Raw genomic sequence first — 288,358 nt, 5'->3', positions numbered from 1 at the left:
CGCACAATCCGATGACTTCCATTTTGGCCCTGTATGCGGACGATACGGCAATACTAACCAGATCTCTCAGACCTCATTTCATTACCAGAAAGCTTCAAGAAAACCTTCTAAAGCTGGAGGGCTGGTTCTCCAAGTGGAGACTAGAAGTCAACCCCCTGAAAAGCTCAGCCGTGCTTTTCTCAAAAAGGCCAATGTCTCCTGTAGGAGATGTGTTACTATTCAATACTAAAATTCCCTGGCAGACAGAAACAAATTACCTTGGTGTAATTCTCGATAAAAAGCTATCTTTCAACCAACACATCAAGTCTACGTGCGCAAAGGCATCTAAAGCCATAGCTCAGATCTATCCGCTAATTAGTAGAAATAGCAAGCTCAGCAACAGAATCAAATTGCAACTGTACCAGATGACGATTCGTCCTATAATCACCTATGCCTCTCCGGCCTGGAGCCACACCTCTAATGCTAACATCATCAAAATACAGCGAGTGCAGAACAAGTGCTTGAGAATGATTCTGAACGACCCGTGGTATGTTAGAAACAATCACAGAGACACAAATATTCCCTATATTTTCTCTTTCCTGCAATCCTTAGCATCCAAGTTTTTCCTCAAGACGTCCACACATCCCAACGATTTGGTTCAACAAGCTGCCGCATACGATCCAACGGACATATTCAAACATAGAAGACAAAAGCTATATTAGCCTCCTTTAGTGATGCATAATCTCCATGCCCATTCAGGGCGAGCAAACTGCTCATAAATTTTACCCTCACTATAACTACAACAGATAGCGGGGAATATGAAAAGCATTTTGCTTCACCCCTAAAGACATAAATGTCAATTGTCGATTGGGGGAAGAAGGATCGACCGTGAGATGCGGTGATTAATACCTTTGGAGGGTAATGGATGGCAGTGCTGTAGCCAATGAAGTTCTAACCGAGGCTTGGCTATTGCTATTACCCTCCTACCATGATCAGAGCGTTAATAGCTCAATAACACCTTATCCGTACACTGTCCTCTACAGATAACGGGGAAGATGAAAAGCATTCTTGCTTCGCCCCTTTAAGCCAGTCCTTATAAGAAATAAGGTTTGCATTGTGTAGTTTTTCAACTTTTCTTAGTCAGTTGAGTTTTCTGTTTTACTTTTGTGTTGGGAATAAAATGACAATGATGTGATAAAGAAATACTGTAAATGTGATAAGAAAAATATTCAACTTGAAATAAATAATTCAAAAGCTCATTTTTTAGTAGAATGCTTTATCCGAGATCTATAAAATAATAACAATAATATATGCAAAGAAATGAGTTACTGTATCTTTCAACTTAAGTGTAACGAATGATTTTGCAAATTATAATTATGCAGTGCGAACTAAAACTATGTTTTAAAGCAGCACTTACTTTTTTAAACATCATTTATCCCGATAACAAAGCTGCGTTTTTTTATCTCTTATAAAACAAGTTCTTTAGGTTTCCTTGCAGAATTCTAAGTGCAATGTGCTTTTTGTTTGGTTTGAAATATTCAGTTAAAGATATTAACGTAATTGGAAATTTTGTGATATTTCTGATTTTAGTTGATTTCGTTATTTTCGACATTCTCTATTTAAATATTTGTTTCAATGACATCTATTGGTGAGAAAAGACGACATGATTTCCTGGATTATACTCCACTACAATACGTATTTATAAATACTATAATTGTAAATTGTACTTTCACATATTTGACTTTCAATTTCTCATTTTTATGAGGGTTTTTTTTATTTGTTTTATAAATTTAGAATGCTAAAGCAATTAAAGTGATATAAATCAATTTGCTGAGTTTAAATTGCGGTTTGTAATGGTCAGTTTGTGTTTTGTGAGGAAAAAAAAACACTTTTGCTAGAAACGTACTTTTGCTGAGACAAACGAGCTCATTCGGTTGCAAACCTACAAAAAACGAGTTTTATTCACTTGTCAGGAAAATTTGTTGCTGGCTAATCTACGGAGACAGTTTTCCACTCCAGTGCCCATTGTGTGAAGTTTTGAAAGAACCTCAATTGGAGAAGCACCAGTGGCGAATGAGCCTACACATCGCTCTGGAATTAGAGGCATAGATTAACTTAAACAGACTTTTATCTTCTGAAACATTGTGGACTTCCTCGGCTAGCATTTTTGGAAAACCTCGATGTGTTTAAAGCCGTGTTTCTTTGTCATCCATGCTACTTCTAAATTATTATACACACAATTTCACTAATGGCTTGAATGGTTGTCTTGACTCAACTGCAATTTGTTCTCAAAGAAATAAACGACTAGATAAACTCCGGACGCTTCGAGCTTTATTTTCAATTATACACTAAGCAGAAAAACGTTAGTGACAGCGAGTGTTACTGCCTATTAATTTGTCTGTATGCCCTTTGTAGCGCGATAACCGAAATAAACATGATAAAAAGTCCTTGCTATGTTTACATGTTACATATTATAACATGTAAACATATCACATATTTCTTCTGTGGTGTAGTTATTCCCCCACTCGAAGTCACTTCGAAAGACCTGTGTTGAAATTCCATTAAGGATGATAAGAATTTTATACGCAGGATCTTTCTGAACAAAGCATCCGGGCATGTGATTGGAATATGAGCAGAGAATGGTTTCGCTAGCTAAAAAAGGAGACCAACTGTTCGAAGAAGACGGGCTACTGAAAGACAACACAGTACAGGACCCATCCACTCCGCGGTTTCCTTGAAAATGTGTGGTTTCGTAAATCTTGCAGCTACCATAAGACTATGACTAAGAATAAATAAATAAATATCTTGTAATACTCGTATCTCTGTAATTGCAATACTTCATTGTCGCATACGTATTTGTAATAAAACAAAGCCAAACTATTTCGTTCACTTCTCAGCCAAAAAATGGCTGGAATTCCTGTTTTCCAATTTGTGATTTCTGTTTTATACATTTTTTTCAGATTTAGATTTCTTTTTATTTTTGAAGATTTTTTCGACAATAAATCTTATTTCTTAGATTTAATTTATATTTTATTTAAAAATCATTTAAAATGTTTAGATTTTGTACATATCTTAATCGTTTATTTTAAAACTCTATAATATACGATGAAATGTCTAATTACATATTCATATTTTATGGAGAATGCATCTTAATTAAAGTGTACTGAAGTGTAAATAAAATCTTAAGGCTTGTGTGTGTGTGTGTGTGTGTGTGTGTGTGTGTGTGTGTGTGTGTGTGTGTGTGTGTGTGTGTGTGTGTGTGTGTGTGTGTGTGTGTGTGTGTGTGTGTGTGTGTGTGTGTGAGAGAGAGAGAGAGAGAGCGCGCGCGCGTTCAGGCACACAGCAGCACCCTACACACGAAAGACTGCCCAGACATCCGTGGTACATCAATCAGTGCCATGTGTGAGCAAGTGGTCAAGAAGAAAGAAGGACATGTTGATGAGCAGTTGTTTGTGTGAACAGAAGCTTAAAGCAAAGTGGAGGAATAACAGTATCCAGTTCGAAATTCAATTAATAGAGCGAGTCTATGAGTCGATAATCAATTAACTGGATTTCTTTTCGGGATGGTAATGAGACATTTTTGTAGAGAGATCTTCGATGAGTCGTATATATCTGAGAATAATATTATAAGGAGGAAACAGAGTTGTGATTTATACAGTTTTACAGGTTTCACAAGAGAGAAATAATACGTCTGCAATAGAAAAGGACCTTTTAGTGGTAGCAAAACTATTGGTATAATGTACTCATGCCTGGAAAGTTTGCAATGAATCAATCCAAGAAGAGAGAGAGAGAGAGATAGATCATGAATATTGGGATATTATTGAAAGTGAAGGCAGATAAAGTACAATCTTTCTGGCTTTAAAAATACTCACGACTCTGTTTTCGTAGCATTGATAGCAACAAGCTATTAGAGATTACGAAAAGTTTAATTTGGGATATTTGAGCACTGCAGGATTTGCGAAATGGCAAAAAGGGAATTAATACTTTTAATGGAACATTCGCACGAGACATACTAAAGTACGTTTCACGGCTTGTAACACAAATTATGTGGAATTTATTCAAAAACTCCAATAGATTTCGTCCAACATTATGAGGACATCGTCAGGGAGAGAGACAGTTAACTACATTCAAAAGATGAATTAAAATAATTAGTCATAAATCATTCATCATCAGCCAATATCCAAGTTTTGGGAAGTGATCGCTGTTAATTCATAAGTTCGTATATGTTCATACGTTTTCTACTTAATAATTATTGTAAATATTTTTTAATCTATGCAACGTTTCACAATCGTTCTTTTGAACTCTAATAGTGTAATGTCATGTGCTTCAGCTGCGACCGAGACACGAGCTAATCACTGGGAAGTGATTAGCTCGTGTCTTGCTAATATACGTATGAATTTTGACTCATTATTGTGATTCAGCTTTTCAATGTAGTTAATGTTTCTCTCTCTCTCTCTCTCTCTCTCCTCTCTCTCTCTCCTCTTCTCTCTCTCTCTCTCTCTCTCTCTCTCTCCTTCTCTCTCTCTCCCTGAGGAAGTCCACGTAACTTGGATGAAATATATATTGGAGTTTTTAAATAAAATTCTATGTGATATTTGTTAGGGTAAGCCGTGAAACTTACCTTTAAGTAGCTTACTGACTGGCCGAGTGGTTAGTCAAAAGGCTGCGGGTTCGAATCCCGATGTAGGCATGGATGTTTGTGGATGTCTGTGAAAATACTAGTGGTCATGGTGGTGGTGGTCGGCGATAGATGGTTGGTGTAGATGGTTGGTGTAGATGCGGTTCGTTGTATATGGAGTTGGTGATGGAGAGTTGTAAAGTAGGTGCCCCTCCCTCGATGAGTCCATGGACTCCCTGGAGGTGTCATGAAATAATAATAATAATGAACAAAACTATATATGATATTTGAGTTTAATAAGAGAAGCTCATTTACCAACAGAAGAAAGAGTATGTGACAAAAATACAGCCCCGTGGATACTCTGACATTGGTATAGAAATCTGAATAAAGGCAATGATTGGCAATCCAGTTTCAAAGGAATACAGTGGACTAAAATGATAATTTGGAAAGAAGATTCTTGTTCTCCAGCCAATCGCATGTTCTGGAAATGAGTGAGACGATCCCTTGAGTTTCTTCAAATCTTTTTATAGACTGATGATTGACAAGGAGATATGTTGTGAATTAAAAGTGACGGCATCATCCATCTGATAGTTGCTCATTAACTGGTTGACTTCCAGGTAGTGGAGAATTCCAATGTTAATGCTTTTCTTCCTTATTTTTAAAGAGACGAGGTATGTGCAATGCGGCGATAGCTTGATAACTGGCATTTATCTCCTATCATTAGAATGGTTTGAACAGAGGCTTATTTCCATGCCGTGGAATAGATGGATAAGAAAAATTATAAAGATTGTAAGGGATTTTGGAACACACGTTTTACCACGGCTGGGGTAAGATATCATAAAAACTTAAAATATGTGTTGGTGTCTATCCAGGATATTCACATTCTTCTGATGTTTTTCTGACAAAATAACAGAGGAAGCATGCCAGTATTTGGGTGGCGTTACAATAGTATCATGTAGATGTACGAGACAGGGTAACATGGAAGAAGAGAAATTGCTCCAGGTGGCCTTCGCAAGGAACTACAAAGTTTTACTCTCATTTAATCAGAAGATGAGTTTTCTTTTGTACATATTTGCCTATTCAAGGTCTTTTTTTTTGGATTTGATTATTATCTTTTCTACAAATGCCTGCGTTCTTCAGTGCGGACTAATCGTGAAATTGGAGTTTCTGATTTCCAGCAATTGGTACACTATGGGTTCTCCACAAAAGTGGAATCAGGCTTAGTGAAATTCCTCATTCCACACTTTGGTTGGAGTAGGTGTTTGACTAAAAAATACTGAAGACACTGACCAGCCGAAAGAAAGGAAATTACGGTGTAGTGCCAATGTACATGTGACTGGCAGTGGTTAGGTGAAGGAAGCTCTCTAGAGGAGAAACATTGGATAAGGTCTGAGTAACGAAGAGGAGAGCTGACTTCTGCGATATATTTTTCCAAGAGAACTGTCTAAAAAGACAGAGATGTTGTAGAGTGGAAAGGATTACTAGGGTATATTTTTCGGAATAGTAAGAGGACTCTTTCCAAGTTAGGAAAAAAAAATCCTACTATCAGTATGAAAATTTAATTAATTACCATAAAATAGCATTTTAGTCTTTAAATATTGATTGATTTTAAAATATTACTATTTTAATCAAACGAAAGTATAATAATAATATATGTTTCGTACACTTAAATGTAAACTTAGAAAAGTCTGTTTCGCTATTTTTTTTTATTATATTAAAGTCAGTGTGGTAGTATGCGGTAGTTTAAAAGACCACATCAAAAAACTGAAGTTCAGTTATCAGAGAATCTTAGGTCTTGCAAAATAAGTACTAAAGATGTAACCAAGACTCGTAAGGGTGTCAGAATATGACTACTGCATTTAATGAGAATTCGAGTTTCGTGGTGAAACTTCGATGCACATATTAAAAATACAATGTCACAAACTACTTGCCCAAATAATTTCTTTCGCTTGCTTTCGGATGTGATGCCACAAATTTAAATTAAAGCTACTCTGGTGTTAAGAAAATTAATAACTACTAAAACTCAGAGAAACTTTACTCATTTCCTGATCGTTTACATAAACTATTGTTTAATTTTCTCCTGCGATCTCATCTTCGTACATATTTATTCAATTCGAAACCTCTCTCACCCTTTAAGAAAACTTGTGTACACGCACATTAACATTCGGAGGAGGAAGCAGAATTTCATTCAACAAATAGTAAATTATACTTAGGAAAGGATTTCCATCTGTAAGAAATAATTACGTTATAGGCAATGATAATTTTGTAGTGTATACTATATTTACTTCTATCACTTAATGTAATAAATTAAATATACGTTAATTTCAGAATACTAATAGATGTATTGGCGAATGGAATATCATTATTCTGTAATGTCATCAAAGCAAGTGCGTATAAAAGACATCAGTTGTCAATGCCCAAAGGCAAATATGTCGAACTACGAATAATCATTTTTGGAAGTTTTTTTTTTTTTTTCCTATTTAAATTTAAATTCAGTGTTAGTTACTGACTATGAATAGCATTCATTCAGTAGAAAAGTGTAAAACATAAATGCTTTACAAGAAAGCATTTATGTTTAAATATTTTCGTTCGATTCTTTGAGTATTTCTGAACTCTAATATAGACAGTAATCACTGAAGAAATATTTTAATAAATTTTACAACATATAATACGAACGGGTTGTAAAGTCAAGTTTCTGTGAAATTTAAGTTGTGCGCATGCCTAATTATAAATAATGAATGAGCACCAACAATTTTTTTTCTAAGAAAACCACAGCACTAGATATAAATGTTTCAATTAAATTACATAATAATAGTATGTGTGTATTTTAATTAGATAAATATTTAATATTTATTTTAATTTTTAGAAAGAAAGGCAAGTTTTATCAAACTGAAAGTTTTACACCTTTTTATTATTAAATGACTGTAAACTATATTATTTAGGATCAGAATGAAAACGTTTTACGGCCGTGAGATGCGGTGATTAATACCCTTGGAGGGCAGTGGATGGCAATGCTGTAGCCAATGAAGTTCTAACTGAGGCTCGGCTATTGCTGTCATCCTCCTGCCATGATCACAGCTTTATATAGCTCAATAACACCTTATCCTTACACTGTCCTCTACAGATAACGGGGAATATGAAAAGCATTCTTGCCCCTTTTTTTAAGGTTAAGGTGAAAATTTTTACTCTCCGTGTGGTTGCTGGGATAAGAATAGCGCCAATGCAAATCCATGCGTGTCGTAAGAGGCGACTAAATGGACGCAGAGTTTCGAGAGTTTTGCTGTCTCAGGTTTCTTCCGGAATTTCGCTCCCGATGAGGAGAGGGGGGGGGGATTTAGATTTCGGGCGGTTTGCCTGAAGTGCATATTTTGAGTCTCCGTGGAGGGTGTCCTCCGGCACGGCCCGGTGAGGAGCTTTGAGGATGCTTTTCCCTGGAATATGAGCGGTTCTGTTTGGTGGTGGGGAGTGCCCCATCACCGAGTGAAGTCAACGCTGAGTTGGACGGTCTTTCGGTCTAGAGATCGTCCTAATTTTTAGTATGCTTTACTTAAAAAAATGCACCAATGTAGCTCATGCATGTCGTACGAGGCGACTAAAATGGGTACCCAGGTAGGGTACCATGGATGGCTATGCTGTAGCCAATGAAGGCTGAAGCTCGGCTATTGCTGTTACCCTCCTGCCATGACAGAGCTCATGGCTAAATAACACCCTATCCTTACATTGTCCTCTACAGATAACGGGGAATATGAAAAGCATTTTTGCTTCCTTCATCTAGCCAAAAAAATATCTTTGGTTTTATATATCAAAATTCTTTCGTAAGATAAGGTTTGATCGCAACAAACAAAGGCATAGGTCTTTGTCAGTTATTGGAATTCATTATTATGTTTATTATTCTCGAGAAGTATATAAAAATTCGCTTCTACTTGACATTTTTTCTACTTTCTGACCAGTTAATTATACTTTGCATGCAATTTATATTCGTCTTTATCGATGTCATTTATGTGTTTGCCTAAGTTGGACATCAAAATGGTCGGAACTAGTAAACATTTTGATAGCTAAACAGATCGACAAGGACAAAAAAAAGTAAAACAAATTTAGAAGCTAATAAATGCAAGTACTGCGAATTTTTATAAAAATTATTTTAGGAAGAAACTGCGACATTAAACCTGATTAGAAAGGGAATTATATTAATTTTCATTTAAACAGAAGATCTTGCACACTGCAAAAAATAAATAAATAAATAAAAAATAACAAAATAAAAAAAATCTGACTCACCACATATTATATAAAGTTTTGAAGAGGTTTGGATAATAAAGAGGTCAAGCCGAGGACACGGCTCAACTGCACGTTAACAATTAACATATGAATGCGAATATAATATGAACCTATTGATGAATAAACATTCAAAATAGTGGAATGTGTTTCGCCCATCCAAATCACATAACAAACTAGATTTCGTAATACTCTTTAGGGTTTGTCCAAAACTGCAAATTCGAAAAATATGAAGAAATTTCATATTTTTCGGGTGGTTTAATGCGCCCCCGATTAGTACGTCATTTTTTTTTCGATACCCAAATTCGATTAGTGCGCCTCTAAAATTCGATTACTTCGCCTATATACATCTTAAAAATAAATGTTACAGATTTTAAAAATTTTCTATCTTTATATTTTTATGGCTAACTATTTTAAAAATTCGCTCGTCAGAATGAAATAATTTAGTTACCGATTTAAAACATTTTACAAAGTTATTTTTAATGACCTACTACACCACTTCCATGTACACTATGTTACAAAATTTATCTCCAATATTTATGTTGTCTGCTATAGTACGCCCACAGATTCGAAACCCTTCGACATTTCTGCGGATGTCACAAAAAGGAGAATCCATTCCGATAATAGGGTAATCAATCCGTCTTCTGGGATGAGTTGTTTATCATTACACGTCGGAAAATTAACTTCTCTTTTATGATCATTGTAGTTTTTAAAGTGGTAAATATTTTGCTTGAATAACAGTTGGGAAATTTTATCTATAAAGTACGTAATTTCGCGTGTTGGCGACCAATTCGTACGTCCTTCACTCCCCTTCAATGATAACGTCCAAGAGTTAATTAAATCTCATTCTGAAGAATTGAGCGATTCCGACCCGCTAAATTTAGATGCACAGCGGGAAGATCCCGAAGAATATGAAGAAAATTTAACCACTTTTGGTCAGCCAAAAGAGATTTCACAGAAACAATTTGAAAATATTTTTCGTACAATCGAAGTTTTTAAGCAGCAATGCTTAGAGGCTGACCCTGATGAAGAGAGAAGCAGTAAAATTTGCAGAAGAGGCAATAGGGCCATACCGTCGGTTGTATGAAAAAAAAAAAAAAATGCCCGCCAAACTACGTTAGCTCAATTCTTTGTTAAGAAGTAGAATAATAAATTTATATTCTGAATATGTTTTATTGTCTTTCAGCTTCATAGTTTTCCTTTAACTAGGCCCTGAGATATACCTTAACTATTTTATAAGAAAATTAAGGTTCAAAAAAGAAATTTGAGGAACGAATTATACTTTTTCCCATAGGTAATTATATTCGATTGGTGCGTTTTCGATTAATGCGCCTGTTTTAAATGGCGCATTAGGCGCACTAATCGAGGGATTGCTGTACTTGATCATATTGCATGCATAAATTATCCGCAAAGTTCTTAAAAAGCCTTCCATAACTGATTTTAATTCTCCATTAAGAACTGTTCACTCAATTAGAACGAAGTACTATTCGTGCCCTTAGAATAAAGTGGGACTTACGATTTCACACAATTCCGGTTCTAATTTGCGTTGAACTACACTTACGACGTCTTTAGCTTCAGTTCCTGAGCTGAGCACGTTATTAGAGAGATGGGACAATTCTATTTAATGTCCATTCTACTAGATATAGTGATTAGCTGCCTTACATTTAGTCATCGATTTCTAACACTAAGGAAATCAACTAATGTGGACCTACCTTCGAATTTTATGAGCTCGATCTTTAGTGCAAATTGCAACATGAGTCTAATGAAGATTGGATAGATGAAAGAAAAACACTTTAAAATAGGTTTTCATTGAAGAAATTGGATGATTGGGATGGAACCATCGAACTTCATCACATGGTATTTGTAACCACCTTTGATAAGAGGAGACAACGAATGTCTGAAATGAAGAAGTTGATTGGAAAGAAAAAAGTGTGGATTTGAACTGGTCTGAGATGAGTAGAACATTTATAAGGGATATTCAAGTACAGAGTTAGCAAGTTAAGAAGTCGTACGGAGGGAATCTCATACGAAAGAGAGGAGTTTTCCTTTGCAAAAAAATGAGTCAAACCATCCGCAAGACGCACCACTCAACAGCATTTCTCAGGTTTTATCAAACATTCGTTTCTTTTTTACTGTCTTATTGTCTTTTCTTTTCCCATTAAGCAAGATTTTCGACTTGTTCTCGAAATACTCGATTACAATCAAAATATCAAAACATTTAATGAAACGCGAATCTTAGCAGAAAATGGAAGAAATCAGAAAAATACACAATTCAGTAGTTATTTTTTTAAAATGCGAACAGACTTCTAAATGATTTTGATCTTAATTCAGTTAAAAGAATCGCTGTTCTCCATAAACAGCAAAGTTGAATACATTTATTTTTGTTTGAATTTGGATTAAAAATTCTTCTATTGTACCTTTTAACGATTATTCTGAAGAGCACATTGCTTTGCTTCTCTTTATTCTATCTGTTACTCGTATTCGGTTAACCTTTTTATGGCTTCGAATGTCTATTCTGTGTGCACGTGCTCATATTTCTGAAAAGGTTCGATTTATTCTGCTTATACCAGTTAAACAAATGGTTGATATTACGGCCGTGAAAAACTTCTTAGCAGATTGTTTTTTCCCCTTAATCACGAACCCTATAAAATGGGATCAAAACAGGAGTGTATAAATTTGTGCTCAAAAGGGAACGTAAGTAGTTTCGTTTCTTCTTTCTTTTTTTAATTTAATTTTCGTTCATTTTTCATTAGAAACGACTCTAAAGCAACAGAAAGTAATGGAACCAAAAACGTTAATTTACTCTAAACTTGTGCACTGGTGGTATTAAATCCAAATAATAGAATAGAAGACAATTGTGTTGCCCTTCTCGATCTAATCATTCACCGCATATTTTTCTCTTTTCCACCTCCCGTTTTAACAAGAAATAAAGAAGAGTATGTTTTCTAAATAATTTTTCTTTGTGTTCGTTCTGTACCGAAAATTACTTTCAAAAAAAAGTAGGGACTATCAAAAGAATCTGTTGTGTGGTGTATTCATTGTTCGCCAGACCCACGGAAGTTTATATTACAATGGGTTATCCAAACATGGAAGAACAACCTCGTCAATTGCAAAGATACTTTTCCAGAAATGTATTTTACAAAGACAAAGAATAAAAAGCTTTTATTTCTCAGAAATGAAAAGCTTATTCATCGGATCAGTTGAAGAAATTTCAAAAACAGACACCGGTCTATAAATATGCTTTATTATACATATTATTCTGATTCGAACCAGTTTCGCTAAATGTTTCAGATCAGATCATCATATTGACACAACATTTTGAAAATTTAAGCTGAAATTTTTTTTTCTGAGTTTGAATTTTCTGAATTTTCTGAATTATCGAGCCTCTATAGCTCAGTCAGTATAGAAAAAGTCCTTTAATCGGAAAGACCTGGGTTCGATTCCTGTCAGTGACGTGACGAACCTTTATCTGGTCTCATAGGGAGGAGGTTTTTTTCCAGCCTGAAATTCGGGATTTTCGTCCCCCCAGAACAGGCAAACCGTGAACACACAAGTATCTACAGACATAGAACACTCATGAAATAGGATTGACCGACCTATTCAGTGGGTCGAATCGTAATACGCCACGAAGCCGTAACAGGCCTAATACGTAAAGGAAGCAGAAGAAGAGTATATATATATATTATCTTTAAACATGCCGAACTTCAGCTTTCTATAATGTGGCGAAGTAGAGGAAGAATGCATAGTGCGTATACAGATTAAGATTCATATGAAAACATATTTTTCTCGCTGTTGTCTGTTCTTATGCATGAGAAGATCGCTTTCATTTTGAATGTCCTTACATTTGTCTTCTACTGTATTATTCTTCTAGAATGTCAATTATTCCTAGTTAGATTCTAACATCTTGAATTCTGTAGAATCGTCTGACTTCCTATTATGACTACATTAATTGTGTTTTCGTTTTTAGTTGTTTTTTTCTTTTCTTTTGTGTTTGCGATCTTTTTCTCGGAAGAAGCCTATTATTGTCAACAATTTTCTTGAGTCGTATTCGAATTATGACATTCTAAATCCAATATAATATCGTTCACATAATATATATATATATATATATATGTGTGTGTGTGTGTGTGTGTGTGTGTGTGTGTGTGTGTGTGTGTGACTTTAATATAACTTGATGTTAATTTGAGTCTCTGAGTCCGAAGTGAGAATATCTTGCCTAAATTATGAACTTAATTTATTTCTGTATACATTAAAAAGTATTTGTAACAGTTCACTTTGATGTGGTATCTGAAGCAATCCCTCAAGAATACCAATAAGGAGTGACTCCCACGGAAAAAGAAATACAATTACTTCTCATAACATTTTTATTAACATAGATGAATACTTTCTCTGTTAATTTTGATAGTTTTTTTCCTCCTGATGCCACTTACAGTTGTTGAGAACAAATAAGGATTTCCTTAAATACTTAAAAAAAATTTAATTTTTTTAAACAATAAAAATAGTTTTTAATTTTAAAAATCTATTTTTAAATAAAGGTTATTAATTTGGTTTGGTTTTAAATTTTTTGCTGTAACTTCATCTTTTAGTACAATAACAGTGCATTTTTTCCTTTTTTATTTTTACTAAATTACAAAATAAGATACAAAGAGTCGGCGACACATTTTCCTGGGTGCAGTTTCCGCAGTGAAATTTATTTATTGGATTCGTGTAGTTAGAAAGGCGACTTAAAGTTCAAAAAGATATAAGAGAGGATGATGAGCATAAAATTATTTATGCTCATCTGTTGACTGATGTAAAATTATCTTAGTCAGTTAGTGAGTATAACGAGGATTTCTGATAGTAAATTTTATTAAAAATACATCAGGTCATTAATAAATAAAATTTAAAAAAATACCCAATAATTAAAGATAATAAAAGACGCAACAAAAGATGACGTATGCTGATAAGTAGATCCGTTGCTATCACTTCACTCACCTAAGAATATTGCAAGAGATTAAAATGAATTGGTTATTAATTTGCCTGCTATTGTGAAATAAGTTTTGGTGGGTTGGGAGAGAGTGATTTTATTTTTAGTCGATGTAAATAAAAATAAAAATTGTCTTAATAGTAATAGTAATAAGAGGGGGAAAAAAGAAAAATGTGTATGTGCATGCTCGCCCGGATAATAAATGAAAAAATAAAATAATAAAAATACGGAGCATGGCGCTGTTCGTACATATTCTTGTGAGCATTCTAGTCAACAACGATGACGTCATCGGTTTCGATTAACACACACACACACACACACACACACACACACACACACATATACACACGATGCTACTGTAATCATTAATTATCACGTCCAAAGTCCTGTAGCCTTTGACCTCACTCCCTCTAGTCATTTTCCACGCTGTAGACAACTCCGTCTGCACTGTATTCTCCACAGCAGCAACATGAGTGAATGGAGAATCTGTTGACACTAATTGTAGTTCCGTCTCTTCACAGTCTCCAAGGCAATTAACCGAGAACTACACAGCTAATCGTTAAGCACCTTTCATAAAGTTCCTTTCCAGAATCCAACAGCCTCCCTGAAGATAATAATATATGGCTGGAAGTAGAAGGGTAATTTTTTTTTTCACTTTTATATTATTCTTAAAATCAGAGATGCGTGATGAGTCAGATCCTGCCTGATTATGATTCAGTGGAAGGGTTATCAAATTCCTTAAATGTCATATTATTTTATAATTATAAATATAATAAAATAATAAGTACTGGATATTGATAAGAGAAGTTTCAGTTTTTTTTCCATCCTACCAGCACAAGCTTGGTAAGAATAAATAAAAAACATTTTTAGTACTACTACTGTGAGTTTAGCTTCCTACAAATGATACCTCATGCAAGTTTAGAACTATTTGAGCAGGTAATTCCTACCGTAGTGTAAACCAACGTACACTTCCTAAGAGAAGGCGTGCTCTGCATTGTAGGATACTTCAGCAACTTTGAGTGAAGTCAACTTTTCTCATCAAACAAGTAGCGAGTTGAATTTATTTCACGCACAGACTTTTATTGTTTACGTAAACAATAGCAAAATATGAAGAAAAAACAAAAATATTTTTTGAAGTATAAAAAAAAAAGAAACAATATTTCTAGTATCAGTTTTGTACCCCAAATGTAAGTTTTATGCTGCTTTGAGATATTAATTCCCAGGTAGGGTTTCAATGTTGTCAGAAGAAACCTGCTCGTTTTTGAAGACAAAAAGCAGGCGATCAAACTTTTGACAATTTTTTTGCACAATCTCACTTATGAAAAATTACGAAATCTGTTTCATTTTAATACACGTAACAAAAAAAAAATATTGATGTCAGTACCATTATGGGTCTGACTTCTTACTAGAATGAAATATACATAATCTGAAAATCCTGCTCTGGGGACCAGACGTAGAACCACCTTTCTTAAGCCACTCCGGCCTCCAATAAGCAGGGCGGCGATCTCACACCGGGGGTGACATTCATCTACTACTTAGCATACTGATTCATTAATAAATAAAACAATTACCGGATTTATATCTGGAATAATAACAACAACAACAAAAAAAACTCAGTCAGAAAAGTATTTTGCATTTGCATCACTGTCTTGGGGCTTTTTTTGCATCTTCTTCTTAACGATCTACTAATTGACTGATCCTGTTGATCAGCCAATTAGTAGATTGAAAGTTTTCTTGCAATTGAGGTTTTCTTTTCTGCATGTCTGGAGGGTGAAGGGTGAGTGCATGAACGACGCTTTCCATTGTTCCTAATGAATAAAAAAGGTCCCCTCAAACGTTCAGAATTTGCTGTCCTTAATCTGGAGCCAAGTTCTTTAGCTCAATTAGTATAGACAAGTCCTTTGTAAAGTCCCTAGTTCGATTCCCGTCTACTGTTTGAGAGACCTTTATCAGATCTTTTTGAATTAAATAGTGACCTTAGATAGTCTCATAAGGAGGTCTTTTCCTCCTGGAAATCTGGGTTTTTCATCCCTCAAAACAGGGATGAAAAACCCGTTTTTCATCCCTGTTTTGGGATGAAAACACATTTGTACGAATATAACTTCCCCTTTGGGGATGCAGCAGAGGAGTGGGTGACGTGCGAGCTGCATTAATCCCTCATCAATGGTTAGAAGAAGTGAATAATTTGAAGCCATTGAATGTCGAGGAAGAGTCGTTAGAATGTCACGATCTAAATATTATTATTATTATTATTATATGACACCTCCAGGGATTCCAAAGACTCATCGAGGGAGGGCACCTACTCTACAACTCTCTGTCTCAACCAACTACAACCAACCGCAACTACTATCGTCATCTACACCATCGCCATCTACCGGTCACCACTACCACTAGTATTTTCACAGACATCCATGCCCAAGGCGGGATTCGAACCGGCAGACGTTTGGCTGGAGAGCGGATATGCTAACGACTCGGCCAAGCAGGCTAGCAAATATTCTTTACAGACTTTTGACTGTCGCACTCAAAAGACTCTAAACACCCCCTTTAGAGGGCATACTCAATATTCAAGAGCAAAAGAAATAATCTTCCACAGCTTATTTCGCAAATGACAACCTGAAATGTGACCATAAAGTTTTGTTCGAGTCAGGACAAATGAGTACAGATCGTTAAAACGTGTAGTTTCCGTGATTAAGTACTGGGCACAAATAAAACCAAGTTTACATCGTCCGTATGGATTTAGAATGTCTCTTTAGCCATTAGAAGTTTATAAATTAGTCCTGTAGATACCAGAATTTGGATATCGTTCCTTAGCCAATTAGGAGAGCGTGTAAGAGCCATATGCGATCCCATTATACCGACCCCTTCTGTAACAAAGTATAGTTTTCTGTTTTGTTTGATGCACTCCCCCACCTTTTCCCCTTAATGGCAGTCGCACAAATGATGTGCCGGGTAGTTTATAGCAGTTTCAGATCATCGTGTGAGATCAATATTTGCTATCTTTAGAACTGTAATGATGTCGTCGTATGGGAACTCGATGTTACATCGACTACAATGTTAGTTTGCTAGTGTGTGTGTGTGCGTGTGCGCGCGCGTGCGTGCGTGCATTAGGGATCCATATTAATCCGTGTTTCCTTACTGAAACTTTGAGGTTTGGGTTTGTCGATGATTGCGATTTAGCTGTGGGAAGTAGCACATTATTCATGATTTTGTTTCTTTTTTTTTTTTGTTTTACACAAACTACGAAATTACACTTTACCATCGTTCAACCTAAATTTACTTTACTCTCTTTAAATATGAAGTCTCCTATGTTAAATTGAAACGAGTAAACTGAATGCTTATAATATCGTGACTTTTTTGCATTTAGTTTTCATACAGTCACACATTATCACTAATTTAGTCTTTCTTCTTTTTTGAAATTAATTATTAGTTGCTTTTACCATCTCGACACATTCATAGAAGCGAGAGTAACACGCACCTTCATGGCTCAACGAGAGTATTCATCACGACCAACATTTAGAGAGAGAGAGAGAGAGAGAGAGAGTTGATATTACGATAATATTACAAAAATGGTATTGTTTAGTAGTGTAATATTCTGAAAATATAGGTTTCATCATGGAACCAACCGCTACATCGATAAAATATTATTATTACGGACTACTCCATGGAGTCATTTAGGGCAGGCCCTAAACATCATGTGAAGAACTGTCCAACATTTGTTGCTCAGTATCTGTCATACTTTGCTTTGAACTCATTCAGTCACTCTGCCAACTTATTCCCCTCATTCGCTACTCTTCAAGTAAAAACCTAATTCACCTTTGTTAACTACACTCTTACTCAGTTTCCAAGGATGGCCCCTTAGTTCTCCAACCACCAGATCCATTCTGAAAATTTTCCTCTCGATTAATCTTGTAAAAACTCTTCAGTAATTTGTATGTCACAATCATATCATCCCTTTTCCGCCTCTCAACTAATTTCTTAGCCACAAATCTTCAACCTGTTCTCATAAGGTTCATTCCATAGACCCCATACCATATTGATAACTCGCCTTTGGATCCTCTCCACCTACTCTTCAAGAAACCCAGTTGCTCAGATTTGCAAGCAGGAGTCAAGATGGGGCCTTGATAAGACTTATTGTTATTGTTAAAACTTGATAAGGTTATGGTTCCTTTTTATCAAGCCTTGATAAGAATCGATAAAGAAGACCAATAAACTGCTTGTCTCTGCTCGTCAAAGTATTCTTTAGTAACCAAGTAATCTGATTAGCTGCTTTAGCTTCTTTTCTTACTTGCGCTCTAAACTTGAACTCCCTATCCACTAACACTTCCAAATCTCTGGTTTCATCAATTTTCTAGAGTACAGGTCCATCAGTGTGATATACAGCTGGTAATCTTTACACCCCAAACTCCAAAATTTTACACTTGCCACATTAAACTGACATTCATTCCCCTTTGCCAAGACCGCCAGTAAAATATGAAAATGTGCAAAATATGGTGACACAGCCAATAGAAAAGTTGAACGGGTGAAGAGAGCTTTCGTATCTGTTTTCTTAAAGCCCACCAAGAGTATCACATGATACCCCCTCGATCACACCACCACTCGTATGATTGCAGGACGACTTGAAACTTGGTCTTATGTAATGGCGGTGGTGATGCGTAGCGTGATCCGATTTCTGCATCAGGATACGGTACCGACAAAAAATTATCTGCAGTTGGTAAAAGTGTACGCAGCAAATCTGTTTACATGTCATGCAAACAAGTTTGAGATTGGTATAATGTCCTTTCACCTAAAAAGGTTCAATGTCTTTGGAATCAGTGACCAGATAACAAGCAATATGCAATCGATGACGCTATTTCTTTGTTAAAGACACTTGACATCGATCGATTTTTTCTACGTCAGGACAGTTACCTTCGTACTAGTACACGATAAAGCAAAACGCTCTTTTGGCCTATGTGGCAAACTGATAACGATGACAATGTCGATATATGTCACACGTTTCTTTTTATGTGAATCTTACCCAAAAAAAGCTGTAAATGGCACAGTTACCCTGGACTATCGGGTAGCTATCCAATAATCCTACTCTCTAGAGACTAAACTTTTCCAACCACTTGAGGTCTCCTGCTTATTGGAGACCTGAAGTTTCACACCAAACGATAAAATTTCTCACTTAAAAGGCCTTCACAAACATCTATACTTACAGTGGGATCCAATGCGAACCAACACCCTATTGGTTTGAATCTCACTGTGATTGAAACAGTGGTATAGTATCTGTACATTATCCCTCTGTTCGAAGAAAGAGACTCGACCAACCAGGCAACCAATTGCAGCGCTTGTTACCGCGATAAGCAGAACCGGTTGTTTGTATGAAAACATTGCATAACTCCCGTTCGTTGTCTCAGCCGAAATATTTTTATTATTGGAAAGAAATATATTCGAATGATGACGTATTTAAATATCAGAACTAAATGTGTAGTAGTAGATATATGCAATTGGCTTACCAATTTTTTAAAGTGGCTCATTTTTTCTGCATCCGGGATCTCACTCATTATCAGCGAAGAATCTAGGATATGAGAGACTTCGTTAATCAAGAGTGTACTAAACTTAGATCATTTCCCAGTAATGCGTCAGTCTGTATTTTTACAGTTTATTACACTTTACTCTTTTGTTAATTCTGTATTTCTTACATCATCTCTCTGCTCTCTGTCATTCTTTTCAAATCTGCTACCTCTATCCGTCCTTCATTTGCACTTATCGCTAACAACCATTATAATGCAATTCGCACACATTTACATGCCATTTATAGCTGTTTAGTGAGACAGTTTTAACTTCTAATTGAAATCCATTTGTCTATTTGATACTTTATTTTCTGGTCTCTCTCTCTCTCTCTCTCTCTCTCTCTCTCTCTCTCTCTCTCTCTCTCTCTCTCTCTCTTTCTTTTTACTAGATATGATTTCGTTAACCTTCTTCAAAGAGCATGTATTCTTACTATTATCATTTTTTTTCCTGTTCGTTATAGCTGACGACACTTTCTTGACACTTACTTCAACTAACTGTTAAATTTATCTGGCTGGCAAGAAGCCAACAGTCAAAAAGTTTTGTAAGATCAGCCCACCCAGAGACAATAGTTTTTCTTTATGGTTCAAAGGACATGAGAAATAAGTGGCTGAAAGTGTGTGCAACCAAGAGAAAAATAAAATTTTGAAAAGTAGAAGTTTTTCGATTAATTAAAAAATTTTCCCAGAAGGAAACAAACCTGGTAGGTAGTTTTGTTTTTAATGTATTTCTATTCAATTAACTGAACATTTCCAGAGAGTTTATTTAAATATTTTCAAATTAAAATAGATAAATTATGTTATAAAATAAAGTAAATAAAATATTTTATAAAATAAAATACAAAAAAAAAGTATAAAGTATACTTTTTTTAAAGTATAAAGTTTACTTTAAAGTAAAGTAAACAAAATATTTTACGAATTAAAATAATCAGCAAACAGTTATTTTAATGTGCTCCTTTGAAATACATGTTTGTTTTTTAAGTTATTTATTCTAACCCACTAATCAGACAAGCTTCTAGTTATAGTGAACATGACTATCACAAACATAAAAGACCCAAGGCAATCCTGCTCTCAGCAGAACAGAGCTAACTCCATAGTTCACAAAGTGCGAGCATAAGGCTCACAACCCCACCCCCCATCAAGTTTCTCGACACAGACAAAGGGGAAAACAAAAAGCATTTTATGCTTCACCCAGCAAGCCAGTAACGTGGTTGTTGTTGTTAGTTATTTATTCTGGTGTCGGCCAGAGGTTTTCGGTGATGACAACCTAAAGTCTTTTTTTAGGACTTCCAGGGTAACAAATGGCAATACTGTAGCCAATGAAGTTTTAACTGAAGCTCGGCTATTGCCATTACCCAGCCATGACTAGAGCTTTTAGCTCAATAACACCCCATCCACACAGATTTTCTTCATTCAGATGACGGGATAAAGAGTCAAGGACTCAGTCCATCGCCCAGTTCTTTTAAGTTATTTATTCTCTTTATGAATATATCTACGCATCTAAACCAACTAATACAACAAGCCGGAAACTATGACGGTAATGACCACTGGAAACATAAAAGACCGAAAGCCATTCTAACACTCAACGACAACATATAACCACTTCTACCCACTCCGGGCGAGCTAAAATAGCTCACAAATCTCTCCCATCACTGCTCCCGAAACAGACAACAAGGAATATAAAAAGCGTCAAGCTTCACCCAAGTTATGCGTCCAAGTTATTTATTCAGGGATGATCGACCGTGAGATGCGTTAATTAATACCCTTGGAGAGTAATGGATGGCAGTGCTGTAGCCAATGAAGTTCTAACTGAGGCTCGGCTATTGTTGTTACCCTCTTGCCATGATCAGAGCTTTAATAGCTCAATAACACCTTATCCCTACACTGTTCTCTACAGATAACGGGGAAGTTGAAAAGAATTCTTGCTTTGCCCCTTTAAGCCAGTCCTTGTAAGGATAAGGATAATAAGTTATTTATTCATATGGAGTTTCCTCCCTTTTCTCCCCCGTCCCCAATAGGGACGGGGGAGAAAAGGGAGGAAACGGGAGGAAAAGGGAGGTTAAGTATTTATGGCTGTAGGTCCGTGTGTGTTCATGGGGCCGGTTTGCCTGCTTGCGGGATGAAAAACCCCAGATAAACTGGGGAAAATACCCTGCTGTCCACGCCCAAGACCGGCTAACTGGGCTATGGCTGAGGAAGATCCTTAAGCTCCTCACGTCGGCGACGGGAATCGAACCCAGGACACTCCTTCCCCAGGCATATAGTTGCGAAACGCAAAGCCACTAGGCTAACCGCGCGGACTGTTCTTTTAGTAATCGTTATTTAGTTCCTAACATAAATGGATATTTATGGAATAATTTTTCTCTTTAATAATCTTAATTAGTATTAATCTTAAATAATTAATCTTTAATTAATATTTCGCTGGGTTAAAATAATTTAAAATGAAACAAAATTTCAAAACATTTCTAGTGGAGTTTCGTAATCACTGGAAGGATTTTGATCCCAAATGTTTTTGTTTTATGGTCTTTATAGATGGTACTGCGATCTTTCTAAAGTTGTAATTACAATGATTACTCCAAGTAGAAAGATTTGAGAATCCTATCAGGTTTCCTCTCAGGTTCTCAATATTATGATTCATCTTTTCTTTTAATATTTAGGACACACGATCTGGCAACTTTTCTACTAGCCTAACTTGAACACAACAAAGGTAAGGCTTCCTTCCCAGAAATATGGATGGGATTTTACTCCTACAGAAAAAAAAAATGATCTAGAGAATACAGGCAAATAAACGGTCAGAGATAACATAATTAGCATCCATAAAGGTCATAGTTGCATTATCCGTAATTCTAATAAATCCCAAGTGTAACGTAGAGTCTTAATATTTCAATGTTTCTGAATAGCACCGAGTTTCCATAACTCAATTGGTATCGATGATGCTTTCAGTTGGAAAGACCTAAGTTCAGATCCGTTTAGGATAGGATCCTTTATGAATCCTCTTCAACTGAAGGCGAGTTAGCTTAGCTGGTTTCATGCTGAGATGGCAGGATTTTCCTCCAAAAAAGCAGCGAAAATGGATTGAGTACAACATAGATTTATAGAATAACACACTTGCCTTAATTATTTGGGGGTAATCGAACGAATCGAAACAGTGTCAATTTCTTGGTTATTCGAAACCTACAGTATATTAGTACCGTGCGTACTAAGGAGTTTTTAATTTTTAAAATTTTTAATTTTTTGTATAATTCGGACACTATTCTACAGAACAAACATAAAACTTTTCCACGCCAGGTGAAAACGTTCTTTAATAAGTGGGACCTCAGTGTCGCACTGAGCGATGAAATTCATCTTCTACCTAAAGACAATTAGAAACCTCCATGTGTACGAAGGGATTCGAACTTGTAGCCTTAAAACAAGCAGAACTCTTGTCAAACCTTTGTTGGCTGGAGAGCGTATACACGAGCACTGTGCCAACGAGGACGACAAAATGTAACAAATGTTAAGCTCTGATTTACTTCACTCTACACCATTTATTTAAGAATACCTGAATCATAGTTTTAAATACTGATCAAATAATTGCATCGACTCTGTTAGCGTTTAGGAATATATAGTAAGATATTTAAAATATAGTAAGATATTTAAAATTCCTTCAGATCTTTGAAACTTCGATAAAATGTCAATAAACATACATCAGGGGATGTTAGTGAATATGTGATGCACCTTGTTTATAATTCATTATTTGTGTAAATAAGCAAAGTTTTTAAAAGGAAAGAGAGGTTAGTGTGTGTACCTTGAGTAGACTAACGGTTATATAATCAGAAAATTCTACTTCGGAGACTAGTACTTGTACTTCTCCAAACGCTGGTTCAGGCCTAACACGCAAGGGAGCGGTTACACACCGGGCCATGATAATCATCATCATCACCTAAAGGATATTCACAAAACATCATACTCATAGAGCATGATGTTTCGTTAACGATATTGAGATATTGGGAAGCACGGACGCAGAGCCTACAAGCTTCAAAACGGAGACGCTGTAGACTCGACTAATCGGGCCAACACCATGTAGAGAGGATCTTCAATTAGGTTTATTCGCGCAGCGTGTTGTACTCTGGATCCCTTAGTAGCAAACCTTATGTAAGACAGATCAGGATTATGTTTAAACACGAATCGAATTTCTTTTATTGATTACTGAGGAAAAGTTGAAGATCATATGTGGGGTTCATTGTAAATTTAAAAATGGATTAATCGGAAAAAATTATGTTTATTTTTTCGACAATAACGTTTTCAAAAGAAGCCAAATTTGTATGATTTCTCTGTTAACTAGGTGGACATCGTTTATAAAGTCATTTAAAATAAATTGCAGTTAAAACAGCTTATTATTATATTGAGGAAGCTCGTTTTTATTTCGCACGACTCCAGTTTCTCGATTTCCCCCCACTCCTCACTCCAAAGGGAGAAAAGCGCCATTTATCTTACTTAAATTTGCCCCAAATAAATTAAACTTAAATTAAATATTTGCGCCACTTAGGAAATATCGTACGTCAAAATAATAATAATAACTTCTGAACACAAAAGTAAAATAATTACTTTGTATTCAGATTACTGAATTGAAATGAAATCATCGAATTCTGCGATAAAACATTTGGCAGTGCGAATGTGGGCTGCAGTCTGCCATTGGAGACTTCCCCTCTCCTACTCTACGCGGATTTCTATCCTTGCTTATGTGGAGTTATAAAGAGGCACAGTCCTCGCTGCTATCAGCTTAGAGTGCAAGCTGTTGATTGACAAGACCTACACTCAAATTTATTTTTATAAGGGCTGTTGCTTGAGCAGTTTCCTATTTTCGGAATTCTCATTTCCCTTTGAAATAAATCAAACCAAAAGAAATGTGCATTTAAGTTACTCCGATAGCCAAAACGTAACTTGTAAACTTGTAAATAAAATGTACTGTGTGTGTGTGTGTGTGTGTGTGTGTGTGTGTGTGTGTGTGTGTGTGTGTGTGTGTGTGTGTGTGTGTGTGTGTGTGTGTGTGTGTGTGTGTGTGTGTGTTCATTAGATTGCATCGATCTTCAAAGAAACATCAAAATTAAAACTTCGCCAACATTTTCAAGTACTTCAAAGACAGAGTTTTCTTGGAGATACTTGGAAATATTCAATATCGAAGGCTTACACCGTCTAACAATCGAAATTCGATATTGGCACTTACTTTTTCTATAAAGAATACTGTTTGATAAAAGAGAAGAACCGAACAGAAAGTAACTTTTGCCCATCTCACCTCGCTGATGTTAATATTTATAGAATTTTCCAAACGAATCAGTGATAGACCGAATACGTGTTTGAGACATTCTAAAAATAATATTCACAGTAGAGAGGATTTATTTATATTAAAAGACAAACTCCGTGGGATGGCCATAATTCACCTTTCAAACTCGCCATTTTGTTTTTCAGAAATGTAAATAACCTCACTACATAACAAGATCTTTGTTCTTATTGGCTGGTACTCACCTAGCGGAGATTGAGTTCGCTCATATGTATCGCACCGGAAGTCCGCTTTTTCTGTATACATTACTGCTCATGATTGAAGTGCAGAACTCTGAAAAATTAAAAAGAAAATCTGATGTTTTTATTTTTATTTTTTTTGGAAAACTAATTTTAAAGATAAACTATCCTCGTGAGCGAGCGCAAGAGATGCGTGATTCTGTGTGATGTGAATAGTTTAGTTTGGTTTGTAATATTTTTAATATAGTTTAAAAAAGAAATATTTTTAAATATTATAGCTATAAATAACTATAACTATATATATAAAGATCAGCCAGATTTTTTTAAGTTTCACGATATTATGCATTTAATAAATAAATTAATTAATTAATATTCGTTTAAAATGTAAAATATAATCAGTGTTCGAGATATTATAAAATACAGTAGTCTCCCCGTTATCTGGTGGTTCGCTATCCGCGGTAATCTGCTGTCAACCCGGCCCGAAGATATTAACTTACGATACTTTCATAGTGTCTACAAATATTCGACTTTGAAATAACATTGGATCTAATATCCACTTTGCCTATAGAATTTCACATCGCCGAAATGAAGCCGTATGGCTCTTTCTCTTAGTAATGGACAGTTATCCCAGATATAATCCAACACCATGGCAACTCGTTGAAAGGTGGAGAAAGCTACACGCCTCTTGCAGCCTTTCGGAAATCAGGAATACTATAGGTATATATATAGGGTTCAGTACTATCCGCGGGGTGTATTGGAACGTATCCCCCACGGATAAGAGGAGGAGACTACTGTATAATATAAAATAAAACATGAATATAATTAAAATATTAAAATATATAAATATTTTGGTTGTATAATGGGAGACCGAATTTGTCCTTCAGGAAACTGGGGCTTTACATCACGCAAACTGGCCTCGTGAATACCCATATCAAAAAACAAAATACCCTTACAGGGATTCAGCAGAGTAATATGGCAAGCCGGCTGCATTAAATTACCTAAAACTCTTAATCAGGAAACTGAACCCGTCAGGGACGGACAAAAGTTTTCTTTTTCTTTTTTTTTTTTTACCTTGGGTGTATTATACGTTAAATTCTATAATACACCCAAGTTTTAATTCTATACTATACCCATATAATACACCCAGCCTCTATATACCAGTAGCTTAGCCAATGAAGGTTTAACTGAGGCCCGGCTATTGCCGTTACCCAGCCATGACTAGAGCTTTTAGCTCAATAACACCCCATCCACACAGATTTTCTTCATTCAGATGACGGGATAAAGAGTCAAGGACTCAGTCCATCGCCCAGTTCTTTTAAGAACGTTAATACCAGTAGCTTGAAAATTTGATTACGGAGTTTTGTTTTTGCTGTTATTGTGATCGGACGTATTCCTTTAGACTCTGCCTAGTTGATTTTTATATAAGGTTTTGCGGGAAGCTCGCATTGCACTGGAACTAACAGTTCGTGACCTACTATCTCTCCCCCCTGTATGAAATATGCAGAGGTCTAATGGCCGGCAGGCCCCACCCGCAATGAGGACCAGTGGTGGTTGAATGGTTTTTTAGGGAGGTAGGTCACTGCACTGTGTCCAAGTAAGCTCCCGAAACTCCTTTTTTTTCCCTCATTTTTAGGATAGTCACCTATAACAAACTAACTTTTTGCTGGTAAACGCTTACTCTAAGCTGTCTACGGGATTTGCTAGTAGACTCTCAGTCTACAGGATTACTAGAGAAACTGCTATTTTCTCTCAGGCCAAACTATGGACTCTCCATACGATGAGCTTGATTTCAAGCAACTATTGGCAATCTTTAAGCATGTAGGAGGCCTACTACAAAGGAAATGGCCAGGAAAGGTGGCAATCCACCAAATAGAAGAGGCTGAAACAGAGGACTGTCAATCCCCTGACCCTCTCCCCAGCAATTCTCCAGATAACACCAGAGAGATTATGTCACCGGTTAACGACCAGCCCCTCAGATACCTCAGATAACCTGGACTCAGATAACTCTACAGACTATCAGGTTGTCAGCAGAAAGAAGCGTAAGAAAGGTTCACCAGCAGCAGATCCTGAAATAATACATCAACCCTTGGAAAAAACAACTCCAATGGAACTTAACAGCACAACCTGATGAAAGAATAGAGACTGACTCCAGGGCACAATCTAAAGAGAGGATTCCACCTGTAATTTTAAGAACAAAAGAAAAATGGTCTTCAATTACAGCGATGATGAAGAACGCAAACATCAAATTTACATCAGCCAAGAGTACAGATGAAGGAATCCGGATTCAACCAGAAGAAATTTCGGACTACCGCCAGCTCACCAGAATTATGGATGAACTAAAAGTCCCATACATTTCACAAACACATTTCAGCTTAAAAGCGAAAAAAATTTAGAGATGGTAATTAGAGGGCTGGCTGAGACCATACCAGCTGAAGAAATAGCTACTGACCTCAGATCACAAGGCCTAGAGCAGATTAAGATATCGCGCATGTACCGAGCAGACAAGCGCCCTATGCCTCTGGTCTTGGTCGAGATCAGTAAAGATCATAGAGAAATTGATGACCTTAAAATAGTTTGCAGCTTGGTCATCAAGATTGAGCCTCTCAGAAGAAAGGCTTCAGCTGGTCAGTGCCATTGCTGCCAAAAGTATGGGCATGCACAAAAACTATGCAAAGCGGATTACAAGTCTGTCAAGTGCGGTAACAACCATTCCTCACACACTTGCGTCAAACCACGAACCACACCTGCTACGTGTGCGAACTGTGGCGGCCCACACCCAGCAAATTACAAGGGATGCTCACTCCACCCATTCAACCTGAAGAAGGCTAGAGAGGCACACTACCCCTGGCCAATCAGAAGCGAATTCCACCAGAAATCAAAACGCGGGTCGTTACTCCTGAAAAATCATATGCATCTGCAGTCTCTACTAATAGCAAACCGGCATCTTGCAACCAAACCACCGCAGCAATCCTAGCTGCTACTCTTGGAGAGATGTTAACAGCCTTTAGCAAAACAAATCTCAATCAGACTGACACCAACAAATTCAGGCTGACACCAACAAATTCCTCAAAAACACACAAGTCATCTTCTCTATGATTAATGGATAACACGGTCACCTTAACTAACTCATTACAGAATGCTAACGGGCTAAACAGCAACCTCCTAGAACTAAAAGAATTTGCTAAAAGATATAAGATAGGCATCCTTTTAGTCAACGAGACGCATCTTTGGCCTTGCGACAACCCCAAAATAAGGTACTACACACTGCTAAGATTAGATAGACTCAACGCCAGAGGGGGCGGAACTGCTATATTTGTTAAAAAAAGCATAAGTTACAATGAAATCAAGAAATCAGCAACCACAAACCTGGAAGAAACTGGAATTGAAATACATACAAAAAACACAGGCAGTCTAAAACTATATTCAGTCTACAACCCTCCAGGCAAATCACTTCTAGCCTCAGACCTCTCCCAGCTCCTTGACACAAACGAAGCAACAATAATAGTGGGAGATTTAAACGCAAAACACCCTGCGTGGAACAGTAGAAACACCAGTAATGATGGGAAGAGCCTCCACAAATTCATTATGACAAGAAACATCACCATAGCAGGTCCTGTTGAACCAACACACTACAGACCACTGGGCAAACCTGACATGCTGGATATCGCCATTTTCAGGAACACCCTACACCAATTCCAGTTACAGGTTATTAATGATCTTAGCTCCGACCACAATCCAGTTCTGCTTAGCCTAGGCGGAGAAGCAGAAACCATCCCCGGACAATCCTACATAAATCTCAAGAAGCTCAACGCAACTCTCAGCAACATCACAGACCCTGTCCCAACTATCTCCTCAACCAAAGAAATAGACATAGCGATCAATAAACTGGAAAGCACAATCCAAACTGCCCTTGCAACAGCCTCCACCGTTACAGTTCCAGCTCAAACTAACCTGCTCCCAGAAGAGATTCTAAAGCTTATCTGCAACAAAAACATGATTAGACGTCGGTACCATGCAACACTATCACCTCAGGATAAACAAGAACTTAACAAGGCAACAAACCTAGTCCGATATGCAATCAAAGACTATAAGAATCAGCAATGGGAGAGGAAACTAAGCTCCTTAAAAACTGAAGATAACTCACTATGGAAAATGATTAAAGCCCTTCGCAGCGATCACCCCAACATAAAACCTAAACATGGAGAAAGAGGTATAGTCTACTGAGATGATGAAAAAGTAGAAGCTTTTGCAGACAACACCCTGGAGCTGCAATTTCAACCAAACTACACTCATGCGGACTTGCGCTTCATTGAAAAAATCCACAGGCAAGTACGCTGTGCAATTCATCATCCCACCAGCCATGACAACACAAGCTATACTACACCAAATGAAATATATCAAATCATCAAGAACCTCAATAACAGAAAAGCACCAGGTCCTGATCAGATTTCAAACAAAATTATAAAAGCACTCCCTCACAAAACAATAATGCATCTAGTGGCTATCATCAATGCGATGCTAAGACTCAACTACTTCCCCACTCGCTGGAAGAAGGCAGATGTAATCCTTATCCACAAACCAGGGAAAGCGACTCAGTTCCCCCAGAATTACAGACTTATCAGCCTCTTGTCAGGCCTAGGGAAAATAGCTGAAAAAGTAATTCTAAAACGCCTACAAAGCGAAACGGACAATCTAGGTCTAATCCCAAAAGAACAATTTGGTTTTCGAACTGGACACTGCACATAATACATAATACACTGAATACATAACTATCGGATTTAACTTGAGACAGCATACAGGTGCAATCTTCCTGGATGTGGCGAAGACCTTCGATAAAGTGTGGCACAAAGGCCTCATCCACAAACTAATTACTGCAAAATACTCACTAAACCTCATCCAAATCATAGACTCTTACCTAAAAAACGAAAATTTCAAGTGAAACTTTGTGGGCTCAGATCAACTACAAGAAGTATCACAACAGGTGTCCCACAAGGCTCCCTATTATCGCCGTTGCTATTTAACATTTTTATCTCAGACGTCCCAAGCACGACATCAACCACCATGGCATTTTATGCAGATGAAATGGCGATACTGACCAGATTGCTCAGACCATACCTGGCCACACAAAGACTACAAAATGCAGCAAAGAATCTTGAAAAATGGTTTCAGTTATGGAGAATTGATGTTAATGCAGATAAAAGCACGGCCATACTATTTACAAGGAAGAAAGCAGACCATCATGGAGCAATCACGATGTTCTATACTGATATCCCATGGCAAAAAGAAGTAAAATACCTGGGAATCAAACTAGATAATCATCTCAGCTTCAACTCCCACATCTCTCATGCTTGCAACAAAGCAAACTCAGCAATAGCTCAGTTCTACCCTCTACTCAACCGTAGAAGCAAAGTCAGTCCAGAATAAAATTAAGAAATCATCAGACCCATATTGACCTATGGTTCGCCAGCGTGGAGCCACACTTCTCCTAGCAACATCAAACGATTACAATTAATCCAAACCAAATGCCTCCGAATGATCTTTGATCCCGCGTGGTTTGTAAGGAACACTATTCTCCATCAAGATGGAAACCTGCAAGACATACCTACATTTCTCCTCCAGATAGCAATCAAGTACTTTGCTCAGGCATCACTCCATCCCAACCTACTCATTCGTGAGTCATCAGATTACGATGAAAAAGACAGATGGAAACATAAACGCCCAAAGGCAGCCCTGATCACAGATTGAAATCTTTCAACACAGCCCTAAATAGGGCGAGCCAAGTGCTCAAAAATTTCCTCTAAACCGGGAATTATTCATAGCGATGAAGGGATCAGAGTCCACGGGACTGATATCCATCAAGCCACAGAAGTTATCATTATCATACAAGTAGCCCCTAGCAAACATGCAACAAAATTTCAGCCTATCAATCCCTACTGAAACCTCCACTAAAAGATTTCTTCGTGAAACGCAGGTCATCCTCACAGCTCTCATAAATGAATAGTAACAAACTCATTCCAGCATCTCTTCAGATAGTCCCTTGGAACGCAAATGGCCTCAAAAACAAAATTCTGGAACTCCGAGATTTCACATATAGGTATCAACCAGATGTTATTTTAATCAGTGAAACTCATTTAAGACCCTCAGACAATCCTACAATAAGGGACTATCACCTATACAGAAATGACAGACTACTCTACAGCGGCGGCGGCACTACCGTCTTCATTAAAAACTACATTAAGCACCACTCTGTGAGCAATCCTTCAACCACTAACCTTGAAATCACAGGAGTGGAAGTAGTCACCAGCTCCACTGGCAAACTAAAAATCTACTCAGCTTACAACCCTCCCCAAAAATCTCAAATTCACTCTGATCTAAATGCCATCTTATGCATCAGAGAGCCCACCATTACTGCCGGGGATCTGAATTCCAAGCATCCTGCATGGAATTGTACAATCACAAACAAGAATGGTTGCATCCTTTCCAATTACTTAGCATCAAGCAACGCTGTTGTGGTAGGCCCCACCGAACCAACTCATCTCAGTACGTTTGGCACTGCTGATATCCTGGATATAGCTATCCTGCAGGATATCAAACTTCAATACAGCATTATATCTATGGATGAACTATCATCCGATCACAACCCAATTCTACTACAGCTGGGAAAACAGCAATACCTGTCTCCTCCTTTTCACTCCTACATTGCATGGGAAAGACTGTCAGCAGCACTCAAGGATTATATTGGACCTGTTCCTCACATATGCACAAAAGAAGAAGTAGAAACTGCAGTTACAAATCTCACACAACAAATTAATTCTGTTATAAAAATAGCTTCCTCCTACACATCTGCCCGCAAGCCAGATCGTTTGCCTGAAGACATCATGAACTTGATCAGGACAAAAACAGAGCTAGGAAAAGATTCCGTAACACGTGTGCACCACAAGATAAAATAAATCTAAACAGATTAAATGGGGCAGTATGAGATGCACTCAAAGCTCATAGAGACCAAGTATGGGATGAAAAGTTATCCTCCATTTCACCAACTGATCACTCCATCTGGGGACTACTGAAAAATATCAAAAACAAAAACAGATCCCTTCCCCCAATATTCTCTGAACAAGGCTTTGCTCACACAGATGTAGACAAAGCAGAAGTTATAGCATACAACTTAGAGGAGCAATGCAGGCCTTCGTATGGAAACCTTGACTTTGACCACATATATAAGATTCACAGCAAGGTCAGACACTCACTCAAACTTCCTATCACCAGCACTGACCATATTGCACCAACATCACCTGCTGAGATATATGACATTATTAAAAAAATTAAAGAACAAAAAAGCTCCTGGGCCAGACGGCATTACTAATCGGGTGATTAAACTTCTGCCCCGAAAAGCATTAGTGCACCTGACCAGTATAATAAATGCAATTTTAAGATTTCACTATTTTCCTACCACCTGGAAACTGGCTGACGTAATTCCTATACATAAGCCAGGCAAAGACTCGCACATACCAAAATTATCGTCCAATCAGTGTCATCTCAAATCTGGGTAAGGTTGCAGAGAAGGTCATCCTCTCATGACTCCAAACTTCAGTAAATGACCTAAACATCCTCCCTAAAGAACAGTTTGGTTTTAGGCAACACCATAGTACTACCCAGCAAATCCAGAGAATTGTGAAATACATCACCACCAGCTACAACTGGCACCAGTGCACAGGCGCTGTTTTCCTAGACTTATCCAAAGCATTTGACAAAATCTGGCATTTTGGACTCCTGCACAAACTTATCTCAGCCGGTACCTCACTAAACATGGTTCATTTAATCCATTCATATCTTCAGAATAGATCAATGCAAGTAAAAGCAACGGTTCTATATCCTCCCAGCGCTATATCTTTGCTGGAGTGCCACAGGTATCTCTACTGGCTCCATTACTGTTCTCTATATACATGTCAGACATCTCGCACAATCCGATGACTTCCATTTTGGCCCTGTATGCGGACGATACGGCAATACTAACCAGATCTCTCAAACCCCATTTCATTACCAAGAAGCTTCAAGAAAACATTCTAAAGCTGGAGGGTTAGTTCTCTAAGTGGAGATTGGAAGTCAACCCCCAGAAAAGCTCAGCCGTTCTTTTTTTCAAAAAGGCCAATGTCTCCTGTAGAAAGATGTATTACTATTCAATACTAAAATTACCTGGTAGACAGAAACAAATTACCTGGGTGTAATTCTCGACAAAAAACTATCTTTCAATCAGCACACCAAGTCTGCGTGCACAAAGGCATCTAAAGCCATAGCTCAGATCTATCCGCTAATTAATAGAAATAGCAAGCTCAGCAACAGAATCAAATTGCAACTATACCAGATGACGATTCGTCCTATAATCACCCATGCCTCTCCGGCCTGGAGCCACACCTCTAATGCTAACATTATCAAAATACAGCGAGTGCAGAACAAGTGCTTGGGAATGATTCTGAACGACCCGTGGTATGTTAGAAACAATCACAGAGACACAAATATTCCCTATATTTTCTCTTTTCTACAATCCTTAGCATCCAAGTTTTTCTTCAAGACGTCCACACATTCCAACGCTTTGGTTCAGCAAGCTGCAGCATACGATCCAACGGACATATTCAAATATAGAAGACCAAGAGCTATATTAGCCTTCTATAACGATGCATAATCTCCATGTCCATTCAGGGCGAGCAAACTGCTCGTAAATTTTACCCTCACTGTAACCACAACAGATAGCGGGGAATATGAAAAGCATCTTGCTTCACCCCTAAAGACAAAAATGTCAATTGTCAATATAAGTAGCTGAGACGTAAAACGTCTGAGCTACTTGTATATATATATACTTGAGCTAATGACTTCAAATCACTGGCCTTAGTATGTATCCCATAATGCAAAGGCTTTTCGGACGTGTATAATGCTATGTATAATTGGAAGGGCGTGCTTTACATTATGGGATACATACTAAGGCCAGTGATTTGAAGTCATTAGTCTCTATATACAAATAGCTCAGACGTGAATATATTTCACGAGCAAAACATTGTTTTGCTTCCTTGGGAAAAGGATTAAAACCAAGTATAAAATTTCTTGGTAATTTTAACGGACTACAAATCGATGGAATGTTGAGTTCTCTGATTATCTGCCGTATAATGACCTCCAGAAGAAAGCCATTTAGTTGCTAACTGGAGGAACTTTTCAGCAGATTCCCGAGTGAGTCAATCTATGAAGAAAGATTTCATTACACTCCGAAATTCTGATTTTTAACCACAGGAATTCTGTGGTGTGATTTTTATGGTTAACTGACACAGTTGACCACAGAAGTCACACCACAAAATGAAATGCCTGACGACAATACGGATTAGAGTTTAGGATTACAAGATGGAAGCAGTCGTCTCCTGTAACCTCGCACCGTGCCTTTAAAATCATTATTAGCCAATCGTCAACAGTAGCTGAGCGAATGGCTAATAATGATTTTATTAGCCATAGTGGCGATCGGCTGTTTTCCGATTTCCAAACATTAGGTAGGGTTAAACAGCCTGTTCCCTTTAGGGGAAAAAGATGTGAAAATATTTATTTATTTTTACAAAATAATAAAATAAAATAACGATTCGCAAGGAGAAAATCGCAAGATAACGTTAACTTAAACAATAAATGTTGAAAATATGTTAACTTCTTTGGAGATGGGGGAGCGAATCCTCCCTCTCATTGTGAGCTTCTAACCGTGTGTGACGTATTAGTTGGTTGTGAAGAACTTTTCGGCAATAGTTTTAAGGAAGAATCGTATGTTTGATATCTTTGCGTCGCGAAGCGACTGGTGGTTGACGAACCGGGAAAGGGTGAGCGCCATCCTCAGGCATTTGTTTTTTATTGTTTGTAGCTGCTTGATATTTCTTTCTTCTGTGTGTCCCCAGGCTGGTGAAGTTAAGGTTAAGAGAGATTTTATCACTGTTTTGTAGAACAGGATTTTGTTTATGTTTAGGTAAGTATTCCTGTTTGGGGGGGAGCTTATTGCGTGGGGTTGGTTCGGTTGAAGTCTATTAGCGTTTCACGAATCATAGTTGCCACGCTTGTGGTGTTATTAGGCTTACTTGAACATTGGACGTTGGGTTGCGTTGATCTTGAAGCTTCCCCCCCCCCCCCCGCGCCCGCAGTTGGCACATTTCGCTGGTTGTATTCTTGGTGTTTTGCAGGAGGTGGTTGCGTGTTTGCTTCCGCATTTAACGCAACGATAACCTGCTTTGCTACACTGAGCGTAACCAAATAGTGAACATTGATGACACTGTGTAGCTATGTTTCGATGATTCTATTTTTATAATGATCACAGAATGTTTTGAGGTGGTATATATGTCGCTGGTCTTTGCTGATTTCAACTAAGATCAAGGGTATGTTTTTTTTTGTTTGTTTGCCTGGTGCACACCGCGTACTTTAATTGGGTTGAGGCCTCTGTTTTGAAAGTGGTAGTGATTTCTTCTGTGGAGATTGACTCTGTGACTCCTCAGAGTGAGACTTTTAGATTTTTTCGCTCTTAAGAGCGAATGTATGATATGGTAGGTTGTTGTTATTATCGAGGAGTTTGGTAGTTCCGGTAGTCGGTAGCTGTTTCTGGTAAAATTAGTATTCCTTCCTCTGATTTGTGACTTTGTTATGGAAATTTTACGAATCTTGGTAGATGTAGTAACTGCAGCCATTCGGTATTCTTTTGCAAGAAGGATGACTAGAAGTATTCTTTTTTTAGAACTTGTACTGCTGTCATGGATTGGAGATTTCTCTTGGAGATTGCTGCTGTCATGGGTTGGAGATTACTGGCTAGGGTGAGGCTCTGGTGGTGTCCTCTGGATTGGAAACGGCAGGTGTATCTAAAAATAGCTACCGGTTTTCGGTTGTTGCAATTGGCTGGCAGTTATCTGAGGTGTTTTATTTTGAATGGTGGGGGGAATTTTAGTAAAGCTGGATCCGTGCGGGTCAGTTAATGTCTAGGAATTGTTCGAGTGCCATAAATTCATTCAGAACTTGTCGAAGTACGTCTCGTCTATCGGTGTTCTTTCCCTCATTTATACTTGTATGGCAATATTGAAACTATTCTCTCTACTAATATTCTGTAATGAAACACAATCAAAACTGACCTTTCTGTTCAGTTATCCGTACATTCTCAACTTTCAACTTCAATGACTTCGAAGTTCACTACTACATGTATAAACTGTTTATACATAATACATAACGGTATGTATAAACATACCCGTTCTCACGAACCTTTCAGAATAATGAACAAATATCAATATCAAAATTTCAAGCGATATATTATTCATCAATACTAACTAAATTGAATAAAATTAAGTGTATGAATGTTAAACTTAAAAATTAAAAAATTTTTAAATTATATAAAAAATTAACATTTATTTGATATTTAAAATTTTTAGTTTACCATTTTTCTTAATAGAAAAATAAATTAACTAGCACTAAATATGATAGCTAATATTTTAAAGCAAACTGTGCTACTTGATTAATATTTGTTTAGTGCAAGATTGAATAAGAACGTAAGGTTATTTTTAAATTATGGTTCGGTACACACAAAATTACAAAAAAAAAAAAAAAAAAAAAAAAAAACCTGACACTGTTCCATTAAATATACGTAATGGAAATCCTTCCATTTATTAATATGCTAAACACGCTTTGAAAACGTCTTTATTAATGTTCTTGCTTTACAACTTAATATTGATATGCAAAATTCTCCTTTTAAAGTTTTTATAGTGTAAAAACTTATTTAAAGTCAAAATTTCAAATAATATAATGTTAGCGAATTACTTAAAAGCGTAACAAAGAGTGATATTAGAACAAAGAATAAAATATCACATTCACACCTATTACGTTGAATGATTACAGATATAAATATAATCCATTTAATTAGCAGGTAGAAAAGTAATAAAAGACTGGGAGTTGGCTTTTGGATTTTGATGTGAACGGAAGCATTATTTTAGACTGAGCCTGATTAGTTTGTTTACAAGGTTTTTCACGAAACGCGCATTGCACTGGCGCAGACACAGTTTATTTCCTACTGTCTCCCGCTATGCATGAAACATTCAAGAGGTCTAATGGCCGGCAGGCCCCACCCACAATGAGGACCAGTGGTGGATTTTTGGTTTTATTTAGGGAGGTAGGATTTCAATCTGTGGCCAAGTGATTTCGTGACACTCCTTTTCCCTATCATAGGACAGCTAGTTGTATTTTATTGCTGGCAGACGCCAAAGAGTGTCTACGGGATTTGCTAGTGGACCCTCAAAAGTTCAAAGGATTATCTGTAACCTGTTCGGGACACCTGAGCAATCGCTACTCTCTCTCCATCTGTGTCTTAACACATTTCTAAATTATTGTCATGGCAAAACTTCTGCATGAGGCCAAATTCGAGGAAGTATACAAGGAATTCCTCAGACTAGGAAAGCTGCTGAGTGATAACCCCCCCCCCCACACACACACACAGCAGTCACAGAGGACAATATGGATGACATAAGTGAAGATCCCATAACTCTGACGCAATCAGATTTTGCAAACTCCCCAAGTATGGAAGATTCTACATCCCAAGACAGCAGTTATCAGACCTTGGAAACTAATACAGAATTCCAAATGGTCAAAAAGAAAAGGAAAATCTCCACCAATGTTGAAGAACCCAAAACAACAGGGATAGAAGCACTTAATGGTCCTAAAGAAAAGATACCACCAGTCATTTTAAGGGATAAGGAAAAATGGATCCCTGTCTCGTTAGTCCTCAGAGAACAAAACATCTCGTTCTCATGGGCCAAAAACTCAGATGAGGGAGTTAAAATACAACCCACTAATGTCATGGATTACAGACAGATGACCAGATTTATGGACAATGCTAATGTCCCATACCACACCTTCACTTTACCCAGTGAAAAGAACCTGAAGGTGGTTCTACGTGGGATAGCTGAAGGTATCACTCCTGAAGATGTCAGCACTGATCTCTCCAGACAAGGCCTGTCCCCAATAAAAGTGAGCAGGATGCTCAGATCAGATAAAAGACCAATGCCTTTGGTGCTCATGGAAATAAGCAACACACAAAAGCAGATCTATGAACTGAGAGTAGTATGCTGACTCAAGATTTCAACTGAGCCTCTTAGGAAAAGAGCATCTGCAGGACAGTGTCATAGATGCCAAAGGTTTGGGCATGCTCAAAAATTATGTAATTCAGCCTTCAGGTGCTTGAAGTGCGGCGAGGGACACCAGACCATCACATGCACCAAGCCACGCTCAACTCCAGCCTGCTGGAGTTGAGAGTGGCTTGGTGCATGACCAAAACATATGCTGAGTCTGCAAGAACTAAGCCTCCTACATCTATCGAGCTAGAAAGCTTCAACATAACAGCAGTTTTAACAGCCTCACTTGCCACCATGCTGCAGGAATTCAGCAAGACATTCCCCTCACCATCATCCAGAAAGAGATTCCTGCAAGGCACTCAAACCATTATAACAGCCATCTGTCATAAATAAAAAAATCCAAACCAAAAGCTCTTAAGATAATCGCATGGAATGCAAATGGATTGATGAACAAGGTCTTGGAACTTCAAGAACTCGTCTCAGTGCTGATATCATCTTGATTGGTGAAACATACCTAAGACCAGCTAATAACCCAAATATCCGTGGATACACTATTTACAGAAACGACAGAATTTGCACAGGGTGTGGAGGCACAGCCATCTATATTAAGAGTTATTTGAATCATAATACAATACACAAGCCCCAAACAGTAAACCTGCAGGTGACCGCCGGTGTGGAGGTATATACCTGCAATGCTGGGAGTCTCAAAATCTATGCTGCTTATAATCCTCCGAGCATTCCTCTGCCGACAACAGATCTGAACTCCATAATTGGTCCAAATGACTCCATAATAATAGCAGGAGACCTCAACTCAAAACACACAGTTTGGTACAGCTCTTCAACTAACACCAAAGGCCACACACTATTCAACTTTGCAATGCTCAACTCTGTTGTTGTGGCCGATCCTACTCAGCCCAGCCACTTCAGCCCTTCGGGTAGCTCAAATGTACTTGACATTGTCATCTTTAAAAATATAAGATACCAATTTAAATTGGAATCAGTTAACCAATTATCTTCTGAGCACAGTCCCATGGTACTTAATGTAGGTTCATCAGATCAATTCTCTCTCCTCTGCACACATTCATACCATGGGAGAAGTTAGCCAAGGTTCTTCCCGATCATATTGGTCGGGTGCCCAACATCAGTAAAAAGGAAGAGACTGACACAGCAGTAAATAACCTAACTCTACAAATTCAGAAAGCAATAGAATCAGTCAGACAATCCACTGTCCTCCACCCAACCAACTGTATCCCTGAAGAAATCAAGGAGCTAATCAGAGCAAAAAATAGAGTCAGAAAGAGATACGACAGACAAAACAGCATTGAAGAATGTAAACAGGCTGGTCCAGGAAGCTCTTCAAAAACACAGAAACCATTAATGGGAAACCAAATTGGCTAACATCAATACTGAAGATCATTCTGTATGGAAACTTTTAAGAGCAATCTGCACCAAAAAGCAACTCATACCCCCTATACAAACCAAGAAAGGGACAGTTCACAAAGATGAAGAGAAATCGGAAGCACTGGTAGATAACCTTGAATCTCAGTGCAATCCATCTTATACAAATCTAAATATCAACCTTATGTACAAGATTCATCGTCATGTTAGGGCAACCTTAAGACAGAACACTGTTAACTCCTAACATATCACTCCAACAAATTCCGCAGAAATGGTAAATATCATCTCCCATCTAAACAATAAAAAAGCTCCAGGACCGGATGGCATAACTAACAGAATAGTAAAACTACTCCCAAGAAAGGCCATAGTCCATCTCGTCAACATTACAAATGCTATCTTTAGATTCCAGCATTTCTCTACTACATGGAAAACAGCCACCATAATGCCATTGAAGAAGCCAGGAAAAAATCCTCACCTTCCCGAAAGCTACAGACCCATAAGCCTGTAGTCCAGCCTCGGAAAGGTGACAGAGAAAGTGATCCTCTCAAGATTCCAAGCAGAAACAGATGTTAGGAATTTTGCCTAATGAACAGTTCGGCTTCCGTAAGGCCCATAGTACAGTTCAATGGTATCCGGAGAGTTCATCGAAAAGGCAATTCATCGAAAGACAATTCATCGAAAAGGCAATTCATCGAATGAACAATTCATCGAACAACAATTCCTCGCAAATGCAATTCATCGAAAAAACAATTCACCGAGAATTTTAAATTTTCGAAAATGTTATGAGAAAATTGATCCATTTAGAACAAAAACCGAACCGTGCAGAGTGAGATAGCAGTGCTATTTTAATAGGGAAAAATTACAGAACAATATGGTTTCTTATTGTCTTTCTTGTCCGATAACTGTTTCATGTCTGTTCATGGGACTGATTTACCTGTTTCCGGAAAAAAAGCCCAGCCGTATCTATATTATGCCCGCTAATTTGCCTTTAGTAGAACAGGACTGAAAATTATGCGTAAATGGGATCCAACTACCCAGGTCTTTCTAACTAAACGGCTTCGTTTTTACCGACTGAACTATGCGAGCTTCATTATTATTATTATTATTGCTAGTAGTAATATGCGACTTCAATACAGCAATTATTATGGGATGAATTTTACTCAGATTCGCTGTTTGAAACTTTTACAAGAAAATGTCGAACGGCTGTTCAAGTTTTCAGTTCAGCTATATTCGGGGCGACAAAGAAATAATGTGTCCAAATTATGTATTACAATAACTCTCTGACTTAAATGACTTAGTAGAAGTTGTTGGTACAAGGAGCTGTCTGCATGGTTCGATTTTTGTTCTAAATGGATTACTTCTACCATAACATTATCGAAAATTTAAAATTTTCGGTGAATTGTTTTTCGATGAATTGCATTTTCGACGAATTGTCTTTCGATGAATTGTTCATTCGATGAATTGCCTTTTCGATGAATTGTCATTCGATGAATTCGCTTTTCGATGAATTTTCCTGTAACCAGTTCAACAAGTGCACCGGCTGCTAGAAATCATTACTAAAGGTTATAACTGGAAACTCAATACAGCGACCATCTTCTTCGACGCAAAGAAGGCGTTTGACAAAGTATGGCATCAAGGCCTTCTCTACAAACTGATAATATTTAACTTGCCAATCAAGTTAATAAAAATAATACACTCTTACCTGAAAGACAGATATATGCAGGTCAGGGTCGGCGAAGCGGCTTCGACCAGACGCAGGATCTCGGCAGGCGTGCTTCAGGGATCTCTTCTGGCCCCTCTCCTGTTCTCAATCTACGTAGTGGACATCCCTCTGAACCCAAGAATAACACTCAGTTTTGGGCTCAGAGATCTTGCACTGATGGCAAGATCTCTGAGCCCAAAACTGGCAACTAGAAGACTTCAAACCAGCATACACATTTTAGAAAAGTGGATGGCAGACTGGAGGATCCATGTTAACCCCCAGAAAAGCTCAGCCATACTGTTTACTAGAAAGAGAATCCATACCATGGAGGACAAAGTCTATCTTAAATCCAGCTGAACACACCTAATTTCACTATCCTCAATATTGCGAGCTAAAGCTCACAAACACTCCATTCAAAGTTCTTTCATTAGAGAAAAAGGGGAATATGAAAAAAAATTTTGCTTCACCCATCTAGCCAGAAATGTTATTCGTTAAGTAATAAAAATTCCCGTGTGGTGGCAAATAGTTGGTTAGAAGAGTAGTCCTTTTTTAGGACATCCAGGGTAACGAATGGCAATGCTGTAGCCAATGAAATTTTAACTGAGGCTCGACTACTGCCGTTACCCAGAGCCTTAGCTCTGGATAACGGCAGTAGTCGAGCTCAATGAAACTTTAGCTCAATGAAACTCCATCCACATAGATTTTCTTCATTCAGATGACGGGATAAAGAGTCAAGGACTCAATCCATCTGCCAGTTCTCTTGAACTTAAGTAATAAAATGACCACTAGGGGATGCTACTGAGTCCTTTCAAGGTAACGGATGGCAATGCTGTAGCCAATGAAATTTTAACTGAGGCTCGACTACTGCCGTTACCCAGAGCCTTAGCTCTGGATAACGGCAGTAGTCGAGCTCAATGAAACTTTAGCTCAATGAAACTCCATCCACATAGATTTTCTTCATTCAGATGACGGGATAAAGAGTCAAGGACTCAATCCATCTGTCAGTTCTTTTGAACTTAAGTAATAAAATGACCACTAGGGGATGCTACTGAGTCCTTTCAAGGTAACGGATGGCAATGCTGTAGCCAATGAAGTTTTAACTGAGGCTCGGCTATTGCCGTTATCCAGCCATGACTAGAGTAATAAAATGCTAGGGTAACTCGATGCACAGTTGAAGCATGTAGTATGTTGTCATAATAGATGGTAATGGTATTATAATTAACTACTAAGATGAAGTATTTCAGCTTTTTTCCTCCTTTAAAATAAAGAATGTCGTGTTTTAGTAGATTTTGTACCTTTCGGTTCCTTCTGGTGCGTTTTATGTGTTTTGTTTCCTTTCTTTTTTTTAAATTCCTTGTTGAGCACTGAGTAGTGCTCGATCTGTTCCTGTTTAAAAAGAATTTCCAATATTTTAAAATTAATTGTACAACCCAATTCTGAATGCTGTTAAAGTAACTAAATAAATTCCTCTCATGCCTTTTATTCAACAAAGGGAGTAAGCGAAACTGTTGCAGCTCGAACTAGCTTTTTAAATGTAGGCAGCCGTACTTCGCAGTCACCTATAATTTGAGGTCGTAGCTAGTGATGAATTTGAAGATTTCACGGCTAAAGTATCCTAAATCTTAACTAGCATTATTATAATATATGAAAGAGTGTGAGCGCTATTATCGTTTTACGGGATTAAAAACAAAGTTGAGAGAGAGAGAGAGAGAGAGAGAGAGAGAGGGGGGGGGACCTGCCTTTATCAAGGACTGACTCTCCGGAACCGACTTAAAAAAATAGTGGACAAATATAATCGAATCTATAATAATCTTTCTTCTGGCAATCGAGTGGTAACCACATCTCTTCTTTATAAAATATGACACTTTGAAGGAATTGAAGAAAAACTCGAAGTGCTACAAGAAATACAACCCAGACATGACAATGATTATCTAGAAACGAAACCTCTTCCTCGTCTATGAGCACATTATTAAATATTTCATTTTTCATTAATATTTACAATTAATGGAATAGCTATATTTTAGTTCATGGGCTCAATTTTATTTTATTTTAGAACTCATCCGTTTCTGAGATGCCCTTTGACTGGAAAGATATGGTTTCGAATCTGGTCTGGGATGCGAAGAGTCTTATAACAACTTTTCCATTGAAGGTGAATTAGCTTGACTTTTCCTCCAGCAACTCGGGCTTATAATTTCAAGGTTCCTATCCTGATGGCAAGATAGGAATCTACGATAAAATATACCCATCTAACGGACATAGCAGACTAGGATGATTAATGTTACTACGATCATCAGTAGGATTTCTATAAATCTAAATGTTTTGCCCATTACAGATCTAATATAAGGAGAAAATATCAGATACAACTTTGTGTCAATTTATTATGCATGCTATACTCTATTTTAGTGAAATTAATAAGAACTGATATTTCCTCATTCTCGTTGATATATTTGCGCTTTTTTTTTTTTACTTCGAATACCAGAATCATAAAGACTGCTTCTGTTGACTTCAGCTAAGTAATTCATTCCCTTTCAACAATGCAAAAGTCTAAAGGTCTATTATTATTATTTTTCACATAAAAAAGAAAGTTTAAAGAAACCTTTCAACTATTAAATATAGGATCAATCACGTTAAGCAAACCGAAACTATAAGATAAACAAGAAACCACTGAAGGAATATTTTTTATTAAAAAAAAAAAAAAAACAATTTTGAAAGTGCCTCAATAGAATCCAATTACGTATAGTATTAAGACATGGGAAAATGCACGCTAAGAGAAAGATCAAAGAAAACGCGTACACACCGATAAAACTTATTAAAGACAACTAAAGCACGTGTTTTTAAGTACATGCTGAACGAGTTTGTCAAAAATAAACATAATCGTTCTTGTTATATATTTCAAATGGAATTGCATGCAATTTTAACAACATGAAATCGCATTAAGAGTATGAAGGTCGTTAAGGGCAGTTATGCATTGTATGACCTCTTGAATGTCACCATTTGCCGTGTATTTCATTACGGATCGCTAAGTCTCAACTTGCAACATTTGAACACGTCAGTTCTACTGTAAGCTTAAGAAATATCGCAGTCAGACTCTTTAGTCGATCAACAACGAAAGGGCTCTCTCGAAAACTCAGGATTTCTCCTTCCCCCCTCTCCCCCAAAATGAGACAAACAACAAGCAAGCTATTTTTCTTTTTGTGCAGTCAACAACATAATCAAGCAAAACTCGGGACATTCAATTCTGCTTTTTACATACCCTGTTTTCTACTTTTCAGTGTAAAATACATTGAGAAGGATGAATTATTTCGTATAATGTTGGATGGAGAGGAACTATAATATTGCACTGTAGACAAATAAATCACTAACTAGATCAATAACAACACTTAAGTGTATTGTCTAAAGAACAACAAGTATCTGCGGCATTCTTGGGTAAATAAGAGGAAATACCTTCAAAGGGTTTTTCAAATTCTTCTCTGTGTGTGTGTGTGTCTCCGCAAATAATTATTTTCTCCCACTCTTACCTTTGATAATAGACATTTATTAAGCTATAAAGAATTTTTTTTGCTTTGCGATTCCTTTCTCTGATGTCTTTTTAACAAACGTCTCTTGTGTTTAACCCTTCTTAGAATCTATCCCTTATTCCGCGTCTATTTTCTTTATCTACTTCTAGAACCCTCATTAATTTTCATCTGTTTTCAATAATAAAGATGAATATTATTCGTCATTCGGAAATCGACTATTGGAATACCAAACTTAGTTGACCTCTAAACGTTCTTGTAAATCGTAATAGTAATTTTCAGACATATTCCGAATTTTGTAGCAGGTTCAAACGTATAAAGCACACTTGACAAAGGTTACTCTGAATCTGCAACAAAGAGGTTGTAGTGAAAATGAGAGGTAAGAAAAAATTCTCATAATATGGTGAGATGATCAGTCTTACTAATTTGTATTAATTCATGTAGCCATAATTGAAGCCAAAGCATTCTTTTAAAAAAGGTATCTCTAAATAGACAAGATAATAAACCTTTTAAATACTTAATAAGCTGTGCTTAGTTCTAAGCTTAAGTGATTTTGCGTATTTCAGTCAAAGCAAACTTTGCTAAAGCGACACACGAAACCACTAATGGTAATAAAGGTGTTGAGTTTAGGTCACTCCAAAGTAATTACTGTTAATGGGCCAGTGGAACCCGTTATGTTTGTGAATTGTGTGCGTTAGATTGGGAACTTACTATCTCAAAACGAGATCAGATAACTTACCTTGAGTTGAAAATGTCTTGCAAATGTTTGTAGCTTGTTAAAGGATATTGAAACCCAAGTCTTTACAAACAAAAGTCATTGTCGCTGCTCGTTAATGAAGGTATCATCTAAGTGCTTGTGTACGAATCCATCATTGATTTATAACATTGATTCCATAGGAAAACTGGTTTCATGTTTTAGAGATTAACCTGAAACACGTGATATTTCTGACAATGGAGAACTTATACGCTATCATTGATTGTTTACTAAAATATCTCGCAATTTCTTTTAAATCGCATTAGAAACAAGAAAGTTATATCGTCCTTCTTCACTAATTCCACGTCAAGCTGAAAGAAAGGCTGAAATATTTGCTGATAGAAAAAGAAGGATCTAAAACGAGTTATCCATCAAACTGTCAGAAAACGAAATCATCTTTATTGTCATTCCATCAGCTGGGATTAAGCAGCTCTCCTTCCAGGTATAGACCTTCCTTCATCCCTTCCTTCTCATTTTCATGCCTTTTGCATCCCGGTTATGATAACAAATTGAATGACTTCCACGATTTCTACGTTTCCTTCAATGGTCAGTAATCAGATGATGGAAAGCAGGATTAGAAATCACAGGAGTCCTCCAATTATCACTATTGTGGTGTCAAAAAGCGCAAAATCGAGAATGACTGAATGAAATACTTTTCAAAGAAACGAAAATTAGGCTGAGTTTATAGTCTAATTACCAATGGAAAATCTCGAATCTGCAGTACACTTGGAAAGAGAAAAAGGTCCAGCGAGTTGGGATGAAAAGGAAGGATTGTCTGCTGTTTTACTGGGTAGTTTCGATCACCTGATTCTAACGCCAGTTCATTTGAAATAACCAGATTTCAATCCCATCTATCACACGAAAGGTGATGTAGGCAAATGGATATGCTGTGATCTTTCAGAACTAATATTAGTGGTCACATGTTAGTTGATAATTCTGCAAGTGTTGAATAAGCTAACGGTTGATGAGCTTCTCGATTACTTTAGGCAGCACGGAGGTGAAAGAAGTAAAAGGACAGTTTATTAGTAGACATCACATTTTTAGGAGGGGGGAAGGGCTTGCTTCCATGATGTAGAATGGATGCCCTTTGGTTATAATATAGGGTAGAGATGATAAGAAACAGATGTTAGTTCAGGAATACATCTCTTATGAACAATTGGAGGGACATCATGAAGACCAGAAGTGGTTTTGGTATTCAGGTTGTTCAAAATTCTTCTGATGTCTTTTAGAAGAATGCAATGATTTTTGGCCATCTATGCAGGAGTTGGAAGGGGAAATGATACAATATTGCCTGAAGATAAAACTAACAAGCCTGTGTGTGTCTATTTTGATATGGCCTGAAAAAATGTGAATTTTTCCACTTAAGATCCTACGTCTGATTATTCTAGCGTGAAACAGCTGATGATGTATAAATCTTAAATTCGCAAACATCGAATACTGTTCTCATATTTAGAGTTCCGCACTGAAAATCTTCCTAAAATGCATCATGCTATCCAGAAAATGGCAATCGCTTAATAGACTATACCTCTTAATAGACTACACCACACACCCACGTCTGTGAAAACAGGCTCACTGCAATTAGTTTCTCACAAAAGCTCTGTTCTTGTCTTATCTGTTCTGTGGATATTTTCATAGGCAATATTTTGCTGAAATAGCCATCGGCATTCTTCGCCTTGATCTAAGCGTGTAAAATGAGCAACTGTTGGTCCACCTTCAAACGCAGATCAATTTCAAACCTATTGATATATTATTATTATTATTATTATTATTATTATTATTACATGACACCTCCAGAGAGTCCAAAGACTCCTAGAGGGAGGGCACCTTCTCTACAACGCTCTGTCTCAATCAACTACACCAACGCCTACAGCCCACCACAACAACTAGCATTTCCACAGACAATCACAAACATCCATGCCTATGGTGGGATTCGAACCCGGACCCTTTTGGCTGGAGAGCGGATACGCTAACCACTCGCCCAACCAGGCTGGCATATAATTTCTCACTTTCATCTTTCAGTCTATCTGATTCTCTTTACGCTTAGAAGAGCTTTCTTCAGTACCCTTTCTCCTAAGGAGTGCGTCAACAGGATGGACATATTAACAGATTTTTTCCTTTTCCTTGCCCAAACGCAACACTCTTGTGTTATTGGTTTTTGCAACATATTCTGATATACATGATAAAGTATTCTGAAAACTGTCAAATGTCCATCGATTGCAATAACATGAATATGAAATCCACCAATGACGCGAATGGTATTTTCAAACGTTTGCATTTGCAGCTGGTGTTTGCATTTGCAAATGACACTTGATATTTGTCACGTGAATTTCATTCAAGTAGATAATTCTAAACAATCCTTTTTATTTATATTATACGCGAACTTCGCGCATTTCGGAACGTTCTATTTTCCCACCGAAGTTCTGGTTTCTTATAAAAATTACTTCTCTAGTTTTTTTTATCCTAAATTCAAAATTTAATATATGGTTACTTCTCTTCTAAACTTTTTATGCAACAGCGATGTGCATTTAAATATCATTTTTCACTTTCAACATTACCATGTAATTTTAAACGTATACCAAGCATTTCAAAATCTGTTCTCAGAAATACTTCTGCTACTTTTGGTTCCTCGAATATTAAATCGTCATGTTACAATTCGAGTGGTATTACCGAGAGCAAATCCTTATCGCAACACAAAACTGTTAGCGTATCAACTCACTATCTGTTAGACTTATCATTCCCTTTTTTTGCATATCTTTCAAATATTCAACTTAAAATATCGATTACAGACAGCAGTTGGACCTGATATGTGCGTGAATTCTTGTTTTCACAAGAGCAATATCACAAAAGCTTTTATCAGATTGAAAACCACCCTGAGGTTTGTTAATGAAATGCATCAGACCGTTTTGAATAGAATCGATACTTTCTACCTGAAGGGCGACAAACACGATTCTGATGGAAGTTACACAATTTCATTGTTCTGCTGACAACAATCCAAAGTTTCCATATACGCCCATCATCATAGAACTTCTCAGAAAGTCTCCAACACGCAGCGACACTGCCTTTTAAATATATCACAATGCAGCTGGCAGAAGTTTCCTGTTTGTTGGATTATCTTTTATCAGCTCACTGTTTGCAACGTTCTAAGACCGCAACAAGAAACGTTGGTCAGGCATTGGCTTTTCAATACCACCAATTTAATTGGGTACAATGAAAAGATGTTGTTTGTCCCTGGAAATTCTTTCTAAAAAAAACTGAATGAAGAGAATCCATTTTCAGAATTATATTATTTTTTCCATATAAAAGGAAGGAAACGAAATCTTTTTTATGAATGCCTTAAAATTTTCATTTCGTTATGATAAAAAGATCTGAAATAACATGATTGAAAAATATGTAAATTCAAATCTCTTCATGAAAGCAGATTCGGAAAGAAATGAATGGTGGAAGGCTTTTTCTTTTCTTTCCTCTTTTTCATGAAAGGTCGAGTGTTTCTACCACGGAAGATAAAAAGATCATTACCAGCAAAGACATCAATTTAGGCATAACACTGTAATAGATGGAATTGAATTACAGAATGAATTTGGGTTCCTACACAGTAATGAATTAAGCAGTAATATGTAAAAGGAATTAATATGAAAAATTGGACTGAATAACATGGGATCGTGTAATATACTTCTTTTTCGTAGGATGAGGATGAAATATCGATAAATTGAAAGATAAATTTATGCTTAATGGAATTTAATTTATAAGTTTATTTAAACTGAAATACTTCTTATACCCTTTACTTAGTATAGCGTCACGTGCTGTTTCGTCGTTGTTTCAGTCTCGTAATTCAGCTTAATCGTAATCCCAATCCTAGCAAATGCTGTGTCCACCTGGGATCATTTTTGTAAAAGATCATAAATGAAGGTAACGTATCGAGAATATAGGCTATTAAACAGTATTAAAATTACTAACATTTATTGATTATACTTTTACAAAAAAGAAACTAATTTCAAATAAATTTTTCTCTAACTTCGTCAGTAAAATTTTATCAAAATTTTTATTCTTCGACTGATCGGGCAAACTCAGCTTGAAGATAGCATCGATTATAATTTTTTGTTTTGTTTTATGTGTGACATCTCAACTTAAACAAGACAAGATCAGAGTGTTTGGATATATCTCTTTATGATCGGCAAGATGATTAATTTTTTCATGTTTTCTTTATCAGTGAAATTATATTAACAGCCCGCCATTTGCCAAGTCGTATGGCGTCTGTCATCCAGATCTACTCGAAGGAATTCAATGAAATTTAGAACGCAGTACTCACTAAAATGCATATACCGAATTCATTTTTGGACTTCATTAGACAAATATTATAAGAAATATTATTTTAAAGAGCAACTCTTCAGCATAACCTTATGTTTCTCAATGATAAAGCTCGTGAAGGTTTTTTATGTGACTCCCATCCACGAAAACGTTTATAAATATTTAGGTGAGAGATGAATTTCTCCAGCACGTGTGGAAGAAATTCATCTCCCACCTAATGGCAATCGCAAACATCCATTCCCACAGCGGGATTCGGAATTTGAGCCTGTTGGTTGGAGAGCAAATACGTAGAAAACCGAAGTTTCTATTAAATAAAAGTTTTTATTTCCTTTTGTGGTCTATTATTTTTGGGTCCGATGGAATTACTTTCAAAATCATACTCATAAAGACTGTTCATTTTATTAGACCGCAGATTAACTTTCCAAACGACATTCAATCGTATATTTTATATGAGATGCATTTTGATAAGCATAGTCTATGCTGAATAATTGGTTCCTTCAGTCGTTTTAGCTAGCCATATAACCTCGTCCATAGTGGTTTTAAAAGCACTGAGAACTTCGTATTATATAATCAATGCATAAAAGGCTGTTTAAGAAAAGTATCTTAAGAAATGGGACTGCACGAAGACTAAAAGAATTTATGCATTGATTATATAATACGAAGTTCTCAGTGCTTTTAAAACCACTATGGACGAGGTTATATGGCTAGCTAAAACGACTGAAGGCACCAATTATTCAGCATAGACTAAGCTTATCAAAATGCATCTCATATAAAATACAAGATTCTGAGTTCAGTTTCACTAACCCCTTTTTCCAGTTTGCCTATAGGAAATCGTATATGCAATGCTGAAACTGTGATGATTTATGAGGCAGTAATAAATATTGTCAAATTTGTCACATACCGTGCACACGATGGCCCAGTTGATATATTTCTAACTGAGTTGAATAATTCCCTCAAGACCTTAAAACACGATATTATACTAGTGGGTGATATCAATTTATGATTTATATAAGAATAATAGCAAACCTGAAGAATATAAAAATATATTATCTTCGCATGGGTTTCTTGCATACATAAGTGGCAATACGAGAGAAGCGAACAACTCAGCATATTATATTGATCGCATATTCATAAGAAACAGAATGGCCTATGAGGTATCCTCTGCAATCTACTTTAGCAAAATAACAGATCATTTTATACTGTTGAATCTCTCTTTACTTAGTGTTCATATGAGCTGAAGGTAGTTATGAAAAACTCGAAATTAGTATCAATTATAACGCATTTGAGAATTGTATAAAAATTATCAACTGCCACACGGATGATCTATTAGATGTAAATCAGTTATATGAGGAATTTATCAAAATGATTAAATATGCAGACAGCAAATCGCAATATCATATAAGAATTACTGTTAGGTGCTTCACACACACACACACACACACACACACACACACACACACACTGGATAACAGATGAACTAAAATATGATAAGGATGAGTAAAAAATTTCCTAAACGCTTAAAGGGGAAAAATATAAATAAAAAACACAGAAGAACACAATCTCTTAACAAATTTTCTCATTAAATTTCTTTGTATGAATAATAAAAGTAAAGAATGAAGTTAACATGATAATTAGTAACAGAAAGCAGAAACACGTGAATTCCCAGAAGGCAATGATGTTACTGCTGTGCTGTACTTAACGAAATGAACAACCACTTTACGAACTATGGCAATTGTGATTTTGTTCCTACACACGGGACAAATACTTGAGTCATCCCCAGTGGATTAAAAATTCCATGTATCTATATGAAGTAAATGAGGATGAGATGAAGAATGTAGTAATTAGATTTAAAAATGGGGAATGGGATGGGATGGGATCATATAAATGTTGAAAAACTGCATACTATCAGTAAACGTAAGTTAAAGTGCTTTACAAAAATTATTAATAAATCTTTTGAATATGGAAAATTTATGGTTGATTCAATTCTTAAAGGTAGTAACAGAAATGAAGTCGAAAATTACAGACGAATCTACGGTCTACATAATCTACATAAATTCCATATCCTTTTACGTCCTAATCAATACAGGTTCAGATCTGGATTCAATAAGGAAAACCGGTATTATAGTTCCATAAAATAACTTACAGTGGGATAAATAGATGATTGTATACTCAGCCATTTTTATATACCTAAAGCATCCGACTGTGTGCATCATAACTTAGTACTTCTGAAAATGTCTAGATACGGCATTAGGGGTGTTACTAATGATTGGTCCGAATCCAATTTGAATAACACGAAAACAATATATCAGTTGTCTTCAATAGTTCATCATCAAAAATAATAAAATACGGAGTCCCACAAGGTTCGGGCTAGAATCTATTCTATCTTTAATATATGTTAATGATCTCTGTGAGTACAAACTTTTTGGCAAAAGGATATCGTTCACTGATAATATGATATTAATGTATACTGAAACAACCCTTGAGGTTTATAAAATCTGATCAACTGTGATATGTTGATATTAAATAAGTGGTTTAGCAATAATGGCCTTAAATCTGTAAAATGTCATGAAACGAATTATCCTTTAACTAAGGATTAGTCAAAACGAAAAAAGGTCAAGTATTTGAGCCTCCATATCGAGAGCAACCTGAAATGGAACTCGCATATCTAATATTTAACAAACATGTTGAGGTTTCGTAATTAACAGAATATTCTCTTAAAAAAATTGCCAGTGCAGCATTTTATCACCTGCTGGAATGGAGATTACTCTAACAATCTGCTTCCTAAGATACCATTACAAAATAGAATAACCAGAGCTATAATCGCTACTGATTTTTCATATTCGACCAATGAACTGTTTGCCATTCATAATAAAATTTTACCATTACAGAAACTCTATCTTTATGGTTGTATATATTATATGTAAGAAATAACATTGTATTTTTTCTGTATATGATATAGGCTATGGGTTTACTCTGTGGTTGGGGCCAGAATTTTCTGGTGATTTTCTCAAGGCAAACAAAGGAATTTTTCATAAATCTCTTGAAAACCCAGCAACAAGCAGTCAGAATAAATTGCCAAATAAAATAAAGTCAGTAAACTCAGAATCTGCTTATAGAAAAAGACTGAGACAGTATTCAATGGTATTAAAATAATGCTGACTTTTATTTTTAACGTATAAAAAATCACTATATATATTATGTCTAATTATTATTCTAATATATTATAACAAAGTTTATACCATTCGTTACGTGAGCCCTTATGGATACAATCATTTGGTTGTATCTATGATAGATACAAGATACAATCATTTGATTAAATCATGTTGTGCGAATTATTCCTGAATCATGAATTACGCCTGAATCATTATTAGTTCTATAGATCAGTTTTTTTATTATAATTATTCTCATCATAACTGCAAACATGAACGTATAGAGATTGCAGGGTTACATGTAATTCGTTTCCGGACATCATTGGCTTCTAATGAAAATATTGATTCTTTCCCTCCCTTATGCGCTGATCATTCTCACAATGGGTCATGTCTCATTAACGTCAGTTCAAATATTTACAACTTTTACTAATTCAAATATAAGATTCTTCTTAATTGTTAGTTTGGTATATCAAATGGAATTTTCTGTACACTACCCCTTCCTCCCGCTCTAGTCAGTTTTGGTTTCATTCCAAGTTCAGACCAAGATTCGTGACATACTCTCCTGCTAACAACAAATACGAAACAAATCCACCCCAAGGTTAAGTCCAGTGTGTAGGAATATCAAAAGTATGTTTATTGGATCTCATATTAGGAATATATTAAAAGATAAAGTATTTGAAAAGAGTCTCACTAAAATGGATCTAAAGTCAGAAAATCGTTTTCAGTAAATGTTAAACGACTTAGGACAATAACACAGCTGAAAAACTACACTGGTGTCCAAAATTAAGGAACAAAGAGAAAGTTTGCAAACTCTAGGAGGAAGGAAGAAACATATCAAAGTGATACGGCAAAAATGACTCTGTCTGGTTATCGTATACAAATCAATGGTGCTGTCAGAGGTAGGTATATCTAAATGAGTCATGGCATGAATGTGGACGTTTCGGAGTGTGTTTCCATTTCTTATCTGGAGTGAGAGCAAGATATTCCGTGATAGCAAAATTCTTGGATATGGCTGCAGGACACCATTTAACCAATGAATTCAGGCGGAGAGCCATTGTGAGACTAGAGGCCTGCCAAAGTAACGCGAAAATAGCTAAATGGTTGCATGTGAATCGTTCGTGGTTCATAGACTGTGGAACCAATTGCAACAGTCACCAACAGCATCTCAGAGATACAATGAAGGACGTTAAGAGCTACAACCGTGGTGGGTGACCAATATCTCCCGTTTTCTGTTCGCCGAAACAGAAATACTATCTACGATCTGATATAGAAACATCTTCACCAATTTGGTCTGGTGACCGGTAGTCTGCATGTCCCTTTCCTCAAGCCACAAAAGAGCACGTTTGAAATGGGCCAGACTCCAAATCAACTGGACCCAAAATCAATGGGGGAGTCGATGTTGTTTACAGATGAGTCCCTATTTGCTCTACAAAGCAACCAAACAGCTTTGATCAATCAGGAAAAAACCAGGAACACGTTATCATCCTTCTAATATCCGTGAAAGGACACTTACGGCGGTATGAATGATGATTTGGAAGAAGCATCTCGTTGGGTGAATGCACCGACCATTATGTACTTCCTAGCGGAACCATGAATACTGTATCTTAAAGTTCCTGGATCTCTCTCTTACAATACGATAATGCTTTTCCTCATCGAGCGAAGCTCGTGAACCAATATATCTTCAAGAAGAGACTCGTACGTATGGAATGGCCAGCCAGGTCTCTTAACCTTAATCTTATTGAGCATGTCTGGGATGCTCTAAGTAGACGTATTGATGTCCTCAACTCCCACTCCCAAAACCTTGATGGACTTAGGAGAGTTTTGTAGGAGCAGTGGTTGCTGTTGCCAACTGAGCTCCTGTTGTGAGCGGTGACCGCATTCCTTACTGAGGCACTCTGACAATTTCATTTTGAGATTTGGTTCGTTTTTCTTTTTTGACCATTGTTTTCATGTACCCATTTGTTAGTAAATTAACTATTCATTTACAAATTTTTGGCATTTCTTTCACATTTCATATTGTACTCTTTTTCACCGAATTGCATAAAAATTCGTCACACAGTTTTTGAGTTATCATAATTTTTTCTCTGTTCATTAATTTATGGGATTATTCCTTTCATTTATTCAGTCATTCATTCCGTCATGCAGTGATGAGGATCAAAATGAATTATCCCAGCAAAGAGACAGAAAGTGCTTTCATACGGAAACAAAGTATTTATAAGCACTTTAAATATGCTTGTATTTTAAATAGAGAAATATGTTTTGGCATCTAAGAACCCACACGTGTAGGGAAAATTTTTATTTTTTAGTCTTAGTTATTAAATCCTTGTTTACCATTACTTTCGGTAATTATTATTGTTAATTCAAGATCACTTATCATTATTAAAATCGTGGTAATTCTTTAAATACTCTTAGTAGGTAACATGTTATCATTTACTTTTATTCAGCTAATCAGATCATACCGGATTTTTGCCATCTACGTGGTCATTTCATGACCAAGTAGATGGCAAAATCCACTCTTCATTTAAGAAGTAGTGAGTTCGAATCTCACTGAGTCCTAAATGTGAAAATGCTTTTCGTTGACATCTCATCGTTTTACTGATTATCGCAAACGACTTGAAAAATTAATACGTTATTGTACTTTTCAAAACAATGGCGCAGGAGAACTGGATTAGGTAAGCCTTAGGCTATCCACTCATGCTGTCAATGTTCTATAGATTTATAACCTTTCGTGGGTGGGATTGAAGTAAAAAAAGTAACAAAATCTTAACCTGATCATGTAATAAAATATTAGAGAGCTTAGTATAATATATATTTTGACATAATCCAATGAAACTCAGAGTAGTGTGACGAACAGATTTGTAGAGGTGTGTCTTAGTACTCGGGGACACACCCAGGGAGGTAACAAACTTTCAAATTACTTTCAAAAGCCTTCACTAATTTGTCAAGTGGCAGTAATTCATATTTCCCGTTCTCTTTCAACAAGCGTTAATCCCATTTTATTATCGCCTCTGCCTTCACTCCACCCACCAACTATTATTTATGATTATGCATGCAAAATGAGGTCAGCGTACCAATGCAACCTCCCATGCACGTGCCGCTATCAGGGTGTGATGAATTAGTGGTGTTCACACAAAACTACGATGTCATTTTTATTTCATCCCAAATAATGTTTGACCGTAAAACTCCGCAGCCTCCTTGATAGGAAGATGGGAAGTACAGATAAATCCTCTTGGCTTTCTTATCTAGTAAAAAAAAAAAAAAAAAAAAAAAATAACAAAAAAAAATTCAATCTTAGACTGTGTTCGTTGTTGTGTGGTCAAACAAAAGGGAAGTGGAAAGTTTCTTAACTTTCTTGACATGTTTTATATCCCCCTTGTGAAAAATGGTTTGAAGTTTTTGGTGGAAGGTCGACGTTCGTGTCACTTATCTTCTCTTTTTTTTTTCTCTGCGTGTGTGTGTGTGTGTGTGTGTGTGTGTGCGTGCGCGCGCGCGCTAAGGAATGATGTTTTATCTTTTCCAAATAACCACCCCTCACCTAGCATGTGCTATACTTTGTCTCGCTCCAGGTGATCATAGTAAGTTAAATGATCCTCTTCCACTCGAAACACAATTTGTGCACCACACGTCAAACATTCTGACACGTTCTAAGATCCCTTGCAGGGTAACATTCTCTTCACTGCTGATTGCTAAAAAAAGCGTACAATTCTCATATGCTATACTTTTCTTTAAAAAGAGTAATACGTTGAATCTAACAACATGACGTAGACCCAACAGGCCGATTTTTTTCCCTTTTTGAACTAGTGGATTATCTAGGCCAGTGGTTCTTAACTGGTGTTTCCCGGAACACTTATGTTCCGCGAACTGGTTTCAAGTGTTCCGCCAGTGAAAGATGTCACATGACACAGTTCTGAGTGTAATTGTCTACGCTGATCCTAACAACTGAAGACTTCTATTGCAGGATATATTATATCTACGCATTGTTTTTTTTTTCTTTTTTTTTTTTTTTTCACAGAGAATCCTTAGTTTCAAAAACAATACCGGCAATATTAAAACCTGTACTGATCAAGTTGTAAATGTGGGGAATTACATAAGGTCAAGACCTCTAAAAGCACGCCTTTTTAAAAAAACTTTGCATATCTATGAAAGCCAAGTACGAATCTTTGCTTTTGCACACTGAAATAAGATGTTTATCCAGGAGTAAAGTGCTTTTTCAAATTTTAGAACTTAAAAATGAATTATTGGCCTTTTTTCAAAATGAAGGGACAGATGATTTTGTAAAATGTCATCGAAATAATATTTGGTGTTGCTAAAATGGATATTTAGCAGACATTTTTAATTACTTAAATATCGTTAATACAACTATCCAAGAGAAAAATGAAAATATTTTGACATCCAATGACAAATTGTCAGCTTTTCATAAAAAAAGTATCTCTTTGGAAAAACCGCATATCAGAAAAAAAAATACAATAGATATATTTCCGTCGCTCAATAATAAAAATCTCGAGGGAATTATTTCCGTTATAACAGAACATTTAACAATATTGGAAGAAAATAATTGAAGTTACTTTCCTTCCTTAAATATACACAATTATGACTGGATACGAAATCCATTGGGCACAGTTAATACATCGAGTTGTGAATTTTCGTTACAAGAAGAAGAACAATTAGTTACCTTTTCAACGGATCGTACTCTAAAAATGAAATTCTCTGAAATAGTTCTTGAAGAATTTTGGATTTTTGCCAATCCGTATATCCAGCTCTCTCCGCAAGGGTACTGAAAATTTTGTTAGTTTTCGATGTCATATTTGTGTAAGCTCAGTTTCTCAATATTAACCAATAAAAAAAACTAAAAGGCGTGAAAGACTTACTAATATAGACAAAGAGATAAGGGTAGCTATATCACCTATTAGACCTGATATTGCTGAATTCTGCAAAAACCGACGAGCTCAAGTACCGCATTAAAATAAGTTCAATTTTTATAAAAGGCAAGTCCATGCATATTTTTATTATTAGTTTTATGACCCTAATGCTTTTGGTGTTCCCCAAAATTTTCTTATAATCAAAAGTGTTCCTTGACTTCGAAAAGGTGAAGAACCTGATCTAGGCTATAATTAAGCCTATATCTGAAAAAAAAAAATGCATTGATTTCATCGCTTTCTATTAGGCCTATATTTCAAATGCAATAATTACCCTACCTATTATTAGGCCTATATTTGGAATGCACTTATTACAAGATCGGCCATTCATTTCTTGGAATGCATGAACTACACAACAGATGATGCTTATCTATGCAGTTCAACTAAGAACTATTATTAGTAGATCGAATGGTAGGAGTGATCAATTTTTATAAGATGGTGACTAGATGAAATCCGGCATATTTAGCGTATGTAGTCGATATAAAAAAACACTGATTGGATTAATTATTGCCTTCCACGCACATGCACACGCATTGTGATTTTTGTTTTCAACAATCAACTTGTGTATTTAAAAAGCGTGTGTGTGTGTGTGTGTGTGTGTGTGAGGAAATGACGGTATGACTCTATCTCACTTACATTCACTTGAAAAGTCCTTGTAAAAATTCCTCGTGTCCTAGAAGGGAGTTGAAGTCAGATGTTTTCATATGAAGAACAAATGTGGCATTGTTCTTCGCGAAAGATAGTCGCGCATGCGCAACTCGACAGTGCTACGCTTGTGTTTGATGTCTACTAGTTGTCGGTGTTTTACCTCTGTCAACTGCTTGCACTATCAGACCGATTTTGTCTGAATATTACGAGCAAACACACACACCGCTATCTCCGTTTCAGAGTGGCTACTTCGGCTTCCCTATTGAAAGATCCAAAACTTTTCGAGTTTTGGATCTGTACAGGTCCTTTTAAACACGAGGCATGAGAGCGAGAGAGAGAGCGAGAGAGAGAGTTTCAGGATTGAACTTCCTTCTATATTTATCAACTATCTACATCAATCTGTAAACAGCAGCTCTTAGAATGGTTAATTATCGCCTCCCCCGTGGGTGCATCAGTGTATAGACATGAAAAAAATTGAGCTCCTTAATAAATTTTGCAAGAGACCAACGATTTTGGTCTCACAATACCATATTCTTATCCTTATTATCAACGCGCTTCTTTCCCCGTCCTCTCTCTTTTATCTGTTATTTATAATTTCTTACGTTGTTAAACCGAGATGACACGTACGCCTTTGTAAGCTCAACATAAACTTAATATAACCTTGTACTGTATTTTTTTTTTCTTGTAAATCTTGATTATGGCAGAAGGACCATGCTAGAACAGAACAGTTAGATGTAACATTTTCCATTTCAGATATACACTATCTACCAATAATTGTCAGGACACTCCTGTTATTTGAAGTTATGGAATATTCCGAGTTTGTTAATAACATAAAAACCGGTGTACAGATAGTGATTACTGATTAGTTTCCATTGCATCCACACGGAGGGTAGAGGCAGCTATGCTGACCATACTAGGGAAGTAACTTCCTTGCCGTACTCTATCCTATGGTTGTATCCTGTTTGTTCACGGGGTCAGGTTTGCCTGTTTGTGGGATGAAAAACCCCATGATAAACTGGGGAAAACCCTACTGTTCACGCCCAAGACCGGCTAACTTGGCTATGGTTGAGGAAAATCCTTAAGCCCCTCACGTCTCTGACGAGAATCGAACTTAAGACACTCCTTCCCCAGTCATATGGTTGCGAAGCGCACAGCCACTAGGCTAACCGCACGGACGTACAGATAGTAGGAAGTAGTAGTTTATCATAGTAGTTGAATACAAGTGGTACGGCAACACGACGTGAACTCAGTGACTTTGAGAGAGGTGTCATCATGGGCTGTCACATTGGTAACATGTCCATAACTACCATTGTCAGTAGTAGGGTAGGCAATAGTGACAAAGATCAAGATAAGATAAGGAATCATGACGGGATTGGTTGTTCATTTGATGACGTCATTGTGGGCGTGATGTCATGAGATTGGAATGTTTGGAATTTCCCTGGGAGCATATATGTCAGTTACGTGAAGGTCATTGATTATGGTAGAGATAAGGATTCGTGTTGTGATTGGTGGGGCACTAGTGACAAGATCAAGATCAAGATAAGATAAGGGATTGTGATGTGAATGTTTGTTGTTATCAGATGAATATAAGTGATGCCATTTGTTAGTTGTAAATAAGTGACGTCATTTGTTAGTTGTAAATAAGTGACATTATTGTTTTGAATGGAAAAGGGAGATATATTAGTGGATAAGGAATCGTGTCGTGATTGGTGGGACACTAGTGACAAGATCAAGATCAAGATATGATAAGGAATCGTGACGTGGATGTTTGTTGTTATGAGATGAAGATAAGTGACGTCATTTGTTAGTTGGAAATAAGTGACGTTATTGTTTTGAATGGAAAAGGGAGATATATTAGTGGAAAAAGGATATATATATTAGTGGAAAAGGAATCGTGTCGTGATTGGTGGGACACTTCTGACAAGGTCAAGATAAGATAAGGAATCGTGACGTGGATGTGTGATATTATAGAGTTTGGAATGTTTGGAATTTCGCTGGGGCCCTCGTATTTCAGGGACATTACATGGTGTGTTTGGTTCGCTTAAAGCATTGTGGTTTTTTTAGAGATAAGAATCGTGACGTTATGTGTTTGGAAATTTCTGGGGAACATATGTCTCTCTGTGATATCACATGGTGTTTTGGTTTGCCTATGGAATTGTGAGCCATGTTTTTGAGATAACATATCTTGGAATTTTCCCAGGGTGACACCCTGAATAATTTAATTATATGCTAATGTCATTCAAACATACACAATTTTTTTTCTTCTATAGATGGCTGTACTAATTTTCCAATACATTTTGGTGTATTTCTTTCCTGTTAAAGGGTGGGAATTCTTAGAGTAGAGTCTAGTCGCAGCAGTGTTTTGAGCTTTTCTGAATAATTTAATTATATGCTGGTGTCCCTATGGCATTTAAAAAATAAATTAAAATAAACGGACAGTTAGATGGATTACAAAACCTTTTGTATGTATTCTAGAAATTCTAATCATAATCTAAATTACTTACAGTTTTCCAGAATGGCTCTTCTAAATGTGAATATTCCAAAATAGTTGAATTTTATATCCACACCACAACACAAGCACAAAAACCACAAAGAACGAAATTTCTTTAAATACTGTAACCTGAAATAGATGAGTACTTCTTCCATTTGATTTCATCCCGTGGGATTTTTTCATGAGTAATATCTGCCAGCGAGCAGTTACTTCAAATCGCATTTTCCCCCTCCAAAGTTATCAGTATCAGTTGGAGGTGACATCACTAAAACATATCTGCAAATGATGAGCTCGCACATCTCCACTAGCCTGAGCAGGCATCTTCTGGAGGAGAGAGGGATGAGGGGTTTAGAGTATGTTGTGGGGAGCATTGCAGGGAAGCGTTTCTTTCTTTTTTTCCCTATGCATTTATCATTATCAGTTGGGTTTTTTCCCTTCAAAGTTATCAGTATTAGTTGGAGGTGACATTACTAAAAGATATCTGCATATGATGATCTCGCTCATCTCCACTAGGCTAAGCAGACATCTTCTGGAGGAGATGGGGAGAATAGAGGGATGGTGGGATTAGGGGAATGAGGTGGGGGAGCATTGCAGGGAAGACCTCTGTCACCCTCTTGATGACCTTTTCACTTCCACCAGCTAATGCTATTTTTTCCCATCCCAACAATTTTGGACATATGAGTGAGAGAACTGTCACATAGTCTAACATCAAAAACACTTTTTGAGGATAAAATACTTAACATAATAAGGAAAAATAATATAGACTACCCTTCTAGCCACAGAGATAAGATTTGCTCTATGATGTCTCAAAGTAAGATAATATCACATCAACATCATATCCAACAGCATGTAGAAACATGTCTGTGAATCATCTGAATGAAAGTTTCATTTTGGAAGAAACGGTCAGGGTTAAGGGTCAGATAAACAGTACTATAAGGAAAAACAAATGAGTCAAGTGTCTTTGCAGTTACGACAATTTGTTCATCCAGTGCAGCTATCGTATTGTGTTGTGGTTGTTTTGTATCCAGGAAAGTAAAGTAAAATAATGGGTGAGTCACAAAAGTCATTGAAATTTTCTTTCTTCGTGAAAATAACACCAGACAAAACTCATCACATAGCTCTAAAAGGATGGAAACCGATTATTATTTTAGAAGACACGTACATTGTGATGTATTTATCCAGGACCACTTGGGAAAAGTTATGCAGAACATGGTCTGATATCCTCGGCTACTTGCAAAGCAGAGTTGACTATGAAATGGACCTCGGTGAGTGTTATATTCTGAAATGCCAAGATGGGGAACTAATACTTGCTGATACAGGAACTGATGGAAGTAAAGTTTTTTCTATTAGTTGTGAAGAAGCTGAGAGATTTTCACCAAAAATGTACAACATTGATAATTATTTACTATTTTTGGAAACTGAATTACCAGCTATTCGTATCATGGGGAAAATTATCACTAATCATTTAAATTCACCAATGGTAAAATTACACTTTCAAGATTTTGTTCAATTCAATAAAGATTCTTTATTTTGGGACATTTACGAGCATTTTACGAAAACGTTTTGTGTATATTTGGTGACAAAAGAATACACAGAATGTTTAGGGAGGCATGGTGTCATTTCCAGACTGACACGGTATCAAATGTATGGAAGTGTGCTTACCTTGGTAACTGATTTAAAAACTCTTTTGCATGACCAGCTAGATATAATGTAACCAAGAAACAGTGAGTAACAAAAATTTTATTCATTGAACTTTTGGAAAATGTTAAGAGTCTAAACTAAATATTGTGAAATATTTTTAGGTAATTACATGTTTTGAATTTTTCTCAGTGAATATACTTGTAAATAGTAATTCAGCAAAATAAAATATGCATTTGCAAACTTAAATGAACAAAAATGTGTGCATTTGTTGTTGTGTTTTTCCACAGTGAATTTTTTACTCAGTTATTCTGATTAGAATTTGATATTTAAATCCACAACTTTATACCTTAATGCAATTCTGTTTAATTATTTAAAAAAAATCACTACTGTGAAATTAATGCCAGGAATGGGGGGAGTGTTGAAAACTGATATCCATGTATTGATTATTTTAGAAATTGTCTAATGCTACCTATTGACATTGTTTGAGTTATCTAAAAACAATTTGTTCACATAATCGAAAATCCGAACTGTTAGAATTTGGTTGTTTTACAGAGAGATAGCATATATTAGTAATGTTTGTACTCTCCAGATAACACATATACAAATTTTACCTTTCTCCACACAAAGCAAGATAAAAACTCACCAACAGTATATCCCACAGTATGTGAAAACATGTCATTGAATCATCTGTGCAAAAGGTTCATTTTTGAAATAACCGTCAGGATAGGGCATATAGTAAGCGTAAACAGTACTATAAGAAAAAACCATGGAGTCAAGTGACTTTGGACTTAAGGTAATCGTTCATCCACTGCAGCTGCTGCTTTTTGTTGTGGTGTTTTGTGTTTGGCAATGTAAATATTATGGGTGAGACACAAAATTCTTTGAAAGTTTCTTTGTGAAAAGTTCTAACTGTTTAGAATTTTGTAGCAGAAAGATAACATAAAATATAAGATCAGAGCTAATAATAATAATAATAATAATAATAATAATAATAATAATAATAATAATAATAAATAACTATTTATTTGTGGTGCTATATGAAGTAATCTAAGAAGAAGAATGAAGGAAAACGAATATGAAAAATTGACAGTGGGTGAAAAATATCAGTTTTCGGTTATTATTGCTATGATTAATTGTCAATTTCTTTTGAATAAGACTTCACATTTATTTCCTAAAGAAATTTGTATTTCTGATGGAATTAGTGTAAGATATGCATTGACAAAATCACCTTGTAGTTGAAAGGAATTACCTGAAAGATTTAAAAAACAGAATTCTTGGTTAATAAAATATAACCATCAGCTGAAGTGGGAAATTGGTTCACTATCTCTGGACAAACTGAGAAATTGGATGATAGAATCAACATGCAAATATCAAATATTACTCGCCAAAGGAAGAGAAAAATCAAAAACATTAATGAGGTTAATAGGGAGGCCTGTTCTTGATTTAAATGAAATTGGATGCCCAAAACGTGAAAACATAACGTGTACTTTAAAATGCCTTTGGAAACATAATGAAAGATTCTGTGCTTTTAATAATTCTCAGAAGTATATGTATTGGTTTCAAAAAAATAAATATGCAACCCTTAATTTTACTACAGTAATAAATTTCACGATCACCAAATGAAAATTAACTTTCAGGTGAAAGTCAAATTGTCAAAAACCACATGATAGAAATCCCACAAGCATGGGAAGAACTTTGAACAACAGTGCAAATTTAACAATAAGAAGATTAAGGAACAAAAAAATATATTGTATTTTTCACTTTATTTATTTTCTGCATGTTAGATTGAGTAAATACAATTTGTAAACAATATTTCATTCAAATAAAATGTGTGAATTTAAATGAACAAATTGGGTGTCGTTGATGTGTTATACAAATTTAAGTAAGACCATAACATTTTTTTCTCCTTGTAAAATTTCATGCCGCAAACTAACCAGAGTCTTCTTTTTTTTTTCTTTTTTTGAAAATCCACTCAGTGAAACTGTGTCAACTCTCGGAAGCAAAAGGAAATGGGTAGTAAATTAATAGGCAGAATTTTAGTGGAAAATATTTCACATGAAAAGTGGCAAAAAATAAAAAGGTATCGTAGCATGCAGATAACAAATGAATCAATATGCAAATATCAAAAATTACTCACCATTGGAAGAGAAAAATAAAAAAAAACATTAACGAACTTAATAGCCAGATCCGTTCTTCATTTAAATGATACCAAATGATGAAAACAATATGGGTATGAATTTCAAAACTTTCAAAGGGTGATGAATTTCTTGTTTGCTGTGATCATAAATATTTATTTGAGGGTAAACATTTTTTTTCGTTCTGAGCTAATTTTCATTCGAAATGAGATTTAATAATTATTTATTTGTATTGGAAAGAATATCTAATATAATAATTGTGGTAAATATATATATATATATATATATATATATATCCCTACTGTGAAATAAATGTCGGGCTGAGAGGACAACAGTCAACTGGGACTAACAGAAATGAGTTTTACATAGTTGAACTATGTAAAAACCATAGTTCAACTTGTTTTGAAATGTTACATGGAGAAAAATCAGGTGAATTATACATAAGCACCAATGAACTCCTGGCAGAATTTGTAGAAGCAGAAAGGCTGTACATTATGAATAATTTCTTTAAAAAGAGAATTGGAAAAAGATGGACTTGGCAATCTCCAAATGGGGAGACAAGAAATGAAATTGATTTCATCCTAACAGATTGCAAAAGAATAATAAAATGTCGAAATCATTGGGAAAACTTACTGTGACATTTATTCAGACCACCGTCCAATAAGAGCCGCTCTCAAAATACATAAAAAAAAATGAAGAACGCATACGAGCACAGTCCAACCATAAAAAACGCTCAAAATAGATAAACTCAGAAGAATTTAGAAAAAAGGTGGAAGAAACCGATTGGAAATTAAAAAATGACATCGACGAAGATTTAACAAACTTTAACGATAAATTAATGAACTTGCAAAGAAAGAACCTAATATGAACTTCCTCCTTCCAGGAAACGCCTATCATCAAGAACAATAGAACTATTGAAGAAAAGAAGAATACTGAAAGATACAGGAAAAGATCGTCTAGAATATAAAATTATTGGTAAACAACTGAGGCAGAATATCAAAGACGACTATAACATATATAGAAGAACAAAATTGGCAGAAGCAGCTAGGCTCCGCCTAAAAGTAGCCTAAAAAAGTAGAAAAAGAAATAAATCTGAAGCAACCACTACCGTCAGCCATCATAGACAATCAAGGAAACAGACACACAAACAGAGGTGAAATGGAAAAAATAGTAAAATCGTTTTATGAGAATCTTTACTCATCTAAACAAGTAATCGCAGCTCCAGTACCAGACGAAAATTTGGCAAATCTGGAAATACCATCTGTCCTACCTGAAGAAATAAAAATGGCTATCCACCATATGAAAAATGACCGATCACCAGGAATTGACGGTGTAAAATCTGATAAATTAAAAATGGGTGGACAAATACTCTGTAAAGCTCTAGCAGAGAGATTTACCTGATATATATACAATTAAGGACAGTACCTACTGAATGGAAAACATCAAAGACCACAATTCTGCATAAGAAAGGTAAAAAAGAAGACATCAGTAACTACAGACCTATCTGTCTATTAGCACACACATAAATATTGGCCAGAATCAAACCGAATACAAACCTCCATCAATGAAAATAGCTGCAAAGAACAGGCGGGTTTCAAAAAAGGCTTTTAAACAACAGATCACATTCAAACTATTACTCAGCTAACAGAAAGATGCAGAGAATACCAGATCCCACTTTATCTTCTTTTTATAGATTTTAAAAAGGCATTTGACACTGTTCAGCATAACGCAGTATGCCAAGCTTTAATAGAACAAGACGTAGAAAAATCATATATCAAACTCATAAATGATATCTACAAAGAAAACACAACAAATATCACCCTTTTCAATCTCCCGATTAAAATTATCTTAAGTAGAGGAGTACGTCAGGGTGATGTCTTATCACCTAATCTCTTCACATCTACTCTGGACAACATCATTCGAAAAATTGACATGAAAGATGTAATAAACATTGATGGCGAAATATTAAATATCCTATTATTCGCTGATGATGTGGTATTAATATCTCACTCACCCAAACTCTTAGAATCAATACTGAATAACATAAGCCAAATCTGCCAAAAAATTGGATTGGAAATACACCCTGACAAAACAAGATGGATGAAAAACAAATACTGTAAAGATCATACAATCACTCTAGAATCTCACACCATCGAAAAAGTTGAAGAATACATCTACCTCGGCCAGTCCATAAAAATGAATAATGATATATCAAATGAAATAGCAAGGAGAAAAAGAGCTGCTTGGATAGCCTTTAACAAAATAAAATCAGCAATTACCAACCAAAACATAGATATAGACATAAGAGCCCATCTTTTCAATAGTCACATCTTACCAGCATTAACTTATGGCAGTGAAACATGGCACGCAATTTTAAAAGAAGAACAAAGCTTAATAACAACTCAATGTGCAATAGAAAGAAGAATAGGCAATATAAACAAAATAGACCACGTCAGACACACAGAAATCAGGAAGAAGTCTGGACTCGGAGATATAATAAAAACAATCTACAACAGCAAAAGAAGATGGGCAGGACATCTCGTCAGAATGAGAGACAACAGATGGACAGTCAGAGTTACAAACTGGTATCCGAGAGATACCAAAAGGAAACCTGGAAGACCAGCCTTAAGGTGGGAAGACCCAATGATTAAGAAAGTTGGAAGAAAATGGAGAAGAAAGGCCCAAGACAGGAATAGCTGGACTTTTTATGACATGCAGTCATGGAGAAATCCGGACTGAAACCACAGGTCCATCAAGGTAACCAGTGGCAAGTCAAACACTATGAACATCACCACAAATGTTAAATCAGAAGAATAAGAAAAAAAACACTGTCTTTTTCACTTTATTTAATTTCTGTATGTTAAATTCAGCAAGTACAATTTGTTCATAATATTACAGTCAAATAAAAGGTAACATAGAAATTAACAAAGTATATATTACATAGCTAATATTTGTTTGGAACAAATTCCAGTTTCCTAGCTACACAAAATGTAAACAAACAGAAAAGAAGCCATCTACTTGAAAACAATAACTATATAAAATCCTTAATCAGAAATGAATAATTTTAGGATATTTGTCATAAGAATTTTACACTAGAAAAAACAGTCGTACTTCCCCAAACTGATAAAACCGCCCAAAACATCAAAGGGAGAATAGGAGTCATGAAAAAGGTGAATACCGCGATTTGAAGTAACCGCTTGCTGCCGGATATTACTCATGAAAAACACACGATTTAGGATATGTGTGTCACAATGAACGAATCATGTGAATGCTAAAATTGTGATTTGAAGTAACGCTCGCTGGCGAATATTACTCATGAAAAAATCCCACGGTAGGATATCTAAAGGAAGAAGTACTCAACTATTTCAGGTTACAGTATTTGACAGATATTTTGTTCTTTGTGGTTTTTGTGTTTGTGTTGTGGTGTGGATATAAAATTCAACTATTTTGGAATATTCACGTTTAAAAGAGTCATTCCGGAAAACTGTAAGTAATTTAGATTATGATTAGAATTTCTAGAATACATACAAAAGGTTTTGTAATCCATTTAACTGTCCCTTATTTTAATTTATTTTTTAAATGCCATAGGGACACCAGCATATAATTAAATTATTCAGAAAAGCTCGAAACTCTGTTGCGAGTAGGCTCTACTCTACTCTAAGAATTCCCACCCTTTAACAGGAAAGAAATATCCCAAAAATGTATTGGAAAATTAGTACAGCCATCTATAGAAGAAAAAAACGTGCATGTTTGAGTGGCATTAGCATATAATTAAATTATTCAGAAAAGCTCGAAACATTGCCGCCATCACGAATTACTCTAAGAATTCCCACCCTTTAACAGGAAAGAAATACCCCAAAATGTATTGGAAAATTAGTACAGCCATCTATAGAGAACCAAACACAAAACATGATGACAATGACAGATGTGTGTCACCCTGGGAAAATTCCAAGTTATCTTATCTCAAAAACATCATCCACAATTCCATAGGCAAACCAAAACTCCATGTGATATCACAGAGACACATGTGTTCCCCAGAAATTTCCAAACACATAACGTCACGATTCGTATCTCTAAACTCACCCACAATGCTATAAGTGAACCAAACATACCACGTAATGTCCCTGACAGACGAGAGTCCCAGCGAAATTCCAAACATTCCAAACTCTATAATAACACACATCCACATCACGATTCCTTATCTTATCTTGATCTTGTCAGAAGTGTCGCACCAATCACGACACAATTCCTAATCCACTAATATATCTTCCTTTCCATTCAAAACAATAATGGCACTTATTTACAACTAACAAATGAAGTCACTTATCTTCATCTGATAACAACAAACATTCACGTCATGATTCCTTAACTTATCTTGATCTTGATCTTGTCAGAAGTATCCCACCAATCACGACACGATTCCTTATCCACTAATATATCTCCCTTTTCCATTCAAAACAATAACGTCAGTTATTTACAACTAACAAATGACGTCACTTATTTACACTAACAAATGACATCACTTATATTCATCTGATAACAACAAACATTCACATCATGATTCCTTAACTTATCTTGATCTTGATCTTGTCAGAAGTATCCCACCAATCACGACACGATTCCTTATCCACTAATATATCTCCCTTTTCCATTCAAAACAATAACGTCAGTTATTTACAACTAACAAATGACGTCACTTATTTACACTAACAAATGACATCACTTATATTCATCTGATAACAACAAACATTCACGTCACGATTCCTTAACTTATCTTGATCTTGATCTTGTCAGAAGTATCCCACCAATCACGACACGATTCCTTATCTACTAATATATCTCCCTTTTCCATTCAAAACAATAACGTCAGTTATTTACAACTAACAAATGACGTCACTTATTTACACTAACAAATGACATCACTTATATTCATCTGATAACAACAAACATTCACATCATGATTCCTTAACTTATCTTGATCTTGATCTTGTCAGAAGTATCCCACCAATCACGACACGATTCCTTATCCACTAATATATCTCCCTTTTCCATTCAAAACAATAACGTCAGTTATTTACAACTAACAAATGACGTCACTTATTTACACTAACAAATGACATCACTTATATTCATCTGATAACAACAAACATTCACGTCACGATTCCTTATCTTATCTTGATCTTGATCTTGTCACTAGTGCCTCACCAATCACAACATGAATCCTTATTTCTACCATCACCCATAATTCCATACACAAATCAAAACACAAGAACTCATGTCACTGACACATAAACCCCCAGGGAAATTCCAAACATTCCAATCTCATGACGTCATGCCCGCAATGACGTCATCAAATGAACAACCAATCACGTAACGATTCCTTATCTTATCTTGATCTTGATCTTGTCACTAGTGCCAACCCTACTACCATTGTCTCTCAACTGGAGCATCCAAAATCAAAGTGAAGGAAAACACCCAGAGTGGCAGCCAAAAACGACTGACTGGGATAGGAGGATGTTAAAACGGGTTGCACGCAAAAACTGGCTACAATCGACGTAGACCATCCATAATGAGTTCCATAGTGCCAGTATCACCATAGTAACCACTAAGACTCTATGAAAAGAAGTCCATTTACTGGATTTACACGGAAGAGCAGCGGAACACAAGCCGAACCACACAACTAGGCGTCTCGTCTGGCCTGGTGCAAAGGAGGTGTGAACTGGACAATTGACCAATTGAAAACTGTTCTCTGGAGCGATGAATCAAGGTTCACCTGTTAAAAGTCTGATGGCAGGGTGCAGGTGTGGAGGCAGCCTGGTGAACACTTGTTAGCACAGTGTGTTATCCCCCCCCCCTAGGAAAGTTTGGTGGTGGAGGAGTAATGGTGTAGTGTGCATTCAACTGTCTTGGGGTCTGACCACTGATCGTTGTCCGTGGTTCCATGAAGACAGCTCAGTGCCTTGATATTCTGAATAATCAGGTGCTGCCTACACTTAGAGGTATTTTATGAAACGTACCCGTGTTACTAAAGATGACAATGCCACAAAGCTACAGCTGTTGAACGTTCTTGAATTCAGTGCTGCTTTGATGAAGGAATGGAGACAAATTTCACCTGTCTGCAGCGCATTGTTAGAAAGCCTCCCTCAAAGGGTGTAGGAGATGATCAAAACCAATGGTGCACATAAGCGATATTAGGGTTAGTCTACTAGTATCAATTGTAAATTGCTAAAGTATCGGTAGAATTATTGGTAACTAGTGTACGAATATGAATACACTCATCTTCTACTTTGAACTCAAATAAGTGAAAAACAAAACAAAGCACTGATGTTCATTTGTATTATGATTCTGGGTTCAGAGTACATGTTTGTACACACACACACACACACACACACACACACACACACACACACACACACACACACACTTACTTGTATGTTTCACAAGAACTTGGATCTTGGTCTGGCTGTAAGTCTATCGTAATTCACTTCAACTTTTTTTCCAAAGATAAGTTAGTCGGTCTTAGACGGAGATTAAGTATTTATTTCTTTCTATTTTGTAAACTGGAATCACCTCTCCTCCTTTAAAATATCTGAGAAGTACGCAAAACCAGCTTACTTTACAGACATCTCATGGCATTTGCTGTCTCGGTGAAAATTCTCAACAAGCTTACTCATTCTCAGCTTATATCCTTATAGTCCTTATAAGGACTGGCTTAAAGGGGCGAAGCAAAAATGTTTTTCATCTTCCCCGTTATCTGTAGAGGACAGTGTAGGGATAAGGTGTTATTGAGCTACTAAAGCTCTGATCATGGCAGGAGGGTAACAGCAATAGCCGAGCCTCAGTTAGAAAACTTCATTGGCTACAACGTGCCATCCATTATCCTCCAAGGGTCAAAACTCACACCTGTAATCTCATTCTCAGCTCTTACCTTCTGTCCTTTCATTCTCAGCTTTCTTATTTTTAGTTCTTATAAGAACTGGGCGATGGACTGAGTCCTTGACTCTTTATCCCGTCATCTGAATGAAGTAAATCTGTGTGGATGGAGTGTTATTGAGCTAAAAAGCTCTAGTCATGGCTGGGTAACGGCAATAGCCGAGCCTCAGTTAAAACTTCATTGGCAAGCATTACCATTTGTTACCCGTGAAGTCCTAAAAAGGACTTTTCAATTTCCAAACCTTCATTCTCAGCTCTTACCTTCTGTCCTTTCTAAAGTAACGCCATGAAGTGACAACTGCGGTGTTTGTTATTTTTCACAAGTTATTCTTTTTATTATTTTAATGCCTTGAAAATCCCGATATTGTATTTCTGTATCATTTTAATTCATTTATAATTTTAAAACATGTTTGGAGTGCGAATATTACATCCTAATAACGTGAACCATATGTTAGAATAGCAGCGGAAGATCACATAGAAAATATCATTTAGAAAAGCCGTTTTTATTATACGGTCGCCATAAGGTTATCATTATATATGACGTCATCTACGTGTCCCTAAATGAATATCAGACGCATTCCAATTTAAAATCAATCGCTTAGGGAATACATTCTCTTCTTTCATTGTTGAAAGCGGAATAATAAAAAGAAAAAAAAAAGAAAAAAAAAACAGTCAATGAAACGGATGCTTCGGTCTCCTAGCAACCACCGGATAAGATGCGGTTCACGAGCAATTCTGAAACAATTAAATTACCAGAAGAATCTTTCTGTAATATTTGTGGCTGCCTTAAGCACTAGTACAACCCTAACTGGAGACTTTTTTTTTAGTTTGTTTTAAAATGTGGTAATAAATACCGGTATCGCGTTTTCTTCTTGAAGACTGTATTGCAGACTCCAAGGGCGAGAAATGGCGTTAGCCTACTAGCCAGAGTCTCACTCACGCGTACTGCAATAACGCTGTAAACTGCATTCCCTACAGGAGCGGAGAAGTCAGCAGATCAATATTTCTACACATTACTCCACGTCATTCATCACTTCCCAGAGAAACTGACAGGAGGATTTAACACGGAATAAACCATACTACACTTCAAATCCGGGTACTTCTTACAGCATCGACCGTTTTCTGCTATCTTAAAGAAAAAGAAAAAAAAGAAAAAAATGTTTAAACGGACTCGCGCAACAAGCACTGACCATTTCTGTAGAGTCAGTGTCTAACACCAGGGGGTGCTGTTGTAGATCGGTCTCCCACGCAGAAAGCTGGCCCACCAACGTACTTCTCACTGATATCCGCAGTACTACCACAACCGTAGGCTGAGTGGCACACCTCGCTTCTGACTCTCAATGTAACATGCTTTAAGCAAATGTAACCACGAAATTGATTGGTTTAAAGGCAACCTGCTAAATGAAAGCCGTTCTCCTATTGGCCCACTTCCCAGAGACTCTCTGCACTGTGTCGCTGCCGTGACTTTACTTGTATCGATAGAGACTGGGCTATGAATCGCTTCCCGTAGGTAGGAAAACCGCGGGAAGGACCAAGTAGTTGGCGTCTAGACGCACTGGGAGTAACTGGCAGTCGGATCCGTACCCGCTAAAAACAGAGATTATTTCCAGTAACGCTGAAAGGTAGGAATCAAGTTACTCCCTTAATTTGTTACTTTTAACTTTTGTTTCCTAAGAACAAGTTAGTAAAGAGCGAAGATATGCGTTAATTACAATGAGGTTACTATAGCAACGTTTCCATAGGAACACCCACACACACACATTCTTTAGAAACAACAAGAGTAATAAAGTAAGATCTAGCCTGAGAGAGAGAGAAAGAAAGAAAGAAAGAGAGAGAGAGAGAGAGAGAGACTGAAGGACACTAATGTTCGTTATCAAGTGGGAAAGGAGGGTAACGGTATTGATTTCCGATTTGAATCTTACCGTAAGTTGCCAGTTAAGATGTGGAGAGTAACACACAGTCGGAGAACATCCCACTCTCTCTTGGCATGCGTTTCACAGCCCTGCGGGATTGTTCTTCGACTTATTACGGAATTAACTTAAAAATATGGGCGGCTGTAGAGGATTTAACATTACTGGTTAGGGGTAAACAGGATTAAGATCTCTTAGGAATAATGAAAGGTTAGAAATGATTCCTTGTCGCTTGTAAGTAAAGCCTCATGGGACCGATGAGGTCGATGTAAAAAGTCGCAATATGTGGAATCGGTCAGGTGTAAGGGGTTATCCAGAAACCCACCTGTACGATGTGTACGTTTAGCAAAGGATGTATGTGGAGCTAAGAAGCTGTCTGTAGAATAAGTGGGAATGCGATGAGTGGAGCATTTTATTATTATTTTTTAGGAGATAAATGCAGAAAGCCTTTTGCGTTAGTCATCTTTGTTAATATTGTTAGTGCTTCCAATGATCAAAAAATTAAAATGGGATTTGTGTAGAAAACGAATGCCCTTTTTCATTTATCGTTATTTCTTTAACATTTTAATTAATATAAATATAAACCTCTATATGTGAAAAAGTGGAATGCTGAATAAAAACTCACTAGACTGAAACGTATTAAGTTTAGCATCAAAAGTGAGCAATCAGTAATTACAACTTATTCTGATCCTAAAACTGAGCATTAGAATATCTTTTATCTTTGTGGCTTCATTTATTGAAATGCCAACCGATACGTTGAATTTCACTTTTATAGTTATATACGTCATTCGCAATAACCACCCAACTCACAAAGTGGTATTTTTAATTAGTTGACCATTCGAAACCCACATTTAGAAAATTATTATGAAAAGCAATTACAAGAAGTAATTGCTTTCCAGTTGTTTTCCACACCAAAATGAAGGAGACTCAGGTATTATTAATAGTACAAAATGACTGTCCTAATGACCTGGTTTTCCAAGCGTTATTTGACAGTTCATTGTCAAAGCACTTGAGAAGGACATTTGGTAAACAAGCACATCTCTCTCTGTACATCGTGTTGAATTCAAAGCGGGAGATTATGAAAGGGTGGGGGTGTGTAAGAGATATTTTTAATTGACTTCTACTCAACATGTTTTTCACCAAATACGTCTGCATATGCGGATTTGTTTATTAGAAACAGCGTGCAGATTAATTGTTCTCCACAAATACTTGGAGAACAATTTGCAATGTTTATATATCTGATTAATCATTCAAATTGAATTCGTTAATTGCTTTTTCAGGTAATTTTGGTGATATTTTCGGAATTTGTTTACGTTCACAATAATTTAATTATCGCATTTCCTTGTTTATTCTATCAATGGAGTCAGTTCATTACCGGATGTCTAAAGGAGGTTGGGCTAATCATTGCTAAGGTGATTACTTATATACAGCCGGGTACTTCGTATCTTAGTAAACATGTTTAGAAACGATTGCACTGATCTAATTTTATTCATTTGTGAAAGTGTTTAGGTATCTTGACAATTCAAATAGATTTAGAAGCTACAAAGCAAGTTCGTAGCGGGATATTTATTTTCAGAATCTTCTTGACTTGTCTAATTTGAATCTAATTATTATTTTATTTTTTGATATAAATAATTTTATTAATTTTTTTTGGGGGGGGAGTATTACAATTTTTTTTAATTGCGTGTATTTTTCTAGCCGGCTGGCCTATTTGAAACCAAAGATTCACATTCTCGAAAAAAAACTTCCATCATTGATGCCAGCGAATTCACCTTCAGTGAAAAGCTCTTACAAAAATTATTCATGTCCTAGACTGGATTGGAACCAGGTATTTCCAAAGGACGCCATCGTTCATACCTTTTGGGATTGGGAGACGAGACCCAAACAAACCTGCTACTGTCTAGAAGAAAATAAGCGCAGAAGCTTTATCGCATTGGTTCAAAATATTTAGATGGCTATATTTGGTAAGCGTGATCTATTTAACCAACTTCTAAAACAACCTTTGAAGTTCGGTAGTGTTCTATCAAGCAACTGAGTTCTTCAACTTAAACTGTGGTTTGATGGAACTGTTTGAAAACTGTAATCAGATTAATCTTGGTTTATAATTGTTTGTAACAGCAAGATTAAGGATGTGAAGATAATCCATTAAGATGATGAAGTATTCATTTTTCTCACAATGCTGCCGATACTGGGAACATGCAAAACAGATGGATTTAGATCACCGATATATTTGAAAGTTGGACAATAAGTAGCTTATTTAAACAATGCTTTAAAGAAAATATTTTTCTTTTTTGATAGACGATGTCCATTTTCCAAATAGTGTTGGACTTAACCTTCGAACCAAATTGTTCGGTAACTTGAAGAATATGATGGAGAATGTAAATCTAGGAAAGTCTAGAAGTATATCCAGGAAAGATATACCTCTGTGGCTAGATTTAATCCACTTAGAATCAAAATGGTGTATTAAAATGTCAAATATGGATTTCAAATTCACTGTTGTCATTAACTTAGATGACATCTTAACATTTGCTTTACAAATCTGGCGCTCTTGATTCGTGACGTTTACCCAAAGACCGGTAATCGTGGTTTAAGGGTTTCATCTTAAGACCAGTTAGTGAGTCACATGCGAGATATGGAGGATTTTCCTGTAGAAAAGTCAGATATTTTTAATGCTATAAAGCAAACAAACTGGCTAGAGAACACTGTGATGGTAGGATTAACGGTCCTCTCATGTATAAATATATATATATTTATACATGAATTATATATAAATTTATATATATATATATATACACACACACACACACAAAATGACTCGCCTTATGCAAAAAGCATAGAAACACTTTATGCACAAAATTCTATATTAATTATAAATAAAAGTAAAAGGTGTATAAAATTCTAAATAAATTTTATTTCAATCATTGTAATTTTTAATGTTTTAAAGATTTTAATGATATTAAAGAAGTATTTTTATTTGATATATTAAATATAGTATTAAAAAGGAATTTCAATAATATTAATTGCAGTGGAGTATGGTTATCCAGTCAACATATGCCAGAAGATTATCTTCTATTTTGTGACTATGGAAATTGTCAATAATTAGTAGTTTTCTTAATATACCAACACTTCATGAATTTCATCGTACGATGTGAGACCACTTTCCCACTTCATGGAGGAGTGAAGTGACTTGAAAAGCTTCACGGTTGGTTCTAGAACAGGGGTTCTGGATTATGTAAAAATAAATAAAAAATTTTAAAAATAAATAAAATAATAAAAAAAAGATTTTAAAAAATGGGTTTTCCGATTACTTAGTAATCAGTTGGTTGAGAAATTCGGGAATTAATTCTTGTACCGTTGGCTTTATATTTCGTAGCTTAAGCATGTATCATAGTTCATTCCCTCTCTCTCTCTCTCTCTCACACACACACACACACACACACACACACACACACACACACACACACACACACACACACACACACACACACACACACACACACACACACACACACACACACACACACACACACACACACACACACACGCACGATTCTCTTGTAATACTAGAAAATTAATAATTCTGTTTTGTCCTTAATAAAATAATATCTTTCCAACAGTACACACTATCAAATAACATTATTGTAATGGAGAACTGCGTATCATTTTGCTAAATGGAACAATCGAATCAAATTTCTTAGAGCATTAATGGAGACAGTTATGGATGAAGGTTAATGGTTTTTATCTTCAAGAAAACTGTGACCATTTGGCTTGGGTGCGTTATTTATGTAAATTTTGTCGTCAGAGAGGAAATACCAGACTCTCCCGAAGAAAATCCTGACAGGTGTAAAAAGAATTATAAAATTTGTCCTGTCATTGGTGGAAATTGAACTCCTCTTCTTTCAACGGAAGCAAAACTGCTAACCTCCGTCTGAGATCGGTTAATTCCGCATAACTGTCAGTGCCTATATTACGTTAGTTGCTTTCTTGAGTATTCGAACCCAGATATTTTCAGCTAACAGATGTGTCATTCTTATTACCGCCATATGGAGGCATTCAGAAACAAGAAATGGTACCAGTGTAAATCAGCGCAAAAAAAAAAAAAAAAAAAAAAAAAATGTCCAAAATGTTTTTAAGAAACATTTAACCTCTCAGATGTCCCTGAATGGACTTTTATTTGCATCAGCAGAATGTCTCTCAATAGCTGACGTTTTGAATGACAGCTTGACAAGTATTTGTTTATTTACAGACGTGCAGCCCTTCCTTTCAATTAGGTTAAGATGGCTAGCAATGGAGATCCATTTAATCGCCTAAGGCTGCTTATTTATAAAGCTTCTTCATGGAATATGCATTCATCACAACATTCTTTATTTCTTCTGTAATGAACAGTAGCTGTAGGAAGAAACAAAAAAAAGATATATTTAATTTAGCTTCATAGGATTCTTCTTATGCTTTGTAATATTTAAGTACACGAGTCCAAATATTCGTTACTTTATATTTAGTTTCAATCATTAAGGTAACTAAAATTTGAGAACATCTTTTTTTATTTTTATTTTTTGCTGTTTATTTCATGTCATCAAAGTTGGACCACGTCCAATTGCATTTGCTGTGGTTTATTACCGACTCTGGCACGCACATGTTCCAGCAGTTAGTATTTATAGGGCTCTGCGAGCGTGTTATGGGATACGAACTATACTAACATGGCAAGCATGTCAATCTATATTTCCAAACATTTATATATATATATATATATATAACGCTGGTCGATGTAACCATGGTAACCATGGTAATTTCACATATTTTTCACTTACTGCAAAGTAAAAAAAACTACATTGGATATTTTAAAATACCGGAAATGTAGAGTCGACTTTCGATCAAAATGTCTAAATCGGAGCGAATAAATAACTGGAATACTGCAGTCGAATCATCTGCAAGTGAGGTAGTTTTCCTGGTGGAATGGTATTTGTGACAAAAAAAGAAAAGAAAAGGAAGGAATGTGTCGGAGAAAATTACGCCTGTTTGTCTCTGACATTCGTAGGCTGTCATGATCATAACTGAGTGTTGACACAGATCACTAGCTCTAACCTTATCCAAGAGTCAATCTTGAGACGTATCTTAAGTGATTTAGGAGAATCTTTCCCGAAAGTAGTGGTCACAAGCAACTCATCGGATGGCGTGAAAAACTTTATTATATTAGGCTTCCAATTAGGCTTAGCTGTACGCTGACAGCATATTACCGTTTAAGGATGGCAAGTTTTCTTGGTAGCCTTCAGGCAATGTAGCTTCAACATAGCCTTTTATCGCTGCAAGAAAAGTAAATGAACAGAAATAAGAATATATTTATTTACAGGTATATCTAATGATCTTTTACAGTAAAAAGCTGTTTCCAATAATTGTTTTTCTACATTGTAAAAGGTTCAATTTATATTTCGGTATACCATAATTAACTTTTCTAAACATTTACTGTTCAACGTTTTTTTTTTTTTTTTTTAGTTTAAAATGTAATTCTAGAAATTTCGAACTACTTATAGTGTTTTAATTGGAATTTTCTTCTTTTAAAAACAGTATCTTAAGTAAACATTCATTAAAAGTATTTATTTTCTTGAGAGAAACGCCTGTAACAGAGCTATGTCAACAATAGACTAATTGATGTTTACGCTAACAATAAAGGTAGTTTCTATGGAAACGAAACTGAATCAGATTATTGAAAAATAGAGAAAACAGTATTTATAATGTTCTCTTTCTGTTTAATCAGTTGGTATTTTAAATAACGCAATTATTATTATTTTATTATTTCATTTTTATTTTGGAGTGATAAGTTTATCCGCAGCTTACTTTTCTCTCTTTCTAGAATAATGTTTTGCTGTTATAGCTTGGAATGGCTATACATGAGATATTTCGACATCAAGGAAGCATAATAAAATGAAAAAGACGATGTGTATAAGTTAAGGGGATAAAAATCCCTTATTGTTTTTCAGCCAGTAAGCGAAACTAAGATCGAAAACTACGATCTATAACGTTTCATGCCGACGAACTGTTAGCGTATCCAAGCGTAAGTGACCACTTGGTAGTGCCACACCACCGCAACTCGTTGCAAAGGTGGAGCAAGATCCCTCACTGTTCTTGATATTTTCTCATAATGTAAAACACACAGCTCTTAAGAGATGTAGTACTGTTTTACATTATGAGGAGAGGTCACTACCCAGACCGGTTTCAGCGTAGTTTTCGATCTTAGTTTCGCTTACTGGTTGAAAAACAATAAGGGATTTTTATCCCCTTAACTTATATCAACCTCGCCAGAAAAAAATAGCCGTTTGGCTTTTCATCTTAGTTATACTATGTTATAATATGTTATAATATAATATAGTGACACACCTTTTGGGAAAGCGTATAGCAAAAGTATGTAAGTTTTCTTCACTTAAACTCTGATATTCTATTCTAGGTCTAGCTACTCACTGATGAAGCTTCATAAAAGGCTGAAACCGGTGGGGGCTATTATGAGTTCGCTCCCTTGGGTTTTTGCCTTAAGGGAGCATTTTGAGTCTCCGGGGAAAGTGTTCTCCGGCACGGCCCGCTGAGGGGCTTTGTCGGTGAATGATTTTCTTCGGAATTTGAGCGTTTCTGCTCGGTGGTGGCGTGTGGCTGGAAGGCCATCACTGAGTGGAGCCAACGCTGAGATGGACGGTCTTTCGCCCACGATTGAGTGGCCTAGGGATCGTCCGAATCCGAATTTTTAGAGACGGCTTTACTTACTCATAAGGTTGAAACCGGTCTGGGTAGTGACCTCTCCTCATAATGTAAAACAGTACTATATCTCTTAAGAGCTGTGTGTTTTATTTTATATTTACATTATGAGAAAATATCAAGAACAGTGAGGGAACTTGCTCCACCTTTGCAACGAGTTGCTGTGGTGTGGCACTACCAAGTGGTCACTTACGCTTGGATGGATACGCTGACAGTTCGTCGGCATGAAACGTTACAGATCGTAGTTTTCGATCTTAGTTTCGCTTACTGGCTGAAAAACAATAAGGGATTTTTATCCCCTTAACTTATATATCAACCTCGCCAGAAAAAAATAGCCGTTTGGCTTTTCATCAAAGACGATGTGTGTTAGTTGAGGGGGGGGGGGGAATTCTGGGATCAAAGTAACGTTTCCGCGTATCAATTCCTTTGCATCCTGATAATTTAATTCAATCTAAATAACGTGATTGGTTTACAAGATTTCTATAATCTAATTACAGATTTTTGTGTGGTCATACGAGCGTAAAACTAGTGATTTTTCCTTTCATACAAACAACATGCTTAACTGAACGTCAAAAGTTCTCTCTGATGTTCCACTAAACCTCTCGAAATATGATTGATCTTTGATGTGATCTGTTTTCTCCGTATATAGCTCGAAAAGTATAAATGTTACCATATGAACTATATATTCCTTACTGAATATGCAATGTAAATTTATTCTGCATATAATAAAATATTCACTTTCTATGCTCTTGAACTTTCGTATCTTAGTCAGTGTCTACAATACCCTTTTGTTGAAAAAAATCTCGGATCGAATCCGGGTCAAGGACGCAGACAACAATTATAAGTTTTTCAGTTAAAGGTGAGTTAGTTGGTCACATGGAATGGCTGTTTCTTTTCTTTTTGTTATTTCTTTCTCTCTCTCTCTCTCTCTTTTTTTTTTTTTTTTTTGCTTACTTACCTGAAATTCTAGGCAAACCTTCTTCAAGCCTAAATTGATCTTTAAATTATTCTAGATGGCTACATCACCTTCTCGCCAAATACTGGATCGCTTTCGTAATACAAAACCCTCTGCCAGGACTTTTTTCTTGCAGTGAAAGTGTCTTAATCTGAGTCACTTACGCTTGGATGGATTATCGGTAGGCTGCTAATTATACTCAGTGAGCGATATAAAAAAAGAAAAAAGTGTTCCAACTGTTGATCTTTGTATTCGATATCCAACAAATCGCTAATATTGCTATAAATGGTCATTTATCTTTTTACCTTCAACCCATCTAGAGAACTAATACAGCAGTAAAAAAAAAGCACATATCACGATTTCTTTAAGAATATCATTAATGCCACATTAATTTCCAGAAATCAAAACTTCCAGTCGCCATCAATGAAATCGAAACAAACTATGCGCAATTTTATTCATTGTTTCATATGTGAACAATTAATTATCCAAGGATGTCTGGGTAATACTAGACATCCTTGGATAATTAACTGTTCAAGGATGTCTGGGTAATACCGATTCTACATCGAAACATATCCACGTAGGTTCGTTTGCGATGCGAAAATTTCAAAGATTATTTTGTGAATCAGAGTTTTTAATTAAACGTTTGAAAATCGGCAATTATTTAATATATATATATAATTTATCATTTGCTCTATTCGTTCACTAATATGACCCTTATAAAGTTATTTTGCCAAAAAATAGCTGCGATGCGAAAATTTAGCATCGTTTGCGATGCGAAAATTTCAAAGATTATTTTGTGAATCAGAGTTTTTAATTAAACGTTTGAAAATCGGCAATTATTTAATATATATATAATTTATCATTTGCTCTATTCGTTCACTAATATGACCCTTATAAAGTTATTTTGCCAAAAAATAGCTGCTTATTGAATTTCAATGAATTTTGTTTCCTTTATTTATTCCATCAATGGACAACACAGCAATGCATCCATTACAGAATCTGTTTTCATTTTGAACAATTTCATGAGTAACAATATACGAAAGAAAAATTTCTTTCTTTCATTCTTTCTTTTTTTTCTAATTTATTAGGAATTAATAAGTAGCTCAGCTATATGAATGACATGAAATATGTCCTTTACTTGGAGTAAGATTTAGGGTCGATTCTTGTCGCTCACATGAGGAATATTTCTCTCGGTAATAAACACAAACCCCCCTTTATTTTTTAAATGAAAGGGGGGATTAGCTGGTCTCGAGCGAAGGCGGATGGTTTGTTGCTTGATATCTGGAGTTTTTACTTTGAAAACAGATAAACCCCTAAGAACACAGAGAACTCGGATAGGAACATCGGACCTACCATAGATGGTCCTCGGCAACCTTCTGCCTAAATGCGTATAGGGACCAGATTTGGACAGGGAATTGACTTCAATTAGGAGATAGAATATCGGCCACTTGATCTGTATGGAAGGACGAGGGAGGAAGGCTGGGATAAGAATTGGGAACCATAAATAGGAACGTAAAATACGTTCCTATCGGTACATGATTGGTTTCCTAAGTAACCAATCATGTACCGATGTCAGAGCTATTTCAGGAGGCAGTGTATCCCCCCCAATACATAATAGACAAACTATATTTATATATGTATTTTACAAATTATGTTTTTGTGAACATTTCATAATATACAAAAGAAAATTATCTCTTTAAGGTATTTTTCGGACGTTTTCGTGAAGTGGTGACATTGCAATAGTTGTTACAGGATTGCAAACATGGCGACTCTCTTATTCGTAATCACACCAGAGAGTGTTGTGTGATTTTTGTGGTGCTGAAATGTCCCACTGGATGACGTTAACCGACAAATAGCCTCTGTGTACGGAAGAAATCTCTATAAGGTCGGGCAATAAATTGATAGCGTAAGTAATTCAAACGAAGGTGCATTGATGGAATGAACGTGAAAAAGTCTGGTGGGTTGACGACTTGAACCATTCAGGAGAACTTCGTTAGTGGATGTTGCCATCCAAAGCATGCGGAAAAATTAAAAGAATTTTTTTTTTTTTTCACATTTCGTATGGAAACGCTTTTTGCTTATCATTCGTGATTATCTACATTAAATTTGGGCATGCAGATGGTCATGCAAGACAAACGATGTGATTACATTTTACTTAGTTGAATGGGAGGGGGTGAAAACTCTATTACCAATTTCTATCATTTGTATATTTGGAAAATTTCAAAACCCAACAATATTCAAATTTAAAGAAAACGAAAAGTTGGGAAAGAACCTGGTTGGCCAAATGGTTAGAATATCCGCTCTCCAACCAACAGGTGGTTGCTGGTTCGAACACCGTCTTGAACATAGATATTTTTAAATGTCTTTAGGTGGAAGATGAATTTCGTCGCTCGCTGTGAGCCCACTATCCCACTTACTAGAGGCCCGAAATGACTTCAACAAGATCAGTGAGGCCACTAAAGTAGAGGTTCAAGACAAGAAAAAAAGAAATGAAAAAAGAAAAAAAAATCTTAGTCCATCGAGGGTACTAATCTGCTGTAGGTTTACAACCTTTCGTAAATGAGAATCACTTTTAAATTACTTTCGTAATACAAAATTTTAAACTCATGCATACGTATATGAAATAAAGATATAGGACCTCCGGATCTCGTGTAGGGCCTCCGTGATGATTTAATATATATATATATATATATATAATATTGAATAAAAATTTAATATATATATATAAAATTTTAAAAAAAAATCTAAACGAGAACTGATTTTTTTTTTCCCTGAGATTCGTGTGTATTTCATTTCTCAACACGCACGCTGCCTTTATCAATGCAATATTGATAGATAATGGCACATTTCATGACTTGACAAGCTGCCGCTAGGCGTGCCACTGCTTCCGGTTTCCTTTTCATGTTTCATATTGTGTTTAGAAGATAACGCAGAGTGGACAAAAAACTACTCATTCTGTATTAACAAATTGTGTTCTGTCAAAGAAATAAAACATTAAGAGTTGTAGAACTGCTGGTAATTTCATCATCGCTAAATCAAAAAAAAAAAAAAGAATGAAATAAATAAGATAACATTTACGTCAGACCATTGCTATGGGTCCTTGCTAACAACATGTTCTCTTTAGTTTTTATTCCCCGATGTAATGCGTGATTCAGAGACGTGATCTCTTGGGAAAAGTTATCAGAACCGCCGATGAGGCTTAGCACCACAGTGTGTGTGTGTGTGTGTGTGTGTGTGTGTGTGTGTGTGTGTGTTGGAAGCAAAAAACGCCTTCTAGATAAACCACATAATTGTAGTTTGTCACGCGTACTTTCTCTTAGTCTTAATACTCCACCTTCTGATACGCTCAAAGCAGAATGGTTCGTTATAATAAGAAAATTACAATAGGTTACGTAATATTTCAAGACCGATAAACACACACACACACACACACACACACACACACACACACACACACACACACACACACACACACACACACACACACACACACACACACACACACACACATTAGAAAGAGGGAGGGGGGAAACGCAATTAATAGACTAGCTTGATAAAACACTATTGGCAAATAGGCAGATTACTAAAAACAAACCTTGAACAAAGTAAACGCAGGTTCAAATACACGAGAAAAGAAAAGAAAAAGCCACGCAAAATATTTTACTGACGTAAGCAGAAATCCATCGAACTATTCCTTCAGTATACTTCACCATTTTAGCAAGTGCCTGGTGTGTGTCTTGGAGAATGAAATAAATACGGGGAATGTTTTCTGTCAGCAAACCTCTTACGATCAATATATTGTTCGTGTTTTTTTAGGGTTACGGCGAAGCATCTATAGCTTAAGACGAATGAATATATGCCCTGATAACTGCGAGCCTTCTCCGATCAATTTGTCTGTTTTGCAGTGAAGAAAGATTATCTCAGCTTCTAAAGAAACGCCCTACCATCACTATATGAGACCAGATAATTTCCATTAAAATGACTGTAAAGGTTCTCTTCCCCAAGATCTGGGGGGGGGGGAGAGAAAGAGAGAGAGAGAGAGAGAGAGGGAGTAAGATGGGCGTTAGACTGACAGAAATGCATATAAAGAGACAGGATGAAATAATTGGCTGTTGATTATTGTAGAAAATGTGAAAGCCATCAGGCCGTTTCCTAAATCTAGCTTTCTGTTCGAAAATTAAGTGTCTAAACGTAAATGGCACTTATAATGTGTATGGACCAAGCTTTAGATTGTGTTTTCAAAGTACACAGCAACAAATTCTTGCTGTATATCAACCTGGAACTAAACAAGATACAAGGCACTTCAACTCTCTAATAAGCAAGGTGGTGGGTTCGCACCGAACGATGGACATCATCTACCATTTATTGAAGGGGGGGGGGGGGCAGTCATACCGTACAATTATTCGTATTCTGGGCAGGTCAGACACTAACCCTTTAATATCTCTTAGTTTCAAAAATCTTGGGTTTACTATTTAAGATGATACTTCCTACAGATTCAAATATCGATTCTTTTATGCTACTTGTTACAATCCTGTTGTACACTTTAATATTGTACGACAGGACTCTAACAAGGAACCGAAAGGACCCCGTATGTTTTCAAGCAAGTTTGTCTATCTGTGGTATGAAAAACTTCTAGCGATATGAACCTAGTTTTTCATCAAATTATCTGACGATGAAAATTTTCAGCTTCATTTGAGACCAGACTTGATTTCACTTAACTTAATTTCACTTAAGTATCTTTTATTTTAGAGAAATGCTCCTGACATCGGTATGCCATTCAGGAGGTATAGCCCTGTGAAAATCCGTCTGGTTTCGTCATGCTAGATCTCCCGAAGAAAGACTGTTATAGGTTAGATTCTATTCACTATCTAGAACTTTTCCTACTTCTTTTTTTTTTTTTCAGTGGATTTTTTACTGTGAATTTGGCACAGGCAAAGAGACTCTTTTCCTCCCAAAGAACTTGTTTTTAATCAGACAACTCAGGAAAAAAGTCGACCATAGAACTCACATTATCTCATACAATAACATACCATTTAGGGTTGAGGTATACGACATGGAGATAGTTTTCTGCCATATTTTCTTCTTGACGTCTAGACACTGCTAGTAGCCATACACTCAACTATCAGTGATGATTAAAATGAATACTTGCCACTTTCTGAAAAAGTTAGGGATAGGGAGTTCCGCTTATTCCCTTTGTAGAAATAATTTATCCATATTGGATTAGAACCCAGGATTATTCTACGAGCAAAGAAAAAAATAGAAATATTGAAATTCTCTCTCTCTCTCTCTCTCTCTCTCTCTCTCTCTCTCTTTCCCCACATATTTTGATCATTCCGTTTTTATTTTATAGATAAATTGATAGATTGCATATCGCAAAATTTGAGAGAGAGAGAGAGAGAAATGTGATTTAAAAAAAAAAGAAAAGATAGATTGATACGTGGATGCACACAGAATGTTGACGTCTTATTTCGCTTCACTATACACGTGTTTGCGGCAGCGAGAAAAGTTTTAACATTCGTCCATCCATCACTCTATTTCAATTCCAGACGAAACAGCAAATCGTTCATAATTTTCAGCCAATCAGTTGGCTAAGCCCGCTCATAAGTGACGAAAAAGATAAGTTTGCGGTCGTTCCAAGGAATATTTATAGCAGGACAACAGACATTGCTCATCGACCAAGTTGCTCTGTTCTCGCCTAAAGTGTCATTTGTCATTTTAGCTATAAAACAAGTCCACTGTTTGTCACGTTTCGATGGCATACCGCACAAGCATTGAAGATCGGTCTATGTTTGCAACGTACAAGAAAAGCAGAGGGAATCGGTGTTATTTTCCTACAGCGCTGCTGCTGGTTATTGCATCTCCCAAATGGGCGGACGGAGGATTTTTTTTTTCTGATAAAACACATGAGAACTTGTAGTGTTGTAATACGATCACGTTTTCTCCGAATGATATCACGTTGTAAATTAAAAAGAATTCCCTCCAATTTTAGTGTTTTCGGGTATATTTTTTATACTTTCCAATGTTCACTCAGATGAAGGTTTATTTCGATGTAAGATAAGAAAAGTTACGAGCAGTCTGAAATGACAATTCTAGCTAAAAGTGGTCAGGAGGTTTTGTATTTTGTAGGAAGAAGAACAAGAAACGTTTTTAGAGAGAGAGAGGAAAACTACGGAGACAGAGATAAACAAAAGACACACATACACACAGAGAGCGAAAAACTGATGGAGAGAAATATATATATAGAGAGTATAGTTTGTTTATCTCTGTCTCCGTAGTTTTCCTCTCTCTCTCTCTCTCTCTCTGTCTGTCTGTCTTCTGTCTTTCCCTGTGTGCGTGCATGCGTGCGTGTGTGTGTGTGTGTGAGAGAGAGAGAGAGAAAGAGAGAGGATGAGAGAGAGAGAGAGAGAGAGAGAGAGAGAGAGAGAGAGAGAGAGAGAGAGAGAGAGAGAGAGAGAGAATGTGTGTATGTGTAATGGAAAATCGTGGCGAAAAGTAAAATATAACAAAAAACGAAATGGAAAAAGTGTAAATGAAGAAATGAAATAGCGATGTTTTAATTTTTCTAGGCATATCTAAGGGGGTGGCCTTAGCAACCAAGATAAAAATTAAGTGGTTATTTTCTTTCAATAAATGGCTAATAATAAGATTTTTTTTTTAAAATCGGAAAATGCATGGTAGAAAAAGCTACGTAAAGTTCACGTTACAAAATTTAATATATCAACGATGACAAAACAGAATCAATGGACTGTTAAAAGTGATCGGAGGAATAGGAATGGAAGTCTTTCAAGATCGACTTAAATAAGAGGTTGGAACATTTATAAAGAATACAGAGAAAGTCTTTAAGTCTTTAAGTGGATATAAGAAACTGAATTGTCTTGACCTTTTCGAAGAACGTGACACATGCTGACAGATAACGCTGTCAGCGTTTCACTCTTTCATGCGGAAGTTGCCGAACCAGATCGTCTGATGACTGAGGCAAGCCGTGTGTGTGTGTGTGTGTGTGTGTGTGTGTGTGTGTGTGTGTGTGTGTGTGTGTGTGTGTGTGTGTGTGTGTGTGTGTGTGTGTGTGTGTGTGTGTGTGTGTGTGTGTGTGTGTGTGTGTGTGTGTGTGTGTGTGTGTGTGATGCATTTAAATTTATAATAATAAGATTCACTGCTGGTTATCCTTTCTTCCTCTCTTATCAACTGTGTAACATAAAAGTTTACGTCTATCAAAGATTACGAAAAACTATCGAGTAATCTTTGTAGATATTTTGTTCAATGTAGAATGTCATTACAAGACGACCGAGTGGCGTAATGGGTAGTCAATGCATTAGATTGAAAGGGAAACTTATCACCAATAAGTTTCCCGATAAGATAATAAAATCACCAATCATACGGGAAGAATTTACAGAATAAAACGTTTATTGTTTATCATGACAAAACAGACAAACCTCCCGGTGTTTAACACAGCACTGATATATATATATATATATTATACTCCTCTCGTGATTTCAATTGCCTTCCCCGGAGTTAATTTTTAGCAACCTAATCTCTGAACAGTAGTCTTAACTTCTTAAGTGTATATTAAAATGAAAATATATATTCATTTTTCATGGTATTGAAATTTCAGCTTCATTTGAGATTGAAGATGAGATTTGAGATCCTTCAGGATGACTAATTTCTGTCACTTGACAGAAATTAGTCATCATGAAGAATTACTTTTATTTCGATATTTACAACTAGACACCGAGACGATATTAAATATATATTTGATGTTTTTGATATATGTATATATTTGGATATATCAAAGAAAGAATGAGAGAGAGAGAGAGAGAAAGAGAGAGAGAGAGAGAGAGAGAGAGAGAGAGAGAGAGAGATCCTATAACTATAAATAGAATTCCTTAAGGCTTTATACATATTCCCTTCATTGTGTATTATATTATGAAGCAGCCGAAAATTTCCATTGTCGAAATATCTACGTTCCACTTTGTTCACAACAAAGTGTGTCATAAAATGTACGTTAAACTTAAATTGCTCCTAAAAATTCACAAAATGATATAACAATTCATCAGTTCATCCTGCGATATGTATATGCAATCATCCAACAACAGATTACATTTATATTCTAACAAGGTTTATGAAATTGTTTCGCATATCTAGTCTAGCAAAATCAGAAGAGAAAGCATATTTTTCACATCCATACACATGGAGTATAAAATCATAATTTTAGTGCTCAAAACGAACCAATCATTGCTTTTGTATAGTGTACATAAAATTTAATGATATTTTACTTATCTTTATAAGTACTGGCTTAAAGGGGCGAAGCAAGAATGCTTTTCATCTTCCCCGTTATCTGTAGAGGACAGTGTAGGATAAGGTGTTATTGGCTATTAAAGCTCTGATCATGGCAGGAGAGTAATAGCAATAGCCGAGCCTCAGTTAGAACTTCATTGGCTACAGCATTGCCATCCATTTACCCTCCAATGGTATTGGATTGAATGAATCAATCACCGCATTTCACGGTCGATTGATTCCCAATCCAGTCTTTTCAAAAAAAAAAAAAACTTTCACTTCTCTTGAATTCCATTTTCTTAAAGAAAAACATTTTTAAAAATGAAAAGGTGGTTAAATTTTAAAAGAAATATCTTAAGAAATGTTTTCTAAATGCCTAAATTCAATATGTTTTATAGCATATAATAATAAATTATATTTTATTTTTAATAAAAAATATATTATAAATAAACAAAAAACGTAAAAAAATTGTGATACATTTAGTTTCCCTGTCAAAAATCTCAGACAACTGGAAATGAAGCGGACGCAATTTTATTTTAATTATTTATTTTTATCGTAAGTTTTTAATAATTTGCATGTTCAATTCTGCTGCATAATAACGAAACACTTATTTTTCGTTTCAGGGTACTCCCCAAAACGGATTCACGACGGTGCTGCCATCTACCATGACCCGCGTTGGTAACCAAACCAACAGCAGTGATCCTCAAGCAGTGAATTCTCGAATCTTTGTGGGCAATCTCAACACATATATCGTGGGTAAGGAGGATGTAGAGAGGATATTTCAGCGTTACGGAAGAATCATAGGAATCTCAATGCATAAAGGATACGCGTTTGTTCAGTACACCGATACCTGGGATGCCAGAAATGCAGTGGTTGGAGAAGATGGAAGAACCGTGGCTGGCCAAGTACTCGGTAAGACACGGTATTTTGGAGTTAAACCTGTAATCACACAGTAAGTTATGCTGTAAATATCTTTGAAACACGCTTCAGTGTTTTATTCTCTATAACAAAGCTATAAACATATCATATGGTGGTCTTTTTATGGTCAATTTTAGTTTTAAACTTTCCGGAAAGCAAAATCTTGGTGATATTTCAATAGAAAGTTACTGAATATTTAACAAGTGATCTGAAATCACTTCTTAATCGCTTGCGAATTGGAAGAACCTCGTTTCTGTTAGGATTATAATATAGCCAAGTTCGATTTTACGATGATCGTAAAAATAAGACAAAATAACTTTTTTCTTAAAATTAATTTAATAATTTATATAAAATATCTAGATATATATTATATGTTATGAAATAATTTAAATAATTATTCATTTTTAAAACTTTTTGAAAGATAAGCAGTATTAATTAAATACACCTTTAACTAATTTATATAACTTTCATAGTATACATAAGCCACTTGGATATATTTTTATATTTATATTTATAAATTGAAATTTTATGGCTTGATTGATCTTCATTATTATAGTTTAAAAGTGGCTGAAAATTTCTATTTTTTAACCATTGTTTGGAATGCAAGTAAAATAGGTTTACTTTAAAACAGTTTACTGCCAAAATGTTCAAACATTTTACCGTTACTATGAAATATAAATAAACTTTCCAAACCAGAGAAGCTTGTACCGAAATGCTATAAGAGAAAAAAAGCTTCAGGGAAAAGATAAAATATTACTAGCGGAAGATTCCTTATTTAGTTAGGAATGAGTGTTGCAGTTTTCGATGTGTTGGGAGAATGATGAGTTGATAAAAATATTTCACAGGAATGCGAAAAAATGGAATTCTTTATTGAACACTGAAGTACCATCACTATAAGAACCAGGATGTGGTTGAGTGCATTAACTTCGTTTTCTAAACAATTTCCCTATCCTGTAGTCAGCAGGTTCAAAGCAGTCGGAATTTAAGTTCAAATTTAGATCTTGTTGAACCGTCTAATATTCTTCTTTTACCGCTTAGTTCGCGTTCGCTACAGGAAATTGAGGAGAAAAGTCAATACTTGTGCGCAAACTCCGTTAGCTTTCTTCTTCGATGCCTTACAGCTAGGAAGTCGGCTGCCCTTGACAACATAGCAAAGTATAACGTCTACACTCTCACACACATACTTTTTTATATTCCCTACAGAGTCTTACATAACAAAAGAAAGAAGTTGAGATACTTTTTTCTTTAGGTTGTAGGAAACCACAGTAGTAAAACTTTGAGCAACAAGTCAAAGAGTTAACCAAACCATTTAGAAAGTACTCAATGGTTGATACAAATCTCCTTCGGTGGCCTTGTGCGTGTGACAAGACGCGAAATAAAGTAGGTTAGTGTAAGCTAAAGAAATTGATTTTACTAACACAACTCACTTTGATATTCTTGCAGACGGCCTTGGGGTTGTGTAATGGCCCTACGTTCGGCCGTAATGTTTCTCTTATAGATTTAAGATTCAACCGCAGAACACAAGTTTGTCTCTCTCTCTCTCTCTCTCTCTCTCTCTCTCTCTCTCGTTAAGGTTTTGAATTATGGCTGACGATAAATGATGTACCACTAGTGTCTCTGGAATTCTAGATTATCTATAACCTTTAACTGCGTCAGAAGAAAGTGGCCTTATAAAATACACCCCAATATGTTGCTATTAATGGCTACACATTTAGCGAGAGAAAACTGATACTGTATACATATTTAGATGGATAAATTCATAGATGCCCAAAGCACTAAACTACATTTTAATGCACGTATAAAATTGCCATATTTGGACAAAGACATGCTTGTTATAATATAAATCCATAGCTGGAGGCTCTGTTTTTGTTATATTTCATGAACGTTCGTTGTGATAGGAGTAAGGGTCTTCTTTGATAGAGTAATTGTTGGCTTTAATTCATTTATGGTGCTTTCATACCATCCAGTATAAGCATAATAAGCTCATCACAGGAAAGCATTATTCGTTTTATATATTGTTTTAGACCGCCGTACGTTTTGTGGTTGGATATGGTTTATTAAGAAGAAAGAATACACAACATGTGATAGGTTAATTAAGAATAAAAAGAAAATATTCATCGTCGTCATCATCATGCCTATCAAAGATTTAGGCCAAGATTGGCCTGTTTCGGCCTTAAAAGTCGTCGTTGACTCTCTTAAGAACATATCTTGGTTTTCTTTTTCTTAATGGTTTATAATTTAAGGCTTGTTTTGGTATTTTTTCTGTTTTCATTCTTAAAAGAAAACCAAATTTCGCAAAATGGTGACGTACATAATAATAGATTAACGTTCAGATTGATTCAACAAAACGCATGTTTCATTTCGATTATTTCTACAGGGAATACAAACAGTTTTTAGTGCATTCTGTTTACTAACAATAAAGTGATTTCTAGCATTATGAGTTTGAAACTCAGCTCGAGTGGCTGTAGACTGAGATGGAAATGTCTCCGCTTGTATTAATGAAATGTGGTGTGACCTTGCGTCCTTTATGACAATACTTTGATAGAAATATTTTTCTGAAGAGATCACGTCATGTTTCGTTGGGCATTTAAACTCTTGTAAAATTGTACGTAATACAAATACGATATCCATAAACGAAAGGGCTGAATGGGCAAATGTAAAATTAAAGATCTGATGATAAGAATGGCGAGATACTTTCCTGCCATCTGCAGTCAACATAATACACAGATATAAAAGGAGTTGGGGGATGAATGAGATGCAGTCTTGATAACATGCAAAAAAAGTACAGATTAGTACTTAACTGTGGGGTGCTGACATATTTGTTCTTCTACACAGGATTATATTTATTACATAAATGATATATGATTGTTCCCGATATTCTAATTCCACTTATTCAGACTCTCTTACCTCCTATTATCTTTCGTAATGCTTAGATTACTTTTGCAAACCAGAGCGATCCACCCTTTTAGAAATAAGACTTTGAATTGTAGACGTGATCTGTTTCCGTACCATGTGATTTATAGATCAAGTATTAAGAGTGAACAGCTACAGCTGTCTTTCTATATTAATGTTAATAGGAGTATTAATATATTAATCGAACTATTTAAGTTCCGCTGATTCAGCGACGTTTAAAATACGGTATAATACACATTATCATTAATATAACCGACACGATGTGGTAGTTCTCCTCATTCTGCCAAGATGAATCTCGTTCAGCAGGAGCAACTATAGTGACTAAGATAATAACAGGCAGATTAGGAATAGAACTCGGTGATTGATTTTATCATTACGTCTAAAGAGATATTTCGTTGTTCTAGTTGCAGAGCGTCTTAAGTGATCTCTAAGTGTCATCTTCCAAGAATGCTGATGACAATTTTAGAAGTCTCTTAAAAATTCAAAGTTCTTAATGACACATGAGATCACTCATTCAGCTGTTTGGTGTTTGTCGGCTCCTTCGCGGAGACATTTGTAACAAAGGAATGTGTCTTTCGTTGAAAAGAGATATGGAGTTGAATTCCATTGAAGATTAGCAGAAAATTTCAGGCATTTTCGGCAGCATCTGAGTTACTTGGTCTTTGATAGTGGAAGGATATTTTTCTTTCTGAAACTCGAGTAGACATACAGGAGTTTCAGAAAGCCACAGTAAAATATGCAAACCAATTTATAGAAAAATACACAGATGAAGACATAATACACTTGTGTCATGGATTGACTATAAGGTCTTACTCTAAATAATCATCATCCAAATAATTCTTGCTGTAGAACTCGACTAACCTACCTGCGAATCATTTACATTCAAACTGAAATGCATACCAACTTGAAATAATTTGTTGCTTGATAGTAGAGAGTGCTACTAGTTGGTTGTTTTCCCGTGTTTGGGGATTCTAAATTTGATGAATTTGAGGAGTTTCTTATCTGGTTGTTTGGGCCATTGTTAGTATCTCGTGTCGAAAATAACTGGTGGAAAATAACAAAATCTTTCTTTGAAATGAGGGAATGTGCTTACTTAATTTCAAAGAAACATTTTATTATTTTTGTTACTTGGCATCATGTAATTTCATTGACTTCTCTCTGGAGACGACTATGCAACTCCCTCTCTCTACTTCACGTCGCTCATGCCATTAAATATAACTTTGTCTGGTAGATTTATGATTTCTCATTCCAGTTGCTTGTTTTGTAGGAGAAAAACTCAGAGATTCAGGAAATTCAATTCACCTTCAGATGAAATTGCCTCGATAAAAGTCCCTTACGACATGACAAGACTCGCGTCCACATCTTTTCAAAAGAAATGACGCCTATCGCATTGTCCTTTTAACTTAGCAGCATATTTCTTGTGTTTATAAGCAAATCCATAGCTTCAAAGAGTTTAAGCCTATATTCGTCTCTAACGTTTTCTTTAAAGGAATTTTAGATCTCCCATGTCTTTTTGTCATAATCAATATATGCTAGATGTACGGATTAACCATGCAACACTTTTCTCATTGTATTTCATGCTATACACCTATTAAATTACCATTAGAATGGTAATTTAATAGGTGTATAGCATAATTGACATATAGGTGTAATTGACACTAAAGAAGTAGAAATCGCTAACTGATACTGAAAAAAATATATATCTTAGGGTCATGGGTGGGAATTCGATGTCAGAAACACAGATTCGGGTTTCTTTCAGGTCTATTTAGAAGAATCCCGAGATTAGTTTGTTATATATATCAGATACGGATTTAGCACCAAATAATTGTAGAGAATTAAACTAATATTGATATCAGTAGCAAAACATAAGTCAAATAAAATTTAAAATTGTCGGAAAAAATCAAAATAATTCAAATAAAAAGACTAGAAGGACCCTTCGTACCGCAGTCGGTTTTGATGAAGTCGCCCTTTGATTTGAGGTCTGGGTTCAAATTCTGTCTATGACACGAACCATCATTAGTGCTTTTCAACTGAAGATGAGTTTGTCAGTCTCATATGGAGGAACTTATAAGCTGCCAGTTAATCAATTAAAATATATAAAATAAATCTTATACTCTCTCTCTCTCTCTCTCTCTCTCTCTCTCTCTCTTGCTGTGATCGCCATATGACGTAAATCTGTAGGCACTGGATCAGAATGCACTGGTAATCACACGCGTTGGACTAGTTGTCCAAAGGGACCGTATTTGTGCTCCTCAACCTACATGCGGAGCGATGGGTTCGAATCCTAGTGCAGCATGGATGTTTGTGAATATCTTTAGCTGAAAGATGATTTTTGATTTTAATATTCTGATGTGAAACCGCCGAATTACTTATTGGAGACCTGAAATGGATTGAAATGCTCTCGAGTTGAAGATTTGTGGATTATCTATATCTCAGTTCTCTCAAGGTGCTTAAAGATGACAGAGCATTACAACTTTTTTTTTCACCATAACCTTTCAGGGTTGTCGTGAAAAAAAGAAAAAAAAAAGCCGGTTCTTTATGAGAACTTGAAACCAACCTAAATATCAACAGAAGTATTTTACTTTCAGTGTAGTCCCTTTCAACATTAATTTAAGGTTAACTTCTTGAATGAACGAGCTTTTCGATTTTCTCCAAGCCATGCTATTCAAAAGACAGGATTTAGAATAATCATAAACTTGCAGACTCGTAAGGGGCATGACCTTCCCAGGTAGCTTTCGTAAACGTAAATTTTGGAGACCGTGGTTAGTCTGGCCTGAGGGTTAGTTGCTTGTGTTCTTCTGGCTTATTTTCGAAAAGAAACCCAGAGGTGGGGAGAACCTTCCGTGTCTATATAAAAACACTAGCTAACTCTCCTTTACTCAAAAAGCTCTGATAAAAGATTCTTCGACTGCTAAATGGGATTCAAACTCTGGTGTTTTCAACCATAGGGCATTGTCGAAACGGACTAAGCTAAGCAGACTCTAGAGTTATCATGATTATTTCATCTAAAATCTATTAATTATACATTATTAAGACACAATATGCAATAAACATTACCAGTTTACCATTCATAAACGACTTATAATCATTGTAACTTTTATATTACGGTAGTACATTTAAAATTCTAAATTGCAATCGCTCTGTTTCAACGAAAACAGATCTACACTTTTGTAATTTGCATACGTAAGCAGTTGCTATTTCTTAGTGTCTCTTCGAAACAATGAAATAACCGCACTATAAACCTATTGTAAAATTCCTATCGTCCAAATATCATATTCATGTGCCACGTACAAGGTATTACAAAATTACAGATATATTCACATAAGGCCACGTGCAAAAGAGTTCTGGACAATAATAGGATTATAATGAACATAAAGAACTCATTAATTCTGTAGGTTCACGAAACGGATAGGGGCTTTAGGATTTTCGAAAGCAAATAAAGCTTTAGTAAATTGAATGAAAATTATTTATGAGGAAAACAACGATTATGTTATGAAAACGGATGTTTCATATTTTTTTGATTCGCTTCTGTACGATTTGCTTCGATATTTTGCTATATATGTGGAAAAAAATAGCCTTACTTATCATGCTCTTTTTGGCATTTCATTTATTGTGGTAACTAGTGTCCATCATCTCCTATAAGCCCCTTTTTAAAAGTCGTTGATTTTTTATATGGAAATGTAAACTTAGAAACTCAGGAATCTTGCAAATCTTAGTATAGATGGGAGTGCAACATCAGCAATTCAACTGAAACAGAAAACAATCAATACTCTAGAAGTATTTAGTTCTTTGCCGATTAAAACACAGTTGATGTTCTCGCAGAAAAGAACAAGTACAACGGAACTTATCACAAAATGAAAACCACGATATCTTTTAACGATATTTACCAACTAAGCTATGGAGGCTCCTAGGCCATCATATATCATGCAATACCGACGCATTGCGTTAGATTAATACAGAGATTTTTTAAATAATACAGACAAGATAATAATGGCCGTGGTGCTAAGATATGAGGTCTGTTAACTGTGCCGGTCGATATGTCTGTTTTGCGTGAGTTAAAAGTCGAGAGTCTGTTAGAAAAACAATCCTACCTTCTCATATGTTTGAAGGCTAGTTAATATGGAAAGCAATGTGTAAAACTTATCTTTCATTATCGCAAAATTCCCGTTGTAAATACGATCTTTTTTTATCTAAGTGAATTGCTTAGTATTGCTTTTCTCTATAACACATTAACCTTAATTAATTTCTTTTTGTATTTTATTTTTACAATACATCATTATGATTCAGGAATATCAATCATCGCTCAATGTCAATTCAACAACGGAAATAGTTGTTCTGACTCCTTTGATCAAAGGTTTTTCGTACTGTTTTTGTTCTGGATTAAATGGAGAGAGACAACTATAACAGTTTTTGTCTTATATCTGAAAAGGAAATAAATTTATCATCTACCATTTACAAAATTCCTACTTCATTGGCAAAGTTAACCCCAACAGTGTGTATAGGTTATTTTGAAGGCTGTGTAAGCTTTAAAAACAACCTCGATAGACGAAGAATTGTTTTTTAACTGAAGATGAGCTAATCAGGCGTACAGCAGTTTTATTTGCGTGTTAACTCTCTTGGTAATGGCAGTTTCCTTGATTTCTTTGTTTTTAATGGTTTTGCAGTGACGTCACGCATGTCTTTTTATAAATTCCAAAATACGGAGTTAATCAATAGTAGTACTAATTTGTTGTAGGTCCGTTTTTCAGTATTAACGTATTGGCAGACTTATGTACAACCGAAAGCCTCATTGTTGAAACAAAAGTGCGATCCATAATCGCATTTCATCATTTTTTATACCAAGTCCTTATCCTTATAAGGACTGGCTTAAAGGGGCAAAGCAAGAATGATTTTCATCTTCCCCGTTATCTGTAGAGGACAGTGTAGGAATAAGGTGTTATTGAGTTATTAAAGCTCTGAATCATGGCAGGAGGGTAACAGCAATAGCCTAGCCTCATTTAGAACTTCATTAGCTACAGCATTGCCATCCATCACTCTCCAAGGGTATTGGATTCTTTATTGCCATCCAATTGACAATTGACATTTATTCTTTAAGGGTGAAGCAAAATGCTTTTCATATTCCCCGCTATCTGTTGTGGTTACAGTGAGGGTAAAATTTACGAGCAGTTTGCTCGCCCTGAATGGGCATGGAGATTATGCATCGTTATAGAAGGCTAATATAGCTTTTGGTCTTCTATATTTGAATATGTCCGTTGGATCGTATGCTGCAGCTTGTTGAACCAAATCGTTGGGATGTGGACGTCTTTAGGAAAAACTTGGATGCTAAGGATTGTAGATAAGAGAGAATATGGGGAATATTTGTGTCTCTGTGGTGTTGGCTGTTTTTAACATACCACGGGGAGTTCAGAATCATTCTCAATACAGCGAGTTCTGCACTCGCTGTATTTTGCTAATGTTAGTATTAGAGGTGTGGCTCCAGGCCGGAGAGGCATGGGTGATTATAGGACGAATCGTCATCTGGTATAGTTGCAATTTGCTTCTGTTGCTGAGCTTGCTATTTCTATTGATTAGCGGATAGATCTGAGTTATGGCTTTAGATGCTTTTGCACATACAGACTTGATATGTTGGTTGAAAGATAGCGTTATTGCTATCCTTATAGTCCTTATAAGGACTGGCTTAAAGGGGCGAGAATGCTTTTCATCTTCCCCGTTATCTGTAGAGGACAGTGTAGTGATAAGGTGTTATTGAGCTATTAAAGCTCTGATCATGGCAGAAGGGTAACAGCAATAGCCGAGCCTCAGTTAGAACTTCATTGGCTACAAAATTGCCATCCATTACCCTCCAAAGGTCGAATCTCCTCTCCCTCTTATTGCCATCCGTGATACACAAGTAAATTTTATATAATTTTTTTTTATTATCATAGAAGGTGTATAAAGCTTATTTCCAATTTATTGATAAATTTGTTTTATTTTCACTATTATTATATTTATTAAAATATATATTAGAAAAAAAATTAATGTTTATAAGAATTTAAAAATATAACTTATTTCATCATAAACAAATGCAATTCATATGTAGAATATCAGAGACGAAAAAAAGTACTTAATGGCATTGCATTTCGAATCATTTTGCAAAATAATGCAAGTAAAAACGGTGCAGCTGAAACCATAATTGCGATGTCAAAAGTCGTTTCATGAAAGATTAAAATACTTCCAGCCGAAGTAGAGTGTTAATGTGGGAACGATCAGATCTTACTTTGGCGAAAGGGTAAAGTGGAATAGATTGGAAGTATTGATTTTTTTTAATCCAAAATAATGAATATTCAGTTAGTTTTCTTTTGTTAATTATTTATTAACTAAGTTATACAAATAAAATATATCTGTTAACTATATAAAGATAACAACAACTTACGTTAAGCTGTTTCGAATAGTAAAAACATACAAGCTCATGATAAGAATCGTGTCAGTACTTCAATTGAAAAATCTGAATCCCGGCGTATTGTATTTCGCCTTTCATTAATGTTATTTCAGTCCTTTTCAAAAAAAAAAAAGAAAAAAAAAAAAAAGAAAGCTATCAACAGGAAGCTTTCCAAACCAAGCAATGAAAATCATCGCTTGGTTTGGAAAGGGGAAAAGCCTCAAGGAGGGAATCAGATAAATAACGCAGATGGACACAGAGAACCTTTTGGGTAAGAGTTCCTGGTCACTCAATGCTAGCACGCCAGAGGGCATTATAGCCACACCTAAAAACCAAGTCAGAAGACCTTGAAGTCCGTTTCCGACAGATTGAATATCGAAGTAGGTTGTTGAATGGTTAGCCTTATTCATGGTATTGCCTGGGAAAGCAAACGCATCGGAACCTGAGCGGCAAAGGAAGCAATCACATTTGGTGTGACATTCGACTAGAATTTCGTAGCTTTCCTTAGTCTTCAAGCTATGACAGCGACTTCCTTGTCATTATTTCTGACAATAGTCTTGTTGAGAATGGTCTTATTGGAAATTTTTTTGTGTTATCGTGCCTCTGACAAAGTTTTTTGTTTCTTTTATTGGCCCTTCCACTACGGGAAGGGCCAATACCCAGACCGGTTTCAGCCTTTATTACCCTTTATATACAAGTAGCTCAGACGTGAATATATATATATATATATTCAAGATACCAAGTAATTTTATATCAACTTGGTTTTTAATCCTATTTCGCAAGTAAGCAAACAGACAAGAAAGTCAGGTTTGCACCTGCACGTAGTGCAAGTCTGAGGCAACTCGTGTTAGTGCCAATCTGAGGCAACTCGTGGTAAAGGTGGATTAAGCTATGATCACTTTCCTTAATGCATAGCATCATACATCTCCGCAAGGGGATGTGCTTTACATTAAGGGAAAAATACTAAGGAAAGTGATCCGATCTTAATCCACCTTTACCACGAGTTGCCTCAGACTTTCACTACGTGCAGGCGCAAACTTGACTTACTTGTTTGTTTGCTTACTTGCGAAATAGGATTAAAAACCAAGTTTATATAAAATTACTTGGAATCTTGAATACATAACATATCCAAGTTAAAATAATTTCTACATATATATATATATATATATATATATATATATATATATAGAGAGAGAGAGAGAGAGAGAGAGAGTATATATATATACTCTCTCTCTCTCTCTCTCTCTCTCTCTCTATATATATATATATATATATATATATATATATATATAGAGAGAGAGAGAGAGTATATATATATATATATATATATATGGGAATAAATTTTTAACTTGGGTATATTGTATATTAGGATAACCAAGCAATTTTATATGCTTGGTCATTTTAGCTCCTAATCCCAAGTATGCAAACAATTAAGTTTGCGCCTGAAACAAAGTTCAAGTCTAAAGATGGTACAACACCAGGGCAACTCATTGTAAAGGTGGTTAAAGCTTTGATCACTATTCTTAGTATTTTCCCATAATGTAAAGCACATCTCACTAGAAGATATATATATATATATATATATATATATATATATATATATATATATATATATATATATATATATATATATATATATATATATATATATATATATACATATAAAGAGAGAGAGAGAGAGAGAGATTCCTTGGAAAGAAATCAACAGTCATCCCAAGGGTGCATCGTGCTATGTAATAACGAGTCACATGATTACATCCGATATGAATTAGAGGAATGTGATGCTCCCAAGTCAGTGCAACTATGTTCCGAGTGAAATTGTTGCGAGAAGGCAACTGACAGAGTTTGAAAGGGGCATTGTGATAGGATGTCCTGTTGCAGACCTATCTGATCGGAAAATTGTTTACAAGTTGGTCCATCCCAGGTCATCAATCAGTCATACTATACTGAAATAAAAACAGAGGAGTCAACCGCAATTGATACCCGCAATGGACCTCTGAAAACTCTCACCGAAGTGACTGTATGGTGCTACAAATGATAATATGTAAAAACCGCCTTTCCTCGGACGACAGGTCGAATGCGGAGTTCTGCACATCGACAAGAAAACAAATCTCAACAAAAGCATTTAGAACTGGAGGGCTCTCAACATAGGTATCCATACTAGACCGCAATATGCAATTCTGACGTGATTGAACCAACATGCGTCGTCTTCAGTGGTTCAAAGATCATATACAGTTGGACGTGGACGCTTGGAAAGCTGTGTTATGGAGCTAAACCCCACCCTCTACCTAGCAGATGGACGAGTGTGGGTATCGCAAATGTCAGGTGAACGTCTCTTACCAGAGTGCTTAACCCCAACTATGAAATTTGGAGGTGGCGGTGTGATGGTGTGGTTCTAGTTCTCCTGGTTTGGTCTCGGACCTCTGTTTGCCGCGCTATATATATATATATATATATATATATATATATATATATATATATATATATATATATATATATATATATATATATATATATATATATATATATATATATATATATATATATATATTGTTGTGATTAGGATTGACTCGGGATGAATACATTTATAAAATTAAAATTTTACTGACTAGAACCCGAGAAAGTATAACAAAAAACTTTAATAAATCACGACTAGTTTCATCGGTGTTCCGACTTCTTCAGGTGAGTAAGAAATAACATAAGACTTATAAAAATAACAAGGTAAAATCATGGACTTTCCAGCTTAATAAAGAAGAAGAATAGTAAAAGTCATATTTGAATTGGTGACCGCGTGCTATTGTTAGCATGAGTTGAAAGTGAGTGACAGCTAATTTTAGAGCGCCAGTACTGGATTACTGCGCTATCAGGCAAATTGTAGCTTAGATTGTTATTCAAGTGTGAAAGGTCCAGAACTTATTTCTTTGGATTCTATAATTCGTCTTTCAAATTCATCCTTGCATATATATATATATATATATATATATATATATATATATATAAATTGGTTGTGCGGTCCCAATCAACTTGGTGTGGCCTTTCTTCGAGGTTAGAGTTTGCGGAGAAGAGAACATGACTGGAAAGGGCGCTCGCTCGTGTTCTACTATAGGAGATGTCACGTCTATGTTCCTCAAGACGAAGTGAAATAGATTTATCTGTCTGGCCAAATTAAGATCGACCACAGTCGTACATAACTTTATAAACACCAGGAAAATGCAGTTGGTTGTGTTTTGGTTTTGGTCGACTCAGAAAAGAACGAAGTTTTGGCAGAGTTGTATAGTCGGTCTTTATTGGGACCGCACAGCCAATTTATATATATGCAAGGATGAATTTGAAAGACGAATTATAGAATCAAAAGATCTACGCTACAATTTGCCTGATTCCCATAGCGCAGTAATCCAATTCTGGCGCTCTAAAATTAGCTGTCACACACATTCAACTCATGCCAACAGTAGCACGCGGTTACCTATTCAAATATGACTGTTACTATTCTGCTTCTTTTTATTTAGCTGGAAAGTCCATGTTTTTTACTTTATTAGTTTTATAAGTTTTGTGTTATTTCTTACTCACCTGAAGAAGTCGGGACACCGATGAAACTAGTTGTGATTTATTAAAGTTTTTTGTAATACTTTCTCGGGTTCTAGTCAGTTAAATTTTAATTTTATAAATATATATATAATGGATGTCCACTCATTTTTGTTTCTAGAGCTTCTAAACTTTTTAAGCATTCATTTCATAAACTTTCCGGGTAATTCCCCTCTCCCCTTATATTTAAAATTTTTTGCTTTATGTAATCTATACATCTCTTAACCCATATGTTGGCACATTGTAAAAACCTTTCGTGATCTGCAAGTATAATCTGCTTTTTTGTGTGAATTGGAATGATATAAACATATTTTCTTCATTTTACTGCCAACTTGAGTTTTGGAAAACAAAGAGGGGCATATTGCCATGTCTAGAGAACAAAAACAGTGTGAACTTTCATCATGTAGTTTTAGCTAGAAAATTTTGCACAGACGGGAGATTGGTTTCTCCACTTGAATTCCACTTCATAAATTGCAGATTGGAATGTTGGAGCCACAGTATTTATTTCGTTTTTTACGTCTTCAACAACTAATATCATTAATGGATATCATCTGGGTTGACAAGTGGAGGTGAAAACAGGTACAATTTAGGGACCATGCTGTAGGGACGGAAACCAATGATCCGGGCATGTTGCATATTTTTTTGTCTTTCTTGGTAGCTATCCGAACCCTTGCATTATCCTCGGCCATCACTGCCGTTTTCAATTTGCAGATCCAATAATATATACATACATACATAGCAAGAGAGCAGAGTTTAATATTTCTAAGATTTCTTTGTAAGTTTTTCCCAGTTTAGAGCAGAGTCATTCACAACACACAATCGCTAAGCGCCTCGGTAGCATCGGTATCGACAATACAATGTCCTTTAGTTGGAACCTCTCGAGCTTGAATCCCGTCTAGGATGCAGAGAATTTTTATAAGAATCTTTTCTACTGAAGGTGAGTTACCTTCAGACGCCATGAATTTTATTTCTGCAAAAAAAAAAAAAAAGCAGACCGACCAAAAGAAATCACGCAGTTAAGCCTAATACCTTGGTTTCATAGACTTGAGATGCTTACTCAGCCGTAATAAAAATAAATAAATAAAATATAATCAATAAATAAACCTGTACACATTATTATTTCTGAATAACAAAAGTTCTACTATGAAATAAACAGCAAATAAACCAACAGATTTTTATCCCTACCTCCTGGCCAAAGAATTTTGTAACTAAAAGAGTGTCATCTAGCGGTCATTCTTAAACTTAATAGATCATAGTTTGTGTTTTCGAAATATTTTCCTAGTAAACATATTTCATTTTCCTTACATTATTGCCCTTCCATAATTAAATAATACAATGTCGTGCAAACTTGCTATTTGCACTTTTAGTGAGTAACTAAACACCTCTCTTTCTATACATCAATAATAAGAGATGCGAAATATACAAAATAAATTGAGTTAAGTGTAAATCTCGATTTACCTCTGGAAGATTTGAAATCGAACTCTGTGGATTCGATTTCAAATCCGATTCTTTAGCGAAATGCATTCTTTTAGGGTCATGACTTTCGAAATTCATTTTTCATTTTCCCCAAATCGTGTCCATGAATCAATTATGCGTGACTAATGAATACTTATAAGCATTTACATAATCACTTTCCGTTTTTATGTTATTCTACAACTGTGTACTCGAAACGAAGCACGAATCGAATCAAATAGTTCGGTTTCTTCACTTATAATTCTGCAATTTTGTTTTCTTTCTTTTTTGAATTCTTCCATATCCTTCACATTCTTTTGAGTTGCATAAATTTATGACATTCATCATCATTCTTGCAATTTATTACTGTGATATGGAAATTTTTTACATATCCCTGTATGTGTTGTTCTATGACAGCTGACTGGCTGTATTATAGCTTTGCAATCCATATGAATCATGCACTATCGCGCATTTAGATAGAAAAAAGATGCTGCATTCACTCCCTGGAAGTGGTGAAAGATAACGGCATCATCGAAATCTAAAATGAAATGTTAGTCGGTGCACTCCTCGCCGTGCGAGTTTCGTGCGGATGTTCGAAGCCGTTCGTATGAAAATATTTCCCACGAACGAAAATATCACAATACTGGATGGAGAATAATGGGTGCAAAGAGAATATGGAGCTTTTTTTGTCTAAATTCTTATTTTATTCAGGCAAAGTGATAAGATATCCCATTCAGTAATTTTATAAAATTTCTCTCAACTTTTCTTTAATGTGAATTCCACGAAAGAGAGGTTATAACCATTGTACGATAGTACAGTGGATAGATGAAGAATCCAGAATCCAGAAATGTTGCTATGAAAAGTGGATATGTGGAACTTTTTCAAGCCACTAAACATGTCCATCAAGCAGGATGGTGGTCTCATACCTGACGATAAAATTCATCTACAAACTAAAGACATTCACAACAAATATTCATATCTGCAGAGGAAATTGAATCTATGACCTATTGATTAGAGAGAGGAGACTTTTTATCTATTCGGTCAACCACGCTGGCTGAATGAAAAGCCAACTGAAAAAAAAAATAATTTAATGAAAGATGGTGCGTTAGATGCTAAACCAGTCAAGATGAAATTCATGAATGAATGTATCAACGGATTTGTGAACTTATATAAGAAAATCAATTACATTAATTTAGCTGTTTTGTCGTTTATATTAGCATCTTCTAGACATGAAAACGTATAAAAACACAAATAAAAAATGAGAAGCTTAATATTCAGAGAGGGGGCAAAAAAAAGGTTAAACATGCACTAAGAAATTTCATGGGGTAGATATACATGCAGACTAGTCTAATTGAAATGATTCTCTAATCTGTCCCAAGTCGATATGTCAAGCCTTTGGATGACTCGAAATGTTCCTTAATACACTGTTTGATACTAAAGAGAAACATGCTTATTAAGGTCACATTTCTCTGATCGTACTAACCTGATATACTACCGATCTGGTTGAAAAAGTGAACAGCAGATCTGCTCTCAAAAAAGTGATACCACACTTTTTTCTAGTGCGGCACGAGAACACCCCAGCCGACTTGTTGGAGGAATGAAGTAGAGTGAAAGAGTTCTATGTTTGGTCTATATACAAAAAGGTTCCCAATTATCTCACTTTTAGCTCCACTGTATTGATTTGCTATTTACATTGTCAGCTATTACATTGGATGAACTGACAATGGGATGATGATGCCAATTTTTATCTGTCATAAAGGGGTTTCAATTTCGTTGATAAAGTGTATTCAAGGTTCAAAGTGATCCAGATATAGCTGTAATAATAACTCAGGTTTAAAATAATTTCCGAGTTCCAGTTGAAACAAATGAAATCGAAATATGCTGTTAAACATTATCAGATAAACAAAAAGGAGTATTTGATAGTTTTCAGAATATTCCAATTTTTTTTAGTTTTAAGTAACATTTAAAAATTTTAATAAATAAGAGTAAGTGATATTTATAATGTATTTTAATAACTTTAGCATAGTTCAAGATCCATCGAAAACAATGCTTCATGGATGTAATTTTATAGAAAAATTTAAATCGTGTGATTACAAGACGTTCCTGCAAAATAGAGTATACGCAAATATATCACTTGGAAAGAAGTTATCGAAATCCCCCCCTCCCCCGATTTTTTTGGCGAGGTGCATCGTGCCATGTAACGAGTCCCATATTTGTAGTCGGTATAAATTGGAAGAATCTGATGCTCCCAAGTCAGTCTGTGTGTCCTGGTGAAATAGATGCGAGAAGGAAATCGACTGGGTTTGAAAGAGGCGTTGTGATAGGATGCCATGTTTCAGGCCTATCTGTTCGGAAAATTGTTGAAAAATCCTCCAGTTCATCAATCAGTGATACCATAGTGAGATGGAAGCCTGGGCAGTCAACTGCAAGTGCTTCCCGCAGAGGATGACTCAACGTACTTATCGAACCTGACCGTTAGGTGAGTGTGAAGTGTCAATGTGAAGTTCCAGGCATGGACTGTAACAGAAATCTGCAAAAAAATAACATTCCGAACTGTGGCTGGGTTTCCATGGTAGGACCGCAATATGCAAGCCATGCATGTTGTTTTGGGTAATGTTGCAAAATGAATGTACGCGTAGAAGCTTGGGAAGCTGTGTTATGGAGTGACGAATCACGCATTTGTCCTCTCTATCGAGCAGATGGACGCGTGTGGGTGTGGCGGGTGCCCGGTGATCGTCTATTACCAGAGTGCACGAACTATGAAATTCGGAGTTTGTTGTGTGATGGTATAGTCATGTTTTTTCCTAGTTTGACCTCGGATCTCTGTTTGTGGCTGAACTCTGAGAGGTATCTGACCATTCCGGACAATGCAATGCTTCCTACTTTGTGATGTTTCTGCAGAACTGACCATTGTCTCGTTCAGCAAGACCATGAATGCACCGTGTCATAAGGCTGCAGCTGCTGCTGTAACTGCGTTGATTATGGACGTTACCACACTTGACTGGCCTTCACAGAGTCCTGATCTCGACCCTACTGAACATCTGTGGAATGAATTGCAGTGCCAGGTGAGGTCAAGGGACTTCCGCTCCACAACAGTCCAAAACTTCATTACATGTCTAAAGGAAAAATGGTCCAACATTCCGATTGATCGCTATCGTACGTTTGTGGAAAGTATGCCTGGTAGGATTGCTGCACTCGTTGCAGCGAATGGAAATCCTACATCTTATTAAGTTGGTGCATGGCTGTTTATTCCTCACATTGTGGTGTCCGTTAACTTCTTTCTAAGTAATATAGTAATAAACACGTTGTATTGCAAAATATATTAGGACTACCTAATTTTTCCAAAACAGCGAGTATTTAACTAAACAGTGACAATCCATATGGCACTGCAAGAATGCACGATGCATAAAAGCCTGTAATTTGATAGGTACTGGAAATGGGGGCATAGTGATTGCTATCATTAAAAGAAGGAAACGTGACGGTGAAGAGAAATCTCAGAAACAGGCTGGGATTGACAGAAAGAGACAGAAGAGTGTAGTAGAACAAACGAGTTTTGTTTTTCCTCTCATCTTTCCCTGGTGCCCTTCCTCATTCCGGATTTCAGACCCTCAGATGGAAAGGTGTATGCCAGAACTTACATGTCTGAATCCATAGTCTTAGTTGTTTCTATGAAATTTAAACATTACTCGAGATGTTCTTTGGTTCAACTTTCTTGTTGATTGATTGTCTAGAGTAGAACTGTTGGCAACTCTTGTATGGAATGGTGAAGCAAAGCGAACCCTGTTCAAATCGGCAATTCCGGTGCTTTAGAGCGAGAATTGTCGTAGCACTTTTCTTAACGGCTCTACAGAGAAAGACGACCCCTTAATATTAGCTTTAACAATGCATTATGTCATAGCGTAAGGGGGTCTGGTTTAAGGAAATGGGATTATAAAGGTCAGAATGGCGAGCAGAGAGAGAGAGAGACTCCCAATTTGAGCACTGTAGAACATCTTCGGGAACATTCTCGTTAATTGAAGACAAGACGATCATTTCTACTTCATTATTGGAATTGAGTGCATTCTTTTTATTAAGAAATGGTTTACCCAGGAGATTGTCACTTCCAAGCACAGCAAACGATGCAATGAAGTGAGTGAAAATAATGAGTTTGTGAGACACTCGGGTTCTGCATTACTTTTAGAACACAAACTCACATTCAGTATTGTGTATCCAATACTATGTCGAGTTCCTTGGTAATTTTTTATTTTAATAAGCAGTTTTCAATACAGATGGCTTAGGAAAAATGTTTGGTTTTTACTTCAGCTCTCACATTTCAGTCTACTTTTGAAAATTTCATAGTACTTAAGCGATGTTTCGAGCTCCCTTGCCATTCAAACAAATTCTTTCCCATCTTTGCTTAGTCAAAAACAGCCATATTGAAGCAACCAAATCTCATGTTCACAATAACTTTGAACGCTGTCATTGACGCTGCTTTCTCTATTGTATTCAAATGTTTAGCAAATGGGGAAGTGAAATTTTTTGACTTTGGGTTTAATGGAATGATTGCTATCAATATCAGCCTGGCCACTGCCAGTTAAAATAGTTGTTTCATTTCATGTTTTGGGTAGAACCTTAATGCGTAGTTTTCTTTCACTGTACAATCATGGTGCATCTAGATTTCTTAATACTATACATAATTTAAAAAAATAACCAAATTTATTATCATAACTAAGAGGAGAAATTTGTTATGAAAGCAACGCTACAAAGTCATAATAAAAACTATTAAAAGTATAAAATTACCTAGTAAATATAGACATTGAGATTTAATATTAATACCGCAGTCTGAGAATAATATTTCGCTTTTGATAGCAAAGTATTTTTTTAAATGTAAGTTAAAGTAATCAACACCAGTATCTGTAAGTATCAGCGGAAAATTGTATGAATTCCAGTCACGTTACTAGTGGGTGGGTCCAAAAACCGAGTAACAAACTTCATTTTGGGAGCACAACAATAACAACAACTAATCTTTCTTTTATTTCTTCATGTAGAAAGTCATTTGCCACCTCCATAGCTCAGTTAGTGGCAAAGATGCCCTTTGTTTGAAAAGACTGGTGTTGGAATGTGTATGTGAGTGACATTTGCAATATCTATTTTGCAGTTCATGGTTTAGTTGGTCTCGTAAGGAGGTAGAAAGGTATTCCTCCCACGACAGTATGTCAAATCAAAATGTTGGCGAAGATGTTTTGATAAATCTTCTCTTGCGTAGATAAATCGATGATTACTTTGCCATGACTTTTAACACCTTAGTAACTTATTAAGGATTTTAATCAGCTTCATTAATCAACAAGCTGCACTCTCGTACCTTGCAAGCGCGTAATTGGTTGACGAAATGAAGATGGTTAAAGTCAATTTTAATTAAATGACTAACGTCTTTGTTTACTCAATAAGGGATATCTATGATCCAAGAAAGAAATTTAAACAGTATCCGAGATTCATGGCTGATGTAATTCATTTCTACTTTTTTATTCTTTTATATAAAACTACATAAAAAACATGCTCTCTCTCTCTCTCTCTCTCTCTCTCTCTCTCTCTCTCTCTCTCTCTCTCTCTCTCTCTCTCTCTCTCTCTCTCTCTATGTTCTAATAATAGTTGAATTTCCAGCAACCGATTGTCTGCCTGGTGGATCGGTTAGAATCGCATCAACTCTCCAGCAAGTAGATCGTGAATTCGAATCCGGCGGCTGGCATCAATATCCAGAAGTGAAAACCTTGACCCTACTTATTGGAGACCTGAAGTAGTTTGAAAAGTTTCATTTTTGTCCTCTAGAGCAAGTTTTTTCTTTCTATCATAGTTGAACCAACTATGGTAGAAAGTGTGCTATAGCTTTTCAATGTTGCTTTTGTGACTGAATTTGAATGTCCACTGCTTCTGCTTCCCAAGGCACATATGCATTGCAGAAGCGTTTTCATTGTAGAAGAGATTGTGGCCTTAATTTTTTAAAATAATCCCAACAGTATTAGTTAAGAACCTCCGTAGCTCAGACGGAGCCCTTTGGTCGGAAAGACTGGGTTCGATTCCCTTCCGTGACGTGAGGAATACGGATGGGAATCGAATACGGAGGTAGGGTTTTTTCACTCGGAAACTTGGGTTTTTCGTCCTCCAGAACAGGCAAATCGGCCCGGTGAGCACACACACACACATAGATTACAGTCAGGAATACTTAAGACCCACCCAGCCATAGGCCTCATTCGTCAGCTATGCCGGTCCCGAGCCCGGATAAAATTAGGGGGAATTGAGATGGTGCCGTACTTTCCTGTAAAAAAGGGCCTCACGGCTGTTGTATCATCATACGCTAAAAGAAGTATTAGTTCAAGTGATTGATGCTGGTATATCGACGGCGTAATTCACTCAGCGAAGTTGAGTAGAAAGACCTCCTCGTGGGTGACTGTTTTTTTATGCATCGTTTGTCCGATCTGACATCAGCATTCCGTTTTAATGAGATCAGCATCTTTGCGATGCATTTTTTTTAAGACAAGGTGATAGGTTAAATGACACTAGAAGGCATTTGGGATCTAGGCAATTCGATTCTTTCCTATTTGAAAACAAGAAAAGACGACCCTGAGCACGTGTCTTAGACGTAAGACTGACAACCCTTTCGATTAAGATGGGGTCAAACGCCAATATACTTGTAAATACCTAATGGACATCATGAGAATCCTAACAAAGAAGAAGCTGAATTTTCGCGAGAATGGTTGTGTACGAAATGAATTTTTTTCACTGGCTGCTGATTATTCTGAGTAGGATGTATTCTCCTATGTAGATTCATACAAGAACACAGAAACGAATTTTCGAGTCAAACGGTATTAGGTGTCAAACTTGACAATGAATACCACACAGACTCAACTACCAATACATTAAAATAAGCTATTAGAGTAAATCACAAAAAAACACAATTTATTTTTATTATATAAAGATAAGTAAAATGTGCATATTTAAATTCATTTTTCACTGTATAATTTTGCATAAACTAGAAAGGCGGCATGTAAAAATGGCTATCAGTTCAATGTTAGTAAATGCAAAGTCATGCACTGTGATTAGATATCAAATGTCATATGTTTGGGGGGGGGGGGGGAGATGATGCTAGAATAAATAAATCAGACTAGGGATCTTGATGTTTTAGTAGATAGCAAGTTGAAGTTCAAGGGCCATACAGTAAAGATTGCAAATACAACTCTCAACCATGCTGAACCTAACCTTGACATGTAAAGATAAAAAAAGGCATTTTGTCCCTTTACAAAGCTTTGATACGACCTCAATGGGACTATTGTGAGTAGATCCAGTCTCCTTGTTTCCGAGGGTGATGAAAATGCAGTGGAGAGGGGGAAACGCAGAGAGTTAAAGATGATATTCGGAGGACTGTGGAATGTAGATTATGAGAAGCGATTGAGTTTGTGAACTACAGATGTTAGCAAACAGGAGAAAGAAGGGTGATACGACAGAGAACTAGAAACTTCTGGAAGGATTATATAGAATGCTAGTAGATTGAATTTTTTTTATTTTGTAGAGGGTGGAGAAAGGACAAGGTGGTGTTCGTGGATGTTGAGAATGAATGCCGTGAAGAAAGGGGTGAGAGCTAGATTTTTCTCTCATAGATTGACGCGTGATTTTAATAGATTGCCGTCCTGACTCCCTGGAGATCTCTAATAATAATAATAAATCTTCAAGTTTCTGTAGCGAATTTCCGGTGTGTGTTTTTTTCAGTCATGTTATCAAAATTCTTTGACTTCGTCCTATGTGATTTTTTTTTTTTTTTTTTTTTTTTTTTTGGTGGGGGGTATAAACCAGATAATCACGAATTAAGTCTCAACTGTATAGTGGATGAGAGTAGCATTCAAATGTATTTTTGAATTATTTCAATGATCGAACTGGCTGAATAAGGTTGAGCATCATGACACAAAAAGGATACCGTTTGTTAACAATTCTCGGCATTATAGCAAAAGTACAGATTTTAGTTTTATTTTGAAGCTACTCGCTCCTTAGCATAGTTTTCACTGGGTTAAAATTCTTCTGTAAATCTCGAAGAGTTTGACCTCTTCTGAGCAAAACATTGGTAATAGCACTTTGTGTTTATTTCCTTGTGCAATCCGAAAGCGGAGATGACTATGAACTTACTGGAAATATCAGAACCAAAATGTGCTCTGAAATGTATTGCAGAAATCCTAGTGTACAATGTAGGAACGACTTACTGGAGTTCAGACTAATAGTACTAAGTATAACACTAAGTGTAAAACTGCGCAGGTGTTCTGGAGATTTTTGTTTGTTTTACGTGTCTCCTACCCAAGAAGAGTTGTAAACATATAATACATTAACATCGTGGGTGAAATAAAGATTTTTTATTTTTTTATTTTTATTTTTTACATAAACCCGAAACTACTTTAGTTAACAAACAAAGAAATCTCTTCAGCCTCCGAGGAAGAACTGGAGGCCTGCAAATCCACTATAGCAACGAATAGCACAGATTACATCTCCGTATACAGATGTAATCTGTGCTATTACAGATGTAATCTGTAATAGCACAGATTACATCTGTATACGGAGCATTGTAACTGGTCCGCAAATGTGTTGAGAAGTCCGTGATATGACGCAGCGGATTACTCTGTTTTTGATCGGATGGACGAGTGCGGAAAGTAGAACGGAGGATTGTCTTAGCAGGTAACATCACTGTAGTTATCAAGGTGGGAAGTGTAATGATCTGAAACTGTTTCTCCTGGTGGTGTGACCACGGACTTCTAGTGTTCAGGCATCCTTCTCAATATTAGGTCTGTTCAGGTTTGTAATGTTGCAAAGAATAAGACCTAACAGATACACAATGCTTCTGGACAAAGCAATGTTTTGTCTACTGTGACACTTTTAATAAAACAAACCGATATCTCCTTCATTGTGAAGACGTTTCATGTCACACTGAAGGTGCTATTGAGATATAGTTTGAGAAAAATTATAAAAAAAGACGTGAATGGACTGCAACCAATCTCAGCCCAGCAGAACAACTTGACGAGTAAGACCAGTATATTCCACAATGGTATCTGTGCAATAGTAGCAGTTGGTATTTTATGTTGAAGTATTATCTCTCTCTCTCTCTCTCTCTCTCTCTCTCTCTCGGATTAAACCATTCTTTGAGTACAGAAGTATCCAACTAGTTTTGACAGCTGGCTGGATTAGCTATTAATTTAAAATATATTAAATATCTTCTTCTGTTTGCATGGAGTAAAAGGGGAAAAGGCAACCCACCAATCAAAAGTAATTTCACTGAATTTTGCTAAATTAATATTTTTATTTGAGGATACTACTTTTATGAGAAGTAACTGTAGAAGAAATAGTAGCCGTTGGATTTTCTAACTGTATAATAGAATGATTTTTATAACCACGCCTTTCTTAGTTTTCGTAAATGTTAGAAGTTTAGCATGGAGTCCAGTGTAGTCAGCGCATAAATATCAGTTTCCACGAGTCACATCGAATTCACGCTGCCTTGAGAATCAACATACGAAAATAATGCGCATCCATACTAAAGTAAAATTTTAGCAATATTAACAGAGTACGTGAAACTGTTTTCCTTGTATTGTCCGATCTGTTCCACCTTATAGAATTTTTAATTTTTCTACGCTTCTTTGACATTCGTTGACATTCATGTCGACATTTGAAATGTCTTGGACTCCCTTGATACCAAAACATTTCCGTCGCTTTCAAACAACGATTGTGTATTTATTTTTAATAAATACGAATATCTAATTTTAATCTGTTTTTATACTTGGAAGAAAATTATTTTTCTTCTTGTCGATTAAACTTGAATCAGTGCTTTGATTAGTATAGAAAGAGATCAGCAGGGATAGCTTACCGTGTTGATTAGTGACTTTTTTTTTTACTAGCACTACATTATTCTGAAACTAGTCCATCGCATCGTGAGAGAAAAAAGATGGTGAGAAGCTGTACAGAAAATGAAAAGAAAACAAAGAGAAAAACAAGAATAAAAATGACAAAAAGTATAAAAAGTAAAACGTAAGAAAAAAATGAAACGAAAACGAACAATACGAAAAGACATCAAAAAGGTAAATGTGAAGAGAGATAGAAAGAGAGAGAAAAAGAGGTAAAAGGTCATAACTGAATGAGATATGAAAAAGTCGAAATCAGTGAAGAATAGAATAAGAATTCAAGTTAGTATCAGGGGATGTGAACCATTGAAAGAAAAGTAAAGATCACGTGATTAGGGATATTTTTCCAGTTAGATCTTAATGTCAAAGGCAAAAACTTTCTTGGGAGCTGCTAAATAAGACGAGCATTCAGAAAAGCAAAATTGTGTCAAGTGGAATGGACGAGTGAGTGATCTACTTCGCGAAGTTTATTCTTTAGTTGAATTCCGCACACTTTCCGTCTTGTCATCCCGATAACCTGTGAAGGAAGGGGGGTCTCCATGTGACTAAATATAATCCACCCATCTTTTAAACTTAAACCGCCTTCGGTGACTTTTCTCTCCCTTTGACAGATGCGCGATACGGAACAAAAAGCCTTTCTGGCTTGGCCATCTGCGGCTGCTGCTGCTGGGCGAGGTGTTTACTCGCTCCGCCTGCTTTTACTCTGATATCTACTCAGTCTACTTCCCGCAGTAGTTGCGTTGCCTTAGGCGTCACGGTTCAGGGGATTTCGTTATTTTATCCTTTTCTTCTTTCCTAAGGTGCTTATCTCTAGTCGGTCGTATTCTCTTACTTTCCCCAGAGAGAGAGAGAGAGAGAGAGAGAGAGAGAGAGTCTAGCACACCGAGACGTGATTAAGAATAATCTGAAGATAAGAAATAAGTATACGATTACGTCCAACCACACATTTCATATCAAATGAATAACACGGTCGGCCACGTTTTTCCACATCTAGCCGTTACCATAGTAACCAATTAGATCAACGTGAAATATTCGGAAATAGAGTCTGATCATCAGCGCTGTTTTTTTTTTTTTTTTTTGTAAACCAAGTTGATGTAAAATGATGGCTACGATAAAAAAAAAAATATCCTTCCTTAAAGAGCCAAGAGGCTATTTTTCCGGCGACATAAATTAAGTTAAGGGGATAAAAAAACCCGTATTATTTTACAGCCGGATACGAAACTCGGAGATCGAAATCTAAGAGCTTCATGCCGAAGAACTATCGGCGAGTCCAAGCATAAGTCATCACTTGGGTAGTACAACACTATGGCAACTCGTGTTGAAGGTGGAGCAAGCTCCGTCACTATTATTATTATTATTATTATTATTATTATTATTATTATTATTATTATTATTATTATTATTACGAGAGATCCCCAGGGAGTCAGAGACTCATCGAGGGAGGCCACATACTGCATGCACCAGCTATAATACTTATTCTTGACTTCATTCACACTGCTTGCACTCACAACATCCAACGGCAATCCATTCCAATCACGCACCACCTTCTGAGAGAAAAATCTAGCCCTTATACCGTTCTTGACAGCCCTCATTCTCAGCTTCCAAGGATGCCCTCTCGTCCTTTCCCCACCCTCCATCAATTGAAATCCTGTATGACCCTTTCAGCAGTTTGTAAGTCTCAATCACATCGCCCCTCTTTCTCCTATTTGCTAGTGTCTGCAATCTACAAATTCTCAACCTGTCTTCATAATCATAATCAGTATTTCACAATCCTGATATCATTTTTAACACTCGCCTTTGTACTCTCTCCAATATATCAGAATCACAACGGAAACCAGGAGACCAGGCCTGCGCACAATAGTCCAAGTGGGGTCTTATCAAGGCCTTGTAAAGAGGCAAAATGACGTCCTTATCTTTACATGTGAACATTCGTTTGAGCATTGCAATTATCTTTTGAGTTGTATTTGAGTAAGATACGAAACTCGGAGATTTCGATCTCCGAGTTTCGTATCCGGCTGTAAAATAATAAGGGATTTGTTATCCCCTTAACTTCAACTTCCTATCTACTAACACATTCCAAGATCCCTAGCCTCATCAGTTTCTTCTAGCCTAATCCCACCAATATAATACGACATTAGATAGGTAATCATGCCGAAGTGAATGACTTTACATTTACTGACATTACACTATCCTTAATATTTTCTCATCATATAAAACGCAGCTCCTAGGAGATGTATTACTGTTTTACATTATGAGGAGAGGTCACTACGCAGACCGAAAAGTCGAAACCGGTCTGGGTAGTAACCTCTCCTCATAATGTAAAACAGTAATACACCTCCTAGGAGCTGCGTTTTACATTATGAGAAAATATTAAGGATAGTGACGGAGCTTAGTCCACTTTTGACACGAGTTGCCATGGTGTTGTACTACCCAAGTGATGACTCATGCCTGGACTCGCCGAGAGTTCTTCGGCATGAAACGCTTAGATTTCGATGGATTTCGATCTCTGAGTTTCGTATCCGGCTGTAAAATAATACGGGATTTGTTATCCCCTTAACTTAATATCCTTCCCTATTTCTTATAAATTTATATTCCTTCGAGATCAAATTAATATTCGAAGTTACTTTTCTGAATTCTTATAACTCATCCAGTATGATTTTCTTTTGAGATATTTCAGATAGATTGTATGCTATTCTTCTTCTATGAGCGAAGCTATACAAATAACTCGGGACTCTCCAGAATTTAAAGAATACGCAAAGGAGAAAAGAAGAAACAAATTACTGTAAAGCCAATCCAGATAGCACGTGGGTTTTATCGACTAACATATCCGAACAGTCATGGTTAAAGGAAGAATATTTATATTTTTCTATGCAACTATGGGATTTTACAAGACTTATTTCCCAATTCTAAAGAATATCGGCGTTATAGAGGATTAAATCTTTTTTTTTTTTACGTTTGATATCCTTGTCGTATTCTTGAGATTCCGGAATAAACCACATCATTCTAAGATGAAGAAAAAAAAACTTTATTAGTACTATAATTATCTACTAGTTTTGAACTATCGCATTTCTGAACATAATGTGCGTTAGATCCGAGGTCTCTGTGGGTGAGGGTTTGATGAACGACGGTGGCCATACTTAGTGTAAGAGGATACCTTGTTTTTATTGCACTGAGCACACGTACGTAGTATTTCCGAAGCTACCTTTCTTCCAAAACAATTATGGTCTGTGTGCAGCATTGCCAAAATAAACGATGGCTTTCATTGGTTGCGTAATAAGACTAATAAAACGTTCCAGTAGTTCTTCTGTTTTTATTTCCTTTGTACATCTTTAACATGCGGATCTCTTCAGATCATTCTGTTTGTCCTGTTTAATACCACATGAGCAGAGTTTATAAACACCTGATTTCTTGAGGAATTGGTTTAGGGGAATGTAAAAGTCTTGCCTAGTGGGGCAAGAGAAACGTTTATCTCACATAGTCAAGTTGTAATCTCTGTCCCTTAGGATCTTAGTTATTTTTATCTGTTACGAGGGATGGTGATGAGGTGTATCATGGAAGTATCTTTCAGTGTTGATAGACTAACTGCATACAGAGTATCTGAATTTTTTTTTTTATCTCTTCGGATCTCCAGGAGTATGTCAAGAAATAGCAGAGCCCTTCATTCTTCAACCATCCACCCTAGGCAACGACAAATAAATACAATGCAATAACCCTTCTTTATATAGAACACATAATAATAGACAAAAACGTTTGTAATAAGTCCACGAAGAAGTAAGTGTGCAAAAACATACAGGAAAGCAGTAGAGATTGTTGGTTGGTTGGTTGGTTGGTTGGTTGGTTGGTTGGTTGGTTGGTTGGTTGGTTGGTTGGTTGGTTGGTTGGTTGGTTGGTTGGTTGGTTGGTTGGTTGGTTGGTTGGTTGGTTGGTTGGTTGGTTGGTTGGTTGGTTAAAGATTTATTGGCCCAAGGACAGCAAAGGTCATACTGCACCAAGCCAAAGGTTACAGCACTACACCAGTAGAGATGTATAGTGCTGATAAAGTTTTTCCTTCATCTCAGAATGATCTCATCTTTATACCGAAACTCTCATGAATGTCATAAGCATAGAGATCTTAGTACCATCTTTATCGTATATCATAGAACTGTTCACTTTTTAAAATATGACAACTATGGATTTATATAAACTAACATGGGCTACTATTCATGAGGTAGTCCAAGGTTTGACTAACTAACTTTTTATATTTTGGTCTAAGTCAAACTAACTTTTTATATTTTGGTTTTGCATTTCTAGATAAAGAGCCACCGTAGCTCGGTCAGTATAAAAAGCCCTTTAGTCTGAAAGACCTAGGTTCGATTCCCGTCCACGAGAAACCTTTATCTGGTCTCTTTCGACTAAAGGTGAGTTAGCCGGTCTAATATGGATGTAGAGGATTTTTTTCTCCAGGAAACTCGGATTAAACGAAGTCAAACCAGAAGATGTTTACAGTCCACGAACAACGTAGTCGAATTAACCCATTGATGAAACAGCCGATAAAATAAAGAATTAATTACATTTGCCAACAATGCATTCATATCCTAGAATAGGAATGAATGAATAAACAGTGTAAACAATGAATTAATAAGCAGAGAACTTGCCTTTGCTCTTTTGAATTCTATGCACGCTTTTAAATTGGCTTCATCTCTAATGCATAACATGCTCTCGTTTTTCTTAAGAAATCAATAACGTACCTTAAATTGGGTCAGTTTTTGCCTTAAATCAGCAATTATTAAAACGTACAGCTGAAGAAAAACAAAATAAGGCAAGTTTAAGTGCCTTAAAGTCTTCAAAAACGTGTGACTTCCTTGCAGGACCGCTGAGATGTAGAAAATCATGTAAATACAGAGAAGCTGCCTTTGCTATGACAGTTTTTGTTAGCACAGCTGCACTTCTTGAGGGGAAAAAAATAATAATAACAGCTCCTCCTGCTGTCTGTCTGTCTGTCTCAAGGTCAGCGGAACAGACAAATTAGATTACGGTGTCTGCTTTTCGTTTATCTGATGCCATTCCAAGTTTCTACATTGATATTTCTTTTAAAAAATATTTTAAAAAAATCTCGTAAATCAACAGAAAGCTTAGAATTTCTGTTCGTGTGACAGAGTAGGATTGATGAAGAAGTTTTACCTGGAAATGGGAACCCACAACTTGATAAGATAACAACAACAACAACAAAAAAAAAAAAGATTCTCGTGCCACTGACAGTTTCCTATAACCTTGGCTGAAATTTGAAATATAAAGAAAAGAGAAGGAGGCAAGAAGACAGATATTGATCACTTGGCACTTTGTATGAGACAGCAACATGGATACAACGTAATACAAAGTCTCAGAATACGCATGCGTGAAGTTACAGTCCACTTCATTAGTATAGCTTGCTTTTTAGTTTTAGATTGAATCTTAAATCGAATTTTAATTTGAAATATTTAAGTCTATGTATACACTGTCATCGAAAAAGTAATGGGTTACTACTTTTGCTGAGGCAGCTTACGGTATTATTTGAACTAGCTCTAGTTTCTAAGCGTATACTGAATTAAAAGGCAGCATTAGCGACTTGTAATTTTATTATTTTTATTAATTTTCTTCTATGCATGCTTATATTTCCTGCATGTGCCACTTAGGTAACTGGTACTGTATTCTTAGCTGCGAGACTTAACAGTTAAAGAACTGTAGACTTTAATAGCAGCAGTTTCTACAAGTACTTCGGTATATGTGTATACCGAAGTACTTGTAATTGAAGTACTGTAGTAATTGGCAGGGACGAATGCTGATCTTGAAATTCGCGCTTGCTCTTGTTATCATTCAGGGAATGAGAGGTGTGATTGAAGTCTGATTAGCGGAATAATGAATTACTGACCATTTAAAATTATGTACAGGTAACCCTTGTATAATGCGGATGTTAGGTTCGGCAGAAATGCCGCGTTATATAAATCGCGTTATGCGAGTCTCAGATCACATAGAAAAAGTAGGGTTATGTTCCGAAATCGGTTTTTTTTTTTTATTTTTTAATTATATAAACAAAAATGACATATCCAACAAAAAACAAAATTTATTTAATTCAGGTAATTCATGTAAGTTAAGAAAACATAAACTATGAAACAAATACATAGTATAAAAGTATAAAAAATACAAATTGTAATTAAGCTTCATTGCACGTAATGCATAAATGTTTTAGGCAAAATAAAATAGTGCATATTTTAATCTTTCATAGCACGAGGATTTGAGGATTGGTTAATAAACACTGGTTTTGTCATGTAATCACCCGATGCATTACTACAAAACAGTACAGTAATTCTATCTTTGGAAACTTTGAATCCAGGAGCTGATCTTTTACTTTTCGAAATATAAGTGCGTTTTTGCATTTTTTTCCAATATAACCCGGATTCATCCGCATTGAACACCTGGTCTGCGTTATAAATGTTCATAAACTTTGAGAGTTTTTTGTTTAATAAGATTTCCATCCATAGGAATTTTCTTTTAAGGTGCAATCTTCTATCGAAATCATTAGAGATTTCTCCATTTTTCCATTAGAATATCGCGTACACGAGCAACACGCTTTGCACTTATCGTTGACCCAGCAATAAACACTTTCTCGGATTTTATGTTCATTTTGTTTGATTGTTCGAATTGCTGATTCATTTAAATTCAAAGTCTCTGCAAAAACTTTTGTTTTTTCTCCATTTTTCAACCAATCCAAGATTTTGAATATTTTTCTTCGAGAGAAATTAATTTTCTTTTCAATGTTGGTTTTCCCTTTCGTTGCAGTTTGTGGCCATTACTATAAAAATCATTTTTTACACAAAAAAGCAAACATTACATATTGTATGTAACTCACCAGAAAATAAAGTGCTCAACTTGAGATGAACACACTTATGATTTTTAATGCACCTTCCTGGCAGAAACGAGGACAATTTTCACAATAAACGTTTTGTACGGTAAACAATTGAGGTACATGTGTGCTGAAGGGTATTTCCTCTAATATAAATTCGCTACTTATAATTACATGCGGGATACAGGCAGACACAAATTTAACGAAGATAAAATTTGATTTTTAAGTCGCGCGGTGTAAAATATATGAAAAGATAAAGGGCTTACTACAATTTGTAGACCGTGTTTTTATCAGAACTGTGTTGTATAAGTACCGCATTCAACAAGGGTTACTACAATTTTAGACCGCATTATATAGAAACCGCGTTGTATAAGTACCGCGTTATACGAGGGTTACCTGTATTTAGAAATGTATGTACATTTAATCATACAAATACAACATTTATTTTACAAATGATATTCTATCTTTTTCAATTTAGCTACTTGAATACAAATTCTACCCTACGGTTCTTCTTTATGAACTGGTCAATAACCTCGTCATAAAAAGTTGGTTGTAACTTAATTTTCCCAAGCAACACGCACACTTGTAAAGACTGGCTGAAGCTCACTGGCTAGAGCTACTTTGACTGCGTATGGCCCGTGTTTAAGCAACTAGGTGAGATGATGTGGAGGGAGCGGAAATGGCTATGCGCGCGCATGAAATCATAATACTGAAGCGAAGACCTGGACGCTCCCACAACCGAGCAAGCCATGGTAGCTTGACTAGCGTTGGCCTTCGATACACAACGCAAAGCTCAATTATTGCCGCGCAAGCTTAAGACGTTCTTCTGTCTATAAAAATAAAAGCCTAAATGGAATGCTTATAAATGCATGCATTTATTAACAAATAAATATTACTTCTTTCTCAATTAATGAGCTTGCGCAGTAATTATAGCAAGCATGGAGAATTCGCCTCTGGTAATTGGGCCCAATTATGCCATGGCCGGAAATCGCACACGTGCAGTGACCTTCTCACTGTAAAGAGGTTTCTCTTGAGTACATCAAATAGTACTGACTGAATACAGTTTTTTTTTTTTTTTTTGTGCATAGAATAATTTAAATAGATTTTGTTTCGTAACATTTAAACTTAGCATTATGTGGCTTTTCATTGCGAAATCGTTAGACACGATTTTTACAAACAAATAATAATAATAATAATAATAATAATAATAATAATATAGTAAATTATAGAGCCAAGGCTCCAACTAGGTGTAAATTAAGATAATAAAATGGAGGATATTATGGATCCATCCATATTTTATACACAAATATGAAATAAACTTAACAGCGTCAAAATTTACAAGACTGCTTATGGGAATGTAACCTTTCGCATCGAACTTGCCTTGGTTTGCACTACTTAAATGACAGAAACTCTGCCTGGATCCAGTATGCATGCCTCGCCTAATTTAAGCACTATAAAAATGCGAATATGGACCTTTGGTAGTGTTCGTGTCTTTTAAGTAATGCAAACCAAGACAACTCCGATGCCAAAAGTTATATTTTCATGAGCTTTCTGGTAACTTTCGAAACTTTTTCAATTTTATTTTTACATTTATCTATAAACTATGAATGGATCCATAATATCCTCCATTTTACTGTCATAGAAAAATCATATTATAAGAACATTTCACCAATAAAATTACATAGCAAGTATTCATTGCTAAAACAAATCTCACAATTCGTTATTAGAACGCACACTGATTAGCTTATTGTTGATGGGAAAACGGATCTTGTTTTGATTGATTATTTTAGCAGTTTAACTTGTGAAGTCCCTTTTTGTGTTCATATGGATCTAATACCATTTATCTATTATATAAATCATTTGTCAAAACTGGCATATTTTTTATGATATTCATTACACAATCTATTTTCCGAAAATAATAAAATTAGTTCAGATTGATTTTCTATTGCGAAGTAAAGCAAAAAAATCTAATTAAAACATGTTATCACTTCAAGCGATAAATAATTACAAAATATTAAGTATAACTAGGAAAGATCGATGATGTGTGCAATCACTATTTGATTTTCTAGTTTTATTTTCTCACAATGGTGATTTTAATAAGTTTTTAGTAAAGACAAGTGACTTTCACGCTTATAGAAAAAAAAATACTCAATAATCGTTTTTTGTGAACATTATTGGTAAAGCGTTACTATGCCAACAATCACTTAGCAACAAGACCATAACTACAACGCACTTAGTCAATAAACCTAAACGGATAGCTTGACTAAGGTCAATATCTACAGTTGGTCAACAGGTATTCTGATTATTCATTTATTATTGACTTGAAAAGCATTCGATAAATGAATTCTAAAGACATTTAAAAGTGCATAGAGCTATTCAATGCCATAATGATATGCGTAAGATATGAATTATGGAGAAATCAATTCTATCAAGGACGGGAATGCAATTTTAGCAGCAAAAATTAAAAGGAAATAAAATTAATATATATATATATATATATTGTTCGAATATATATATCTATATATTCGAACATATATCGAATATATATATTCGATATATGTCATTCGAATATATATGTTCGAATATATATCGAATATATATATATACGACAAATATTTTAGGCAAGAGACGATAAAACATGATTTCCATTTGGGAGCGATGCAAGGTTCCAGTTTACACCCTTTTAAAAATCAGTTTAGAATGTGTTGATAGTTTTCTTTTGCAGCTGTTTTGAGATTTAGTATAAGCAGGATAGAAGATGGAGATTTCGATGAAAATAAATTTAGATATGTGTGATTCTTTTCCTGTACAGCCTTGGCGCACACTTCTTGGAAACCTGAGCCTTAGATAATTTAACGTGGAATTGGGAATAAACGCTTTTTTTTTTTTTTTTTTTGGTGATACCTTTTGTGCAAATAGAGTATGGCGGGAAAAAAAAAAGAGTACTGAATAACTACAGATATATGTTATGGAGTAAACGGGTTTATTAACAAAGAAATATGCGTTTACACCTGATGATATGTACATTACACTATCGGTGGAATCTTGGTCGAATAAAGCATTAACGACGATAGATTACGTGATCGAAATGGGCACCTTGTCATTCAAGACAGGTTTCGTAGCGCATGCGGAGGATTTCTGTCATCTTGGAGACCAAAGGTTGGGACATATGCTGGACATATCGTGTAATTTTATCCCTTAATTCATCAAGATTTCAGGGGGAGGTCATGATGGAATACTCCTTACCCCAAGCGAAGGCATCAAGTGATGTGAGATAAGGAAAGCGTGAAGGGTACGGGACCTCTGCGAACCTCGAAATGAAACCGCCGGGGGGGAAATGTTCTGATTACTATGCTCTAGAACCACTTGATGTTTGACAGGTTGATCCGCCTTGTTGGAATACCTGTACACAAAATGGAATGTTTTTTGCACGACACATACTATGCAAATCCTGGGTGAACGGACCCAATGCATTATCAATGTAGGTTCACTATTCAAGGGTAATGCTTGGGTAATGCTTACTGAAACGATGATCAAACTGCTCACAAACATATCGTAGGCGTGCCATTTGCTCACCAACTCCGTATGAACGAAAATAATGCTCAACAATAAACATCTTTGTTCCCAACGTTAACACCATTGCTACAGTTAAATGTAATGACGTAGACTCTACACGTGCTCTTCTATTAATGTGCATGCAATAGAACGGCATATCCCATAGCGAGCGGGAATGCTTGTGTGAATATAATATTGCTCCATGGGAGAAGAAATTAACACTAGACTGTAGTCTAAAATGACAAAAACATCTCATATACTTTGAAGGACAATAGAGGAAGAGATCTATAATGTTTCAAGAATAACTGGAGTTATCCAATGTTCTGATAGGCATATGAACAATTTGTATAAGATCACTGGTGATAGTAAATGCCTTCACATCTCCACCTGATAGATCAGTGCAGTTGGAAAGTGAATGTGGGTAGTACGGTGGCCTTTATCTGCATGTGAACTCTCTTTTTATTTGAAATTGAAATTGAGAAAGATATGGAAAAAAAAGATTCTTTACTAAGATAAAGACATGGAAGATTTCACCACTTCATATTGTGGCCTCAGCCATACTCGAATTTCCTCCAGGAATACACGCAGAATAGCTTCGGGAAAATTATTTGCTGGCTGATACAAGCCTTCTATCTCCATTAGATTCAGTCCAGTATCTATTATTTAGCTCTAATAATAGACAGATCTAATAGATCATGCAATCTAACTATCTTGACTAATTCGAGAAGAATGTCTTAAGCTTCCCTTTTGGCCTCGAACGAGGGGGGAAGGCTTCTTATGGGTTATGAACAAAAATGTTTTGCTCCACACGGTTTTATGAACATTAAGCCTCTTGTGAAATCATCTTATGTTGGGAACTACCTCGTTGCTGACACAATTGCTTGAATAGTGATCCAATGGCTCTAAATTTGAACTGTAGTTGGTGTCAGGGATTGCGCGTTGTATACTCTGATAACGTAGCACATAAAGAAGAATGATAGAAATTGGGATTCGGGAATTTTGTGGGTTTTAGATTTCTTAATGGATTTCGACCTTGAATGTAGAAATCGATAGAAAATTTTGTGAGTTGCTTCTCTCAGCATCTGCAACCCTTGGACACGATATTTCGTCATGAAAAATGTTACACTGATTGAAATCCTTACTCCTCTCAAATATGAAGGGTTGATATTTTTGTACCGATATAATTCATGTATCGCAAATGAACGTTTTTGCAATCTATTGCTGATATTTGTATAACTCTTACAAAAAATAAATAAATAAAAATAAAGTGATTTTTAATTACGAATGCTAATCACTTGCATGATAGAAGTCTACCCTTAGCTTCTATGTGGTGTTGTGGTTGCTTGAAATTGTACTGTTAAAGCAACAAAGGCTATGTGGCCAGTGTATTATGTCGATAAATTGCTTTACTTTTGAAGTGAAAAGTTAAAACAGTTTGAGTAGATCTATTCAACTTAAATTGGTCATAAATGATGAATACTATTTAGGGGGAAAACGTTGTTTCATTCATCACCTCTGCGAGTTGCAAGCACGATAAGTTTTGTTCTTCTTTGGCATTTACAGTTTGTAGTTTCTTTTAAAATCTTCAGAGATCAAACTTGCTTACAAAAAAAAAACGTGTAATATTTCTTATTTCAGTCAACCTCGCATAATGATAAAGAGAAGTTCAATTTCAAGTTTTACAATAATTTTGAGTTATTATAAGGTTATTTATAGGAGCAAGGAAGCTGTTGCAGAAGAGCTGAATGGTTGTAATTACGGCAGGAGCAACTAGACAATGAGGTCATTTATTCATTTCTGTTAATTGAGTGTGCTCTTCGGCCGGTTTGTCTGCTTTGCTAGATGGAACACTCGAATTTCTGGGACGGAAAACCTGTCACTATCTTATAAGTGAAGCGATTTCGCCAAGTAGAAAGTCTTCTGAAAAAATCTCTCGTGTTGTGTGTCTCTAAACTGGATTTGAACCCATTGCTATTCAAGCGAAGGGTAAATACAGCATCGCTGTCACGAATATGAAAAATCTACTAGATTAGTACTTATTTATTGAAAGTCTGTGTGAATATTTTCTAGTTCTTAAGTAAACGAAGGATCATTGTAAGATTAAGATATCAAGCGAAGTGAAATTATGTCTTTCGTGTAAATCCTACCGACTAGGTGTTGACAAAAAGGGATTAAGGATTAGGTTGTTTTTTTCTTTAATAATTGTTTACAGTGTTATTGTTTTTCCCCTTCTTGAAGAATTAAGTAATGTGTAATTAGCTTAATAAAAATTTCTGTAGTTTTATTTTTCCTCCATATGATAAAACTTTCCGCTATTCCATTTTAAATTCGATTTCTCTTATCTTTCTCCTCTTCGAATCTTTAACAATTCGAAGCAAAACTCAAGGTTATCAAAAAAATTCGCTAACAACTTTTTATCTTTAAATTTTCTTACAGAATTGTCAAATAACGCAAGTAATTTTGCATTTATCTTTTTTTTTCCTGAGGAAGTCAAAGGCATTTATTGTTGAGAGTTGTATTTTGCATTTGCCTGAGGCAATGCAATTAAATTTTCCCGGAAGAACATGTTATTTTTTTTTTTTTTCCGGAGTATCAAATAAGGCATTTTCTGAAGGTTTAAAATAGGCCAGAGTCCGTCCATCTCTCTGTTTTTATCATGATTTTATAAGATTCTACAACAAATATTGTGATAATAATTTTATCTAAATACTCTATGTCTAATACTTAACAAATTTAAATTTTAAGAGAGAGAGAGAGTTCATTTAAACTGAATATAATACAAATAATACGAATTAGTAATACAAATGAAACAAGTTTCTTTACCAGAAATATAATTCTTTAATTCTGTATTTAAAAATTGTGCAGCTAAGAAATCACATGAAAATATCAAATGAGGAATCAATTTGTGATCCTCCAACAGACTGCATTTAACACTTTTCGAAATACTGCTGTAGACTTGAAAACCATAAATGACGCAAAACTATTACAAATAAATAAATAAACCAAATACGGTTTCCAAGAATTTTATTTAACTATTTTGCTTAAAAATTAGACTGGTTAAATTCTTGTATATATTAAGGTGCTCATGATTTAAAAAAAAATCGAGACATGAATAATCGAGGTGGGGCGGGGCATTCTCTTTTAAAATATTTTCATTGACCAAAAATTTTCTATTTTGACTACAAAAAACGTTAATGAAAATTGGAACAAAGTTAGGTATTTAAAAATCATCGCACCCTTGTTCTTCTGTTATTACGATATTTTAATGTTTGTAATTGTATATTGATGAATAATTAATATGTATGGATAAATTGGTAAATCGTTTTTAAATTTAAATCATTGTTTTTAGAAAGTAAAATTTTAAAATTTCACTCAAAAATTACCAGCATTTAACGTCCCAGAAGTTTGTTTCTTGGAATTGGCTTTAGTGACTGATGCAGCTGGAGTAGATTCTCATCTTCATACACTTTACTGAAGAATGGTATCTTTTTTTTTTTAATTATGCTTATTTTTTTACTCACAAACCCGTGAAAATCATCGCACCTCATTCCTTTGAAATGGTTTTTATTAAAAAAAAAAAATAATGATGACTGATTTTACTGTTTCAATATGCAATAGATTGTTTTCTCCGTTCTCAATAAGAAATTCAATAAAGAGAAAACTTTACTGAAGCAATGGAAGAAGGAAGATCCAAATTAAATTCAACAATGGGTATTATATTCTCAAAAGGAATAAATTTATTATGAAAGCGTTGGAAAGAAAAGAGGGGGGGAGGGAAATAGCCCAAAATTTTAATAATATAAATAAATCCCCGTATACGTCACTGGCTCACAAGTTATCAGAATGTAATAATATTCTTTATTTCTGTTATTATTACACGATGACAATGAAAAACTGCACACACACACACACACACACACACACACACACACACACACACACACACACACACACACACACACACACACACACACACACACACACACACACACACACACACACACACACACACACACACACACACACACACACACACACACACAGGAGTCCAGAAAGCATGTATGGGGACGCCGCAACAGCTTTTGGGAGAAGAAAAAAAAAATACGGATGAGCACGCAGTATATATCAATCTTAAAAAGTATTTAAGTTCCTATAAAAAATATATATGAATTTTCCATCTAATAATCGAATCCAATTACATTAAAAATAACTAATCTACAGAAATTTAATTCAAAGAAACTACATTTTAAATGATTTTTCGTTGTGAGATATTAATGAATACCATAAGTGCTGTGGATTCTGATTTTTTTTTTTAATGGGGACCTCTGGCGGGATTATATATGAGAGGAGATTCATTAAACACTAAACGAAAGAATCCACAGCTCAATGGCTATTTTTGTGACACACCATCCTGACTGGTTCGCTTTCACGGATCTCCCAAAATAGCCAACCATCTCTAGACTATTAAACATAAGTGGAATTGCTGTTTTTTTTTTTGTTTTTTTTTTTCGAAAGAAGTGGTTGGTTGATGAAATATTTGTGTTTTTGTGTCATGTCAAACTGTTTTTGCGTCCTTTTTTTTTTACAAACGATGACGTAAGCATGATATGGTTGTAAATTTTTTCAGACGTGAATATGGTGTCTGAACCCAAGCCCCACCAAATCTCTAGGAAAAGACAGATCTTTCTTGGTGGTTCAGCAGCCACGTAAGTTTTTTTTGTTTTTTTGTTTTTGCTATCGACTTTTTTTCACCAACTAACCAAAAATTTTTGTTTCTTTCATTAATTGGTCAAATACCAATTTAATATTTTTAATATTTTTGTCTGTCAGTGTTTTTACTTAATAAATATTTTTACTACAGCGTCTGCACCTTTTTATTCCACGATTTTTATTATCATTTTTGACAGTCAAGGGATTATTTTCCATCTAAAAGGGTTTTCCTAATATACGTAAATTATTATTATTAATTGAGATTTTTTTCTTTTGTAAATCTGTCATTTGACTTCTATTTTCTTTATTTTTGTTTTCTAAAACTTCATATTTCCGTTACTAAATTAAAATTTGTTTTGTCGCAATTGAATTGTGGCAAATTTGTAGAGAAGATAGCCGAATAGAATTTTAAGTTGTCCAATAATAGAAAAATTATGGTTATTCCAATTCCAATCAACTGTTGTAAGTATTTTAAATAAATAAAATTAATTTCAACTGAAATAAAAATGTAATAATACTTCAGTTTTTTTTTTCAAAAAGGAAATATGCATTCAAATAACGTTTTTTGATTGTTTAACACCTAAATCTTCATTAAGTTTGCCTGAAATAGACAAAATCTTTTCAACAATGCATAATTTTTAAATAAAAATCATGTGCAAAATGAAATGTGACACGATGACGTAACTAACTGAACAGCAGATAAACTGAATTTATGTTAATAGCATTGTGATTTTTCTGTTATTCTAATGCTTGGTTTGTGTTGATAAGAAGTTTCCAGATAACATGCGCAGTCGATAATTAATAAACCTGCCAACACTTGCAATACGTGTCACCTACTGTGCCGTGCTACACCACGGAGGTGATATGGGGACTACTGATAACGCCAACAGTAACGTGCAGTGAGCGTGAAAATGCCCTCACAGTTCTATTCTTGTCGGAAGACTCTCCATTAATTGATCTGTCATTAGGGTCGTAAAATTCTCCACACTTGTAGCATGCCTGACTGAACGTTGAAGTATTTATGTTCGAAGCACTTACAACTCGATGAGAATTAGAAAGATAAAATGACTTAAAACACTCACGAAAGTTAAATAAAAATCACGCAATGAGGAATAAAATCACGCAACACTGTACCAGAGTTATCTGAAGTATTTACCGTTATACTTAGAACATTCCATCGTCGCGACAATCCCTCAGGGTTCATCGACTATCATTTAAGACCTTTCCTATGAGAAAAACAATCTTAAATCATTCTCTATCGTTTAACAGTTATTGCTGTTTCATATATTCTTGCTCCGTACGAATTGGTCCATAAAAATGAACATTTATACGATGCAGTCTTCAGTGAATTGTCTGTTGACGAGGAATCCCCCACCCTACCCTTTTGTTAGGTTGAAATAGTTCTAAGGGATCAATGTATAAAACAACGTATTCCAAATTTAGTTGAAATTAGTTGAACGATGTCACCTTAGCAAATCTTTGAAGACGAGGAGACAAAACATCTAAACATGGTTTTACTCTTTTCAAAGCACCCTAGTTCTTCATTAATTTGACGTGGCATTTCAAATTTTGTATTCGATTGAATAGCTCTAGATATCTCTGTCGATATTTAATCGACAGAACTGGAGGTTCTTTAAATTGAATCTAGGCCTAACTGATTCTTGGATTAAAAGCAAGGCCAACGAATCTCTGGAATGGTTTGGATTAAGAGTTATTGCTGTAATTCTTAATATGCTCAGACTTCTTTATTTTCTTTCTTCTCGACATCTTATTTTTTCAAACGAATTCCCTCAACACCGGGAGGAATACATCATACACTTTCTCCTGTCGAACTGACACCTCTCCCTTACTATATTAATTCAATGTTTCAATTAATATCTGCCTGTTATCATAAACACTGCTTGCTTTGAACCATCTTTTAAGGATTCCGAGATTTATCATGGAATGATAAATACCTTTTGGTGAGGCAATCTGCATTTACCATGAAACTATAGTATTAAGGAGAAAAAAACTGGAAAACGTTTTAGAGATAGACTAGGATGTTCCATCGTGTAAAATATTACCTTGGGATTTGTCTACTGATTGTGCACTCCTATGACCCCCTTCCATGTTCCTTGCCTGATCGAATATCATCCGATTACTTCTGTTTAGCGAATTTTTCCCAGAAGAGTGCTCGATCACCTGGGGTTGGGGAAGCTGTTCATAGGGCTTGTTACAATCCACTTCCTTGATTCCGACACATCATTCCTAAGGGGATAGGAATGATTGCTGGCTGTTCTCTGTCCTCAATATAAGTGTAACTACGATAAAGTGACATCACACAGCGTAATGGATACGAAATGCCTCTCTGTGGATTTTTGTCAGGTTTAAGCGATTTCGTAATGTCAGGAAAACCCTTGAGTTACAAGTAACAAACTGCGTATGAGTAACAAATGATTTGCTGGTAGATGAAAAATATTTTTCCCAAAATATTATGTTTGTTTGTCTTTATCTTCTAATATTTCAACACCATCTCAGGTTTTTTATTCAGAATAAGCCACCGTTCACTATTATATCGCTTTTAAAAAAATAGTTTCCCTGTCAGGAAAAATATAGCGACCATCCAGTACAATTACTGCAATCTTTCTATCCCAGAAATTCAACCTCACGTTATTTCCAAGATTTGAAAAGCCAACTGTCATAAAGCAATAAAAATACTGCAACGGATATATACGTCTCTATATTTTTCTAGTTTTTTTTCTTTATTTTTCTTTTCTAGTTTCTGTTTTCCTTCTGTCTAATCCTGGATGCTGTTGTTCAAGGGCTGCCCAGAAATTACGTGCTTACAATGAACTTTTGACTGCTGTTTGTCAACAGAACTTGAATGTATTCTGTTGACCCCTATAAATAATATTTGAAACCCGTTTAACTGAAGTTTGTATCCGTAATTGAGATTTTTGTTCGTTCCTTACAAAATATCTCACAAATTCTGGCTGGAAAATTGTGCTTCAACATTTTACACGTTGACAATAATCATGTGACACATCAAAAGCAGCTAATAACAGATATTTCCGATTTTCCGAATAAATTGCTACTAAATATTCCCAATGTCTATTTTTCACACTTTTTAAGGCAATTATACTTGAACCACAAATTTGATATTAACTACCCTATAAAGAAAGAAAAATAAAATCAGTCATATACTGCAGAGAAATGCTAACACTAACTTGAATCTTAACTCACTTTCATTCTATTCAAATAAATTTCTAGCAAATTTTACGGAAACTCTTTCTTTCCAATGTCCTCTATTGGAGTATTTGATAATTATAACACTTCTGTAAGCATGATGTGCGATAATGTTGAAAAGAACTATCAAGTGCTGATCTCTTTAGCTTAACAAAACTATAAGCTACCAAAATACTAGATGGAATCGGAACATCGTTCAATCCGTACAAAAGACTATGACTTAGGTAGCTCAGTCGCAATCAAATTCAAAATGTCACTAATTTTTTTAAATAGAAACGAAAGCTTCTAACAATATTTGCAGAATATTTTTAACCCTAAAGATGTTAAAATAACACGATTTTTAATGTGTAAAGGGTTGTAATGGCAACTGGTATTATTTGTGAGTTAAAGATAAGAAAATCCAGGAACCCCGCTTTAGAGACAAACAAGGAACTGTTTTAAATCGCTTCAGGTTTCCAATTAAGCACAGCAGTGGTTTAATAGTGTGCGACGAAATTCATCTTCTATCTCAAGACATCCACGCCGTAAAAAGAGATTCGAACCGACAATCTACCATAACCGGTAGTTTAATCTCGCAGAAGCCGAGAAATTAGACAGAGGGGGAGTTGTTTTCCCTGTTTCTAGATGAAGCGGTCTCATTTGTTCAGGAAACCATTCATAAGGTTAAAAAAAATTATAGCTTCTGTCATGATTTTATATGATAGCCGAATGCGTGCATGATATTCGAATCCAGGATGGGACCGATATAATGCTTGTCTCGGAGCTTGCCTGCACAGCTTAAACTAGCAACAATATAAACTGTTTGTTCACTGGCTGGGATTAAACTAGCTTTTCAATATGGACTTATGTTTGTCCAGTTTTCTACAATTAATAATTATACATAATTATTAATAGTACAGACTAGTATTTGAATCACTTAACAGAACGTATTTGAAGGCAGTTTCACACCTGTTTTTGAGATTTGCCCATAGCTGATTGACAGTAATGAAACATGGGAGCGAGATTATTTTCTGGAACAACACTTTCTTAGGATATACCTAAATAAAAAAAATCGCTATTTTCCTTCGATGAAATATTTCACATAACAAATTCGAGAAATTTTTCATACGATCATGCCCATTTAATAACGTTCTACGACTAAGTCAATAATGGATAACCAGGAATGATCTTATTTAAATTTCTATGCGAACAAAAGAAGTGCTGCCTACAAACAATGGCTTAGCCTCCAATCTCTTGTGTTTTTTAATGCCTATTGTCCCTTAATTGGCTGCATTTATGCATGAGATGACAAAGTCAACATTAGTGTTGTGATAAATGCCATCAAAAAGAAGGTAGGACTCATTAACATTTATTCTTCAGTTCATTCTGGGCGTTGCAATTATTTATTGATAATAGAAAATCCACAGTCTCTAGTAAATAAGCTCTGTTACTAGCCTCTTACGCAGCATGGTGAGACAATGTTTGTGTGTAAACAGGCAACGGGCAGATGACTCTGAATAAATATGCTAGCCGGTGTTCTCCTTAAACAAAATGATGTCATTTAAGTCGAACGAACAAAATGTAAGTAAACGCAGATGTTTGAGGTTTTCTACGTTTCGGATCCTTAGAGGACGTCACATAATTCGCGTAGATCCAAACATAAAAAAAGAAGTATACAAAATCGTGGACTGTAAGATAAGGAGAAAACAAGGACATGTCTTTGAACCAAATAAATTTCGTGATAAGAACGATTAAAATTAAATTAAATAACACCAACGTTTGATCCTCCTGATCCTAACGAATTCCTGGAAGATTCAAAATGTAAAAGATGTGAGGACTTAATGGATCAGTGACGCTGAATCTTTCTCATTTTTACATTGTTAGGTTAAATAGTTGAAATTGTCGTCATCCAGATATCTACATTATATATATTGAATCATGCACAAGTGGTCACAAAATCTATAACACAGGTGCTATGTGTAGGCAAGTAGTTATGAAAAAAGAAGGTTTTTGAAAATCTAGGAGCTGTATTCATTGGGAAAAGTGGTATGAAAGGACTGTCTAAAGAGCAAAGGTAGACGGAATGAAGAAAGAAGACGAGAATTTCAATAGGTTTGAACTGTGAATGGATGATGACCAGTGGCTTTGTGAAAGTAAATAGAGGAAATCTGTGTATATGAGAAAGGAGTCATTTATTAGGCGGATTATCCTCTTCTGGCTACAATCAAGAATCATTTAATACAATGTCCGCGCGGTTAGCCTAGTACCTATGCGCTTCGCAACCATATGCCTGGGGAAGGAGTTTCCTAGGTTCGATTCCCGTCGCCGACGTGAGGAGCTGAAGAATCTTCCTCAGCCATAGCCAAGTTAGCCGGTCTTGGGCGTGGATAGCAGGGTTTTTCTCCCCAGTTTATCTGGGGTTTTTCATCCCACAAGCAGGCAAACCGGCCGCGTGAACACACTCTGCTACAGTCAGGAATAATTGAGACAATCCCTCCAGTCATACAGTAGGTCTGAATTATCAGCTATGCCGGTCCCGAGCCTTGATAAAAATAGGGGGAATTGAGGTGGTGCCGTACCTCCCCGTAAAAGGAGCTCAAGGCCGTTGAATCACCATACGAAATGAATGAATTTAATACAATCATTTAATCAGGATAAGCAATTAGAATTACTTCTATGTTCCTGAAGATTAATTGTGCAAAGGTGTGCACGTTGTGTTCAGCAACACTCTCATAAACGTAAGAAACTTGCTTGTGTGAAGATTTTATTAGCTTCGTTCATGCTGAAAATATTTCCGTTGTTAAGATTTTAAAAGATTATGAAAGTTTTTTCTCCATGAAAACAAATTGAGGGAACGTATTAATAAATGATAAAAAACATGAAATAACAAAGAGGAAGCAGAATTTTATATTTGGATTTGTAAGAATCAGTTGAATATCAAAAATGCTCTGGCGGCAGTGGCAGACCGTTAACTTTGGGGGCCCTAGACTAACACTCTTTTGGGGCCTATCCAATTAACCAAAATTAACCCAAGTTTGGGTTAGTTGTGGCGACTCATTTGCCATTTTGTCGAAATACTGTTTTTTTTTAATCATTTTTAATAGAAAAAATTATAGGCAACAGACATTGAAGAACTTTTTTATTTTATTTGATGCAGTTGGATGTATAAACTTTTATAATACAGTTATAATGAAAAAAGGTTTTGTATACATGACAAACATCAAACATAAATAAAAAGTAAAATATATTAGGTATTACTTTTAGTAACAAACAAAAAAAAACGAAACAACAAATTCTCACGTCAACAATAAAGACTAAGAAAAAATAATAATAATAATACTGATTCTTAAAAATAAAATAAATAAAACATTCCAGGAGTTATATAATATAAGTTTTTTTAATACATTAAAGAGACATTTAAAGAGTAACTCTTCTGCATTTTTGCGCTGCAAATTCTTTTATTTGATCATCACATTGTAATTCTTTGGTTAAATCACAGTTTATGGAAAGAATTGATAAATAATTTAATCTTTCATTATTTCACATATGTCTAAGCCTGGAGTCTGAACTTTTTTGTTAACTAAATTGAATCTCTCTAAAATTTCTTCCCAAAAAACAGTTAAAATCGCAGTTTCAAGTTTCGCCCAATCATTATGTAATTTCTATGCCTCTCTTTGAAAATCAAGTTTCTCATCTATATTGTCACTAAACGTTTTTAATATGTTCATGATATCTCCGTAACTATTTTTAAAGCTCTAACAGCATCATAGTGACAAGACCATCTAGTCTGGCTTAAACCTTTTATCGAAAATTTTAGTTTTGTTTCACGATTTAGAAGCTCCCACCTATGGGTAGATGCAGAAAAGAAAACATATATTCGTTGCACTATTCCAAAAAAGTTCACAACTTGAGTTGCAATATTATCGCTTCTCCTCCAACTAGATTTAGGGAATGCGCAGCACACGGCACATAATCAGCGTATTTATTTTTTTGTTTGAGATATGCTTGCACACCATTGTATCTGCCGGACATACTTGTCGCGTTGTCAAAAGACTGTCCTCTACAATTATCCAATGGCAGTCCATTTTTTTTCTAGAAATTCTTGTAAGGAATTGAATAAAGATAGGCCAAAGTGACTACAAATTTTGATGAAAGATACACATCTTTCATACACTGAAAACAATATCGTACTATAATAGCTAGTTGGCCATTGTGGGATAAATCTCGTGTCGAGTCCATCACAATTGAGTCCATCACAATAGTACTTTGCATCGTCACTATTTATTTCAGCTATAATTCTTTTTATTACTTGTTTTCGCATAATCTCTGTTATTTGTTCATAAACTGTTTTTGATAAGTACGAAGCGAAAGGCTTTGGTCGCAGTTCTCGTTGTTGGATATGTTTGCACATGAATGGATCGAACTGTGGTAGTAATTCCAGAGTCCCCATAAAATTACCATTGTGCGGAGAGCCAAATATTTCCTCGTGACCTCTGAATGCTAAGCCTCTTACACTTAAATATTTCACAACTGCAGTAACACGTTTTAGGACATTGTGGTAATATTCCGTATCTTTTCTTAGTTGTTCCTGCACCTGTGTGTCAATAACAGACTTATTTTCTTTACGTGATAACCATACTAACAATGATTTCCTATGTTCATTAGAATTTTCGTGACTTTCTAAACATGGTCCTATATGTTTCCAGTCAGAGAATCCGGTTGTGTATTGAGAAGGGATTTCAGAGAAAAGTTTGCACACTAGACAACACTTCCCATACTGGTAGAATAGCACAACCAAGTCCTTTCCAGTAATTAACCATTTTTAATTTTTTTCGCAAAGAACTTATTTGAAAATGATCTGTTTTGTTCTTTGTAATACCTTGTTGAAACTGGATATATATTTTTTGGATCTTTATTTTGGAAATAAGTCATTTCGTGTGAGAGACAGTGATTAATAAAATTATCATTTAGCTGTGTAGGCTACACACCTACGTTAACATATTTAGCAAGCAACTCTGCATTTTTAAAGCCTCTTCTGCCTCTTTATCACTATCTTCTTGCAAAACAGTAACAGAGACTTCAGAGAGCTGGTCATCGTCGAGGTCTTGTATATTTTTATCTGATACTGAATGTCCGTCAACGTCAACATTGTTTTTAGAGGTTCTCGCTTGTGATTTTAGTCCTAGTAATTCTTCGTTATTGTTATATACATTTTGTTGTTTTTTCTGTTTCTCTTCGGTTAAGTTATTCTCTCTTTCGCTTATTACTGCACCTATACCGTTTAGATTTTCATTTTTATTTTCCAATACAAAAAAAAATTGGCACATTTACTTCTTTCTTTTTTTCTATTTAATTATATTTTTCGTTTTTCAGCTCCTCTTTTATATTTTCTACCAAACATTTTTAGGTATTTATTTAATCTGAAAAGAAATAAAAAAAAAACTAAAAAAATCCACCATATTAGGTTGTTTAACGTATATTTATTTAGTATTTAGTGAACTTTGCCGATACTTACCAGTGAAGAAACGAAACACCTGAACAGTATACTTCACCGAACAAATGACTATTTAATATTCAACTATACTGTACTATACATAACCTCAAAGGTCAAACGGTGAGAGTTACCATTTGAAAAGTATATATGTGAGAGCTACGCTTAGCTAACAAGCTTTAGATGAGCTGGACTTGCACTCCCATTCCGACGTTGCCATATTATTTGCATAATTGACAAATGACAAAGTATATTTTGATTTTACCGACTACCGACAGAGGCGATAGAAGACAGAGCCGTATTTACTATCATTTAAAACATTGATATTTAATTCAAATCCAATAATGTTGCAAATGAACGATTTTAACGTTACTTAGGTACGAAACAATTTGTATAATTTATTTTTTCTTAAATTTGTAATTTAAATTGTTTTTATTTTTTTTTGACCGCGAAGGAGGCCCTTTGATTGAACCAGGGCCCTGGGCTGAAGCCCATGCCTAATACCGCCCCTGAATAAAAGTAACTTAATGGGAAAGAGTGGGATTGAATCCTTTCTAAATGGATTTTTTTTAGATTTTCAAAAGCTTGGATCAGTGATGTAAATAATACGCCCACCACTTCTGGAAACCTGAATTTAAGTTAAGCTGGTCGCTCCCGGAAATTTTTTTTTCCCTTTTTACAAATCGGCACGCACACATACACTCAATTCCCAGATATTGGATAATCCTGAAATTATGTACATTTCAGGATTATCATTTGCTTCTTAATGCCAAAATAATATTTTTATTTTATAAATAATAAAAAGGTGTATTAGTTTATTTAATAATACTCTGAATTTTTAAGGGCTACAACAAAATTTACTTCTTTATTAGATAACTTCTTTTATTTGAAATAAAATTTTATAGTTTAAAAGAAAAACTTTTGAATATCTTTTGAAAATTGAACCTGAACTCTTAACTGAGAATACCAGACAATAAGCAGAAGTCTTTGGAAGTGTAATTTGCCTATCACTAGTTTTGTTAGTTAGTGTTAATCTTGTTTTGACATATGTTTCCGTTTTCTGTGTTATTAATGCTTGGAGAGAATATTCAGTCATAATGCAGCGCACTTCAATAGAATGATTGAATTTTTAATTACGTCATGGTTAATTAAAAGCATTTTTTTCCTGAATCGAATATTAACTTCTATAAAGATGGTTCAAAAATGTTAATACCAGTTTAGGCTACAATCTCAACCCATCGGGGAAATATTTTATTCTTCAAATAAAAATTTTATTTACAGTTTGAAATATTCTTTCCTTGTAGTAACAAAAAGACAAATAAAAGGGTGAAACGAAAGGAAATACTGCGAAAAGATAGAGGGATAGAGAATGGAAGAAAGTAAAGCAGAAGGGCACGCTACTGTATTTCACTTCGGCACGGTAATCTTTCGATCTCCGTAAAACAACGGCAGCAGAGTACATTTTATGAGCTTCGTAAAATAAGTAAGTTTGCCGTGATCATAGTCCTAACTGCAGAAAATGAAAACGCCTGCCTTTTTACTCGTGCACGTTTCATGCCATCTTAATAGCAATGAAAGTTGCGTATGTCTGGGGGCAATTCATGATTTTCTTCCTTTTCTTCTTATCCATCTACTACCACAATCGGTGAACCATTTTATGACCATCATAAAAGATGAATTTTGTTCTTAAAAATCTAAAAATGTTCGCCGTTTAAGTAATAAGAAGTTTGTAACTGAAATTTAACCCTGTAGCATTTCTGGCTACTTTTTCTTTTTTTTTTTTAATAATATGTTTTTATCTTTGGTCGTTGTCGAACAAAGTCATGTGTGTGTGTGTGTGTGTGTGTGTACACCAACGTGGCACTTTTAATTATATACACTAGACAACACTGAAAGAAAATTTGAAAAATTGGTTGATAACATGTTATATTTGAATATAACATTCATCTTTAAAATATTTTAATACTTTCGCTTAAATTGCTTAAGCAGAATAAGTGAGAATTTTAAAGAATATAACTTGCTATTTTAATAAAAACCAATTGATATTTTTGAAAATTGATATTTAAACACTTTGTTCAATGTTTCAAATTGTCACTGCCGTCTAAGTGGTGTAGCGACTTCTCTAATTCTTGTTAGACATAAAATAAAAGCTACAGTAGATCCTTATAGTCCTTATAAGGACTGGCTTAAAGGGGCGAGCAAGAATGCTTTTCATCTTCCCCGTTATCTGAAGAGGACAGTGTAAGGATGTATCGACGTCTCGATAGATCTTTTCACCAGCTAACAAGAATTGTTAGCTGGTGTAAAGGAACTAATTAATCTGAAATATAATAATTACCATTCTATCTAACAGTTCACATAAAATAAATGCTAGCAGTAGATCCTTATAGTCCTTATAAGGACTGGCTTAAAGGGGCGAAGCAAGAATGCTTTTCATCTTCCCCGTTATCTGTTGAGGACAGTGTATGGATAAGGTGTTATTGAACTATTAAAGCTCTGATCATGGCAGGAGGGTAACAACAATAGCCGAGCCTCAGTTAGAACTTCATTGGCTACAGCATTGCCATCCATTACCTTCCAATAGTATTAATCACCGCATCAAAGTATTTAAAAAAATAAAAAGGTGTTGGAAACTTTTATGCAATATAAAGTAAAAAACCAAATATTTAAATAAAGTTTTTACAATCCTAACAATTATAAAAGATAACATAAAACGGTTTTTTTTTTATCTTTACATAAAATAAATAATTCTAAAGTTACAGAGTTTCAGCAAATATTAGCAAAGCGTTGTCAGTCTAACGTTACGAGGAAAGAATGTAAACTCAATAACGAACTACGAAAGAAATATAAGTTGCATGCAAAGCTATCAAGATACTGTCAGGGAGTTTTCACCTGACTACACCGTTGAGCTAATATTTCCAGACTGAAGACCACTGGAGCTTAAAACTTGCCGAAATATTACGAAGTAATTACCTCTCCTGAAACGAGGATGGGAGAAAAAAAATCCATTACTAAGAGCGCCTTGTCTATAAAGCCACGACAGCAGATTATTTGCAGGTAGACACGCATCAGCGAAAACCCCACCTAATTCTATATTTAATTAAAGGTCTATATATAGGGTTGTTAGAACTTGGCAACACGCGAAGCGACAGGAATACGGAAATACGCCGTAAATACACAATCGCTACCCTGTTACCCTTTCATCGAGGTCCGTCAGGAAGGCCAAAACCGTGTCGATCACTCCTCCCGGCTCGTCTCTCTCTGCCGTCAGCTTCACCCCCGTAGCACGTTTCTCTAATCAGCAACTACGTATCTCTGCTGTATACACGTCTGCGTGCCTGGCAACAACATCTGGTAACTATATGAGGAAGCGGACAGGTGTGGTAGCAATGTCAAGAAGTAAGACGGAGGATGTCCATTGCCTAAATAACTTGTAGCTGAGAGGAATCCCGTCGTGCCTTGAGAAACGAGAACTACTGAAAAAAAAAAAATCCGGCGTAGGCATAAAAGGAAGTGAAAATTTAATTTAAAGTAAGGTGAATGGCTTGAAATAGGAACTCGTTTAGGGGAAAAAAAAATTATTGCATCAGTGGGATGTCCAAATTTAACTGATTCTAACATCTGTGACATAGCTGTAGACATCCTTGTTTGCAGTTCCTAGTGTTCGCTGGTTCTATGTGTCAGTAGCGGAAACCTAAATCGGAGAGAACTTAAGCTATCGATAAGTCACATCCTGCTGAGATATTTTCGGAGAAAAAATGAATAATTTCACCAGTTCGATTCAAGCTGCGATCTGTGGACATCTGGGACATCGCATTCATCATTCGAGATATCCTAGGTAATTAAAAACTATAAGTGGTATGCTTTCTACGATGGGTGATCCAATAGTTCTGAGTCAAAAGAAAGAGGGCGAATCTACTTTCAGTGTTTGGCATCACGTTTAAGATGGTTCTCTTAGGGATACACATACTCTGTTTCCAGCCACCTTTTCAAGCTGCAGTTTTCTTTTTCTTGTTTGGAATTACAGTCTAAAGAATTAAGGCCATGAGGTCAGTATATAATCATTTATCAGTTTGCCTGTTTTGTGGGATTAAAATCCCGAGTTTCTCGAAGGAAAAAATCCTGTCACCTTTGTTTATGATCAGTTAATTCACCTTCAGTTGAAAATTTCCTCATTAAGGTTCTTTTCATCCAACATGGTATTCGAACCCGGTTTACTTTTCCTTTCTTTTACAAAACTTCAGTCAGCTTCATATCGAGAGAGAGAGAGAGAGAGAGAGAGAGAGAGAGAGAGAGGTGAAATGCTTGTGACATCGTGTGTATTAAGAAACTAGGCAGACAAAACGAGTCTGAAAATGGTATACTGGAGAAGCTAATTTCCATTTCTTTTTTTCTTACGACATCTCGCTAGTGTTTGGATATCGTATTATAATATTGCTGTTTGGTTGTTTGTCCAGTTTGGAAAGCGGATTCATAACACGCCCCCCGCCTTCTCCCCTTGATAGTTCTAAATATACGACTTGATCTTAATCCTCGAATAGCCTTCTTGATCGTTCTGTAACATAAAAATTCACAGATAAGAATATGCTGATAAAAACATTCACCGCCAAATTGATTTAGACTTTTGGAAGCCACCACTCCTCCCTCCCAGACACATACACACGCATACTTTTTTTTTTTTTTTTTTTTTGCACAATCACTCAGCCCACCAGACCGGTGCTTGTGAATTAAGGGGTTAAATAATTCTCACAGATTCCTTCTTGGAAGTTCAATTGTGAAATTAGTCTAAAAACCTTTGGATCACACCTTCAATATGCAAGTCATTTTACTCATTGGATTGATTGAATCAGATAAGTCGATGGTTATATTCTTTTCGCTGTCCAAAGAAAAGTTCAGATCTCATTTTTTTTTTTTTTTTGAAATAAGCAGCGCTTGAGCTATGCCAGTGGATAATGATTTTCGGAATAAAATTACCAGGATGTTTCCAGAATGCCCAGCTTCTTGGCTTATGCTCAACATCAAACACCACATTAATAATCTTCGAAAACATAGGCGTGCGCGCGCACACACACACAATGATTCGTACGGTGACGATGATATTTTACTTGGGTGTGAGTATTTATTTGACCCAGGTTTGATTAGCGTATCAGCTCTCCGACCATCCATGTTTGTGATTGGCTTTAGATGTGGGACACGAATTTCACCGCCCGGTGTGAGATTGGTCTCTAGAGCAGGTTTAATGACTATATAAAAATAAATTTAAATGCAAAAAATCCTTAGCGCAGCTAAGGCACTAATGCACTATAAGTTTATATCTTCCGTGGGTAGAGACGAAAAAAAAAAAAAAAAACATCACTCCTTCACCAAGCTAATCTGTCCATCCCTGTAGGGAACCTTCTCTGAGTAGTAATGGCTATGTCACGTTCTTAAAGGGTTTCCCAGGTAGGCCATTCCTCTACTACTCTGCCATTTAAATCGCTCGCTTTGTGTTCCTTAGTGTCGTTTGGCAACAGTTACTAAAAGGTGTTCGACTGTGTTTCGCATGGGCCTGGTGCCAGAATATTTTTGTATCCCGATTTTCCCGCTCCACGGAGCATGCGTTATTGGCTGGATGTCAAGGAGTGCCATTCTTCTTCAAATAATAACCTTCGAGTTAAAGATAACCCCAGACAAGATAAGTATCATGTTCTGATACAGTTGGAGTGTCCCTCTTTGATCACGTGATGAGATGCTACTGTTGTATTATTTATATTTACCGAGTCAGCTGAACTCAGGTTGATGGCCAGCCCAACAGTTGATGGATCATCCTACTTTTAGATAGAAATCGGCACTTTGATAGCAAACTAAATAAAGGATTTTTGTTCATAATACGGAAGTTGTAACTGAGAGAGCTTTAAAATACTTAATCGGGAAATATTTAATTAATAGTGAATTATAACAAAATATTATCCACTTAGAGATAGTCTTTCCACGTGATGGAAATGCCACTTAGGTTTCATGCTACGAACTTCTCATCTACAATTCTTCTCTCTAGTCCTTTTTCGCTCTTTAAGGAGGTGTCAAACTACTACCTCTGCTTTGGTAGTTAGTCTGTTTTATTACCCTATAAAATTTTATTGCTAACCTTAACAACACTGATCACTTCGTCCATAAACTTAATCAATTTTGACATTTCTTATCCTTATAAGGACTGGCTTAAAGGGGCAAAGCAAGAATGCTTTTCATCTTCCCCGTTATCTGTAGAGGACAGTGTAGGGTTAAGGTGTTATTGAGCTATTTAAAGCTCTGATCATGGAAGGAGGGTAACAGCAATGTCCAAGCCTCAGTGAGAATTTCATTGGCTACAGCTTTGACATTTCTTATTCTTATAAGAACTGGACGATGGACTGAGTCCTTGACTCTTTATCCCGTCATCTGAATGAAGTGAATCTGTGTGGATGGAGTGTTATCGAGCTAAGAGGCTCTAGTCATGGCTGGGTAACGGCAATAGCCGAACTTAGTTAAAACTTCATTGGCTACAGCATTGCCATTTGTTTTTGTTACCCTGGAAGTCCTCTCTTGACATTTCTAGATCTAATAATTTAAGAAAAGTTTAGCTTTTCTTAAAATTATTTGGTGTTTTATAGATTATGATTTTTAAATTTTTTAACTTTAATTTTAATTGATAATAATTTAATATTTCATTTAACTTTAAACTTTCAATAATATTTTATTTGATTTATTAATTTTTATGGAATATTATGATGATTTTGCTTCTGATTCTGTACAGAATATTATAGTTTGAATTTAATTACAGTCGTTCTATAACCAAAACAATACCTTATGCATGATATTTGTCCATTAGCTTTAAATTGTTTTATTTTAACAAATCAACATTATAATCGATTTCAATTTCTCAAGTTTCAGCATTTAAATTGCATACTTGAATACATCTAAAAATTACATTTTTCTAAAACTTTTCTAGTAATTAGAAATATTTATTTTGATATTTTAATCTTGATAAACCATTCCTAATTTAATTAAATTCCTAACTTTAATTAAAAAGTCCTTGACTTTTAGGAACTATTTCTTTTTTTCGATCCTCTCTCTTCTACTCTGTTTATGAACGACGTTTATTTTATTAAGCCTCATTTCTATATAACTGCAGCAAATTTCGAGAAAGCGTTGCCTCTAAAGTGTATCGGATTTCTGCGTTTGTCTATTTTGTATCTAGCAGTTATTTTCGCCTCATTTTTTATATTTATGTTTTGTTCAAAAATACAATCTATAAAATAATTTCTGTCTTTTGAACCATATCCAGGGAGGGTTAAAAGCTGTTAGTGGTGTGTGGATTCAAAAAAAAAAAAAAAAAAGTATTCACATTTGACGTCACTTGACGCCGTATCGTAACTCCCACCTCATTGGGTTTTGGCAGTGGTCTTCTGCTAAAATAAGTAATAGGGTAGCAGATTTCCTTTCCACACAGAGTTAGTAGGACACTCACAAACATCCATTCCCAAGAGGGCTTCGAACTGCAGCCTTTTGACTGAAGAACAGATTCGCTAATCACTGAGCCAACCACACTATTTCAAGTGGATCAGTAGGTTAAATAACCTGAGAAACCCTCAGGTAGACCAAACATTGTTTTTCAAGCAACTTCAGGCCTTCGTTGAACAGGATGCTGATCTCAAATTGAACTCAAAGACCTTTATCATCTAACGACATTCACAAACGTTTATGCCACAGTGGGATTTGGACTAAGCGACGGTTGGTTGAAAACAACCCCCTCAATCAACCACGTCTTAAAAACCGCCAATAAATCAGATTGCATTACCATAATTAGTGTGGTAATAATTCTTGTCAGATGACTTCTAAAATCAGTTGCTTAACACGAATTTTGTGACTAACATTTAGTCATAAATTGAATCTCACAAAAAAAAAAAAAAAAAAAATGGCATTCGTATGACCTTCATAAAGAAAAAAGAGAGGGAAAGAAATAGAAACTTTCTTTGTTTAGGCACATTCCTCTCCATCTTCAATTCTTCAGGATAATCGATCTCTTACAGTCAAATAATCCATCTTCTTAAACACTTAGGTTTGGTAATAATAGAAAGGTTTCTCAGAGAGAGAGAGAGAGAGAGAGAGAGAGATGAGTATAGATTTATTTATTGAAAAAAAAAACATTTCACTTTTCAGCTCAATCCTGGTAAAAGAACAGGATTTTATTATATTTTTTTAAAAAAATTCAAACCGTATAACATAGCGAGTTAAAATAACCTACACTCAGTTCTAATCATAGCGAACTATATCCAAAATTTCTTTTTGATAACCAAAGCCATCCTCCATCAGAAAGTAGGTTATAAAGCGTAAAAGCGATCTTGTATCCTAAAATCGGTTCTGCAACCAATTTTGTTTTATCGATGGCCATGAACCTTTATTTATATTCTTCCTCCAGAGTTCATGGCGTCATATCACGCATGAGAACTTCTTGTACGTTTCATAAAACCGAAAACCGAAGTCCATAACATATTTCGAGAAAGAAAAAAAAAATGAACTTAAATTCTCTGCCAATCTCAACTCTGGGCTATGAATAGCAAAGTCCCTTGTGGCTTGTTGCTCATATATTAAAAATTGCTACAAAATCGGGTTCTACGCGTAAGTCTAGATAAATGTCTCTGCAGTCACATGACAACCAGCACAACATGTGTGTGTGTGTGTGCGTGCGCATCACTGCTTAGTGCCTATGTGGAATAAAATCCTGCGAGGCAGTTAAGAGGCCGGAGAGCTACTTTAATGGGGGATATTAATCTTTATAGGGTTTCTTGCATTTAATGTCCTCGTATACTCTGTCTGCGTTCAGCTGTGAGGTGTGTGTCGTAAATATTCGAAAAGTCTCTCTCTCTCTCTCTCTCTCTCTCTCTCTCTCTCTCTCTCTCTCTCTCTCTCTCTCTCTCTCTCTCCAGACTGCTTGTTTTATCTCTCCCCGAGGTATCTTAGCTCTGCTGCGAATGACGGGACGATATAAAAGGAAAAAGCTCACTAGAGAGATAAAATTGGTGTTTGTAAAGCAACGTGGTGTTTATTGTGACTTTCTAACAGTTGTGGCCACTACTGGATCGCTGCTCTATAAATAAATGTCACTATGATTGGTGGATTACCCTGGAGACCCATTGCAGAATTATTAATTCTTGCTTCTAATAAAACAATAAAAATGTAATTATTACAATAAGTTATGGAGCACATAGATCACATTAACTCCTTGAATAAAGTTCTCCGATTTCTTTATTTTTTATTCCTGTTTTAATATCTTGGCCATATTGAATGGTTAATATTATAACTACTTCATTATAAAATTATTATGGTTACTAATCTTTTATTTGGTAATACTGCGAAATTTATTTTTCCCTGCATTTTATGCAGGTTTCTAGGACCCAGACAAGCGGCTCCACCACTGAAGCGACCTCGCACGGACATACTTGGATTTCCTTTAACACCCAGACCAAAAACTCGCCCTCCAAAATTGACGGAGAAGCAACAAGCTGCCCTTAATGCACTGTACAGTAACGGTAAGTTTAATACTTAAAGGTGTTCTTTATGAAGTTATTATGCTTACATTTTATTTATGAACTGAGATCTTGTGGTTAAAATAAAATAAAATAAAAATATTGATATTATGAAGACGATGAACACAGTCGGCAAGACATTTTTGAAGTTTTCAACCGATGTTGATTAGCCAGACATACGCACAGGGCACAGTTTTTTCCCCCTCCAGAAACTAGGGTTTTACCCATCAAGGCAGACAAACCGACATTCAGAATATATACACTGCTTGGAAAGAAGTCAACGGACATCCTGCGCAAAGTCATCGTGCAATGTAACAGGTCACCTGCCTGTACCCGGTATAAATTGGAGGAATAATACGATACTCCCCACTCCGTGCAACTGAGTTAGGGTGTAATGGCTGCGAGAAAGGAACTGACGGGGTTAGAAAGAGGCCTTGTGATAGAATGCCATGTTGTAGGTCTATCTATTTGGCAAATTGTTGAACACATTGGGCCATCTCAGGCCAACAGTAAGTGGTACCATACTGGGATGGAAGCGCAGGGAGTGAATTGTAAGTGCTGCCCGCAGTGGACGACCCGCCACACTCACTGAACGTAACCGTAGGGTGCTACAAAGGGTAGCTGCTATAAATGCGTGGTTTGTGGACACGAAGGTCACCACACATTTATAGCGGGTGAAGTCAAGGGACGTCAGCCACACCAAAGCCCAAGCCCTCGTTACATTCCTATAGGAAAAATGGTTTAAAATTCTCATTAATCCTTACTGTACGCTTGTAGAAAGTATGCCCCGTAGGATTGTCGCAGTCATCGCAGCGAAAGGTGGTCCTACGTCTTATTAAGTGGGTGTCATGCCTGTCTGTTCCTCACAGTATGTTGTCCGTTGACTTCTTCACCAGTCACTGCAGACAGGATTAACTTACCCATCTTAGCATCATTTAAATTTATGGAGAAGATAGGTTGCTGTTGCAAACCATTAAGCCTTACACATAAAGAGAAGATGAATATTATCGCGATTTTGTTTACTAACCAAATACTGTATTGAATTTCGTAATTAGTCTATTCCGATAGTATTCATTGAGATATCGTAACGTATGGAGAAGCAATAGTCCTTAAAAATCACCAAGGGAAAATGTTAACCTAGTCTGAGGTAATTTTGCTGTTCATGCCCATGCCTAAAGAACCGGAATTACAACTTAAAAAAAAAAAAAAAACGCATACGTTCGGCAAAGCTATTCTGGATCGAAATAAATGCAGTTTTTAATATCCATGAAAATATTTATTGAACTTAACTCTCCGTGGAAGATCTGTGGATGTTCAGTTGTCTCCACGCCAGATTACGTAGCGGCACGTTTAGCTATTTAATATATATTTTATGTGTTACGTGAAACGTAGAAGATAAACATCTTAAAATTTAATGCGACTTAACCAAGAAGAGAGAAATTGCCATCAATATTTGATGCTTAAGGAAGTTAGCAATTTTTCAGAAACACATACATATTTGAATAATTTGTGAGTATTTTAATAATGTAAGTCGCTTTAAAACTCTACACATTTTTCATAAAGATTGCCCTCATACAATATACAGTTGGTACAGAAAGCAAATAGTCGTTAAATATGTAGATTTTTCTGGGGCATTTGTTATTTAATCTCAAGCTAAACTCTAATTCGAAATTCGTTGTCGAAAAGATTAATGTACAATTGTAGATAAAGGGAAGACAGAGAATTTTCAAAAATATTCTTAAAGTCCTTAAAAGAACTGGCTAGATGGGCGAAGCAAGAATGCTTTTCATATTCCCCGTTATCTGTAGAGGACAGTGTAAGGATAAGGTGTTATTCAGCTATATAAAGCTCTGATCATGGCAGGGGGGTAACAGCAATAGCCGAGCCTCAGTTAGAACTTCATTGGCTACAGCCTTACCATCCATTACCCGCCCTGGATACCCAATTTAGTCGCCTCGTACGACATGCATGAGCTACATTGGAGCTATTCTTGTCCCGGAATCTTCCAAAAATGTTTTTAAAAGAACTGGGAGATGGACTGAGTCCTTGACTCTTTATCCCGTCATCTGAATGAAGAAAATCTGTGTGGATGGAGTGTTATTGAGCTAAAAGCTCTAGTCATAGTTGCGAAGCTCGGCAATAGCCGAGCTTCTGTTAAAACTTCATTGCCAAAAATATTCTTAAAGTCCTTATAAGGATAAGGACTGGCTTAAAGGGGCAAAGCAAGAATGCTTTTCATATTCCCCGTTATCTGTAGAGGATAGTGTAGGGATAAGGTGTTATTGAGCAATTAAAGCTCTGATCATGGGAGGAGGGTAACAGCAATATCCGAGCCTCAGTTAGAACTTCATTAGCTACAGCATTGCCATCCGTTACCCTCCAAAGGTATATTTTATTTTATTGGATTCTGTATTATAGGAATATATAAAATTTTATGCAATAAATATTATGGTAGAATTCTAAAATAAATTGAATTTTATTTAAAATTGGATTCTTTTATGTTAGAACTAGCGAATTAATTTAAAAATCTTGTAGGACTTACTCTGAAGAGATAAAATTTCTAGCTGTCTTTTCCAAATTACTATCTTCTTTAATACTGATATGTAATTAAATAATATGTGATGGATAATAAATAAATTTTTATTGTTTACTTATGGCTTCTAGCAAATGTGATTTCCGTAGCATGATATTTGACTGTAAGTACATCAATTGAATGCAGGAATAAGAGCAGACGACATTTATTAATTCGAACAGTTTAGCTCAAAATATTCGTTTCCATAGTTTGCTCGTGTCTTGCTAACAAAACTGGACGTTGAATATAATTATCTGTGTCATTATAACTAAAGCTTTCTTCAGAACTTAATTAAGCTTTTATATCGTTGTGTTATTTTTATTTTTCCAGTCTGATAGTTCTTGAATATTTAATTATTTTTCATATTTCATTTCTCAAACTCCAGACAACACATTTAACTACATATATTTCTAGTAAAATTATCTATAGCAGTCCATCTCAGTACTCAATTTCTATTTTCGAGTTATACGAAGGAGAAAATATTAAAGAAATTAATTATCTACGCCATTTCATTCCCTAAAAATAGCAGAAGGAGCTGTTTATCTCTAAATTTTTGAAACATGGTAGGTAGGCGATCTTTCCCTTTCATCATCGCCACACTTGACTTCAATTCAAGTGTGGTATTTGGAAGGGTTGTTCCTAATCCTAACTAGTATTATTATTTTCTACCTTTGTTTTCCGGAATGACAGCTGAATCAAATAAGGTTGTGTTAGTTTGTCTATTTTGAAAGAAAGACAAAGCTTTCACCTTTTTGCCTTCAGTTGAAAAGCCCTTTATAAAGGTTTCTCTGATCCTAGATGGAATCCGCATCCACTTATCTTAGAAGTGGAAGAAAATGAACTGGATAAGGTTAAAAAATTCAATTACCTAGGCACATTGATCAGAGAAAGGTTGAATTGTGAAGAAACCATCAAACAGAATAACTGTAGGGTGGTCTTCTATGATTCAACTTACGATTATATGATAGAGTATGCGTCTATTCAAAGAACTTAAAATCCAAGTCCACACAATGATACTCCCCAGAGTTCTTTATAGTGCATAGATGTGGGTTATCAAACAGAAGGAAGAGAAAAGATTAATGGTCTAGAAAACAAATGTTTGGCAAAAGTAAATAACACACAATGGACTGAAATGAAAACCAATCAGGAGATCAGTGGTATAGATGTGTATACACAATACAAAATTTTCTCAAATTCTCCAAAACGAAAGAGCAGAAGGAAAGATACCACCAAGAACACTTAGAAGGAAATGGACTGAAAACATGGTGGCCTGAATACGCCTTAGGCGGATCGGAATGATGAAGATGGTGTGTGTGTGTGTGTGTGTGTGTGTGTGTGTGTGTGTGTGTGTGTGTGTGTGTGTGTGTGTGTGTGTGTGTGTGTGTGCGCGCGCGCGCGCGCAAATTTGAGAAATGTGCTCAAATGGCAAATTTGAGAGTTGCAGGATTAAAAGTCTAAGTTTTCTCAGGAAAAATCCTTATTTCAAAGATCGGTTTTAAATAAAAAAAAATCAGGGAGAGAAACGCCGCTGTAATCGGTGAATAGAAAATTATTTTCTCCCGATTTTGATATATTTTATCGACTGAAAAATCGAGAGCGAAAAAAAGAAAACATAAACTACTAAACAATCCCTTAGCTTTTATATCAAGCGTATTAAATTTTATTTATTTTTTTAATTAATGAGGAGAAATTTTGTTAATATTATAAGTAGTAGAAATATCTGAAATCTGTTGATAGTTTTTATTTCTTAACTATTTATAAGAAATATTTTTGATTTTTTATTGGTTAAAACAACAATACACTCAACGCATCAAGGTTATCTCTCACTTAAACTGGGAATCTCCTTCTGATGTGCTTAAATTAGAAAACACATTACAAACAAAAATCCAAAACATCTTAGAAACACATGCTCAACTTTCTTTTATTTCTTTTGTTTTTTCCGTGTTCCTAAATAAAGTTTTAGAATACTTGGAGAACACTATTATAGATTCCACTACGATCTTCCCTGCCAAGAATTACTTTTCTGGAACAGAGAAAAAAATGGTATTTCTATGCATGAATGCGTAGAATGTTCTATGAGCCGGGCCGCCCAGATATACAAAGAAGATATATTAAGGGAAATATACAAATTTCACTATGTCTTTCTCCTCCTTAACATACAGTGACTCCGCTCATTCTTCTGTATTCGTTATTTTTACCTCTTGCATGCAGCACTTGGCTGGGTTTACTGCTGTTCATCTCTGATGACTAATAACTTTTGTACAGTAATACCGATGTGTTTTAAATGTAGTGTTTACCGTGTTTACATGTACTACATACAATACCTTAACGCTCATTTACTTTTTTTTTTTTACAAAACTTTCATCATAGAACGTTGCAGAGAATATAAGTTACAACAACCAATTAGTTTGCATGTAACTTAAATACAATTCGTTTCTGGAGGCTTCATTACTTCTAACTATAAAAAAATCTAAAATTTTTCTAATTTGTCAATAAAAAATTTTTTTCTAAAAAATACATCTAAAATATCTGATGTTTTCATAATTAAAGAAAAAAAACTTTTAATAATTTTTGTTTGTTCCAGAGTATTTAACTTATAATTAATACACCTTTTCATTATTTATATATAGAAAATATATATTCATTGCATTACCACAAATAGAAGATTAGGAAATCCAATAACCTTGGAGGGTAATGGATGGCAATGCTTAGCTAATGAAGTTTTAACTGAGGCTCGGCTATTGCTGTTACCCTCCTGCCATGATCAGAGCTTTAATAGCTCAATAACACCTTATCCATGCACTGTTCTCTACAGATAACGGGGAATATGAAAAGCATCTTGCTTCGCCCCTTTAAGCCAGTCCTTATAAGGACAAAATAATTTCATGTTCGAACCTGCTTCCTTACCCTTGATTCAAGGAGGTTAGGTATTGATTTAAAATCATCATCATCATACGTATCAAGGATTTAGGCCTAGCATGGCCTGTTCCGGCCTTAGAAGTCATCGTTTAAGAGGACGTCGTGGTTTTCTTTTTCCTAACGGCTTGTACTTTAAGGCTTGTTTTAGTAATCTTTCTGTTTTCATTCTTTGAACGTGTTCCATCCATTTATGTTTATATTTTTTAATTTTTTCTATTACTGGTTCTTGGTTTAATTCTTTCATAATATCTTCGTTTCTTTTGTGATCAAATAGAGTATACTTTGCAGTTTTTCTCATAAACTTCATTTCTGCTGTTGTTAATCTTTGTTTGTCTTTTTGTTTTATTGTCCAGATTTCGCTTCCATACATTAAGACCAGTAAGGCTAATGTATTGTATACTTTTAGCCTGGTTTGTTTTTGAACTAGGTTTGGTTTAAATATAGAGTTAATTACACCTGTTATTTTCAAATATTTTGCAATTTTTACGTTTATATCTTTTTCATTTTCATATGTGATCATATATCCTAGGTAGTTAAATGAATTCACCTGTTCTAAGATCTTGTTATCTATTACTATTTTAGTTCTTGCTGGATCTTGTCCTTTAAAGGCCATAGTTTTTGATTTTTCCGTTGATATTATCATACCATAATCTTTGGATATCTCATTTAGATTTAAAATAGCTTTCTGTAAGTTATCTTCAGAATTTGTAATTATTATTTGGTCGTCTGCAAAGAGGAGAGTGTTTAAGTTAACTGTAGGTGAAAGTTTAATTCCTTGGTGTAAATTTTTACTACATTTTATTATTATTTCATTTAAGTAGATATTAAAAAGAGTTGCTGAGAGGGGACATCCCTGTCGGACCCCTTGGTTTATCTCTCTTGTATATGATAGCTCGTGATTTAATCTTATTTGTGTTTGATTATTTTCGTATATACTTGTGATAGCTTTTAGGATATTATTTGGTATTTGTTTTTCTTTTAATATGTTAAATAATATGTTTCTTTTAACTTTGTCAAATGCTTTTTCAAAGTCAATAAATGCAATATGTGTTTCCAAATTATATTCTCTTCTTTTCTCTACTATTAATTTTAGGCAAAAGGCTGGGTTTATACATGATCGTCCTTTTCTAAATCCATTTTGTACCTCTAGAATAAAGTTTTCGGAATATTTCATTACTTTGTTATTTGAGATTCTGCTATATATTTTGTAACAGGAATTTAGTATACTGATACCTCTATAGTTTTTAGGGTCATCTCTATTACCTTTCTTAAAGATAGGAATTACAATTCTTTTTTCCATTCTACTGGGGGGATACCAGTTGAGTAGATTTTATTTAAAAATAATATGGGTCTTTTTTTGAATCTTGTTCCTGCGTATTTATATAGTTCTGAACCTGGCTTATCTTCTCCAGGTGATTTTCCGTTTCTTGTTTCTTAAAATTAAAATTAAAATTATATACGTAAATAACTTGAATAAGAATAATCAGCAGTCCACCATCTTTTACAGATTAACTTTATAAACCAGAATTTGAAGTTGGTATGATTCGTTTTATGCCTAAATATGTATTTCCATGTGTTCTCCTAGCCGTTTTGCAAAATGATAAACCTGTGTATCCAGGGAAGAGGGGACAAACCCTTTCACATCCGTATTAGACCCTTCATTGAAAATTCCTGATGATGGTTTTTTTTCGCGTAGCAGACAGGATTCGGACCCAGCTCTTTCTAACCAAAGGGCTTCGTTGAAACCACTAAGCTACGGAAGCTCTATTTCAAATTACACTTCAATGTAATTACAGCGTAATATTATGGAAGCTATTATGTAGTACTATGCAAAATACTGCAAAAATATAAATGTTATTTATTCTTGCAATAATATCTTATTCAATAAATTATCTGTTTTTCTTATACCGTATTAATCGGAATGACAGCTTACATGTTAACTTCAAAATATATATATATATTAAAGGTAGTAATATGGTTTCAGATAGCAACTGAGTCATATTTTCATTCTTTTTGGATGAGGTTTACTCACTTTTGACCACCATATCTTGGTGCTAAGATGGTTAAGGTGCTTCGGATCAATGAACTTTTAATTTGGAATTCCAATCTTTCTCTTTCTATAAAAACTGACATATTTGAATTGATAATCTTATTATTTTAGAGTTATTTCACCACATGACAGGTATCTGAAGTTATCAGTCAACGATATCATTTGTTGATGAACACATTTCCCAAGCTAACTTACGAAAATATGTCGGCTTGCTCTAAGAAAATATATGAATCACAGTAAAGCAAAAATTGGTGGTCTGAAAATAGCTGCGATGCTTTAAAGAAATAACACGAGACTCCTGAGAGAGGAAGGTTTACATTTTGTTTTCCACAGTGACAACTGTGGGTCAGTTCATTAATTTCCAGTCTGTTAACATCGGTGCCAAATAGCGCGTGCACTTTACAAGTAAACAAATGAGGTGCTTCATTTACTGGGTATGTCTATAACACGTGATACGTACATGGACAACTTGAGCATCAAATTTAAATAATCCAAGTGATTTCAGCGCGTGATTGTGATTTCATTCTTAGCAAAATTTGATGGGAAGAATTTTAATTATTCGTTGATATTTGTCATACTAATGTTTCTTTTTTTTTTTTTTAAAGCAAAGGTTCTCAACTATTTTTTTCCCCATAGAATTATAATAATCTTTCTAAAAATGTTACGGTATCATTCTTTTTAGCGTATGATGTCAAAATAAATTGATAAGTGGTGGAAGTGATCTGGTTGGTCGATACCAAAGGTATTCAGTAGCATAAATTCACGTTTTATCGTTTGCAACCGCATTCCTTTACAAAATATTTAGGTATAATCTCTGTTCGATATTTAGAGAAAAAATATTGCCTCAACCAAGGAAAACAGTGGGGGTAATCGTATACTGGATATTCCTTTTTTTTTTTCTTTTTTTTTTTAAAGAGCACTCGCTGAAATTTTTTTCAGCATTCATTGAAATACCCTGCAAGATCAGACATCTGTTTTTATTAGTTATTTTGAAAATATTGCAAAATTGCAAGAAGGGACGTAGTATTCCTGAAAGTTTTAATTTTTTGCATATCCAGATTTTACCGACCAAATGTCTGCTACAACTTTTTTGTGCGTACTTTATTTTAATCAATTTGATATTCTTTTGGAAATAAAACGTTAATAAAGTTATTACATTAAAACAGGCATAGCAAGTAATGGTGATAGGAAGACTGTGACGTATACAGTTCTTAGCTATAATACTTCATCTTCCCCCCCCCCCAAGCCAGTTATAAAGTTCTAGAGTTCTTTATTGGAGTGTGTTCTCAGGTCAGGCTTGTCTTTTTTCACCCGAAATGAAAACGTTTACTTCCTCATGATAGTCCACTTATACTTGGAAAAGATCCTTTATATTATTAAATGTTACCCATTTTATTAACAATAATCTATTCCAGATCTTTTCCAACCATAGGACGCATATCGCGTTGTTCTTTCCAACTGTAATACGAAGACATTTGTCAGTCTACTTTTCCTGCCAAAACTTAGTATTTAATCAATGTCGTCTTGTGAATTATCAGACTCCATTCCCGACTATGATACAGTGAGTAATGTTAGAAAGAAAAATAGAGTGAAATATGCTAGTTCTGTCGTATAGTTCTGTTATATAGATTCAATTTATGAAAACTGCATGCAAGGTCGTGTGTTCTTCTGACCAGTTTGCTTGTTTTTTTGAAATAAAAAACCCAGAGTTACCGAAAAAAAAAATCGACAAAACTCGTATGAAACTGGCTAACTTACTTTCAAAGTTCTTATAAAGATTCTTCAATTCTTAGAGGATTGGAATCTTTCCTTTTTTTTCCAGTCAACAGACACAGTTCAATTATTAAACTTGCATTTGTTTGTCAATATAAACCTAGTTATTTCACTAATTTTAGTAACCTGTTTTATTATATGCTTTTACTGAATATTAAATTTATATTTTAAAGTCATATATCATTAAAAATTAGATATTTATTCGAATTTTAATGTAATATAAAATATCTTGAAATTAGCATCAAACTAGCTTAGGAAGAATGGAAATAATTTTAATATTAACTTCAGCATTGTGTTTGTATCTTTACAGGTGAGCCAGACATCTTGATCTGCGGCAATTGTAAAGAGTTATTTCCCGGCATACATAAACTTATAGAGCACAAGAAACTGAGTTGTAAGCTGAGATTTACCTGCCGCTGTCAACAAAATGCCAGCCCTCCAGGTACGTACGTTACATAATGCTGAATCAACCGTTGTTGTGTGTATGAGATAATTACTCTGGCATAAAGAAAAGAAGAGTAAAATATTAATGACTTTCAGAAGAGAAATCACAATCTCAAGTTCGAATGTAATTTACCTAGAAGTATTTTTGTTAACCTATTTTCCATTCGTTTCTATAGAAACGTGAGTCAGGTTCTAATTAAAAGAGATTTAATGACCATAGAGAGAGAGAGAGAGAGAGAGAGAGAGAGAGAGAGAGAGAGAGAGAGAGAGAGAGAGAGAGAGAGAAGAAATTACTGTTGGAGATCCAACACTATTCTGTCTTGTTGTCCGCTTTCGGCGATCAAGTAACTCGGATGAAATCTTTTGTTTTGATCACAGAAGTTAGTAGCTTTCTTAATATTAAAAGCAGATTTCTTTGATGAAATTCATAGTAAAGAACTTAATCCACTTTCTCTGCTTTGCTGGTATCCTTTCTTGACATTCATTCTTATTACTCATTAGCACAACTATCGGCAAATTTGTGATATCCGCTCAAATTGTTATCTGTATATAAAATCGATTCATTATGTTTTTCCATGCAGATTTGTGGTTCAAAATGTACGATGTTGTTATAAGAAGAATGAAATTTTGTGCCAGCATTGATTTTAAGTCTGAATATAATAATACAGTTGGGTGAATGGCTCGTTTATTTGGTGCTCTTGTCTACCAAGTAGCATCAGCGTTATTCTTTAGTAGGTCTCGAACTCTTTTTTTTTTTTTGTTATATCAGTCCTTTCCCCATTGACTAAGGATTAAATCCACCAATTCTGCTCTAGAGATCAAGCATGGAACTGTTTGAAGTCGCTTCAGCTTTCAATAAGTGTAGTGTTATCACTCGGTAGATAAAATCATTACATACAAAAATCAGTATGAACACGATGGACTGCATACGTGGATGGATCATGCAGATTGAATTGTATCCTGCCTTTATTTCGTATAGTATTATGAGATAAAAGCATTCATCCTGAAGTCGATCAGTTGGTTGAAATCCGAAAACTGAGAACAATGAAACAGAAGTTTTTGGGAGATGGCGGTAATCATAGAAATATAATACAATACAAGTACACTAAAATATACTTTATTAAAGCATTCACACACCTGGAATTATTCCAGAACGATCTGCGTCCAGTGACATGGTGAATTGTCCTGATGGAAACAACCGTTACCAGCAGATAACTGTGAACTTGAAAAGATGCATTTAGTGAGTAGCACAGTTCTAATAGGCTGTGGAAGTCATTTTCCTCGTTATCACGAAACGTTTGGTTGCCACAAAATATTACCAAACTGTAGTGTTGTCACTTGGAAAATTAGGTCAATTGATTCAGATTCCTGTCGCTATACCATCAGTATGGATTCATCAGACTAGGGAACTTCTCCTTCCTCTCAGGTATCAGTAGCATGTTGTTGTAGTCATCATATACGCATATCTTCTTGGTTTTTACATCACAAATGTGGAAGATGTCTACTGTCATACCTCACCGTGAGAGTTTCGGATGCTTTCTGTGTTCTGATATGTCCACTTTACAAACCACTGCTGTATTATAATTTGCTGTCTATCTGTTGAACCAATTATTTTTTTTTTTAAACTTCAGGATTTTTGTAATTCACTGCTAAACGCACGCAGGAATAAGCTGTGGCACTCATAGGGCTGAAGTTGATCTCAGGTTTTCATTGTTGGATTATTCGTAGTAAATTCGAAACCGCTGCGAATCAAAACCTTGAGAAAACTCCAATGGAAAGGCAGTTTCCAGTTTCTGTAATATTTGCATCGGAATGCCTGGGCGCTGTTGGCTCATTACCATATTGAATCCTTTCTCTCTCTCTCTCTCTCTCTCTCTCTCTCTCTCTCTCTCTCTCTCTCTCTCTCTCTCTCACACACACACACACACACACACACACACACACACACACACACACACACACACACTTCCTCGGTATTTATTTGCGTACCCAAGCATTAGGTTTATATGGATGATGAGCGCGTCGCTAATAATCTGGCCTCCGTGTGTATATAAGTACATAATAAAGCAATACGTCTGTCTAATATGTGTCCGACTATAAGAGAGTTCTCTAATCGATTTGTGAAAATAAAAACAAACAGAAAAAACGTCAATAACAGAGCAGAAAAAATTTTATTCTTAGAAGCTATTCCAGATGAACGTACTAAAGACTTAGTACGTTTGTGTGTGTCTTTGGAAATATCAATATATTATACTTTTAAACACCTTTTCTTCTTACGAACAAATACTATTAATTACGAATATTAATTCGTTGTAAACGCACAAACTAAATAGAACTGTATACAGTGAAAACATTTAATTCTGAGAGTTTTACTTTGAGGACAAAAAGTCTTTGACTGTGTTGTCTTGATTGAATCTGTCTTTGAGCAATTTCAGAGTTTAAAATTTTTTTAATTAAATAAAAATTCAAACTTGAAGAAATATAATATTTCTGTAATGTACAAAATACAAGGAAGCCCATCATGTTATTATTTTTTTTTTTATTTGTAACCAATGTTTTTGTGTGTGTGTGTTTCGAGAATGCGAAAATGTCAAGCAGGAAAAAATAGTAATGGGAAAAAAATTCATTTCAGCGATATGTGCTATACCACAAAGTAAATAAATTAATTATATCGATAATAGTATTAAAACAAGGCAAAAATCTTAATATTCGTAGTATATTTTAAAATTCGATAAAAAATTTAATTTCTTTTTTTTTTTTTTCATTTTAATTTAATTATATTTCTCTTAATTTTTAAATTAATTCGTTTAAGCTTACGTTTTAATTAGTAATTACAGATGAAATTATCGTAAACCATTATTTTTCAACTGCTATCGATTCGATTTCGTAGTTTTGTTGGCTGCATTACATTAACTTCCCCACTGGGAAATTACCAAATTTATTACCCGCCATCGTATGCAGTAATCTCACATAAATTTCCGGTGTTTTCTATTTTCTTCCACTTGGTGATATAAAGGGACAGCGCAGCTACAAGACAACTAATTAATCATCGAAGTTAATTAGTTTGCAAATTAACATACATTTTCGTTTTTTTTTTTTTTTTTTCAATGGAACTATAGCGTTTTTCTACGGGCGATATTTTCCACATCTAAAGACCCCCATAGGTCAGCCTTTACATATTTATCTTTTATTTCGATTATTTATATTTCAATGATATTTAACTATAACTATTTGCACCTTTAGGGGCTCCATCAAAACCCGTATGTGCCCGATGTCAGTCCCAACACAGTAGCTGGTGGGATCTTGTTCACCATTTTCAAACCGCACATGGGCTACCAATATATCAACAATGGGAAGAATCCAGTAGTTCAAACGTAAGTGAACATAAGCTCTTATCCTTTTAAATATATATATATATATATATATATACATTTTTTGTTAAAGAAACGGCGTTGATCTTATATTTGAGAATATGTATGTGCAAAAATCTTTACTTATTGCTCTTCGATTTATCCAAATACTTAACAGAAATATAAATATAAAACGGTATTATGATATTTATTGAATACATGCTAGCCTCGGGACTGGGTCTGTAATATCTTTCAACAAATAAAGGCTCCATCTTCCATAGTTCGATTGTTTACTAGGTCGATCGTTGTGTTGCCTAGAGACAAATCCATCCGGGAACTTTTTGAAGTATTAAAGTGGAATTCTCATTTTCTTGGCTGGTTTCCTTCATCGCTTTCTGTGAGGAAGGGTGATAATCCTAACAATGTAAGTGTCACTGTAGACAGAATAAAGAATAGCTACTAGCTAAAAGATGACAACAATAGGAATTAAATTCGATTGATATGAAGCGAAGTGGATTTATCATTGTTTTCATTTCAAAACATGATTTTGCTTTTAGGGAATTACTGAAAACATTTTAAAACCTAATGAAAAATTTTCGCAGTCCTAAAAATGCGATTCTGAATAAATAACATTTCCAGTTTCACTTGAACAAGTAACTGAAACCACTTTTGCAATTTAAATATTTAAATATTTAAACTGTCGAAGTTAAATTGAATTAAAAACTAAATCATATATTTGTTTATTTTTGAGATCATTCAAATTAAAATGCATTGATTAAATAATAATAAACATATTTCTTTCTTTCTTTTTTGATTGAACGTCTCAGACTGAAGATAATCGCTATAATATATATAATATATATATTTGATTTTATTTCTTCGTATTTTATTTCTCATTTATTTCAATTTTATTGAAATTGAATAAATATAAAATAATGATTCAGTTAACTTAAACTGATTTCAGAACTATATATTACGTTATGATCTAATTTTATTATTTTTATTGTATTATATATTATGATCTATAGTCTACTTTATTGTTTAACTTTTATATTATAATCCCATTTTAATATTCAAGTATTGTTTAACTTTTAGTGATTTAAAAATGATAATTTCTGCAAATTGGTGTGTATCATAGGCTATTAATTTTATTTTATTTTTACTTTTTAATGTAAATTAGAATTTAGAAATTAATTTGAAATGAATTATTAGTAATAAATTAATAGGAATTAATGTAATTCCTCTCAATAAACTGTCTATATTGATTTAATAGTTGGACTCGCCCAAAACCCAATATTTCTTAAACTCCAAAGGGGAAAAAACAACGATGAATATCACTCTTTCAATCAGAGTGATCAATAGAGAATGCGGTTATCTTGTGGTCACGTGACTTGCATTTGGAGAGGAAAATCTAATTTTTCATTGTGAGGACTGCGGTTGAACCTAAGAATAGCGGCATCCGGTCTGTATTCTTAACTAAACTCCCGTGTGGAATATTTATCAAGTGTAACCTCAGTAGTAAAACAATGAAAAAAAAATCTGTCCGCTTCGTCTTCTTTTTATTTCCGGCATCGTGCGAAAATGATTGGCCTAAGAGGTCGTCAAGTGAGCTTAAAGTAGATGAATGTCCCTAAAGACCTTTTCGGAAGGAAGTTCCGCTTCACATAGCGTCACACTTTTGACTATTTTTAACCTTGAATTTGCTTTTCTTAGAACTCGATTTGATTTCCAAAGTCTTTCCTATTTGAGGTACGCATCGTTTCTCGTTCGTTATTGTGTAAGATTTAATTTTCTTTTTCTTTGTTTCGGCCGAACAATGAAGAGAATTGAAAGAAAGCGCTAGTTGGCTTCATCCTATTGGAATGCAGCGAAGTCGTGTCACCTGTCCAAACGACACCTTTCCTCAATTAATGTGAGCGTAAAGCGTGAGCTCGAGACAAATCCGTGTCATTCAGCACATTAGTAAAGCAGGCGGACTTAACTTTGTTTCCATTGCCACACTGCTGCATCAGACTCCCGTCGCTTTATTGATTGGATCAGTTACAGTGAGGCTGGACAGCAATATTTGAAATTCCTTCTTACCGTTTTATTTATTTTTGTTTTCACTGGAAATGGCTTGCGAATCGTCTAAGAAAAACACGGTATCTGACTTAAAATTCGATTTAATGTACTAATATTAATAGTACATTAAATTATCTATTAATGTACTAACTCAATTTCAGACACAACAGTCTGTGTCTGAAATTGAGTGAATAGTTCTTTTAATTGTTTCACAAAGCTTTATTTGCTTTGATAAATTAAGGATAATAAATATTGGGGACAGTTAGGATCACTGCTGATTCACCATGATTCAGCTCACGATGAATCACCTCAAAAGGACTTTATCTCAGAATGACTCAGACTGATTTTCATCAAGGACGATTCGCTCAGAGCTTTAACGATCATGACTAGCTTATTGTGCTGTATTATTTCTTTATTTTTATTTCTGTTTCTATTATTTCTATTTCTATTGTTTCTTTCCTATGTTCTTATATACACATACCGGCCATTGAATTAGAAATTTTCATTTTACGTACAGGCTTGCGATTGATAATACCGATCCTCTTCTATTCCTTGCGGATAGTTCGGTGGAGTCGGAAACAGATTTCATTAAATGCCTTCGGTCAATTGCTGAACACAGGAAGTTCTGTTTGTACAGACGACGGTAATCTCGTTCTTGACGACTGTCTTAGGATCACAGTTACTCCCCTTCGACAAGCAATGTGTGTGTGTGTAATTTTTCCACTGATTAAACACCGGCGATATCTCTCTCACATTGTGTGAAACCAGTCAGGTTCTGCTGTTTTCAAAATCGTGGCTCCAGCCAGAGGACATCTGCAACAAGTCCTTTATCGAACTCAGAAAGAGTCTTTGTTTTTCCCATTGTGATCAAGACTATTGACGATTATTGATCAGCAGCATTCTTAAATAGTTGCCGAGAACACGTAATGAAGCACGTGATCAAGTATTCTGCATATCTTGGTTACTTAAGTGACGTTTAAGTATATCCGGATAAAGGTTTCTGATTGTGGACGGTATGTGTAGTAGATATTTCAATAACATGTACATGCATGTCCATGATTCATACCTAAATCACTAGTGTTTGAACTTCGTAACTTCCATCTAAACAACTATCGATGATGACTGGTCATGGATGTTCTGCCCGCGCGGTTAGCTTTGGCTTTGCGTTTCGCAATCATATGCCTGGGGAAGGAGTGTCCTAGGTTCGATTCCCGTCGACGACGTGAGGAACGTAAGGGTTTTCCTCAACCATAGCCAAGTTAGCCGGTCTTGGGCGTGGACAGCAGGGTTTTTCCGCTAGTTTATCTGGGGTTTTTCATCCCGCAAAACAGGCAAACTGGTCTTCTGAACACACGGATTACAGCCAGTAATATTGACCCAGCCATAGTCCTGATTCGTCAGCCTATGCCGGTTCCGGAGCCCGGATAAAATTTGGAGGTCTCAGATGGTACTGTACACTTGTAAAAAAAAAGGGGGGGGGTACTGTATCATCACATGGAAAGGAAGGATGGATGTTCTGCCATCTCTCATCATTTCCTGACTGCGTTGTATTTAGATGCATGCTCACCGAAGTTTAGCTTCCCAGATATCTGTAATCACACACACACACACACACACACACACACACACACACACACACACACACACACACACACACACACACACACTGATGATAAACGGTTGAATTGCTATAAAATATTACTTTGGAAAAAGATAAAAAGGATACTAAGGTATCTCTTGATCACGTGCTTTTGTGTTTAGTATTGAAATGTTTCCATTTCAGTTCCACTTTGTTTTTCAAATTTTGTTCGTAATATCGCGCGGATCTGATTTTCCCCTAATAAATATTGTTCTTCACAATTACAAGAAATTGAACCGCACTTTGCAAACGTGAGTATCAGTGCTATAAAAGGAACATATTAGAAAAACGACAATGCTTTTCGAAACTTTGAAACAAGTTGGGAAGAACTTGTTTTAAATTAAGAACGTAAGAATGATCTTCAGTGAATTTGAGTTGGCCACTCTTCTTATGTTGGTGGCTGATTTTTACGTAAAATGGTTTTTCCTTCTATTAATTAGGCAGAGTGGCAGACATGACTTTGTTGTTTTGCTTAATTTCTCTATTAAATTGAGTCAAAAACAAATCAAAATTGAGATGATGCGACAAATCTTAGATTTGAAATAACAAACTCTCAGAGCGAAATGAGTACTACAATTTCATTATTTTAACAATAAATTGTTCTTTGACTGAGGGGGAGGGGAGGATGCAACATTTTATCTCCCTGCATCCACGCATACTAAGTTTAGTTTAATGTTATTCAGCGATAGCGGAGCTATTGCTTAGTATGATTGCCAAATTTTGGATGTGCTGATAGATTTAATGGAATCTCTCCGCTTAGAAATAATATATGTATGAATGAATGGAAGAACAAATAAAAATGAGTATAATTAGTACTTATTCAGATATAAATTATTCTCATAACCTTAACTTTATTTCATACTATTTGAACTAAGCACCAACCCAATTGTTTGTGAATCACGGATTGCTAATCAACTTGTAATTAATACATTTTTGAAGGATAATTTTGTGAAACTCACCTTCTTTACTCAATGGTATGAGATTCATTCCATGCTTTGCTATTTTAAGAGCACCGGTCTTTCTCTTCATCGATATGCTGGATATTAAATGAGCCTGGGATAAATATAAAAGATCAAAAGCATATATTTCCAGTTTAATAATTAATCGATTCTTGCTAATTACAGCATTAAAATTATAATCCAGGAACTGTCCTTTTAATGGTTTGTCACGACCAAACAATTTAGCTTCACATAAAGCTTAAGAAATTCTTTCAACGTGTGTTCTAGAGTCGGTTTGTCTGTATTGTTGAAGAAAAACCACGAGTTTTCTTAAAGGATGATGATGCGAAGAATAGTACCACCTTCCTACTGGATGATGAAAGATTCGCATAAATGTACTTCACCGGATTCGAACCCAGGTCCTTTCGACTAAAGAGCATTGTCGTTACGAACTAGGTTACGGAGGTGCTTGTTTAGCTATCCACAGTAATACATTTAAGAGGCATTTGAAGCCATTCGGGACTTGCCTGATCACCATTTCTCAATATTACATTATACTTTATGCTAATATTTTCTACAAAAGTTTGATTCCGCTAAACAGTCTTGAGAAAATCCTTAGAAATCACTTGTATTAATGTGTTAATGCAATGAATAATACAATAGAAGAGTAAACACATTGTCTCTTGGAATCTGTTTACGTATGAGCAGGTCTCCCTCTCAGCATCTGTTCATAGATGGATGAGCACTAACAGAAGGTGACAAATCTAACAAGAGATGCTCCGATTCATTTCCTTCTGGTAAAAGGCGTAACATACAAGAGATAGTCCCACGCTGATAAGACACAACTAATTAAAATATTTAAGGTAACTGCAGCCTGAATGTAATATTCTGGTCTACAGCCGCCTTTCACGCATCTCTGCGTTCATTGATTCTTCGAGCAAACTATAAGAGTGGCGATTCGCCATTTCCGTAGATTTTCGCTCTTCAAGTTTTAAGGATTACAGAGTGATATTTGGTTGCATCAAAGCTACGAAAAAGAAATGCTATTTATCTCGCATGCTTCCTTAAGTGTAAAACTATGGAAAGTACAGAATAGGTAACAGGAATTTTAAGAATCTTGTTTACTGGGTCTGTTGAACTTACGGGCATGATTTAGATTTCGGTGCGACAACGACCGAGACTGAGGACAGCATATTATGTGTTAATTGTATGTGTGTTTTCTGTAGCCAGTTTATTTGTTTTGAGGGGTAAAAATTGAGTTTCCGGAAGCAAATATTTGCCACCTGCATACGAGACAAGCTAACTCATTTTCAGTTGAAAAACTGAAAAATGTTTCTCCTTATAAGTTTCTAGAAACTTATAGAAAGACTTTTGGTATGATCCTTCCAAAAAGCATTTTGTTGTATGCGCTTAATTGGGTCTGTAAACTATACCTGATTTAAAAGGGAAGGTTTTTTTGATTTTTCAGGGATAAAAGAAATTCTCTATTTTCGCACTCCTAACCATCCTGATCTAGAAGTAATAAAAATCTACTCGAAAAATAAATTCCCTATTTGGTGACCGTTTATATCGGCAAATGTGTGGGTAGGGCAGAAGGGTGGGGGGGGGGAATTCCGAATAGTGGACTGAAGTTTACATCCGGAGAGACGAAGTATTCTTACGCACCGCACAACATTATTTAAACCTGATGATTCATTTATCTGCAATGAAATTGTTTTAGGTAGAAATTCTCTGGACGTATTTTTGTGTTGACGTGTGACCTTTAAACGTTTCAGTCAGATGTCTAAGTGAACTAATTATGAATGCCCTTATAGTTTTCTTACCCGAAATAGTAATGATAGTAATAATAATAATTAATAATTTATTAATTAATAAATAATAATAATAATAATAATAATAATAATAATAATAATAATAATTAATAGTAATAGTAATAATAATTAATACTATTAATAATAATAGCTAATAATAGCAACAACAGTGTAGTTAGTTGTGCAGAATGCAAATTAAGATTAAAGAAAACAAAAATGGACAAATTCGAAGATTGTTGCAACTGTCAAATGCATAATTGGCTTCATGTTTGGAAGGAAAATATAAAAAGAATTGCAATTACCGTTATTAATGAATGCTTAAAGTACAATAATTAAATAAATAAATGAAATGTGCTGTATATATATAATATTGATCTGATGTTTATTCCTTATTATTTTCGGCGACTAAGACTTTCAAGAACAGATTTTTTTTTTTTTCTCAAATAAGAACAGCGAAGAAAACTAACACCAATAAAGTTTTTCCCAAGGATGTTTCCCTCTTCTAAAAGAATAGTGACAACTTCCTTCCTTACATGTTGTAGTTAGAAGAAAGATCCTTTGGTTGAATTAATCTAGATTCAGATCGCGTTTTTTGCTAATATACATACGATGACACTCCCATCTACGATAGTAAGTAAAATTAAGTAAACGTAATTATCAACCTCCTTTAAGTTAAGTATCATCAAGTGGCTGAGTAACGTTTTAAGCCAATGGAGGCTTCCAATAAATGGTCCTGCATCGAACAGTGAAAATCAGCTTCCACTTAAAGACATTCGCAAAAATCCATGCAAGAGTGAGATTCGAAAACCCGCAATCTGTTCATTGGAGTTACCCTTAAGTTATCCGAAGAGAAGCAAGGACGCAAAGTTTGTAATGACTTTTCAAGAGTGAATGTCAATTATTCGCACTGAGGCTGCTGTTGTTATCTAGAATTGTAACCGTAGTAACTAAGGCCAGTATATTGTTTGTTTATTGCGCATGTTCTTCTGATAGATTTGTCTGTTCTGAGGGAAGAAATACCCGAGTTTGCAGGAGGAAAAATCCCTCCACATCCATATGAGACTGGCAAACTTAAAAAAAAATTCTTATAAAGATTCCTTGTCTCCTTCATGAGTGATAAACCCAAGTCTTTACAAATTAGTGGCATAATCATCATCATCTTCATATGGGAAATTACTTTTTTTCCCGAAAATGAGCCTCCCTAGCTCAGTCGGTATTGACGATGTCTTTTTGGAAAGACCTGGGTTCGAATCCTTATTCTAGGATGCGAAGAACAGTTATCATGCCTTTCAACTGAAGGTGACTTAGACAGTCATGCATTTGTGCAAGGATTTTTCCAGTCCAGGTGCTTCGTCCTTAACTTTAAACAACCAATCTTACAAAAACCCGGATTCTAAACTCCGCAAGACAAACAAACTGCGGGATGAAACTAGATGAATTCTAGAACTAGATGAGTAAACTATTCATGGCCTTAAAGTTACCTCACGTAATACTTAAGAATAACTTCAGTTGTTTCTTCACTGGAGAAGATGATTATTCCTACAATATCAAAATATTCTTATTGAAATATATAAACTTCGCAGTAGGGGGTTTAAAATAGACTCGATTAATACCTGAATAACTTTTACTAAAAATAGTTTAATTTGGAAAGTTGTGACATTATTCTTTAGCCTGCATTATTGGCAGACGTCTACAATTTGTGTACATGTGTTGTAACACCCACTTCATCAAGGGGAAAGGAGGAAACCTGGAGACAGAAGAATGTTTAATTATACTTAGCGCACGCACGCACGCACACACACACACACACACACACACACACACACACACACACACACACACACACACACACACACACACACACACACACACACAACCCCATTTCTTTGTCAGTAACTAATGATCACAGATGGTGTACAGTAGAAATATTGGGAGATTTTTTTTTTTTTTTTTGGTTTCTGTATGTGAGTGTCATGTTGGTTTTAGTAAGTTCCTACGCCAACCATAATTCTTTGGCACGTGAACAATAGTCTATGCGCCAATTTAACCCTCATTTTCTTATGTGTTACCCCGGTTTCTTTTTATATCTCCGCTCCTACTTTCTTATTCTAAGGGATTATAATAGACACTGAAATAACATAAGATATCCCCTCGAGGACCGGTCGCTACAACGGCATTCTCAGACAAATAAAATGATGAAGCACCGTGGCTGGCGTTCGAAGCATTCCACTAGCGTTGAAATGTGGTTCCCTCTAATTACTTGGCGGCTTTCTATTTGCAAGATAAAATTAGAAAATGGTTTTGTTAAGGCATCCGAGATGAATATTGGACATTTTTATGCGATGGAAAATGTAAGAGGTCAGTGTTTAACTTTCGTTGGCAGTTACGTAGTAGAAACTTCTTCTCAAAGGAATAGACGATGGTGGTAGTGGTGTTAGGTGTGTGGTATATGATATTTCTTGAATTCCCCCCCCCCCTTGAGTAGCTGATATTATAAGGTACACAACTGTAAATAAATCTTTCATCTCCCCATGATGTTTCTATGTCAAAGGAATTTATAAAAATGACTCATTTAATGTACAGTGGGATTTAAACGCATTAAACCTAACGTAATTACAGTTTATTGGGTGTTGAACCCAATCTTACAGAATTCATCTGTGTTAAATATTTGATTTAAATGATTCCTCATAAAATGATGGTATTTCTATATGTCTACCTCTAGGAATTGGAAATAATTTGAATTATATAAAAGCCATAAGACGAGTCTATTATAATTATGTGTATCCTTCGGCTGGTCTATCTCTTTCAGTGAGTAAAACCTTACTGTCCTTGTATAAAATTAGCTGAATACAAATCAGACGCTCTGGAGACAGAGTGGCTTTGTCGGAAGAACGAAAGTGATATTTAATTGGAAAGATTTGATTACGCATCCTATCTATTAATATTTATATTTAGCTCACATTAAAAATATATGCATTTTGTGGAATGGATTAATGTAAGCTGTAAATGTATGAGCTCGTATAAATAGAAGGCATGCCGGTAGGCAGTTTTTGAAAGAAGCTAGAGCTCTATGGTCTATATTCTTACGGGTACCAAAGTTTATGAGGGTTTTTTTTTAGTCAGATGCCGATTGGAACTGAAGCAGTAGATATGTTCTTTTGTAAAACTCCAGTTTTTTCCTCCAGATTCACTTATTTCTCCAGAATCCTCTGGGGGTCACTCGGTTCATATTAACATTAGTAAAGAGGCGTATATTTCACTGATTAAAGAACTCTTTTCATATTTCTGTCAGTCATTACCAACCGTTCGTGCGACTGTTGGAATCATGTATCAATTTAGAAATGTTTATAGCGGAAAGAAGGGGAGGTTAAAGGCTGAGCAGTGATGCGAAACGCCTTCCTGTAACCACAACATCTCTAAATCTAAATTCGAAATTCTTCACTGTTTTTGGCAGGCCTCAGAGACTTTCGGTCGTGTGGCATCATCACGCTCGACCATAATTAAAAATAGATACGAAGCAGTTACGAGAGACCCACGTCCCTAGATTAAGGAGCTAAATAAAGAAAGGAAACGTTTTTCTATCTGTATAAAAAATAACGATGCTCTACTGAAGCTATGCGATGATCATTTTGGATATTACGGTTCTTCTCACTTTTATACTTTGATAAATGCACACTTTCATCTTAGATCTTCTTTTTACTGTGTTCCGCAACCCACTCTAAAGCACAAATCCGAATATATATTTAGAAGGGGAACTTTCGAGATAAAATGTTACAGAAATCAACGTTAGTATATTTACGTATTTCTGACACGAAGAAGAGAAACCTAATCAGGAAATTAACTCATTTATGATTTTTAACGGCATCCTGTTGTGAAACTGTTAACTGAGCATTCTGTATTTGTACAGCAAATTGATAAAAATTGCTATTCGTCAACAATTAAACTAAATCCCCAGAGTTATTTACACTTACTGTAGCGCCCTCTACTTTAATTATTTAGCTAGATTACGATTTTTTCAATTACCGTGATACGAAATGGTCTGAAATTGATTTATTCGGACATTTAAGTAAAAACATTTTTACGCAGAGATATCACATAAAGGCCAAAGTGGTTGATTAAAACAGCCTTCGTGTGATGAAATCAAAGCTAAATGAACTCAATATACTTCTTGCTAATTTCAGAATTTGTAATTTAATCCGATTATTAATTAAGTTTCATTAAATAAATCTGATTATTTAACTGGCTACATGCGAAATTAATTTCATGTGATCATTTTTATGTTTAAAAATGAACTTATCAAAATTTGCTTGCACAAATAATTCAAAAATTTGTAAACATTGATCACTTTGTAATTAAGCCCGATAATTTCTTTGTTCCGTTTATTTATTTAGCCTGTTTCTCAACATGCATAATCAGCTGTTAGCATCAGTTATTACCTATCAGTGCGTCTATATATAACAGACTAACGCTGTTGGATAGATTTTCATTAAAATTTATTATTTCAGATCTTTATAAGTCTATCGACGCCTTGATATTTTGGTTTAAAAGAAAACCTTTGTATCACAAAATGACAGTCCTGGTTGTCATGGAAGCCTGTCTCCATGGTAACATAAGAACGGTTGCTAAGAAATATATTACGCTCGAATATTGTTACCATCCGTAATATTTTCGCAAATATAAAGAGTAAGAAATTAAATATTGAAAAAAAAAAAAAAAAAAAAAAAGACAAGAAAAGAAAAGAAAGAAAAAATTCTGGGCAAAACGATTGTCTGAAATATTTTTAATTCTTCATGCAGAATATATACAATTAGTATCATTTATAATTAGTCATTAATATTTACATTTTTACACAATCTAATACTCAACCGAATTTTATTTCATTAAATGAGCTGCTACCCGTTTAATTAATTAAAATCATATAAAAATTAATGTGGGATTCCTCCATTATTTTTAATGTATTTTCCGAAGTTTTTCCAGCAAAATCAATGTCATTCTTATAGGTTGCAACTGTAAATTTATTGTATCTGGTATATGTTACCGCACTATAACATTACAAACAAACCTTATAATTATAAATACGTTTCGCTAGTGAATATTCATCAATTCCAGTTTGTAAACCATGTGCTCCTTTTAACTCTTCATTGCCTTTAATATAAACTAATGGATCATAATAATTCTCGAACTATCTAATTAGTTTTACTGCTTCAGTCCGTGATTCCCAGCGTGTGCTCGAAATCATTTTGGGGTTAACTTTGGTAAATATTTTCGTTTAGAAATATACCATCTGTTTGTTAATGCAATACAAAATTATATAACGTCTGAATTATAATGAAAAATGAAACCGATTCTAAATTACTTTTAGCTGCATCATTTATGACCAGATTTAAACAATGCAGTACCAGCGGAATAAAAATTGCACGTGGATTTAAGTTAAATAGATGTCTTTGTACTCCATTATTTTTTTCAGAATCATTGTCACTCTGGGATCTCTTATTATTAATATTTATACCGGGGATTGCATACTAAAAAGACTAAGTTTAAATTACTATTCTTGTACTTTAACTTAGTCCATATTTATCGAATATTTCAACAAACTTAAATTATATTATATTAATCCCGAAGGTTTTGAACAAATCTCGTACAAGCTCTTTTGGCTCATAAGGTGTCTCTTTGCAATCTTTTTCTCCAGGCGTAGTCGATTCGGTAGATTCTTTCAAAAAAGAAAATGCTACCGGCTTGACTAACTAATCGCACTTTTTTTAAACTTTACGTTTGTGTTATACGCTGAGCTAGTTAGTCGTTTATGTGAATTCGTTTATTAATTTTTAATTTATTTTCTGTAAGCATAAAATATTTTAATTAATATAACAATAAACTTTAATAGTAATAATAAAGAAATCTCTTTAAAACTTTATTTATATTGCTAGCGATGTAATACTAAAAAAAAGTGCAGAAACTTCACTTAATTGCATATACAATCAGTAGCTATGAGCTTTTTTCGTACAAAAAAAAAAAAAAAGTCTAAATATATTGCCATTAGGGATTGCAAGTAAATAAATGAGCACCTATTATAAAGATTGCTTTATTAAACTAATTTAAATATTTAAAATAAGAAATTTAAAAAATAATAATAAGAAAAGGAAATATATCTTGTTTGTTTTTTGTGAGTTTGGTGTTACATCTCTCCAAAGTTGTTTCGCCCATGTATTGCATTAGTTGCTTAGTGAGTTACGACCACTCTGGTAATAGCATGCAATGAGGAGATGAGTTTATCTGTTTGCTTAAGACTAAACCAGAATTTCTATACGTACAAGTTAAAGAAACGAAAAAAAAAATTCAACGTCCCTAAGAAAACATTCCATGGACTTCATTTCTTTGCCTCACTTCGCCTTTCTCTTAACGCATCAGGTTAAATGACCTGTCAAGGTCATTTAACTGTCAAGTAAGTTTCCTCCATTTAAGATATTTTATTTGAAGACCCGTCACAACTCTTTATACAGCTAAGAGCCCAACATCTCATTCAGCACAGTCGCAAAAGAGAGAGATATAAATATATAGATATCCAAACAGTTATAGAGCATCAAAATGAGAAATGTGGAAGTGATAGAACCAACATAGTTAGCACAGTCCACTTGACAGAGTAGATAGCGAATCCACTCTCTACCCAACAGCATAAGTACGCATAGATGTTTCTGAATATCTTTAAATGGCAAATGGCTTGTACTTTTTTGGCAGTCGATATGAGGTCACCAACCTGTTTATTGCAACTCTGAAGCGGTATGAAATAAGTGCCATATTTGGTATAGAGTAGGGAAACCGGATTATGTAAACTTTAGTCCCATAGGTGAAATTCGACCATCAAAAGCACCAAACAACATAAATATGATATGTAAAAATCTGTATGGACCATGTAAAAATCTTATTAATTCTGCAAAGTCAGTGAGATTAAAGAAATAAAAATCTTATTCTTTTAAATACTATTTTACTATGAATTTGGCCGGCTAGGGCCGATTGATTAGCGTATCTGCTCTCGAAACCAACAGGCTGCAGGTTGGAATCTCGTGGGCGTGGATGTTTATGATTGTCTTTAGGTGGGAGATGAATTTCTTTGCCCAGTGTGAGACCACCTGCCCCTCTTATCGAAGGCCTGAACTGGTCTGAAAAAGTTCCATGTTTAGTCTCAACGATAGAGTCTCCGGACTATATAAAAATCATTTAAATACTTTTCTGACTAGATGCAAATTACTTTGATATGAATACGCATTGCCTGATATAAAGCTCTTAAGGGGAAAGGAAAAAATAGATAGATTGAAAGAGCAGAAGGAGAGAGAAGAAAACCTCAGTTGATAAGTTTTAGCTGTTAATTCAATGGATACTTCTAAAACGGATGTTTGACTTTTCCCTATTTAAAAAAAAAGTTCAAAAAACATTGGCGTGGGAGAATACTAAAAATTCCCAAACAGGTTAATATCGAATATAAATAAAAGTAAGGATTAAAAATTCTATAGATATACTAAATAAGCTGTATATAAAAAACTGCGTAGAAATACAATAAAACAGACTAAATAATAAAACAAATTTGGGAAGACCTTCTGGGGTCATCTTACCCTAAACGGGCAGGGGAATAGTGCGATGTTGACCTTCGCGGCTCAGGTTTATTTAGACCAATTATGATGACTGCAATATTTATAATACCTTTAGAGTATAAAAGTGGCCCTGAGATTTAGAAGAAAGTAGGAAGAGGAAGAAAAACAGATTGAAATTGCAAAAGAACTCCGATTGCCCAGTTTTAGATATCAACCCACCAGATGTGTCTAAAACGGTCGCTAGTATTTTCACTTTAAAGAGTAAAAATAAAGTACGTTATACTGATATTTTTATGCAATTAAAATTTGTATAGTCAATATAACGTGTAATACAACCAGTAAAAAAAAAGCAGACAAAGAAATTGTGGAATACCTATGCTGTATAATCTAACTCTCTACAGAGTTGGAGGCCTTCTCGATGATGACTTTCGTTGCCCGGATGTTTCGTCAATCTCTTCCTACTTCAGTATAAAAACAGATCAAACTATTTAATGCGAGCAACGAAACTGTGATCAGTTTAATATTTTATATATTATATTTATTATATATTAAACTATAATACCAGTAATGTATATTTTATGAGTCAAGAGAAAATGGAAATACAAGGCTAATTAAAATTATTATTTTTTTTAAATATTTTTAGTGATGTGAAAGACTAGTTAATTAAAATAAGCCTTCCTTTAAAAGAAATTCAAAAATCATGTTCAAATAGTCATTTATAAATTATTTTTCAAGAATTTGATTCTCCGGGGAAAGTGTTTTCCGGCGTGGCCCTTGTCAGTGGATGCTTTTCCCTGGAATATGAACGGTTCTGCTCAGTGGTAGGGCGAGCCTGTCACTGAGTGGAACCAGCGCTGAGATCGATGATCTTTCGATCACTCGTAGGGAGTGATCAACTGAGGAGGTTGCCTAATTTTTAGAGAAGGCTTTACTTAAATAATTGCCTGGTCTCTGAGGGGAACCGACCAGTTCGAAACAACTATCAGGCCAGTGAAACCTTATCAAAATGGACCAATAAAAGGCGAACATATGGATCATGTCTTCTATATGGTCCGCGCTGGAGCAACTCGCAAATGCCGGCGAGTGTATTCATCTAAGCTCTCTGGTGAACTTTTTTACGAAACTTTCATAGTTTCTACATTCGGCTCTGAAATAATGCTGGATTTAATATCCAGTTGAGTTATATAATTTTGCATCGCCGAATTGAAGTCTTTTGGCTCTTTATTTCAGTAAATGAATAGGATAACTTGAAAATCGTTAAGAAATGACCGCTCTATCATTTGAAATGTTTTATATGACTTATCCTTTCTTTTAAACAAGCAGCTTCCCCCACAAAAGAGTGAGAGAGAGAGAGAGATTTATCCACTGCTTCGCATTACCTTGTAATTTTCTTTCCCTGCTGCTTTTTATTATTGCCACGTTAAGATCATCGTATTTGCTCATAATGTTCTATTATGAAATCCATTCATTTAAATAAAGATTATTGTCATTTAATCTGATGATCATACAATAAAGTATGCAAATGAAAAGCTTCCATCTACTTTTTTCTTTCTTTTTTTTTACCAGATGGCATGTTATATATCTCTTTTCATTTCTTATAGAATTTATTTTTCAGAAATATTAAATAATGGAAAAATTAAATATCGTCTTGCTCATAAAGATTTCTATCTTATTTTTATAATATTAATTCTCTTGCAATTTAATGTACAAAGTCCGTATAATGATAAACACGATTTCAGTTATGATTGGTCATAATCTAATGAACTACACTTTTAAAAAAATCTTGCCGCCATCATAGGCTAGCATTCTTCAAATACGCCTATGTAAGTAATGCTTATATCGGTCTTTATTTATAAAGGATTTCGTTTGTTTATGAACTAAGACCATCTATTTCTTTCTATCCGATACGGGTTGAGCGTCCTAATTAGGGATTTTAGGCAATTAGTGCATTCCCTAATTGCCTAAAAAATTATTTATGCTTGTATACATATATGCTCACTGGGCTACTTTGCCTGCCTTTGTCTGCTTCAGGGAAAAAAATCACTCCATCTTCGTAGAGATCGGCTACCACACCTTTAATTGAAAAGCCCTAACGGATCTTTATTGTCATTCAAAACATTTGTAGCCAATGCCACGCCGTGGGTAGGAGGCGCCCTTTTGCAAAACGTTTTCAGCGCCCCCATAAAATAAGTTTCCATGAAAAATGTTTGCGAAAAATTTTACTTTGTTAAAAGTACAAAACAGTTTATACGCATAAAAATAAAAATAAATTTTATTTAACAATAGTAGAACATTATAATCCCTAAAATAATTGTAATATAAACAGTAACCTTAGTTACAATTTACCGGACTCATTCAACTCTGCTATCAGATACTTCGTGAAGTCACACGCGCATAGATTCCTAACAATAGAACTGTAACACGGACTGGAGCTCCAGTTCAGAGTTAACTGAAGTTTATAATAGTCGAATTTCAATGACACAATGTTTCTTTATAGTGTATTTTATTTGCTTTCTGTGTTTCTTAACGCCTTCCGACGAAACATGTTGCGTTGTGAATAAATTTAATTGTTTGTTCTAACTCTCGGATTTAAGTCAGTATATAAAAATATGAACATATCCCAATTCCGAGTTAATATAACAGATAGTCACAATATATATATATATATAAAAACAAAAATTACTTTTACTTTAATATAAAAAAAAATATTGCATAAAAAAGATAATTTGGAGATATGCTTTTAACTATATAACAATTAGGATAAATGTAGATTTATTTTACATATTTATTCGTCTTGCTTTAGCCGCCACAAAACTTTTAATAATATCTTTAATGCCTAATGAATCCATAATATTATTTTCAATTGATGTAATTGATAAATCCGTTAGACGCTCTCCAGATATTGTTGACCGTAAATATTTTTTATTAGTGTCAGTTTCGAAAAATTTCTTTCCTCTGATGCTACGGATATTGGTAATGTTAAATAAATACGCATTACAATCGCAGTATTCGGAAACGTGTCGGTTAATTTATTTTCGTATATATAATTTAAAACATCCTGAGGAGCCGACTCTTTTTTTAATAAAACATTGCAAAGATTTAATTCCTCAAATAAAGTCATACCATCAATATTGCAATTGTCTGAATCTCGATTGTCGCTCAGTTTTAAGTACAAATCTTTACAATGTTTCATTAAATCTTCATCGCGTCAATTTTTTAATTTGCTAATGTCTCTTATAACTTTAAAGTCCTCGCTCTGTTGTTTTAAGAGTATGAATCTTTCGGTGACTGAAGTTATTGTCGTGTCTAAAATCGCGAATTAAAAATTTATTTTAAAATTTTGTTTAGGGTCATGCGTTATCTCATCCGATGCTTCGTAACCAAACATTTTTTTTTTTGTTATTTTGCGAATGTCTTGAAAAATAGGATCAATATTAAGATCGTTTGCTACTTCTTTTGTAATTCTAATAATATTTTCAAAATATTTCTGTTCGGCGAGTATTTGATTCTTGTATAACATAATCAAGATTTTCTGTAATTTTTCCTTTATCAAACGTCGGATTCTGCATTTGCTTGCAACATTTACGAGACTTGAGATTTCGTACCAAGCATGAACGGAGCAAATAAATTTAAACGAATAAATCTTTAATGTCTGCCTGAACTCTAGAATCGATATCTTTAGTTTCATCTTACGTAATATCAAAAAGAGCCTGGTAAATTTCCTTGATATTATTTTTAAGTGGCTTTATTGCTTCATTTTTTTTTTATTATACAATTTTCGCTGAGTCGATGCTTACTCTGTGAAATAAAATCTGTGGTAATATTGATAGTTTCACTTCAAACAAATTATAATAAAACTGGCGATGTATTAAGTTAAAAAATACTGTTAGATTTAAGAATTCGTATTAATTTGACTGATTTTAAATTTCAGTTTTATTGCATTAACTATAATCTGTAATTGTGTAATTTATATAGTACGATATAATTCGAGAATAAGAAAATGTATATTTATATATTTTTTTTATTATTCCCCATGGTGAAATGGGGAATAATAAAAAATTATTCCCCATTCATCATCCCTCAGCGCCCCTCATCTTCAAGCGCCCTTGTGCGGGGCACAATTTGCACAACCGCACGGCATGGCCCTGTTTGTAGCGTAAAATTTATATTATTCTTCTCATGCAAAAAAATTCACGTAATAAAGAAATACGTTTGCTAGAAATCCCTTTGTATGTATGATAACCCTAAGAACAGTGTTGTTCTGCAACCATTATTCTGCAACACTGTTGTTTGGCAACCCCCCCCCCAAATGAATCGACATAGACAAATAACTTCGTGAAGACATTTCACTTACTTTACCTAGCGGAGGAAAGAGGTGTTTGCAGCTCTTTCTGTCTTTAACCGAATTCCATTACTTAGTTTAACATTCAGGCATCCACTGTGATCGCATTCCTTCTCCACTGTCCGGTCTTATCTACTGGGTAGGCGCCGATCTATAAAGTCCTTCACGCTCGAGGCAATAAATGATCTCTAATTTAATTAGTGATTCAGGCGGAACAAAACTTTGGGGCTACCGATCACTGCATTGCTGACGGCCACCGTTCTCGGTTAATTTGAAACAGATTCTGAATTAGAAGGAAGGCCGTTATTGTAATAGAATTAACTCGTTCTGGTACGACCAGACGCTTTATTAAAACGGAAAATATGGAAATAAACCAAGCGACTTGTTGGTATAAAGCGTTGTTAAGATCGGCCTATATCTTTTTAATAATTCTAATAATAAGCATGTTATTCTGGGCTATAGAGGCTCACACTGAAAATAAAAATACAATACTATGATCTAATCTTCTTAAAGATTTATATAAAAACATTTGAAATATTTGCAATGTATAATCAGTTATTGGAAAGAATAATGTATCATTTACTACGCAGTTATTTCTTCTGCAAGATCTTTTTTCTTTATCGGTTACTGCGATGTCCATGACTTACCTTTGCATTTTTGTGGCTATGTCAATTTATTTTTCATAAATAGCGAATCAATTGTGGAAGACAAGGGCCATTACTAGCTAGAAGGTAAATAATATCTCATAAACGATCCAAAACTATTCTTCAAATAACTTTGTGTTGCATTTGGTATGAAGCCGACAACGAAGAGCACTAAAATAATTCTTTTAATTTGCAATTTTGCAATTTTACTGCTGAAGAAATGAGCAGCGCAGCCATAAAAAACGAAATGGTGGCGAGTCATAAAAATAGTTCATAACTGGTGTTTCTTCCTTACTATTAATGAATTTAGCAAGCGTCGCTTACCATAAAAACAAACTTAATCGATGTAACTCCAAAAAGCCTTAGCTGTGGTTTTAGAGCTAGCGAAGTGGAAACAAAGCTAAGGTTAAAAATAAAATTAAAAAATGGTGTATACGCCAGAAGTACATTAAAGTGGATATTAAATGTCATACCTTCAAAGCCTGCGTTCACAAAGTTTTATCTGAAGTGCTTCGCGAAAGTGTAGTAAACACATTTGTGCTGCATGCGACTCTCTGTGGTCTCAGTGGCTGGGTGGATAAAAACCTTCACTCTTTTAGATGGTAGAGAATATTCAGCAGTTGTGTACGGTGCCACTACCACCATCTTTATCTTGCTTGCTGGGGATATGAGAAGAGATCAGACGGTGATTATGTGATATAGCTTTAATAATATGTAACCGTTTATCAAATATATAGATATAAATCTCTATATATGTATGCTGATATATTCATGCTAAAGATTCCCCCCTTCGTCCAATCCAAATTTCCACGTTTAAATAAATGTCATGCTTAATATAAAAACAGGAACGCAAGCACACACACACACACACACACACACACACACACACACACACACACACACACACACACACACACACACACACACACACACACACACACACACACACACACACACACACACACACACACACACACAGAGAGAGAGAGAGAAAGAGAGAGAGAGAGAGAGAGAGAGACGTACATTCACATTCGTATTTGAGATTCGCAGTTTGGCCGAGGGGCCTTCAATAAGGATCATTATAAGGATAGAGGTTTGCGTAACTCATCACTTGATTATAATTATTAGTGGATGTGTTTCGACAAATCCGTGAGCACCTATAAGAATTGTTTAGTCCTCAAGTTCTTCTAGTAGTGGAGGAATATTTGGCTGCACGGATTTATTCACATTTGGTAATCTGTAATCATTACAAAAATTTGTCCCAAAATGATACTTTTCTTCTTTGGTGCATCAATCCGAAGATTAGTAATTATAGCAGCACATCACAACATTCTGTCCTGTGATCTCCTCTTTATCTCCTCATAACTCCTAGCGCCAGTTAGCGTCATTATGGTATTTATATATGAAATTCTTGGTCAGCCTCGTTGCCTCTTTCCTTCTACAGTCCCCTCCATTATTTCTGTAATCAGTCCCCCATGCCTCAAATAGTGTCCAATTAGGCTTTTTCTTCTCTTATTCATGTGTTTCATTAATGACCTCTCTTTATGAACTATATTTGAACATCTTCATTATTTTTCCTTTCTGTCCAACTAATTTTCATCATCTTTCTCCAACACCAAAGTTTAAATGCCTCCAAATTTTTGATGTCTTGTTTTGTTAGAGTCCAGGCCACACAACCATATAATGCAATGCTCCATATGTATGTTTTCACTAGCCTTTTTTGAGCTGGATGCTAAGTCATTTACTGGTAGAAATGTTTCTTCTGTTGTAGAATCTTTTTTGTCTAGGATTATTCGTGCTTTAATATCTGATTGGTTTCTTCCATCTTCTGTGATAAGACTTCCAAGATATTTAAAAGACGATACCTGTTGTATTAGGTTATTGTTTATTTCCAGGTTTATTTTCATTGGATTTGCTTTACTTGTAATTAATAATTTTGTTTTCTTATAATTAACTCTTAGGCTGTACTGTGTGAAGATTTCTTCCATCTTTATTAGGGTGGCTTTCAGTTTGTTTTCGTTATCAGTTATAACTGCTATATCATCCGCGAACCGTAGCCAGTTAATATCAATTCCATTTATCTTAATTCCTGTTTCTATTAGTTCTTTCAGTTTATTTATTGCATCTTCAGTGTAGATGTTAAACAGTATGGGTGAAAGAGAGAACCCCTGTCTTACACCTCTACGTATTCTTGCTATTGCGGTTTTTGTTTTATTGCTGGCTGTTTCTATGAAGGCTTCGTGATGCTTGTAAAGATTAAATATGAGCCTTCTATCTCTCCAATCTACTTTTATTGTTTTTAGGAGGTGAAACATTTGGTTCCAGTCAATACTGTCGAAGGCCTTCTCCAAGTCAAGAAAGACTATCAGAGTATTTTGATTCTTCTCAAATCTTCTTTCAATAACTGTTCTTAGAGCTAGGATTGCTTCTCTTGTCCCCTGCTCTTTCCTGAATCCAAACTGGCCATTGCCAACATATTCTTCAACCTTCTTTGTTAGTCTTTTTTGTATAATTTTGAGTAGTATTTTCGAAGCGTGTGATATTAAGCTTATTGTTCGATGATTTTCACACTTGTTTGCATTATTTACTTTAGAAATGGGTATGATAGAGCTCTGTGTAAAATCTTTGGGGATGATCCCCGTTTCATAACTATCCTTTATGATCTTGAAAAGGTATGACTTGGTTATGTTTCCTGACAATTTTATTAATTCTGAAGGGATGTTATCAATGCCTGGTGCCTTGCTGGTTGACTATTCATTCAGTGCCCATTCAAATTCATCTTTTAATATAGTTGGACCAATTTCTTCCACATCTAGTTTTGTTTCATCTTCTATAGCCTTGGTGTCTAGATCTTTTTCACTATATAGATCTTCTAAGTACTCCTTCCATCTTTCCGAAATGTCTTCCTTATCTATTAGTATATTTCCCTGTTTATTTTTTATTATCTGTTGATTTTTGATTGCCAGCTTGGCTGGCCGAGTGGTTAGCGTGTCCGCTTTCCACTCAAAGAGGCTGCGGGTTCGAATCCCGCCGTGGGCATGGATGTTTGTGATTCTGTGAAAATACTCCATCTGTGAAAATACGCCATCTACTGCCAAACACTGTGGTGTTTGGCAGTAGATGGCGTTGGTGTAGATGGTTGTTCGTTGTAGTTAGTGGAGACAGAAAGCTGTAGAGTAGGTGCCCTTCCTCGATGAGTCTTTGGACTCCCTGGAGGTGTCATGTAATAATAATTGTACTTCTTGTCTTGTTTTGCTGGCCTATTCCTTTTATAATGTTATAAGCTTTATCGATTCTCCCAGTCTTTGTTAGATCTTCTATTTCTTTACATGTTTCTGTATACCATTGTTCTTTTGCTTCTTTACACTTTCTATTTATCATATTTTTTATATGTTTATATTTGTCTTTGCTTTCTTCCTTTAGGGAGGTTATGTACTTCCTTCTTTCACCTATTAGATCTAGAATATCCTGGGTGATCCATGGCTTTTTTTATTTGCTTGTTCATTAATCCTATGCAGTCGTTGGCGGTCTTGATGATTGTATCCTTCAAAATGATAATCATTGATCCTATATTCTAATTGCATAATTGATTAATGTTTTAATTCAATTTTGTTTATTAATACAGCATTATTTTTTGTGGAATTGGTGATTCCGATGAGAAAAACTGCTGTTACCGTTGTAGGTAACTTTGAAATTTCAGGAAGCCCTGAACTCTTCTACTAGAAGGTATTCCAGACATGGTATGCATGGTAGGGCTTCCTGAAACTTCTGTTACCATTGTAGCAATGTCTTTAAGGACTAGCAGAATAAGAGCATCTCCAGAGCGTGATTATCATTGGTATTCTCAGGACAATTTTGCAATCATCAAGGACAAAGAATTTGCGCTGCTTGTCAATGATATTTATTAATGAACGTAGGGGATCAGAGAATTTACTGATAATATCCCAAGGATGTCTAAATAACATATACGATACACGTTTCAAATTCCATAACTCTTTTTATGATGATATTTTTTTATGAAGATCTGTTGGTGTTTTATTTATTAAATAGAGACAGATGTATGTAATGCCGTCTTAGTTCTCGTTCTTTTTTCTTTTTTTTTATGTTCCAGATTTAGTTTCGATGTTTGGAGTGTTAAATTTTCAATGCAGTATTTCTTGATTTACTGGAGTTCTGTAAGTGTAAGTGAGAAACATGTGACGCAGCTGCAGTTTTGCATACCATGTCTGGAATGCTTTCTAGTAGAAGAGTTCAGGGCTTTCTGAAATTTCTAAGGTGCAATAAGACTGCTGTTGAAGTATATGAACTGGATGTAACAGAGCTCAGAAGCTGGCTGGGTGTTCAAAATTTCTGAAATTGTTAGGCTTCATAGTTTCTTTTATTATAAATCACATCGTAATCCTTCTTTACGACGAAATAAATCCTTCTTATTTATCTCATCGCACTCCTTAGAGAAAAATCTGACAGACGTTTCTATAATAAAGATTTTTCTTTCTGAATTCTTTCGCACTGTAGTGTTTACAATCTGAAGTTCCTGTCGTATGACAATCGTTGCAGTTTTAACCCTGCGTGTCCGAAATGCCCACTGCGTCTATGTGAGTATATCAATGACACATTGGACATTTTGGCTTTTACTTGATGTGCCTTACTCATTATTTTAGCATCACTAAAACAAAGGAAATGTATAGAGGAACTCCAGGTTATACAGAATATCCTTTGTTTCTGCAAGATAAAATGCAAATTATTAAAGTAGAACTTAATCTCTCTGTGCTAAGATATTACCCAGAATATTTTACTTCAATTGCTGTTGACGTTTTTTTTTAATCCGAAGTACATTTTTTTTATATTTAAAAATTTCAAAAATAGGTTTTGTAGAAATTCTACAAAATAAACCTTACCAAATACATTTAAAGAACTAAATCTTACAAAATTCTTGCTAATTATTCCTGAGATGTTTACGATAGCAAAATAAATTATCCGTTAGAAAAAATCTTCGAGGTATGATATCTTGTTCACTAAGCTGCCTGTTTAGTTTTATTAATTTTCTGTTTTGTTTGCCTCCTGATATGAATACTAAAACACCAAAACAAGCAGGCTCGCGATTTACATTTTCTTTATATTAGAAAAAGAAGAATAATTATTCCATCACAGTCAGCATTTTATAGTTTCTACCCACGCAAGTATCTTCGTGAAATGATATTAGCGTATCAAGTATGAGTTTTCTTACTTTATGTTTCTTGTTAATTAACACCTTCCACTTTAAGTACTGTAGTAAAAAGAAGCTGATGTCTCAAAACTTGTAATAATACGATGGACAGCAATTTGGATCGTGCAAGATTTGCAGTGATCTTCCCAGTACTTTATCCCCTCATCAGTTGATTTTGATTTTCTACCCAATGATTGCACCCTGGGGAAAAAAAATTGCGGTGATCAATGGCCTAAATTTGGATAAAAACAAATTTAGTCGATAGGAAAGTTTACTGAAGCAACTAAGGAAATAATAATAAAAAAAGCCCAAAGAAAACCAGGCTTCATTCTATTACAGACCAATAAAAAAAAGCAGAACTGTTTAATGAGAAATTACATAAGCCTCATTATACTGGCTGAAGGAGGGCAAAAAAAAAAAAACCTTCGTTCATAGGTGGTTGCCGCTAAAAGCTCATCAAACAGAGACCGATCTCAGCTACTGCTTCACCGACCACAACGCACATACAGAAGTATTTTTACTCCTTTTCTGTTCCCTGACCTCATTATAGTCCCTGTCATTAATCATCTGAAGAAAGCTGCATTCTAACCTACGATATCTCTGCCTGCCTGTGTATACTTAGGTTTTCTATTTTGTCCGAGACCAAAGGAATAATAATAATAATAAAAAAAAAAATGAAAGACCATTTTTATCTGGTTTGAGAGTATGGATTTTTATCTTTCAGCTTTGAAATTTAATTATCTCTTCCTGGGAGAGAGAGAGAGAGAGAGAGAAAACGAACTTTAAATTCTATCATATTTAATGTCAGCGTATTAAAAGAGTATTCATAGAGTATCATCAAATGCTTCAGCTGTACCCTCATTTCACATTCTCTACTACCTACTTATCTGAATCCAGTAGATTCTCTTTGCAAAAGTGATTGCGACTCTACATTATTATTTCTTGACTCCTCAATACTAGGAGATTTCCTTTATATTTATCATGGCAATTGAATGGCTGAGAGTATGACAATAATTCAATTGACATAATAATAATAATAATAATAATAATAATAATAATAATAATAATAATAATAATAATAATAATAATAATAATAATAGAATAGCTGGTTATTTATTCAAGTTATTAAGCTTGAAGTTGTAGTTTTAAAATTAGTTTTTCTATAGAGGATATTGTCCAATAAGCTCATATGAAAATGAAAAAAAGCATGCATACATTATTGGCATAATTGCGTGGATTGTTGCTAGGTTACAGTTACAAATTTGTCATTCATATTGCGAAAATGAAACCGTCGCTTCATGCTGCCATCTATTGGCCACGCAATTGCTAATCTATCATCTAATTATAAAGACGAATGCATAAATACAAGAATGTGATTCAGCTATCTGTAAAGAATCATATATTTTCATACTCTGGTTGATGAAAGAATGCCAATGGAAGTATATTTAAAAATTATATAAAAACTGAGTAGAATCGGCAATTGTCAGGAAGCAAGTGACGTATATCTATTATTGCGCAAAATTACTGAAAGAATATTCCGTTGTCATTAAACGAAACGTTTAATTACATTTTTTTTTTCATAATTTTAGTCATTGCTTGATTGGAATAGCGTAGATGCAACTAAAATCACGTGATGCCATATTAAATTATTCATCCGTTGCTTGTGTGTGCTAAAGCTGGTTAGTTTATTTTATGCGTCGAAAGAAGAATTATTCGCAGACGTACGGAAATGAATTATGCAACGCAACACGCATGAGCAAGGAAGACACTACTTTTCCCTCCATCTGCTGAATGCATTTAAAGAAGACTCGTTAATAAATTCATATCAGAATTATTTAGATGAGTTCATTATTACTTACACGACAGTCTTAAAACTGTTAAAAATTTATCGAAAACTCCTTCAAGGATGTGAAAATCCAAGCTTCCTTTTAATATTTATAACTGACTGTTTTCAGTTAATTGAGATTAAGAACGGTAGCTTTTAAATTAATTATTGCATTTTCAAAGTTGAATGAGAATAATTGCCACTCGATAGATTAGCCTAAATCCGTTCTGCAGATTGATCGATATTAGCCTAAATGTCTCATTTAATGGCAACGACAAGAATAGTTGAGAGTTTATCTTTTTATTCTTGGAAAATCTCCGGAGAAGAAATAAATAAAAAAAACGAGAAGGGTTTTTTTTAGTTTTTTATTATAATCACTAACAGCATTGTGCAACAGTGCTGCACAACTTTTTTAATTAACAATTGTTACAATAATGTTAAGAATTATTCATTAATTATTCTTCAGTAAACAATGAAAATAGAAATTCGTGAATGTTCCTGTAGAAAGACCACACAAATCTAAGATGAAACTTTATTTGTACCACATTTCTATATAATTTCGTGCACCTTTTGTACAGTTCTTCTAGGGATATTTTAATTATAAGGAGATTAAGCGACTTTTACTGTATCGCAGTTAACCAGGATTCCAATTAACTGTGATACAGAAGGACGCCTGTTCCACCCTTTTTTTAATTATAGTTGTTTATGTTACGTAAGTTTCGCCGAGAATTTCAGCTAAAATGAAGGCCGTTGTAGGAGGAGGGGGGGGTCGCTTCTTCCGTAGACGTTTCACAAGTCGTATCTTTCGGACGATTTCGTTCCTTGCAATATATCATCGTTTCTCTTGAGCTACAACATCCCTGAGAACATCTCTGCAAAATGATACCAAATGGATTTCGTAAACTCCACTCGGGAGAAGGGGGGGGGTGTGTTCAACCGATTTCGACTTTTTTTTTTATTCTAAAAATTAAATATGATAAAACATCTCACATATGAAATGTGAGCCAAATACTGAGTAGATGTAGATAGGACATCAGCAACAATTTAGAAGCGGCTATGCTGACATTATTCTTTTAATTGTCCAGAATGCAAATTCCTCTCTAAGACTCGAACATAATCTTAACAGCAACAAAAACAATAATATCAAAAAGTTCCTCCAACTCAATAAGCTTAACGAAGCTAGTGAAATCAACTTTAGGAACTACATAACCATTCAAGAAACATTCAAGCATTAAGTTAAACAATAATAACGTTGTACTGAATAACTTTAGTTTGCTACTGATGATGATGTTCGCAACAGATGAAGTCAGTTTAAATGATTCCAAGTCATCCTCTTGGAATAATTTTGTGAGGATTCCGAAACACGCATCGAACATGACATTTATCTTAAGGATTTCGATAACTCTCGCAAACAGGTTTCATTCAGTATGCAATTTCGCTGAGAGATATGTAGCGACGCAAAATGCGTGTACAGGACTCATGCTCAAAGGTAACATTGTACTAAAAAAAATGGTTGGTGTGGATTTGAATGAAAGTCATATGTTTTATGACTTTATGTATTACGACTTTTTTTCGTCACCTAACTGTTTGTAAAATTATTTATGATGAAAGAAAAAAATCATTACGAAAACCAAACTTTTCGTTTTACGATGCGTTTCCTAAAATATATAGACACACACACACACACACACACACACACACACACCTACAAGAATCGTTTTTGTTTGTCCGTTCGTAGGAAGCTTATGCAGGGACTCAGATTACGAATTTTATCCAAATTTGGTTTTTTAAATCCTCACAAAAATTTGTTAGGTCATTCCAATTTTTTTTAATGGGAATATTTCCTGGAGCATAATAAAAAAAGGAATGGAATATATCAAAACTCCAATCCTATTGGATGGAATTTAATTAAAGCTGGGATTTAAAATGTGAACAAGAAGTTGTCAGTGTGATAATATAATTCTGATTCAAAAGGATCAATTTTACTGAAAAAACTTGAAATCTGAATTTAATATAATTTAATATTTAGAATCTCTATTCAAGTTTGTTCAGGTTCATTCCAATTTTGGTTTCAGTAGGACAAAATTAGTTCAAAATTCAGCAAAATTTTGGCATTCTTCCTCTGCAGGTTTATCCCGCTTCCAATGCAGGTCCGCGTGTTACATTTGATGCGACTTTTTATTAGTACAACCCCTCAACTTGCCTGTCACTGAGCCTGCTCTTAAGGGGGGGGGGGTATTTTTGACTGTAGTAGCGTGTGTTAAAGGGGTCAGTTTGCCTATTCTGAGGGACGAAAAACCCAAGTTTCCGGGAGAAAAAACCGTCTACCTCTGTATGAGACCGACTAACTCACATTTAGTCGCAAGAGACCAGATAACGGTTCCTCACGTCTTAGACGGGAATAGAACCCAGGTCTTTCCGACCAAAGGGCTATTTTTCTTTTTTTTTTTTTATTTATGTTGGGCCCATATACGAGAGGTTGGCTGGTCAACCTATAGTACTTTAGTATTTATAGTACTTTAGTACTTTAGTACTATAGTACTATAGTACTTTAGTACCGTATATGGGTAGTGAGATGGGAAAGGAGGAACTTGTTAACATTCGATTTGAAAGCCTGTATATTGTATTCCTTGAGAAATACCTCGGATAGGGGGGGGAGACTGTTCCACAGTACAGCAGTAGCAGGGATGAAGGAGAAGGAAAAGAAACTTGTTCAGTGGGTTTCAAGGTGTACTGTGAAGGGATGTTGGGAGGTGGTTGTACGTGTTCCAATGGGTTTAGTACAGGGTGGGGGAATTATTGATGTTGTTTCAGATGAGCATTTCCCGTGAAAATCTTTATAGAATATACAGATTGCAGAGACCAAGCGTCTATGTGAAAGTAGGGGGAGTGAATCGGTAAGAGATGGATCATTTATCAGTCTAATTGCTCTCCTCCGTATTGAGTCAAGCATTTTGAGGGAGCTTTTAGGAGCCCCACTCCAAATGTGAGAACAGTATTCGTTAGCTGGGCGGATTTGCGATCTGTATAAGGTTAACAGTTGTTTTGAAGTGAATTAACGTCTTGAACGAAAGAGAAAGTCTAGTTTTTTGGAAGCTGAGGATGCAATGGTTGTGATGTGTTTATGCCAGGAGATGCCTGATGTCAAGGTAATTCCATGAAGAGAAATCTCATCTTGTCTGGGAATTTGAGTGTTATCAAAACTAATACTGGAGGAAAATGGTTCTTTTTTGTGGGAAATAAGACAGAACTGGGTTTTTACTAGCGTTGAAGTTGACGAGGTTATCTGCGTCCCATCGGAGGATGTTTTGGAGGTCTGTGTTAAGGGAAATTGTGGTTGATGTTCTGTGGGTTGAAGTGAGTTGTATAGAGTAGGGTTTGTCAAATGAAAGGGAGGAGTGCAATGTGCTGTCATCTGCAAAACTATGTATTGGGTTGGAGGTCAACTGAAGTAGGTCATTGATGTATAGAAGGAAGAGGGTCGGTGAGAGAACTCAACCTTGTGTGACTTCAGCATTAGTTGGATAGTGGGAGCCATCTACCATTACACATAGTGTGCGTCCAGACAGGAAGCTGGCAATCCATCTGCACAAATTCTGAGACAGTCCAAATGATGGGAGTTTGCTTAGTAAGTCTTTGTGCCAGACCCGGTCAAAGGCTTTAGAAATATCGAGTGCAACTACTTGGGATTCGCCAAATTTTTCCATGGCATATGTCCAGAGATGGGTGATATATGAGAGCAGGTCACCTCTTAATCGGCATCAGCGGAATTCGTACTGGTGGTCGCTTAATAGCTGGGCACCTTCAAGGTAGAGTAGTAGTTTAGAATTGATGGTTTTCTCCATCACTTTAGATAGGATTGAGGTGAGTGAGATATGGCGGTAGTTAGATGGCAGAGATTTGCCTCCCTTTTTGGGAATGGGTTGAAGATAGGCCAATTTCCAGGCTTTGGGATATATATACCAGTGGAGTAAGATAGTGTGTACAGACGGCATAGGATAGGAGTCAGTTCTGCTGCACAGACCTTCAGAACAATTGGAGGAATGCCATCAGGGCCATGGGCTTTTTTGTATCTAATTTTGACAACAAGTTCATGATTTTTTTCTGACAAAACGATACACGGGACATTGCATGTTGGGCAGCTGGAATGACTGGGGGCATTTGCCATTGTCAGTTATGCTTGCATTAGAGGCAAAGTGTGAAGCCAGGAGATTAGCTTTTTCTGTGGGTGATGTTGCAATTGAGCCATCTGGGTATGATAGGGGGTGGGAGTAGTGTAGGGCAAAAGTTGCAACCAATTGCTTTGCCAAGGGACCAAAAGGCATGGCTGCCGCTAGGACAGGCTGCAAGTTTCCTGCTTTTTTTGCCCGTTCAAATTCTGTTTTGGAATCATTGATAATTTTTTTTGCATCTGTTTCGGGCTTCAGTATAGGCACTGAAGGAGGATGGAGTTCTTAATTTGAGCCAGTTCTAGTATGCCTGGTTTTTTATTAGTTCAGCCTTGGCACATCTTTTGGAGAACCAGGGTTTGGATAGGGGACGGCAGTTCAGTATGGTATGTGGAATATATGTTATCATGCCAGTGAGGATGACTTTGGTGATGTGTTCGGTGCATATGTTTGGATTGGAAGACTGCAAACAATAGTCCAACCATGGGAATGAAGCATAGTAGTCTCGGAGGCTGCCCCATTCGCTTTTACCAAGTGAGCTACGGAGTCTCGTAAAATTTTGGCACTTCTAATTACTTCAATTAAGAGTGAACATGTCTAATTTAATAAAAAAATGTCATAACATACGCAGGTCTTTATGTTTTAATGTTTATTGTATTTTATGTTACTTATTTTTTTCCAAAACTACTACTGCTTAATTGAGTTCTTTGAATAACGTACATTTATTTTCGCACACATCACGACAGTTTCTGAGAAAACAACATAATATCAGTAATCAAAAATTCTCTTTTGAACCATATCACTTCTTTGTTGTATGTGAAAGTTAAAAGAGCCACTTAAGTTCATTCGCATATTACATTAATACATTCGAAATTATAATAGTTCTCCCTTCTCTTGGCTTAGTGAAATGTATGAAATAATTAAGTTCTGAATTTAGTATTGCAAATCTATCAAATTTTCTTGAGTAATTTGGATAACTTTAATGTCAAAATTAGGTGTTTTCCTTGCAACTGTTTGTGATAATTGGATGCTGTCACTGTACATCATATTGGATTGCTTTGCACAAACCGTTGTCTTGTTATCCGTCACAAGGAGGATGAAGAATTTTTCTTATCGAAAATTGCGGGTTTCCATCACGCAAAATAAGCCAACTGACCAGAAGAATACACAATAATAGCCTGAGTTGCTTTAGCCGTAAGTCCAAAACAACCCCGACCTGTTTTTGCTAGGAACTGCAGAGCAGCGGCGGTATGTTGTATGCTCAAGCAAGTTGCCCGTCATTCTGTTTTTACGAAGAATAAGTATAAGCGGAGACAACGACGTGTAGATTTAGAGATAAGATCATTCTTCACGTTAGCGTATCCGCTCTCTAACGAACACTGTGAGCATGAATGTCTGCTCAATATACAGGGTGGCCATGAAATAACTTTCCCTCTTTGGAGGCATCTGTGGCTAACAATAAACGGAATGAGACCAAATTTTATATTAAGACTTTTGAAGGCATGGGGAGATGATTTCCGCCAAAAAAATATTTAGTACCAAAAGTCGTCGATAGGGGAAATTTTGGAGCTGGCGGAGCCGAAAAAAAACCGGATAATTACATTAAAGGCAGATAAAAAATGGAATAATAACATTTCGACGGTGTAAGCGACAACCGCGTCACTAATTTTGACTAGCTGGATAAGTGGCGCGTTACAATGCTAATAATAATAATTAAAGTACAACAACAACGTGCGAGTGAACAGAAATTAATGTAGTGCTTGAACTCACGGGAAATAATGTTTTATTCATCAGAATCAGGGATTCCCTGGCCCACATACACGATTTTCAATGTGCTGACCTTTCTTGTGTACAACAAATTGCATCCAGTGTGCGACATGCTCTACAACTAAGTGTAAGGAGTCGGATTGGATGTTCATAACAGCCCATTTTTATGTTCTCTTTCAAGACATACAAGTTGGGAACGCCACCAACATACACAACGGATTTCAAATACCCCCACAGTCAAAAGTCACATGGAGTGATGTCCGGGGATCGAGGCGGTCATGCCGTCGGAAAGAACTCACTGATAACCCGACAGTCATTCAAATAACTGCCTGAACGTTCCCAATCCCATTTTTATGTGGAATTGGTGGCGCTGCTGTCACGTACCCACAGTAAAAATTTGCACGATCCTTTTTACCTGCGTTTGCTGCAAATATCTGACTGCTTTCGGCTCCGCCAGCGCCAAAATTTCCCCTCTCGGAGACTTTTGATACTAAATCTTTTTTTTCACGGAAATCATCTCCCCGTGCCTTCAAAAGTCTCAATATAAAATTTGGTCTCATTCCGTTTATTGGTTTTAGATGCTTTCCAAAGAGGGAAAGTTATTTTATGACCACCCTGTATTTAGGTGGTAGATGAATTTCATTTCCCGGTGTGAGACCGCATTCCTATTTGAAGGTGTGGAAATTGCCTGAAAATAGTTCCATGTTTAATCTCTACAGAAGAACAGGATTATCTACTACTAAGATACTTTAAACTAACAACCTTTCATGGGTGCGATTAACATAAAAAATAATAAAATATTTCAAGTTGACTGTTTTAGATGTAACTTCGAGTCGCGATTAAATTCGAAACTTCCACCACAAGAAAGAAAAGTGTGTTTTGGAGCTGGTTTCCCGAGCTTAGCCAGACTAGACCAATTTTATCTAAAGTAATAGCTTCCTTAGAATAACATTTCGCTTTGTGTTTGGATAGCTTTCCCAGGAAGTCTCCTTTGTTATAGCTTATTCCTATCTACCCTGTGGTTTAGTCTGTTGCATTCACGTATCATTTCTCTGATTGTTTTTGTCTTGTGAATGTTTTTTTTTCCTATAAAAAACATTCAACCGCTGCAATAGAACCGTGTATTTGTATTCAGATAAACGAAACCCTGAAGTGATGTCATTTATTCCGACGCTTCGTGCCAACAAGAAAGGCGAAGTGATCCTGATCACATCTTATTGATATTCAACGAGGATACACCAGATGTGACTATTTCTTGTTCAAAAGTGTTTGTGATGCTGAAACAATCCCAGATGTTTTCATTGGAAATTCAGCCATGAAGAGAGTTTAAAGTCTTCTTTTCAGTGGATGTACTTTTCGCGGAGGAAGTCCAATAGCAACAATAGCATTGGATCACCTTTGGCACAAGTTCCGAGTCAAAATAATATCCGGAACTTGTCTTTGAGCATTCACCAGCCATTTCAAGGCACAGTGAAATGAAAGTAGTGAAATCTAAAGTTTTTTTTTTCTTTTATTCATTTTATGTCTTTATCTTTCTTCATTTTTTACGTACTCTAGAAGAAACCCTGTTACAAACCAAACACGAGGGGGGTCTGGAAAGTTCTGATAAACACCTAGAACAAATGGTATAACCACAATAAAGTACATACGAGGATATAAGAACATAAGTTCTTATACATTTCTTGTGGTTATATCAGTTACTTTAATATCATTTTTGTTGTCGGTGTTTATCAGAACTTTCCAGACCCCCCCCCCCCTCGTATACTTATATATTTAAAAACTTATGAAAATGACATAAGTTTGGAAGAATTTTTCACTCTTAACCCGGAGGTTCTTTCTTCAAGCGCTAACGCAAAAAGAGCGTACAGACGCTCCTGTACTTGGTACATTTTCAGTAAGGAAAATCCCTACATAAGGACGCAAAGAACTTATGTCTCTGCCAAGGAAGAGACATAAGTTCTTTGCGTCCTATGTAGGGATTTTCCTTACTGAAAATGAATAAGCCAGATTGAAACAGTTTTTAAATTATAGCTCATATAGTTTAATATAGAAAAAATGTATCATGAACACAATTTAATAAAAAAAAAAGCCTGCTTTTTAAATAAGTACTAGTTGTAGAAAATTACTGGGCAATGTTTTATGCGATTACAGGTGTTGATTATTTCTTTATTTTTTTTTTCCTCTCTGTTTAGCCTGAAAGTCTGGAACAGGATAATTCTCTGCAGAATTCTCAGTGCGGTGATCTGACCCCGTCGTCTTCCCTGGCACAGGAAAACCCTAATGACGTCGGGAAGGAGGACAGCAGTTGTTGCTCCGACTGCCAGAGTGGGGCGGTAGATTGGGATGTCTTGGACGTCAACAACGGAGCTGTAGAAGAGGTAGGTGGGCAATCGATTTCCTTCTGTGACGAAGTGTCGAACACTCCAAAGTGGTGCTTGACGCGAACGAGTGTGTAGCTGACGATGACTCAACTACACACTCTTTATAATTAAAGGTCCCGTAAGAAAGAAGCGCGTGCAGATGACAGGAACTCCTCACATACTCCGCTATCCGGATGAAAAGAAAGAACTTCCTGGCAGAGAAGTCAATACTTTTCACGGGTGTTTGCTCTTTCTTGTTTTTCATCTCTCTCTCTCTCTCTCTCTCTCTCTCTCTCTCTCTCTCACACACACACACACGCGCGCGCGCGCGCTGTTCATTCCATATGTCTTTCATCTCCATATGTCTTTCCTATTTCTCTTTATCACCGTCTCATAAACTAATACCTGGGTATATACAGGGTGGTTCAAAATTCCGCGTGCAAACTTTGAGGGGGTGGTAGAGAACATCAAAATCAATCATATTCACATAGGAAAGCATGACCGGAAACGCTACCCTAAAGTGAAAGGTGGCGCTATTCGCCAGCACTCCAGATGAGCAATTGGGGCTTCCTTATTCAAGTTTTCGACTTGAATAAGGAAGTACTGCTTCGACTTGAAGCAATTGGATACATAATACGGTAAACGAGGTGCATGTCTGCTCAGCTTTCGTAAAACGACGCATGTTCGACGTCGTACGAAGAACATGCGTCGTTTTACGAAAGCTGAGCAGACATGCACCTCGTTTACCGTATTATGTATCCAACTGCTACAGAACTGTTCGGTTACGCCTAATAAAGTTTTTTACACTACTTCCTGCCTTGTGTTATTTCTGTATCTTTGTGTCCCTGTTAGTACCTTCCGGTGGCGTTTCCGGTCATGCTTCCCTATGTGATTATGGTTGATTTTTTTATATTCTCTACCTCCCCTCAAAGTTCATACGCGGAATTTTGAATCACCCTGTAGATATGTGTATATATATATATATATATATATATAAAGGTGAGTTTTAAAAATGACTAAAGGTGAGTTAGCCGGTCTCATATGGTGATGGAGGTTTTCTCCCGGAATCTTGGGTTTTTCGTTTCTCAAAACAGACAAACCGGCCAGTAGAACATACGCAGTTTACACACAAGAATACTTGGAGGCACAGAGGTAATCACCTTATTCTTGTATTACGGTTAGGAAATCCAAGGATACTTGGAAGGCCATGGGCGTTTAAGTGCCTATTGGAGCCACTGATAGATAGATTAGATAGATAAACATAGACATGCGTACTCCAATATATGTATATTGCCTCATGTATTTTATGTGAGTACTTTTTTGAGTGATTTTATAATGAACCGACATTAATTATTCCTCCAATTTCTTCGAAAACTACTACAATGTGAGTGGTAACATTGGTACATTCAATTTCAGACCTACCAAAAGGGGCTTTCCTTCTTCTTTCTTTCTCAACAACTATATCCTCTGTTGAGATTATAATCTGATCTGTCAGTATATTTCTTAAGTATGCCCTGTTTTCAAGACAGAGAGAGAGAGAGAGAGAGAGAGAGAGAGTAATCTACTCTAGGTTCTATAGTCTTTCTTCTATAACACACACACACACACACACACTTGTGATAATATGACATGGCCTTATTATCCTAGATAATGGGACAATATTTTTTTTTTAATCTATGTTAGCTGTTAGCGACACTCTAAGATAATGACCTGAATACTGCCCTATTTTCATGCGTCTGAAGTGTAATCAAGTACATTTCTAAGAATGCTTGTGAATTAGAAGAATATTTCAAGGATCTCCTCATGCGGTTGGTCTTAATTACCTTCCACCTCTTGGGTATTACTTGAGCAACACTAATTATCTCAAGCATCAGAAATGCCTACAAGAAATTTTTAACATTCCAAGTCTAAATTCTTTAAAATAAGGCTCTAACCAAAGAAATGTAATTTAATCTGTATTAAATTGCGTGTACATATATTAATTATAGAGGAAACGAAAGTAAAAATTACACTGATGTATTTAAATATCCATATTGTTAAAGAGGGAACAAAACGGATACAATGTAATGACGAAGTATATTCTCTACTTCATTTTCTTCATTTAATTTTCAGGAGGAGATGTCCAGCCAATCTCTGGAACCAACCGAATGTCATGAGAATCACATACAGTCCGAACAAGAAGACAAAGCAGTGGATACATCAGACCTCGGCATCCAATTAGGTCAAGGATGATCGAATAGTCTAGTCAGGAAGTCAAAGGTTTATAATTGGAATCAACCATCAGCAGACGTCTGAGACAGTATAATTTCAGGAAAGAACGACCTGTTAATTGCGCACAGGCTTTTGCTCCCCGGTTAGCGCCATTGTTAGCTCTCTTCTGAGATAAAGTGCACTCAGCGCCCACCTTTAGTCTCCTTCTTGTAGGAAAAAACTTGATCTGAGATACATTTCTGTGTTTGGAAGCTCACATCAAACAGTTGTACACGGGCATGGATAGAGATATTATTGCACAGGCATATATGTAGAGAGGGAAAAAGAGATAAGAGAAAATTTATTTTAATATAGATGTAGACATTGCTGGCCTTGCTTATTTTGCTAAAAGTTGTAGAATACAAATTAAGTTTTTTAGGTTTATCATTTATTTTGTATATATTACATATCTTTCTATTAGAAATCTTTATTATTTAATTGTTACCATAGTGTGTGACATTACTCCGATTTTTTTTTTTTTTTATTTATATAATTTTCAAGCATTCTGTGATGACGTTAAGAAAACGAATTCGTGGTTAACTAATTACAAACCCAGATTTATCGTAAAAGCCATGTAACTGACAGAAGAACATCGTCCCAGTCTACCACGTATTGGACAAAAGACCATCGTCCCAGTCTACTACGTGTTAGACAAAAGACCATCGTATACCGGTCTATTGTTGACGTAATGCTATTTAGTACATGTTTGCACGAGCACTTCAATTTGGCACGACCGGCACCAGAACACTCTTCAGTGTTAGGTGTTTGCAAAGGACAATTTATGTATATGTATGCCACATATAAACTGATTTAAAGCTCGTCATTGATATTATGTGTAAACTGCAGTAAAACAAACAAAGAAAAAGACAAAAAAATTACTTGACCTTCTAAGCTGTATAACAGAGGGTGTTATTCACGTATCTACTTTTTTGAATTTGCCTTTTTTTTTTCTCTCCCCCACGTCCTTAGAGAATAAGATAGAAATCTAATATATAGTGTATAATGTGTGTTCTCAATGTGGATGGACACAATTCAGTACAGTCTATGACATGATGACAATGTACATAAGATATTTGTCACATTATTTGTTCTAGTATAGAAATGAAAATCCTATAAATATATTTAAAGTATAAATATATTTTTGTGAAAAAAATATCAACTTCTCGTCATAGCTATAATTTCTTAATATGCGATATCTCCTCCTTAAGTGACGCAATAAACGGATACATAACTCATGCATAGTGGTCAATATTCGTTGCTTTTAAACTATTGTTCATGAGATTAACCGAAGTTTTTTCCATGTCGAAGTATTGGAATCGTTACTACTTGTACATTCTGTAGTTGTAAAACTGTTTTTGAAAGATCTTAGTTCCCGGATGTTCGCGAATTTTGTTGTTCAAGTTGTAATATGGCTTATGTCATTGTTCATACTCATTGTTGTAGATGGAGAATGTGCTCATTGATGTTTTATGTTTCACAATGAGGGGGTTTCCTGAACAAAATTATATGAAACGCTATACGTTTCCTGAACTATTTCAGATAGTTTGCATGCGATCCTTTCAGAAATAAAACTATTTTCAAATATTCATGAAATAAGGCATATACAACTTAATAACAAAATTAATGATCATTGGGTGATTTTAGAGATATTTAGTTAATAAAAATTAAAATATAATTTATAACTTTATTTATTTATTTATTTATTCTATCATGGGACTGGCGATGTATTAGAGTGCCTACTAATGATGTCTAGGGTTTGCATCTCGTTAACGGAGTGCCTATTCTTATTTAACCCAAACATACTCAACTTACATTTAAAACAACAGAAAAAAAAGGACCAACAGATTTATTTAAAAAGCACACACTCTTAACGAACTTGCAAGTAGGCAGATCAGGATATTCCTCTCCCGTTAATCTCAATTTATTTTTCTTTCGGATTTCTAAGATGTTGACATTTTCATTCTTAGCAAATGTATGTAGTGAAGTATTTTTGTCAATTTTAAAAATCTTAGATATTTTAATCTCTAATTATTATGGGTGTATTACCATTATTCTCTTATATATGCTTAGGATTTTCAATAGCATTCAGAAAAAGTGTAGTTCTCTATCTAATCGAGAGATTAACAGATCAAAAGACTTTGCTTGGTATCGAATGAGATAGTAATAGATTCCATTATATGTATCGTACATGTATATATATATATATACACATACACACACAAATATACACATGCAAATATGTATAGTTTACATGAAGATAAAGATAAAGTGTTGTTTTTGATGGACCACACGGAAATGTTAAGCCTTCAATTGTGCACCGAACACTGCTTCACATATCTGAGAGTTGTATACGTACAACTCCATAGCACACTGTTAATATTTGTTTCAAGAAGTCCGTTTTGCCTTTAAAATTCCTTCCCGTTTAATAGTTGTAGCTGTATTCCAACTGATGTATTTCTAGTAGTTTATATACGTTCTGATTGCTTTAAGCTAACTTAATACAGATTACGGACTTTGATTTAAAAACCGTAACAATCCAATATCCAAATACAGTTTATCATCTGAACCAGAGAGTTGCCTTAATATGAGTCATTTATAAATAATTAAAAAGTTAGTTTAATAATTTCTTTTAATATTTAAAACAAAATAAAAATATATAATAATATTACAAAACTTTTTGTAATTTATTTTAAAATAATCCTCATTAGAAATACACCATTTGTAAACACAAATAATTGAACTATAGTAATTTTAGAGGAAGATAAATCAATAGATGAATCTGATTCGCAAAAAATAGGAACTATACATTTGGAGGGTAATGGATGGCAATGCTGTAGCCAATAAAGTTCTAGCTGAGGCTCGGCTATTGCTGTTACCCTTCTGCCATGATCAGAGCTTTAATAACTCAATAACACCTTATCCCTACACTGTCCTCTACAGATAACGGGGAAGATGAAAAGCATTCTTGCCTCGCCCCTTTAAGCCAGTCCTTATAAGGACTATATAAATCAATAGATCGGGAGGATAATGGATGGCAGTGCTGTAGCCAAAGAAGTTCTGACTGAGGCTCGGCTATTGCTGTTACCCTCCTGCCATGATCAGAGCTTTAATAGCTCAATAACACTTATCCCTACACTGTCCTCTACAGATAACGGGGAAGATGAAAAGCATTCTCGCTTCGCCCCTTTAAGCCAGTCCTTATAAGGACTATAAAAAAAAAATCAATAGATCAATAATTATAGTTGATCATCGGTAACCTGTAATTTCAATCTTGATAAAATATGTTTTCTTTCTTAGAACAAATTTTTGATATATGATATTTATAAGAATCTAATCTATAAAATAAAAATTAATTTTATTATTATGAAATCATTAAATAGTTCGTTGTATACATCCAGCAGATATGCATATTATTAGAAATTGATATCTGAGTTCATTTTGTTAAAGTTTTCACGACAAAGAATTATAAATAAAAATATCAATTCACACCACGCAGAAGAATTACGATTTACATCATATCTAAGTCCTCATGACTGAATTAAATCTAATAAGGAGAAGGATGGAGCGATGAATCGACCGTGAGATGCGGTGATTAATACCCTTGGAGGGTAATGGATGGCAATGCTGTAGCCAATGAAGTTCTAACTGAGGCTCGGCTATTGCTGTTACCCTCCTGCCATGATCAGAGCTTTAATAGCTCAATAACACCTTATCCTTACACTGTCCTCTACAGATAACGGGAAAGATGAAAAGCATTCTTGCTTCGCCCCTTTAAGCCAGTCCTTATAAAGGACTATAAGGAATTAAATCTACTATCGAAAAATTTAATTTAGTAGGACACGAGCTTCGAAAACAATGAGCAGTGTGTATTTACTTTTTTTTTAATTTGAAATTCTATTTGTCAGCATTACCTACCACTTTCTCTAATCATATCCAACCTTAGTTTCAAAAAAAAAAAAAAAAAAAAAACTTAAGTACGTTCTAAAAGACTTGATTTCTTTCTTTTTTCTTTTTTTTTTTTTTAATGGAAAGCTATTTCAAGTCTCATTTGAATGCTTACAAATAAATTAGTCTTCTGTCATCCCGTCTTACTATGTTAAATGCAAAACGGACGAGTTCAGTTAAGTATTAATGTATAAGAAACGTTCGTTTACAAATTGGTACAAAAGGTGCATTTCTTAAAATGAATTTATGCCAGCTGAATAGCAGATATTGTCTATGCACACTAAATAGCTATATAACAACCATTCATCACTAGTGAAACAAATGCAAGGGTTGATGGGATATGTTCATTTTTCTGGGTTCGTTTATAGGATATCACTTTAGTACTATTAAGTTTCGTGCTGGGGTTATTACCACTACCACCACCACCACCACCACCACTCTTTGGTATTGCATTAATTTACCTAACCTCTGTAAACTTGAAAAAATACTATTTAAAATATACAGTAAATCATCTGTATGTCTAATCTCGACACATTTATTTACTACAGTTATTTTGAAGCCTTACTTGCAAAACTATAGAGTTATTTTGTTAGAACAAGTGTGGCAGTATTTTTTATTATAAGAGTCATATATTTCAGATAGAGTATCAAAGGACTATTTTGTTACAATGTGTGTAAATTATAAAGGAAATGTTCTTTATGTTTATGCACTGTGACAAACACAGTGTTATTTTAATAGCACTTTGTTTTCATTCATGTGGTCACACACACTGCAATGAGTCATTGCACAACAAGTATACCGTCTTCCTTTGAGTGTTCTCTGTGGTCTCACAGACGTGTTCACTTGTATCTCATAATGAGTGACAAAATTCTTCCATCTGATGTGGAACGTTGTGTGTATACAAACCAAATGTCGTGTCCTTCCGTGTGGACTAAATGTGGATCTGTGCACCATCTTTGTTTCGGTGCTATGTGTCCAATAAAAAAAAAAGTCTTAATGAGAAAATAAAAATACCCATTGTCACCTCACCTCTCATCCCCAATTTCCCTTACTTCAATTTGTTATTCCATTCATGTCACACCAGTACGTACTACCTTGTAAGTTATTTGTAGCTATAATCTCAAATTTCTTACCCCCATCCCCTACTTCTCACCATTTCTGTATTCAATCTCATAACGTTGTAATCTAGAAATAAAGCACATTAATTTCTCCAACAGCCTCTGTTGTTATTTTATTAATAAAAACTTTTTTACTCATACATTAGAGCTTACATCGTTTAATGTTCTCATCAATGATAATCTCATATATTAATGACAACAATGAGAAATTATCATGAATCATGTATGGTGATGCAAAAGAACACTAGATGTCGCTGTTGTTGATCTAGTGCAGTGGTTCCCAACCTTTTTCCACTTGTGTACCCCTTTTAAACCTATTTAAAAGGGGTACAAAAATTGAAAAAAAAAAAGGTTGGGAACCACTGATCTAGTGGATGAAAACGTTCATTTTGCTACCGGGTTTGATACAAGCGTTTGAATCTTGATAAAAAAAAATACAATCATTAATGGAAAGATGATTGTTCATCGCCGCTACCTCCTTAATGGAAAACTATATAACGGCAATTTTTGAATAGGGAGAAAACATAACGAAACGCCATCAGAGTGCGCTACTGTTAGTGACTTCCACTAACCTTAAATACAACACCTGGTTGTTGTTTCATCCAAAGTTACCACCTCCACGAAATGTGACACGACAAGCTGGCTATTAATGTCTTGTAGGCTCCAGCAAAGTTTTTGTGACCTTTTCTAGGAAGATAAGAATTTTTGAAAACTCTTAATGTGTAAAGCTTTTATGTTGTAATCTGTTTCATTCTTCATCAAAACTCGATTTTGCATAAAAATTTCCAGTCAGCCGTTCAAAACGGATTATAAAACGATCAATCAGGTGTGGCGGAAGGCACGTGCTGTTCTTCGGTATATTCGTCGATGGGACCTCGAAGCAAGCTGCAGAACTTGAAAAGGAAAAAAAAAAAAAAGAATAAGGAAGAAAACCGATTGATTTGAGATGAGCTTGGTGACAGAAACGATGGATCATTTTCCAACACCTCATTAATATATTGACGTGTCATGTAGCTATAGTCTGCGATCCATCAATCATTCTTTTCTTAGAGAGAGAGAGAGAGAGAGAGGGGGGGGAGGGTAAATGTTGAAGTTAGAAACGCAAAAAGGACAGTTAAATCGTCCACCACCTGTTTCACATACAGAAGCTTAACGATGTTTTGAACATCGATTTTATTCCCATTGGCACCTACATGACTAATTCTTCCACTCCCGTTATCATCTTAGCGATTCCTGTAGGAGACATATCTCCCCTTCATTAACTGCATCAAGACACTGCTAATCTTCATTATCATCAACAACGTTGAGGATAATTGCAGTCTATTAGATTAGCTCCCGCAGCATGTCCCTGACAAAGCCCTGAGGTTTGCCAGTCAGGCAGAAGAACCGGTCCAGTAACATTCGCGATTGTGTTCTCTAGATGTATGGTTTCGATCGAACATTATCTGCTTGAAGTAGGAAAAACATCATTCGTAAGAGAAACTTGGTTTTTGCTTCTAACTTTAGTTGATAAAGCCTAGAAAAATGGTATGAGTTCTTAACGGTTACCAAGGGAAGTGCAGCCTTTCCACTGGGTACTTTAAAGACACGAGTCACCTTTTATTTCATTGCTATGAACTCACGTAGATTTCTTCTTCCTTCTCTCCAATCATTAATTAATATCTCTTAAGGGTTTTCTCATCCCTTGCATAAAAATACGCTCATTTTTAATTCCTTTCGATCTCACGTTACACAACTTTACTCAAAGCGGTATCCTTGAAAAAAATGATACAGTTATTCATTTTATTATAATTATATTCACATCATAATTAAAGAATATGCTAATTATAATGTTTATTATATGAAGAAGATATAGTTGATCATTTATAAAACCCATGGGAGACAGAAGACGCGATAATAATTCTTGTGCTAGTCGACTGCAATTGATTCTCTTCCATTAAGTTTAAAAGTCAAGTAGTACAGTAAGTAAGTTCGTGGATATTTTCAGAGTTATAAATAATTACCAGCATACATCAGATGTAATGTCTGATTGCAGGGTAATGAGATATTTATTTTTTGATCGTTCCTTGTTAAGTACATCCGTTGCTAATGGAATTTAAATACCCGGCGACAGCTTAGAATAGCAGCAAACAGTTGCCCTGTGACTTGATGACGTATATCGAGTGACAAACTCCATTAAAAGAAAGAAAGAAGTAGAAATCCAGTGGGAAATTAAGTAACTGAGTTCTAATAGTCTCACATTTAACGGACGATACTAGAACGAGTGACGGCAGGTATATTTGGAATGAAGAACGGATATTGGGAATGCGCGCGACGTACTCAATATTCATAATTAAATACTTCTACGAATAAAAATATTTGAAGGACACAAAAGTGTCAATCAGGAACTCGCTTCTCTAGGATAGTACTTTTTATCCTGCATTAAGTGTGTCCCCCCCCCTAGGGAAAATAATAAAAAGAAAACTTTGCTGGAAAAAAAAAATCATGATGTAAAAAATCATCGAGTCACAGGGCAACTGTTTGCAGCTATTCTAAGCTGTCGCCGGGCATTTAAATTCCATTAGCATGGAATGAATCTAAATGGAATGGTGCAAGCGTAGATTATAATTTATTGAGGGGGGGAAAGTCAACTTCCAACAACTTCTTTTATTAGGACTGTTTAAAACTTCATCCTTCACTATAAAGACCGCAGGACCAACTAGTCGCCTAAATTATTAAACCGATTTCACAACACGTCCGATTCATATGATTGATATTCCACTGCTGTGTCTCAAAGACCCAATGATATTTCTCGTGTTCTCTCCATCACCTGCAAACGACGGGATGAGGTTACGCTCAGAAGTCGATACATAAAGGTTTCCTCTTAGCGGAGGTCGCTTGTAATGACGTATGCGGTTGGAGTAGTGCTGGTGACAGCTTTGGTCATGGACAAACCGTTACTGCAAACGGCATTGATTGACCCCAAAATCGTAAACGAGAAGCGGCAGAAACGCCATCGCCTTCATCTGTGCCATTTAAAATAGAAGGCTTAATAAGTTCTGTTTCCATTTGCGCCATCGAAGCAACGATCCATTGAAAATCAAATTGAGTCAGCACTGGCTCGTGCTCACGTAAAGAACTCGAGGCTTGATTAGATTGTTAATGGGCGGTTAAAAATATTCACTTGGGAAACACCGTTAAAAGATTCAAAGGGAGTGTTCGTTTGCCCCATCCCCCCGACAAGAATTTTAAGGTTAAAGGGGAGAACGGGAAAATAATAGCATGCATGATAAATCACAGATCCATTACTGCCTCTCTCTCTCTCTTTCTCTCTATCTATCTATCTATCTATCTCTACAGGTTTTCGTTGCTGTATTTTTTATCCATTGTTTAAAGAATAGATAAGCTAATACCCTGAAACACAGAAGTACAATAAAAACTATAACAGGATAGACTGATAAGGAAAGTTCCACAGTTTCTCAACCAGATCAAGAAATGCGTGATCAAAAATACCTGTAAACAGGGAATAGGAACGGTTTGGCATTAGGACAGTTGCCAAAGACTGGTGTTAGAAGAGGACTAATAGCAGGATACTTTAGCAATTATTAAAATCTTCACACTATAAAAGGCGCTAAAAGCCTAGCTATGATGCTGCCAGTAAAATGATTGGTCAATTAAAAAATGAAAGAATGGAAATCTACTGTCGATCGTTATACATTGAATCTAGACGGAATGATGCAAGCGGTAGATTAAAATATTTAATTTGTATATTTATTGAACTATTGAAATATGTGACTACATATTTCAATAGTTTAATAAAAACACATTTCCTTACATTATTTCTAACAATGTAGGGAAATTTCACATAATTTATATTTGTATTATGATTGCGCTCATTTGGTAATGACCTCAATCATAGTAGTTGTGCTAAAATAGAAAGCTTTTTTAAATGCATTTTGAACAATAGTTGAGACGTGTTAGATGCGTTTTATCCTTGTATACATTACTGTCTACAGCACAGCCAGACCAACTTCATGTTCAATTGTTCTCACAAAACGAAGTCGTAGATAATGACTTCATTTTATGAGAATGCTACGACAAAACCACCATTTTTTATTTATGTAATTTACTTTATTTATTATTTTTCAATGTACCTTATGAAAATTTTCTGAATGTTTGATGCATCGATGCAACCGATATAACGTCTCCTAGTAAAATAATCATTTTGATAGACTCCTCTAGTCTGTAATACCCAACTGAAGAAAAACATCTTATAAATGATAGAAATTCCAAGTATTATTGTGTTACATCTATTAAACTATATTTCAATGTTTTCTTTACAACCACTTAAGACAATTAAGAATCTGTCAAGATATTTTTCCTTTGTATACCACCTTCTTGTATTTGTTTAGCGCATATAACCAGTGTAGGAAACTTCGCCGTTAGGCATACAACAGACTTCAATTATAATTTTCCAAGCTATTCTAATATACCCAGCGAAAGCTGATGCAGCTTGTCTGAAACTAGTCAATAACTGAATGCAGTTGTTCAGGAAAGGACTTTAAGTAATCAAAATCAATATTCGTTTCGGCATTTAATGCAGCTGTCACAGTCTTACTGCGACGGGACTTTGAAGGAATATTACAAGCACGTGAATCAAAGTTTTCGTCATCATCATTATTCACCAAAATGAAGAATTTTCATTGACAACCTAACTGATATATTGTTGAAAAACATAGCGAACAATCCACCAGTACATGCAGATTTATTATTATTATTATTATTATTATTATTATTATTATTATTATTATTATTATTATTATTTTAGTAATTACTGATTGAGGGCCGTAGAACTGTCTAAAATCTCAAAATGTGCTTTACGAACAAGACAATATAAGTACTGTTTCCTCTTACCAAGGATAGGAAAGATGACGCATTTTGCATCAGAATAGGAGATTGCAAATGGCACGTGATAATATTTAATATTCCCAAACGATTTCAAAAATAAACACTATTTTTAAATTGTATGAGGGAAAATAATATACAGATTTCATAAATAAAAAAAAAATCCGCTACTGCTTTTTTATTCCTCATGGGGAAAAGGTGACTCCATTTTAGCCCTATCTTATTACAAACTGGGGGGGGGGGGGGTCATTCTCCACGGTTAGTCAATCAGAAATAGCTGGCCCAAGACCATTGTTAATTTTAAACGAATTCGGTAAATAAAAAGAGTGCCGTAGAAAAGTACCACCATCTTGAGGTCCTTACTAATTTGATATATTATTGTCTGGAATAGTATGAGTTCTATGGTCGATTTTTGTTGAGTCTTCTGGAAAAAAAACCGACTTACCATTACCAGAGATCGACTGATTCAAGAAGTAAGAAAGAAAGCTTTAGAAAACTTTCTCTAGTAGGCGACTAAAATCGAAGTTAGAACATCTTTATTTGGACAGCTTAGCGCTATGGAGTCAAAAGCCATTGCTACTAGGCTATACAGAGTTCATATGAATTATAATTGATAGAATATATAATATGCAGAATATATAATATGCAGAATATATAATATATATTATATATAACATATAATAATTGAATATATAATATGCCACAATATAATATTTTTATATTGAAGAAAATTGATTGCTCTTAGAGTAACGATAAATACTGGTCACAATTGTTGGAATTAATTTAATATTGTTGCTGCTCAATAATAATTATAATTATAAAGCTTAAGAGCAACCACGATGATTGTCAGAATACTCTTGTTAAACTATGAATCAGCATTCCATTTACGACATATGAATTCGTGTAATTTTAATCAGAAGTTCGTGTGTATAAAAAAAATAAGTAAACTTTACTTTAAAGAATAGATAAAATACGTTTATATCATATTAAACATAAAGAACTCGTCGATTAATTAACATTCTTTAAAATAAAGGAGATTTTTTTTCCTTCCGATCTAATCACCAAACCCCACTAAAATTAAGGAAGCCATGAAAATAATTGCCTGTTTAAACACCGTCATTACCAGTTTGCTGGAAGCTATGTCTGTCTTGTGTTTTTCATCGTTTATTCCTCACTTGGTTAAGTAGTTTTCCTGCTGTTTCCTTCTTATTCGCTTAACAAGATTCACACTGCGCTTGTAACGTGTTGCTGTTTCCACCAAAATACTGTGTGACTGAACTAATCATTACATTGAGGTTCGTGAAATGCAAATATTGGCGGTGGCAAATGATTAATATTCCTGATTATTCTCGAGGGATTAATTGCTTCTGCTTCCTATCCACTATATCTAATATAACACTGCACACGAATTGCTTCATCTCGTATTAAATCAACGGTAAGAAAGACCAAGAAAAATAATTAGTAATTTTTTGAGCTATTAATTAGTTCACTATCTTTTTTTTCTTATAAGACTAGTCTTTAATTTTCATTTTCCTTATGATTCGTTTTCTAACTTACCCGTCTAACTCTTCAAATAAGATAGTTACTCCCCCCCCCTCCCCAGAGAGCCTGTTCTCTCATTAATTGCCGAGACACTAATAAGCTGTGTTATTTCGCAGTCTGTAACTTTGGTAACAATTAATAATAATTCGTCGACAGTGCTGCTAATTGATTAATGTTTTGAGTTATTGCCTTCCGGAAACAAGTTTCCTATTGGAAATAATTATGGCGTTATTACGAATGATGTAGATACGTCACCTCCAATGTAGTAAAGTAATTACTGTATTTCCAAAGGTTGCCAGTATCTGAAACAGAAAGAGAGAGAGAGAGAGAGAGAAGAAATGTATATATTTCTGGCAAAAAGGACTAGAAGCAATATAAGTTTCTATGTTACAAATGACAAACATAAACGGAAACAGCATACACATATTGATCAACCAAAAGCCGACTCCAATTTCAATTGTTGTGATAATGAATGACGTCACAATTCAAGGATATGCACATGCGCGTAATTTCAGATATTGCTCTGTTTAAAATTGCTAATAATGTTTTTACTTTTGTATCTTTACCAATGATATGAAAAAATATATTTACCCATATATTTTTCGTACCGTTGTGCTCACCAAATAATTTAATTTTCTTTGGTGATCACGTATTTTTTTTTTTTAAGTGAATGTCATATACTAATATTTGAATTCCTATAATGTACTAAATGGGCCTGTCCTAACTTTGGTCGGAGGAAGTGTTGGATAAGCACAGTTCGGCAAAGAGAAGTTTTGCACTGCACCACTGAAGATGCAACTAATAATATCTTCTAAGATTAAGAAGGGCAATAACAAGTATTTTTCACTCTAATTTTTATTCGGCAAAATTAATATAAACAGCTGATCTATTAAGTTGTGAAATTACTCTGATTCATATGAGACTACAAGGTAAGTGTACGAACTTTTTTTTTTCTTCGAGTAAGAATAAGATATGCCACATGCAGTTCTAGTCAGTATAGAATAGGAGTGAGGAGTTGATAGCTTGATGAATTCCTTACTGAAGATGGCAATAACTATTATAATATAAGAATACTGCTACTTCAATAAGGGAATTAATCAATGTCGATTTATGTCAGTCCCATCCTCAAAAATTTGTAAACTATTAAAACTACTGATAAGCTAAGGATTAGATAATCTATAAACCCTGCTTTACACCAAACACCGGATGTGTTTCAAGCTACTTCAGGCCTCCAATAAGCGAGGCGGTGGTCTCACATCGGACGATGAAATTCATCTCCCACCTAAAAACGATCACAAACATTTCATGCCCACGGCGGGATTCGAACCCACAGTCTGTTGGTTGAAGAGTAAGTGAGCTGTGTATTCTGCAAACCAAACCGAGGCATGAAATTTCATGATATTAATAAGAAAATAATAAACAACTAAAGAGTTTTTTGTTCTTTCAATATCAGGAATTTGATGCCACCATACTTTCGAACAAATATCCATCTTTGCAAAACCGGCATCATGACGAAGAATATACCAACGAATGGAGGATGGAAATGGAAGTCTGGAATGCTAGCTGGGTTTATAATGTCAGAAAGATTTCTATGAAATAAGAAAATAGACATTTTTTTTAATACTTAAGGCGAGTTAGTTGGTCTCATACAGAGACAGAAGGACTTCTTTGGGATTTTTTTTTTTTCATTCTGCAAACAGACAAATCAGCCTGAAAGCATGACGAGTGGGAGTTCCAGCATCTGGTAATACCGAATGAATCAAATGGCCTCAGTGAAAGGAACGTCCGCGCGGTTAGCCTAGTGGCTTTGCGCTTCTCAACCATATGACTGGGGAAGGAGTGTCTCAGGTTCGATTCCCGTCGAAGACGTGAGGAATTTGAGGATCTTCCTCAGCCATAGCCAAGTTAGCCGGTCTTGGGCATGGACAGCAGGGTTTTTTCCGCCAGTTTATTTGATGTTTTTCATCCCGCAAGCAGGCAAACCGGCCCCGTGAACACACGGATCTACAGCCATAAATACTTCCCCCCCCCCCATGAGGAGGCTTAACTCGCCCCAATAGGGATGGGGGAGATAAAGGGAGGAAACTTCATACGAATAAATAAATAAATAAATAAAAGTGAAAGGAACTACATTTGATGCGTGGGATTAGCTGCATAGATCCACGCTCATGCTTGAACCCTAAAATGAGGCTGATCATCAGGAACTAGTTGGATAACTGGAAGCCGCCTGGAAAATTAAAAGGAAATGAAGTGAGGAGTGCTTTTTACCAGAATCAGCTGTATTCGTATTCCGAATACAGTTGATTCTGGTAAAAATAATTGGTTAAAGATAACGAATTCCTGTTCTTTAAACAGGTTTATTTCATGCGCTTCAAGAAACTATTTTCACAAATAAAGGTTGTAGGAGGAGGAAGTGATCAATGGACTAATTCTTTCCCGTTTCATCTCACTTTTTTTTTTATCCAAATGTAAACTGAAGTGTGTTAACTTGCCACAGTAAGTTATCTCCCTATCTGCAAACAATCGTTCTCTGTTTGCATTTAAATATGTATCCTCTGAAATTTCATAAACAACGATGCTTTTTTATACTGAACCGATTGCTTTTCTCCCGCATCTTCAAGAACACTTTTGAGAAGGGATTCACTGTAAAAGAGAAATGAGAGGGAAGAGATGGGAGAGGGTGTTCCGAATGGTGAGTATCCAAGCACAGGTGCCAAGCGTTGTCATCATTTAACACCTGACACCGGCGCCCTCTCCATTTGTATCTCTGCTCAAAGACCCGCGAGTCAGCCTGGCTAACCGCCAGTTCGTCTTCCTTGTGGATGAACAACTCCGCTCTTCTTCTGCTGCTAGAAATAAAGGTTCTCTTTCTTACAAAGCTCGAAGTAGCGTGCCTCTCGACTTCTGACTCATTCCAGGATGCAAAGGGCACAACGTAGAAATTTTATCCGTCACGTTTGAAACGCGTGCCGATAGCACTTACGTCATGAACATACAGAGGAGTTTGATGTTCGAGATTTCTACCGTCGGTGATTCCCAACTACGGTATTTGATTCTTAGTGCTACCTCACACTGCATTTCTATTTCGTAAGATCTCGTGCACTTTTGTAGTCTCCTAAACTGCGAAAGCTGAAAGATAATAATAAAGTGAACTGATTTATTACGCAATATGACGTCATCAACAGCAAGGTTACACGGGGTTGTTTTCCTTTTAAATCAGGACTCGCCAACTAAACGTTTGGATTCAACGAATACGTAAATTGTAATACAAATGCAGAAATTACTCAACTTTATTCAGTGGTATTTGGAATCCAAATGATGACATTTTTTATATATCCTTATTAGGATATTAAAAAAAATGCATTTCGTAGACTTGGCAAAATAGTTACAAAATTCCGCACTTCTAAATAATCCAGGTATTTAGTTACATTCTATAATAAAATAAAAAAATAAAAAAAATGCACCATCAGCGAAACACTTGAGGAGAGGAAAGAACACGGGGATCTTCAGTCGTTTAGCCATTGTTGATACTTGTAACTTGGTACTGTTGATGAAAAGATTTCAATTGCCACGTTGCTAATGCAATAAACCCAAAGTATAACACCACGTAGTTTAAACGTAATAAGCATTACGTATAAACCTAGAAAACATTTTTCTCTTGTCTTTTGCGCATGTGAATTGCATAATTACATTTCTATTAGGGCGATATCAATAGGAACTAAATGACTTGTGTTAGAAAATGAATGAATGCCATAGTCGTTTGTTGGCACACGTGATAGTATGAATCAGGGCAGTGTATATTAAGCCAAATGATGACGAAAGTAATCGAACTGCTCTTCTTACAAAAATCATTAAAATCTGATAATACAGCATTGCCAGTTTGAAGTTTTAAATCCAATTAAGAAATATCCACACTTTAACTGCCATCGATTTCTTTCTGTTTTTTCCGCTTTCTCCTTTTCCGCTAGATGGCGCACCGTACAAATAATTTTGACCAAATTAGGAATAGAATTCTTTCTCACGTTCAATCCCAACAGCAAAATATAAAGAGGAGATTGTGGCAACCCTTCTTCCACAGAACTTCTGCAGGTAGCATCTCTTAAATGATTTCGACCCATTTCGGAGGATTGTCGTTTCATACGTTGATAAAGATCCCTCTTCCCACTCCCGAAAGAATTTCAATGCAGAATATATCGCGAGATTATATAAAACTAAAACGCAGCAAATCGCTTTAAAATTATCGCCATGTTTATTATAGAGGTCTGAAGTAGTTCGATAAAGTTCCATGTTTGGTCTCTTCCTAGGAGTATGTAAAATACAAGTACAAAATCACAAAAAAATAAAATAAAATAAAATAAAAATAGTGAAGAAAATCGTAACCCGCTCATGGTACTAATGTACTATATTAACAGTCTATAAAACAAGCCAAAACAATTATAAAATACACCGACATCAAATTTTTCATTAACAGAAGCATGTTACACGCACGCACACACATTACAAGTCGCATCGCTAAACTGATTTCGACCAGTTACTCCTGTTCTTTTACTTCATTCGATACCAGTTATTTCTTCAAAGGAAGATAATATCAAGTATGTATTATTTCTAGTAATAAATAATTTAGTAAATAAACATAGTAAATGTTTAAAATTTCCCATAAATATAAATTCTAAATATTTATAAATAAAAATGTATTTTATAATTACACCTTGTTATATATTTTATATAAGATATATAAAGCAAAAAATGATATATTTGTTAAAATAAATAAAAACGCCCCGCGGTATGTTAGAAACAATCAACTCCACAGAGACACAAATATTCCCTACTATATATTTTCTCTTTTCTACAATCCTTAGCAACCAAGTTTTTCCTAAAGACGTCCACACATCCCAACGATTTGGTTCAGCAAGCTGCATTGCGATTAGCCTTCTTTAGCGATGCATAATCTCCATACCCATTCAGGGCGAGCAATCTGCTCATAAATTTTACCTTCACTGTAACCACAACAGATAGCGGGAAATATGAAAAGCATCTTGCTTCACCCCTAAAGACATAAATGTCAATTGTCAATTGTTAAAATAAAAGTGAGTCACTAATTATACTGAGAAATAGAAAATCAGCTGGAAATTGGTGGGATTTATAATGCAATACTGAAATACGGATGTAAAGAAAGCATCACACAGCTAAGAAAGTTCATTAAATTAAGACAAATTCCCATTGAATGAAGAATGAATATTTCATGTGCCGATGCTACATTTGTCTTAAAGCAAATAACAGAAAAATTAATGAAATATAATGAATCAACATTGATGCGCTTTATTCATTTAGAAAAGACGTTTAGTAGAATTAAATTTCAGCATGTTCTAAGCTACTAGCATCAGTAAATATACCGCTACAAATTATTGAAATGATTGAAGATATGTATACAGAAAATGAATGCGCAATAAAAGATCACAGTATAAATACGCAGAATATTCGAATGAGATTCGAAAAAAGCGAAAGAGATTATACAAAAGATTAAAGCTATTTAATGTCATTATAGATGAAATGATATCAAAAATGAAAAAAAAAAAACGTAATGTATGAAATGAAACATTCATAAATATTTAATAGAAAAAAACTGAAAAAAAAAAAGAGAAAGAATGCCAATCACAACAAATAAATAAAATATGAAATTTATACATAAATAAATAACGAATGGATAATAAAAGAAGAAGATCAGAATGGAATTAGTGCAAGAAATAGAATGGCTCAAAAAGAACATTTAAACTAGTTAAAAATATTGGAAAGTAATGACAAATGATCTTTTGGAAAGCCAAAAACAAACGGGAGGATGGGCAGACAGTTTATATTAAAATAATGAAAACGCAACAAGCTTTAAATAACAATTGTAAGCTAAAGAGATAGAATGGGACTGATAGATAATAATAATAACAATAATAATAAATATTTAAAACCGGACACAGCCTCACGATACTCGCTTGTCGTTTGTTACACCAAGAACAAACGTGAACAGTTTCTCAACAGATGCATTTCTTCACAAAGTAATCAATTGTACGATACAGTAACGACGAAGACAAGAAGCGAAACTTGGAATATTCCGTAATCTTAATTATATCATATTCCTAGTTACTAACACTGTGAACATCGACTTCAAGCTTTCTTTAATTATTTAGGATAAAAGACTCAAACAGGAAAGAACAAAAGTGTAGAATACAACATAGCCAATAGTCACACCAACATATAGGGGAAAAAAATCATTATTCTGTCAAGCTTGGTGTAAAATAACACACGACAAACTCTTGTGGCGTAGCAAACTGCAGATGGCAGGCTAGAAGCGAGAGAAAAATACTTCAGGTCTGGTAGAAAATCCTCAGAGACAGGCCTGCTTCAAGCAGATAACCACATCACTTTGAAATCTTCTGCAAACTTCAATTCTCCACTTTAAACGGGTGATTGATGACAATGGGAGTGCTGTTCGTATTTCTCTAAGAAGAAGAGACCCAAACTCCTTAAATAAACATCATTCTCCTATCTACGGAAAGTTATAATAACTCTTTAAAGGTCACCAGTTCTCGGATAGGATGAACTTCTTAACTCCCCTCCCCCTTCGGCGAATGAAGATGAATATTTATTCAGACAAGTCTCTAAATGGAATGTTGGGAAGGTCTAGGGGACAGCGGGTTCCCTTGCACGTCTTTCATCTTCTCCGTTGTTATATCATGCAGCAATCTTTAACTATATTGAATTACAAGGAGGTAATCCAATCTACTTCAGACCCCCGAGAACTATTTACGTTTCCTCCTAAGCCGCGCATTTTCTCTTCTCTATCCGTTGTTTTCCTTTCATGTTCTCGAGAATGGATGAGCTTTTGCAACGGGTTTTACCGTACCTTTTACTTAAAAACAAACTTTTGCAGTGTTCTTCCATTGATCAGGGCTTTGTTTTTCTTCGATGAGATAGAAGCTACATCGTGTTCTCCTGCACTGCATCAAGTCACCTGGGATTTTGGTATCGTTCGGAATAGACAGTCGATTTACGTCAACAGGTTAGCACGTTCTTAGAGACAAGCCTGCTCTTTAACTTTAGCACTGTCTCGGTAAAACACATCGTTGACATTTTGGACAGCACCGAAATGTCAACCATGTAAAGTTCGCATCATGTAAATAACACTTGCAATTACTAGATAAGCCTTCTTGAAAACCGTGTGTGTGTGTGTGAGAGAGAGAGAGAGAGAGCCTAACATATTGTGATTCCTGTTTCACAACTATTCATGCAGAAAATTGCATTATTTTGACCAACCACGTGATACTAATGTCATTACTATTATTATTTATTAAATATTGAAAATGACGATAAAAAGTCATATATAAAATTCAGAGTCAGTTCCAACTTTAGAGTCTTTATTCCTTCAACTATTAAACGGTACTTTTAAAGTTACAACAGGCAGCATACCACAAGTGTCATTACGTGTAGTGTTGCTTTATGGCAAAGGGTAGAAATGAACTCAAAATGTACAGAATCATTTGCTCAAAATTAGGATATGAACAGAATCATTAGCCAACACTTGACTCGTAGAAATCATTTCTTCTAATAATATTTCAGCAGAAGGACAATTAACTAATAAAAATTGTATATGACAGGGGGACTTGAAATTTGAGGACAGGTTTAATTATTATCATGATGAATCCGTCCCAAAACTTTCAAATTCATTCGTGGAATTCATTGTACTAAGTTCTCGTTTTACTGGAAGTCTTCGATATCACATTGTTTTTTTTCTATTTCCTTCACCACTAGTGGAAGAATCGCACCCATTATAATTATCAAGGGAACGTTATAGAAATAAAGAATATAAATCTCCATCATTATTTCATAACCAAATTAAAGGACTTATGGAAATATGACCTTTCAGCATCAAAATTGTCTTGGTATTTCATTACTTAAAAGTCGCGAACACTCTATCTCCGATTAGGATCCAGTATATTCATTTTTTAGATTTTTTTATTAAAGTTTTTACTAACTTGGGAGCTGCTCGATCTTTTGGTTAAACGATTAAGCAGAAATTTTACGAGAGTTAAAACCCTTTTCTGAATATCATACCAATCCCATGTCAGATTTTTGTTTTTCTCATAAGTGAACTCTCAGTCCTTTTGTGTATCCAAAAAATTTGGTTATTTTTAAAACTTTTTAAGTTTCAAATTAAATTGCTTGATTATGAATTATGTATTTGTAATATCTTCTCTGACTTTGCAATGTTAAATTGAAGCATTCTATCTTCGACTGTTATAAAAGGAATGTTGTTTTTTTTTTCATCTTAAAAGTGCGATATGCATACATGTTTCTGTATCCCACATCAAAAGTCATGATGGTGACTTTCGATGTAGGATAGGATACCGGATCACACTCGATTTTTATTCAACAGTAGTAATCCTGAAAGCACGCATGTCAAATATGAAGGGTTAAGTCAAAAATTGCCACAGAAATCGCTACAAGTCACATGATTTGATACATTTCAACGATTTATTTTTTAACTGTTTCTCGTACTTCATCTAAAAGGTGATATTTCATAAAACGACGTCTCATACGAAGATTTAAAAATAGCTGTTTGGCTGACATTATAATTTTAATTATTAAGAATATAAAAAATCCGCTGAAATTCCAGTCATTTTATCAATGGAAGCAACGGCGTTGTCGAAAATTATTTTGAAAATAATGACAACTTTCTTACTTGATATCTGAATAACCTTTTATGAGATAATTATCGATACTAGCATCCTTTTTGATCTTCTTAATGCTCAGAAAGATCTCTTTTCACCGTTCGGTTAATTCATTTGTTTGTTCCATTATTATTGAAACTATGCAAATCACTCTACATTTTTCAATATTCTGTTAATCTGAAATTTCTACAATTTAATTTTGATTTAAATATTTTCTCAGATATCTTAAAATGAATGACAAAGTGGTATTTCCTCAATAGCACAAACGACAGAACGTATGACTTTCTGTTCAGGATGTAATAAAACTATTTCTAGATGTTTTGCAACTGTCTGTACGTTCTTACTTATATTGACAGGTTATTATTTTTTCTAACTAAGAGAAAATTACCAGCACCCAGTCCCTCAAAGGATACAAAGTGTTCCATCCATTTTATCGCCATTTTATTAGTAGTACTGTCACTCTTGTTCTCGTCAAGGAAAAATTCTATTAACACTCAACTACTAAACTACTTCGAAAATTTCCATTTAATTAGTGAACTCCAGTACGATTATTTTTTTCGCCATAGATCTATAAAGGATTTCGTTAATGTTATCCATCTCTTCACGGCATAATTCAGAGAAAATAAAGCAGCTTGGATGGTAGAGGAATTTGGTCGCACTACGCCAGATCACCACCCTGTGAAAGAAAATCAGAAGTGGCTGAAAAACGTGTCACGCGTGATCTGCAGAGATTATCTAACCCGTATCACACCCACCATACAAATACTAATATACCGTTGGTTTATTATATACAACGTTTCGTGAGTGTGTGTGATCCACATTAAAAATAAATAAAAAATAAAAATACTTTTCATCGACAAAACAGCTCCGTAGACAGGGTTGGCCGTTCTAATCGAAAATCGTATTTCTTTCTCATGGAAACTCGCAGTTTTATCTGAAGAAACAGCCGGAGAATACCTGACAAACAAAATACACACACCTGAATTGTAGCCTTAATTTCTTTGGCGTAATCCTAAACAATTAAGCAAACTTCGCTCTGTGGACTATGGTAAAAAGGACTTCTTTTTTTATCTTATTCTTTATCTTGTTTTTGTTGGACTTACAGGTGACAGCGTATATAATGAAAATCTAATAAATTTTCAACTAATAAGAGGATTAGAAGACTACAGCCTCAAATAAGATCTTTATTTATAGAAATACACTCCAGTCTTTCTGAATTCAGCTTATCCTGTAGAAACAACAAATCTCGGATATGTTTATGATCCTTATGATCGTTGCATTTAAATCATGATCTTTGCATTACGTTTTAATAGACATTTGAAAACATAGTGCTTTATTTTCTTATAAATTATTTGCATCTTTTTAAATCCCTTATATATGTGGCTGTTGTAGCTGATTTGGAGTTTGTACCTTTGACTAAAAAACAACTTTTTTTTTTGACGTAGTCCAATTTATCAGCGCTTTGTGTCTTACATGAGATAGAAGATTGTGTTCCTTCGCACTGCATCTAGTCGCCTGGGATTTCAGCATCGCAAATTTCTTTTCTCGAAATATCTTTCGCATTTAATCTTTCAGGACATAAATATATCATACATCAAACTTCCCTAGCATTCAAAATATTCTTATTTTGCTTCCGGTGTGAATTTTATTCTAAACACCTACTGATTCTCTGTCAATCTGAGTCCTATCTTACAATAGAATAATATTCCGTATATTTGGTGCAGCGTTCTTAAAATCTTCTTAAAAATCCTACATTCTGTTAATAAAGAAATCAAGTTAAGTCAGCTATCGACTCCAATCACTGACTCACTTCATTTCTACACTGAAAAATTCTTCGATTTCTGATGCCTGAATTCTTTACAAATATTTCGCTCGTTGATGCTTGCCTCTTCTACTTTTGGAGATTAATCTCATTAGCATGCCTTGTAGCAAACTTAAATAAATAAACTCCCAGCAAAGTTCGATTAAACTGAAATAAAATTGTAGTTCACGTTACTAACAATTACAAGCTTACGTTTATTATTTCCTGCGAATCATTATTATGCATTCTTTTGGCTTGTCATTTCTAATGCGAATCTTATTAAGAGTCTTAACGTGTGTAATACCTTAGTACTTTACTATAAAAGACTAAATAATCTATAAAACTGTTTTAAAAATTAAATTCAAAATTTTCAAAATGGCCGGGATAAGAATAGCTCCACTTCAGCCCATGCATGTCGTACGAGGCGACTAAAATGGGTACCCAGGGAAAGTAATGGACGGCAATGCTGTAGCCAATGAAGTTCTAACTGAGGCTCGGCTATTGCTGTTACCCTTCTGCCATGATCAGAGCTTTATATAGCTCAATAACACCCTATCCTTACACTGTCCTCTACAGATAACGGCGAATATGAAAAGCATTCTTGCTTCGCCCATCTAGCCAGTCCTTTTTTTAGGAACATACGAACTAGGTATACAGGTGAAGAACCCAGGGTAATAGACTGAGGCTCGGTTGTTGCTGTTACCCCCCCCCCCCCCAGGCGAAATATGAGCGGCTCTACTCGGTGGTGGGGCGAGCCTGCCACTGGGTAGAGCCAAACACTGAGAGTTCTTCTCATTGACAGGGTGAGCCTATTACTGAGGGGAACAACGCTGAGTTTTGATCCTTGTCGCTCATCGTTGGGGGATCGCACGAGTTTTTTGGAGATTGGCCGTACTTGAACAGTAATGCTGTAGCTAATGAAGTTTTAACTGAGGCTCGGTTATTGCAGTTACCCAGCCATGACCAGAGCTTATAGCTAAATAACACTCCATTCACACATTTTCTTCAATCAGATGAAGGGATAAATAGTCAAGAACTCAGTCCATCTCCTCCCCCCCCCCAAAAAAAAAAAAAACATACGAACTTTTAGTGCATTGCACTCAATCGATATTCTTTAAACTATTAAATTACGTTGAACAGAAATATGTCTTTTTTTCCCCTCATAATTTTCTAACAATGAATACTGTTTGGAGATCGTTATTAACTATGAACTTAACAGGCACAAGAACAGAGCTGTTTACACCTGGATGTAATAATAGATAGACAAATGCAGAACCGAATGCTATAAATTAAAGATACCAAGAAATTATATACTTGGTTTAATCCTTTATCCAAGTGTAAGCAAACAAAGTTTGCCGCTGAAGTATTTTCAGGACTGGGGCAACTCTTGGTAAAGATGGTATGACTTCACATCACTTACCTTAGAATTGAATGCTGAATGAAGCAGCTGGAAGTCATCTATTTTTTTTTTTTTTTTTTTGAAGTGAAACACATGTTTTGGTGGAATTTGCTATCTATAGAATGCGGATTCATTACAAACAAATTATAATATTCTTTGTATACATCGATAATTATCTTCAAATAACATTTTGATAATCTTAATATAAGTGGTTTCTTTTAACAGAAAAGTCCTTTTTTTTTTGTCTTATTCCCTACTTATCCAACAGAACAATAATCATCATTGTCATGGCCCAATAAATATCCCTGTTGTCGATCACGGGAACCCATGGATGACATGGATCCTAACAGTGAGAGTACACCTAAGTCCTTCCTAGTCTGCTTTGTCTTCAGAATAGATATTTGTTTCTTGCTGATATATGCAATCTACAGACAGACCAAAGGTCTGTCTGTAGATTGCATATATATGTCTGGTCTGTTGCAGGATAAAAAGCGTTTTTTTAAGGAAAGCTGATACCTTACTTCAAACAGCCTTAAGGAATATTCTTGTGATCCTTGACACACAGGATGACAGGACTAGAACTGGTTCGAGTCCTATCATATTGTTTTTATAATGGAACATTTTTTTAAGTGTTTGTGTCATTTGGAAATCAGTTAACAGTTCTCATGTAGAAATGAGGAGCTTCCCGTTTAAATAGGGGCAATGCTAACGTGAATATATATTATTGGGAGATAGAGAAAAACTGTGGGAATTAAGGCCGGTAATCCTATCTCGCAAGATTTGATTTGCAGCGGCCGTCATGGCCTTTGTCTAAAAATAAAATAAAGAAAATGAAATTTTCAAAAACATTAAGCGTATTCTGGTATGACAACTTATTCCAACAGTTTATTTAACAAGAAAAGAGAATAGAAACTAAATTTCATTATATACAAGCTTGCCAGTGTTACCTATTCCAGCATAAGGGCAATATAGATAAAGATACCATTGTTAGTTTTTTAAGCAAATGGAACGATATACGCATTCAATATTGTGAGAGATTTTAAAGCATTAGTGTGTGAGGATTTTAATTTAGAGTTTTAACGGAACAAAATAGTTTTAATGCAAACAAAGTATCGTCTCATATTCCCTCGATAAAAGATCTTTCAGTGAAGTGGAATCAAGTGAAGTGTAATATAAGTTGAAAAGTGTTTCGTTTTTAAATAAAACTTTAAATTAAAAATGGAAAGAGTGTAACATGACGGAAGAGCTGCTTCACTGCAACGACTTAATAACAATTTAATAATAAGAAGCGGAAAAGCTTGTGTTTATATATTTCTATAAAACAATTTTCGAATTCGAGTAAAGAAGTTCTGGTTCTATGAGAGATGACGAAGGGATAGAAAGAATCGTACATTCGCATGAGACTTTAGAAAGTCTCTCTCTCTCTCGGCAATATATAAATCTCTAATATTAAAATTCTGCTCACCAGTAAACACACGGCCAGGAAACATAATGACGTGCGATGAGTTTTGTTCCACTCTGAGCACTTGAATTATGCACAAGTCTCGAGGCTCAGTACAGAGAAAAAGCTAATAAAGCAGTTCCGATGTATATCCACTCCTACGGAGTAAGCACTCTTGACTGGCCTCAGGCACGCTACTGGGAAAATATTTACCTCATAAATTATGCGCATTTTTGTTTCCGAATAACAAGAAGTAGACTCGACACTGCACAGGGGAATTCGGATTTGTTTAAGAACTGTATGAGAAAAAAAAGTTTTTCTTCGTTTACATCAAGAGAAAATTAGAAATTTAAAGTGTCCCCTTTAAAAAGATTCACAACGGTATTTATAATTGCCGCCTAACCCAAGGGAGACTCCATTCTCTCCCCAAAAAAACGGTCTAGTTTAGGGAAACACTTAATGGCAATCACATCGATAGATGGCGCTATAGTAGTTGCAATATTACGTAACTTCGGTGTTGGAGTGGATGCGAATTTTTTTTGTTTCATGCCACTTATTCTTTCATTGATCCAGGAAGATACTGCGTTCAGCTGCTACGATCTTCTGTAGAAGTAGGTGAGACTTAACAACCACGGAAAGTTTGTGACCATCCTATAAGATGTGTACTTAAAAGATACGGTTTCCCAAGAGTTCATATTTTGCTTTTTATTAGCGTTTAATATGGGTTCTTATGATCTAACGATACTGTTTCGAGCTAATTGGTCCTCCCAGATCGAAAACACTCTAGGTTTCACGTGTACAAAGTAGAAACGATTATGATCATTGTTATGAAAGGATATTGTTGAAAACTAAAATCCTATACAAACAATCAGAGTAAAAGAGCACGCGAATTTGTAATCATACCAAAATCGACTTTCCCTAATACCCGCTTAATTTCTATGCTACTGAGAAGACACTTATTGTATTCATCATGACTCGCACCGAGGGAAAGACATTATGTGAAGTATTTTTTTTAATTCTGAGACGAAGTGTTTATGGATTTAACAGATTTTCTCAAATACTTTCTCTACTGCTGTGCACCCAAATTTTTTTACGAATGAAGTTTCCAAACCTGACTACTTGATAGGTTGAATATTTTCAAAGTATTGTTGAAGACTATTCATTGTCATTTGCAGATTAATTTGCCATAACGGATGTAATAGGTCTGCAACAATTGCCTTTTCCTGAGCATTAAATAGCATTATGCTGACTCAAAGAAAGAAGCGATACAAAACCAAATGGTCGGAGAATTGACCATAATTGATTGCTAAACAATGTTTACGTGCGCAGAACAATATTTATTATTTTGCTACATTACTTGAAGTTATTAATATGAAATATAAATTAGGTATACAACTGCCACCTACTTAGTGCATTTAGGGTTAAACAACCATGCAAAAACGATATCACGTGACATCTGAAAACCTACGAGATTTTTTTTAAAAATGGCGAATAAGAATGCATTTTTATTATTTAACCATACGTTATAGAATTAATTCGATAAGTTATTTTTCATTCCACAAATCCAACTGACGGATTATCCGACCGAAAGAAATCCTACTAAACACCAAATTGTCCTTCAAATCCTTACCGATAAAGTGAAATAGTCCAATAGAAATTCAGTGCACGTATTTCGATCGAAAATAGCGTCCAGAGAAATAACTAAAATCACTAACAATCGCCAAGTGAACGGGAAACGTGTTGTAAACCTGTGACAACATACGAAACAACACTCGCATTTCGACGGATATCCGCGTCTGGCGTTCTGCTCCGTAAATAAAATTCTCCCTTGCGATTCGGGAGCCATCATTAGTTTCAATGTAATTCTTCGTCCATGTAGCAGATTCACCTGTTCATTTCGTTGCTCTCTCTCTCTCTCTTTCTCTCTCTCTCTCTCTGCGTGTGCCTTCCCCCCCCCCCTCTCACAAACATACAGAGTGTATAAACAGGAGGTCTGTGATATTGCTAGGTCATAAAGAGAGCGGACAGCGGGAAGCAAGAGCCATTACTATATATAACAGCACCAGAAAGTTGCCAATAGCGAAGGTCGGGAGGTAACAACTTAGTTCCAAAAGGAAACACGTGATGTCCTTTCATAGAGCTTCAGTACAACAAACATAACAACACTGGAATACTTTGACTGGTGAATGCATCTTGTTGGGTTCGAGATGATAGCACATCTCTGGATGGATATACGAGGGTTGTTTCAGAAGTAGGCGGTGGTGTGACGAATTGAAAACACCTATGCCATTTCTCGGGTTATTTTGTAGTAGTAGAACTATTAATTACGTAGGTGGCGCTGTTGTTGGTGATGCCATATCAACAGGAACATGACTGTCGAATAAAAAAAAATGGTGTTTAGTGCCGATAGGCGAAAAAAAAAATCGATTTGATGGATGCCCTCAATGTTGGCTTAAAGATTGTTTAGCTTGACCTAATGACTTAACCTGCTTTGACGGTAATTACTGTCGAAACAGGTTACGGCTAGTTAGGTCATAAGTCCTCAATATTGTGCCTGTCAGTTGTGGGGTTGATTGGTTTGTTTATTTGAACGAAAAAAAAAATTCTTTTTGTCGATAAAGAAAAACGCTGCCATTTCAAGCAGTTACCTTGAATTTAAAAAAATGTCCAGAAAATGATCAAAGAAAAAAAAACCATAAAGAAAATTCTATCCAGAAATTTCTCCGTATTAAGACATCATTAATCAACTTATTGGCACATCTCTTTAATGGTTCAAAATGACAAGAGTGGTAAAATGCACCGATTTGTTCGCTTGTACATACTAGAACATAATTACAAGACATTTAAGTGAGCCACATTTGCGTTCAGTGGCACCCGTTTTTCCTCAGTTGTTTTAAGTTACTGAAAATTCCTTTGTGAATATTTTTAGTAATTAGTAAGCGTGAGCCTTTTTATGATCTTAAATGAACTTGAGATTGTTCAGCATGCAGTATATTGGTACTGTGAGTACCAATAGACTTGCTAATACTGGATTTATAACCTTTAGATGATATTCTCCTGGAAACGCGTAAATCAGGGCTTGTTCGAAAAGATATCAGAAAAAAAAAAAAAAGAAAGAAAGACTTAGAAAAAGCCAAAAAAAGTTATTTTGCGAGTTTGGAGTCTTTTTCGATGAAATGCTAGGTTTCGATGATAGGAAAGAGTGAAGCAAAAAGAAACACGATCATTTATCGACTAAGTTTTAACTTTAAAAACTGTAAACCTTCTAAATGCACATCAAAACCTGCAATTACGTACTTTAAATCATTCACCTGTCAAGATTTTTTTGTCACCTGTGCCCTGCCGGATAAATATTGTCATTAATGATATCCAGTAGAAGAGATTTTTCAGGAAAACTGCTCTCTCTCTCTCTCAAAATAAAAGACATTGTCGAGAAAGTAATGGTTTCTTTAAGAGTTAAATTTAAAGGCAAATCTTTCTTTCTGGCATTGGTCTTTCAGATTTAACTTTTTTTTGTCGGAAAGCTGGTCCCTAAGCAATCATTAGATCCCGTCTGTTCTTTCAAGAAATCCTAAATACACTTAATAGAGAAAGAATGTAAACAAACAGTCCGGTTATCCTTATGTGATATTCCCCCAATGGATGCACCGCAAAATTAACTGACAACATGGTGACACCACCAGTCTTCCTTAAAGAATGCAATTATTTAATTACTAATTCCCTTAAAGATAAAAAATGTATTTAGAAAATGACAAGAACTTAACAAAAATCGTTAAATGGATTTTTTTGTTAAAGTATTCAAATTCATTTTATTTTTACATTTAATAGTTGCCAGACATTAATTTTTAATACGTTTGTCACGTACTATATCTTAAATAGAAATACCATTAAATATTCATAACAGCTACTTGAATTATCGTGGCAATTTGCTCGTGTTATTAAGGAGAAAAAAATGCCATGAATGAGCACTTTTAAAAATAATTTGTATTCAGTGATTATTCTATAGATTTTTTTAAGATGTGGTTGAAATATTCATAAAAATATTAATAATCCTCAGTTATTGGTAATTCGTTGGTGCTAGCATATGTTTCATGGTTATTGAAACCACCTGGGCCTATAATGTGTATACACGTTTCGTTGTCTGACTTTAGGATGGATTAACATATTTGGTGGATGCAGATTTCTTAATATCATCCACCAGACATCATCTGTTTACAATCGAGACATCCAAGAACCAGTTGAATGGACTTGTGTTAATTTTATTTTACAATTAAGTAATATTTACAGTTGCAGGCTACTAACATTCTTAAAAAAATGACGGAATTAGAATTCTGCGAAGCATACTTAAAAAGTAAAAAAAAAGAAAAAAAAAGTGTACGGTTTGCGAGCCATAGTTTGGCCACACCTGAACTGTAAGTTCCATGCTCACTTAGAAACACTTTTATTTCTAGATATTCATTTAACCATTCAAATGAATGAACGGAAAAATCACTACCATTGATTTTTTGAATTATATTTAATAACTCAAACCTGCTCTAGAAATCAAACACGGAATCATTTTCAAGCCACTCCAAGCTTTTGAGTAGCACAGCCAACAATGGAATTCGTAAATTCAGAATTTGTATACTAAAGGAAATTATACTAAAGGAAATTAGAATTAACAAGAAAATATCTTGCTCATTTTATATAGAACCAACATATTAAAAAAAAAAGGTGTCCCGATTAATTTGCATTTTCAAATATACAATTTAAAATTAAGTAATTCTATTTATATAATAGCATCGTAAAAGAAACAAAAAAAAAATGACGAAGCAATAATCGCAACATTGGAAACTACGAGCCGCGTAATGACCTGTTCTTTACTGCGTTGTTCTCCCACCTCGCTCTTTACTGCCTTTTATAATACTGAAGTGAAAAAGAATTTGAAATAATATTTTAAACTTTGAATGCATGTTATCAAATAGCTTTTCTGAAAATCAGTATAGCTTTGCGAACAACAAAAAACACTTTCTTCAGAGCTTTTGGCGTCTCCTTCCTGTTTATTCTCCTCTCCTAACTTCAAAACAGCCACTAACAGGTTTCAAAATACTTTATTATGTATGTGTTGAACTACAGACCCGTGTGTGTGTGTGTGTGTGTGTGTGTGTGTGTGTGTGTGTGTGTGTGTGTGTGTGTGTGTGTGTGTGTGTGTGTGTGTGTGTGTGTGTGTGTGTCCACTTCCCAAATTCCAATCTGCTAGCCCTCTGAATTCAAATCTTCCCTATTTTCCTCATCTTTCGCCCTCCTCAATGGTAGTATTCACACACACGCGCGCGCGGGCGCCAGTAATATGAATCCTAAGAGCCAGATGATTATTATTATTGTTATTTTTTTTTTTTTCAAATTTCGAAGGTAGATAACATTTATATGACTTCATTAAGGGTTTCATGAGATTGCAAAGTGGGCTGCTAGAATGTTAATATTGTGGCATTTAAAAGAATATTTATTGTAATTTCACATATATAACGGTACTCATAATGCCAGCCAGGTAACTTTTGCTGGTCGGAAAGGTTGTTTCAGAAAACTGCCCTAGAAACAAGGGCAACCTTGTTTCTAGGGCAGCTGTTGACGACTTGATTTTAACAATATCTGGACATTACATGAGCACGTTACTGTACAATGCTTATTTCGATGTGTAATGTTATTGGCTTGTGATTTAGGATATGGTCAAACAGCGCCCTCTAGTTTGAAAATTAAAGTATATTTTGAAATATAAGCGGCAACTGTAGGTAAATCCATAAATCCAAACAGCGACGATATAACAAATTTTGAACATCAAACTGTGGTTATTTAGAATTAAGGAGGCAAATGCCAGCCTGGTTGGCTAAGAGGACATCACTTCTCTCCAGCCCAACCAACAGACTCGAATCCGACTGCGGACATAATTATCTGTTAAAACCCTTTAAGCGGCAAATGATTTTCATCGCCTGGTGCGTGACCACCACTTTGTTTATCGGAGATCTCAAGGGATTTATGAAATGATGTTCAATGCTCGGTCTCTAAATCATTCTTTCCGAATTATACACTCCTTCCCCGCTAACTTCTAATGCCAAAAGAAGCCTTCTTGATTTTTTTCTGATATTTTTCATCAACTTGATTACATAAGCTCTTCAGATCAATTAGGAACTTTATTTTTTATCTTTAAACGTAATCTTCTGCTTCAGTAGAGTAATCATTATTATTAGTTTCCCACCCAAGAGACGTCAGCCTATTAATGTTGATGTGTGTTAGCACAGGAGATGGTTACGAGTAATTTCGTTAATGAGGTAGTCTATCATTTCCTCATATATACGGAGTGCTCAAATTAATGGAAAAAAAAAACTTTATTTTTTAAATATTATATCAATATCGATTATCTCATTTGGGGTAATTGGTAAGCAGCCCACGAATCTCAGGTTATCGACAACCCTGTCGATTGCAGCAGTAATTCCAAGCAAAACAAATCTATCGGTATGGAAAGAAGACAGCCGATGGAGACTCATGGCCACTACGTATAGAATTGTACCCTGTGTGTGTGTGTGTGTGTGTGTGTGCGCGCGCGTGCGTGCGTGCGTGCGTGCGTGCGCGCGCGCGTGCGCGCTGATTAAAGTGACGTGCTAAGATAAACGCGCAAAGAGAAAAAGAAGAATGAAAAAGTCGTGGGTTGAATTGTCGAAAATGAATGCTATTCTGGTAAACGAAGATGTTAGTAGATTCACATCTACCTTCGCAACAATCTGCAAATGAGAACATTTTGGTTCTCTTTATTAATATTACAAAATTGAAATCGTACATTCCTGAAAAATATGAGTTATTAGGTGAGACGTGATATGACTGGAAAGGTGATCATGTTATTATCTGGTAATTTCTTATTGCTACTTTGGTTTTCCTTGGTATCGTCCTATAGTCAGTGACTTATCTGTTCTGGAGAAAACGTGTAAGTGGTTCCTAAAAAAAAAAAAAAAAATGCAATTAAAAATACTAAAATCATAATCATTCAACTGAATCATCAAATCCGTGGAACTATTTGCCGGCCTGGTTGGCCGGCAAATAGTTCTACGAATCCGGTTAGCGAATCCGCTCTCCAACCAACCATGCGGGTCTAATCCCGCAATGGGCATAGAAGTTTGTCTTTAGGTGGAAGACGATTTCAACGCTTGGTTTCATCGCCCCGCTTATTGGAGATCTGAAGTAACTTGAAAAAGTTCCATGTCGAGTCTATAAAGCAGGGTATCCGGACTTTCTAAACAATAAATAAAAATATATATAAAGTAAATTTAAAAAAAAATCATTAGCCAGCCCACGGTATTATAGGTTTACAAATAACCTTTCTTCAGTGGGACCAACATAAAAAAAAAAAAAAAAAAAAAAATGTACAATGAAATTCGACTTCCTATGAATCTAATACACAGAAAACTAAGCCACTACATATTTATGTATAATCTTCAAGGAAGTTCTGACAAAATAATTTAAATGATAGTCTTAAAAAAAAAATCAGAAATACGGCATCCTGAAATTAGGAATTTTTGAAAGAAAACTCAGTGAATTGAACACTGGGCAGAGTAGGTTGTCAGCGGTGGATAGAAGTTCCTGCTGAAAGCCATCTTGCTTCTTACTTGTCAAGTTTTCATATAGCAGAAGGAGAAAGAAATACATGAAGGGAAAAAATCGTTTCCAGGAAAAAAAATTTTACCACCTTCCTATGAGCCTCTCTCTCTCTCTAAATACTTTTACCTGAAAAGTCCTTATAAAGTTCCTAATGTTTCAGACGAGATTCAAACTTCGCTTCTTGTTCCAATCGAAGGATGAAATAAGATGTCTTCGAGACAGCGCACCATAAGAAAGGGAAAAAATCCTCAGACGATTGATAAAGATATAAAAAAGATGAATAAAATTGGCGATACAATTTTAGAGGACATTTATCTTTGTAAACTTTTGCTTTCACGAACTAATGATGAAGATATATTTATTGCTAGATTCATATATTTCAAGAAATGTAATTAAATGGTAAAAGTAAATGGATTTGATGTTAACTACTGATCTCCTGTGACTCGAAATGTGTAGACAGCATGAGAGAAACAGAATACTGCTGTTGTTATTCCATTCAATCTTGCAATTCTTCCCAATGGGTTACATGACGTCACTGACAATGATCGTTCTGTTTTTCTCCCGGCTAACATAGACATGTAACGTGTTCAGATCAATGAGGATCTTGCATTTCTATACTGCATACAGGCAACGTACGAATGAAGTGCCAGAACCATTTGTGTATTTTTATGTTAGTCAAACCTATCTTTCATTCTTGGTATGCTATTGTGCTCTTTCCTTCCCTCTTTTGTTGTTGTCTAATATTTCTGTTTTATATCGTAAGCAGTCATTAAGTTTAAAAAATTATGAAATTAGAATAGTGATTAAGTAATCTAACTGATATAGGATCAATGTAAAAAAAAGCAATATAAAAATATAATAAATGCGAAAAAAGTTGACTCTTGTACACATTTTCTAAATGGCTAAAGCTGCGTTAAAGATTCAATTATAATAGTACACAACTCATAATTACACTCAAAACGCGATTAGCGCGCATCGACCAGAAAAGATAATTATACGCCATTATCCAGCTTGCATGGTACCTGGTTTGCTTAATTTCATTAATTCTAATTTATTAACTGCCTAGCGGTGGCCATGAAATAATGAGACTGGTTTTATTGAGCATATATGCAGTGAATAGGGGTGTTGCGTGTAGAGGTTGGTTCTAACGCACCAGAAATGGTCTCATGTTAATTAGATCGTCACCCTGCTGGTGGATATAGTGGAAGAGAATGCATGTTCAACATCGTTATCATCATGATGAGATCGTTATTTAGAACAAACGAATTAATATCAAGTATAGTTTAAAAAAAATATAGTGTGAAGTTGGGAAAGGTCTGAATGAGATATTAAATGTAAAAACAAACCTATTAGTTCCGTGATTAATAACTCAGAATATCTTCAAAGGTAAGATTTAATATTACTGGGATCATTAGGAGCGAGTACCGAACAGTCTTCACGCAATTAATGATTATTCAATAATTGTTTTGCTGAATATTATGAAATATCAAGCATTAATGTACACACTCAGTAATTGAAATAAAACCAGTGTTTCCTAAAATAATCACAGCCAAACTTCAAGCAAAAGAAAAAGGTCAAACAATTAAAATAATCCAAATATATGCACCAGACAGTAACCATTCAAAGGAAGAAATAGAACATTTCTATGAAGAATTACACCAGAAAATAGATAATCCCAAAAAACAGAAAACTCATGATAGTGATGGGAGATTTTAACGCTAAAATAGGATAGTTCACAGCAGACAAAAAAGTTGTGATGGGGAAATTTGGATACGGAGAGCTTAATGACAGAGGAGAACAATTACTCCACTTCTGTAAAGCAAACGATCTAATGATTACAAACACATTGTTCTATCAACGCCCTGATGATAAATATACATGGACATCCCCAGATGGTAATATAAAGAGCTGCATAGACTATATCATCATAAACAAACAATGGAAAAGATCAGTAAATAATGTACAAACATTAAGAAGTTTTGATTCTGACACTGACCACGAAATATTAATTGCCAAAGTGAAGATAAAATTCAACACATCAACCTATCAAAACTAAAACATAGCTCAAGCAGTAGTCGATTTTTAGAACAGATGTGCTTGAAATTAAAACCCTCCATCTTTCAGAAGAGCGGAAAATACTGGGAAGAAGGAAAAGAAACAGTGTTATCAATTGCAAAAGACACTAGGTTCCAAACCCAAAATAAACAAAAGCAGTAACAAAAAATCAGCAAAAGCAGTAACAATGATAAACAACAAGATGACTGAAACCGGGAATATTGAAAATATAAGCAAAATCTGGTCAAACCATTTTAAGACTATTTTCCACCAAGGAAACAAAACTACAATGACAACAATAGAAGAAAATAACGACCACCCAAAAATTTTACAAGAAGAAGTTAGATACGCAATAAAATAGATGAAAAACAATAAAGCACCAGGCATTGATACTGTCCCTACTGAACATCAATAGAATATTTAACAACCCTATTCAATAAAATACTACAAACAGGAGAGATCCCAGATGACTGGAGAACTGGAAAGATCATTCCAATACACAAGAAAGGAGACAAAAGAGACTACAGACCAATCAATTTACTCTCCAACACCTATAAAATATTCATAAGAATTATACAAAATAGTTTAAAAAACAACTATGAAGAAATGATAGGCATAGAACAAGCTGGTTTCCAGGAAACTATTCAACAATAGACACCAAATTTTCACATTGCGCCAACTAGCAGAGCTCAGCTGGGAAGACCATATTGTTGTTTTGTGGACTTTAAACAAGCTTTCGATAGCATCAACAGAGAAATGCTTCTTAAAATTCTACTAGAAAAAGCAATAGACAAATATATAATGCAGTTTCTGATAAAATATTACTCTAAGACAAATGCAATAATTAAAAAGAACACATTCACAACAGAACCCATAGAGATCCAAAAAGGAGTAATGCAAGGATGCCTATTATCCCCATGCCTATTCAACATATATCTAGAAGAAGTTGTAAAGAAGGCAATAGACAATGAGCCTGGAATCAATGTCAATGGTTTAAACACAAATAATATCAAATATACGGATGATCTCGTCCTTATTGCAAGAACCCCAAATAAACTACAAAAGTTGATAAACAATTATTAGATACATGAAGAGCCAAAGGCTTCAATTCGGCGACATATATAACTTGTTTAAATTATATAGTTTATATAGTTTATATAATGTTTATATAGTTTCTACTATATTCGGCATGAAACTCTTTGAGTTTCTTATTCGGCTAAGAAACTATATGGGATGTAATATCCCTTAACTTAAACAAGTTGATAAACAAGTTAAATGAAACCTGTAAAATATATGACATGACAATAAATACACAAAAGACAAAAGTGATAAAAATAGGGAGGAACAGAATTACTATCTCAGCCACCCTAAATGGAGAACAAATAGAACAAGTAGACAACTTCATATATCTTGGATCAAAACTAACAGAAACAATAGATGAACTCAAAACAATCAAACACAGAATAGCGACAGGATAGACCACCATGGGAAAATTACATCTGGAAAATTAAAATCTTGAAAACAAACAAGATATCTAAGCAAGCCAAAATCAAATTGTATGAATCAATAATTATAACAGTCATCTATGGAGTAGAAGCGTGGACATTTAAAAAAAGAGAGGAGAAAAAACTGCTGGCATTTGAAATGAAATGCTTAAGAAAAATAAATATAACAAGTTGGATAGAAAAGAAAACAAACATCACAGTCAGGCAAGAACTATTGTATAAAAAGACAATGATAAAAAAAATTAGAAAACAACAACTGAGATGGTTTGGACACACTGTACGCATGGATGCAGACAGACTTCCTAACGTCCTAATCAATACTTTTCCAACTGATAAAAGAAGACCCGGAAGCCAAGAATTACTTGGCTGAAATTAATAAAGAACATTTCGGGATGCAGAACATATAAGGAACTTTTTCGAACATCAAGGAATAGAAAAGACTGGAAGATCTTCCTCAAGAGAAGACTCAACCCTTCTTAGAGGGAAGAGAAGAAGAAGAAGAAGAAGAAGAATATTTTTTGAACCACTAGAAGGCCTGTTAAAACTTATAGCTAGAACGACAGCAACTTTAAATCTTGCCCTACTGGTGACACCTAGTTCAGCGGCTAGTAACGCGAACGTGTACCTCAAAAGAGTTTGGAAATAATCCAAGAATTCACAGTAGCGCAGTTTCATTCAACGTTCGATTTACATGTAATGCAAACCAAAATTGAAATGGCTGAGAAAAAGTTTCTCGACTCTCATTGGCATTCTTTTGGCCAGTGCGGGTTCGGTTACATTTTGGTTATATTCACATATATCCAAGCAGAAGGATAAAGGCACTGATAGTTATATAATGCCTTACGTAATAGCGTTTTACTCTCTCCTAAAGCGTGTTAACATCTTAAAAGTTCTACAGTATTTTCAGTATAACTCAGTAACATCATCATCTTAGAAAACGAAAACTTATCTTCACAAATAAAACGCCAGTAAACGGTTTATAATGATGGGCATGTAAGGCCTCAAGTGAATAATTAAACATTTTAAACACGCCTTTTGCGTCTGATAAAAATTCTACACGGAAAATTCTGTTACTAAGGAAAGAATGTGTAGATTATATTTACGATACAAGAAGATTACATGCTTCGCAAATAAACGAGGCTTTAACGCACAAATCCCTGTCAATTGTTTGATCAAGCATCTACAGTAAAGCAAGTTATGATCCAAGGTACGCTATCTTATAATTCAAGAAACTTTCTTTACAAGTTTCTGAGCCGCTTTGTTTCCTCCAGTAACTCATCTCTTTTCATTGAATTCATCCCATTGACAGACTCGCGTTTGCCTCTTAATTCTTCCTTCAACACGGTTAAAAACTGCATGACATCGCTATAAATCTCCTTATGCATGAGCGCATCTAGTTACTCTAGTTAGTTAGCATGTAAGTAAACAGTTTCTATTTTGTGAGCCGCGACCTTTTACTATCTGAAAGTCACTGTTATAATAGGTAGGCAGGGTATTATTGCAGCGAGATTTTATCCAGCTTATTTTCCGCCTGAGTCTCTGCAGCATAACTGAAAGAGTCTTTCTCATCTAATCTTCCAAAAAAGGAAAAGATGAACATAATTGGATTCTTTCCTAGCACCGTTTTTCCGAAGTGACAGCGATTTCCACAGAATCCCTACAATTAAATTTTACTAATGTTATCAGTATTTTCTACAAGATAAGCGACTTTATTTCCGTTGTCATATACTGTTCAAATAAATTATAAACAAAATGACATTGAACTGATAATCCGCTTCCCAAATAACCAAAATGTCTTTTCTTACGTCTAAGCTTTGAAGTCTTGATTACTTCCATGAGGTTTAAAATGAGCTTTAAAAAGTTCAGTATGAAATTTAAATGCAGTTCCCAAATTACAGATCAAATTTTATTTAAACTGGGTATTTTGCTGTAGAGGAGTATTTAAAGATAATTTTTCCCATTACTTTCATCTTGTTATTCCAAACATGCTTACATGAAAGCACAAATAGCGTATGATTACTCAAAAACATCCTAAGGAAAAAAAACTCAAATTAAATATTATAGTATAAATTGCAAAGCACAAATGAAATATCATAATATAAACTACAAAAAACAAATTAAATGTCACATTCTTAAAACAGAAATTGAATGTTGCAATACCAAATGAAAAAAATAATAAATAAATAAATAAAATAAAATAAAAATCGCGTAATAATATTAACTAAAATATAAATGTAAGTTTCTTACAATTTTCCTTTTTTTAACCCCTTCTTTTATAAATAATTAATAATTTAAAATTAAAGGTGTGCATTAAAAAAAATCTAAAAAATTAAAAAACATTTTAAAAATCAAAATCTTGTTTTAAAATTTTAAATAAGTATAAAGTTTAATAATAAAAATATAGATAAAACATACAAAAAAATAGAATATTATAAAAAAAGTAAAAAAAAAATCTTAGTCCATCCACGGTACGAATGTATTGTTGGTTTACCTTCCATGGATAGGAGCCACATAAATAAAATATTACTAATTTTACTTAAAAATTACCGACAAAGCATAATATTGTAAACAATTATCTGAAATTCAAACCATGCCACCTTCCTCGTACTGCAAAGCATATCCATAACATATAGTCGCGTGTATACACTCGCGCACACATGCAAATTTTAACTCAACGGCTAGTGTGACACTTAATACTTTCCAAAGAGACTTCTTTGGCTTCACTTCCTCGTTAAAAACTCACTCTGAATTAAGACCAAAAACCGGCGGTATAAAAATTTCGAGCATTCGCCAGAGATGCATACTGTATTTTCAATGCAGGTGTATTACTTGTTTATATTATAGCCGATTCGTTTCTTGATTTTCTTAGATATCGTTATTTAAACGTATGAGAAAATACTAAGTGCTGGAATTTAAATAGTTTAGAACATAGAAATGTGGTACTTTTTTGGAGGGGGATAAAAATACTGCAGCCTTTCAAAAAAAGCCAAAAAAAAAAAAAAAAAATCTCGACTTGTTTATGGACGAAAAATGAAAATAATAGCAAACTACGCTGATAACAAAGTAGTTTTCCCCCATAAGAATTAATATAATAGAAACAGCTACATACGCTAAACAAATATGATTTTAAATACATCTAGCCCCATTATGTTGCAATACAAAATCTATTGATATCTTAATTCTGCCTAAATATTATAAATAGTCTTAGGAAATCATAATAATATTTTATCTCAAAAACAATATACGAGGACTACTTAAAAAGTAGCTAAATGATTGGATGCATATTTAGATGACAGTCAGGGAAAAGGCCTGTGGAAAACCATCGAAGCCTTTTCTTCAGGGAAAAGGCTTCGGTTGTTTGGATTTACAGCCAAAGCAACTCAAGCTATGAAGCTAGTATCCATATAAGTCTGTTGATTGCGTGTATTCTTAGGCCTGTTGCATGTTTTTCTGGATGAAAAATTCAAATTTCAGGGGAAAAAAATCCTTCCATCTTTGTATGAGACCAACTAACTCACCTTCAGATGAACAAGAATCTTGTAAAAGTTGTTCGCGTTCTTGAAAGAATTCTAACCCCTCCCAATCTTTTTCAAACCAAAGGGCATACTGTTACCCACTGAGGCTCGTAGATGACAAGTTAAATTATAGAATTAGTTCTGCAGCGTCAGTCTATCGTGAGAAACCAATAAAACAAAACATTTGTATGAAGATTTGTTTCGAAATGGCTACCGAAGTATCGTTTATCGAAAAGACCATGCGCAGCTGTTCTGCTATAGCACAACTTTCAGTGATTTCATCAATTGAAAAAGAGAACATTAATAAAAAGTAAATCTGTACTGTAGATTGACAAAAAATCGAAAACTGGAGAAATCTTGGGGCAAAAAGTGCTCTTGTTAATTGAAAAATGGTCTCTATTAGTGGGACCTATGCATTTGCATCAAATGTTGTTCAGACTCAGGATAAACATCTGTTGTGACAAATAATCCCAAAATAACCTACGACTATTCAAAAAAATTACCAAACTGGATATCTTTTATATGCCAGATGATTTTTATCATCCTTCGAAAAACGAAAATTCTAAGTTTGGAATTCAGAGAAGGATTTCTAGAGTGTGTAATTGCTAATCTATCGAACGTACATTATTGTAGGTAGATAAGTAATATACAATACGTTTACAACTTTTAGTGGGCGGGCTTTATATAAAACATTTGCGAAAAGAGCGTCCATAGCTCAGTCAGTATAGACGAAGCCCTTTGGTCAGAAAGACCTGGGTTCGATTCCCGTCCATGACGTGAGGAACCTTTAGCTGATCTCTTTCGATTAAAGGTGAGTTAGCCGGTCTCATACAGCGGTAGGGTTTTTTTTCACCCAGAAACTCGCGTGCACACACATGGATTACAGTCATTAATACGTCCCAGCCATATGCCGGTTCCGAGCCCGGATAAAAGTGTGTGTGTGTGGGTCGGGGGGGGGGGGGTTTGGAGAAAGCAACGGTGAAGTACCCTGTAAAAATCTCACCAGGAGTACTTGTGAGCAATGCCTACACAAAGTCACCTACGGCAGGAAACGACTGAAAGGGAAAATCAGATCAGACTTTTCGAAAGAAAAACAAAGATTCCTTTGGTCTTAGAACATTAAACTCTCGTGTTATTCTAACGTACCATACTTAGGCACACTCTCTTCTAAACAAAACTGCCGTTTTCAAGTACTAATTTATCCCCCACCTCCTCTAAATAAACTACCTTCAAGTTTTCCTTTTAAGGGCAAAAAGAAAATCGATGTCAACATGTTGTTTGTACTTAATAGGATAATAATCTGAGTGATATGCCAAGGATAAAACTTCAACCGAACTAAACGTTGAACTCATTTTAATAATAACAATTATTAAAATGAGACTTCACTTCACCTACAAATACAAAGATGATATACACTTCCGTGAAGAAACCCAAGCGACATACAAAGCTGTACTGATTTCGAAACTTCTCATTAAGAAAATGGAAGGCTTAAATTACAGAAATTAATTCATTTATGAAACATTAATGAAAGGGAGATAACTGTTGGTTAATTCTAAAAATATATATATTAATATATAACTCGGAATCTGCTGAATGTAGCTGCTTAAATGCCTTAAATATTTCCACCCAAATATTAGTTTTAAGCGCTCCAATAAAAATAAATGTCACTTATAAATCCAAAGAAAATAATAAAAATATTCACCTTTACGTGCCTCTACATGGTGATTTATTCTATCCATAGTCTTATATGTCTGTTGGTTCGTGTGTTCTGTGGCCAGTTGTTCTATTATGAAGGATGAAAGACTAGCTTTAGGGAGTGTGGGTAGAACATTTTCGCTTCCGTATGAGTCTGGCTTTATCACTTTCAGCTGAAAAAAGTCCTATCTAAAGGTTCTTCAAATAAATCATATTTATCGTGACATTTTTACGATTAATAATAGGGAAAATGAAAAGACTATGATGTCAAGTTTAGAAAAAAAATGCCACCTTCATATGAAACCGTGAAAAGTCAGTACATGTGTTTTAGTATAACACATTTGTGGTATATGTGATTTAAATGTAAACGATTAAACATCTATAATCTTTCTCTGTTTACTGTGATGCTGCACACAACAGGTACTACTAATACTACTGCTATATTATTATTATTATTATTATTATTATTATTATTATTATTATTATTATTATTCACAAAATTAAAAGGGTGATTATACTGCAGTATAATCACTCTTTCTCAAACTTTGAAAAAAAAAAAGTAAACTACATGTAATATTATATAACTTGTGTAACTCTGAACTATATAATTGTAAATTATTACTGTAATCGTTATTTTAAAAGATAGCAAAAAAAACATGTTATCATCACTGTTATTGAAATCTCATTATATGTAGCACTCAGTGCTGAACCTTGTAAAATAATATACTGAATGTTACTCAAGATAATAATTGTATATATGTAAATATTTGAGAGATTATGTGTCAAAATGATATGTATAAACAGTTTAGAAATTACTTAAAAAAAAAAAAAAAAAACTGCAGCAACCCCCACATTCGATCCACAAAAATTACGAAACAACATAAATAATCTACGCTAATCCCACTCTCTTCACAAAGCTAACCCTAACTTCGAAGTTTGGTGGGATTAACCCTGCTCAGCACGGCTTAATCAACTAATCCTCATAATCACCATTATCATAGTTGTTATTAATATTGCTATTATTCACTTAGCACCGAACACTATCAACTCTTCGTGCAGAGTACAATGTGTTAACCATATATCTCTAAATAACCTAAATGCTAATAATAATCTCTCTGTGAAATACATATTTATTTAAAAAAATGAACACATTCACTGATTCTTAATTGTATATAAAACATGCAATGTATGAGATGAGGATAAAGATGATGGTTTTTATATTGAATTATGAATATAACAAGCATATATTGGTACATATGTGCAATGGATATATTGTAATAGTAAGAATGAATTACGAAGATTGAATAACTATTTTTTAAAAACTATTATTATTATTATTTTACTATTACATGATAAAAGTCTTGCACAAACTCAATTGCTGGCTTTCACGCCAAGAAATATGCTCAACCGAATACCTAATAATAATTGGCGACATAAACATAAATATTGCAAACGAAAACCAGAACAACACTGTACAATACCTAGACACACTACTATCCATGTATAATCTAATATCAACAATAATATCATGTACTAGAGAAGAAATATTCGGAAATACTGTCACTGCCACGGAAATAACACAGCTTTAGAAACTGAATATAAGATAATAAGGAATCGCCTTACAACACAAATCAGAAATGCAAAAAGAAGCTACTACAGAGACAAACTAACCTCTGCACAAAACAACATGAAACAAAAACCTGGCATCAGATCAATGAGATGCTAGATTGTGTTCCCAACACCACCGCCTCCGAAACCATAAAACACAGCTTCATGAAAGATGCAAAACCTATCCAACAACTAGCAAATGACTTTAACTAATACTTTGCAGACTCCATCCAAGAACTACACAGAAATATTCCCCCAATCACAAAACGTGACCTTGGACCACAATCAAAACACACATTATGGTTCCCAACCATAAAAGAAGCAGAACTTCTCTCTGCAATACATCAGATCAAACTAAACAAAGATCCAGGAATTGATGGTATCAGACCTAAAGATATAAAGCAACATGCAACTAGTTTAAATCCTATGCTACTAAAATTAATAAATAAAATATTTAAAACAGGACCGATACCAAGTATGCTAAAGACCTCCATAATCACACCCATATACAAACATGGAAAAAGAAATTTAATCAGCAATTACAGACCCATAGCAACATTACCAATTATCAATCAAATTATGGAGCTGATCATACTGAAGAAACTCACAGCATACACGGAGACCTTTCATATTATCCCCAAAACACAATATGGTTTTCAGAAAAATAAGGGAACAACATCTCTCTTGGAAGACTTTACACACGTAATTAATACGGCCTTATAAAAAACAAAATTGCCATGGTAGTCTTTATTGATCTAACTAAATCATTCGATACACTCACACGTCAAACCTTTGTTAGAAAAGTTGAGGCATGTTGGAATAGACGAGCCTCTTCACAGGTGGTTTACAAACTACCTTCAAAATAGAAAGCATATCACACGTATCGGGTCAAACCGAAGCGGAGAGCTACCAATGGCCTGTGGAGTACCACAGGGAGCTGTACTCTCCGCAACTCGATTCAACATTTACACGCACGATATTAATCAGCTACCACTCAAAGGTAAGATATTCCAATACGCAGACGATACTGCAATAATATCCATCCACAATAACGCAAGCATAACCCAAACAAATATGCAACATGACATAAATCTGATCATAGACTGGCTCACGAAAAACTCCATACACCTAAACTCAGAAAAGACAAAATTAATGATATTCAGAAATCCACTGACTCGACCACTTGATAGCAAATATATAACCATTCAACATCCACTTTCCAACATAAAAAACACACAGAACAGCAAAACCAGTACAATCACTCAGGTCGAAACAATACGATACCTCGGAGTTTACTTCGATGCAGATATGAACTGGAATAGCCACATAAACCATCTACACAACAAACTCCGAACAATAAGTGGCAAACTCTACAGGTTAAAAGACATAGTTCTCATACGCCTAAAAAACATTAATATACAAAGCACTATGCCAAAATTTACTAAGATACGCTATAACAACGTATGCTTTCTGGCACCATACAAATTAAATAGATTAATGTCGCTACAATACAAAAATGACAAAACTGATCTTTTGGGAACAAAGAGAAAATCGCGACCTTATAAACATTGCAATGTCAGAACACAAAATACTGACAGCAAAACATTTATGTCACTATGCAGCTTTGCTAACACATTATTTCGATGCCAACTACAGGACAGTCAGAAATACATACCGTGTAACAAGACCTTAGACAACTAATTATATCACATATAAATACAATAATCACTACGGAAAGGCCACGCGAAATTTCTACATCCCAGACATGATAAACAAATTACCTTTTGAATAGAGAAATCTTACAAACAATAGCCTGAAAAGAGCTTAAGGACATTCTATGAACAAGAAACATGCCAACAAAATGCCATACAAACTTAATGAAACATAATATATTCGTTCAAGTTTCCAGTTCAGCGACGCATTAATACATTCCAAGTTATTGTGTGTGTGTGTGTGTGTGTGTGTGTGTGTGTGTGTGTGTGTGTGTGTGTGTGTGTGTGTGTGTGTGTGTGTGTGTGTGTGTGTGTGTGTGTGTGTGTGTGTGTGTGTGTGTGTGTGTGTGTGTGGTGCGTGCGTGCGTGCGTGCGCGCGCGAATTTCTCAATCAGATTTCGTAGCTTCCCAACACAACAAAAATAAAACAATAAATAATAACCAACTGGTGTCATCCTCAGATAAGCTTACATATAAGCTTCGAGGATGAAAGGAGAGAAATTAGTTCTCATCCAAGATGTATCATATGTAACCAAATGCATGTAATGTAAGTATCACATGTAAAGCAATGTATGTAATGTATGTATTATATGTAAGCAAATGTAAGAATTGTATCATATATAAACAAATGTATATAATGTATGTAATAACTGTAACAAAAGTATGCAATATAGAGTGATTATATCCAATGATATTGTATATATAGAGCGTAAAATTGCAACGAAACATCTGTAATAATCATCATTATGAATATTATAATAATATACGTTGTAAACAATTATTGATATTATTATTATTTAAAAAAATTTATGTACGAGAAAGTATTTGTTATGCATAATTGTGTTCATATAATGTATGTAATTTATCTGAGAAATAATAAAATGTTAAAAAAAATGTATTATTAATTATAATTCAACTATGACACTTTTTATGATGTTAAGAAAAGTGTAACTATTCTCGAAGTACAACAAGATTATTGTTATTAAAAACTTATTGTTATTCTTTTATATTTTGTAGTTCTACTTGTTGTAACAAAAGTTTGTATTGCAGTGTTAATTTGTCTTTATCTCTTTCTGTGTACATGGAATTTCCTTGAAAGAGAATTTAAAAAATTATTATTATTGCTTAATACATCATTCGACTTTACATTAAGGTTTTAAAAATATATAATTCTGTAGCCGTGTTCGAGAGAGAGAGAGAGAGGAGAGAGAGAGAGAGAGACAAAACATGGACATGTCACTTTTATGGCCACTTCAGGCCTCCAGTAAGCAGGTGGTCATCTCATCACAGGCTAAGAAAATCCCTGTCACCTAAAGACATTCGCAAACACTCACACCAGGTTAGGATTCCAATTCGTAGCTTGCAAGTTCGAGCCAAAGACGGTATGCATTTGGCCAACTAGTTCGACACTTCTATTCAGCATTGGATATATAAAAAGGGAATCCTCCTTCCCTGTCAAGAACTGTGCGTTATAACGTCTGAGTAATACAATGCTTAAAAAATCTGGAAAGGCTTATGAGAAAAAGAAAAAAAATTCTCTCCGAAGTCCTTAACTTTTGAAGAGAATGTACACTACAAATGCAAGTGACTAATAGGGTTCGGTATTTCGTGCCGTTTCATAACTTCGCCTGAGTATGACAACCCTTACAGATGCAGAATGCTGCATCTGTAAGGTGAAACAGAAATGCGTAACGCAGCTGAGTGAAGCATCCAATGGCTGTGGCTCTAAGGCATTGTTCAGAAATAGGCAGTTCTCTGGAGAGGTGATTCAGTCTCGGTTGTGAAGGAAATGATTCTCGTTACCGCTGCGAACGTTGGAAGAGCAATAGTTAGAGGGAAATCAGCGGAGGGTCGCACAACGAGATTCTGCGAAGACAATTTACTTGAACTACTTGCTACAAAAGGTTCGGGTCACTGCTTAACTCCGACCATATGGAAACGCCGCCGCTGTTCGCCTGATAACCCGGACAAGGATGTTCCATTCAGGAAATGAAGCTTCCACAGAGACGACTGTTACCGCTCCAACATCAGTTCTCCTTCGGGAGTCATCATCGATCCGGGGAACTTTCAGCCAAGACATTAAGTTACGCTGAAATCTCCTGATTTTCTATCTATCTGTTTTCTATCCATCTGTCTATTCCTCAATTTCTTTAAGGTTTCTTTTGTCATCTCTCTCTCACACAAGCATTTTTTTACTTAAGGGGTTTCTTATCCCTTGTGTGTCTTACGTGGATAGAAAGAAAACAAAAGAAAAAGACACCTCTTTGTCTGTGAAAAAGGGGAAAAAAAAAGACGGTATGCTTCAATCCGTGCCATTTTTCTTCGGAACAGGCGCGCGAAATGTTTCCAACAATTGTTCGAGTCTTCCCTCAGAGAATGATAGAAAGTACTAAAATATGCGCTCGGTGTCTTCCTTTAGTTGGGATTTATGTATTTCTTCTTTTCAGACTGCGAATGTAACCAGAATACATAAGTAATCCCAGCAGTACCATCTGTTATTTGGTTATGAATGTTCCTTTGGCATTTTGAATGGAACAGGTTTTAGCCATCGTTCATCTTCCAAACAAACCAGAAAGAAAGAAAGAAAGAAAGAAGGGAGAGAGAGAGAGAGAGAGAGAGATTCCTAGTGACTCTATTTATTACAATGACAAGTATTCTTTGACGATACATGGGTTGAATTTAAATATTTAACTGCGTGTTATATTTTATTTTTGTCAAGTAGTTCAATTCTCAATCAAGTCTTCGGAAGAAATAAATGGAAATCATATGTTGTTCTCCGTTAAGAATGAATATAAAGAGAGAAAGAGATATAAGATATCTTCTCAGAAAAAATATGATATTTAACTTACATCGCAATTTTGTTTCGTTTAATAGCTGTCGTGTTAGATGCTTAAAAAAAATAAAAATAAAAAAAACCTACAGATATACTTTCTTTTTTCCAAAAATATAATTTAAAGTTTTCGCAAACAACATTTTTATTTTTGAGGAGAATCATGTGATTGTCCATTTATGACAATGAAATGATTATGATTCTATATAATATGATATAATCTAAAATATTATTTAAAAAATTTCATAGATGGAAAATTTTTTAAGTTTTAATTAAATGGATTAAGAAATATATACACACCCCTTAATAATGAAAACATATTTATAATATTTATAATTTAAATATGATTTAATATTGTTCGAGATACGGAAGGATGAAAAGTCCTTTTTAAGATTTCAAGGGTAACAAATGGCAATGCTGTAGTCAATGAAGCTTTAACTGAGGCTCAGCTATTGCCGTTACCCAGTCATGACTGGAGCTTTTTAGCTCAATGACCCCCATCTACACAGATTTTCTTCATTCAGATGACGGAATAAAGAGTCAAGGACTCAGTCCATCGCCCAGTTCTTATAAGAACTATAAGAATATTGTTCGAGGTGTCAGGCTTAGACCCTTACCCTTGGAGGGTAATGGATGGCAATGCTGTAGCCAGTGAAGCTCTAACTGAGGCTCGGCTATTGCTGTTACCCTCCTGCCATGATCAGAGCTTTAATTGCTCAATACCACCTTATCCTTACACTGTCCTCTACAGATAACGGGGAATATGAAAAGCATTCTTGCTTCGCCCCTTTAAGCCAGTCCTTATAAGGAATATTGTTCGAGGGGGTTGAATCGACCGTGAGATGCGGTGATTGATTCATTCAATCCAACACCCTTGGAGGGTAATGGATGGCAATGCTGTAGCCAATGAAGTTTTAACTGAGGCTCGGCTATTGCTGTTACCCTCCTGCCATGATCAGAGCTTTAATTGCTCAATAACACCTTATCCTACACTGTCCTCTACAGATAACGGGGAATATGAAAAGCATTCTAGCTTCGCCCCTTTAAGCCAGTCCTTATAAGGACTATAAGGAATATTGTTCGAGATATCAAGCGATGAGAACCACCATACCCTTGGAGGGTAATGGATGGCAATGCTGTAGCCAATGAAGTTCTAACTGAGGCTCGGCTATTGCTATTACCCTCCTGCCATGATCAGAGCTTTAATAGCTCAATAACACCTTATCCCTACACTGTCCTCTACAGATAACGGGGAATATGAAAAGCATTCTTGCTTCGCCCCTTTAAGCCAGTCCTTATAAGGACTATAAGGAATATTGTTCGAAATGGGAAGCATAATCGACCGTGAGATGCGGTGATTAATACCCTTGGAGGGTAATGGATAGAAGCTGTAGCCAATGAAGTTCTAACTGAGGCTCAGCTATTGCTGTTACCCTCCCATATTAGCCATGATCAGAGCTTTAATAGCTCAATAACACCTTATCCCTACACTGTCCTCTACAGATAACGGGGAAGATGAAAAGCATTCTTGCTTCGCCCCTTTAAGCCAGTCCTTATTAGGAATATTGTTCGATTCCCCGTGTGGTGGCCGGGATAAGAATAGCTCCACTGCAGCCCATGCATGTCGTACGAGCCAACTAAAATGGGTACCCAGGGAGGGTAATGGATGGCAATGCTGGAGCTGTGATAGTATCTAGTTTTCCAGTGATTGCTTGTTTCTTTTTTTCAGAAGATTTTAATAATAACTGCAAGTATATAAGTTTTTGGAAAGCGAAAATTGATTTCAGTGAACTTGAAGTAGCAATTTCTGAAGTGGAGCTTTTGATATGAACGAGGGAAGGGATTGGACAGAATAATAGGAAGAATTTTTGAGATATATATAATATTCATACTTTTACATTCGGAATATTTTCTATGAAATTTCTTTTTAATTAGAAATGAAAATTTAGCAAAAAATGACTTTAATGGTTATTAACAAGACAGAAGTGAGAAACCGAATGTTTTAATCTCGCCAAATGATTAATGCAGCATTTTCCTGGATAAAAATAATAAGGTAGACAAAGTAATTTGAGCAACAACACAGAATATCATCCACTCACTCAAATAATTTACTATGCCCTATGGACACAGTCAATGGGGGTCGGTATTTTTTGCGAAAATCTCAGTAGCTCAGTCGGTTTCGATAATGCTTCTGATTTGAAAGACGTAGGTTCGAATCCTGTCTAGGACGCGAAGAATTCTTATCAGGGTTTTTCAACTGAGGGTTAGTTAGTCGGTTTCATACAGAGATGGAAGCATTTTTTTTTTATTCCGGAAATTACGTTTTTCTTCCCCCAAAGCAGGCAAACTGGAAAACTAAATCCCAATAAATTAACTGGCATAACACACTGGCTTCACAGTCTGAGTTGCTTCGGCCGTAAATACAAATCAACCAAACAGACTGTATTTTTGCTGATTTAAACGCAGAATTAGTCTCCCAGATGTTTGGGAATTTTTTCCATCCATACTTGTTTAGGTTAGGGGTGCTCTGCTAAGCATAACAGTTGCTGTGAGCCGTTTGTTTACTTTTTAGATTACCTTTGTTATCCGACCTCCAGATTGTCATCTCTCTCTCTCTCTCTCTCATACTGTCTTAGAGAGAAGGAAAAAACAAACAAACATATATCTGAACATTAATTCACATCAACATTCTTTGCAAACGTATGGCATCATAATATAATCATTAGTGTAAAGAGCTAGAGTTGTTTTCTGTTTGATAATTTACTCAAACATTAAATCATTAATAATTTCACCAATAATGGTTTTGATCCTAAAAATAATACAAATAAACGGAATGTTAAACCCTGCTGTTCTAATAGCAGGAAATTAACAGATAAAAATAAATAAAGCAATATACTGTATATCAATATCTTCAATATTAATTTATAAGTATTTTTTTTTTAATTCCTATAAACCAGTATTAAAATTAGCTTTATTCGTTATGAGCAGTTGAAGCGTATTTGAGCAGTTGAAGGCCTGCTCAACATGCAGGCCTTCAACTGCTCAACTTACATGCAAGCAGATGGAGAGAAAAAAAAATCGCTTCTCTAAAAAGACTCAAAAATAACAGATTATTCTGGGAATTTGCTTATGCTTTACATCCTGCTTTTAAATCGACAAAAAAAAAAACCACTTAGAGTGTGCCCAAAGTATGTTGTAGCAAATTATTTCAACGCTTATATATTCTATGTTCTTATTCGAATTACTTCGTTTACCTTTTATATTTCACGTTAAGCTTGAGTTGTTATAATTATAATACCATATTATAATTGTTTGTGATCTTATAGTCCTTATAAGGACTGGCTTAAAGGGGCGAAGCAAGAATGCTTTTCATCTTCCACGTTATCTGTAGAGGACAGTGTAGGGATAAGGTGTTATTGAACTATTAAAGCTCTGATCATGGCAGGAGGGTAACAGCAATAGCCGAGCCTCAGCTAGAACTTCACTGGCTACAGCATTGTCATCCGTTATCCTCCCAGGGTAATCAAGTCAACCCCCCCCTCTGTTTGTAATCATATGTAACCAATGCTTCTAAATAAGCACATCAGGAGTCAGCAATTGGTGTATTTATTTATTTATTTATTACGGATACTAATAAGTATGAAATATTGCAATTATTTTTTATGAATAATAAAACCATATAGTTCCATTATTTCTGTATAGATAAAATTATTATTTATTTAATAAAATGTAATTAGCACATTTACTTAGATATTACAGATAGCAATTATGAGCTGAAAACCATTTACTTTATTCATATACTTGCATTATTTATGTATAGCCAGTCGCATTTTATAAACCAATGGTATATGCACTAGATTGATTTTATTGAAAGGAATGAAAGAAAGTAATGGAAGAAAAGAAATCATTTTATTCTTATATTATTATTAGGGGTGCTCTTACTTCTTACTATTACTACTAAGAATAATACTATAATACTACTACCTCTGCTTTGCAGATGACATCGTCCTAATTGAAGGAGACTCAGCAAACCTGGAACAGACATTGCAAGCACTATACACAGAAGGAAAAAGATATGGACTAAATGTCAATTTTGAAAAAATAAAACTGATATTCGAACAGCAGAAGTTACTGAACAAAATTACATTGAAGGATTTCCACTGGAAAATGTGGAACACTTCACATATCTTGGATGCTACATAACGCATGATTTGGACCCCAAAAAAGAGATAAAAAATAGAATAGCCAGAGCAACAACTATTTTAAAAGCCATGGACAAAATATGGAAGAGCCGAGCTATAAAGATGCAAACTAAACTGCACATTGTAGAAACCTCTATCTTCAGCAGCATGCTCTATGGATGCAAGGCCTGAGTACTCCTGAGAGAATCTGAAAGGAGGATATTGGCATTTGAGAGGAAGTGCTATAGAAAGATCTTGAGAATAAGCTGGATACAGAAAGTTAACAATGAGAAAATCTACAGACGAATACAACCAAAAGAAAACCTGATCCAGAAAATAATCAAAAGGAAACTACGGCTCTTTGGCCACGATGAGAGGAAAATAAAAATGCTGCTCTTTGGAATTATTGAGGAAAGAACAAAAAAGGAAGACCAAACAGAGAATGGGTCGATGACATTGTCAAATGGTGGCGAAATTCTGTACACAAACTGAGTCATCTTGCACAAAATAGAATGCAATGGAATGCAAAGGTGTCTGATGCCAAAGATGGCATCAGATACCTACGGACATTGGACTCATGGTTGTTGATGATGATGAATACTATAAGTGTTATTCCTAGTAATAATAGTAAGAAGAAAAAGATATTCTGATGCACTAAAAAGATTGAAGATCCATTGATGAGTTAAAAACTTATACTCAGAGTTTAGTATGCTTCACCTTAGATCATTAAAAGCAAGCACGTGCTTATTTCTTTATGACAGGGTGTATAAATAGTCGCATTCCTTCAAAAACTATTTTTAAAACTGATAAACTAAATATTTTAAATTTTTTAAAATTACTGAAATAGTTTTAAGAATTAAAAATTATTTATAAACTTTTAAAATTTAGCCAGCTTGGTTGGCCGAAAGCGTATCCGCTTTTCACCCAAAAGGCGGCGGGTTCAAATCCCGCCGTGGGCATGAATGTTTGTGATTGTATGTGAAAATACTAGTAGTGGTGGTGGTGGTGGGAGGTAAATGGTTGATGGATTGAGTGGTGGAGACAGAGTTTTAGAGTAGGTGCACTCCCGCAATGAGTCTTTGAACTCCCTGGAGGTGTCAAGTAATAACAATAATAATAATAAAATACATGAGGAACTTTAGTTCACGTAAATTGTATCATAATATGACCAGAATATTCACTATTTCCACCAAATGAATCCAGACGTCTGGGTTAAAATTGGTAAACTTAATGCCTGCTTTGCTATTAGTTTATAAGAGACAGGAATAAAAGAAGGTGCGATCTTCATACAGGAAAAAGCAATTCAACTAACTTTGTCGCGTTGACTCGAGTCAGCCACTGGAGTGAAAGGTATAAAAGTTCCTTAATTCTTTCCAAATGTTATCCACAATATCGTTCATATATCGCAGTATAGGATCATAAAGCATCTCATTCTAGTAGTTAAATCAGTCATTCTCTAATACTTTTTCTCAATAATGATATTGACTGCTCCTTACCGTACACTGTCTTACAAATTTGCGACCCTAACGTTTATCGTGACACAATTTACACGATAGGCTGCGAATTCATTACAAATACTTTTCTAATACGAATTTAGTTTAAAGCAATGCAGAAATAATAAATTCAAAGCGATTTTTTTATTTTTTTATTTTCGAAACTGGCGAAATTTACGTAACCAAACCATCTCAGATCAGCCCTGCCCACACATTCCTGGATGTAAACAATGTCAAGTTCCTTCCTAATATCTACATTTCTCATATAATGCTGCTCTTCACGCCATTTTTAACCACCCTAATTTTTCTCAGAACGTCATGTCTGTCGTCTCTGGTTATTGAATAGTTATTTTATTTCTAACCAACTCTTCGATAAGTAACTAAAAATGATTTAAATACTGTTTTGTATACTAGTAGTTTAGTAATTTTACAAGTTTCTTTCTTATTCCTCCCCTCCACACATACACACTTACTCGGACTTAGTTGACTGTCCATTTCATTAGCTTTGCATATTCTGTGTCTATTTCCATATTTAATTTGTGATCCTTTGTTCATAGCTCATCTAACTGCTTACTTACCATTATACTATGTATTGCTCAATATAATTTACCATTTGTACCATTGTGATTATAGCGTTTTGCCAAGAGAAAAGCATCTTGTCACATGCCATTTCTTGATCTATAAAACTTTAATACAGGTCCCTGTTATATTTCCGTGATTTCTGAACTTTGCAGGGAATATTTGATCCTACTAATCACTATTTAGTCTGGATCCAGCTTGTTCTTCTCCAAGTTTGTCTTCCATAATTTTTCTTAGGCTCTTCTCAAGTATGACTTCATAAATGTTGCCTACAACACTTAGTAGAGAAATTCCCATAATTCTCACATTCATTCTTATTTCCCTTTTTTTACAGAACTCTGATACTATGAACTCTGCTCCAATCATCCGGGATCCTACAAAGCTAGTATGCTACGTCTGCTAATTGCACGGCCAGTTTACCTATTTCGAGGGAGGGATCTCCCTTCCACTTCTATTTGACTTCCTGTAGTCTTAGACGAGCTATGTTTATAGTGTTTATAGTTGAACGTAGTAACGTCTGTGACTACAAAGAAATATAACGAATATTTGTAATGTATATTACTGCATTGTCGGTGTGTTTAGTACGTTTGCTAATGTAAGCATAAATGAATGCTGAAGACCTGAGTTTGTTTATTACAGGCAGAATGTGATTCCACTTTCAGTGTGATTCCTTGCTGGTTCTTCTATTCTCGTTCAAAAGTTCAAAATCCCAAAATTTTTATTTTACCCAATATTCTACGGTGGCCAGATTTGTTAGGGCTTTTTTTTTCCTCGAAGATACCAGCTGTCTGTAATAGCGACTGTCAGAGGCCACATGCACACTCTTGACACCGCTTCGTGTTTTCCAAGTCTCTGTGAGAGAACAGTATCGATCGGCGGAAGATGACAGAATCTAGCGAAGGAACACTTGTTAGCCGCCTATCTGGCAATCTAGTAGTATGCTTAAGGAACTTCGAACTTCAGAGGTCAAGCGAAAGGCTATTAATCTGATTGCTCGCAACCATTTTTTTTTCCCCATCCAATTTGTCATCTGAACTGACACAGGACAAAATGAATGGGATTCTCTGAGGAATATATTTCCTTTGCGTTACTAAGATTAAGTGCAACTCTAGATGACTATTTTGACTGAAGGAAGAGAAAATGAGAAATATCTCATCGGCCTCTGGTTCTTCTTTAACTACAAGGCAGCCAATCGTCTGTAAAGAGAGCCTGAAGTGGATTTTGAGTTGGTCTTAATGAAAGGAGTGCATATTGTTCGTAGGAAATGTTGGTTATTTATTGGAAATGACTGGAATTGAAAATGTAACTGAGTCGCCATTATGCCGGTCAGTTTTTGGTATTCAAAGCGAGATTTTATTACCATATCATCTTTTTTTTAGGTTAATTATCATATTAAATGTAAATGCTGATAAGGAAACGGAGATTTTAAAACATATTTACAGAACGTATTTTTTTTTTTTGGCAAACAGAGATTCAAAAGTACCTTTTCTATAAAAGTTTAAAGTTTGCATAAAAATCTTGAGACATTACTGAGAGTTATTGTTTGAAACAAGGGATAATTTTCAGTTTTGCATCCTTTGTTGACTCAAAATTAAAATAAAATTAAAAAATTTACTATAGACGTCACAGATTTTTAGTTTGGAATTTACGTTTTAACTTTACTTTTTTTTTTCTGGACTGCTAATTTTGAATCATTTTTTCTTAATTTATATATGATGCGCACAATTATAGAACTCTATATAACACTTATGTAATCTGAACTTTCTGATTTTTTGTCACAAAAGTTACATAAAAACTGTGTTCCGGTATGAAAAACAGGTCGACAATGTTGGTAGTTTTCCGGTAAAATCGGGAAGTCATGCAAAGTTTATTAATGATGAGTCCATCGATGTAAGTTTGTGTACTAATAAAAACAAGAAAATCTAAAAATTATTAATACTGTTTTATATCATTAGCAGTCACTCATAAATGAGTGTCTTCCAAAATGATGAGTTCGGAGATGATTGAGATGATGGTGATAGATCCTGTTTAAAAAATCGACGAAAAATACTGTACATGCATACGGCCTAAGATGATTGGGGATCTTCATTCTGATACAGACTTCCGCTTTTCCGGTCATCCCAATATGAAATATTTTCTTTTGGTGGTCAACCATTGAGATCTTCTTAGCAGGAGAGTGTAGCTCTACCAGTGTACGAGACCTGAGGACATCGCTCTCAGAATAATGGAAACATTCAGACTTCTAAACTACGACAGTGTAGCAGTCTGTAGAAAAGATTTCATTTAGCATTAATCTTGTATCGCTTTCCAATTTTTATGCCAACTCATCTGCAATAGTTTTCAAAATAGGGTTCACCAGGATCTAATTCTTAACTATTTTATCTTAACCACAGCTGTAAACTGGAAGTCTCAAATAAGAGACCATGAAATTCATTTACTTCTTAAATTAGTTAACGGTTTATTTAATTATTGAACAGTTATTCTTTATAAAATGCCTCGAAAGAAACGTGATTGAAATAGATAATAAACTTCGTCAATCAGTTATGTAATAAACGGTGGATAGAAGCTGTAGTTAAGATAACTGGCCATATACGAGAAGGATATCTCTGTCTGTGACTTATTAGCAGGCCTAAACTATTAGGAATTTCCTGATTGAATCTGCTTAGCACGACGTTATCGTAAAACTGATTATGACAACCAAAGGTTTAAGCTAGAGACAGAGAGATAATTAAATCAATTTATTATCAACTACGAGCTTTGGAAGTTTACGATGTTCCAGTGAAATATACCTTTCAAACTTTCAATTACTGATTTCAAAGCAAGAATTTGTTCCAAAGGTCCATGGATTGTCTCTAATTAGATTTAATAGTAAACGATAATTAACAAGAAAACTAAATTTACTTGGTTAATGTCAATACGTTTCTAGGCGTTAAAGCTTCATACGTTTAAGTACTTCAAATGTACACACCACTTGGTGTCTCATTGCTGTTTGACCTCCAGCGCTAATGGCCTGATTGCCATTCTCGAGGAAAAACCCTTCTCCATCCACCTCTACTGCCGAGAAGCAAATTTCATATTTCAATATTAAGCCAACTTGTAGCGGAATTTAGGCTTAAGTAATGTGATGCTAATGTCTGAAATATGTTTCAGAATTTGAAACTGATATTTGCCTATAAAATGAGTATTGTCAGTCAGTCAAAACCGAAACTGACTGATTGTACAGAAACCTTCGCAAGCAGACGGATGAACATCACCTCATGGGGGAAAAAAATTAAGTTCGACTCCCATGAGGATACAAGAAATTTTTGTTCAGTGGAATCTCATCTCAGAGATGTCAGAATTTTCTTTTCATAAAACAAACATCGCTCAAGATTACACAAAACTGACACACATAATACATTATGACCTTTAAACTTATTCTAAATAATTATGGTTGTGCTGGTTTAATTCCGGTGAAATCCTGGGTTTATTATTCCAGACTTGTCAACCGGTTTGGTTATAATTCTGCAAGTGCAGCATGCTATATATGTGGATATTCTTCTCTCGAGAAGAATATCCACATATTTAGTTTTCCTTTGGGGAGACGAAATCCTCGGATTTCTGAGAACAAGACCCTTCCACTGGAAGCGTTCTAATGTTATTAGTTTTATACTGATAAACTTAGCAAATTATTTTAGCTTTCAAAGAAATATCATTCCAATTTTTTAATTATTTAAAAAATGGAGATTCATTAGACTTTCTCTCTCTCTCTCTCCCTCCCCATCTGGGGAGAATAATTCCCACATTTCCGGTTCCGGTTGTTCTATTCATTGATATTTTGCATTGTTTTAAAGTGCTTATTTCTGATAAAATTGTTTACTATTGATAAATAACTCTTTTTATGACAGGTTACTAAATGTATCCGATGACACTGGGATAACTGGATTTAAAGCCAGTAGTTTCTGCTATTTTGTCCTCCGTATCAGCTGAAAGAGTTTAATACCATTGTTTTTACTCCTAAGATGTGATATCAGCAAACAAATGCAATGATATTACTTAATTTACATCACTATATCATGAACTTGAGATACCATTAGCTTATTATGAACAAAGATAATTACAATAGCGGTCTACAATGAATCAATCATATTAATTTTGATATAAAAAGTAATTATTCAAACAAATATATTTCATCTTTAATTTATTCAAAAACTTAAGGAAGTAATGCTACCAAAATATTTTATTTTGTAAGGCACTGATTATTGATTCATTGCGAAATTCGATGATTTTTAAAGGTTTCTCTTTCTGCATAATGAAATAATTTTGTTTCTTTCATTAGCTAAGAAAAAGAATGATGTTTAACGTTTCCACGAAAACGGTTTCGAACTTTTAACTTTAACCTTTGTAGCTGGATGGATCTCAATCCCTTGGATTATAATTCATCTTTATCTTCATCCCTTCTTCCCTTCATCTCTATGAAAAATGGCTTAAATTAATGAGAATTTATCGAGCCCCTGGCTCACCCATTTTAGGAGCGTCTGTACCGATGAGATTCATCGTAGTTAGATGACTCTCGAATGAGTTGATTGGGACGACTAGCTGCTTTGGTGAAATATGTAATGGCAGTATCACGGAGAAACATGTGAATATCAGGAATGTCAGCGTCTCGGTGGAGGAGAGCATTCCTGACAAACCACGGAGCATTGAATATCATACGGAGACATTTGTTCTGGATGACCAGTAGCTTTTTGATGTTGCCAGGAGAGGTGTGACCCCAAGCCGGTGATCCATAAATTAATGTGGGTCTAATGATTGTTTTGTAGATCCGTAGTTTGTTTTTCGGTGCTGTCATGGCTTCTTCGGTTGAGAAGAGAGTAAAGTTGCATAATTGCGGAGTTTGCCTTGCCGCAGGCATAGTCGATGTGAGAGTTAAAGTTGAGGCGTTTGTCTAGTTGGATACCTAAATATTTGGTGCTGGATTTCCATGGAATAGTTGTGTTGAAAAGTTTGACTTCTCCGTATTGGGATGCTTCCGTTTTGTGAAGAGAATGGCAGTACTTTTGTCGGCATTCACAGCTATTCTCCATTTCCTGAGCCATTTTTCTAGGTTTGTTGCTGCGGTTTGTAAGCTCAGTGTAGCTAAGTTCGGCCTGAGAGATCTACTCAAAATTGCCATGTCGTCCGCATAGCAAGCTGTGGTGGTTGATGTCGTGTTAGGGGCGTCAGCAACGAAGATGTTAAAAAGCAGCGGAGAGAGCAGCGAGCCTTGAGGAACACCTGCAGTGATTATTTTCAAAGAGGATTTGAGTCCTCTCAACTTGGCCTGAAATTTCCGGTTTTTTAGAAAGGAGTCGATAAGTTCGATAAGGTGGAGCGGAACGTTGGTCATAAATAATTTATAGATGAAGCCTTTGTGCCAAACCTTATCAAAGGCTTTTGCTACATCCAGAAAAATAGCTCCTGTATGTTGTCGCCAATTGAATCCAGTAGTGATGAATTCGACCAGTCTGCGAACTTGTTGTGTAGTACTGTGTCCGGTTCGAAACCAAAACTACTCTTTCGGTATTGTGTCGTTTTTGTTCACCACATCTTGAAGTCGATTGAGGATGACTTTTTCTGCAATTTTTCCCAAGCATGAAAGGAGACTGATGGGTCTGTAACTTTGCGGTAACTGAGGCGCTTTTCTCGGCTTATGAATGAGGATTATGTCTGATTGTTTCCATCGGGTTGGAAAATAGTTAAGTCTGAGTATTGCATTTATAATTGCTACCAAATTCATGACAGTTTTGTGCGGAAGGGCTTCTGCCTTTTCATCGTCCCTATAAACTATACCTCTTTCTCCGTGAATGAACTGGATATTAGAACTGTCCGTACGGAGAGCTTTTGCCAACTTCCACAAGGAGTTATCTTCAGTTTTCAGGGAACAAAGTTTTCTTTCCCATTGTTGATTTCTGTGATCTTTTAGTGCATAGCGAAGTACGTTTGATGCTCTGTTCAGCTCTTGAGGAGAGAGCGTGTTATGAAAGCGACGTCTGATTTTATTTTTGTTTCTGATTAGAGCAAGGATTTCTTCTGGAAGTAGGTTTACGTGAGCTGGAGTGGAAATAGAAGAGGCTGCATTTAAGCTAGTTTGAATTTTGCTTTCCAGGTTGTTGACTGCTGCGTCAATTTCTTCACAGGAGGAGATATTCGGAACTGAATCCATGATAGTGTTGATTGTAGCCTTGAATTTTGTGAAATTAGTGAATGACTGACTGGGAATCATTTCCCGATCCTCTCCCAGTTTTAAAAAGTACTAGATTGTGATCCGAACTGAGGTCGTTAACTACTTGCAGCTGGAATTGACGAGATGTGTTTTTGAATATGGCTTTATCTAATACATCGGACCAGTCGTGTATTCCATAGTGTGTTGGTTCAATCGGGCTTGCGATGATAATATTTCTCAGCTTAGCAAAATTATGAAGGATATTTTCCGTTGTAATTGGCACACCTGCTATTCCATAAGGGATGTTTTGAGTTTAGATCACCTGCTACTATTGTTGCTTCCGTAGTGTCAAGCAGCTGAGAAAGATCAGAGATAGCAGAGTTCTGCCTGGATGGTTATAAACGGAATATATTTTTAAGATGCCTGCATTAATGGTGTAAATTTCTATGCCAGTTTTTTTCCAGATTAGTTGTAGGGATCTCTTTTATTTCATTGTAACGGATGTGTTTCTTGATAAAGATTGCAGTACCTCCACCTCTGGCATTAGGTCTATCATTTCTAATTAAAGAGTAATTTCTTAGCTTGGAATTATCACAGGGCCGCAGATGGGTCTCATTAACTAACAGGATATCAATTGTGTAGTGGGCAGCAAATTCGTGGAGTTCTAGAATGTTGTTGCTGATCATTAATAAGAAACGGTGTACTTCAATACATTATGCGATACGATGGTATAGTCGATATTTGAAGTACGATAGGGAAAAAAATTAATTATCTAAGCAAAATACCAGAAATAAATCAATCGCAAGAGAAGAAGAGGGGAATGTCTTAAGATTTGTAGAGAAATAAAATTCAAGTTAAAAGCACTTCAAGTTAAAATTAGCATGGATTTCTTGCATTAGTATTTATAGATTTTAGTAATTATTGGCTACAGCATAAGTAGGAGATTTGTGAATTCAGTAGAGACTTAGAGATCTGGACTTTACCAAACAGACCTTTACAGATACTCTGTTAGACAAATGAAACATTGAAGAGATGATAAGATTTATCGCTCCATCAATCTTTATAAGAGCTACTAGTTGTCTCTGTGCTCCAACACTATTCGGACCACCTGCATCTAAGTATCTGATATTAGCGACATTAATGACACTAACGACATTCACAAATGACATTAGCAATTGAACATTTGCGATGATTTATCTTTCGATAAGCAACGAATCGAGCAAAATAATGGTGGGATTGCGTAAATGCCAGTAGATCTCATGGAGAAGAATGCCAGATCGGTTATCTGAGGCATTATTAAGAGGTCGTGATGGATGATTTAAGAAAAGAAAAAAAAACGTAAAGTTTCTAAATAAGCCATCTAAATCGCATGTCAGATTGTGTCTTTTAAAGAAAACGAAATACTTCAAACAGAGTTTTATATTTGTACCAGTATAAAAGACAATGATAACGGGTTGGTTTCCAATTAGGGAATAAAAAGGAAACGTGAAAACGAATTTAAACAGCGGAAATGAAATTTCTCAGAAAAACAGCTGAATATACCAAGTGGGACCATAAAAAAAAGAAGAAATTTTACAATCCCTGAATATAAAACCAATCAAGTACTCCATAAGACAGTATAAACAAAGACGGGTAGAACAATTAAATAGCGAATAAATAACAGTAGACTATCGAAAATATTATACAAATATAAAATAAGTGGAAAAAGTAGAATCGGAAGTCCAAGAAAGAGATGGCATGAGACCAGAACAGGCCACCTGGCCTAAACTCCATGTTAGGAAGAAGACGATTCGGGTGTAAGAAATTACAAGAAAGATTTGAAGACTTTAAATTATCTTCTTTATATCACAATTTAGAGCAGTCTCTTGAAAGTGGAATTCGTGACTGATAGAGGGTTTTATTTACCAACAGAAGAATTTATAACTAATTTATTTATTTGTGTGGGGGTTCCCCTTTCCTCCACCATTCCTTAGGTCTGGTTGAGCCCTCCTAGTGAGTGATTAAGTATGTATTTTAAAACTGTAGATCAATGTGTGTGTGTGTGTGTGTGTGTGTGTGTGTGTGTGTGTGTGTGTGTGTGTGTGTGTGTGTGTGTGTGTGTGTGTGTGTGTGTGTGTGTGTGTGTGTGTGTGTGTGTGTGTGTGTGTGTGTGTGTGTGTTCTAGAGCATATAGGTACACTGACTTTCCTATTTTCATTCATTATAGAAGCTGTTGAACTTCGTTAAAAGAGAGCATAAATCATGGACGAGATGACCTGACTGTATTACTGTATATTACTGATAATTACCATATACAGTAAGTATCAAATACCAATCATATGAAATGAAGAAAGTAGTAGAAGAAATATTAAGTTTATTTGCAAGCATCGTTTAGAAAGAGCTGACTTAAATATTTCATATAACAATAAATAAGTGAGAAAAACCTAACCGTGAGCTTTCTGGTTGATGAATCACTGGAGGATATTCGATTATTGGATGTCATGTCGACATTAATTTAATGTCGACATGATATTAATTTATTTAACTGAAGAGATTGGAGACACGGCAATAGGCTTATATTGCGATCTGCTGGATTTAGTAGATTATTTAATGGAGAATGTGTTGTAGAGATGATAGCAGCAATTAAAAGTATTCATATGAAGAGTACTAGTTAATAATACTAGTGTGTTAATTCGGATTCCTTATAGGAAGAGTCTTTGGGCACGAACTGGATAGGAAGACGTTTCGAAAAATGATGACACCTCCCTTGATGATTTTTTAGGCACATTCACTTAAATGCTGGAATTAAATATCTTTCGTGATTTCTGTTTTAAAAGAGGTGGATAATATTTTATATAGATTAGATCACATGAATATTATTAGAGTCTGTTTGCGTAGGGATACAGCAGCTGATCTAAGCAATTAATCTAAATACAGCAATCGATCTAAGTTCTGATTTGTTGTTGTTATGATCCATCGAGTCGTTTCCGACTCCTGGCGACTCCACGAACATGCACTCTCCATTCAGATCTGCCCGTGACCATGTCTTTCAGAACCTCCAAGCGTGCTCCAGTTGCTTCTTCATCCACCCATCTAATTCTTGGTCTTTCTCTTCTCCTGCTTCCATCAACTTTAGCAAGCTTCATCATCTTCTCCAGACTGTCATTTGCTTGCAAAATATGTCTAAAGTATGACAATTTTTGCTTGATGGTCATAGCTTCCAGGGAGCAATCTTGCTTTATTCTGTCTATCACTGATTTATTGGTTTGCTTTGCAGTCCATGGTATTATTAGTCTTCTTCTTCTTCTTCTTCTTCTTCTTCTTCTTCTTCTTCTTCTTCTTCTTCTTCTTCTTCTTCAACCTTCTGGTTCTGTCCGCTGCTGGATGAAGGTCTCCCCCCATGATTTTCCAAATCACTCGGTTTTCTGCTTCTCCCATCCATCTCACTCCTGCAATTTGTTCCAGTTCATCTCTCCACCTTCTTTTCGGTCTTCCTCTTTGTCTTGCTCCATCCATTGGTCTCCACTGTGTTGTTTTTCTAGTCCATCTCCCTTCACTGCATTATTATTAGTATGATTAGTAAGGGTATCCAAACCCATAATTCAAATGCATCTATCTACCTTCCTTCTTTCACTCTTTCTCAGGGTCCAACTTTCACATCCATGCAGCACCACAGGGAATACTATTACTTTCACGATTCTGATTTTTGTTGTGAGGCTAATATCTTTATCTTTAAAGATCTTGTTTAAATTTGTCATTGCTTTTTTTTTCCCGAGTAATAATCTTCTTCTAACTTCTTCGGTATCTTTATCAATTCGGGATCCTAGGAACACAAAATTGTTAACTGCTTCCATTTTCTCCCCATCTACTTCAAAATCATTAAGTTCACATGTTGCCATAACTGTCTTTTTGAGGTTACGTTTAAGACCATATTTAGTACTTTCTTCTTTAACTTTCATAATAAGTTCCTTTAAATCTTCTTTGCATTCTGCTAGCAAGGTGGTATCATCTGCACATCTCAAATTATTAATATTTTTCCACCAATTTTAATTCCAACTGAAGACTCCTTAAGCCCTGCCATTCTTAAAATGTATTCGTTGTACAAGTTAAAGAGGTACGGAGATAAAATACATCCTTTTCGCACCCTATTGTGAAATACTCAGTTTCTTCAAGATCTGTTCTGACAGTAACTTCTTGTTCATAATATAGATTCCTCAGAAGGATAATGAAATGCTCTGGGACTACCATTGTTCTTAACACATTCCACAGTTTCAGATGATCTACAGAGTCAAAAGCCTTGCTATAGTCAAGGAAACAAAGGTAGACATTCTTGTGATATTCCTGTGCTCTCTCTATTATCCATCTCACATTGGCGATTTGATAACTTGTTCCTCTGCCTTTTCGAACTCCTGCCTGCTCATCTGGTATTTCTCTCTTCATGAATGGTTCCAGTCCTTTCTGAATGAGAAATCAATGCCATAGTTCTGTAATTTTCGCAATCTCTTGCATCGCCTTTCTTCAATAAAGGTATATAAAGTGATTTTTTCCATTCCCTAGGCCATGTAGTTGTGATCCAAATTCGCTGACCGAGAACTCTTAAAAATTTAACTGCCTCTTCTTCCAGGGCTTTGAGCAGCTCAATGGGTATTCCATCTCCTCCTGGTGCTTTCTTACTGGATATCTGTTGCAGTGCCTACCTCACTTCGCTCTCCAATGGTACTGGCTCCTGTGTATAATCCTGCTCTTCAAATTTCTCAGTAGTTTTGGAGTCCTTTCTGTAAAGTGCTTCTGTATACTCTTTCCATCTTTCTTTGATGTCTGCAGCTTCTGTAAGATATCTTTTGTGTTTACTTTTCAATAGTGTCACCTTGGCACTAAACTTCCCTGTTATTTCTCTGATCTGATCTTTTTGAAAATATCTCTTGTTTTTCCTTTCTTGTTTTGGTCTTCTATTTGTTGGCATTCCCGGTTAAAGTATTTTTCCTTTTCTCTTCTGGCTTGTCGTTGAAACTCTGCATTCAAACGGCATACTTCCTGCAAATTTCCTGTGGCCTTCATTTTCCTCCTTTTCTGAGCAGTTTTGATGGCATCTTCTGACAGCCATTTGGACCTTCCTCTTAAAAACTGTTGGAATATTCTTCTTTGCTTCTGTTTTAATTATATCTTTAATCTCTTCCCAAAGTTCATCTGGCTCTCTTTCACACAAATTGAGTTGTGTTGAATCTGTTCTGTATGCTAATATTGTATTCATATGGTATGTTTCCAAGATCATATCTGATAGATATTTGCGTTGTTTTCAGTGTCCGTAGTTTCACATGTATCATAGCCACTAATAACTCATGGTCTGTTGCATAGTCTGCATCTGGAAAAGTCTTGACAGACTGAATTGCACTTCTCCATCTTCTTTGTCCAATTATATAGTCGATTTGATTTCTGTGTTGTCCATCAGGTGATATCCCATGTATACAATCTTCTTTTGTGCTGTTTAAAGCAGGTGTTAGCAACAAACGGAGAATTCTCTGCGCAAAAACCAACTAGTCTCTTCCCTGCAGTGTTACGAATACCTAAACCAAAACGACCTGTTATTCCTTGTTCCTCAGTCTCTCCCACTTTTGCATTCCAATCTCCAATTGATCTAAATATCCGAACGAAATTGAAAGAAAATGAATGAATTGTATACAATGGAATTATTTATAGGACTAGAAAAAAAACTTATTATTCGTATTGGTAATGTCTAAAAATTGAAAGGGTTAGTTTCATTAATGTGTTTGATGATGTCGAAATGTGGGATATGGAACAGAGGGAGGGTTATCTTATTACATCGGATAATGGACATGCTACTGACTGTGAGAACCGCTTTTAAAATATGAAAACATAATTATCATCATCAATACGATTGGCATAATTAACATTTACATTAACTTTACGTTAAAAGAAAATAATTACCCAAAAATATTCTGTAAAGAGTTGACTGTATTGACCATTCACTCCTGAATTTGTTTACGTGCGTATTATTCGACGCTCATGTTCTCATGCGCTTTAGGTGACTGTGTGAAATTATTCCTCCATGAAAAGTAAAGAGTACAGCGAATAAATCAGCACTGCTAATATTCTATGTATGTGTGTGTAAAAATCAAAAAAATGCAACAAAATAAAGATCTGATAAGGCTTTCTCTGTGTCCTCTCCCAGTTTCGTAATTACCATAATGGGATCGGATGCCGTTTCCTATCTACTGATACGTGCGCAGAATCTGGTGGAGAGATGACTAAATCTTTCCAAACCACAGCAAATGCTACATATTCGACAAGTTGGTAGATCCATCCCTTCCACTAATATGCATGTTCATGTAGCAGTACAAAAGCAACTGATGCCAGAATCAAAATATCCAGAAATAGGAACTGGAAACCACACACACACACACACACACACACACATACACACACGCTTTCTCCTGATTCAGGTGTTAGTTGAATGCTGACTTATGTTAACCATGTATTTAAGTTGGCGCATTAAAACAGAATCAGATGCCGATACTACAACGTCTGAAACTGGAAGCTGACACATGAAAAGAGCCTGACAACACCAAAATAAAAATAAAAAAAAGTTTCGTTGTGTCAACTTCCTATATTTAATATCATAGCTTCGGCTTTTGCTACTTACTATATGTTGATGCTTTATCAGTTATATAGTTCTCTTCTATGTTAGCCGGTATCATTTGGTCACTTCTGGTCAGACATGCAGACGTATATTCAGTGAAATAGTAATTGATTTTGGTATTGCAATCACCGGAATGTTGGTGACCACAGCAGACCAAACAATGTCATTTTACTAAAATAAAGAGCCAAAAGGCTTCATTTCGGCGACACAAAATTACATAAGCAAACTGGATATTAGATCCAGCATTATTTCAAAGGTTGGATGTAGAACTATGAAAGTTTCGTGAGTTGACGAGAAACAGGAACTAATAGTGCTGGATCTAATGTCCACTTTGCTTATGTAATTTTGCATCGCCGAACTGAAGCCTTTTGTCTCCTTATTAACGTTTTAGTAATTACTTTTAGGCACCAACCGAGAGTTGGTCTCTGAGGGGAACCGACCAGTTCGAAACAGCTGTCAGGCCAGTGAAACCTTATTAAAATAGACTACTAAAAGGCGAATATATGGACGCTGGGGGCGGCGCCAATGCCTTTTAAATAATCCACACTAAGGTAACTCGTGAATGCCGACGCACGTATTTCCGCAAGCTCTCTGATCAACTCCCGAAACTTTCATAGTCTACATCCGGCTTTGAGATAATGCTGGATCGAATATCCTTTGCTTATGTAATAATGCTATTTTATGTTTTTCCACTCTCAGTTTGGGGAATGCGGTGCACTTTTATTCATAATCTATAATGGCTGGCATTATTTAATCAATTCTTGTGTTAAACCCACTCGTACATCTCTACCTAGGTACGGGGAACAAGTACTCCACTTTTGTTATTTCGGTGATGCCGAATTAAGGGTATGGTGGGTGCTGCTGCAAATAGTTCTCGAGGACCCTCAGTTTAATTTCAATTATTCAGTTTCATAATTTTGGTCTCCTAAAGAACAAGGGGGGGGGGGGCTTGCTCATCTACTCTACCGAGCCAGGATTAACCGGTATACCAGCCACTGAATTAGAAACTTTTATTTTACTTATAGGCATGCGACTGCGAACACTGATCCTCTTCAATTTCCTGCTCGCAGTTAGGTAAGATGTGGGCCGGGAACAGTCTTCGGTAAATGCTTCGATCAAGTGCTGCATACTCGCGTTCTGTTTGTCCGTACAAACCTTCTCAGACAACGGCGATCAACAACAGACTGTCCTAGGACCACATTTACTCGTTTTAGACAAGCAGTGTGGGTTATTTTTCCACTGATTAAACACCCGTGATATTTCACCTTTTGAGAAACCATTCAGTTCTGCTGTTTTCAAAATCGTGGCTCCAGCCAGATGGGGACCCGCAATAATAAGTCCTTTATCGAACTCCAAAAGATCTTTTCTTTTTCCCTTTAAGGATATTGACGATTACTGACCAGCAGCATTCTTAAATACATGCCTAGAATACGTGGTGAAGCACGTGACCAGGTATTTTGCATATATGCTGCGTAAGTGACGTTGACTTACATCTGCATATCTGCATAAAGTGGAGATACTACTAGAGACCGTGGATAATCGAATCGAGTGTCCGCGCGGTTAGCCTAGTGACTATGCGCTTCGCAACCATATGCCTGGGGGAAGGAGTGTCCTGGGTTCTATTCCCGTCGACGGTGTGAGGAGTTTAAGGATCTTCCTCAGCCATAGCTAAGTTAGCCGATCTTGGGCGTGGACAGTAGGGTTTTTTCCCCCAGTTTATCTGGGGTTTTTCATCCCACAAGCAGGCAAACCGATCCCGCGAACACACGGATCTACAGCCATACAATACCTAACCCCCCATGAGGGGGCTCAACTCGCCCCAATAGGGACGGGGGAGAAAAGGGTGGAAACTCCATATGAATAAATAAATAAAATCGAATCGAGTGGCTACCAATCTTCCCAAGGTAAAAAAATAAAATAAATTAAATTCAATATCTTTCTCTAATCCAGAGATGTTTATTAATGAGTTCTAGCACCTTTTAGCTACTTGTATATGATATATATATATATATATATATATATATATATATATATATATATATATATATATATATATATATATATATATATATATATATGATTTCTGCATTACTTTAATTTTGGTATTTCTCCCAGGTTCTTGTCTGCCGCTTCGCCGCGTGACGGTTTGAGCGGTAGTGGACTTATTTCTGGTTGTGTTAGGCTGAGGTTCGGCTTGGCTATCAGGCATCAGGCAGAGCTTGACAGATTCCAGACAATAACCCTTTGGGCATTGATTAGTTGTCAGGGGGAACTGACAAGTTTGAGATACTGGAAGGTGGAATTTTAAAGGTCATCCAAGTTTTTGGAATTTCGGAGGTTTTGAGCATGCTATTCTACCTCAATAAAAGTCGAAACCGGTCTGGGCAGTGACCCTTCTCATAATGTCTGTAAGGAAATGTGATTTGCATTAAGGGAGATACTTAGGGAAGTGATCAGAGCTTATGCCACCTTTACCACGAGTTGCCTCAGACCTGAAAATACTTCAGGCGCAAATTAGCTAACTTGCTTGTTTACTTACTTGGAAAAAAAGTATTAAAACAAGTTTATTAAATTTCTTGGTATCTTTAACACACGCACGCGCGCGCGCGCACACACACACACACATATAAACTATATATAAACTAATAAAAGGATATAAACTCATATCCTTTTATTAGTTCTTTCTCTTTCATTTTCTGTTTTTATTATACCCTTTATTTAGTCTAGGGTCAGTCAAGTGCAACAGAGACTGGATATCTACGTTATATTTGGTTAATTATGCTTTCGATTCTTTTAATTCCCATTAGAAATGTAAAGGAAACTTCTTGGTGTCTAAGTGGTAACCAACTGCTAAATAAATAATTATCGATATGATTTAACTGATAAATCTTTATCAGCAGGTTCATATATGATGCATTATCAAAAGCATTACTGAAATCTAAATAAATGATTATACAACTTTACTTATATGATAATCACTAGCACGAAAATTCAAATATATATTTATTGATGTTTAACATTTATTCGCGTAGTCATATAAAATTAATGACAAAATATATTTGGTGTTCAACTTGACAATCGAAAGCTAGCCTTACCAACAGCAGCATTTTAATTAATCATAACCTTTTGTGTCTGTATGGAGATTAACGCAAGACCTTATTAATCTCGAAACCCACTCCTCCACAAAATGAAACTGAAAAACAGTGCATTACTTAACAAATAGAACCATGCTAGTGTTTGGGATATTCCATTATCGTCATGACATTTATCACGCGGTTTTTTTTTATTTAATTCTTTCTTAGCTTCAAAAACAATCCTTTTTCTAATCAAGTAAACAAAGGCTACAAAGTGAATGATAATGACTCTAGCTCATGAATAACTAATAAACCGCGAAGGTGGAAATGATGTTACGATGTTGCACTTTTCACAGTGTCATATAATATTAAGTTAATAGACAGGAAACTTAAGTTAACGATGAAGTGTGTATAAAGAGGCAAACTCAATGGCAGAAATGTCAGATAATTTCTAATAAAAATATGTAAAAAAAAAAAGAAAGAAGCAAACGTTACACGAACTGCTCTGTTTATACTAGATAGGTAATTCATCGGCTTATAAAAAAACCACAGAAATGATTGCAAAATGTCTTCTCAGAGATAATTTCCTAATATTTTTTGCAGGGGCAGCTCGTGCATAGACACTACGGAACTGCCCCAATTTTTCTCGATACATAAATATATTTATTAATTTATTTATATTTGCTTGTAATATATAATTTTATCATCAACAATCCTATACAATTCTCTTATTTTGTATAAAAAATAATAAAAATCCATCTTGTAGCACTTAGGAGGGCGAAGGACGCTAGCAGCACTGTGTTTACCACAGTGTCATATTGCTACGCGTGCAAGCATGTGCACGTCATAGTGACATGCGAGCTATTAGCGTAATGCGGCACTGTCCGTCGCGCAGTTCCACTGTTGTTTATATGCAGTTTGAGCCAGCGGTAGAGTGTTCGTAGTGCTTGTCGCGTTTACTCCGTCTCTTTAAATATTTGGACTTTACAATTAAAGACATAACATTTGTTATAATAATTTTTAAGTAATTTTGAATTATACCAAACTGTATAATTTTATCGATAATAAACAATATTTTTTCATGTTTAATTTTTTTTTAATTTTTATCATAATTTTGATATTTTATCCAAACACGTATGCACTGTACTTACAGTGTGTACGTATATTTCGAAAATTGCAGCAGCCCCACGATTTCAAGCAACGAGTCGCCACTGATGTTTTGGCTGCGCTTTTCATTTATTGATGACATAATGTCAAGATATGTCAAACATAGCAGAAAGAACGCTACACCCAATTTAGTTGAAAATATCTAAGTTTCAATGATTGAATCCTAATAGAATATAAGAAATGTTTTTGACTTTTAAGCTGAAAGCAAGTTAACAAACCTTGCGGATATGCATGATTTTTCAGTTTGGGAACTGAAAATTTTAAATTCGACTTCTACTGTACTGTTTTTTTTTTTTTTTTAATTTTTTTGAGACTGAAGCTGTATATAAAAATATTTCTCTTCTCGGAACCCATATGAAAGTTTTCAAAATAAATATCTGAAATGAATTATGGAATTGAACAGTTCCTGTAAAATATTTTAATCAACAAAGCATACGATGCATGATATTAAAAATAATAAAGTAATACAAATGCCCAAGAAATAAGTAAGTTTAATAAAAATTTGTATTTTTATGAAGGTTTTTTTTTCTTTCGGAAACTGCTTCTAATACAACTTAGAAACATCTGTATGTACTGAGGAACTTCTACAAATGCTCGAGGATAGAACTGTACGGTGCTGAGAAATACAGTTTAAGTATTACTGTACTCTTCCGCCTCGTGCTTCTTTCGAAGAAAAATTCAAAGAATACCGACCCAAAAATAGAATCAGAATACTGATTCTATTTTTTACGACAATATTATATAACCGTGTTAATGACAGGAAGGCTTTATCTTGAAAAATGTGGAAATGTTGATGAGGAGAGAGAGCGATTTTGACTTTGTTACGGCATCAAGAGCCAATGTAGCTCAGTGGATGTGGCGTTTGCATACCACGGGGCTTGACACACAAAGGAAGAGAGACTTGGTTTCTGATCTACTCAGCGACCACAGGAAATTTTTCTAAGCTTTTTTTCCACCGATTCCCGAGTTAGTCGATCTCTGGAACGGCCAAGCGGGTTTTTCGTCACACACTATTTCAGACATTAAATAAATTATGTTAAGGTTAGGGACCACGAGATGGCGGCACTTGATGAGCCGTCTCTCTTCACTGCGTGCTGCTTAATTGGTGATAGCCTTGGACCAACTATCTCTGATTGGGCACCCAGTGGAAATTGAACTGCACACTCGGTCTCCAAAAGTTAGATAGGGCTAAAACAGCCTCGACTACTCCTCATACCGGAATAAAAATGCGCTAGCTGTTTTTTTTTTTTTTTGATAATATTGTATGATGTGCTTCGTGTAGTATGTGGCCTCCTTCGATGAGTCCCTGACTACCAGGAGGTCTCTCTTAATAATAATAATAATTAAAATAAAATGTGAATGCATATCCCTAGATATGCATTCACATTTTAATATTTAAAATTGTTGTTAGGTAGCCATATAACTCAGAATTTTGAGAACTGCAAAAATAATAATAAATAAAATAACAATAAAAACTCTTGTGTAGATTGCGGTGGCAAAATTTTTATTTTTTTATTTTTTTTAATATTTATTCAAGTAGAAACTATTTCCCCTATCTCAAACCGGAAACTGGATTGCCATTTTTCTCGCACGTTTTCTTAACTTCATCTATTATTAAATGCCAATAAACTAACAATAAATAACACCTATTTTTATAGTTTCAGTAATATTTAAGATCCGAAATAAAATATTTGATTTTTTTTTACTTCGAATTTAAAATTATTTCCAATCTCACATTTTCATTGGTTAGATGTTAAACCAAATTTTCTCTGCAGTAGAAAGAAAAAGAAAAAATAAATTGCCAAAGAACCACTAGACAAAGGCCTGCAGTCATTTGTCAAACAGGCTAAAGGAGGTGAAGACCCGTTTTTGACGGAGTAAATCGACTAGAGATAAAGAGTAGGGTAATTTTCCGCTTTCTTCCCAACTGATAGCCTACACGGTGGAAGGATCAGTATTTCTATAGATAAGAATCGGCAGTCAAATCGTTCTTACAAGTGACTGATTATTTGGCTTTGAAGTGCTTACTGAAGTCAGTGAACAGCATTTTGAAGAAATGGAGCAGCTTATCGTAAAGTAAATTTATGTTATGTTGAATGGATATTCGAAAAGTTATTAGAACTAAAACTGTGTCTTGCCCATCTTTCTGCACAATGCGCTGTGCTACAGATAGTTGCTGTGAGCAACCACGATAAGCTAAACTTAGACATGTTACTATAGTTACAGATAAGCAGCCAACAAACAGCAAACAGAAATGACATAAGAAAAAAAAAAAAAGTAAACAAGTCATTGACTATTACAATCACTTGAGCGTAGTCAGCAATGAAAATATCTAGTGACTGAAAAGTTTCGGGTTCAAGTCCAATTGTAAAACAGTGACTGTTCAACGGAAGGTGAGTCTCTGATCCTATATCGAAGGCAGAATATTTTGTGCCGGAATTTCAGGTTTTACATCCCGATAATCAGACAAACTGGAGAATGCAATATGCTTTACTAGTCTCGTAGCTTTCGCTTTCGACTGTTATTCAAGCTATCACCTTTATTAACCTCTACTAAGAATTCTTTCAGTAATTGCAAGTACCCGTCTGTCTTACCGGAAATAAATCTGCTTCTGTATTTTATTTTTCTCAATAAACCACCGGACTCCCGTTAGACCATTCAAAATTAAATGCTTTTGCTTATACCTTGCAGAAATCTTATTCTCTCACCAACCTACTGGTCGGTGGGTAGGGGATGTTATTCTATATGAATACAGAAAACGCACATACAAACATGTAACATTAGACGAATACTGTGATCTATCAATCAACGGAAATTACTGTATGTCATTTGCTTATTTTTTTCTCTTAGATATTTATCTAAGTTCATAAGTTAAGTAGAAATAATCATGATAATTCCAAATCATTCTCTAAGATGGCGATTGACATTTTTGTATTACTATGTAAGTAAAAATAAACAAATAAGTAGATATAAAGTATATAATTAGATGATGTTTAATCCTGGTCCAGTAGATGGAGTTTGTTACGATCCAATAACATTATTTTATTAAGATAAAGCAGACTTGAAGTCTCTCCTTAGCTCAATCAGTTTCTACGATGCACTGAAGGTGAGTTGGTCGGTCTCATACTGGGATGGCAGGGTATTTTCTCCCGAAAACTCGAGTTTGTCATTCCACAAAGGAAGTAAACTAGCCATTAGAAGACAGATAATTAACGGACAATGCACTGACCTCATAGCCTGAGTTGCTTCGACCGTAAATCCAAATAAACCAAATAAATAAAACAGAGGTAGATACAGTTTCATATGTATCGATTGCGCGTGAGAATGTGTGTGTGTGTGTGTGTGTGTGTGTGTGTGTGTGTGTGTGTGTGTGTGTGTGTGTGTGTGTGTGTGTGTGTGTGTGTGTGTGTGTGTGTGTGTGTGTGTGTGTGTGTGTGTGTGTGTGTGTGTGTGTGTGTGTGTGTGTGTGTTAGATGTTTCCGTATGCTCCTTGTGTTGCTTTGGCTATGTCGATGATTTTGTTTGTATAGAGCTGTTGTTCAGGATTAGGATCTATTTCATGCAAGGCTGCTGTAATTGCTGGACAGGTAAAGATGTGAGTGGGTGTCAGTTTAGTACTGGGGCAGTTGTTGCAGTTTCTATATGTCCAATCTCGTATGAAGTATAGAAATTAATAAGAAAATTAATAATCAGGAAAATTAATAATTGGTTAGCATTTGCGAACAATCAGAATCACTTCTTTCATCCCTGATTTGCAAAATATTATTCATAATGTTACTAATAATAATAACATCATAAATGTATTGAAATAGTAATAATGAAAATGCATTACTAAGGGCAGCATTATTTATATTCTTCGTACTCTTAATAAGAATAAGGTTTCGATTTAAAGGCAGAAGGATAAAAATCAAATAATAAATGTTGCTCCAAGACAACCAAGGAACAGAAAACGGCCTAAAGCAGTTTTTTTAAGTATTTCCCAATTGGTTCTTCTGATAACAACTGCTATCTTTGTTTCCAATTCAAGCGAAACGAGCAGCTTTGTGTGTGTAAATAGCATTCTTGTTACAATCCTTGTTTATCCGCCATACGAAATAGTTCCAGTGAAGTTGTTGTATCGTTTTGCTATTCAAATGAGTTACGCCTTCGAAGATCTTCGTAAAGTGACGTTGAAAAATCCCCCCCCCCTCTCTCTCTAAGACTGATTCAAGGATTTCTCTCGTGCATTTTATTTATCGATCAACGCAGTGTACAACATTCTGCTTCCCCCCCCTCCTCCTCTGCATCTAATGGTGTCAGGTTTCCTGACAGGATGATCCAAAGAGCATCTAAAGAACTTCTTCAACGCATTTTGAAGATCGTCCGTAAGAAATCATGTCAACGTGACACAACCGAAACAACAAAAAAAAAAAAAAAAAAAAAAACCAAGTGGTAACTACACTGTACGATGTTTCCTGGAGAAGCAGACAGTTCTCGAGATAGGAAGACAAAGTAGCGCTCACTCTTCTAGTGACAACACTGGTAGTGCCATGAAAAGGCGATGTATTGATCTCATCTCCCACTTGTCCACATGCATAAATATAGAGACCGCCTGCTAGAAGTACTTGAAGTCGAAAAAAATGAAAAAAAAATTAAAAAGGGTGGTTTTAGTGGAGAGCAGTTGGTCTACTGTACATATGACGTGTGGATAGGAGCAGCCGAGTTTGCATGAACCGGTGTTCTTAGGGCTGTGAAAGGATCTCGCATAAAAATTGTGGATTTCTTTGAGTTCTCGTCGTTCTTGGGCACAACTACGTTACACGTCACCTCCCATAGGGAATAAGTACTACAACAGCTATCTGGCTTCCAAGTTCACCTCGGTATTTCGCTTCTGACATTTCAACATAATCCTTAAGTAGTGAAAGATGTCAGAATGAAGGAGCCGTTCAAGTATCCACAAGCAATATTTTCGTTGCACCCTATTTTCCCCATTCAAATATGATGTTCTAAATGTTGTTATTTAGTCGTTTATTATAAATCTATAATAAGTGTATTTGTAAAATAACACAACAATCTTAGCCATGTCATTTTATAACATAGCTGTTGCTGTCAAGTGAATATTGGCAAGTCTATAAAAGAAACTCAGATTATTATCTACGTAGAGGTGTAAACAGTGCTAAAGTTAAGTTTTGGAAATTGACAGACTTCTGTAGGCTCAACTTTACGGCTTTTAATGCATTTTATTTTCTTATTTTCAACAGCTTAATGGACCATTTAAACCTAATGTTACTACCATCACCACCTGTCCTTATCGTAGGCTAATTTGCAAGGTATTCATCTGTTTGTCTCAGTATGATTGCTTCAACTGTTCGTCCTTCATTCACGATTAAACCATTCAATTACCTTGCTTCTTATAAGTGGAAAGTCACATATTTTAAAACAGATTATTGGGTCTTTCAGTGCTTTTCTTCCAGATGTAATCAGTTTTCTATTATCTCCCTTTATTGTTGATCATGGAGCCTTCATACCTCAGTTGGTTTCGATGGAGTTCTTTGCTTGGAAAGATTCGAACCTGGGTTCGAATACACTCTATAATGCGAACCTTTATCGGTGCTTATCAATCAAAAGTGAGTTAACCAGTTTCATATAGAGGCCAGTTTTTTTTGTTTTTTTTTCTCGAAAATCTTGGAGATTTTGTCCCTGAAAACAGGCAAACAAACCATCCCTGTGAACACATATCTACAAACATAGAATACTATTGGACAAGGAGGGCCACGGGAAACCGCCTTGGTCTATAATAATTCCCTAATAAAGTAGCATTGGTTGAGGGGGAAAAAATAATATTCTATGTCATTTATCGTTTGTTATGTATATATAGTTATTTAATTAATTTACATTGAAATAATATCAATGTATATACTGTTAAAAGCAAAACACATATTTGCATACAGTGGCTCTCCAAAATAGTGAACTGGTTATAAAATAAAACATTAATAGAATAATGCATGCATACACTAGGGCTCTGAACAGATGGGAGTGTGCAGTCGGAGTGTGCAGCCTGATACAATCAGTTTTTTTTTTTTTTCGAAGCAGTAGATTCCGATCCTATATTCTATGGAATCCTATAGAATTGGAAATGGTATCATCGGATGATATAAAATATACAATGTTGTAGACGATAAACGTAAGCCAGTCAGAACGAGAAAAGATGAAGTATATAAATATAACTGGGTTTCGATCGTGAAACAATGTGGGGAACCATCAGATTCCACCTGCTTACTCGTTTCGTCTAAAAACAACATTTACACGACAAAAGAGAAAAAAAAAGTGGATGCTGAAAAGATAGATTCAATTCTATTTCTGCATTCCAAGAATTAATATTAAAAACATCAACTTTTTAAATCTCTCTGTGCATAGTGAAGCTAGTGGTTATCATTTGTCAAAGTGTATTTCTTCCTTCCTCTATTTATTCATTTCTTTTTTATACTCACGTATCTACGTCCGTACATACCTCAATCATGACATTACCATTTGGTGAGAAGAATTGGTTGGAATCCTATTTAAGATCCAAGGATCTTTAATAAGGACTTTTCGGAATTTTCATTCCTGTGAAAACATAGTACACATCGGTTTCATCACCTTAATTTTCTCAACCTTTTTCAACTTTATTCCTGCAAAAATCAAAATAAATGTGGCGCTATAAACAGACTTGACTGAATTTTGTTTTGAAATTAACATATTAATACGAAAAGGTGATCATGTAGAATAAATTGCAATAACTTCTGAAGGTATTTATGCACTCGAATATTATCCATTCATTTGTCTTCTGTCCAGGAAGGGTTAAATTCCCTGATTAAGGACTTTGGGCAATTAAATGCAACTCCTGCTTGATAGGCGTGTTCAGGGAGTTGGTTTGCCTGTTTTGAGAGACGAAAAATCCGAATGTCCGGGAGGAAAAATCCTTTACTTCTGTATGAGACCGGCTAACTTACCATTTTATTGAAAATACTTGATAAAGATTTCTCACATCTCACGGGATTCGAACCTGGGTCTTTCCCATCAAACAGCAGCTGTGTTGTATGAACATTCTCTAATAACGTAAGCAATAACTTCAAACATAAATTCTTTATACCGCTGCATTCTCTTTTTTTTTTTTTTTAATAGTAGAAAGAAGGAATAAAAGAATTTTTGCATTCACAAGTGTGACCCCCCCTTTAGAGTGATAGACAACATTTTTCTGTGTGGCTTACGCTTACCACTTAGTTCATATAAATACTGTTTAGTTTCCGCTGTTGGCTGGGTCGATGACATTAATATTCCAAATAGTCCTTGACTTTATATAATTATGTTTTCGGACTCCATTCGACATAGTTATGCAACGTGTTAACATTTTTCGATAACAAATTCCACAGTAATTTATGGAAAGAGGAGCCCAGCTGGTTTTGACATCGGCTTTTAGTAATTAGCTGCACAAATGGAGCATCTCAACTATTTCCATCCGATACATGGGTTTCTTGTAGTTGGACTAATATCACATGATTTTAATTAAAACTTCGATGAGCCTATTAATAAATACTATTTATTTAAAAATATTGAATTAAATTCTTGCAAACATTTTGTTTGAGTTCATTCCTTTCTTATTTCTCTTCTTCCACTATTCTGTACAGTACGTACACTATGTTGCAAAAAATTACGTACACCATTTTGAATGCTATAATAATAATAATAATAATAATAATAATAATAATAATAATAATAATAATAATAATGAATATTTATTTACATATATATTAGAAGAAATACGACTAATTGTTTCCTATAATGGTCAAAACACTCAGTGTTTAGTTTTCTGCCTACAGCTTGGTTTCTATTATGGTCGGAATGCAAATTTTAAAAAAAATAAAAAAATAAAAAAAAAATAAAATAAAAACAGAAATCATAAATGAACTTTTTATTTCTAACCTTCCATAAAATTTCTAAGAGAAGGCTCAATTTTTTAAACATTAACTGTGCTGTTTTGTATTTCCCGAGAGGATTCTAAACCAATACTTACTTCGAACCATTTACATTTAGCTTTTGTTAAATAAGACAATCTTTTAAAAGTTTTATTTATTCGTTGAACTTCGCAATGTTTAATTGTGAACAAAAACGTTAATAAAATCTTTGTTTGGAAAGTTAATGCATTAAGAAATAAAGGTAGACGTACAGGAAGGCGTAAAAACTCAGAATTAAATTTAATATTTTTGTTGTTCGAATTGAAGAAAGAATAGCTGAGTGTTTGATTTTCTCCTTCTGAGATCATTATCCCAAGCATTTGTCGAATAGGTGTAAGGAGGGGGGGGGGGTTCTTTGTAAGCATATAGAGAGAACTCTCTCTCTCTCTCTTTCAATTTTTTTTTTTTTTTATCGTGTACTACATGTTCATCATTTATATGTATTAGAACATCTTGTTATTAATGGTCCACATATTTCTCTTTGACTTGGATTGCAAAAAAAAAAAAAAAAAAGAAAGAAATAGAGTTTTAAAATCAGAGATAAAAACATGACAATTGTCTCCTAATTGTTCTTGACGAAGTAGAAGGAAGAAATTTATTCAAAATGGGAGGACGATGCTGTAGAAGGCTTATTGTCGTGGTAACAAGAAGGACTAGGGAAGTTTTAAACGCCGTTGTCGACATACACGCGTGTACTTATATATCATAGTATTCACTGAACTCTATAACAGCGCTTCCCAAACTGTGGGCAGCGGCCTCCTTGGCGGCCGTAGGTTTTGTTGAGGGGGCCCATGAAATAATGAAAATAAATTTAAAATGTTTTAAGACTAAGTAGATTTTTTTATTTTAAAAGAAACATATTTAACTTTTATTATTTATTATTTCTTTTTTGTTATTTTTTATATCTTAATGGAAAATTTACACATTGATTTTGTTTCACAAACTTTGCTTCCTGCGTATTTCGGCGCTTAATGAATATTAGTAAATATTGCTTATTCGTATGTTTCATTTCAAAGCAGTGGTTAATTGTATTTACTTCCAATGCTCTCCAGGGAAGTTCCAAATCTTTCTGTCCTTTTCATCACGCGTTCGTAATCAGGGACTGTTGATATTGACTTTATATACATATCAAAACTTTTTATATTATCACTCTCATCCGAGCTAGTTTTCTGTTACCAATAAAAGTTTCGCATATACTTCACACATGAAAAAAAGCTTAAACAAGTTCATGTGGGGAGATAGTAACTCACTTGCAGTGGCAAACAACACGCCCTCCCTAACAGCCACTATACTGCAGAGGCAATAAAAACAAGTACTTTTATCATGCCAGTGAATAAGGTATGAGCAGTCTGTGTAATATATTTCTCAACAAATAGTGCAATTAGAGACAACTGGGATAAAAACACACTAATTAATGAATCACATATCCCCTCATACAGAAACTATGCTGTATAAACTGAAACATACGGTTATATGTTGCATGGGCAAACACAGTATCCAACTAAAAACTATTGTTAATGATTAGATGTGTGAGTTCGATTTCCCAAGGCAGCAATAAAATTCAACTGAACGTGTTAAAATTCGTAAAAGTGTTAAAACTAAGTAATATATATATATAAAAAGAATGTTATGGCAGTTTCACATATGGAATTCGGTTGAAGAGAGTTAGCATTTCAACTCAAATTTCGGTTGCGCGATCTTTTGTTAATACCGCACCAATCATATGCACGTTTTAATAACCTGCTTCTGCTGTCTGTTTCGCGTTAGGCTTAATTACCTTAAGAGGAGAAAAGTCACAAAAGAGAAAAATGTTCCTGGTCCGGGGATTCCCTTATTCAGGTAATATTCACTAATTTCATGTTATCAGCCTGTGGTGTGCCAGTATCGGTAAGTGGTGATATTATTTGATCTATTCTACGTTAAAAAATTTAACCCTGAGATGGATAAGTGGCTGATAAAAAATAAAAAAAATTCCCGCGAACAATCAGAAGAAGCAGAAACAGATTCAAAAAAAAAGCACAGTATTTCATATTTTACCAGAACAGCCCGCATCGTCTTCAGAACCAAACGGTAAGAGGCAAAAAATGTAATATATGTTTGATTTTTGCAATATTCGCTGTGTATGTTTTGTATTGAATATAAATACAATAAATATTATAATAATATATCTCTCTCTATTACGATATTTTTCGAGGGGGGGGCCGTGAAATATTTTAATTTTTACAAAGGGGGCCCTGACATCCAGAAGTTTGGGAAGCACTGCTCTACAAGACAGAATTATAGTGCAATAGTACAACACGTATTTCAACAATGAACACTATAACGTAAATTCGCGTCAATTATAATAGAAAATGTGACGTCACTGGATTACGAAACTAGTCTTCTTGTTACCATGGTGAAAGGCCAACCATGAAACATTATCACAAGTTTGTTCACTGTAAAAAAATAATAACAATGAAAGTGTTTTTATTATTTTATTATTATTATTTCTGTAACGTAAAGTCAATACAGTACTTAATTGATAAAGCTGGTTATTATCGCAGTGAATGATTGCTTTATCAATCCTAAATACACCTAATTGGTGTTTACGATACCCATTGTATGCTTCAGAGTGAATAATGACACAAGCACGTGATTTTCACCAAGACATTCCTCTTCGTTTCACTTCACCATTTTCATCACAGGAAAGAACAAGGAAATGCTGTCCGTTCAAAAATCGATCGACATCCTGGGTTTACACGAAAATCATCAATTTTTATTTAGAAAGCCAACTGTGCAGCTGTTTTCTTCTTCTTCTTTTTAAATCCTTACTCCCTTAACTAGAAAGATTTTTTGCAGGAAACAATCCAATCAGCTGAAACAAGAAATATTAAGTGCTTTGGTGATTGGCGTCTTGTAATAAAAAAGCTTTCCAAACAACAAGAAAATAAGATATCTTTATTATTGGATTTAAGAAAGAAATATTTCATTTAGTCAAGACCACATCACTCCTTAATGTGTCACCATAAGAGTATTATTATAATCCGCACTCGACAAATTATGAAAATCATATTTATTGCACAAGAGACGAACTGATTCATCACCCCCCACTTCATTTTTTAATCATGTCTAAATAAATAAGAATGCGAGTTCCATAAATTAGTTAGTAATTAATAATGCTGCATCAAGTTGAAAAAAAAAAATAGACTATTTGGTGCAGTCTATTTTGCACACTTGCACACGCGTGCAAGTTTTTGCACGCATCTAGTGCATTTTGGACGAATGTATTTGTTGAGTCCCAAGTATAATGGTCCATTTTATACATCCATTATAATAATTCCAGTTTAGAAAGAACAACATGAGATTTTCACTTGGAAAAAGTTACTTTAAAATATTCAGTTATTGATTGTCACTAAATCTATGTTTTTCACCTACCAAAAGATTCTGTGCGTGCGCACATGGGCCTCCACACCGTCTGGGTATCAAGAAAAAGATTCAAAGAAAAGCTCAGTGTGATTTATAGTATGCAAAATTGGAGTCATACATAAAGAAAAACTGACACTATTGAAAACGTGTCTAAAAATCCTTCGAGATCAACAAGCTGTGCAACTGTGCGCCTAATTTTTTTTTTTTTTACGTAAAAAATGTGCATTGTAATAAGTATACATTACATGAAAAAGTCACAAACCAAGTTTGTGGAAGGTGTTTTGATTTTATATAAATTGATGTGTGGTAAAGAGATATACGAAGATTTAACTGCAATTATAAGAACATCCCATGCGTATTTTTAAATTTGAAATTTATCACAGAATTTTTTTTTTCTTCAAAACCTTGATGTACAGCTTATTTCTTTTTTAAAAAAATACAGTAAATGGGTATTATTTTTAACGTGTTTTGTGTCTTTTTTCTTATTCCTTTCCAATAATTGGCTTCATAAGCGCATGAGAAGGTAATCATTGTCTGTTTCTCTTCTGTAATATCTGTCATGGTATTCCTTTTTGTCTTTAATAATTTTCTTTTATTTTTTAGGTTCTCGAAAGCTAGGCTGTCACTCGTTTTCATTCCCTGCCAAAAAGAAGATTTGAAAAAAGTGGGGAACCCTCGTTCAGTTTTTGTCTCCTGTAAGAGTTAGAAACAAACACAAGCAGACTCGTAGCGGCACAGCTGGCACGGCATGTGTGTGTTTCGGTTGATGGAATGTAGTAAACATCATGGCTGACGAAGGGAGTCGAACAAAAAAATAAATAAATAAAAAAATAAAATAAAAATATGAACAGAAACTTTGCAACTCTTTTTTTTTTTTTTTTTTTGTTCTTTCTTTCCAAATTGTTTGAGTTGTGCATAGGTAACTGAAAGGAATTTTAAAAGGATTTATGAAGTGACAGAGCATGGCATGTAGCAGTGTGTCAAACCTCCCGCTGGGAACGCCGCCTCCAGCGATAATAGAAAGAGACGAGAGAGAGGGTGTAAAGAAACAAGATGGATATCAAACCGTTGAAATATACTCGGTAATTTTTCACCAATTCTTAATCTAAAAATAAAACCCTTACAGCGTTCTGCGGGATTTTTTTTTTTTTTTTTTTTTTAAATTCTGTGATTCTTAATATTTTGGAAGTTTGCCATAGCATAATGCTTTAGGAATAGTTTATAAACAATTCTATCGGAATTTTCATTTTAGTAAAAAAAAAAAAAAGAAGCGTGATACCTTATCAACATTTACAAAACAAAAGAAAACGTAAGATTAAAAAGACGAAAAGAAATCCAGAGATTTTGGTGATTTTATATTTATTTGTAGTCAATTTAGAACTTCAATCATATTATTAAAATCCTGTCCATTAAATGATAAAAAATACCAACGTGTTCTAATTTAATAACACATAAAAATATAAAACAAAGTTTCATTTAAAAAGAAAAGCGAATTTCTGATGCTATAAATGCCTTGTGTTTAGGCTTAAGTTAAACCAATAGTCGCTTCCACATTATGCAAAAATCTACGCGTGTGGATCTTAAAACAGAACTCCATTCCTACCCCGAGACAGGCATATTCTATAATACGCCATGAACACCTACAGAACTCGCGATTAGTTAAATATACTCGTAAATATTTCCCTGTCCGTAAGATGCCAATATGGCTACAACTTCGTCATTCCCTTCAGTAGCTAAATGGAACAGGCCTTCCGTTATATACCACCTGTCACCGATGTTGACACTTGCACATCGTACGGCTACTTCCGAATGTGACGGGCGTTAGGAGAGCAGCTAATCGCTTGCGATTCTAAGCTTACGACTTCACATTCGGTGTTAACGGAATCTTCATGTGGAAAAAAGATTAAATCCACAAGCACCTCTTCTGAAACAAGGGCTTTTTCTTATATAGGTGACCGATTTCGAGAACTGTACCTAAATTGCTGTGACATATATTTGTGGAAGTATTTCTTTTGCAAGAAACAATTGCAGTGACCATAAAATACGTTCGATATTCATTTAAGTGGCAAGGGAAAAGTAATAAACAACAACCAAAAAAAGTCTGTTTTATATTTAACTATTTTTGTCAGAGGCGCTAAACTCCTTCCATTACAAAAAAAAAAAAAAAAAAAAAAAAAAATATATATATATATATATATATATATATATATATATATATATATATATATATATATATATACATATATATATATGTAGGAAGTATTTTACCTTGGGTATAATAAATGTTAAAGATGCCAAGCTATTTTAAACTTGGTTTTACTCCATTTCCCAAGTAAGCAAACGGAAAAATAACTCAAGTTTGCGCCTGCATGTATTGCAAGTCTAGGTGACCGCAAAGTAGTGCAAGTCTAGGCAACTCGTGGTAAAGGTGGAATAAGCTCTGATCACTATTCTTAATATTTAGCCTTAATGCCCAGCCCATCTCCTTGAGGAGATGTATGATGCTATGTATTAAAGACAAGAGGCCACTACCCAGACCGGTTTCGACCTTTATTCAGGTCTCATCAGTGGGAACCAGGCTAGAAATACCAAGATTTTAGTAATAAGGTTAAAACACCTTCTGGTAACTTGTTCTGGTAAAATACTTATAAGCTCTGTATTACTTAACCCTGGTATTTTTAAGCCTGGCTTCCACTGATGAGACCTCAATAAAGGTCGAAACCGGTCTGGGTAGTGGCCCCTTGCCTTTAATGCATAGCATCATACATCTCCTCAAGGAGATGGGCTTTGCATTAAGGGTAAATATTAAGAATAGTGATCAGAACTTATTCCACCTTTACCACGAGTTGCCTAGACTTGCACTACTTTGTGGGTCACCTAGACTTGCAATACGTGTAGGCGCAAACTTCACTTGTTTGTCTGTTTGCTTACTTGGGAAATGGAGTAAAACCAAGTTTAAAATAGCTTGGCATCTTTAACACACACACACTATATATATATATATATATATATATATATATATATATATATATATATATATATATATATATATATATATATATATATATGTGTGTGTGTGTGTGTGTGCGCGTGCGCGCGCGCCAGCGGGATTTGAAAAGTAGAAATTCACTGATATTCTTTTTGAAGTGCTGGAGAGTGTAGTTCTTGAGTAATACTAAGGTTGATCAATGGAAGAGAGGTTTGCAGTTATGGACATTGATTAGCTCCAGCTCGTGTTACGGTGGCTTAGGGAAGGGGGGGGGGGAATAATGCTTCATGGCAGGTTTGTAGAAAAGGCCTAAGGCAGAAACTGATCGCATGTGATATGGCAGTTGGAATATGTGTGTGTGTAAGAGGGATCATCGATAACTAAACTTCTTTCTTTTGGAAAGTGGAAAGTATCAAGACTTTTTTTTTGTACAGCAGCTTCCCAAATATGAGAGTATTTTAAGGTTCAGAAAATTTGAGATTTGTAACGTCCGTAGTGTCTTGAGTGGAAAAGAATGCAAAAAAAAAAAGCCTTTTGGAGTCTGATGAAACTACAGATAACATCATTGTTAGAGTATGTGACATCCCCCTAGACAAGCACTATTTATAGGTCCTTATATTCAAGAAAATATGCCGGTTTTTTCCTTGTCCTCCAAACTTGCTGCTTCTAGGCATTGCCTTACGAGTTGTTGCTTAGAGCAGCGCTTCCCAAACTGGGGGCCGTTAGTTTTGTTGAGGGGACCGTGAAATAATGAAAACAAATTTAAAATGTTTTAAGACTAAGGAGATATTTTTTATCTTAAAAGAAACGTATTTAATTTTTATTATTTCTGTTTTGTTATTTTTTATATTTTAATGGAAAAATTCACACATTAGTGTTGTTTCACAAATTTTGCTTCCTGCGTATTTCGGCGCTTAATGAATATTAGGAAATATCTGCTTATTCGTATAAGTTTGATTTCAAATGTATTGATAAGAAGCACAAAAAAGATTACAAACGCAAAATCTTGCGCTCATTTAAAACGGCCAAGTTTTTCGCTCTTTAAATTAATGTTTCATTGCTAGTGTACACAGGTGCGAGCGATGCGCGGGAAAGAAATACGCTTAGTGTGTATGTTTTACACTGAATTTACATACAATAAATATTCTAATAATATATGCCTGTATTAGGATTTTTTTTCTTCCGATGTGGGGCCGTGAAATCTTTTAATTTTTCCAAAAGGGGCCTTGACATCCATAAATTTGGGAAGCACTGACTTAGAGGGTTATGACGGCCCTGGCTATAATTATGATGTATTGTGTGTGTGTGTGTGTGTGTGTGTGTGTGTGCGTGCGTGCGCGCGCACGCGTAATTCATAATGTTGACTAGCTTTGAGTCATTTATTTTCCTTTCTTTTATATAAAAAATGAATTGCGCGCACGCGTAATTCATAATGTTGACTATCTAATAAAGTAGTGTAAATAAAGGCATCTAAATTCTAAATGTCTTTCTATTTTTTAGTTATCGTCTTTTTCTCAATTCCTTCGATCTGCCTTGTTAACATGAATCATAACCATTCTCCATCTACCCTTAGTCTAAAAGCAAGCTCAACGAACTCTTTTTTACTATTTCTTGTCAAACTTTCGCACATTCACAGTGATAAAAAAAAAAAAAGCTTGATATACGTTGAACAGTCTTTCACATTCACTTATCCATGAGCGATGATATAATAACAGGTTCACAGTAAATAAATTCGACTCGGGTATTTACGTAATACTTGACAAATCATTGTACGTAAAAAGGTGGTAACTTTTACAAATCCCGACTCCCGATTACAAATGATTATGAGTTCAACTGATTGTCGTACTGCTTCGTGTGGTGTTGATCTGGTAAAGCACCCATTTCCAACATCGTCTAAAGAACTCAATGGCGTAAAACACCAATCAGTGCAATTGCAGAAGCAGTCAGACTTTATTTCTCACTTTCAATTTCTGCTTAAACACAAAGCCATCCAGAGGATAACGCGCAGTGGTAGGAACTGTTATTCACTCCAAAGAGCAAACATAAACATCGCCAAGAGGAACCCAGGCGCTAACCATAATTGCATCGTAGAGCAACCGAATGCTTCTCAGTGCTTGCTCCATGCTCCGTGTATTTGGGACGGATTTTTTTTTCTCCCAACTAATGCCCATAATGTTAAGGATCATTAACTGATAATTGCACCAGTAAAGTCTCCTTTTCGCAGCAAGTGTCTCAAGCAATCGTTAAGATTGTTAACTCCTTGCCTTCACGCGATACTTAATGCGCTGTGTTTGTCACGCACTCTCAGCTAACAAATAGCAAACTCACAGCTTGTTACAGATCGTTTTAGGCAATGACTCCCTTTTTCGTAACTACCATGGCAATTCGTCATGGAAAAACCTCTTTTCAATAGAGAACGTAGACACGTTTTGCCTTCGTTAATAACGGTAGTTAGAAATCCCCCCATTAGAGAAAGTTTAAAAGATGCTGACGGAAGCTTTCTTATGTATGGATAACGACACAATAGATAAAAGACATTCGCATTTGTTATATTCATTATAACAGACGATTAATCTGTATAAAAAAAAATGACCATCGGTAGATTCATCAACAGTCAGAACTTGCGAAAGATTCAATGCATCTACGCATGCGCAAATCTATACCCATTGTTTAGTTTGTTACAGTTCAAGGTAACGTAATCCTGCCACCTTTGTTATAACAAAGAATTGCGTCACATGTATCGGCTGTTCTTTGTCAGTAGCTTTGAGTCATTTATTTTCCTTTCTTTTATATAAAAAAGTAGATTATTTACATTAACACATTTAAAACCACAATTACGGGGAATAAATGTAGTAATGTTAATAATAGAAAAAACCTTAATGACAAAGTTATTCTATTCATACCCTTATATAAAATTATGAAATAATTAAATCTTAAATATTTTTTTATTTAACTTTTTGCCTACCTGTATAAATGAAAAGTTCAAGAGGAAGTGCTGACTTTGTATTGTTTTATATAAAATACACGGAACTATTATTTTTTTTTCGTTTTTTTTTTTTTTAAGAAATTGAAGCATGAATAAAGAATATAGTTTTATTCAAAGACTTAAAAAAATTCACTATCGAGACACGTGATTTATACGTTATTATTTTTCAAGTTTGGCTTATTGCTGCAGGGCAGAGAAAAACCAACCCCATCACACTAAATTACTTTCTGCAAAATGATTACAATCTTCGATTGCATACTAACTTTATTTTATGAGTTTATTTAAACGCATTTATCTTAAAATACAATTTGAATAAATGTTTATTGCTTTAACTACCAAACGACGAGTAAATTCTGAGCTGTAGATTGCCCTTAATGGATTTATATTCCAGAAGACAATCCGTAAAAACGAAAACTAATGGATAAAGGTGCAATTTATGTTCCAAATTGAGTAGAAGAGAAAATCTACTTAAATGAGAATCCTTGGGGAAACGGCATTTCTTTCTTTGATTTTTCTGCAGTTAAAAAGCTTTTATTCAAATTCAGGCTTTTTTTATTGTTATCATTTAACGCACGCAGCAATATTATGGTCATTTCCAACCTACACTCCACTGCTGCTAGCATCAAGAAGACAGTGTAAGTAAGGTATCACATGTTTTGATCGATCTACACACACACACACACACACACACACACACACACACACACACACACACACACACACACACACACACAAAGAGAAAGAGAGAGCGAGAGAGAGAAAGAGAGAGAGAGAGGCACGATATATTGTAACAAAGATCCATATGTTTGAAAGAATAAGTTTGTTCACTAAGTAGAAATATACGCAACCATATGGGACACAGACAAATAAAACACACTTCCGTGTAGATGTAATCCTACATTTTATTATATTTTAAATTTCTAGCTTCGGAGACCGATTGGGCTAAATTAGTACAATCGGGCTTAAGGCCGACTCTGCTTGTCTGTTATATAATTTAGAAGTAGCATCAGTGATATCATATTTGTAAAAAAGACATGCGTACAACAAGACAATACCATTTCTATTTAGAGCATTGGTTTCATTTGCAGTAAAAGAGCCTCCGTAGCTCAGTCGACAAAGCCCTTTGATTGGAAAGACCTGGGTTCGATTCCCGTCCATGACGTGAGGAACTTTTATCTGATCTCTTTCGACTAAAGGCGAGTTAGCCGGTCTCATACAGAACAGGCAAACCAGCCGCATGAACAGTACAGTAACGAGGGTATGAAAAGCCTGTGGCAAGTGTCTAACTTGCGTCCCCCCCCCTAACCGAAAAATGACAAACATTTTGAAAAATTTAAATGCAACAAGTTAAATTTTACTAAATCCAATATGTTAAATACTTACTATTAACCTCATCAAAATGAGTTGCAGAATTTGTGTGTCTAAAGCGGCGTATTGCCGAAAATTGAAAATAAAATATAAAATAGCGGACCTTTATATCTATTTATTTATTTTTTTTTTTTACATTTTGCAACCCAAAACTAGTGGGCGCCTCTTTCGCCACACCCTCGTTACGGCACTGCCCGTGAACACGCGCTGCTACAGTCAAAAAATACATACTTAATCCCTCATTAGGAGGGCTCAACCAGTCCTAAGAGACGGTCGAGGAACGGGGGGAATCCCACAAGCAAAAAATAAATAAAATAAAATAAAATAAAATAATAACAATAATAATATAAAAGAAAGAAAGAAAGGCGTAGTACTGGATTTATTATTTAATTATTTGATTTGATCATGAATATCTTGAGAATAATATAACGTGACCTCCGTAACTGCATATTACAATTACATAAAAATTTACCAGTTGGCTTCCAATTTGAACAACATAAGACTTCGGATGCATTCCAACATTAGCACTCTACTCGAGCTTGCTAATTGTAAAGTGTGAAGCAATAAACAAGAAACAAATGTCCGAGAAACAACAAAACGAAAATAATCAGAATGAGGAAACTAACTGCTGTATATGCAAGTAAAGATTCCCCATGAGACCACCTCTCACGTCAGCTGTGCGTTATGTTGATAACACCTGAGCACGATGGCAGATTTCACACGAAATTGTGGAAGAACACTCCCGTCCGATTATTGGAGGCCTGAAGTGGCTTGAAAAGTTCCAAGGCTTGGTCTCTAGAGCAGGGTGTTCGGGATGCTGACTGAGCTATGAGGCTCTTACAGAAAGCACTTGTGTTACTGTCTACTTGAAGTTGTTCATCCTTCGATATGACTTCCGTGGACTCTTCTTTTCCTATGGGAGATCGGTCAATGACGAAGTGTACCAAATTTATTACATGGGGGGGGGGGAAGATATCGAGCATGGAATATTGCTGTTTTGCCGCTCTAACCGTTGACATAATCACTTATGTGTGTGGGGGGGGGGGTTGCTAGTCAGGCGTTGAAATGGATACGTAAGAGGCTATTTGAACTGGAACAGAACATGCATGGTTCACCAATGATATGCAGCTTGTTTAATCTTTCTAGCACTTTTCGTTTTACAGATGGGAATGTTTAAGAAATGCAGCCTAACTTTTGACATCG

The 288,358-nt window shown here is 35.3% G+C and overlaps 1 protein-coding gene across 1 annotated transcript; it reads left to right on the top strand.

Annotated features, from left to right (window-relative positions):
* Positions 1-73,013: 73,013 nt before the first annotated feature.
* Positions 73,014-202,884, top strand: LOC150110287 (uncharacterized). The gene is made up of 8 exons (XM_090398761.1): positions 73,014-73,210; positions 90,092-90,380; positions 129,698-129,776; positions 147,875-148,020; positions 157,642-157,773; positions 161,019-161,149; positions 195,306-195,491; positions 197,586-202,884. The coding sequence occupies exons 2-8, from the start codon at positions 90,134-90,136 to the stop codon at positions 197,703-197,705; spliced, it is 1,041 nt and encodes a 346-aa protein (XP_090254887.1). The 5' UTR covers positions 73,014-73,210; positions 90,092-90,133; the 3' UTR covers positions 197,706-202,884.
* The last annotated feature ends 85,474 nt before the right edge of the window (positions 202,885-288,358 follow it).

The sequence above is a fragment of the Typopeltis vanoorti genome, chromosome 1 (assembly GCF_054136105.1).
Source record: "Typopeltis vanoorti isolate ZY-2024b chromosome 1, IOZ_Tvanoo_1.0, whole genome shotgun sequence".
Taxonomy (NCBI): domain Eukaryota; kingdom Metazoa; phylum Arthropoda; class Arachnida; order Uropygi; family Thelyphonidae; genus Typopeltis; species Typopeltis vanoorti.
Note: the sequence above shows the minus strand (reverse complement) of the source record. Positions and strands in the feature narration are given on the sequence as shown.

Excerpts from the sequence above, each read along its gene's own strand:
- LOC150110287 (XM_090398761.1), top strand. The coding sequence starts at position 90,134 with ATGACCCGCGTTGGTAACCAAACCAACAGCAGTGATCCTCAAGCAGTG. Across the intron at positions 157,774-161,018 it reads ACAAAATGCCAGCCCTCCAG|GGGCTCCATCAAAACCCGTA; the intron begins GTACGTACGTTA and ends TTGCACCTTTAG. Across the intron at positions 195,492-197,585 it reads ACAACGGAGCTGTAGAAGAG|GAGGAGATGTCCAGCCAATC; the intron begins GTAGGTGGGCAA and ends TTTAATTTTCAG.